This window comes from Copidosoma floridanum, unplaced genomic scaffold, assembly GCF_036245765.1.
Source record: "Copidosoma floridanum isolate Cflo_tuat_1 unplaced genomic scaffold, Cflo_Japanese_pri ptg000004l, whole genome shotgun sequence".
In the NCBI taxonomy this organism is placed as follows: domain Eukaryota; kingdom Metazoa; phylum Arthropoda; class Insecta; order Hymenoptera; family Encyrtidae; genus Copidosoma; species Copidosoma floridanum.
The window spans coordinates 32,073,961-32,362,318 of NW_028321881.1; the positions used below are offsets into that span (position 1 = coordinate 32,073,961).

The 288,358-nt window shown below is 35.0% G+C and overlaps 3 protein-coding genes across 3 annotated transcripts; 1 reads left to right on the forward strand and 2 right to left on the reverse strand.

Annotated features, from left to right (window-relative positions):
* The first annotated feature begins 21,517 nt into the window (after positions 1 to 21,517).
* On the forward strand, positions 21,518 to 178,689 carry Acat2 (Acetyl-CoA acetyltransferase 2). The gene is made up of 8 exons (XM_014357606.2): positions 21,518 to 22,167; positions 23,868 to 23,989; positions 24,057 to 24,169; positions 90,825 to 91,024; positions 127,719 to 127,948; positions 131,011 to 131,199; positions 131,304 to 131,466; positions 178,012 to 178,689. Exons 1-8 carry the CDS (start codon positions 22,119 to 22,121, stop codon positions 178,128 to 178,130), a joined length of 1,185 nt encoding a protein of 394 aa, XP_014213092.1. The 5' UTR covers positions 21,518 to 22,118; the 3' UTR covers positions 178,131 to 178,689.
* A 35,981-nt stretch (positions 178,690 to 214,670) lies between these two features.
* Positions 214,671 to 216,938, reverse strand: LOC111643416 (uncharacterized). The gene has a single exon (XM_089596739.1). The coding sequence runs from the start codon at positions 216,936 to 216,938 to the stop codon at positions 214,671 to 214,673; it is 2,268 nt and encodes a 755-aa protein (XP_089452865.1).
* Positions 216,939 to 272,746: 55,808 nt separating this feature from the next.
* Positions 272,747 to 275,095, reverse strand: Tgs1 (Trimethylguanosine synthase 1). The gene is given in 2 exon segments (XM_014357607.2): positions 272,747 to 274,501; positions 275,023 to 275,095. Coding segments are annotated over 2 exon segments (1,794 nt in total). The 5' UTR covers positions 275,062 to 275,095.
* Between the last annotated feature and the right edge of the window lie 13,263 nt (positions 275,096 to 288,358).

Consider the following 288,358-nt stretch of genomic DNA (forward strand, 5'->3'; position numbering starts at 1 on the left):
TAGGTATAGTAGTGTTTCACTTTGAGTAAGTGCCGTCTGCTCATAATATTTACATCAGTCGTGTCAAAAGTTTAACTATTATAAGAATCACAGTGAATAACTAATGTAAGCGTGATTTTGCAAAAGTTCTGGTTAAAAAAAAAATAACTTAAAAACGTGTTTCGTGCCAACGCGTGAACCTAAAAGTTACGACTTAGCAGCTAAAAATATAACCTTTCACAGGTAAATACTTATTTACACTTTCTTCAGAAGTTTTAGTATTGTACTTTATAGAAAAATAAAGTTGCATATGAAATATATGTTATTATATGTACAGTAATAATATTTGAGTGCTGGCAAAGATGAAAAAAGAAGAGAACAGTGGGCAAATAGTCTAGCTATTTGTTGTCAAATAAAAATAACAAACAACTCTTTAATTTGCAGTCATCATTTTGAACCAAAATACTTTTATGCTTGCACTTTTATACTCCATATGTATATGGGGTGTAATCCGCAATCATCACCAGCAGTTACATATGTGAGACGTGACAACGTTGTGTAACTGCTGGTGGTGATTGCGGATTACACCCATGCTCTAAGGGTTCAGTGGCTGAAGAGCCCACCTTATGTATTTATTATACCATGCCAACGGTGGGGAGGTTGCATGAACCGGACTTAGGCCGCGGTTACGTAGAAGTAGCCAACGGAACGTCACTGCGTCAAAAAAAAAGGTTCCCCACTTCCCCCACCATCGGTTTAGAAAGTGACGCTTCCGTTTCCGTCAGACAAAAAGTGCATCGGGCACATGGATGCGGAACTCGACGTAACGAAATATTAATTTAACATGATAATGACCATTCTTTTCTGATGCTTTCACGTGTGATTGTACTTATAGCAGTATTAGCTGTCAGTAAATATGACAGTCTTCTGATGATAATTTTTATTAAATACACAATATCAAACTATTCCCGCTTGAAATCTTCATGAACATTGTAGACGACTCGCTTAAGCTCTGAGTTAGAAATTTGTTGTTCAAGAGGGCGTTTAATGTTTTTCAACGTATTTTTTTAAGCTGATTTCAGGAAAAATAATTAAAAATTTTTTAAATAATTCGATCAATGTAAAAATCGCGTCTGAAGTTTATTTTACTCATATCTCTTTGACGGTAACAGATATGACAAAAACAAAAATACCAACGTGTAGGGCGAAAAATTTTATACCGATTTAATCCATTACATATCTTCAGACACGCGCGAAATTATTCTTAAAAAATTTAATAAGACGTTTAAGCACTTGCTGTAAGAGTGAGTGAGAAGGAGAGACCGGCGGTGGTGCGCCCGCCACGATGAGCTATACACTCCCTCCATGCTTTACTATACATGCGTGCATTATATACGTGTATAGATCACGATATGCGTGGCGAGAGAGAAGCAAGAGTGGAAGCAGCAGCGAAAGCAAATGCTGAATTAGACACAATATTTTTCTTTTTCAGATTGCGGGTCGCTCGGATCCTCAAAAGATATTTAACGATAAAAAAAAGGTCTCCGAGGAAACAGTTTTTTCAACGTTACTTTGTATTTCATATAGATTGGTAATAGTGTTGAATAAGGTTTTTTTTTATTTTTTTTTTTTTTTATTTCTAAAAATAATAATACGATTTTTGTCCTTATTTGGCTTTGATAAAAACGTGCATTTATGCATATTATGCATAAACGTAAAAGAAAAAATTTAATTTTTGCATTTTTACTAATATTTCATGAAAAATTATTTTGCAGCTCAAACATTACGAATATCTAATACACGTTGTAGAGAACTAAATAATGCTAATCGATTGTAATAAAATTTAACGAAAAACATTTTCCGCTAAGGTTTAAAAAAACGGCAAAAATTTTAAAACACGATTTTTGACATCGGTAACAAACATGCTTAGAAAAAAACAAACAAACAAACAAACAAAATATAGAAGTATGCGAGGCAAACAGACCAACAAAATAAGCTGTCCATCGATCGCAATTGCTCCTATAGTTATTCCACGCAAAATGTAAGAAACATCGTTGTTTGAGCCAATATTAAAAAATTAATAATTCGTACTATTGCCGGAAAAACCGTTGTAATTACCGCCAAATATTGTTTAATAATTGAGAAAACAGATTTTGCCCAACTTAGATTATACATTTGCCTGGTTAAGGCGGAAAAGAAATCATAGACAAAAAACTCCGACGGCACTTTGTCAAGAATACAATCAACTTTGAGATTGTGAAGAAAAAAATGTTTTTAATTTTTTACCGTGTTTTTTAGCAATAATTTATTTTTGCTTAATAAATAAATGCTTATAACTTTTTCATATTTGTATGTATACAAACTCAACAACTTTCTCATGAAAGTATATCATTTTTACGTATTTATAGAAAAAAAAAATTGTGATGTGATAATTTTGTCTAATTTTATAAAGAAACACGCGTTTTTTACTATTTTTCAATAATTACTAAATTTTGTAATGCGCAAAACAATTTTTATTGTTCCCCAGGTAATCTATTGTTATTATTAAACAATTATTGCCCTTCACGCGCGGTACTGCCGAGCGCAAAAAATAACAATGTGGTTCATTATTTTTTAAGCAACTTTCACACTGCAAAAAAATTCGATACTTTGGTAAGTTGTAGAGTAAGTATTAAAGACTATGATTCCGCAAAAAATTGCATCTAACGTTGCAAACAACTTTTTTAAGGCCGTTTTGCCAAATTACTTTTTTTTTCTTTAAGCTGATGTTTGTGAAATCAGTCGTCCGATCTTGCTAAAATTTAGAGTGATTATTGAAAATTACTAAAGCTACAACTCTGCCACATTTCAGCTCTTAATGTTGATGCAAAAGAGAATTATCAATTTTTTAATATTGGATCAAACATCGAGGTTTCTTACATTTTGCGGGAAATAACCACAGGACCAATTGAGATCGATGACAGCTTATTTTGTTCGTCTGTTTGCCACGCATACTTCTAAATTTTTTTTTTTCAGGGGTGTTCATTACCGATACCAAAAATCGTGTTTTTAAGTTTCTGCCGTTTTTAAACGTTGGCGAAAAACGTTTTTTGTTCAATTTTATTGAAATTGATTGGCATTATTTAGTTCTCTACAAAGTGTATGAGATGTTTGTAATGTTTGAGCTGCAAAATAGTTTTTATCCTAAAATATTAAATAAAATGCAAAAATTAAAGTTATTCTTGTACGTTTATGCACAATATGCATGAACGCACGTGTTAACCAAAGCCGAATAACGATAAAAATCAAGTTATTATTTCTAGAAAAAAAAAAAAAAAAAAAAAAAAAAAAAAAAACTTAGTCATCACTATTACCAATCGATATAGAATACAAAGAAACGTTGAAAAAACTGTTTCCTTTAAGACCTTTTATTTATCGTTGAATATCTTTTAAGGATCCGAACGGCCCGCAACGGCCGCAACCTAAAAAAGAAAAATATTCTATCTAATACAGCATTTGCTTTCGCTGCGGCTTCCACTCTTGCTTCTCTCTCGCCACGCAAATCGTGATCTATATACGTATATACAACGCACGCATGTATAGTGGAGCATAAAAGGAGTGTATAGCCAGTGCTCCCGAAAGTGGCTTCCAAAGTAGCAAGAAATTCAAATCAGCTATATGGAGCAAAACGCGAAAACCCACAAAACTCAACGGAATTTCTAACATAATGAATAAATAAACCCCAAGCTATTAGACCCAATAACCCGATGCTAACTAACCAAGTAACACGAAACGCCTACTGGCAACTTTTAAATTTAATGCTTTAAATAATAACAAAAACGCCAATCACCACACAACCCGGGGCGATTACTGGTCGCTTTGTTAATTAATATAATAAATAAAATAACAAGAGCGCAATTCACCACACAATCTAAAGCACTAACTGGCCGCTTTGTTTATTAATTAAATAAATATAATAACAAAAGCGCCAATCACCACACAACCCAAGGGGCTTACTGGTCGCTTTGTTGATAGATATAATAAATAAAATAACGCAAGCGGCAATCCTCACACAACCCAAGGCACTTACTGGTCGCTTTCTTAATTAACATGATGAATAGAATAACGCAAGCGCGAATCCCCACACAACCCGAGGCGCTTACTAGTCACTTTGTTGATTAATATAATAAAGAAAATAACGCAAGCGCCAATCCCAACACAACCCAGGGCGCTTACTAGTCGCTTTGTTAATTAATATAAGAAATAAAATAACACAAGCACCACTTACCACACAACCCAGAGCACTAACTTGCCGCTTTGTTTATTAATTGAATAATCGAAATACCACAAGCGCAAATCACCACAAAACCCGGAGTGCATACTGGTCGCTTTGCTAATTAATATAATAAATAAAATAACACAAGCGCCGATCACCACACAACACAGGAAACCTACTGGCCACTTTGTTTACTAATAAAATAATCAAAATACCACAAGCGCCAATCACCATTTAATATTTATTAAGCGAATAACTAAAAAAACAAAAGCACTAATCACTTCACAACCCGGGGCGCTTACTGGTCGCTTTGCTAATTAATATAATAAATAAAATAACACAAGCGCCGATCACCACACAACACAGGAAACCTACTGGCCACTTCGTTTACTAATAAAATAATCGAAATACCACAAGCGCCAATCACCATTTAATATTTATTAAGCGAATAACTAAAAAAACAAAAGCACTAATCACTACACAACCCAGGGCGCTTACTGGCCGCTTTGTTTTTTAATGTAATAAATAAAATAACACAAGCGCCAATCACCACACAATCCGGGGCACTTACTGGCTGCTTTGTTTATTAATTAAATAAATAAAATAACACAAGCACCAATCCCCACAAACCCGGGGCGCTTAGTGGTCGCTTTGTTAATTAATATAATAAACAAAACAACGCAAGCGTCAATCTCCACACAACACAGAGCGAATACTTGTCGCTTCGTTTATTAATAAAATAAATTAAATAACCCAAAGGCCAATTACCAGGCAACCCAGGGCCCTTACTAGTCGCTTTGTTGATTAACAACTTGAAATTCATATTATATTATTCAAAAAAGCGGCCAGTAAGCGCCCCAGGTTGTGTGGGATTTGGTGTTTGCAATATTTTATTCATTTATTTGATAAATAAATTGGCTAGTAAGTGCCCCAGGTTGTGGGGTGATTGGCGCTTTTGTTATTTTATCTATTTAATCAATAAACAAAGTGGCCAGTTAGTACACCAGTTTGCATGGGAATCAGTGGTTGCGTTATTTTATTTATTTAGTTGATAAACAGAGCGGTCGGTCAGTGCCCTGGGTTATGGTGTGATTGGTGCTTTCGTTATTTTATTTATTTAATTAAGAAACAAAGCGACCAGGAAACATCCCGGGTTGTTTGGTGGTTGGCGCTTGCGTTATTTTATATATTTTTTGTTAATATACAAAGTGGCCTGTTAGCACACCGGGTTGTGTGAGAAGTGCCGCTTGCATTATTTTATATATTTTTTGTTAATATACAGAGTGGCATGTCAGCGCTCCGGGTTGCGGGGCGTTTGGCGCTTTTGTTATTCTGTTTAATTAATTAATAAACAACGCAGCCAAATAGCACATCAGGTGTTGTGGGAATTGGTGCTTGTGTTATTTTATTTATTTAGTTAATAAACAAAGCGTCTAGTCAGCGCTCTGGGTTGTAAAGTGTTTGGCGCTTTTGTTATTTTATTTATTTAATTAATAAACAAAGGGGCCAGTAAGCGCTTCGGGTTGTGTGATGTTTGGCGCTTTTGTTAATTTGCTATTTATTTAATAAACAAAGCCGCCAGTTAGCGCTTCGAGTTGCGTGGTGGATGACGCTTGTGTTATTATATTTATTTAATTAGGAAACAATGCGACCAGTAAGCATCCTGGGGTGTTTGGTGATTAGCGCTTGCGTCATTTCATTTATTTAGTTAATAAATAAAGCGGCCAGTCAGCACCCTAGGTTGTAGTATGATTGGCGATTTTGTTATTTTATTTATTATATTAATGAACATATCGGCCAGTTAGCGCTCCAGGATGTGTGGGAAATGGTGCCCTCTGTTATTTTATTTGCTTAATTAATAAACAAAGAGGCCAGTAAGCGCCTTAGGTCGTGGGATAGATTGCGCTTTTGTTTTTTCATTTATTGAATTAATAAACAAAGCGGAAAGTAAGCGCTCCAGGTGGTGGGGTGATTAGTGGTTTTGTTATTTCATCTATTTAATTATAAAACAAAGAGACTAGTAAGCGACACGGGTTATGTGTTAATCGGGACTTTTGGTCAGTTAGTGCTCTAGGTTGTGTGGTGAATTGCACTTGTGTTATTTTATTTATTCAATGAATAAACAAAAAGTCCAGTTATCGCCCCAGTTGTGTGTAATTTTGCACTCGCGTTATTATATTCTTTTGATTAATAAACAATAGCAGAAATAGGACGCCCTGGGTTGTGGTGTAATTGGCGCTTTCTTTATTTTATTTATTTAATTAGTAAACAAAGCGACCAGTTAGTGCTCTGGGTTGTGTAGTGAATGGCGCTTGCGTTGTATTATTTATTTATTGAATAAACAAAGCGTCCAGTTAGCGCCCTGGTTATGTGAAAATTTATGCTTGCGTTATTTTATCTTTTTATTTAATAAATGAAGCGGCTAGTAAGTGCCCCGGGTTGTGGGGTAATTGGCGCTTTTGTTATCTGTTTCATCAATAAACAATGTAGCCAGTTAGCGCTCCGGTTTGTATGGTGATCGGTGATTGTGTTATTTTGTTCATTTAATTAATAAACAAAGTGGCTAGTAATCATTTTGTGTTGTGGAGTGATTGGCGCTTTTGTTTATTTATTACTTTAAATAATGAAGAAAGTGGGCAGTTAGCGCTCCGGGTTGTATGGTGATCGGTGCTTTATTTTATTTTATTAATTAAAAAACGAAGCTAGTTAGCATCCCGGTTTTGTGTGATTTGGCACTCGCGTTATTTTATTCTTTTGTTTGGTAAAATAATTGGCTAGTTAGTGCCGCGGCTTGTGTGTTGATTAGCGCTTTTTTTATTTTATCTATTTAATCGATGAACAGAGTAGCCAGTTAGCACTCTGGGGTGTGTGGTGATTGGCGCTTTTGTTATTTTAGGCATTTAATTAATTATTTAAGTGGCTAGTTCCCGCTCATGGTTGTATGACGATCAGTGCTTGTGTTATTTTATTTATTTAATAAATAAACAAAGTGGCCAGTTATCGCACTGATTTGTGTGGGAATTAGCACTCGCGTTATTTTATCTATTTATTTAATAAAGAAAGCGGCTAGTAAGCTTCTCGAGTTGTGGCGTGATCGGCGCTTTTGTTATTTTATCTGTCTCATCAATAAACGATGTGGTCAGTTGGCGCTCCAGGTTGTAAGGTGATTGTTACTTGTGTTATTTTATTTATTTTAGTAATAAACAAAGCGGCTAATAAGCATTTCGTGGTGTAGAGTGATTGGCGCTTTTGTTTTTTTATCAATTTAATTAATGAAGAAAGTGGACAGTTAGTGCTCTGGGTTGCATGGTGATCGGTGCTTGTGTTATTTTTATTTTAATAATTAATAAACAAAGTGACAAGTTAGAGCCCCGGTTGTGTGGGGATAAGCGCTAGCGTTATTTTATCTTATTATTTAATAAACAAAGCTACTAGTAGGTGCCGCGGGTTGTGTGTTGATTAGTGCTTTTGTTATTTTACTTATTTGCTTTATAAACAAAGTCGCCAGTTAGCGCTCCAAGTTGCGTAGGATTCTGCGCTTGCAGTCTTAAATTTATATAAGTAATAAACAAAGCTGCCAGTCAGCACTTTAGGTTGTGTGATAATTTGCGCTCTTGTTATTTTATTTAATTAAACAATAAACAAAGCGGCCAGTTATCGCTCTGGTCGTGTATGATTTGGCGCTCGTGATATTTTACTTTAATATTAAATAAATAAATAGGCTAGTAGGTGCCCCGGGTTCTGGGGTGATTGGCGCTTTTGTTGTTTGATCCATTTGATTAACAAACAAAGCTACCAGTTAGTACACCAGGTTGTGTGGGGATCGGCGCTTGCGCTATTTTATTTATTTAGTTATTGATAAAGTGGCCAGTCAGCGCCCTTGGTTGTTGTGTGATTAGCGCTTTTGTTTTTTGATTTATTTAAATTATTAACTAAGTGGCTATTTTGCGCTTCGGGTTGTGTTGTAAATGACGCCTAATTATTTTATTTATTTGATTAATAAGCAAAGCAACCAGTAAGGACCCCGATTTTTGTAGTGTTTAGAGATTTTGTAATTTTATTGTATTAATTAATAAATAAAGCGGCCAGTTACTGCTCTAGGTTGTGTAGCGATTGACGCTTGTGTTATTTTTTTTTTTCCTTCAATAAATACAGTGGCTCGTAAGCGCCTCGGGTTTCGCTGTGATTGGCACTTTAGTTATTTTGTTTGTTCGTTTAATAAACAAAACGGCCAGTTAGCGCATTAGGTTGTGTGGAGAATGGCGTTTGTGTTATTTTGATTATTTAATCAAAACAAATCGACCAGTAAGCACTCTAGGTTGTTTGTTGATTGGCGCTCTTGTTATTTTTATTATTTTATTATTAATAATAAAGCGGCCAGTTAGCATACCGTGTAGTGTGGGGATTGGTGCTTGCGTCATTTAATTTTTTTAATTAATAAACCAAGTGGTTAGTTAGTGCACAGAGTTGTGTAGGACGCGACGCTTGCGTTATTCTATTTAATTAATTAATCAACAAAGTGGCCAGTAATCAGCCTGGGTTATGTGGTGATTGGCGATTTGGTTATCATATTTATTTAATTACTAAACAAAGCAGCCAGTTAAAACGACGGGATTTGTGGAAATTGGTGCTTTCATTATTTTACCTATTTAGTAAATAAATGAAATGGCCATTTAGCGGTCCGGGTTGTATGGTGATCGTGCTTGTGTTATTTAATTTAGTTAATTAATAAGCAAAGTGGCCAGTTAGCGCCCTGGTAGAGTGGGGATTGGCGCTTACGATATTTTATTTTTTTAATAATAAACAAAGCTGCTAGTCAGTGCTCTAGGTTGTGGCATGATAGGCACTTTTGTTATTTCGTTAATTTAATTAACAAACAGAGCGGCCAGTTAGCCCACAGGGTTGTGTAGGACGCGACGCTTGTGTTATTTTATTTATTTAATTAATAAACAAAGCAGACAGTAATTATTTCGCGTTGTTGAGTGATTGGCGCTTTTGTTTTTTCATTTATTTAAATAATAAATAAAGTGGCCAGTTAGCGCTCTGGGTTATGTGTTTATTGGCACATTGGTTATTCTATTTATTTAATTACTAAACAAAGCAGCCAGTTAGAACGATGGGTTGTGTGGGAATTGGCGCTTTTGTTATTTTATCTGTTTAATTAATAAACAATGTGGCCAGTGGGTGCTCCAGGTTAAATGGTGATTGGTGCTTGTGTTATTTTATTTATTTAATTAATTGACAAAGCGGTCAGTTAGCATCCCAGTTGTGTGGGATTTGGCACTTGCGTTATTTTATTTTTCTATTTAATAAATAAATCGGCTAGTAAGTGCCTCGGGTTGTGGGGTGATTGGTGCTTTTAGTATTTTATCTATTTAATTAATAAACATAGCGGCCAGTTAGTTTACTAAGTGATGTAGGAATCGGTGCTTGTGTTATTTTATTTATGTAGTTAATAAACAGAGCGGCTAGTCAGTGCTCTGGGTTGTGGTGTAATTGGCGCTCTTGTTAATTTATTTATTTAATTGATAAACAAAGTTGCCAGTTAGCGCTTCGGGTCATAGAGTTAACGGATCCTTTGTTATTTTATTTGTTTGATAATTCAACAAAGCGACCCGTAAGCGCCCCGATATGTGTGGTTTTTTGTGCTTTTGTTACTTTAATTTTTTAATTAATAAACATAGTGGCCAGTTAGCACTCAGGGTTGTGTGGTGATTGGCGTTTTTGTTATTTCATGCATTTAATTAATTATTTAAGTGGCCAGTTTGCGCTCATGGTTGTATGACGATCGGTGCTTGTGTTATTTTATTTGTTTAATAAATATACAAAATGGCCAGTTAGCGCCCCGGTTGTGAGGAAATTGGCGCTCGCTTTATTTTATCTTTTTATTTTATAAATAAAGCGGCTAGTAAGCGCCTTGGTTTTTGGCGTAATTGGTGCTTTTGTTATTTTATCCATTTAATTAATAAACAAAGCCACTAGTTAGTACACCCGGTTGTGTGGGGATTGGCGCTTTCGTTATTCTATTTATTTTGGTAATGAAAAAAGTGGCCAAAAAGCTCTCTGGGTTGTATGGTGAGTTGCGATTTTGTTATTTTATTTTTTTGATTAATAAACAAAGTGGCCGGAAAGCTGCGGGGTAATTAGCGCTTTTGTTATTTTATTTATTTAATTTTTAATCAAAGGGACTAGTCAGTGCTTTGGGTTGTGTAGTGATCGGTGCTTGTTTTATTTTATTTATTTAATTATTAAACAAAGTGGCCAGTTAGTGCCCCGGTAGTGTGAGAATGGGCACTTGCGTTATTCTGTTTTTTTAATTAATAAACAAATTGGCCAGTCAGCGCACTTGGTTCTGTAGGCGCGCTTGTGTTATTTTATTTATTTTATGAATTAACACAGCGGTCAGTAAGCACTTCGAGTTGTGTGGTGATTGGCGATTGCGTTATTTTATTTATTTAATTAATAAACAAATGGATAGTAAGCATATTGGTATATAGGGCGATTGGCGTTTTGGTTATTTTGTTAATTTAATTAATAAATAAAGAGGCCAGTTAGTGCTTTGTATTGTGTGTCAGATGGCGCCTGTGTTATTTCATTTATTTGGTCGATAAACAAAGTGACCAGTAAGCGCTCTGATTTGTGTAGTGTTTGGCGCTTTTGTTATTTTACTTTATTAATTAATAACATAGCGGCCAGTTAGCGTTTCAGGTTGTGTGTTGATTGGCACTTTTGTCAATTTATCTGTTTAATCAATAGACAAAGCGGCCAGTTAGCGTACTGGGTTGTGTGGGGATTGCCGCCTTTGTTATTTTATATATTAAATTAATAATTAAAGCAGCCAGTTAGCGCACTTGGTTTTATAGGGATTGGCGCTTACGTTATTTTATTTAATTAATTAATAAACAAAGTGGCCTGTTAGCGCTTTGGGTTGTGTGGTGAATGGCGCCTGTGTTATTTCGTTTATTTGATTAATAAACAAAGCGGCCAGTTAGCGCACTGGGTTGTGTAGGACGTGGTGCTTGTGTTGTTTTAATTATTTAATTAATAAACAAAGCAACCAGTAAGCGTCTTGGGTTGTGTGGTAATTGGTGCTTTTTTCATTTTATTTATTTAATTAATAAACACAGTGGCCAGTTAGCGTACCGGGTACCGAGTTGTGAGGGGATTGGCGCTTGCGTCATTTAATTTTTTTTTCTTATAAATAAAGGAGCTCGTAAGCTCCCTGAGTTGTGGGGTAACTGCAACTTTTGTTATTTTATCTTTTTAATCAATAAACAAAGTGGCCAGTTAGCACACCAGGTTGTGTAGGAATTGGCGCTTGCGTTATTTTATTTTATTAGTTGATAAACAAAGCCGCTAGTCAGTTTTGGGTTGTGGTGTGTTTGGCTTCTTTATTATTTTATTCATTTAATTAATTAAAAAAGTGGCCAGTAAGCGCCCAGGGTTGTGTGGGGATTGGCGCGTTTGTTATTTTATGTATTAAAGTAATAAACAAAGCAGCCAGTTAGCACACTTAATTTTTTGGGGATCGGCACTTGCGTTATTTAATTTATTTTATCAGTAAACAGAGCGGCCAGTAAGTGCCCTGGGTTGTGTGGTGATTGGCTCTTTTGTTATTTTATATATTTAATTAATAAACATAGCGGCCAGTTAGCGCTTTGGGTTGTGTGGTGACTGGCGCCTGTGTTATTTTATTTATTTGATTAATAATCAATGCGGCCAGTTAGCGCACCGGGTTGTGTAGGACGTGATGCTTGTGTTATTTTATCTATTTAATTAATAATCAAAGCGGCCAGTAAGCACTTTGAGTTGTGTGGTGATTGGCGCTTGCTTTTTTTTTTATTTATTCAATTAATAAAACAAAGCGACCAATAAGCACTTCGGGTTTCAAAGTTATTAGCCCTCTTGTTATTCTATTTATTTAATTCATAAACAAAGTAGCCGGTTAGCACACTGGTATGTGTGGGAATTGGCGCGTGCGTTATTTTGTTTTTTTTAATTAATAAACAAAGTGGCCAGTTAGCGCTATGGGTTGTGTGATGAATGGCGCCTGTGTTATTTTATTTATTTGATTAATAATCAATGCGGCCAGTTAGGGCACCGGGTTGTGTAGGACCTGGTGCTTGTGTTATTTTATCTATTTAATTAATAATCAAAGCGGCCAGTAAGCACTTTGAGTTGTGTGGTGATTGGCGCTTGCTTTTTTTTTATTTATTCAATTACTAAAACAAAGCGACCAGTAAGCACTTCGGGTTTTAAAGTGATTGGCCCTCTTGTTAGTCTATTTATTTAATTAATAAACAAAGTAGCTGGTTAGCACACTGGTATGCGTGGGAATTGGCGCGTGCGTTATTTAATTTATTTAATTAATAAACAAAGTGGCCAGTTAGCGCTTTGGGTTGTATAGTGATCAGTGCTTCTGTTATTTCTTTATTTACTTAATAACCAAAGTAGCCAGTTAGCGCTTAGGGTTGTGTGGTGAATTGCGCCTTTGTTATTTTCTTTATTTGATTTATAATTAAAGTAACCAGCAAGCGCCCCAGGTTGTGTGGTGATTGGTGCTTTTGTTATTATTTAAAGCATTAACTTTTAAAGTGGTCAGTAGGCGTTCCGTTTTTCCGGATCAATTAGCATTGGGTTATTTGGTTTAATAGCTTGGGGTTTATTTCTTTACAATGTTAGAAATTCTGTTGAGTTATGTGGGTTCCTGTGTTTTGCTCCATACAGCCAATTTGTATTTCGCGCTACTTTGGATACCACTTCCGGGAGCACTGTACTATAGCTTATCGTGGCGGGCGCATTACTGCTGCTTTCTTTCTCTTACCCACTCTCACACTAAGTGTATAAAATGTCTTATTAACTTTTTTAAGAATAAACTCGCGCTTGTCTGAAGATATGTAATGGATTACATCGCTCAGTTAAAATTTATAGCTATAATTATACCTATCAAATATAGCTATAACTATAGCTATAACTACCTATAAAACAGCTATAAAAATGTATAAAATTCAGCTATAAATATAGCTACAAACTACAGCTGTAAACTTTTCACAAATTAATTTTGAATAAAAATTCGATTTAAAATCAGATTGATTCAACATATATTGATCAGTATAGACGGTATCATCTGTGAGATAACAGTAAATCTGAGGGCCTAAAGTATTTTTGAACATATTTTAAACAACTTGAAATTTTATTTATGATTTCTAAATTTTTTTTTTTACTTATTCAAAAATACTTTAGGCCCCCAGTTTTACTGTTATCATACGGATGATATCTACTGTACTGACCCTATTAAAAACTTCAATGCTGATTTAATGCTGAATCAACGTTGATTTTAGCGTTGAATTAACGCTGAACCAACGTTGAATCAACCTTGATTCAACGTTGATTCCATGAATGACGGAACACTGAAATCAGTCGTAATTTACATTGTAGATTCAACACTGATTCAACGTTGAATCAGCGTTAATTAAGCGTTGATCAAAACGTTAAAATTTAATTTTAAAAAATTACAAATTAGTATAATAACATTTGGAGCATATATATTGACAGTTATGGAGGTACTATCCGTATGGTAACACCAAAACAGGGGGGTTCAGTTATTTGATGTTAAACTGTATTGAAGACGCATTAAATTTTTCTATTATTAAATTAACGTTTATATCAACGCTGATTCAACGTTGAATCAGTGTTCATTCAACATTGAATCATTGTTGAATCAACAATGTAAATTACGAGTGATTTCAGTGTTCTGGCATTCATGGAATCAACGTTGATTCAACGTTGGTTCAGTATTGATTTATCGCTAAAATCAACGTTGATTCAGCATTGATTCAGCATTGAAGTTTTTGATTGGGGATCGATACATGTTGAAAAAATCTGATTTTAAACTAATTTTTATTCATTATTTGTGAAAAATTTACAGCTGTAGTTTATAGCTATATTTATAGCTGAATTTTATATATTATTATGGCTGTTTTATAGGTAGTTATAGCTATAATCATAGATATTATTTATAGGCATATTCATAGCTATAAATTTTTGACTGAGTGATATGAAATTTACCACTCTACACGCTGATATTCTTATTTTTGTCATTCCAGTTACCGTTGAAGAGATATGAGTGAAATAAACTTCAGACGTGATTTTCACATTGATCAAATTATACAAAAAATTTTTAATTTTGTCTTGCAATGAGCTTAAAAAATATGTTGAAAAACGTAAAACGCCCTTTTGAACAATAATTTTCTTACTCAGTGCTTAAGCCAATCGTCTTATCAGCTGCTACTCTGACTCAATAACGTACTGTTCCGCGTCCATGTGCACGATGCACTTTTTGTCTAACGGAAACTGAAGCGTTACTTGCTAAACTGACGGTGGGGAATGGGAAAACCTTTTTTTCTGATGTGGTGACGTTCTGTTGGCTACTTCCGCAGCCGTGTAACCGCGGCAGTAGTTAACTGACCCCCACCGTTGGCAATGTGCAAGCGAGACAGCAACCCACGATTGATGCTTTATCTTTTTCTACTTGTGCTTCAGCACCGTACATGAGAACGAGCAGTCTATATTTCGTATATGTATATTTTAACAACGAAAAAAAATGTGAACGAAAATTCCCACAGTGGTCCCGCAATTAGAGTCAAGCTACCCATACAGCCAGCTCTCCATCATCAAAAATAATAATAAGAAATGGCTAGCAGTATCACTACTGGTCCTTTTCTGGCCAAATAATCCATATAATATTAGAAGTAATTTCTTTTTTGTTTCGTTTCTCCACACGTTTTGAAGCTGGGAGACCTAGATGGCTCAAAAAAAGGGTGATAAAAAAAACGATCAAGAAAAATCGTGCCTTCTTGAACGACTACCTCCAAACCGTGTCATCGCGCAGACGACACACGAGGAGCACCATAACGCAGGAAATATCAAATCCAATAGTCGAACAAACAATTTATTTTAGAATTAGTTACTTGAAATTATAGGAGCGGCGTTGGCTTAGTGGTAAACATGCTTGTTACTGATACAACGCAGTTCTAGGGGTCGTGGGTTCGATTCCCGGTGAATGCAGATTTTTTTCAAAAACTGTTTTCATCAGGAAAAGTTCCTATGTAACCCCGGCTGTTTCGGGGCGGGTTTTTCCAAGGAATTTTCCTTCAGAGTTATTCCAGGGTTTTTTCCTTGCCCCACAGGTTTTCGGGCCTGGGTGAATGCGAAACAGTGTTTCGTCGTGTTAACCCACTGATGGCGCCCCCCTAATGGATCTTATAGGAACCCGAACCTGTGGACAGGTATCAGTTTAAAGTTGTCACAGGAGCGTAGGCTGTCATGAGTAATTATTTTTTAAATGTTAGTGATTTATTTAAATATGCAGGGAATGGGGTGCGAAAGTACGAAAGAAGGTGAAAATATTATGAACGCTAATCACCTGATGTATTGTGGAGTCACATTGGAAAGCTTAGAAGAGATAAATTTGATTTTTTTATGTTTAAAATCCAGTGATCTGTATGGCACACCACACGAGTTAAACGTCAATATTATGAAAAAGGACTCAGAAAATTGCATTAAATGCGTTTGTTCTTGTAAGGCTGGGCAGGGTGGACAATGCAAACACATCATTGGTTCACTTATTTATTTAACAAGGTACTGAGAGGTTAACAAACTGTCAACAAATATTGTCTAATTTTCTATTAGTACTTTAATGAAAAAATGAAACGTCAGGCATGAGAAAACCGATGTTGGAAAAGCAACGTGAAAAACAAAAAAATTAAAAAAATAAATAAAAATAAACAAAAAAAAATCAAATTTGTCTTTTCTAAGCTTTCCAATGTGACTCCACAATACATCAGGTGATTAGCGTTCATAATATTTTCACCCTCTTTCGTACTTTCGCACCCCATTCCCTGCATATTTAAATAAATCACTAACATTTAAAAAATAATTACCCATGACAGCCTACGCTCCTGTGACAACTTTAAACTGAAACCTGTCCACAGGTTCGGGTTCCTATAAGATCCATTAGGGGGGCGCCACCAGTGGGTTAACATGACAAATAGGTAGGGATTAGCGGACCCGATGCCAGGCGTCGGGCAGAGATTGCGGGCCTTACGGTGGAGGAGTGGCTCCTGAAACACGGGGATTCTCCGGACATGCTAATTAGCCTGGATCCGATGCTTCAGCAGAGAGCGCCAGCTTAACTGGCGAGGAGTGGACGTCCTGGAATAATGGAGTCTTCTCCGGAGGAAGGCTACACAGTGGTGAGTGGACCCAATGCACCATCGGTGCAGAGAGTGTCAGCTTAACTGGCAAGGTGTTCCACTGGAGATACTCATACTGTGCCCATGGATTCAGGTAGGATGCGAGGAAAACGGTTTAGAGATGGGTGTGGCAATACACCCCCACACATAGGTGGTGAGTGGGTGGCCCCCGCGACTAGGCCAAGTAGGCTGTCGTGGTAACCCGGTATGAAAAAAAAAAAAAAAAGTTACTTGAAATTATATATTCATAATCATCCGTTATACAATACAACCCGAACAAACGATGTCCCGGGCGAAAAAAATAACGTTATTTATTACGTGACGTTATCAAATTGTCTTTAATCACGTTACGTTTTAATTTAAATTACGCAAATAGTCACGTGATGTGTAAGAATCACGCTATTTATCACGGTTAATTAACGTGACACTATTGATTTTTAGACGGGGTACTAAAATCCATTGTCGAGGTGTCGAGTAAATCTCTTACTTACGGAACTCTTATTAGTATGCCATCTGTTGACAACAGGATTCGTTTTCTCGATGGACGAGGGAATACAAACTACAAGAAACAAATTTATATTAAAAAAAAATGAATTTTATTTTTTCAGCTTTACAAATTGCCAAACGCCAGTACTTACCTACGCTGATCGCTTTCAAAAACCTACTGCCCCCCTAGTGTATTCGACGGTTAGCCTCGACTTGGCTGCTTTTCCCCCACCTTGCTACTCTTCCCTACGCATTAATGTGTTTCATTAAGTTCATACCGACGGCCTGCTCACGCCGATTGCTGACGCTCGGGCCGAGCGGCTCGGCTTGGTTTACATTTACATGACTTATATCGACATCATATACATAATACGCACACAGATATAAATTTGAGGCACATAGACTCACAAGTAATTACATGTTCCGCTGATAATATAATACGTTTTAATAATGGTCAGCGACCGACTGTGACCGTTATATTCTTTGCGTGTTTCGCCCACCTACCCAAGTAGAGCATATACATATGTATATATCGACGGCTCTTACGAAAAACAACGGAACTCAGAAATTCCAATGTTATTTCAAATGGAAAAATCTGAGTTTCGTTGTTTTTCGTGAGAGCCGTCGATATATGCTCTAAGATGTGGATTTAGCGCTCTCTATTTTTATATATATATATTTTTTTTATTATTCGTCATCGCCCGTAGGCTTAGACATGGCTTTCGCCACCGCGACCTCTTTTCTTATATCTCTAAATCTCTATGCGTGTGTCTGTGAGAGGGTCCTCACAGCAACATAGCGGTCACGCCATCTATTGGTGAGCTTAGCCGCTGGGCCGCTGCAAGAGAAGGCTTTTTGACAGACTCAAAACCAGCGCTCGGAGACAGAATATTTTTTCCGAGGATGCAAGGTTTAAGTTGGTAACACCTTGCATGAGCGCTCTCAAAAGTGACTGCCAAACTTGCGGGAAATTCAAATTGGCTATATGGAGCAAGACGCAAAACCCCAGATAACTCGACAACATTTCATACACCATAACTTGATAAATTAATCCTAAGCTATTTAACCCAATAACCCAACGCGCCTAAAAGCAGTATCACAAGCTTTAATGATTAATAAAATACAATAAACAATAACGCAAGCGCCAATCTCCACACAACCCGGGGCGCTTACTGGCCGCTTTGTTTATTAATTAAATAAATAAAATAACACAAGCACCGATCACCACACAACCCGGAGCACTTACAAGTTGCTTTGTTAATTAAAATAATAAATAAAATAACACAAGAGTCAATCCCCACGCAACCCGGGGCGCTTACTGGCCGCTTTGTTTTTTAATGTAATAAATAAAATAACACAAGCGCCAATCACCACACAATCCGGGGCACTTACTGACTGCTTTGTTTATTAATTAAATAAATAAAATAACACAAGCACCGATCACCACACAACCCGGGGCGCTTACTGGCCGCTTTGTTTTTTAATGTAATAAATAAAATAACACAAGCGCCAATCACCACACAACCCAGGGCGCTTACTAGTTGCTTTGTTAATTAAAATAATAAATAAAATAACACAAGCACCGATCACCACACAACCCGGGGCGCTTACTGGCCGCTTTGTTTTTTAATGTAATAAATAAAATAACACAAGCGCCAATCACCACACAACCCAGGGCGCTTACTAGTTGCTTTGTTAATTAAAATAATAAACAAAATAACACAAGCGTCAATCCCCACGCAACCCGGGGCGCTTACTGGCCGCTTTGTTTTTTAATGTAATAAATAAAATAACACAAGCGCCAATCACCACACAATCCGGGGCACTTACTGGCTGCTTTGTTTATTAATTAAATAAATAAAATAACACAAGCACCGATTACCACACAACCCGGGGCGCTTACTGGCCGCTTTGTTTTTTAATGTAATAAATAAAATAACACAAGCGCCAATCACCACACAACCCAGGGCGCTTACTAGTTGCTTTGTTAATTAAAATAACAAACAAAATAACACAAGCGTCAATCCCCACGCTACCCGGGGCGCTTACTGGCCGCTTTGTTTTTTAATGTAATAAATAAACTAACACAAGCGCCAATCACCACACAACCCGGGGCACTTACTGGCTGCTTTGTTTATTAATTAAATAAATAAAATAACACAAGCACTGATCACCACACAATCCGGGGCACTTACTGGCTGCTTTGTTTATTAATTAAATAAATAAAATAACACAAGCGCCAATCACCACACAACCCGGGGCGCTTACTGGCCGCTTTGTGTTTTAATTAAAAAAAATAAAATAACATTTTGGAATGTTATTTCTTATTTTATTTATTTAATTAATAAACAAAGCGGCCAGTAAGCGCCCCGGGTTGTGTGGTGATTGGCGCTTGTGTTATTTTATTTATTCAATTAATAAACAAAGCGGCCAGTAAGCGCCCCGGGTTGCGTGGGGATTGACGCTTGTGTTATTTTATTTATTATTTTAATTAACAAAGCAACTAGTAAGTGCTCCGGGTTGTGTGGGGATTAGCGCTTGTGTTATTTTATTTATTGTTTTAATTAACAAAGCAACCAGTAAGCGCTCCGGGTTGTGTGGTGATCGGTACTTGTGTTATTTTATTTTTTTTAATGAAAACATAAAGCGGCCAGTAAGCACCCCGGGTTGCGTGGGGATTGACGCTTGTGTTATTTTATTTATTATTTTAATTAACAAAGCAACTAGTAAGTGCTCCGGGTTGTGTGGGGATTGGCGCTTGTGTTATTTTATTTATTATTTTAATTAACAAAGCAACCAGTAAGCGCTCCGGGTTGTGTGGTGATCGGTACTTGTGTTATTTTATTTTTTTTAATTAAAACACAAAGCGGCCAGTAATCGCCCCGGGTTGTGTGGGGATTGGCGCTTGTGTTATTTTATTTATTATTTTAATAAACAAAGCGGCCAGTAAGCGCCCCAGGTTGTGTGGTGATTGGCGCTTGTGTTATTTTATTTATTACATTAAAAAACAAAGCGGCCAGTAAGCGCCCCGGGTTGCGTGGGGATTGACGCTTGTGTTATTTTATTTATTATTTTAATTAACAAAGCAACTTGTAAGTGCTCCGGGTTGTGTGGTGATCGGTGCTTGTGTTATTTTATTTATTATTTTAATTAACAAAGCAACTAGTAAGTGCTCCGGGTTGTGTGGGGATTGGTGCTTGCGTTATTGTTTATTGTATATTATTAATCATTAAAGCTTGTGATACTGCTTTTAGGCGCGTTGGGTTATTGGGTTAAATAGCTTAGGATTAATTTATCAAGTTATGGTGTATGAAATGTTGTCGAGTTATCTGGGGTTTTGCGTCTTGCTCCATATAGCCAATTTGAATTTCCCGCAAGTTTGGCAGTCACTTTTGAGAGCGCTCATGCAAGGTGCTACCAACTTAAACCTTGCATCCTCGGAAAAAATATTTTGTCTCCGAACGCTGCTCAAAACTTAATGCGTGTTCTCAACATAGAGGTATAAGAATAGAGGGGAAAAGCGCTATACTAACCCATTAGCGGCAGCGACAGCATAACTAAGTGTAACGGGGCATCTGTCCTTGTTGCCAAAGCCACGTTATTGGCTACTTCTTCGTTCTGGATCCTACAGTTGATTCAATCTCATGTATGAACTCGACCAATAATACAACTGCCAGACAAAGACAGATGCCCCGTTACGTAGCGAATTCTGCTGTCGCATATCACGTCCCCTTTTCTCCTCTATTCTTATACCTCTATGGTTCTCAAGTATAATGAATTCATTCTTTATCAAGATTAATTAACTATTCTGACGGTATATGTAATAGGTAGGTCAATTGAAAGTGTATTTTGAATAGCCCTGTCACATTGTTGACAAAGTAACTGACTTGCCAGTTTTTATTCCTCACAAATTTTGTCATGTTTACACTAGTATACACACTCAATAGGGACGGAATGTTGCAAAATAAGAAAGCTGTCTCAGTATGCTTGCATTTTTCACTTAATCCAATCTTGCAAGAACATGTCATGGGTAAAATTTGACCACTCTCATGACTTCCTCCAACAATTTTTAGAGGCTCCTTTTTAATACCAGCTGTTTTTAAACGAAATCTCACGATATTAATATAAGCCTTTTTTGTTTACTAATAAGTATAATGTGTATTTTAAAAAATTAACTACAACGTCTTTATTGAGTGTATACTAGGGTGAGCATTACAAAATTTGTGAGGAATAAAAACTGGCAAGTCAGTTACTTTGTCAGCAATGTTACAGTGCTATTCAAGATACGCTTTTAATTAACCTATCGATTACCATCAAAATAGTTCATTAATCTTGATAAAGAATAAATTCATTACATTTGGGAGCACTGATTGAGTTTTGAGTCTGCAATCTGCATGTGACTGTGACAGACTGTCTGTCAAAAAGCCTTATCTCGTTGCTTCTGAACTCACCAATAGATGGCGCGACCGCTATGTTGCCGATCCCAATTCGAGCAGATGGCGTCATGGCGGAGATAGAGCGAAACAAGCCCTTATTTGAGATCATTAAAATTTACTATAATTTTTTTTTTCGATTTTTAAAATTAAGGCTTTGGCGATCGTTCGAAAAATGTTTTGAAGGAAGATATATCCTTTAGGACAGTTCCTTTTATTACTAGGGATGGTACGTTTTAAATTACCATATATTTATAGGGTATGTATATAACTCGAGACCAAAAAGAGAGATCACTCAAATACTTTAGATATTTACGAATCATAACGGTTTTTTATTTTTTGTTAATGTTGAGGCGAAAATTTTTTTTTCTTATACACTTGCTCTTAGTCTAGTATACATATACATGCTCTAGAGAAACCGGAATCGTGTCCTGATAACGATTTGATCAAGTGGTGGGGAGAACTTTCGTTGATGGAAATGAAATCCTCTGTGTACCGCTACCGCTTCTTTTTTCTAAAGAAGTGTGATCACAGATTAAATAGATAAGAAACCATAACAATCTACAGAATCAGATCACGAGCACAATTAAGCGAGTACTGTTAATTTCACCCTTGGTCATCTCACGTGTTGCTCATCTTACTGACAAACATTTTTTACCGTTTTTTTTTATTTAGCAAATTTTCTGTAGTCACTAATTAGATTTAAAAGAGATGTACGACGGCGAAGTTCTTATTGTCTCTTCTTGTAGAACGCCCATAGGTAAGCATTTGCACACATTTAACTCAATTTTGTGTGTCTCTTCACATTTACCACATGCATGTGTTATGTTTTCATGCTGTAATTTTTATTGTATGTATGTACGTATATATTGTTTCTTCATCATAAATGAAGTACTGCATGCCATTTATCCTGAATTCATACAAGCATTACAATTTATTGTATCACGCTTTTTATTCTCAATATTCTATATTAACCTTATGCCTAGTTCTTCTAGAGGGTGTACACATCAACTCATACTTTTTATCTAATATAAAGTTTCTGTCAAAATTTTTACTCTAAAATCCATAACTATGAACCCAAAAAGATTCATTCTATAATATCATGAGCTTAGTAACTCAATTCTTTTGCATCAATATTCCAGACAGTTATCAAAACTAAAAGTTCATTTCTTTAAAAGTATGTACATAATACAGTAATAAGATTCAACCTATACCTAACGCGGGGTCCTTTTGTATCCTGTATCCTTAATCTCTACCTTCTTTTATTCCTTTTTCCGTAATTACTACCCTCTTTTTCACCAAGCATGCAAATCTTTCATATGGGCTCCTTACACAGTTCCCCTCTGACGACTCGGTCATCCATCCTACTGGGTACTATTTACAGGGTACAGTGATTGTCTTAAGCACACCCTAGCTATTATCAAGTTTAATGGAAAGATATTTGCCAATGAACCATCTAACTCGCTGTACCGACTTTTTTATAACTAACAGTGACTTTGACCCGATGAGCTGGTCAGGTGTTGGCTGTCCTTCGGAGAGGATGCCCCTGGAAGTCCAGACATCAACAGAAAAAATCCACTATTCGCTTTTAATAATCGGATAAGTGGTGTTACGGCATCCTGGGTACTCATCCAATTAAAAAAGCCCGAGAATAAATTCTTGATAATTTTCGATGGGATTTGAACCCACGACCCCCGCCCCTCCGAGCTCCTCTGGCTAGGAGATTTACAGTACGCTAACCACTAAGCTATCAAAGCCCTTTTGGAAGTTAGTTTTGATTTGACTTCGAATTTCTAGTTGAATTACTCTTATTATGTTTATTTTTTTTCATTAATTTGATGTACGTCAGTTGTTCAGATGAATAGAGAATACTTTCTTCTTTGGTGATTAACCCTATAATTGCTGTTTGAAAAACCATTGAACATTCAGTTACTGAAATCAGTTAAAAAAATTATGTATATATCTATATATTTTTACATTAAAGTGTATTTGAACTCGTAAGAGGTATCAACACTAACTTTATTAAATCAAATTATTGATATAAAAAACTAAATGTGTATTTACATAATATATTACAATATCTACAGTCTAAGTGGGCTTACAGAGTTTCCACATTAAAATTTTCCGGAAATTTATAACCGTTGTAATCTTAGAATGCTAGCAGAAGGTTTGGCGGTTATATCAAAAATTCTAATTTTTGTATTTATACTTGCACTTGGCATTGGTTAAGGGAATTATGTATAAAATGATACGAGCTTCAATATTTCGTTTTGCGATTTTGGATTCAATATTATGAGGTGGGTACAAGCTGTCGTTTACCATATGTATATGGTAAATTTATAAATATATATACATGTAAGAGTATACCCAAAATTTTGATTAGTTCATGTCCCTAAAAATATTTTTCTCTAAGTATACAACGCGTTTTTATTTGAAAATTCTCAAACATTTATTTTTTAGGTTCATTCTGTGGCTTGTTATCATCTGTAAAAGCATCAGATTTGGGAAGCATTGTTATTAAAGAAAGCTTATCAAGAGCTAGTTTAAAATCTACTGATGTATCCGAGGTTATATTGGGACAGGTAAATGCTTTCATAGCTATTTTTTTTTTTTTTTTCCCTAATAATTTTAGTATCTCTTTGTGGTCAGGCATTGACAGCAGCTCAAGGCCAAAATCCAGCAAGGCAGGCTGCCATCAAAGCTGGTCTTCCTGTAACTGTGCCAGCTTATTTAGTAAATATGCTGTGTGGATCTGGCCTCAAGTAAGTCAGAAATGTATTTATAAGGATTTTTCATATTTACCATCATGTCTACCAAATCAAGAAGCAATAGTAAAAAGGCATAGAGTATTTGAACATTATGGGAGTAGACAATATAGAAATTGTTCACTATAAATTTTAAAAGTTAATCCCGTATACACTTTGTAAGTATTATTATATTTGAGTTGTAAGTATATTTTAAGACATTTCTTTCAAGTGCTATAAAGAGTTACTACAAAATCATTCCAAAAAGTAAGTATGATACACTAAAGTCTTTAAGGGTGACCAAGTGTACTAGACAGCCACGTATGATGGCTTTATAGGGTGATAAGGAGCAGGTTTGCCTGCTGATTTTGATGGCAAACGTTCAAATTACATACTTGCAGACAAACATTCACATTTATTAGAATAAGATTTCTTTCTGGGTGGGAATTGAGCAGTGTTGGCGAAGAGGATCTTCGTACACCCCCACCACTATCGGAACTTTCCGTTGGAAAAGTTCCGAAGCCATTCAGAGCAGAGCTACATCTGGAGTGTTGGAGAAGACTTTTTTCTCCTGGAATTCCCGTATACTAAGGCATGATCGGTCATTTAACAACAGGGCTCCTAAATCTTTTAAATTAATAACACAAGCACGTATCTACCAATGACCCAGGGCGCTTACTGGCCACTCTATTAAGGTAGGACCTCCGCCTAAATCTGGGGTACAAGACTTATGTAATTAAATAGATGAAGACCCGCTAAATCTAATTGTACCTTCAGTTATGCCCGATGACGGACAAAATCTCGAGATATTAAAGAAAGTTCGAATGTTTTATACAGACGCGTACAAAAAAACGAGAAAAAAGTGACGTAATCACATATTACGAATAAAAAACAAAAATCTGAGTAAAGTGAGTATATGGAACTTGTAGAGACAATCCTCTTCTTTCGGATCGTGTTGAGCACAATATGGGTTGACGGCCAATTTTTGATCGATCAAACGAACTTACCATGTTAGTGATGTTCGATCGTAATTATATTAAAGAGACTCGTTCGAAGACATACCAAATGCATTTTCCTTTCTTCCTTGCTATATATCACGGTTTTTAGAGTTAGTACTTAATTTTTTCACTAGAGGCCCCAGTGCCATGCACTGATGGGTCGCTTGTGGCATACGTCATTTCTTTTAGAGGTAATTAAATTTTTTTTTTTTTTTTTTTTTTTTTTTTAATTTGCCCAATTCTTTAGGTTGTGGGTAATGATCTTCCATCATACTTATGGGTGGGATTGGCATGTCTTCGAACGAGTCTCTTTAATATAATTACGATCGAACATCACTTACATGGTAAGTTCGTTTGATCGATCAATTATATTTCATTCGTCTCGTTCGAAGACATACCAAATGCAGATGTTTAGAGGCAAGGTAACTTTAAACTATGATGAGAAATATATGTCTATATTGATAATTTATTTGTTACATTTGACAAAATATATAATTCTTATCCAACTAAGAGATCAGTATTGACTGTGAAAAGTTTTGATTGCTTGTTGCAATAGGCTTATTATAGAATTTTGCAAAAGTTGTTGAGTCTTTCGTCCAGCCTGCAGTTTTCCTAATAATAGATAAATCTAATCCTTTTTGATATGCTGCTGATGTCGCTGCATGCCTCGTAGAATAACCTGAGAATATTGTGGTATCGATGCCACTTCTTTTCAAGACTTTTTTGACCCATCTTCCTAGCGTTTGGGAAACTACCGCTTTATGAGGCTTTTTTGTTGCAATAAATAAGCTTGTGTTATCCTTCCTCAGAGGACCTGATATCCTCATGTATTCTTGAATTGTTGTATAGGCACAGACATTTAAATTATTCCTGAATTCTGGAATTACCAGCATGGGCTGAAACCTATTTGGGCCCGACGTTTTTACTAGATCTGGGATTTTTATCTCTATTCTCCCTTCTCTAGAAACTATATTCTCTAATTTAATACTTGCGAATGTTTGCAACCTGTGAGCTGTGCTCAACGCTAGGAGTGTAATAGTTTTTTCCGAGAGTTCTTGAAGGGTTAATTTCTGTAAGGGATACATCGACTTAAGGTAATTAATTACCACTGAGACGTCCCATGTTGTATCGTACCTTGGTCGAGAAGGCTTTAGCCTGAATGCTCCCTTTAAAAAACGTTTGACCATCTGATCTTCGCCAATCCCATTGGTTGATATCAGTGCCACTGCACTGCGGATGTTGTTTAGAGTACCATAAGAAGCTCCTTTGTTGAGATTCTGAGACAAAAATTTTAGGAAATTGCTTCTTGATGGGGTGTAGAATTCCTCTGAGTTCCCTTTGCAGAAAATCCACCAGGTTTTGAGAGCTGAGGTATACTGTTTCTCGGTGCTCTTGGCCAGTGATGCTTGGATAACGTTCAATGCCTCGCTTGGTACCTCTTTTCTTGTGAAGGCCTCCCGCATACAAGCCCTGCCATTAAAGTCAGGTGTTGCGTCTGAGGGTGAATTTTTTGCCTACAATCAGATAATAATAACCTGTCATGAGGATCAAAACTTAAAGGTTCTGTTATCAGTAGTTCTAAAAAGAGTGGGTACCATGGTTGGCCTGTCCATTTCGGAACTACTATTATGCCTCTCGCCTGTTCTCTTTTTATCTTGTTTAAACATTTTAGGATTAGACTAAATGGCGGGAAGGCATACAATTTTATGTTTGCCCAATTAATGGTAAATGCGTCCACCTGAATAGCCCCAGGATCCTGTCTCCATGAGAGGTATCTGGCGCATTTCTTGTTTTGGTTGTTCGCAAACAAGTCTACTTCTGGTTCCCCAAAAGTGTCACAGATTTTTTGAAAGCATATAGGGTTTAATTGCCATTCTGCATCGTCGTTTTTTAAACGAGATAGATAGTCCGCTTTAACATTTTCTTTGGATGGGATGTATGACGCGACAATGAAAATTCCTCTCATTTCAGCCCAGTGCCAAATCTGCTTAGCCAAGCTATGATGTGACATGTATCTCACTCCCCCCATCCTATTGATATAAGCTATAGCGGTAGTATTATCTACTCTTAGTAGAATTTCGCAATTTCTCAGATGTGTTGTGAGTGATTCTAATGCGTATTTGACTGCAAGTAACTCCTTGTAGTTAATCTGTAATGGTTTCTGCTCGTCGTTCCAAAATCCGAATGTTTCGTTCGTCCCGTCTGTCGCGCCCCATCCGGTGTCCGAAGCGTCGGTATGTAACTCTACGGCAAAATTATTGGTTTTTATTGATTTGCGCGTGTCTGGTAAGACTCTAAGCCACCAGTCCACATCCGAGTTTATTGAACTTGGAACAATCATTTCGGCATCCCAATTACTTTTGTTTAATGCGAAGATTTTCTCTCTTTCGAGGGATCTAGTGTGAATGAGCCCGTATTCTACAGCTGGGCAAGCTGCTATTAATTTCCCAATAAGTTTCGCGAAGTATCTAATCCGGACAACGTTCTTGTTTGATAGTGCCCTTAAGCTCTTTAAAAGGCTCTGTCTTTTCTCCTTCGTTAATTCAATTGTATACTGATTCGAGTCTATAATCATGCCGAGAAATTTACAGCGTGTACTTGGAAATAGTACACTCTTCCTTTCACTAATAATAAAACCAAGGTCTTTAAGTAAGGTTACTGTTGTGTCTATATTCCCTAGACATTCCTCATAACTGTCCGCAATAATGAGTATATCATCAATAAAAATGACTGATCTGAGACCCTTTGATCTTAAAATATTCATTACAACTTTAAGGAGCTTGGTATACACGTATGGACTGACATTCAAACCAAACGGTAGACAAGTAAATTCATAGACTGTGTTACAAAATTCGAATCGAAGATATTTTCGACTCTCCGTATGGACAGGGATTAGAAAATACGCATCCTCCAGATCAATTGTGGCCATGTAAGAACCTGGGAAAACTAATTTCTCAGCTGACCTGAGGTCTTCTATCTTGAAATGTTGTGTGTTAATAAATTTATTCAATTTTTTTAAATCTAGGATAAACCTAAAGGACCTGTCCGGTTTGGATGTTAGAAAATAATTAGAAATGAATTGATTTCTTTTGGGTCTGCATGGTACTACTGCCCCTTTTTGAATTAGCAATGAAATTGCTTGTCTTGTGTTTTCTGTCTCTTGATAAGAATTGAATTTCTTTACAGGCGCGAAGTCCTGAGTGACTTGGTCGCTAAAGTGAATCTTATAGCCTGTCACACAGTTTACCGCGAAACGATTCTTTGTTCTTTGTTATTTTCTCCCACTGTTCCGCGTATTGAGCTAACCTTCCTGCGATCCTACGTACCGTTAATTCTGTTCGTATTGATTCCTCTGATTCGGCGGGTAGGTGTAAAACGGGCGTTGTGTTGATTGACCTCGTGTCTGGCCTCGTTTCCCTCCTCTTGTCCGGATCCCTCCTCTGTATGGGTTGGTCGGGAAAGTGCGGTCCAGGGTGAGGCCTGCTTGGTGCGTAGGTTGCCTGGTATTCCTGCGCGGGCCTGAAGAGTTTGAAGGCTGCCTCGCGTTCTTTGATCCGGAGGTGTTCTTTAGGGTTACGTTAAATAGGTTGCTGCAACTCTTTGATTCTTTTACTTTTTCTACCAAGTTATCTCCAAACAAATACTTTCCTGGTTTTTGAGCTTTCAAAACCTCCCTGATATGTTTTGGGATGTTGGTTAGGAGAAAACCAGCCCTCGAGCGATTTTGCGAGTGCATCAAGTCAGCAGTGAGAGTGCCTGCATCCACTAGCAGTTTGAATACTGCTTTGCGATCCAGATTCTCTTTTTGTTTTATTATCATGTCTGTGGCCAGGCCTATTGCTGAGAGGGCTGTACTAGCCAGCTGTTGTCTGTGCTTCATGTAAGCATCTCTTGTTTTGGCCTCCTTTGATACAGTTGCTAAGAACTCGGGATTAACGAGTGGTGCTTGCATGTGAGTCAGAGCGCCGTATTTTTCCAGTAACTCAGCTCGATCGGTTCGTTTCAGACCGACATCGTACCAGTGCTTTCAGCGGTTATGCACTGAGGAGTGTAGGTTAGTTTCCCGGTTTTTCGTTGAAGTAGGATCAATACCTAAAATTTCTGCCAGTTCCTTCTCTAATGGTGGTTCTGGATTAGGGTTGGCATCGTCTTGCTGAGTGCTCTGTTTGCCACCTGAAAAGAGGTGAGGCATGGTTATGTACCCAGAAAAGAGCCCCTGTTATATCTGAATGCATAAATGTGTCTGCATATATATGTCTAAATAAGGTTAATGTACCTTCATGCCTGCTATGCCGTCATGCTTGCCCAGTGCATTGGCGATGAGGCTGCAACATAGTAGGGTGCTTGTTTTGTGATTTCATTTTAAAATCACATGGTTCGTTTCACGTCGTGAAAAGGTCAGCGAGCGTGATTCGGTAGGGGTCAACTTGCCCTTCAAACCGTGGAGCGGCACGTCGTGATATACAGCGAGCATGCGCTAAGTCACATTATGCCCCCTTTTAGTCATCTGATCCGAAGCACTGTGAAGGTAAATCTGCACATGTGTTGCGGTCTCTGACCCGGAGCTATTACGGTCGTTTTCTTTTTGTTCCTATCTAGCTATACCTGTCTTTTCCGGGCTCCTGTCTTCCTCTGACGATGCTGACGGGTACTCTGGTTCAGACAGCTCGTCCTCACTGATGTCGTCATCGCTCGGACGATCCTCCTCCGACTCCGCATCCGGGGGAACCCCACCAGCAGTATCAGTGCCCGATGCATCCGCCTCTTCCTCCAGACGCCGTCTCTTAGGTTGGCGATGCATGTTGGATTTCTAAGGGGTTTGAAATTCAAGGTCTAAGACACGTGTTGACTCTGTAGCACGAAAAAAAGGAATGACGTATGCCACAAGCGACCCATCAGTGCAGGGCACTGGGGCCTCTAGTGAAAAAATTAAGTACTAACTCTAAAAACCGTGATATATAGCAAGGAAGAAAGGAAAATGCATTTGGTATGTCTTCGAACGAGACGAATGAAATATAACTCGAGATATTTAACAAAAACGAACGTTAATACTGGTTTTGTGATTACGAGAGGAAGTCGGAAAAGCCGCCATATTGGTATATGTTAGCGCGCGGTTTTTTAATAGCGAGTAGTAACGAAAATGCTTGTGGTGTCAATTTTTTTTTGTTTTTTGTGCGCGAAACATAAAATATCGGTTAATGAATAATAAATATGAATGAATATTAGTACAAAATTTATAATAAATAATGAATATCAGTAATAAATTAACACTATACTTAAAATTTATTTGATAAAATTTTTTTTGTACAATCTCATGAGCACAGCTTTTAATCACATTAATGTTTGTTAAATTATAATGAATGAGTAAATGTTACAAACTAGTAATTACATTTTTTATTGTATTATTTATAATATTAACAACATCAAGGGAAGACGTTACTCGTACTTTACGATTAATGCTCGTTGATAGTAAAATTTTGATTCCACATTGTATATCCTTATTATAGGCATCGATGAGAATTTGACGTAATGAGTGCCTGGATAGTTTGTTTGCAGAATCTTTTTGATGTTTATTCATTATTTCAAAAATACTTTACTGACACAAATAACGATCAGTAAAATTACTACTCAAAAATAACTACTCTGTCACATTAGCAGACGTACGTGTTTACGCACTGATGCGGGTACACACGTCGTCTGCATTATCGACACTGCTGCCGAAGTCAAACTCGAACTCCCGCAGTAATTTGACTAGTACGGTACTCGGAGGTCCTACCTTAAATAATTAATTATTAACTGATACTACAAGCGCCTAGCCCCTAATGAGCCGGGGCGCTTACTGGCCACTCTAATAAATAATAAACTGTTGAATAATAACAAAATCGCCTATCACCCGATGACCAGAGGCGCTTATTTGCCTCTTTAATAAATTATTAAATCTTAAATAATAACGCAAGCGACTATCACCCGATAACTTGGGGCGCTTACTGGCCACCTTAATAATTAATAAAAATTGAATAAATAAATTAAAGAAAAAACAGGTTTTTTTATTCTAAAACTACCGTATGGGAAACTTTTTTTTCTATTACATAAAGTGATAAAATGAATACTGTATAAATATATTTCTTACAATACCGTTGTCGTAATTTACTATCTGAGGTTTTTAGTAAAAAATGACGAAAAAAAAAAAAAAATACATGTCCCAATTTGTTTTTAGTTATAATAGTAACAGTTCCGGTCTAAAACCGTTGAGATTAAGAACCATTTCTTCACTTGGGATAAAATGTTTACTTCTACCTTCTCTTACGGCTTGCCTAGCTAATAACAGTCTACTAACCATTCTTACCATTGTACAATTTTTTTTCTTGGTTTGAATATAAGCTTATTGACTAGAAGGCCAGTAAGCGCCCTGGGTCATCGGGTGATAGTCGCTTGCGTTATTATTTATTAGAGTGGCCAGTGAGTGCACCGTGTCGTCGGGTGATAGTCTTCTGCATTATCATTTAAGATTTAATTATTTATTAGAGTGGCCAGTAAGTGCCTTGGCTCATCAGGTGCCAAGCGCTCGTGTTATTACTTACTAATTTATTATGTAACAAAGTGGCCAGCAAGCGCCTTGGCTCATTGGGTGGTAGGCGCTTGTGTTATTTATTAATAATTTATTATTCAATAGAGTGGCCAGTAACTGTCCTGGGTTATCGGGTGATAGGTGCTTGTAGTATCAGTTAATAATTAATTATTGAATAGAGTGTCCAGTAAGTGCCCTGGTTCATTAGGTGATAGCCGCTCGTGATATAAATTAATAATTTATTACGTAATAGAGTGGCTAATAAGCACTTCGAGTGATCAGGTGAGAGGTGCTTGTGTTATTATTATCAGTATGGCCAGTAAGCGTCTCGGCTCATTGGGTGCTAGGCGCTTGTGTCATCAGTTAATAATTAATTATATAATAGAGAGGCCTGTAAGCGCCCTGGGTCATTGGTTGATATGTGCTTGTGTTGATAATTTAAAATATTTGAGAGCCCTGTTGTTAAATGACCGAGCATGCCTCAGTATACAGGAATTCTAGGAGAAATAAGTTTTTCCCCTATACTCCTGCTGTAGCTTTGCTCTGATTGGCTTCGGAACTTTTCCAACAGAAAGTGCCGACAGTGGTAGGGGTACGCGAAGATCCTCTTCGCTTTTTCAATAGTGCAGTGTATATTCGCTGTGAGAATGAAGACCAGCAGCGCTCCAGCGGATTTTTTCCAAGACCTAAACGTGTCGTGAGCAGATTGTTATGCCGTGATACATACGTACTCGGTGACATAAATTTCCATTGCAATTAATTGAAAGCTCGTGGTACTCTGCACTTATAATATATAAAAGTTTGTATAATAAGTTATCCATAAAAAAAATTTTGACCTATCACAGTGCTGTGTATCACCAGCAAATATGAAGGGCCGTGATGCGGATGATACAAAAAGGTTACGGGCATATACATACGTATATACGTGTGTGTCTCTCTGTGTGTGGTTGTCGACTGCAGCCGCTATAACGGTGACGACTGTACACAGAGTACACTTTGCTTTTTGTAACTAAAGCAAAGACATACTAGAGTTACTGTCAGCCAATTATTAAATTTTTCATGAATAACTTATTGTACTAACTTTCATATATTAAAAGTGTAGATTGCCACAAGCTTTCAATTAGTTGCAATAAATATTTACGTCGCCAAGTCCGTATGTATCACGGCACAACAGTTGGCTCCCAATCATAGAGATAATATAATAGAGGAAGGGAGCAAGCCGTGACCGCATACAGATGCTAGACAGAGAAAGGAGATTGTGTTGGTCTTGCATCTCTCTTTGCTCTTATCCTGATTGGCTATTTTGAATGCCCTCTTCTGCCTCTAATGCAATGTATATACCCACAGTTCTACTATAATTACTACTATATACACTGTCAAGCAGAAGCCAATCAATGCAGAGAGCAGAGAGAGATGCAAGACCAAAACAGTCATCTTCCTCTGTCTACTGACCGTACGCTTCCACTTACAGAAGAATATACAGTTCGCTTCCTCTATTATAGTATCTCTATGCTCCCGATACGTTCAGGTCTTGGGAAAAATCCGACGGAGCGCTGCTGGTCTTCATCCTCACAGAGAATAGGGGCCATCAACCGTGTCCCGTGTCCCGTGCCCCGTACATTAGACATGGGTATACAATGGCTTCTGGTGGAAACCTGTGTCGTGCACGGAACGCGGGTATACAATGACTACCTACTGCCGAATACCTGAGTATTGTGTACCGTGTTCACACGGGCACGGTACTCAAAGGGTGTTTTCCACAATCATCACCAGCAAGTAATTTTGGGTTGTGCTCTACGTTACCGTTAGGTTGGTAAGTCAACTACCTTAAAATTACTGGCCCTCTGTTCCGTAATCTGGCCAGTAAAAACAGCAGACGACAATTATCAGCAAAACAACTACAGAATCTTCACGTTTTTTTCATAGAGATATATGCTAGTAAAGTATGAAGTTGAAGTATGTCTATTGGCTTTCGTAATAGATACGTATCGCCAGATACAAGGTATAAAATGATGTTTACGTTACATACAGGTTGTACATGGTATAAGACTAGTGGCCCCCATCCCCTCTTGGCTTCGCCCGAGACGCAGTGAATGAAACACCGTAGTGTGTTGACATCTAATCTAAAACGTTTTCACTTGAAAATTTTTCATCTTATTCTTGACACTTTTCAGAACAAAACATCGTCTTATTAAAAATATTTATGTTTGAAGTCCATGCAGTTGAATTGCTATTACCATTGCCAATTACCAGAGCAACAAAGTCCTGAAGCTTTACCTCTCCCTTTTTCTTTCCACAGAGTAAGAATACATGTTATCCTATCTATTTAAAAATCTTGGAAAATGTAAGTGATTACTGTCAGGGTTATAATAGAAAGCTGATCTCTCACTTAATCTCTTACTTCTATTGCAGGTAGCTTATTTTTGCAAAACTTTGAGCTTATTTATTACTTTTGTTATTAACTTTTTCAAGATAAAAACTATACCAAAACTATCAAGGAAGTGTCAAGAATCAGTATGCAAAATTTCAGCCAGATCGGTTGAGTAGTTTTCGCGGTTAGCTATTACAACGGTTTTAACGACTTTTTGCTTTATGTATTTGTAAGATTGAGGGTTTTTTTCACACCATATACGCTCAGGAATGATCAAAATTTTATGAGATATAAAAATTTCATGAGAGGTGTTATCACTCAACATCGATTATGTGCTGATGTGCGTGTTATACGTTACTAAAGCCTACAATGCACTTTTCCTTATAAAAGTAACACTATAATATCGATTGCGGGAGCGGCTCAGTCGACGTAAAGTAACATTGAAAACAATAACCACTCATCCTTTAGCGGTCAAAAGTTAAAACTCCCTTTCAGAGCTATTTTGCAGTTAGTTTTTATAAGTAACATAAAAAGTTTATATCAAATTCAGCGTTAATTTTAATAGCCTATGACATATTAAAAGTTGTAACTAAACTTCTGTCAAAATTTGGGATCGATCGGTTCAGTAGTTTGTGAGATTTTTGCAAACATACAAACAAACGCTGTCTCTTTATGTAATAGTGAGACCAGGCATATAAAAATATATTTTTACGTTTTATTTGCGCGTGATTTTCTTTTATTTTTATTTTTTTTCTAAAATTGTAAAATTACGTTCGTTATTGAGCAATTTGAATTTTGGAGTCATGGACATTTCTCCCAAACGACAAAACTCCCACCAATGAGGGACCAGCATTTCAAATTGCTCCCAGCATTTAGAAGTAGGTTCAGGTTCCCGCACAAAGTTGAAACAGAGTGAGCTTGTTGATAATGTAGATGTCATTGTTAATCCTAAGTCGGTACCGTAGATTGAATTATAAATATCCTAAGTACCCGCTGGATGTCTGACAAACTTTCTTGGACTTAAGGGGACCAACTGAATAAACTTATTTTCTACAAATTTCATTAAATGTATAAAAATCTCTGATAGTATGACTTCGTCTACATAACTTAGTAATAAATTTTAACTACATAATAACATTCTTGCTTAACCGAATACTGTTTTAGTTTCTTATTAAGTGATTTATTTTGCTTGCTATGTTCCTGCAAATATTTTGTACAGGTCAGAGGTGATTTAAACATTTTTACGCCTAAATCCAATGCACAATAACCCAAATACAATGTGAATCAAGCGTTGTAAATAAGTCGAATAACAGATGTAGCAAACATTTTTTTAGAATTATCTTCGGTTGATTACAATAATAAGGAAAATATTCGTGCAAATCATCATAATGTTTTTATGTAATGTTATAAAATTATTCAAATATCGTAAGAATTAAAAACACAACAAATCAAACAAACTCTATTATCGACTGCCATGCATCACATTTCATTGTCACTGTTATATTGCAATTCTGACATTACAGTTACACTTTATTACAACTGAAACTAATACTTAAAAATATTTCTACTATTCTGTATAGTAATTTCAATCATAAATGCTTTGTAACACAAACTTTTAACATTATTAATCAGTCTATTTTATTTAATATTTATGAAAAAAAATTGTTTTATTTTACTTGAGTATGAAAAAATTAAATATTAACATACACAGTATAATACTAAATACTAAAGTACTAAATACTTAATACTAAAATACTAAAGAAAACTAGTTTGCGACGAAAAAAACAGTACAGGAAGACTAGTTTCGGTTATTACAAAGTTAATTTTTTTTTGGCTCTCATTCTTCACTTGAATGGATGATGATTTTGTAATTAAGTTTTTTTAATACACTATTTTAATCACAAGTATTATCAAGCACTACCCATTTTTAACGTACCGCGAATATATGGTTAAAATACAACATATTTACTGATACTATGAAATAAATGTTTAAATATTTGGCCTACAATTCCATTATGGCTGTATAATTTTTTCAAACATTGTAAGCTTTGGCATTGTACATCACTAATACATATTTAAGTTATTTAGCTTTGATTACTTACGTTTACTTTTAAAAAACTATAATTTTATGAATTAATTTTTGGAACTTTAAAATTAAGACGAGGTAAAATTAGTGCCGCTAATTTTTCCTACGACCCTGCGACGCCTCCTTGCTCTGCTCAAATTCAGGCATGCTCAGTTGTCTTTGTCTAATTATTTCATGTAATTGTTGTTTTGGGGGCCCGTGCGAGCCGGACGTGACAACGAAGACGCCAAGCCGGATTGGTGGCAACGACAGTGGCTGCAGCGGAAGAAGTAGACAAAGGCGCGAAAAGTCAGCGTAGTGCATCGGAAGTCAGAGAAAGGGCCGTCCCGAAAGCTTGGGAGAGGAGGCAGTCTTGCTCGAGCCTTGCAGCGTAGCAGTCGAAGCGAGAGCGTGTCGCGAGTTCTTTTTTTTTGCATTCTTGGAGAGAGTAGAGAGCGCGTTCGATATCGTTGAGTTGAGAGACAGAGAGTACGAAAGCGTTGGAGAATCGAGGTGCGAGAGTTAGAACGTGGGGAAGAGCGTGAGTCGAGGACAAAGGCCAGGGTCAGCATCGAGAGGAGTCAGCTAGGGGAGGTCGAGCGAGCCAGCTAAGGAAGTTGAGGGAGGGAGCCGGACGGTGGACGTGGGCTGACCTGTGAGAGAGAGAGAGTAGAGATCCATCCAAAGGCCGAAGGTCGAGGAGCCACTCTAGAGGCCGTGACAACGTCGGGACGAGGTAGGGTGTTTTGGGTATTTGGGAGCAGGTGAGAAATAGGGGACTGAGTGTGCCAGGGCCGGAACCGGTCGAGAGTCGTGCAGGAGAGTGAGAGTGAGTAGAGCTGGGGGCTTGAGGAGCTGGTCAGAGTAACGTGTATGCGTGATTGAGGTGCATGCCCGGGAGTGTCGCCTTTTTTTTCGCACGTTTCGAGAGAGAGAGAGAGAGTGGTATAGAGGAAAAGAGAGAGAAAAGGTGTTAGGGAAGGGCGAGCTGTGGAGGGCAGGGACCTGGTGTATGCGTGGAGAGCCGGGACGCGAGGGCGGTGAGAGAGTGTGGCCGAGAGAGAGGAAGAGTGGGCCGGAGAGTAGAGAGAGTAGCAGTGAAGGGGCTAAAGGTATGGGGCCTTTCGATATAGGACGCGGGTATCAATCCGACGAATAAGGTGTACGTGCTCGCTCGATCGCGGTCGACGTCGGCGCCGTGGCCGCTGAATCGCCGACACCATCGATTTGTGTGCGTTATGTAAATGGTGTTATAGAATATGGTGCCTTAGTCAAACTCAAAATCCTGTGTTAATATTTTCTTATTATATTTTCCCCTTTCCTCCTGGAGCCGGGGAGCTCGGCGCGAACCTCCCTGTTGGTAAGTGACAGAGATAAAGTGAGAAGGAGAGAAAAGAAACTTAGTCGACTGTTTCCGGGCCGTGGAGCTCCTCTACGGAAAACAGTACGTTACACTTTTTATAAATACTGAAAGTCTTTTCTTACATTATTTTGCACATGAATACCCTACTACTTGCATCACAAAGCTTTTCCGTACTTTATTTTTAGATATTTAAATATATTTTCTATGTAAACTATCACTGAATTCTAAGATGAATATCTTTACATTATTTTTTTCACCATTAGCCAATTTCATACAGCAACTATAATATAAAACAAAAAAGTAATCAAATATTTGAGGTGAATTTGCATTAGGTAGTGTGATTTCCGTAAATTTGCAGCTACGAACAGAAACTGTAACTGAAGGTATTAGCTACGATAAAACTATATAACTGCCCAAAAAGTTGCTATAGAAGCGTGATATTATAGCTCTCCACTGCAGGTATTCTTTGAGAAATAAGCACATCAAACCTAAATGTATAAACAATTTTTTCTCTTTGGTAGTCTTACTACAGCAATCGGCATTAGACTACCAGAACATTACTATCAGTAATAAACAAATTTTTTTTTTTACAGTTCGCTCTCTTTTTTTAGCTTCAATCACTGTTTATTTTTATAGCAGTGTTTACATCTTTATACAGTTGTTTCACAAAGTAATACGTATAATTTTAGCTTGATACTCCCATAATCTTAGCTTACTTGTACAACTAATAATTATTGACTGAAATTGCTGTTGAACACGTTTGAAAACTTAATATCTTATGTAATATATGTAACACTATGAGTAAACATAATCATTATCTTTCTTCTGTTTTCTACACCTTTTACCAGTTGTTACGTTTGTCATGTCGACTAATTTTCTTTTCATTTTTCGACCCTTTTTCAGTTTCCTTGTCTGAGCTCTTACAATTTCCTCGCTTTTCTGCACGACTATCTCACTTATGGTGACTATCTCCTCATTTCCTTCGTTTCTACAAATGTTTAGATCGTTAGATGAACTTTTTAATATGTTTCTTTCCTGCAAATAAGAATTTATTGAAATATTATATACACATAATATGTAATTATTACAAAATTTATAGAAAATGTTTGAAAAGATAATCAATTTTGGTGGTCTCTACTAGTATCTTATTTTCTGTCAAACTGCAAGTATCACAAGCCATTGACCACCATGTAATGTGTAATTTTGAGCTTCTTACGAAAACGTTATAGAGTTATACTTTTCAATAAAATTGGAATAGCATATTCCAGGCCTAAGCAGGAACAGTACAAAAAATCTCAAATCGTCCATGTATTATGCTTAAAAAGGTGAAGCAGCGAACAATGATCGGACGATCAGAGATTCCTTGACTTTGCCGTAGTTCGCAGACGATTTTCCAGGCCATTGTCATGAAAAATATTCATGTAAGACTATACATACGTGTACCTGTACACACATGTAAAACAAAAGACAAAATATAACAAAAGGAACAGGTATACATAAACTTTTATGCCGTTAATATATTATACTAAATATAATTTTAACAAGCTCGAGGATATATAGGATCACAAAGAGTAACGTTATAGCCAAAAATGGTTTGGAACTAAGTTATAGGTTGCTTCAAGAATATTTATGAGGGTTGACAATATTGCAATTTTTTCATATTCATCTTCAAGGTTTGAAAATAGCCATGTTTGCATTTTTTTGAACATTAAAAGATAACTATCTCTACAGCTGATAACTGTTGCAGAAGACAGAAATAAAAATTGCAGAGACTTCTTTTTACGCAATTATCCAATAATCCATAACATTGAAAAAAAATTTTTGAGGTACACTACGAACGATATTTGTAACTAGTTAAAAAAAACATGTGCAACCATTTTCTTACACTTCTCTGATGTGGTATTATGCAGAACTGTTTTACAGATAACCATTTTGCATAAGAATATACAAGAAAAATAATATGAATAATTTTTCCAATCGATACAATGAAACAACCCGTATTAAAATCGATCAGCTTACGTGCTCCACAGGTTCTTCGGTAGTGGGATGTTTGGGATTATGCTCAGTAAGCGTTTCGACAAAATCATCACCACTATTAGAATCATAATTAAAATCTTTGTAGTCCATATCCTCATTTTCCATGTCAGAGTCACAGTATTCCTCTTCCTCGTCTCTCTCACTTGCCTCGAAAACGGCATCATCTGCAAAAAAATGTGTCTAGTTTTAAAACTAGTTCTTAGTTTAGAGTTATACGTACCAACTTTTAACAATAACTAAAATCTATACATTTAGGAAAATTCATAACGCTTTCATTTATGTACAAAAAAAAATAAAATTTTACACGATAAAAAATTAGAAATAGGTACTTAATATCAAAAATAACTTGCGTTTAAACATAATAAGTTGTTGAGCTAAGACTACACAAGTACATACACTCTAAAAAAATACATGTGTGAAAGTAATACGTGGGTGAAACATTTAGATAATAATAAGTATTTTTGACGTACTTCGTACAATTTGTTCGATTAGCTTGTCATCATCGAAACCTGCCAAATGATTTATGAACATCTCCACTGTCCATGGTGGATTTGATCGAAGCTGCACCCATGCCTTAGCAATAGTTTCATCACGTGATCGTTGTGTAGGTTTTTTACCCACAGTAATTTTGATTTTTGTTTTGGCACGTTGAAGATCCAAACAAGCTTTCTCCTTCATTTCTGTCACACATACTGTAAAGTATAAAAAAACATTACATTAGTACATGCATAAGACCGTAATTAACAGTTACTATACAGTCCCTACAACATGCACTCTTTGTGTACAAGTCTCTAAAAATTTAATACTAAAAGTTTGTATCGCTTTTACTGTATATATCTATCAATTACCAATGTATTTTCACTGAATTACCTTAAGATATAGGTAAAGTTTAGCAGAACTCTTACTGGCCCAAAAAAAATTTTCCCTACTTTAGGCCTTTTTTTTAAATTTGAACGTTTACTACGCCCTCAGTAGGAATAATAGCGCTCGTACCTAGTGCGCAGCCAACCACGGCGAGCACAAGAAGTCCCTCCGGTTCTGCTTCGCAGGTCCTTTGGGCCAAGTGCTCACCCTGGCAACATGTACCACCTGGTACGAAAACTACCAATGACTATTTTGACGTCAGGAAAGGCCCCAAAGAAAAAAAGCAACACTGACAAAAACAGATTTTTTGTGTCGTAAACATAAATTAATTAATCAAATAATAGTATGATATGGTAAAAATTGGCGTTCAAAAAAGTAAAAACTTTGCATTACTATAACAAAGTTAGCCCGAGGTTTTTCTCGCAGCTCACAAAAAACCATAATTTTTGTTCTTATTTTAAAAAATTCTTATCTATAGTTAAAATTAATATTAAGGGCTATTACTTTAGGGTATCGTAACTCTACTGTTTCTCAACACACAAACAAAATATTATTACGTACATACTAACGTTTCATGTCATATGTGCTATGATTTCGTTAGGTTTTGTAAAACGATGCAAAGCTTGCATGGCTGTTGAATAACGTAAGAGCCTCCACAAAAGTGTCAATACAAATGTAGATGTTTAACACACTTACAGTAAGGTATACTCACTTAAAAATTTGAAAACACTGGGATTAGTCCCTAAAATTTCATTCAACACACGATGCAGGCTCTCCAAAAAGTTGTTTGTCCGATCTATCATTTCATGCACTGAAAATACTTCAGGCTTGATTTTTACCATCCATTCATTTTCGAAAAAAAACGTAATGAATTTTATCCATTTTTTTTTGGTTCGCTCGTCCTCTGGAAAAGATTCCTCCACTAATTTGGAAATAAGTTCCAAACCACTTCTGATGTCTTTTGGAGGTAAAAGGGGTAACGTTAGAAGCTTTTTCAGAATCTCATGACCTTTTGGATTTACGACTTTGTTGTTGACTCGTAAAAAAAGTCCATAATCTTTAGACTTAGCTTTTCGAACTATACTCTGTTTTAAAAAAAATGTTTTTTTAAGTATGTGAGATTCCATTCACATAAAGATGTATGTGTTGACGCATTAATTTTAAATTATAATGATAACAATATTAACAATAATTATTAATGATGTTTTTTATAGTCATAATCATTATATCTAATTTATAGTTATAATTATTATATACTATCTAAACATTTATTATTAACATTGACAATGTTTCGTCTCAATATAGTTTTGGTCTCTAATATACGTAAAAAGTTTTACAATCCTATTAAAATATTTCCTTTAACGCCTGCCCATCACAAAATGATACGATTTTTCTTAAGCCCCTTTGCCGTAGCTGCTAGCATAAGTAAGTAGAAGCTTTTAATGATCTACTTGCAACAAGTCAGTGGTGCTTAGGTTGACAATTATCGATAGTTTTAAAAACCGGTCTAAAAAGAGGGGAGAATATATTCTCATTCTATTCCTGCCCATCCTTTATTCACTATATGCTAACTAGATAGTCTGATAGAATCAGCTTAAGTATCGATGTCCGGAAAATTCTGACTAGCTTGAAATAAAATAGAGTAATAGTTTCAATGAATTAATTAATTTTTTAATGCATGATAATTTGGATTCAATGGGGTTCATTTTATTCGTATTGAAATTGTGCATACAGCTTCACACGCAAAAAATCTGTTTTGGTCACTTTTGCCGTTTTTTTGGGGGGGCCTTAGCTGACTGTTTTAGATGTTAAATTACGTGTCAACGTTTTACCTTGCATTAAAACTACGACCTTATTTTTAGAGCTAGTCAGAATTGTTGAGATCAGAAAACTTATCCGATCATACTAGGATTATTATTTTGCTCCCAACTACATATCAGAGTACATTATACCTAATTGAGTGACACTACTGTTATTACTACTATTTATAAGGTATACTTACTTGACATATGTGAAAGTAACAACCTTTGACCTTGACACTTGGGAAAGACTCGCGCAACGATCTGATTAATGCTTTTTCGTAGTCCACCATTGCCCGCAGAGGCGCGAAATCCGGTGCAACTTCTTTTAGGGCTCTCCATAAGGATTTGTAAGCTTTACTTGTACGCCTGCTCATAATAACCCATGCGCACGGGACTACCTATTACATTATTTCATCAAATTATTATATTGAAATAGGTACTATGTGAACGGGAGATTGCTTAAGTTTTTACAATTTCCAGTTACCGCGATTTGCACTTGCAAAATATTACTAAAATGGGTTTCATTTATCGACATCTACTCAATATAAATTTCTATTACAACTGTTTTGTAGTTATCTCATTGAAAAATTAAAGTAATTAAATATTTGATGTTATTTTTAAGAGTAACAAGATTTACTTGAAATTTTTGAAATAGTAAAGCTTTAATTAATAGACATGCTGATTATTCACTGTTCAGAAAAAACATTTCGTATTGAAATTGGTAACAAGCATACGAAATACTAAATGACACTGGTTTACTGACGAAGAAGTGCTATTTAACTATAAAATAGACGCCAGTCACAATTGTAGTAGTGTGTGCATGTACTATCTAAATATTTTGTATTCTTATTAACATAAAAACATAGAACAAATGTATCAAATGTATTCCAGGAATATATGCATTACCAAATCATATTTTTTAGACATAATTGACAACAGTTGATGTACACCCTTGATATTCGGCCTACAACGGAAAGTTCCATCTATATAAATATCGTTGCCATCCTTAAATTCTGACAGCAACTTCTCGTCGAATAAAAGTAAGTGATCACACTTGGATGATGATGAGATCAATTTTGCTGATATTGACATTTGGTTCTCTTTGTTTTTATGAGTCAGAATTTCCGGATAACTCTCAAGATGTTCAGCAAATGCTTTAATTGAGCTATACTTTTTTCGAACGCCGCTTCTGTTCTTACAACTTTTTGCTCTTTACATTGTTCTTTGCATTGTAGGATATGATGCCTCAACAGCAATTTCTTTGTTTCTGTAATCACTGTAGGAAAATTTTACCAATAATTAATGTAATCACATGTATCATTTTATGTGGCATAGACTTTTTTTTATATTGAGGAAGCTAGAATATTTTTGAAAAATACCCTGACTTGCAAGTGAGGCACGACCAAAGTAGCAGATGTCAGAAGTGAAAGCGTAGTCTAAACTAAGTAATCTAATTATAAAAAAAATTTGTCAGTTCATTATCGTACCTCAAGAAGTATTACCTTAATGAAAATTAATAATAAAACAATAACATACTACTCAACGATTTTTGAGACATTTTTATGTTACTTCGTTGCAAACGTTGCTAAGACGACACTGGAGACAAAATGCTCAGCATAAAAAAGTGTATTTGTTCAAAATATATAACTTTTTTATTTGACACACTATCCGGAAATGGCATAAAAAACTGTCCATCGATAAAACAGATTTTTTGACTATTTAAAATAATTTTTATTATTAGATTTATAAAATAGAACCACAGGTAATATCGTTTTTTTACATAACAGTTGTATTGAGATTATTTGCATAACTTATTTATTAAACAGTAGAGTTTATTTCTGTAAAGAGAAAACAATGTTATAATTTCGGCTACTTATTGTACTAATTTCTATTATAGATCTTCTGATTTGTATAATAAAAAAAATGTGTAATACAAAAAAATTAGTTATTTATCAAGACTTACAACTTCGTCTTTGAATGAGAACCTGTCAATTGTATAAGAAAAAAGTTCCCATACAAAATTTAGTTATTTCATCTTTGATCTTACAGTTAGTCGAGAACTTGGATCAAATACATTCATATACACACATATCGATACATAAAACATGATACTTACTCAGACTAACTTCATATTGAGTTCAAAATTTATTTTACATCGAAAATACACAATTAATAAATAGTTACACTTTTTGCTTTGATAAAAATATACGGCTCTCCTATACATTGGTCACGCCTAAAATAAAGAAGTTTATAATAGATAACGTAGTTATGTTTGTGAATTTCTTGAAAATCCATGCAGACAAATTAATATTGGTAAAAATTGTTCTACAATACATATTTGAATTTTCCATTTAAACGTTCACTCAGACTTACTGAAGGGATATGTCATCAAATATCTTCCGAGTGGAGGTTGAAGCACAATTTTTGCTCGACTCACTTTTTAATTTTTCTCGCATTTATCGTTTACCTAATGACTCATGAGACCCTTTCAGGCATGTATGGTTTTCATAAACTTCTACAGTCAGTGGATTTAATGTTCGATCAATGCGAAGTTTACCCCCGCAGCCACGTTTGATACACGAATACCTGTAAAATGTTACAGATAACTCATTACAATCAGTAAACTCATTACAATCACTTGCGAAAGAAATATACTGTTACCACATGTGTTTTTTACGTATAAAGCTCATTAGAGGAAGAAGTATCATAAAACCAGTGGTCAGTAGGTGCTTGGGTACCCAAACAAAAAGTTATACTTCAATGACAGACAACATATAAAGGGAAATACCTTCTATGTAACGATGTTTTATGTAACCCACTGCGATGTATCTGTGATAGTGCAGTTACCGTTTCAATGAGGGTATTCGAAAATTGGAAATGGTTTTTATATAACTTTATAAAGTTCCTATACACGAAGTAAATACAGTATGTCATTTCTATTTAGAATAAAAATTTTCTTTAACAACGGAAGTAACTTTGTGTCTAAAAATACATGTATTCTTAACAGTTGAAAAATAAAAGTGAAACTAAATGAAAAACGATTTCTTTTTTCAATTTATTTGAAACGAATATTTCACACCCATGTACATATAAATAATATGTATACAAGTATAAAATATTTGTATATACGAATAAAATAAATAACATGTATACATGTATAACAGTATAAAATATATGTACACACGTATGAAATATACGTATATACGTATATTTTTTACGTATGATGTGTACCAAAAAATTTATGTATAATTATACGTGTAATTATACGTGTATTTTATACGTATAAATTATACGTGTAGAATATACCCATACACTTTCAGTTGGGGCTAGTGTGTGGGAGATTGCTGGCTCGATTCCTAAGGAAATTATCATCTTTTTAGTTTTTTTTTCTTAGTTGTGGTATAATAAATAAAAGTTGAATTAAAAAGAAACTTTAGTTTGTTTGTGTACACACTGTGACCATTAAATTTTTACATTTTGGTGTGATATAGGGTGGTGAGGTCGGCGGGGCACGAAGTGAAGCACAGCAGAGAACTAAACAAAGGGTTGAGATGCAAAATTCAATTCCGATATATATTTCCTTAAGGTCACTAATCTTTAATTATTGGTTTATTCTGTTGCGCAGAACACGCCCTTGTCAGTTTAACTTTGAAATATTGGCATTTTATTGATGTGGAAAGTTTTGAGATGTCATAGTCAGGAAAAATTGCGATTTTTCGATGTAAATTATATACTAAATAGCAGGATATGAGATACTAAAACAGCAGAACAGGACCCCTCAATATTTTTTGAAGTTAAACTTCTATAGGCGCGCTCTGCACTATAGAGTAAATAAACGATTTCAGATCGGTGACCTTAAGAAGAAGTATAGCGAAAGCTGAATCATCTTGCTTGTTATGTTGTGATTCATAACTTATTTTTAGTGTAAATTTTAATTTACTGTTTATCCATTAATGTGGCTTGATTATGAATTGGTCTCAGTTAGTGTATCTGGCATCAAGATAATACTGACTACGAGCACATCTCAGGTGGCACTGCCAATGCCAGAGCTCATTACCAATTTGGCCTGCATGGAAGTATTTTATATTATGAGAATGTTACTATTTCAATTAATTACAACTGTTTTCATGTAGTGATTTATGATATTGGTACTTTTTACACGACATTGGTACACTTTATCAAATTAAAAGTATTGTGGAGTGATTTCTACATTGTTTTTTGTAGGTAGTTGAAATTAATCACGTACTAGCCAGTCAAGGTAAGTCAGTCAGCTCATCAGATGTGCCATATATATATATATATATATATATATATATATATATATATACATAGGTATAGCCGATACGTGTTGTTTATCTAAAGAGCCATGTGATCCTTGTTTTCTTGTTATTTTGCCGATTTGTTTTCTCTTTAATAATTTTTTCCCAATAAACTATTCCAATCCCATGTAAGAAGTACAGGCTACACAAAGTACCACACAAAAATAGGATTGTAGTCAATTAAAACAGTACTGTTCCCATTAATTCCAGTAGTTTGATGCTGGAAAAATTGGTACTAAGTGCTGGCATTGGTGGCGCCACTTAAGATGTACTCGTAGTCAATAGCAGCAGTGTGCGTAGTATATAAATAAATGTGTGTGACAAAGAATATAATATACGAGATACAGCATTATTTGAATTTGTTTAAATACGGAGAATTGGCTAGTAGAGCTAAAAAACTGCTGAAACTCGTAGGGGAATCTGCAGATGGGGTTTACTCGGCTACCTGAATAGAACTGGCCACCTGTTTTGTGACGCTTCTTACAATTTTTTGCATATTTATTTTTTATATTTTTGAAATATTACTCATGACTTTTTTTGTAAAACATTTTTTAACATGAACTCTTCTTCACTTTCGAAAATTCCAAGAGTAAAAGTTTGAAATAGATATTACTATGCGCCACCACTTTTGTAACGTTTGTTACCGTGCAAGACTGTATTTCTACCTAATTGTCTGTTAATAGTTGAAAATTCTGATTTAAAATTTTTCATTTTTTTTTTTCACTAACAATGCTTTAAGTGATGGGTATGTGCTTATAAAAACAAATCTTATTCGGGGCGTATGTGACTACAACTACGGGGGCGTATTTGACACGAGCAAACTGTGATTAACTGTCACTGTTAGATATAGGTTTTATTTCTTATACTGCTCTGCTCGGGTCAAATACGCCCCAGTAGTTGTGTAGCATGGTGTGTAATTTGTATACCCAGTGTAGGCTGGAGGTGCCCTCGTATACTTATCGTGGGATATATTCGTTTACTATACCCAACCGAGAATATTAAAAAAATAAGTTGACTTTTTTGTTTCTTCCTTGTGCAATAATATTTGCTAGCACGTCACGCATAATTTAGTATTTATTTGAAATATCCAAGTTGCAAGTAATAAATATTGTATGTTATTATTACTATTACTATCCCGAGTATACCCCATGCCACTGTATCGGATACGAAGATATGCACAAAAAACAAAAAGAAAGCCATGCATCATTGCGTATATCTATATATGAGTCGTTCGCTAGCTTGTTTCATAAGTGAATGGACTACTTACCTAAACATGCATAGAAATTCAATAGTCAAGGGCCTTTTTATGCTATAAGTAGTAGTTGCGTTCCTGTCACTTATCTATGCTAATCATTCTGTGTCACCCGCACATGACCCTTACATATCGTACTTATTTCAAAAACTGTATTTCTCTGTTGTGACTTTATACGTTGTATTTTAGAATAGTTATATAAATAAAAAAAAATTAATTTTTCATTAAACTTTTATACGCTTGTGTATTTGTACACCGCCCATTAAAAGAAATTTTTTTTTAACCATTTATTTTTTAACTAACCTTCACAAACGAAGGCCCTATTTATTTCTCAACTGAATATATTGAGAAAAACATGTTTCTGGCTTAAAAAAAAATCATACTTATTCGAAGAAGTATAATTGTTTCTAAAAGTCCAACGAAACTTAAAAAAATGTTTTCGGATGAGTACATCTTTTTTTTCAATTCGAAAAGGTGAGTTTGTAACTTTTCAGTTGAAAAATAGAACAGTCTCTCGTTTGCTAAAATAAGACAAAAAATGACAATTTTGTATGATTCAGATAAAAACTGTAATAATAGTATACGCTACACAAAAAACAAATTTGAAAAAAAATATTCTAAAATTGAAAATTGTTCGTGGAAATATTGGATCAATATCTATGAGACGCCGAATGGCTTAATAAGAACAGAATGGAGAGACGCAATTGTAAAAATAAGTACTAAATATTTTGCAACAGCATTTGCATTGCAACATACTTTATGCAAATATAATTGTATTACTAGAAAAAAATACCTGAAGCTAAAATTAAGGCTTATAGTCGTACACAGTGCAATAATTGTTGAATTTTGTGTTTCATAAGTTCTTTAAAATGACGTTGAAAACCCGTGTAGAGGCTGTAGCTTATTATTCAGCCTATTCCAAAGAACTCAGAAACACTGATTACGTGGCAAGCAATAAAAAATCTATTTTTATGAAGAGCTTTCGTTAAAATTGTAATTGAAGATTGATATTACAAATATCTATGGAATGGTACCAGACACCATAAAAATAAAAATACTAGCGCTTAAGGCCAAATATGTCCTATCAATAAAGACTTTTATTTATAAATCAACACACAAAAAAGTTAGTAAAAAAAATTAATAAAGGGAAATTAATTTTAAAAGTAAGTCAGAGTGAAAAAGTATCTACTGCGAGCCATATCGACGAAGCGAAACGATACCCTCTGCCACATGCAATACTGGTTAAAGGCAGTCTGGAGAAAATTGAAGTTTCCTACCTTATCGACGGGGTCGATCTCATTTTTCATTCTTATAACATTTATTAAATACCTAGCTATATCATTGGGAAAAGAGGAGTTGACACACATTCTTGACATTTTTAACAATAATTTAAGCCTGCACTTGGCGAGATTCGTTGGAAATTGGATGAGAAAGACGTAAAATCAGATGTCGAACGAACAATGCATGATTTGATTTTTCGCCTTTCTTCCTCAGACTACAATAGATTGTACTAAAATTTATTTTCAACTGTTCTATGATTTACAAAGAATGTGCATCAACCCTTTTATTTGCGTAATGATGAGTAGAAAAAATTAGTTACAGTTAGTAAAAGTAAATAGTTACAGATTAGTAGGGTAGTAAGCTGATACATCTAATGTAAACTGATTGGAGAAATCAACAGGAAGTGATGTTATTTTTATAACCTTTTTTTGATACAATTTATTAAAAAAGAAAAGTTGGCGCACATTCTAAATGCTTTAAGGAAGATATAAAGCCTGAAATGTGAGATTAATTGTGAACTGGAAACAAAAGATGAAAAATCTGATCGTGCTTCGATTTTTTTACATCTGATTTTATGTGTTCCTCATCCAATTTTCAACGAATCTCGCCGAGTTCGGGCTTGAATTATTCTTAGAAATCTCAAGAATCTAGATATTTATTAAAAAATGTTATAAGGCTGAAAAAATAGATCAATGCCATCGATAAGGTAGGATACTTCAATTTTCTCCGGACTGCCCTTTCTGTTGGTGAGTTCGTAAGCAGCGAGAGAAGGCTTTTTGGCAGGCTCAAAACTCAACCAGTGCTCTCAAGTGTAATTAATTTATTGTTTATTATGATTAATTAATTGTTGTGACGGTGTGTGTAACAGGTAGGTTTATTAAAAGTATATCTGTGAATAGTGCTGTAACATTGTTGACAAAGTAACTGACTTGCCAATTCTTGTTTCTCTTAAATTTTGTAATGATACCATTTGTTTATGCGCACTCAATAGGGACTGTGTAGTTAATTTTTAAAAATAGATATTATAACTTTTAGTGAACAAAAATGAATCTAAGAATCTACGAAATATGCAAGATCCGCAATATTAAAAATAAGCCTCTAAAAATTGTTGGAGGAATTAATGAGAGTGGTCAAATTTTACATAACATGTACTTCTAAGGCTAGAAAATGCAAGCATATTTTGGCAGCTTTGTTATTTTGCAACAGGTAAGTAAATTATATTACATCAAAAAGCTTTCTTAATCATTTTTTTTTTTTGTAAGGTATATCACTCATAATCTGCGCTATTATCCGTATAATAGCATTGAAAAAGGGGGGTTCAAGTATTTTTTAGCAATTGAAAAAAGTTTACTGTTGAAATGATTTTAACAATAAACTATTTTTACAAGAAAATCCAAAAAAAATTTCGAAGTATTCTATGATATTGATTTACAACGGGCAGTAAAAAATAATTGTTGTAACTTTAGTTAGGTATTTATAGGTAACTAAAAGTTTTACGATTAGTTAAATACTTTCTCAAAATAAAATGTTATTCCATTGAGCTTGTTTGATTACATCTATCTGAATTAAGTGCTTCTAAAAAGGTCACAGCACTTATAAGTACTGCAAAATAATTATGTGATAGGTTACAGCACCTATAAATGCTGCAGAAAAATTACGTTAAAATTATTTGTCAATAGACTAGAATCTGCTAAAATTGTATTATACATTAATTGCAATTTTTTCAACAAAAAATTTTTTATTTAAAACTGTTTTTGATTAAAAAATGTTACGGAATATACAAATAATATTCTTTAGAAGTTGCTTTGTCATAAACAAAAGGTATATTTGGTCCATCTGCAAATTTTGTACTGTACACTTCTAGAATAATAGTGAGAAAATAAACGATTTTAGATTGGTGACCTCGAAAGAATGTGTGACGAAATTGCATTTTGCTTGTTACTCCCTTTTCGCCATTGCCTCCCCCCCCTACAGCCCCGCGCCTTTTCCCCTTCTACACTACACTATGCCGTTACAGCACAGCACAGCACGCATTTTTAATTTTATTGAATTTTATATTTTTTCTGTAACAAAAAATAAAAAATCCAAAAAAAGATACTTTCCTCGAGACTTGAAACCGCGATATTCTGTACATAAACTGAGTTCATTACTGCAAGGGGGCACTTCTATTACCTAGAATTTATAATACACGCTTTACATTTATATTTATATTCTTTTATTTATTATATTTTCTTGTAATAAAAAATCCGTCTAATAGACAATTCAATAATACACATTTTTTCTATGTATACATATATTTCATTTTATAAAAAATTCCTATTTGAAAATTCAAATTTGAACGCCGCGCGCGGGGAATGTGCGTCTAGTACGTTAAGAAAACGCTAGAGCGCGTTCACCCAAAGAAGGGAAAACCTGCTACTCAAAAGGAAATAACGTTAGCATAAAATGCACCATTGTGCAATGAAAAGAGTTTCCTCTTCCAGCGAGCCTGGGACGCGGTATATCCGTTGCTCACCCAGACCTGGAACTTTTCCGTGCACCGGTACAATACCGCGACGAGCACGAAGGGAGAGAAAGAGACGAAGTACGAAGGCCGATAGCTGAAAAGTAAGTGTGTACACCACCAACAAGGTAACACTTCCACTAACCGGTACCTTCTTGGACTTTCGGTGCTCGACCGCTTTAAGCGTGGAGACGACGCATCCCCAAGTAGTCGAGGCACTAGGGTTAGCGACCACGTTCTTAGGCGAAGTTCCTGGGTTGATGACTTGAGCAGTGCTCAAGACACCCAAGGGCCCTGAGAACGACCTAACCTTACGTGACTTGGTCGGATAGGTAGTTACCTAACACTTACTTTCCGCGGTTGTAATAAAAATTCGCATTAGTCTAACCTAACGTGTTTAAGCAGAGATATTAAGGAGGGAAAATTCGAATTGTCATTTATGTAAAATTCTCTATTAAAAGGGCGGATAAATTTTAAGTAAATTATCGAGTGTATTATATATTGTTTTTTATTATTAACGTAAATAATTGCGATCACTCAAATACAATTAATACATGTAAAAATTTAAGATAAAATTTCCTTAGAATCATATGATTGAATAAATATAAGATAATTAAAAATAAATTGATTGTACTTATTTAAGCAAACCTTCCCCTCCACATAAGATTGCGAGTTCCTTTTTATAGTTTAAGATAAAAACTAGAAAAATAGCTGTTAAGATTTGAAATCGTTTAATAAACTGAGAATATTATCTGGACCCCAAAAAGGGACAGGAATAAAATAAAAAAGATATTAGATTAGAAAAATATTGAATAAGTTGAAAAAGATATTAAATTATTAAATTAATTAAATTAAGGAAATATTCAGGAGAATTCAATAAAGTAATAATCAATAAACAATTGCTGTATATGGTGCAGGAATTAATTGATTATTCAACAGATAAATTTTGAAACTTGATAATAAATATTTTTAAGTATTGTATATAATCGGCAATTTGAGCAATTTCGCTCTTTTACACAGGGCCACGAACCCGCCCTCCTACATATAAACACAATCATTGTTTGTATGTTGGTTCCTAATCTTAGAGTTTCCTCGGTACAGATAATATTCTTAGCCGATTGTTACCACCACAAATTAACCGGGGTTATACTCGAAGAAAAGGAAGTCGTATTACCCACTTTACTATGAGCGGTTCCGATATTGGGAACTCGATTACTTCTTGTTATGGAATAGTTCATAACTTGTTTTTAATGTAAATACTTATTTCCTGTTAAATAACTAATTTAATGTAATAATAAATTTCGTTGGTAAATAAATTATTCTTGTAATAAACTTTTCTTTCTGTTCAATGTATGTTTTTTTAATTTATAAGTTAGTATATTTTAGCAGAGTAGCTTTCCCATATATTAATAAATATTCATTTCTTTATCATTTATTTGTTACTTTTATAATAAATAAATAATTATTTTTACAATTTTTTAAATTTTTTTCAAAATTTTGAAAAATTTGTTTGCATTCTATGAATACATTAATTGTTTTTTTGCATTTTATTCTTTCACAATTTTTCCATTCGTGCTATAGATAATTTTTTTGCTTAAAGACGTTCATCACAGTTAGTGGAAAAAGAGTTAGGAGAAGTAAGAAGAGCACCAGTACATGCAGCATCGCTGGAAATGATTTTCCTCATGTGGATGTACTTACACACACGCTTTTACGTACCCCTCATTTCTTGTGCTATTAAAAAAAACTTGTAGATATATTTAAAAATTAAAAAGATCCTTCTAAAATTAATCTTTTATACCCAAAAAATTGGGATACTTATACTAATAATATAATTTTTTTTAAAAGTTATATTCATATTTATTCGCCACATGATTTCATAGAAGTATTACTTCATACTTGGGTTGATAATCACCCGATGTCCACTGGTTTTTTATGGTATTGTAGGAAATTAACACTGTAATTCCAGGATCATAAATAGTTGTTTGGCTGTTCGAATGACATTAACGTGAAAAAAACGTCGTGTACATTTTTTAGCCATTATCGGTAGTTCAAAGCTAGTAATGTAGTATTAAAGGCTCTTATTTTTGATTTTTCAGATATGTTTATGAAATGAAATGTCGCCAATATTATTTCAGATAAATGAAAATGTTACAGTCCATTGCCTACATCATACTATTATTTGAATGCAATTCTTATTTGATCAGGAATTTATAATTGAAAAATTAATTTTAATTAATAATCTGCAATAATAATTCTTATTTTTATCAGTTAAAGGGTCTTGATGGATTAAAGAAGGAGAGAAGTCATCCTTTAGTGTATGTCTTCCTTGTTTTGAGAAATAAAGGTGTAGTTTCCGGTTAATAGAACCTGATGTAGCTGTGGTATGAAAATATAAGTAATAATTTGGTACCATTTTAAGCCATTTTGAGTGGCAAATGCTATGAAGTAAGAGCATTTTCGGAAATGTACTTGAAATATAACAATGCAGCAAAAATTACTATTAAAAAATGACTTGTAAAAGTCATTGAATTTCACTACACTAACGCCACAACATGTATAAGCTGTAATAAGTACAAGTTCCTTCATATTTTTTTGCTGAAAATACAATTTAGATATGAGAACTGTCAATAACTTTGCACTTAAAATTCCATGTAATAATACAAAAAATTATTTTTTAGAAATTAACAGGGCTGACAACTGAAGTATATATTATATCCAAGCCAATTATTTCCATACAAGTCTCATTTTTGTGCTCGATTGGTTGTTTCTTTCTCGATGCAACAGATTGAGCGGGAAGTATACAGAAGTTGAATCTTAATGTCTATGGACAAATAGACACCTTATATAAATTCATACAGTATTTTGGATACTCTGGAAAGGTATTTTATATTACTTGTATTGAAGTAATTTTCCGACTTAAAGGACTGTATTTTTCTGGCAAGTGTGAAGTATTATCCCTCGCTTTCCCCAACTCTGCCCAATTCCGAGTAGGAGGGAGTGCACTGTAATAGGAAAAAAATATATATACACTGGAAAAAAAGTGGGCTGGCAGTGCCACCAAAAGTACCTATAGCGGTGTACTCAGACTCATGATGCTGCTGCGCATCTGCTCTGGGCGTGCGGCGCGCCCACATCGTACAGAGTGCGGGCTGCCAAAAATGTTAAAGCGCAGTAGATGTAGATATAGATAGTTGTATGGCGGTTCGCCTTCGCATTAGTGCTACTGTTTGCATGTTATGAGAGTGCTGCGCTGCGTGAACCGTAAGGTTCGTAACCCCGTCCCCGTGAAATTAGCAGTAAAATTGTGATTGTTTACGTTTATGTAAACCATGAGGTTTGAGTCGTTTAATCGACGAGTAAAAGCTAATGCTTGTTCCACGAGCGGAAGTAAAAATTTATTGGTTACCGTTGCAACAAAACAAGTGCTTAACATGTGCCAAATTTTTAATAATATTCGATACAATGAAGCACTCACTGTCGGTCCTGTTTATAAATCGAAATTAAAAATACCAATTGTCTGCTCTGATATCCATAACTTTGTACAACAATCGATTGCTTACAGTCATGTTGATATAGATGGTATTAAATATGCGATAGGATAGACTATTTTAATAAATATGATGAATACTGAAAAAAAATTCGGTACAATAATTAAAATGTTTAAATTGTGTAACACAATTTACTTTTTCGTTGATACTTTTAAGGATATAACGTTCTGTGAACACGTTCCTGCTTTTTTGGTTCGAAATACAAAAAAAAATCTCCTAATTAAACACTCTGACATACCGTACATAGCGTCTTGTACTTTTAATACTCAATCGAATGGAGATTTATTTGTTGTAGCTCCACATTATTTGTAATTTTCTTAAATACTCATAAAACGATATATCCTAAATTAATGTTTTTAAAATTTTTTTATTGACCTTACCTATTGATAACTGCATCGAATCAATAAAGAATTATAACTGTTAACATTCATACACATATAAAATTTTGCTATAATTACGCGGTGGATTTGTATATTGCTGGACACTCTCGGCGCAGCACTCTCATAACATGCAAACAGTAGCACTAATGCGAAGGTGAACCGCCATACAACTGTCTGCATCTACTGCCCATCAACATTTTTGGCAGCCCGCACTCCGTACGATGTGGGCGCGCCGCACGCCCAGAGCAGACGCGCAGCAGCATCATGAGTCTGAGTACACCGCTATAGGTACTTTTGGGTGGCACTGCCAGCCCACTTTTTTTCCAGTGTATACATATATATTTATGGTTCATAGAGTGTTACATCCCTATTGTAGTGGTCTGGGAAAAAAATTACTGAGTATTCAGTGTCGCTCATCAATGATGTAAAAATTACAATGCACATAAAAGTGGCGTTTGAATTATTTTAATGAATAAGTATATTGAAAGGAATAGGGGTCAACTGGCTGAAAAGAGAAAAATAAAAACTACATATGGCCGTATTATCACGTAAGCTTTGAATGTGCATTCTTAAATATTCACTTTCCCAAAAAATGTATAACAAATTATTAACTAGTGTTGCATTCGTTTTTTAAAACATATTTACACTGAAGTGTAAAACGATAAAGGCCAAAAATTTTAATAGTTAGGTGAGAAGAAAAAGAAGTCAGAAAACGTTTAGACACTCACCGTGTTTTTTCTATGTACTTCACGCCGTAACTATAGCCTTCGTAGTGAAAACCCCGAAGACCAGTAAAATCATTTATTGTTGCATTAGAGGCTTGGTCATCCATTTTAACCAAAAGCACTAAAAACGAATACGTTACACCCGTACGCTTACACACTCGAAAAAATGCCTCAATACGAAACTACACTGTAACACAAGAGTCTCTTGTAAATTCTTAACAAATGTATAAATCTAAAGAAATGCAGCAAGTGCAGACACTGCAGACGCAAACAGGTCATAGATACCTCGTTATATCATTATTCCATCTCGTATTCCTTCACAGGTGTAATACAATTCTGATTAAAACACTCGCTCTAGGGTATTACTTCACATTTATCTGAAAATTAAGTTAGTAAACACGACGCCATGATGTACAAAAAGCACTGCAATACTTACTCAGTAAACAAAATGATGCGTGAGTTATGTACACCCAACGGAAAGATATTCTCGGACAGGCCTGACCACCGATTTTATGCGTTGAGCACCACTGCCAGTGTGTGGGGTCATGTAAAGTTAGGTACGAGCAGATGCTTGATACATTGGTAGTGGCACTCAACGCGCAAGCTAGCTGATCAGGCCTGTCCGAGAATATATTTCCGTTGGGTGTAATGGTGGCGTGATGTTTTGGGAAAAGAGCTCGGCCCTACATAGACATTCTAGTTTGTCTACATATATATATCGACGCGAAGCCCAGCACAGTTTAGATTTTTTAATATTATTTTAAATGGAAAAATCTGAACTGTGCTGGTCTTCCTGCGCTGCGTCAATATGTAGTACCTATGTAAGTACAGTTCTCAGAATAATTTTCCATATAATTTTCATAACTTCTCGCAATTTAAAGAAAAGCTCTATTCATTAAAGAAATTAAATTATTTACTATGTAATACACGGATAGAACTTTGATCTTTTTGAAAAATATCTATATTACAAATACTTTGATCTTCCTCATTGATTCTGTTAATTTTTAAAGCACGATATACTTATGCATTTTTTTGCTAATGAAAGATGTTGCCTATTTAAATAAAATAGTACTAAGATCTAATGAAGGTTAAGAATAGTAATATCGAAACTATTCTAAATCCACTCATATTATTTTAGCATGCGTTATAATATGAAATATTGAGAAATTACACGATGAAACATCGTGTTTAACATGGGCTCTTATAAGATGGCAGCCGAATCAGCATTAAAAACTATGATAGAAATAACACATGTCAACAAAACTTACAGAACTGATGAAAAAGGAATAATCGTGCAAAGTTTCAATCAATGTTGTACTAGAATATTTTTTACAGAATTAAAATAATTAAAACTTCTTCAAAAATCACTCTAGGTTAGTATTCTGCTACGCTTATTCATTCTATCAAGGTATCGGTAATGTAGTTACCTACCAAAAAATAAATTAACGTCCTTAAGGACGTTACCCTGTTTAGGTAGATAATCACAAAACTACTTGAAACTTGAAAGTATGGTAGATTAGAGTATTCTGCAGTTATTTCTAGATGAGAAATTTTCTGTCGTTTCAATTTGTAACTCCATGTGTTCTTCCATACGGCATTACATATAGTATCACCAATCCAAAACACCTCATGGAAAGCCACATAAAATGCCGTATGGCTTTCTCGAAGTAATTACACATGTAATTCTATTATCCAGTTTTCAGGTGGGTAGTTAACTTAAAATTTCCGATCAGAAATATGTGTTAACGTGACGTTCCCAAACGGTGCAAAAATCTCAAAGTATAAAACAAGACGGCATAAGTACGCGCGATAAGTTTTTACAAATATAACGTAATGGATAAGCATTAATAAATTTTATATTTTGTAAATAAAATAATGTTAAATTGCCAAAAAATTATATAATTTAAAAAAGTAGTTTCTGTATAAAAATCTTCTAGAAATTATAATAGCCATTCAAATAAAACAAATAATCATGCTTGATGCAGACGACTGCCTTTTCTTCTGAAGAATGTATACACTAGTGGGGCTTTGCCCCCTTGCGTGGTCTGCCACACTCTGACCCACAGTGTGAAAAAAGCACTTTTTGGTTCAAAAATATCTACAAGCCACAATTCTTTACCAATTTTACTAATTTTTTTTTTTATTTTAAGGTGAAATAACTTTTAAGACATTTGTCAGAGCTGAATTTCTATTTTCTCTTCAAAATATTTTGTACCTGACCTCAAATGTCAAAAGATATTAATTCGTGCTAGATAAAACTTTATTAATTATTAAGTCTATTTTATGTAATAAAATTAAGCAGAAATGATAACTTTATGCATGTTATGGCTACTTCTGCCGAAAACAATAGTATGAATTAATAAATTCAAGAAGGCGGATCCAATATGGCAGACAAAAATTTAAAAAATACCTAAATCTTGGCAAAATACTCTACTCTGGAGATTTTAGGATTGCTGATTACAAATTCTTACAAATTCATTATCCAAATTAGTAAATTATTAATGGCGGATCCAATATAGCCAGCCAAAATTTTCAAAATGCCAAAATCTCAATAAAAAACTCTTCTCGGGGGTTTTTGAAGTCGATGATTACGAATTCATTATCGAAATTTGCAAATTTTAATAGCGGATCCAATAATGCAGTAAATTACATGCTCCAGACTTTTAAAATTCAGCAAGTTAGATACTCCAGACCTGACAAACCCAATAAGTTGCATACGTCATAGTAATTAGCTATTATCATTACTACTTTACCAGAAGCATTTTGAAAGTATAGAATGAAAGTTCACCTGGGAATACACATTGATTTCTGTATAATATTTGCGTTAAATAAAATGAATTCGACGTGGATGTGAATATATTTGATAAGGATTTTATATATTCTGTATAGATTGTTGTAATGCATTTGTAGGTGATTAATCTTAGATTGTGAATTGTTTTTTTTTTAATTTTTAAGGTGGATGTGTTAATAGCTTTCATAGAACTGAAATTTTTTTTTGTAATAAAAAAAAATAAAATAAAAGAAAATATTTATTTAATGTTCTTCTACATTGAATTTGAGCTGCAAATCCACACAGACTTTTAAAAACATTTTTATATGTATGACGTGAATTTCCCATGTATACATTACAGATTGATTCTTATACCTAACAAGTAGAAAAATCCTAGAAGTGATTTTTGTTAATTCTTTAATCGGTACTTGTAGTTCTTATGGTTTTTTTAGGTGATGTTTTTTTAAACTTTTCGTCTATTAAGATAACGGTCATATATATACACAAGGCCATGTTCTTGATTCTTTCATTTATTTTCAATAAATAAAGGTACCAGTAAGCGCCCCGGGTCATGTGTGTATTAGTGCTTGCGTTATTTTAATTACTATAAATGATTAAAGCTATCAGTAAGCCCCCTGGGTCATGTGGATATTGACGCTTCCGTTATTATATTAATTTTTAGTAAATACAAGGTTCAGTAAGCGCCTTCAGTTGTGTGGAAATTGGTGCTTGCGTTATTTTAATTACTATGAATAATTAAAGCGACAGAGATTAGTAAAGAGATTGCTGACTGCAATGCTACGACGCGGGTTCACTTTTGGCCACTGTTTAGAGCGCCCCGTCGCGTCCCAGTGGTCGAACCAGGCGCACATATATTGTTTTTATTTGAGAAGCGTGGAGGGGATATACCGAGTGTGTGCCTACGGATTCGCGCGGAAATGGACATGTAGGCACATACTTTTGAGACGCGTGGAAGGGGTAAACTGAATATGTGCCTACGGAGAGAGGAGTGGTGCATGGAAATGCTGATCACAGCTATATAACTATATGACCGCGTATATCATAGCGAAAGCAAGCGACAAATCTTTCTCACTATACTTACTTCTTAAATAAGGTCTTAAAAATTAAGGGGAAATAGAGAAAAAAAAAATTTTACATTTAATGTTTATAAAATAAAAAACCTATTCTTTCATTTTACAATTCTCTATAACTATGAAAGTTTAAGAGAGGCTAGCCATATTATTTTTCGAAAATTAAATCACACAAAGAATTGCTTACACAATTGTAAGCTCAAACTTTCAAGGCATTTTTTAGTTCTTCATGTACTTTGGATTTTTGTATAGTACTGTGTATCAAAGAAAGTACGTTGAAAAAATATTTAGCTTGAAATATTTTTTGTGGTTGACAGTATGACTATTAGCACCTTAAATATAAATTATTATTTTTACTTATCATAATCGCTTTGAACTGTAGGCCAAGCTCCGGAGGGTATCAATAAACATATGTGACTTCGGATTTTATAAGATCCGAAGTTTAAATAGCTAAGATGGCTAGGGCTTATGCCTCTGGTGACATATTTTGGCAATTTGGGGTTCAATTCCAATTGCTGTTAGATTTTTTTTTTTTTAAATATAATTCAGTATTCCATTTTAATTTCTTGTAGTAACTTTCGTTTTTATTTATCAATATTGTCGATACTTTTTTTCGGGCACGTTAAAAAAATTTTATTTTTAATACTGACTCCATTAAATAAAATTTATTACGTTAATAGTTATAGTCAGCAAGGCTATTTCATAATTTCATAACACTAAACAAATAATTTTTAAGGTTATAAATAAAGTTTAAACGTTTTAAAACTTCCAAAAAATTGTAAACATCTAGTTTACGAGAAAAAATTGCCAAAGGCCCAAAAAATTTACTTTCGTTTTAATATCATTAACAACTATTACAAGTAAATTTCTACAATAGTATTTTTTTCAATTTAAACGAATGGGTGCCTATCTAATACTTCCATTCTGTCAGCACATAGATATTAAAATTATATATATGTAATATGTAAATTATTTCAATCAAGTGATGGGAGTATTCCGGAGTATTCAGTGTAAAACTTAATTGCGCTTCTCTGTAAAAACAATAGATTTATTTACATTATATACAAATTGTAAATATTTTTATTATTCCCATACACTTTTTCTGATCACTCTATTTACTTTTCTTATGCTTCTTTTCTCTCTCTCTCTCTCTCTCATTTTATTCTTCGAAAGATGCCAGTCATTTTCTCTGAAATACCAACTGCTGGAAACCTATGTCTGTAGAGCGGTATATTCAAATTTAAAGAATACGGCAAGCACATAAGTGTTGTGATTTTCTTTACATCTCCCCCCCCCCCTCCAGCTAGGGAGGAAATTTTTTTTTTTTTTCAGGTACTTAATACTGGCGGTAATTTTGTAATTTGAAAATAATTTGATTCCGTTTTTTTGTGTCCAGTATCTACTTCGTAAATTGAATTTAAAATCTTTTTTAATATTGTATATGGTCCAATTCTTAATTCATCTAGTTTTTTTCTATTTAGTCGATTTCTGTTTTCTACATAAATTTTATCTCCAACGTTCAATTTTAATTCTTTTTTTTTAAATCGAATCTTTGCTTATTATAATTGTGTGATTTAAGCGAGTTTTTTAAAGCATATTTTCTATCTTTTCTAAGGTCATTATCTGAACAACTAAATTTTAATTTCTGTGGCAAAATATTTACATTTTCACCTTTTAATAAGTACTTAGGAGTGAATTTGGTGATTGTATGTTCTGTTTCATTATATTTATCTACGCAGTTCTGTGCGACGGTTGTCCAAGAAATTTTTTTTTCATTTTCATTCATTTTGCATCGTTTTTTGTTTACAAGAGTTTGGTGTAACCTTTCGTTAAGACCATTTGAAAATGGTGTATCAATTGCTGTAAAAATAAGTTTCATATATATATTTTTTTTTAAATCTCTGTATTCTTTGGAATTTATTCCAGGATATTGATCTGACAAAATAAGTTTTACGTCGTAGGTATTTGTTACGTTTTTAGTTAATTTAATAAAGTCGTTAGAATTTTGATTTTTCGAAGTTAAAATGTAAGCGTACCGAGTAAAGTGATCCACTAAAAAATGTAAATATTTTTTTGCTGAACGCGATCCACCAAAACCTCCAATGGTATCAATAGATATAATTTCAAAAGGATATTTCGCTGGTCCCAAATGTGACATAAAACCATATCTAGGTTTCCTTCTTGATTTGTTTTTTATACATATCTCACAGTTTTTGCAAGTTTTTTTTATATTTTCAATCAAGTTTTTTGATGCATAGAACGGTGTTATTTTATTCGTCATTTGAGTTCTTTCTATATGACAATCTTACTAATATATAAAGCAAAGTCGCTAAAACCGTTGTAATCGCTAACCAGGAAAACTACTCAACGGATTTTGCTGAAATTTTGCACACTGATTCATGATACTTCCCAGATGGTTTTAGTATGATGGTATTATTATGTTTATGGTTTAGATAATTTTATCTTAAAAAATTTAATAACAATAGCAATAAATGAGCTCAAAGTTTTGCAAAAATACGCCAGCTTTTCACTTTAGTTTAGTAAAATCCGCTAGGTGGCGTCGACATGAAATCGAAGCTACTTGCAACAGAATTAAATAAGTGTGGTTATAATACGCTGGAGCGTCTCGATAGTTAAGCAGTCGTGCTTCGGCAGTTCAACCAGAGCTGCATAGAGAATGCTGATGATGGTCTTGCAGCTGGATATCCCGGTTACGGACGACACTCATCTGTAAGGGGGAAGGGACCTAGGTTTCCATTCACTCTGAATCTAGACGAGTGTGATCATAAAAAATTCATTCCAACCGATGACGTCTCTGGCATAATACTAGGAGACATATCTAGCCAGAGCACAATCTGCACCAACTCTTCAGAGTTATGTGGCAGTCCCACCACCCCGCCTGGTGCAGTCAGAGAATTTTTGGCTACAAATGTAAGCCAGGGAAAACAGCTCTGAGGGGCACGGGCAGCAACAACGGCTACCTTCTTAGTCGTCGCGTCCCCAACGCGCTTACCCACATGTTCCCGTCTAACGATGAGCGGTTGGTTATCTGGGGAACGACTCGAAGACGAGATATTCTTTGGTCAGCGGCGTACCTCCCTACATCACACAGTCTCCGTACATCGAGACTTCCAGGGTAAGAATCAAGCTACCCGTAGCCAGCTCTTCATCATCAGGAATAATAATAAAGAAAAGCCTGTAAGTTTCACCACTGGCACTTTTTAGGGCCATTATAAGTATTTACATTCCCTACTTAACCATCAATTTCATCGGTTCTTTTTAGGGGCCACCTAAGTGTAAACTACCTTGCCAACAAATACATTTTTACTACCATTTCCGGAAGCGATTCGTCGACTAAAAGACTATATTAACTAAAGACGGTCACTATTAAACCAAGTCAGCAGTCAGCCATTCACTAGCAGACGTCACCTGCCGAGTTGTTCTTCGCAAGGCTAGAAAACCCGGTGACTGACGATCCTATACTACCCTCTCGACTCTAAGTATCAACCAGGAATCACTGATCCTCTCCAAGGTCTGCGCTGGGCAAACCTTAAACAGCTATGAAAGAAAAAAAATTGAGCCAACGGAACAGCCTCCACTGGACAAGTATCACTAACCAATCTCCCCATCTACGATCACCAAAACAACTGAATCTGCAAATAAAAAGGTTCTTTAGACACCAACGTCTTCGACGTTATACCGGGAGACGTTGGGAAAGATCACTACAACTAGCCCCAAAGCTTCGGACTTTGTAATTTTTCTCCCAATCAGTCTGGGTTTTCAACAGCAGGCCAGAGAAGATCACCCTGAGATTTCCGTGCAGTCACAATTTCTGTAAACTTGAGTCAAAAAAGAGTTTACTTAAGAAGCTCACCGGTCTTTTTTAGGGCAATCGGACGTCGAACTACCTTTCCAACAAATATATTACAACCTTATAAAGTTGAAAAAATAGCCTTTAGGGCACAAAAAAGTCGCAAGAGGGTGAATTGGAAGGAAAACTTCAAATGAATATAATAAATACAATTTTACTTAGGCGTTAAGAAACTGACGCAGAAAATTTATCGAGATTGAAACAGCTGCGTCAAAATCGACAAATAAAGAATCCATTACGTGAGAGATCAGCTTTTCATTGTACCATCACAGCAATCTCTGAAATCTTTAAAGATCCTATTTCAGATTTTTAAATAAGTAGAAAATTTATTTGTGTTTTTGTGGCAATAAAAATGTAGGGTTTAACGTCCAGGACTTTGTTGCTCTGGTAATAAAGTTGTGAGATATGAGAAAAAAAATTTTTTTTTTAACATAAATTTTTTGGGGGTTTAAAATCTTAACAGCTTTAAAAAATACCCCTTTTCGTAAGTTACACGGGAGAAACTGTAAATCAACGGCTTCTTATGGCCACCGATTATTTTATGGCATAAAGAACGCACGGTCCTTTTCAGCATAATTATTTTCTTGAATTTTAATACCTTATTATTTGACCAAATAAACTATATGGATTCCGAAAAAATATGTTTTTGATAAGAAGATTTTTGTTCTGAGATGTGTCAGGAATATGTGTAAAATTTCTTACTGAAAACGTTTTACATTACATGTCAACACACTACGGTGTTTTATTTAGTAAGTCTCGGGCGAAGCCGAGACGGGGGGCTGCTAGTAAGTTATATGCACGTTTTTTATTAGATCTTTGCTTAACTCTTCTGATAATATAATTTTTTCTTTTTTTTCATACTTTCATAGTAGATGTCGTTTTTAAATATCAGTTTATTTTTATTATTTTGCAAATCAAAATTTTTATTATGATCATTTTTTATAACCTCTACATTTACTAAATTAATTATTTTTAAAAAATCATCTATGTTTTCATAAGGTCCTAGAACGGGGTTTCTACTCTAACAGTCTGCTTCTTGATTTGATTTTCCTGGGTTGTATTTTATTTTGAAATGGTATTGAGACAAATAATACATTAGATCCCCTAGTTCTTCATCCGTTCTGGCCTTAACATTCATATTTTTCAACGGTTTATGATCGCAATACACTATAAATTCTTTATTTATAAGCCAATGCTGCCAATATTTTATAGCTTCTTTAATGGCTAAACATTCAAGGTAGATGGCTTTTTTCTTTTATTGAGTCTATGTTAATTTTCTTGAAAAATAAGCGACTGACTTTAGAAATCCATTTTTATCTTTTTGTTTAAGTACAGCTCCTACTCCTTTTATACTTGCATCAGTATAAATTTCAATTGGAACCTCTGGATCAAAAATTTTCAAAACTGGCTCTGAACACAGTAATATCTTTATTTTTTCAAACAAATCTTGACATTCTTTTGACCAGTTGAATTTTACATCTTTTCTCAATAAGTTATGTAGTGGATCAAGAATAATGGAAATTTTTGGTATAAACTTATGATAAAAATTTATTTTACCTAAAAATTGACGTATATTTTTCCTCGTCTGTGGGATTGGAAGGTCTTTTACTGCTGTTAAATAATCTTTAAGAGGTTTTATTGAATTATTTTCTATTCTATGACCTAAATATTTTGCATAGTTATTTGCAAATGTGCATTTTGAAAACTTTAGCCTAAAACCTTCATTCAATATTGCCTCTAATAATTTTGATACATGTATTATGTGTTCTTCAAAAGTTTTTGAAAAAATTATTATATCATCTATAAAATTTACTGCACAGTCGGAAAGTTAGTATTTTCTAATGATGTTGCTGAGGATTCTTTGAAAATTTGCCGGAGCCGTTTTTAGCCCAAATGGAAGGCAAGTCCATTGAAAATGACCTTCTTGTGTTATAAATGCAGTTTTTTTTCTATCTTGAATTTTTAGTGGTATTGACCAAAATGCCGAATTCATGTCTAATGTTGTAAAATATTTACAGTTTACTGTTTTTATTAATAAGTCTCCGATTAATGGAAAGGGTTGTGATTGAGGGACAACAATTTTACTTAATTCTCTGAAATCAATGCACAATCTTGATCTTTTATCATCTTCTTTTTTGTATGCAAGAGTAACTGAAGACGCAAATGGATTGTAAGATTCTTTGATCAGATTTTTTTCTAATAAGTTCGTTATTTGATTTTCTATTTCTTTTCTATCTGTAAACGTAAATCGATAAGGACGTTTATAACAATATTTGTCTACCATAAGATCAATGTGAGCTTCATAGTCTTTTACAGTACCTACATCGTATTTGTCCTTGGCAAATACTGAACTGTATTTATTTATCAATTTATTAATCTCTGATTTTTCATGTAAGTCTAAGTAATTTATTGAAATTTCGAATTTATTTACATTTATGTATTCGTTGAAATTTATTTCATACTTGTTTATTCGTTTTTCTAATGTTTCTTTGTGTGAATTTTTTTTATTTTTTTTTTTTTTTATTGTCGCCTATGTCACCTAATACATCAGGAATATTGACATTTGTTTTTTTTTAATTTTCAGTTAACTCTTTATCGATATATTGTATAATTTTCAAATCTTTATTTTGTACTAAATTAAAATTTTTTATACAATCCAGACCAAGTAGAAAATCATAACTAAAATTTTCAGTATCAACAATAAAAATATCTATTATTTTTTCAATACCGTAAATTTTTATTTTTAAGGTTACCATACCTTTTGTTTTCTTAACACCATTAAGAGTCCTCAAGTTTACGCTTTGAATATTATCCATATTTTTCTGTTTTATTCTCAATAATTTACTATTAATTAATGACACATTTGAGCCAGAATCATAAATACCATAAACTGATAAAGAATCATTTAAAAGCAACTTGATTTTTATTAATGGTGTTACATGTAGTTTTTTAGATTATTTTCATTGAGTTCTACTTCCAATTCCGAGTTGTTAACACTTCTAATTCGTTCTCCCCTTTTAATATTTTCATTCTTGTCTCTAAACCAGCGAGTTGATTCGGAATCGTACCGTTTACCTTTTTTCTCTTTTTCACAAATCTGACATGGTTTTTTTCTTCAAATTTCTTAAACTTCTTATCAGTGTACACCGGTTCCTTTTTATTGAACTTATTAATTAAATGCTCTAACTTACCGATTTCATTATAAAGATCTTCAGTCCCCTGCAAATTTTTTCTGTCAATCCTATCGGATATATAGTTCGGTAAACCCACTGCTATTAAATCTATAAGTGTATCTGTATCTATTGATTTTCTAATTTCAAGTAATAATTTTTCTTCCCTTAGAGCATATTTAAGTAAAGAGCCTGTTTGATACTTAAAAGTATGAGCATACCTAATTGGAGACCATCCCTTGTAAGCAAAAGATTCACAAAAATTTTTTTTCCATTAAACCCAGTTTGATTCTATTGAGAATTTCAGAATCATGCAGCTATACCAGTCTGCACTTGCTTTTTCAAGGAAAAATTTAAAAATTTCAATTTTATTCCTATTTTCAGTTATCAAGAAGCGTTCACATCCTTTTTCAAATTCGTTTATCCACTGATGAGCATTGGAATTTTTTTCATTAGATTTTTTTATCATAAAATCATTTGCTACTTTTTCTAAATTTTGTACTTCAGATTTTTGATGTTTTTCCTCCAATACTGTCTCTGATAATTTTTTTATCGTTTCATCTGGTGTACCGTGTGCCGTTTCTACTACTTTTTTTGTAATTTCTTCAAGATAAAAATCTTTAAACTGTAAGTTTTCTTCATCATCCAAGTATATTTTAGATAAATTTTCTGTTAAAGTAATCCAAATATTTCTATACTGGTTTCTTTTTGTTAATGTTTTCCTTATTTTCGCAAAGTTTTGTGATGTTATTAATTCTTTATGTAAACTAGTTGGTTGATACTCATCTGAAATATCAAAAACGCGACCGTCTGTGGTACCTATTGAGGTTAGGCATAATATTGATGTTTTTCCATCTGCCGATGCTCTCATCTTAAAATCAAATCTAAATTTCTCCATAATCTCGATGGATTTAGGATTTTTGTGTAACTGTTGTTTTGTAGTATGTAAATTCTTTCAATCAAGAGATAGGAGTATTCCGGAGTATTCAGTGTAAAACTTAATTGCGTTTCTCTGTGAAACATAGATTTATTTACATTATATAGAAATTGTAGATATTTACATTATTCCATACCTGTAAAAACAATAGAAACAACATTTAAAGCTTTTACTGAGGTACTTTTTATTCCCATACACTTTTCATTTCCATACACTTTTTCTGATCACTCTGTTTACTTTTCTTATGCTTCTTTTCTCTCTCTCTCTCACTTTATTCTTCGAAAGATGCCAGTCATTTTCTCTAAAATACCAACCGCTGGAAACCTATGTCTGTAGAGTGGTATATTCAAATTTAAAGAATACGGCAAGCACATAAGTGTTGTGATTTTCTTTACATATAAAATCCTACAATTTGAATTGCACGTCTAGTTCTGGCAACCTTTTGATTAGTAATAGTGCGTGTTATGCAATACATAATACTTAAAAAAAATTAATCTAATTGTTTGTATGTGATAGAATTGATCATCAAAATGCAAGAAAGTTCAATCTCCTTTGTTTAATTGTCGTAGTATTATATATATGTATATATATCTTCCTATATTATATAGTTGTATTGATGAAAGTGGGTCTCAGCCCCCCGCTCCTTATTTAATACTTATTTATAGAATGTTTTACCATCAGAAATGTTAAAAAATATACGTAATTTAGTACCCAAGTCATACATCATTTAGTTGTATTGACAAAAGTGAGACTCAGCCTCCCCGCTCCACCCAGTTCCTCTCGGCTCCCCCTCAGCTCTCCCTCGATTTACGTAGTTATTTGCTTGTTTTAACGTCATTTTTAATCAAATTATGTTTAAGTAAGCTCCCCCCGCTCCCCCTCAGCTCCCCCTCCACCTCCTTCCCAATAAAATACTTATTTATCTAATGTTTTAACATCATATATGTTAAAAAATATACGCAATTTAGTACCTAAGTCATACCTCGTTTTTAGGGTTTTTTAAGTCACTGATCATAGGTCTCCCTCTGTCTATTCGCTCCCCTTTACTCACTATATGTCTCTACAGTACCATTATTTGTTTAACTTGATTGAACTTTTTCATTTCAAATGTCTTTCTGGTCCATGTTTACTTTACCCAAATATAAAATTCTTGATTACCTGAGGGCTTTATTAACAAAAAGACAGAATTCCGGAGGAGGTATAATTAAATAGACAAACACAATTAAACTTTTGAAATATTAATTCATTCTGTTAGTTTAATGGTGTGACATTTTATGTGTCATTTTAACCCATCTGTTCTTTTAAAACCCATTCCACATTTTTCACATATTTGTTTTTCATGGTTTTTATGAATTAACATACGTCTGTTTTAATGTGATGATCTTCAAAGTTACATAATTTTTAATTACTGAAAAAATTCTAGCTAACCAATATTCTTAATTTCTGATTTATTCTCGGATGCAATTTAAATAAAAATTCTTTTTAGATTCTTACATCTCAATACGTATAATTGTCAGTAAGAGAATAAAGGTCTTTTAACATGCAATCCTGAAAAATCAAAACTCTGTTTTTCTGATTTTTTAATAAATATAGAATATGCTAATGCAAAGGGAAACTGTTTTCTATATCAGACAAAAAGTAATAACAATCAGGTACCAGTATTCAATGTTATTCTAGGAATATAAACTTTGCTTTTTTTTCTCCCGTTATTTTTTCTGCTTCTGTATTATACTTGAATAATTTTGTTTTTTTTAATCTTGTGCCTCTACAAAAACCGTCAGATATACTTAAAGTTCTTATTAACACTACTATAGTTAGCATTCACTTTTAATTTTAATTCGTGTGGTGGAAGACCTTCTCTGATTTTATTTAAAAATTCTATTGGAAAATTATTATTTATGTTATCATATGTTTTATCAACTCCTTTGTGAGTCACGTATTCTGCTGTTGTGAACTAATTATCAGCCTGCATTCATAAATACACGAGTAATGTCGTTATTTTGTTTACTCAATCTGTTAGTGGGGGGTTGGCGCGCGGAGCGTGCAGGGGGGCGTTAAACCCCCCACTACTGGTAGGAAGCTAGGAAGCACGGGAGAGTAGTTAGACCGAGCTCTTTAGCTACTCTTGACGCTGTGGCCTCCGGGATACAAGACTCTCGCCATTTACTGTTGTTGTTAAGTGCTTTGTGACGTCCCGCGTAAAAATAATTTTGTATAAAAAAACTTTAAAAAAAGTTTAGTTTGATAAAAGTTTTTACAAAGGTTTTTGACGCATTATTTCAGAACTTTTTTGAAACTATTTTTCTACTGTAGAAAAACTTCTTTCAAACTTTAATGTAACTTTAATTTCACTTTTAAAAAGTTCATATTATTTAACCGAAGTACAAAATAAAATTCAAGTTTTATACTATTTTTGTACATGTTTACTTTACGTTTTGAAAATCTTGTTTAAAAGTTATTAAAAAGCTCATTGAAATTGTTATAATATTTTTAGAAATTCAATTTTCGTTTTTTAAAACATTTTGGAAAGTTTTTATCAAGTTCCCGTATTTTGGTTTTTTAATGACATAATTAAAGTGTAAACTTTTTAGCATTATGTAGGCTTTATTATTATTTACACTTTGGAATTAACAAAAAAATTGTATTTTTGAGGTAAAAAAAATCAATCATTACAAACAAAAATTATTAAACAATAAGACAAGTATAGTAACTTCAAGAAAACAAATAAATGACAAGATAAGTATAAAATCTCTCTCTCTCTCTCTCTCTCTATGAATTTTTTAATTTTTTGTTTTTTTTGCATTACTTTCTTCAAACATTCTCTTCTTTGTATTGATGCTTGATTTGTCTTTTTTTTTATTAGCTATTGACTCGTCTACTTTTTTAAATTCTTCTAAATATCTAAGTTCTAACTCTGTTCTACGTCTTCTCAATTCTTCCTCTTCTGATTCAATCGTACTACAATTTAAATCTTCTATATCTTTTGCCGCCGTGATCTCCTCATTATTTTGCTCTCTCATGTCTTTAACTGTTAATTTGCTTTATTTCTTTTTTCATCATGATTTATTTTGCCTTTTTTATTTTGAGACATTTTTTCATCGTTTTTATCTGCGGTTCTTAATTGTGCGCAATAAGCTGTTAAACATTCCCTATATTTAAATTTTGTAAAATCCTTTTTTTTTGTGTTCCTTACAACAAATTCTGCAAGAAATTATGAAGTTTTTATATTTTATTATTACTATTATTAATTTTATGTTCACTTAAAATTTTCTATTTACCATAAACTTCATCGTTAACCTCAGTTGGTATTGGCGTCCAATTATTTTTTCCGGTTGGAGACATTTTTTTCAGCTCGTCATCGCCTATAATTTCTTTCATTAACATTTTAACCATTTTACTTGGTTTTTTTTATAAGAATTTTTTAAATCATCTAATTTCCACTGAGGTAATTTGAAAGAAGACTCATCAGTTAAAGGAATCTGAAAAAAAACTTTTATTTAATAAAAAAAGAAAAAAATAAAATAAAAGTTAATGTAACATTTTATACATAGTTATTATTTACCAAAATTTTGTCTGGCTTTTGTTTATTTTCTGTATCATTGTAGTCATCTTTATCTTTTTGAATGTTTTTTTGCTGTAAACGTGTTTTATAAAATATTTATTAGTTTGAATATTTTTTTTTATTTTTTTAATAGTAGTTAATTAATACAATCTTACTTCAATGTTAACGGTTCTTATTATATGTACTATTAAAAGCAATTTTTTGACGTCTTCATTAGAAACTGAAAAATCATTTATGTTAAAAAATATAATGCAAATAATAACTTGAGTGTTAAGTTACGTGTTATTTACTCGTTAAAAGTTTGGTACACTTGCACGGTCTCTCTCGATTAATAACTTCATTTAAGGTGCTTGAATGAAATTGCTGTAGGTGTTCATTTGGTCGCATGCTTCGTATATAAACAAAAAACGATTTTTATTTTTATCAAATTAAAGTAATTAATAATTGTACAAATAAAAAATACCTTTGTATCATGCAATTGCCTCGTTTCTTTCATGATGACTAGTTTTTCCTTTTTTCCCGTCGCAATCATTATCACTATTCATATCATCATCATCACTTTCATTGGATTTATTGTTATCATCTTCATTTGCACTTCCATCGTTAGTATTTTCGTCATTTTCACTGTCATTTTCTGAAGATTCATAAACCGCTTTTTGTTCCATTATTTTTTTATTTTCTGCATTCTCAACTTTATTTTGAGTAAGTTTTGCTTTTTTCTGTTCTTTTCTGTCGTCCTTTTTTTGTTCTAAAAGAAGAGTCGTATTAAACGAGACTTCGTGTTGGGAAAGCACTTCACCATCAACTGTGACCGTGTAGGAGTCCAGCAATTTTTATCGGCTAAACAAGATTAATTTATAGATTAATTAAAAGTAAAAATTACAGCGATTTCCTGAAATTCATGTTCAACTCGACTTTCATGCTTAATTACTCATGAGATTTACGGACCGTTTTATTAAAAATTGTTTTAATTTTTATCAAACACAAATAATTATTACAAAATTTTCACGTCTACAAATAAGAATTAAATTCATTAACCAAAAATATTGTATGTGTATACTTACAACTTTCTTTTAATACACGACATGAATAATAAGAATCGCCCCACTTAGCCTTCCCGTCACGAATGTCTTTCGCAGGAATCGTACTAATCTCTTTCGTTTTTAACCACAGCACTAAAGCAAACATAGACATTTTTCAAAACTTGATGTTTTGAAAATTGTTTACGATCTCAAAACGAGGTTATTTGATAACAGAAAAAAAATTACAGATTCATGTAGAAGTTGAATTCAATTGTTTTACAATTAAAGCTCTGTATCCAACTTCGTGAAACAAAACTCGTTTTGGGTTAGTTTCGTAGTTGTCAATACGTTTTCTTTATCGTAATATACATATGTATAAAAATACACGTATGATTATGGGTTTTAATAATTAGTGGACGCTTATCAGATACCGATTCGATGTAGATCAACAGTTTATTATTACATAGACAGTTACTGATTTTTTTTTTTTTTTTTTTTTACTTAAGATGAACTGTATTGAGACTGTTGAATGATTTATTAAGGACTGAATCAGTTTGCTGAAGATTATAAGTATTCAAAATTACATACAATTTAAACTAATATGATTAATGGAAAATATTAAATTACATTTCTTTAATATTTAATATAATCAATAAATTCATATTTTCAAGTCTTCGAGTATGAAAAGGACTAATTCGTGTACGAGACGAAAACGTCCCTTATCTGTCATTCATGACGTCGTGAATGACATCACATTGACGTCAATATGACGTCATTTGCGACGTCGCAAAAGACGTACTCCACGATGTCTCAAAAGACGTCATTTACATAGGTTTTTGTTTAACAAAGGGCTGTTTGGAAGCATTTGATGGCCTTGTAGGTGCTACCATCAGGATGGTAACACTAAAACTGGGAGTATCAAGTATTTTTTATAATGAAAAAAAAATTTTCTCAAATAGGGAAAAAACGTTCTAAATTCAAAAACTTTTCGAATCCCTCTATTTTGGTGTTACCAAGTTAATGGTAGCACCTACAAGGCCATCAAATGCTTTTAAACACCCCTTTGTTAAACAACAACCTATGTAAATGACGTCTTTTGAGACGTCGTGGAGTACGTCTTTAGCGACATTGTAAATGACGTCATGTTGACGTCAATATGATGTCATTCACGACGTCATGAATGACGTATTTTGCGATGTCACACATGACGTCATTATTGACGTCATAACTTGAGAAAGGGTAGACAAGCCTAATCAGACAGACCGAAAGATACCAGGTTTTCACAGAGCAATTTGATATTGACAACGTCAAAGGCACGCGACATATCTATAGAGATTAGTAACGTAATTTCTTGGGTATCGGAGAATTCACGAATGTCATCAACTATTTTAGTTAAAGCAGATTGTGTGCTATGTCCTACACGGAACCTAGATTGTTAGGTACAGAGTAAGCCGCGTGAATTAAAATAGTCAATGAGTTTCCTATAGGCTATGTATTCAAAAATTTTGCTAAGAGCTGGTAGGATACTTATAGGTCGAAAATCTTTCAAGTCCTTGGCACCAGATTCTTAGGTATAGGTTTAATAAGAGCTATTTTCTAGTCCTTCGGAAATGTACCAGTCTGGAAGGAGACATCGAATACATTCATTAGTGTTGTCGTCAGAAATCAATATGACTATTGAAATAGCAGAGAGGTATCAAAACCCATAGCATTAGAGCGAGCTGACAGGACAGCCAAACGCACATCATCAAAAGTTACATGACGAAAGAAGAATCTTCGATCTGGGTCAATTCTAGGTAAAATACTACTGCGTAGATCAAACAAAAGAGTAAAGCTGCTGTTACCAATAAAGTGACGATTCGCAGCATCCAAGTCGAACGGGATGTTCACCTTTGGAGTTGCAGATTTTTTAGTAAGACACAGATTATTGATCACCTTCCACTGTTAAGAAGTGTTCTTGCACCTGCAGATGCAATCATAGTAGTATGCAAGACGAACATTTTTCATCTCAACCTGGACTCCGTTCCAGATCTGTTTATACGTCGCATGAGTACTATTTGATGGCGAGCGCCTATACTCATAGAGAGAGAGAAAGAGAAAGAGCGAGTGCGACAGCAGACGGTCAATAGCCTCTCTATCTCACTTTCTCTTACAGGGGTACTGACAAAATGACTTTTTTATTTTTTTTCTCATTATTTTGTGAGTGTCGAAACAAAATTAAAAGAGCTTATTAATAGAAAATTTTTCGCCCTATACGCTGGTACTTTTATTTTCTCTGTAATCAAACCGTTAAGAGGTATAAGCAAAACGAACTTGAAAACACAATTTTACTGTATTTTGACATTAATAGACCACTCAAAAATAATTATAACTGTTTCTTTTGAAATCAGTGGACTAAATTATATATAATATAAAAAACGCCCAATTATCGAACAATTTTCTAATTCAGAAATTTCTCGGTTGGTATCCATATGTAATAAGAACAGTAGTCAGATCGGCGTGCTACGTAGCACAATCAGTTAAGTCCCTGACAACCAATCTAAAAAATGAGGGTTCGATTCTCGGAGTCAGTTAAATTTAAAAATTTTCTACACACACATATAATACATATAATATATATGTAGACTCATGTGTATGTCATATATGTATACACAGCACTATAATATACATATATATCTCCCTGTATTTTATAGTTGTATTGACAAAAGTGAGACTCAGCCTCCCCGCTCCACCCAGTTCCTCTCAGCTCCCCGTCGATTTACGTAGTTATTTGCTTGTTTTAACGTCATTTTTAATCAAATTATGTTTAAGTAAGCTCCCCCCGCTCCCCCTCCACCTCCCCCCCAATAAAATACTTATTTATCTACTGTTTTAACATCATATATGTTAAAAAATATCCGCAATTTAGTACCTAAGTCATACCTCGTTTTTAGGGTTTTTTAAGTCACTGATCATAGGTCTCCCTCTGTCTATTCGCTCCCCTTTACTCACTATATATCTCTAAAGTACCATTATTTGTTTAACTTGATTGAACTTTTTCATTTCAAATGTCTTTCTGGTCCATGTTTACTTTACCCAAATATAAAATTCTTGATTACCTGAGGGCTTTATTAACAAAAAGACAGAATTCCGGAGGAGGTATAATTAAATAGACAAACACAATTAAACTTTTGAAATATTAATTCATTCTGTTAGTTTAATGGTGTGACATTTTATGTGTCATTTTAACCCATCTGTTCTTTTAAAACCCATTCCACATTTTTCACATATTTGTTTTTCATGGTTTTTATGAATTAACATACGTCTGTTTGAATGTGACGATCTTTAAAGTTACATATTTTTGAATTACCGAAAAATTTCTCGCTAAACAATATTTTGAATTTGATTTATTCTCGGAGTCAATTTGAATAAAAATTCTTTTTGGATTCTGACATCTTAAAAAAGCAACGTATAATTGTCCGTAAGAGAATAAAGGTTTTCTAATATACAATCCTAAGGAATCAAAACTCCGTTTTTCTGATTTTTTGATAAACATAGAACATGCTAATACAAAGGGAAACTGTTTTCTGTAGAAGACAAAAGGTAATGATGATGAGATGCCAGTATTCAATGTTATTCTAGGAATATAAACTTTGCTTTTTTTTCTCCCGTTATTTTTTCTGCTTCTGTATTATACTTGAATAATTTTGTTTTTTTTAATCTTGTGCCTCTACAAAAACCGTCAGATATACTTAAAGTTCTTATTAACACTACTATAGTTAGCATTCACTTTTAATTTTAATTCGTGTGGTGGAAGACCTTCTCTGATTTTATTTAAAAATTCTATTGGAAAATTATTATTTATGTTATCATATGTTTTATCAACTCCTTTGTGAGTCACGTATTCTGCTGTTGTGAACTAATTATCAGCCTGCATTCATAAATACACGAGTAATGTCGTTATTTTGTTTACTCAATCTGTTAGTGGGGGGTTGGCGCGCGGAGCGTGCAGGGGGGCGTTAAACCCCCCACTACTGGTAGGAAGCTAGGAAGCACGGGAGAGTAGTTAGACCGAGCTCTTTAGCTACTCTTGACGCTGTGGCCTCCGGGATACAAGACTCTCGCCATTTACTGTTGTTGTTAAGTGCTTTGTGACGTCCCGCGTAAAAATAATTTTGTATAAAAAAACTTTAAAAAAAGTTTAGTTTGATAAAAGTTTTTACAAAGGTTTTTGACGCATTATTTCAGAACTTTTTTGAAACTATTTTTCTACTGTAGAAAAACTTCTTTCAAACTTTAATGTAACTTTAATTTCACTTTTAAAAAGTTCATATTATTTAACCGAAGTACAAAATAAAATTCAAGTTTTATACTATTTTTGTACATGTTTACTTTACGTTTTGAAAATCTTGTTTAAAAGTTATTAAAAAGCTCATTGAAATTGTTATAATATTTTTAGAAATTCAATTTTCGTTTTTTAAAACATTTTGGAAAGTTTTTATCAAGTTCCCGTATTTTGGTTTTTTAATGACATAATTAAAGTGTAAACTTTTTAGCATTATGTAGGCTTTATTATTATTTACACTTTGGAATTAACAAAAAAATTGTATTTTTGAGGTAAAAAAAATCAATCATTACAAACAAAAATTATTAAACAATAAGACAAGTATAGTAACTTCAAGAAAACAAATAAATGACAAGATAAGTATAAAATCTCTCTCTCTCTCTCTCTCTCTATGAATTTTTTAATTTTTTGTTTTTTTTGCATTACTTTCTTCAAACATTCTCTTCTTTGTATTGATGCTTGATTTGTCTTTTTTTTTATTAGCTATTGACTCGTCTACTTTTTTAAATTCTTCTAAATATCTAAGTTCTAACTCTGTTCTACGTCTTCTCAATTCTTCCTCTTCTGATTCAATCGTACTACAATTTAAATCTTCTATATCTTTTGCCGCCGTGATCTCCTCATTATTTTGCTCTCTCATGTCTTTAACTGTTAATTTGCTTTATTTCTTTTTTCATCATGATTTATTTTGCCTTTTTTATTTTGAGACATTTTTTCATCGTTTTTATCTGCGGTTCTTAATTGTGCGCAATAAGCTGTTAAACATTCCCTATATTTAAATTTTGTAAAATCCTTTTTTTTTGTGTTCCTTACAACAAATTCTGCAAGAAATTATGAAGTTTTTATATTTTATTATTACTATTATTAATTTTATGTTCACTTAAAATTTTCTATTTACCATAAACTTCATCGTTAACCTCAGTTGGTATTGGCGTCCAATTATTTTTTCCGGTTGGAGACATTTTTTTCAGCTCGTCATCGCCTATAATTTCTTTCATTAACATTTTAACCATTTTACTTGGTTTTTTTTATAAGAATTTTTTAAATCATCTAATTTCCACTGAGGTAATTTGAAAGAAGACTCATCAGTTAAAGGAATCTGAAAAAAAACTTTTATTTAATAAAAAAAGAAAAAAATAAAATAAAAGTTAATGTAACATTTTATACATAGTTATTATTTACCAAAATTTTGTCTGGCTTTTGTTTATTTTCTGTATCATTGTAGTCATCTTTATCTTTTTGAATGTTTTTTTGCTGTAAACGTGTTTTATAAAATATTTATTAGTTTGAATATTTTTTTTTATTTTTTTAATAGTAGTTAATTAATACAATCTTACTTCAATGTTAACGGTTCTTATTATATGTACTATTAAAAGCAATTTTTTGACGTCTTCATTAGAAACTGAAAAATCATTTATGTTAAAAAATATAATGCAAATAATAACTTGAGTGTTAAGTTACGTGTTATTTACTCGTTAAAAGTTTGGTACACTTGCACGGTCTCTCTCGATTAATAACTTCATTTAAGGTGCTTGAATGAAATTGCTGTAGGTGTTCATTTGGTCGCATGCTTCGTATATAAACAAAAAACGATTTTTATTTTTATCAAATTAAAGTAATTAATAATTGTACAAATAAAAAATACCTTTGTATCATGCAATTGCCTCGTTTCTTTCATGATGACTAGTTTTTCCTTTTTTCCCGTCGCAATCATTATCACTATTCATATCATCATCATCACTTTCATTGGATTTATTGTTATCATCTTCATTTGCACTTCCATCGTTAGTATTTTCGTCATTTTCACTGTCATTTTCTGAAGATTCATAAACCGCTTTTTGTTCCATTATTTTTTTATTTTCTGCATTCTCAACTTTATTTTGAGTAAGTTTTGCTTTTTTCTGTTCTTTTCTGTCGTCCTTTTTTTGTTCTAAAAGAAGAGTCGTATTAAACGAGACTTCGTGTTGGGAAAGCACTTCACCATCAACTGTGACCGTGTAGGAGTCCAGCAATTTTTATCGGCTAAACAAGATTAATTTATAGATTAATTAAAAGTAAAAATTACAGCGATTTCCTGAAATTCATGTTCAACTCGACTTTCATGCTTAATTACTCATGAGATTTACGGACCGTTTTATTAAAAATTGTTTTAATTTTTATCAAACACAAATAATTATTACAAAATTTTCACGTCTACAAATAAGAATTAAATTCATTAACCAAAAATATTGTATGTGTATACTTACAACTTTCTTTTAATACACGACATGAATAATAAGAATCGCCCCACTTAGCCTTCCCGTCACGAATGTCTTTCGCAGGAATCGTACTAATCTCTTTCGTTTTTAACCACAGCACTAAAGCAAACATAGACATTTTTCAAAACTTGATGTTTTGAAAATTGTTTACGATCTCAAAACGAGGTTATTTGATAACAGAAAAAAAATTACAGATTCATGTAGAAGTTGAATTCAATTGTTTTACAATTAAAGCTCTGTATCCAACTTCGTGAAACAAAACTCGTTTTGGGTTAGTTTCGTAGTTGTCAATACGTTTTCTTTATCGTAATATACATATGTATAAAAATACACGTATGATTATGGGTTTTAATAATTAGTGGACGCTTATCAGATACCGATTCGATGTAGATCAACAGTTTATTATTACATAGACAGTTACTGATTTTTTTTTTTTTTTTTTTTTACTTAAGATGAACTGTATTGAGACTGTTGAATGATTTATTAAGGACTGAATCAGTTTGCTGAAGATTATAAGTATTCAAAATTACATACAATTTAAACTAATATGATTAATGGAAAATATTAAATTACATTTCTTTAATATTTAATATAATCAATAAATTCATATTTTCAAGTCTTCGAGTATGAAAAGGACTAATTCGTGTACGAGACGAAAACGTCCCTTATCTGTCATTCATGACGTCGTGAATGACATCACATTGACGTCAATATGACGTCATTTGCGACGTCGCAAAAGACGTACTCCACGATGTCTCAAAAGACGTCATTTACATAGGTTTTTGTTTAACAAAGGGCTGTTTGGAAGCATTTGATGGCCTTGTAGGTGCTACCATCAGGATGGTAACACTAAAACTGGGAGTATCAAGTATTTTTTATAATGAAAAAAAAATTTTCTCAAATAGGGAAAAAACGTTCTAAATTCAAAAACTTTTCGAATCCCTCTATTTTGGTGTTACCAAGTTAATGGTAGCACCTACAAGGCCATCAAATGCTTTTAAACACCCCTTTGTTAAACAACAACCTATGTAAATGACGTCTTTTGAGACGTCGTGGAGTACGTCTTTAGCGACATTGTAAATGACGTCATGTTGACGTCAATATGATGTCATTCACGACGTCATGAATGACGTATTTTGCGATGTCACACATGACGTCATTATTGACGTCATAACTTGAGAAAGGGTAGACAAGCCTAATCAGACAGACCGAAAGATACCAGGTTTTCACAGAGCAATTTGATATTGACAACGTCAAAGGCACGCGACATATCTATAGAGATTAGTAACGTAATTTCTTGGGTATCGGAGAATTCACGAATGTCATCAACTATTTTAGTTAAAGCAGATTGTGTGCTATGTCCTACACGGAACCTAGATTGTTAGGTACAGAGTAAGCCGCGTGAATTAAAATAGTCAATGAGTTTCCTATAGGCTATGTATTCAAAAATTTTGCTAAGAGCTGGTAGGATACTTATAGGTCGAAAATCTTTCAAGTCCTTGGCACCAGATTCTTAGGTATAGGTTTAATAAGAGCTATTTTCTAGTCCTTCGGAAATGTACCAGTCTGGAAGGAGACATCGAATACATTCATTAGTGTTGTCGTCAGAAATCAATATGACTATTGAAATAGCAGAGAGGTATCAAAACCCATAGCATTAGAGCGAGCTGACAGGACAGCCAAACGCACATCATCAAAAGTTACATGACGAAAGAAGAATCTTCGATCTGGGTCAATTCTAGGTAAAATACTACTGCGTAGATCAAACAAAAGAGTAAAGCTGCTGTTACCAATAAAGTGACGATTCGCAGCATCCAAGTCGAACGGGATGTTCACCTTTGGAGTTGCAGATTTTTTAGTAAGACACAGATTATTGATCACCTTCCACTGTTAAGAAGTGTTCTTGCACCTGCAGATGCAATCATAGTAGTATGCAAGACGAACATTTTTCATCTCAACCTGGACTCCGTTCCAGATCTGTTTATACGTCGCATGAGTACTATTTGATGGCGAGCGCCTATACTCATAGAGAGAGAGAAAGAGAAAGAGCGAGTGCGACAGCAGACGGTCAATAGCCTCTCTATCTCACTTTCTCTTACAGGGGTACTGACAAAATGACTTTTTTATTTTTTTTCTCATTATTTTGTGAGTGTCGAAACAAAATTAAAAGAGCTTATTAATAGAAAATTTTTCGCCCTATACGCTGGTACTTTTATTTTCTCTGTAATCAAACCGTTAAGAGGTATAAGCAAAACGAACTTGAAAACACAATTTTACTGTATTTTGACATTAATAGACCACTCAAAAATAATTATAACTGTTTCTTTTGAAATCAGTGGACTAAATTATATATAATATAAAAAACGCCCAATTATCGAACAATTTTCTAATTCAGAAATTTCTCGGTTGGTATCCATATGTAATAAGAACAGTAGTCAGATCGGCGTGCTACGTAGCACAATCAGTTAAGTCCCTGACAACCAATCTAAAAAATGAGGGTTCGATTCTCGGAGTCAGTTAAATTTAAAAATTTTCTACACACACATATAATACATATAATATATATGTAGACTCATGTGTATGTCATATATGTATACACAGCACTATAATATACATATATATCTCCCTGTATTTTATAGTTGTATTGACAAAAGTGAGACTCAGCCTCCCCGCTCCACCCAGTTCCTCTCAGCTCCCCGTCGATTTACGTAGTTATTTGCTTGTTTTAACGTCATTTTTAATCAAATTATGTTTAAGTAAGCTCCCCCCGCTCCCCCTCCACCTCCCCCCCAATAAAATACTTATTTATCTACTGTTTTAACATCATATATGTTAAAAAATATCCGCAATTTAGTACCTAAGTCATACCTCGTTTTTAGGGTTTTTTAAGTCACTGATCATAGGTCTCCCTCTGTCTATTCGCTCCCCTTTACTCACTATATATCTCTAAAGTACCATTATTTGTTTAACTTGATTGAACTTTTTCATTTCAAATGTCTTTCTGGTCCATGTTTACTTTACCCAAATATAAAATTCTTGATTACCTGAGGGCTTTATTAACAAAAAGACAGAATTCCGGAGGAGGTATAATTAAATAGACAAACACAATTAAACTTTTGAAATATTAATTCATTCTGTTAGTTTAATGGTGTGACATTTTATGTGTCATTTTAACCCATCTGTTCTTTTAAAACCCATTCCACATTTTTCACATATTTGTTTTTCATGGTTTTTATGAATTAACATACGTCTGTTTTAATGTGATGATCTTCAAAGTTACATAATTTTTAATTACTGAAAAAATTCTAGCTAACCAATATTCTTAATTTCTGATTTATTCTCGGATGCAATTTAAATAAAAATTCTTTTTAGATTCTTACATCTCAATACGTATAATTGTCAGTAAGAGAATAAAGGTCTTTTAACATGCAATCCTGAAAAATCAAAACTCTGTTTTTCTGATTTTTTAATAAATATAGAATATGCTAATGCAAAGGGAAACTGTTTTCTATATCAGACAAAAAGTAATAACAATCAGGTACCAGTATTCAATGTTATTCTAGGAGTATAAATTTTGCTTTTATATTCTCCCATAATTATTTTTGCTTCTATATTATACTTAAATTATTTTGTTATTTTTAATCTTGTGCCTCCACAGAGACCGTCTGATATACTTAAAGTTCTTATTAACACTACTATAGTATTTATTTTTGATTTTAATTCGTGTAATGGAAGACCCTCTCTAACATTATTTTAAAATACTATTGGAAAATTAATATTTATGTTGATTTTATTATGTTAAGTTAATCATATGTTTTATCAACTCCTTTGTGAGTCACGTATTCTGCTGTTGTGAACTAATTTTCAGCCTGCATTGATAAATAAACGAGTGATGTCGTTATTTTGTCTACTCAATCTGTTAGTGGGGGGTTGGCGCGTGGAGCGTGCAGGGGGGCGTTAGCCCCACTAATATATATACACTCTTCCATATAGCTATATATACGGTTGTCACACTTTGTAAACGAGAGAGACAGAGTGGGGCGGCAGTAAGCGTGTGGAGAAAAAGACATAGAGCCGAGCCGAGCCGAGTTTAGGAGGCTCCAGCGAGCACTGGTACCAACTCAAAAATAATTGTGCCACTTGGTATCACTGCTACAGGTGTATATGTATATGTGTGTGTGTGGGTGCGCGCGCGTGCGAGCACCTTTGTATATGTATATGTGTAACTGTAAAAACTATATACTAATACAAGTGGAATACAATGACTTGATGAACAGTTTACGGAATATCTCGAATTTTTTCAGCGTTACTTATATTTTGCAAGGTACCATCTGAAAGTGAAGATTTGTTCCATAAAACAGTTACTGTTTTAATATGTAACTCCTACATTATGGCTAGAAAATTAAGATGTATTTATGTGGTTCCATAATAGGTTGTGTATAGTGTGCGAACTTTGAGAGCGTACATCTCGAAATTTTTCACGGTTAGAGGGGTAAATTAAAAGACACCACTAAATTCAGTGGGTTTTTATATATCAATTAAACTGCTTACGACCTCTAAACTTCTCCCACTGGAACCCCCTTGAACCGGAGATCGTGCCATCGCACGGTCGCTTCATCGCGTCGGTCGAACCCCCAAGCGCGCCAATAGACGTTTCACATCAAAAAGCTGAAGAACTGAAAAAATAGTGGTGGGCTTTTAGCTGAAATTCCAGTTCCAGTTCGAAAACGTACATCGCATGCTGATGCTCGGATGATCAACAAGTTCTATAATAACGATTGTATAAGCAGAAGAATGCCTGGCATTCAAGATGTTATTTCCGTAAAACTTGAAAATAAGCGTATTAAAGTACAAAAACGTCTTTTAATGTTAATCCTCAAAGAATTCTTTATATTATTTAAGGAAGATCATTCAGATGTAAAAGTTAATTTTAGTACGTTTGCAAAACTTCGACCAAAGCACTGTACTTTACCTGGAGGCAGTGGAACTAATTCCGTGTGTGTTTGCGCAATGTACCAAAATTGTAAATTCATATTGAATGCAATAAAAATAGCAGACAGAACTACAAATTTTGATAATCAACTAACAGGTTATAAAGACTCTTTCAATTTAATGGTTTGTAAATCTTCCACATCTAATTGTTATCTTGGCAATTGTAAACAATGTCCAAACAAATAATATTTATCGGGCATACTGACTACGGCTTTCAGTGAGGCGGAGATTGACAAGGTGCAATATTGTACGTGGACAGCCACTGATTAGTCAACATTGCAAACGGTTAGTTGTGATGTTAGTGAATTTATTCAGGATCTTTGATATAAGTTTCTCAAGTCACATTCCTTTATTATGAAACAACAGTCACAATTTATATCCGAAAAAAAAACAATAATTTTTGTAGAACTGAAGTTATTGTAAAGTTTGATTTTGCAGAAAATCACATATATGTTGTTCAAGACGCATCTCAAGCTTTTATTTTAACAATGACTAGTACACTGTTTACAATGTAGTGTATTATTTTAAAAAAAGTAATGAGTTGATTCATAAAAATTGAGTATTCTCATCAAATAGTCTTAAAATGATACGGCTTCTGTATACACAATACAAAAACAACCAATTCCCGAGATAAAGTACAATGCCAAAGATGTACTTATATTATATATATATATATATATATATATATATATATATATATATATATATATATATATATATATATATATATATATATATATATATATATATATATATATCTAACGGCGCCAAACAACATTTTTAAAATAGATACCATATTGCAAACCTTGTAAACCTCAAACACGATTTTGGCTGGCAAGCAGAATGGCACTACAGCACTACTGCTCATGGTAAAAGTAGTTATGATGGCATATAAGCTAGTTTTTTAAGGGAAGCTTACAGAGCGAGTCTCGTAGCTTAACCATCAAAAGCTATTCTTACGGTAGAATCATTGTTCAAGTGGTCACGAGATTATTTCAAAAATATGAAAACACTTTATTTTAGTAAAGTGGATCATGAAAATCAGTAAGGTATCTGAAAAAAAAGATTCGATGCAGCTATGCCTGTGCTTGATGTTTCAAAAAATCATCCTTTCCGTATTTTAAATAATAAAAAATACTTATAAATCTGTTTTCAAAAGACAGTCATAGTATTGAGTTAGCATTGTAAACGAAAGTAATTATTTTAACGTGTTTACATATTAATTGAAAATTTCTTAATACTTATTTGATAGATACTATGTTGCAGCAATAAAACTATATCATTATAAGTATACTTGCTTTTCTAACTGCTTGATGATCATAATGCAGAATTCAAAGTCGTTATATGGAATCACGTATTTACTTACCTGACGAAAAATTGTTGAATTTGTAAAGATCCAATTCTTTTTTTATGGTGGAGCACTTTAGGGCACTTTGCGTCTCTTTTACATAGGGCTTTGTGGTTCTGGCTTACTTAAATATTGTAAATTAATATTTGGCATTTTCGTAGTAAAAATAGATTGTTTTGCATTTACAAAGCTAGCTTCAGCCTTTCTTTTCTTTACACTGAGAAACTGACGTAGCAGCGTCTGCTACAAAGTGTGGTTGGTACTGCTATACTCACATGGTAGTGGCAGTTTAGTTGCGCGTACCAGAAACTCTAGCAGCCACTACCAGAGTCTATATAGTAGCGACAGCCAGACTACGCAAAGTATACATTGCCAAAACAAAAAAATAGTTTTATAAAATTGCATCTTTTTTGTTCTCATTGATTGTCAAAAGATCAAACTAAAAGCTTTAAAATCACGATTTTTAGATATTTTTTGAGGTTAGAAAAAAATGATTTGTATCTGGTACGGTGTTTTGAACGTAAAATTAAAACTCAAGGACCCAAAATACATATTCTTACAGTTACTATACGTACAGAAAACCAATTTCATATTAGTAATTTAAGTGCAATAACAAATTTTTTGCACAACGCTACGTCACCTACCCTATATCTGTCTTAACTGTATCATTTTTTTATCAGGAGCCACTTTGCAACAAAAAGTATGATCTAATACCTACAAAATAAGCACAAAAATCTTTTTTATCAAGCAATCATCAAGCAATCATCGATGATCAGCAACCCAGCTATTTTTTAGTACTATTTTTTATTAAATTGTACCCACAGGCGAGAAAGCATCAGTGATTAGCCAACCAACTGTGTTTTAGTACAGTTGGCTAACAAAATATATATCTTCTGGAAAGCAATCATGAATGATTAGCAACCCAACTATTTTTTAGTATAGTTAGTTAGCAAAATATACCCTTGGGTAAGAAAGCATCGATGATTTGTAACCTATTTAGTTTTTAGTATAGCCAATTAATAAAATATGTTTTTGGGTGAGCAAACATCGGTAAAAAGTTACTCAACTATTTGTCGAATGTTATTTCTTAACAAAGTATACCCTTATACGTAAGAAACCATTGCTGATTAGCCACCTAACGATTTATTTTTTTAATAAAACAATACTTGAAAAGAAAGTTACTTATCATCGATGCTGCCTTCCCTAATAGTCAATTTACACATGAAACACGTAAACTTGAGATACTAATGTGATCTTATGTATTTTTTGTCACTGAACACGAATATTTTGTTCAGAAATCACGAGTGGTTCTAGTTGTTTGAAATCCAATTGTTAATACAAATAAGAAAAATTGTAAAATTTGCTCTAGGAAATTTGTTTTTGTTAACATGGTTCAAAATAAGAATAAAAGTTTACAAATGTTGTACCTAAAAAGTAAAAGCCTCAAGAGTTATTAACAATTTTAAGTCAAAAAGTCATTAATTTCACCCATTTTTCAACGTTAGTAACTTTTAAAACAATAAATATTCATGGCAAAACAGGGCCAAATGAAATCCGTTAAAATAGTTATCTACTGTCAAAAACAAATTCCGTTTCCTATTGTTTTTTTTATTTGTAGCGGTGCCTGTGCAGATGTTGGATCGATTAGTTTTTCAAATAACTCTAAAAAATTGTGCCATCTAGTTCTTTTTTCCACTAAACACGAATTTTTATTGTACAAAGCATATGGTATAATTTTTTTGAAACCGAATTGATGAAAAAAATTCTAAAAATTGAAGAATTTGTTTCGAAAATTTTTTTTTTGTATCACAGGGTTTAATATAAAAATACAAAAATATACATATTATGCACAAATAGTCATATGATAAACACTTTTTAAGTATTTAAAATTTAAAAATCAGTTACTTGACCCACTTTACAGAATTAATAACTTGTACTCTGTATATACTGTAACAGGGTCTCTGTGCTCGCTTACGGCTCCGAAAGCCACTAATTAATGCGAGGAATACTTTAACCAGGACTGTGCTTCCCGGGTACCTTCGGAGACATAATCACGTTACAACGTGGACAGCGAATCCGCTTTTTCTTGTTCTCGTCTGCTTGCTGAGGAGCCAGCTAAGCTCTGGTCTAACTCAGGATGCTCACGCGTAGGTGTCTACGCGCGAGCCCGCGGAGGGGGCAGAATAAGGCCGGTACTCGGCTTTCAACTCCTCTTTGTGCTTCACAATCTCTATTTACAGCCTGTAAATAAAGAATAGCCGGAAGGGCTTCATGCCGGGAAAGGCTCGCGCAAAGCAGAACACAAACTTTTAATAATCATAAAAACAGAGTCTATATTGATTGCACTGATACAAAAGCATATGGGTGTGTATATGTGTGTGTGTATTTCGCTCGATCGCCTTAATGGTAAGGCACGTACGGCCGGGGAAGGTTTTCCTTTCGGAGCCGACGGCACGCAATAATTCGACCGGGCACAGAGAGAGATTACGCGACTATCGCGATTTTCATGCACGCACTGCGCTTACCTGGCTTTTCGTAGCCTCGTGTTTACGCTTGTTGGCTGAGCAGATGATCTTCCCACAAGAATTATCGGCCAGGTATCTTGCTGGCAAGTCGCTTGTTTGGAGGCGTAAGGTGACAGGCGCTGACAAGGCGATGGCAAGGCTGTCCCTTGGTGACTTGGTATGCTTTTCAGTTGAGAGACGCACGTGTGTACCCTACCTATACCTTATTTCTTCTGGCCTCATGGCGTCCCGCGCTAATACACATCACAAGACGCTTGTCTCTCCTTTCTCTCTCTCTCTCTCTCTCTCTCTCTCTCTCTCACGTACACACTCAGACGACTCCCTCTCTCTCCAGCCTTTCTCCCTAGCGCAGTCTAAGTGAGCATAAACGGCGTTTAGGTATTAATCGCCCGTTACAATACATGTATTTTATGTGTATTGAAAAAAACGAATATTTATTTATTTTATAAAACGCAATATTCTCTTATAAAAAAATTGTGATAGTTTATTGTTTCATAACCTAATGAATTTTAAAATTAATAAAGATTGAGGCAAACTAGACTGCTAAAGATTATTGAGTATGAAAAAAAAAAATTTATTCACAGAAATTCAAGAAATATCAAGTTAAAAACTTATTTCACCACACACGAAGCAATGCGCTAAATCAGTTACCGCCCACAAGTGATTCGGTTCAGTTACACATCAGAAGAGAATTTTACGTAACACATGCATATTTAAATTTGCTTACATCCCATTCATGAAACTTTAGATATCCTTGATTCAGGTTTTACCTACAAAAAAATCTGTTGATACGGGCAAAAATTCAAAAGTATTTGCTTCCAACAGATGAATTTGTACTCTACCGTGTTTGTAGAGTATGTTTGACAAAAGCTTCCAACTGCTTACAACCAGTAATAGAGTGTTACGGATATTGCTCGTGTTTCAAGCATAATAGATGTAAAAATCGTTTCAATCCTAGGCACAAATAGAAAAAATGTATAATATAGAGCGAGCTGTAACTCACTTAACTAGGTTGCAGGTCAGCACGTGAGAGACCGCAGCTCAATTCCCGGCCAGTGTGACTTTTTTGAACACATACCTGTGTATAATTTCACATGTGCTTTTTCACTGCCTCCTTGTGAAGGGAATGGGTGACCTTCTTGCAACAATATTGCCTATTTTCCCTTATCCCCATCCTGGAATGGAAGGCCTCTCATCCCTTTTCTTATCCTTTTCTAAAGTGTCAAGTGTCCTGAGTAGTGAATCTTGTGGTTCACAATGTACTTTCAATACATGTGACATACATTTATATACGGAGTACAAGTTATTAACGCCATAAAGTGAGTCAACTAAGTGATTTTTCAATTTAAATAACTAAAAATTAATAATTTTTTGACTTAATGTCCAGAACACGTATACACTTTTTTTTCTTATTTCAAACCATGTTAACAAAAAAAAATTTTCCGAAACGAATTTTTCTTACCATGGGCCCAAAGTGCAACTGCCTCTTTGTGCCCTGGGATCACACTTTGCGCCTTTGAAATCACTTTGGGCCCACGGGCAGAAAAGTTTTTTGTGCTCCCTGGGCCCAAAGTACTTTTCTGTCCTAGGGCCTAAAGTGATCAACCGGGCGCAAAGTGTGCCCACGGGCACAAAATTGAACTTTGTGCCCTCGGTAAGAAAAACATTATACGCGACTCGGGCACCAACATACAACAATCGCGTTCTTCGGGGGCTCATGTTTGTACTTTGTGCCCTAGTCACGTAATGTACCATTTCAGTTATCATAACTTGTTTAAGTTATTGGATTTAAAATAAATTGTACCATGTTTCGTACTTTGTAAAATAAGTATTCGTATTCAGTGAGAAAAAAGTACGAGACCGCATTGTTATTTTAGGATTATTTGGGAAGCTAATCGATCCAGCGCTCAAACAGGCATAATTACAAATCAGAAAAACAGTCGAAAACGCAATTTGTTTTTATCAGTATACAATCATTTTTACAGATTCAATCCGGCGTTGTGATATAATTCCATAGTTAAGGGTTTACAGAAAATATTGCTTTTTGAAAACCTGAGAAATAATTTTTTTTTTTTACTGGGTTACTGTGACAGCCCACTCGCTGAAACCTACACTCGCTCCGAAACATCTGGAGTTTTATAGGAACTTTTGTGAATGAAAACAGTTTTTGAAAAAATCTGCATTCACTAGAATTCGAACCCATGATCTCCTGAACGGTGTGGTATCAATACCATTGAGCTATCACCGCTGTTCTAATAAATATCAATTATTTTAAAATTATTTCTACTGAAAAATTGGTTAAACGCGTGATGAATTTTACAATTTTTTCTGTACGTTCTCACAGTTGGATTTGAGACAAATGGTACCACTGATCGTGATTTCTGAACAAAATATTCGTGTTCAGTGGAAATAAGACGTAATTACATTTTATTATTTTATTGCAAGACTATTAATAACGATATCTGAAAATGTGTATGAATTAATCCTGGTGTTTTTATGTAGACAGCAAGTAAGGACTCAGGTAGTACGTTGGTGTTCCCTTACCCCATCCCATCTTTCTTGCTGTCCTATTCCCAAGTGTCGAGTGCCGCAAAAAAAAGATGTATAACACTTTGTATGAAAAAAACTTAGTTCTATTAGACAATACTAGTTTTAGTAACAATTTAACAAATAATCATCCCTCAATTATTCATCTTATAATTAGTAATTCTTTGTTAATTGCAGATCCATTATAAATGGTTACTTATCGATTAAATCTGGAGAGAGTGACATAGTTGTAGCTGGTGGTCAAGAAAGTATGAGTCAATCACCTCATGCTATACATCTAAGGGATGGAGTAAAAATGGGTGGTGGCACAATGATTGATACCATGATTTTTGATGGACTTACTGATGCTTTCGGCTACATTCATATGGGTGTTACAGGTACTACTTATGATGATTTAAATTCATCTTTGTTCATTCTATGAAAACATTTTTTCAGTAACTCTATTTACCCAATATAAAGTTTATTTTCAGTACTCAATACCCCGAAAGAAATAAAGATCAAAACATTAGTCCAGCATTCAGTTTACAAATCACTTATTCTGTTATCTGTATCATTCATCTAAAAATGTTCGAATCATTCTTGAATGAAATTGCTTGTATTTATCGTCCATTCACGAGTTTATATGTTTGCCAGGGCTTATTCTTTTTATCTTGTCCTTTAGTGACCAAATTGAGATGCAACACTCTTCTTTTGTCATAGAATATTATCTGGTAAGCTATAGAACCTCTAGAGTTATCTTCCTATCTCCATCTTTGTTGTGAGTGGGTGATGATGTTCATAAAATGTGGTATTCCTTTTGTTTTATCGATGAAAAAGCGGCAGTTAAATATCAGAGTAGCATATGCTCTGAACTGAAGAGTAATAACATCCACTATTTACAGTCCTAGTTGCTGGGTGACAAAAATGAGAAAAATTATTATTTATTTTTGTTCTTACGAATTCGTGAAAAAACCGGTTTAAAAAAATGATAGTATGTTGTAAGAAGGGGAGGGAGGGGCTTACTTTTTTTATCCAAAAGTTAGAGTTGTTGAGAATTGAGATAAGACGTATGAAGTAGGTAAAGGACACTAGAGAACTATGAGATCCAAAGAGCTATAAACTTAATGGTTACGGTAAAAATTGTAATGTATAGAAGACGAAATGTGTGGGAAATCATACATAATGCAGTGCTGCTTCAAATGTATTTAAAAAAAAATTCAAGTTTCGTAGATAGTATCATGAAGATTGGAGAAATAGGAAATCAAAGGAGCTATAAAAACCAATGTTTATGGGATGCAGTTCTGCGTGGTTGTTTAAGAATAAGAGTGTAGGAGTGAGTAAGGAGCCCTAAGAAAACGAAAAAAGGTGTGCAGAAGTAAAAATAAAAAGTATCAAAAGTTATAAATTTCATTACATTTATTTATGTCTTTTTGTACATAAAAATTATTTAGTCCCTAATCTCTCTCTCTCTCTCTCTCTCTCTCTGCTATCGTCCATCCTGTTTACTATCTTACACTTTTCTTTGTGGAATAGTTACAGAGATATCTTGTTAAGGCTGAAAGTCGTAAAAATGTAGGGTACTAGCGTTGCGCACTAAAATTATATGTAAGTTTTACTGTATACTTAAACTTCCAAAAACCCCTGAATTTTATTATAATAATAGTGATAGTCGCACATTAGTATTTACGTCAGAGTTGTATAAAAGTAAAACACTACTCTGGAAAAGAAGTGTGCATGGTTTTTTTTTTTTTTTTTTTAGTCAAAGCAAAATTGTTATGAGTTCTCGAAAAAATCATTAGAAGCTGTACGAAAATCAAGGGGTGCTTTACTCATTGCTTATGCACACCCTCCTAGAAATCTTCTCAAGGGTGGGGTAAAATAGGAGCAGATGGATAATTGGTGAGGAACTCAAAACTAAAAAGAAAAGTCAATCTCTATCAGGCACTCATAGTCATAACAGATTTCTTTTACCTGTCGAAAACGAATTAGCGTGATCAACATGAAATCCATGATTAAAAAGTTGTGCTCTATGGTGTTGCAGTATGTTATGTACTAATTTTGGCTTCATGACGTGATTAAGGAGATTTATCGCAGTTAGCGGAGGAAAACTAGAAAGTAGTGATGGGGGAGTTAACATGCGGAAGCACTGGAAACTGTTTTGCACAGACTATATACATGCACCTGAACCTATTTTTTTCATTTTGTTGCAAAAATAACTTGTCGATTCCTCTAAAAAGTTAATACAACATTAGTTTTATGTATTGCGTCATGCAAAAAAAAAATAGGACGAATTCTACAGACCATTTTCTTTTTTTTTTTTTTTTTTACCGGGTTACCATGACAGCCTACTGGCCTACTCGCTGGGGCCACCCACTCACCACCTATGTGTGGGGGTGTATTGCCGCACCCATTTCCAACCCTTTTTACTGATATCATATCTGAATCCATGAGCACAGTGTGAGTATCTCCGGTGGAACACCTTGTCAGTTAAGCTGACACTTTGTACCAACGGTGTATCGGGTCCACTCTCCACTGTGTAGCCTTTTCCCGAACAGGACTCCATAATATTCCAGGACGTCCGCTTCTCGCCGGTTAAGCCGGCGCTCTCTGTCAAAGCATCGGATCCAAGCTAATTAGCATCCTCCGAGAAGCCCCATGTTCCAGGGACCACTCCTCGCCGGTAAGGCCGGCGATCCCTGCCTGACGCCTGGCATCGAATCCTCTAATCCCTACCTATAACACTGTTTCGTATTCATCCAGGACTGAAGACCTGCGAGGCAAGGAAAAAAACGCTGAGATTACTCTGAAGGAAAATTCCACGAAAAAACCCGCCGCGTAACAGACGGGGTTACATAGGAACTTTACTCGATGAAAACAGTTTTTGAAAAAAATCTGCATTCACCGGGAATCGAAATCACGACCCCTAGAAGAGCGTTGTATCAGTAACAAGCACGCTTACCACTGAGCCAACGCCGCTCTTACAAATCATTTTTTTATGAATTCTCTTTTCGTGTGACTTCTCCATAAGGTTACGTCTTAAATTAAAATTTTATCAACATTTTACTTTTAGAAAACGATGTTATAAAACGTTTCTAAATTTAACATGTGGCTTTTTAACATCATTGAATTATCCTGTTAAAATTTCAGGAAGATCTTACAGAAAACGCTATGTGTTGTAGGAGTTATTTGTCAGGGTTCGTTTGTGCCAACCAGACGAGTGTGTCCTACGAAATTTGTATTACAAATAGTGACATTGCGGTGCTTGTGTTAGCTGAAAGTTTATTACACAACTCACGAAAAAGTATGTGTTAAACTATTATTTAGTAACTACACTGAGAAAGAACTCACGCGTCTGCTGTTCCACAAGTACAGTCGTTGCGCGAATTGACCAAGCAGCCCTTGACTATATCAGTGGCGCATCAGCTGCACCACTTGGGCCGACTGAGCGTCCAGTGTGGATCGTCATTACGTATTTTACATAGTGCAGCTACCAAATGTGTCTATAGTCCGTCAGCCAGTCCAACATACGGTACAGCACTTGGTATATGGTACAGCAACCCGTATATAAATACTTACTCTTTTTATAACTATTTCATGTAACGTATAATGCTTCAGTATTTATTGCGGATGTACGTTAAATGGAGGATGGACCACTTCTTTCAAAGATATACAGCATATTCCGATGACTTCATGAAGTGGTGTCATGGTAAATGACTTTTTTTTTAACTCACATAACCTTATTTTTATTAGTCAGTACATTTATATTAATATAATATAAGTGATATTCTTCTCTTGCCTTTATTTAAATGAAATAACGGAAATAAGTTTAATTTAAAAAAATTAACAACTTTCACCTATATTGACTATATTCATAAATCGTTCAGTATGAATCGCCGGATTGACAGGGGATTTAAGATATAGTAAAGTTTGTTTAAACAGTATACTGGCTACAATAATAAGGAAAACATTTTATTTTTGTTATCAGTCACCGTATGCTGGAATATTTGTTTTTTCATGATAAAAGTGGTAGTATTTGTAAAAAATATTTTAATTCAAATTTTTGATTAAAATGAACAAGTTTTTAAAAATGGAAAATGAAACAAAGTGGCTTTCTGAGTCATAATGCGTTTAAACTTATCGCATTTCGATCGACGAATAAATACAGATACGATTTTATTCTCATGCTTAACGTATGGTACACTGTATGATGCAGTACTTGCGCTTGCCTAACAGCTCAACGCTCAAGCCAGTCTAGTAGTGCAGCTGACGCGCTAGTCTGGTGTCCTGTGCGTTCCAAACAAGCGGCAGCTCAACCGCGCCACCTTAAGGATGGATCACGCGCTAGGTTTCTCTCAGTGTACAAAAAAATAAATAAGTCGTTTTCAAGACTTGAATCAAACTATTATTTACAATTGAATTTCTTTCATAATTTTTGCTTTTGCTAATTTCAGTGAATACAATAGCTGAACATTTAGAAGAAGAAAAATAAATGCCAAGCATTACGATGAAGCAATGCCAGGTTGAACAGGATTACCAAAAAAAAATTTATATCTTGGAGCAAAGAAAGGTCAGTAAATTTTTTACTAGTTTGTTAGAGCTGACCGATTGATACCTATATAATACACATGATAATAACAACAAGAATAACAACAACTACAACAAAAACAACAACAATAATAATTTACTTATACTTTTAGGTTTACTAGCACGCACAGGTGCCCTAATATAACGCATCAAATGCCAAATTGATGACGCTGTTGATGAAAATATACATGTAGGTGCAAGGAACGCACACATATACACACATTCACAGCTGCTATTACCGTCGTCTGCTAAGAAACCAGAGGCTGTCCTTTGAGTACTCTGTGGCCTGAAGTAAGGTCCTTAGCAACGTGGCTTCGCGTTGGCAGATCCTTGGAGGACGCGTAGCTAACAAAAGCAACAAGCCAAGCTAGTGTTAGCGCTAACTTATTTTGAGCTCGTGCTTCCTACTTTTCCGTATAACCAGCAGAATCTCTTGAGGACGAACGTTGATGTCTGTTTGTATAGCAATCTGGAAGGTGCTTAGCGTTTACGGTAGTATGAAAAAGTGATCAATCATTGCCCTCTTTTCTCCCGGAATTTAAGAGTTACATGAGTGCTTAGTACAATAAACGTTGAATTCATTACCGTATTGCTAAACGGGTGAGATAAATTACTGTCACCCGCGTGGTGTGCTAGATTAAATTAGTGTCAATATTAAGCTAGTATACATTCAAGTGAACGACTTTTAGTGTTGGACCTACAACACTTGCTATTATTGAATAACGTTGAAAGATGTGATCCAGTGATGTGGTTGGAAAGACCTTTCATCTATGTTGAAGGTTTATACATAGTACTGCAGTGCAGTACTCAAAATATAAAAGAGTGCACGTATCATTTGGTTTTGTGGCAATCAGTGCCTCTCAAATGTCCCTTACGTACACAATTACCAATACCCCCGTTTCTTCCTCCACCGTTACTGTAATCCCCAGCAGCGGTGTGATTAATTAATAGCAAAATAAAAAGCAAACATGTCTGGCTCCATGTATGGGAGAAAAAAAATGATCTTTTAAAACTTAAATTATTAAAGATAGAAATAACAGAAAAACTTGTATTAGTTGACTGACTATATCACAATCATGCACTTGATAGAGATGACACAAAAATTTTTGACAAATAACTGCACCACCACAAAAAACTGGTATCCAAAGTTATTCATATAAAATATAATGAACATGGTATAAATAAGAAAGACAATATAATATTCACTTCAAAATTTATATCTCCCTTTATTATGAAAGTTCAATAACTTTTAATCAGCTCTAATACCTTTTTCCTTTATCTACGTCCTTCTCCTTGCATACTATACATAACCGAAGTAACATAAACCAACGGTATCCGACTACTGTTAGTTAATATTTACCATATGATGCATGATCACATCAAACTCTCACATAGATTGTACTCATTAATGTGCACTTTTCAATGTTATTAAGTTGTATAAGTCTGTTATTACCAAAGTTGAAATTCAAAAGTAAAACCATACGATTATTTCTTATGCATGCTATTAGTTACTTGTCAAGATCTTATATTGTTGTTAATCTTATGACCTAATGAGGCTGGCACAAATAGCCAGAAAAACATCACTAATAAAACTACTATTGAGTAAAATGAAAGTTACAACTTAAATTGCAAGCACTGCATTAAACATCTTTTTGGATATAAAAAAAGTTGTAATATATAAGTATACAAATATTATAGAAACGTGTGCAGATTTGAATCCAAAAGTTTTTAACTATATTCGCATATTTTTTAGGAATCATGATAGTAGTTGTTGCAATACTTTAGCCCGTTAAAGCAAATCTCCACCATATAGATAAGCTCATTTTCCATGATAAGCAAAAACCAGGCATGCAAGGTAGGGGAATACCCCTCACTAACGGCTTTTCCTTCGACTCTATGCATGGGAAGGGGCTCTCTCACTTTTTAGTTACTTGTAATGATGACATTCTTCTCTCTCTTAGTATGGGTATACTTTTTGTGAATAATAACCATATATTTCATTTATTAAAAGAGTCCAGAGTTTTTTAATTTTATTTTTTCCATTACATTAAAATGAATTTGATAAATAAGGATGTGATGTAAATTTTAGATAAGTAACAGCAAAGATAAGTACAATTATTAATTTATTTGAGAATTTAAAGGTTCTACATGTGCGTTTGTATGAAATGACATAATGTTGTATATGAAATCGCATGCATGTTCTTTTGTTAAATATTTGCGCTTCGCAGTATCTACAGACACAACTTTTTCATACATACTCTCTAAAAAGGTTAATAATAAACTCTGTATCACTCATATCTCTTACAATTTGCTTTACAATATCAGGTTTAAAATAATCGATTTGTATTTCATACATATTACTACCTTTTTCTAAAATATAATCTAAAAATTTCTGCATTACAGCAGGCACAAAATCTGACAAATCACTTAATACATGTAAATTAAATGTAATGCAGTTGACAATAAATTCGCTCAAATGGTGAAAAGTACCTTTTTTCAGTACTAAACTATGACGGTGTTGCTTCGTAAAAGTACCACTCATGTCTTGTTTTCTTCTTTTTTCAAACTCGATAGCCTTATCGTTATAACTTACAGTAAACTTCAGGGACTAGTTGGGTATATATAACGCTCGAACCCCGTCTAATAACTTGTCTTATTATAGTACCTTCTTCACCATTGGCATAACATCGCTCTCCCCCCACCAACATGGCCTCATACTCCCGTACAACAGCGTGAGCTGCGCTCCCCCCACCGCTACCACCCTAGGGTGGGTCCAGAACCCCCCTAGTGTACCTACTGGCGTTGGCTGAATTTATTGTTCAGATTATTAATATCGTACGCATGCAAGCACAAGCCTACGCGTGCACCACGGGAGAGCGTACGCATGCACGCACAAGCGTACGAGCTCTCACAGGAGGTTAAATTAGTATATTTGTAATCTTAAATTATTATATAGACAGTAACATAGCTTGAACGAAAAAAATCTGCATATACACATGCCGTTGTTGCGGAGCTTACATCTTATTCAAGCCCTGTAGTATACAAGTCTTCAGTCGCTCAGTTGGTTAAGCATCTCATTGGTATAAAATGGTTAATCACATTAATCCGTTGAACTTTTAATTTTTTAATTTTAATTTAACTTTACTTCTTTTTATAATTTTTTAATTCTTGTAAGCAAGTAATAAGAAAATTTTGCGGATAGTTTATTCAAATAAAGATATAATGTGTTAGTTTATACCATTTATTGATCATGATCTTACTTCAACATGTACAATTAAGAATTTTATAGATTATTTCTCACCTTTTGCTACACAATCGACAAAATTTTCACCTATAATCCAGTCTGGATTTTTTTTTTTAATATATAATGGTTATGTGCACTGTAACACTTATCACCATTATACGTCGAAGTTTTTAAAGATAAAGTCTTGATAAAGGTGACATGGCGCGCTCGCTCTCTTTTCAGCACAATGTCGGCCTGGACGCACCTTGCTCACGTGAGAGCAATTTTGCCATTTACCTAGTTTTTTTTTTTTTTTTTTTTTTTTTAGCTCTTGGTCGACTTTAACCAGGTCGTAACTCAAAGACTTCGTCTTGCTCACTCAGCAACATCTTCTACGAATTCGTAAGTATTCTTCGTTCCTATTTTTTTCTTATTTCTTGCTAGAGCTTTTACACAGCTTCAGTAAGCTATTTTTGATGTTCTTCAAAGCGTTTATAATTTTGTATATAATGTGTAAATATCCATATATTCCAATTTGAAAGTAATACAATGTTCAAGAAATAAAAGAGTGTAGTTTTTACTTTTATTATTATTAATCACGCTTCCACCCCAGTAAACATAAAGTGCTCCGTCTCTGTGGTCGGGACTCAATCAGTAAATTGACCGAGATGTCACAAAATAAACATTTTGTAGCAAAGAGTGGTTCCGGGGGATCGCCACTTCTTGGAACCACCTCTTACATTTACTGCCACTATTTTTTATTTTTTGCCGATTCAGCAGCATTCCTTCATTTTCAATAAGACTCTGTTAGGCTTTGATTATTCCACGCTTAGCTTATGCCTTATGCCTTATTCAAACAACATACATTAGAAAATACTAGTAGAGGTATTTTGTGATGTTCCAAATGTAAACATATATTTATATGATACACACAGTCCTGTATATTTTTTTTTTTATTAGTTACTATACAGCGTCATTTATAATATTTGTCAAAAGGGACACCAATTGAATGTTGTACTGATACATCTTATGTTTCTTCACACTATGCCTTAGCTTCCCTAAAAATGAGAAAAAAATCTTCATATTTCTCCGTTTAAGTAAACCAGTAAAAAAGGTCATATAAAAAATAGCCTCCTAGCCCCCCTCCATTTAAAAGTGCTGCCTGCACCTCCTTTTGATCTTGTCCCTAGAATATACTAAATGGGATCTTAAAATAGTATTGCATAAAATGATCAAGATTTTTATACTGAAAATAAATTTTACTGTGCTTCTCTACAATTAATTTTATACACGTGTATGTATATACCTTTAAATATATTAAATAGTGAGTTTAAAGGATTTAAATTCTCTTATTTTAATAAGGTCAAATATATGTTTGATCCCTTAAGATAAGATAAAATTAGTTGAGTTTGATCCATAGTTATAATATCCTTTGGCCCCCCAGCCCTCTCATTTTTATAATACCCCTTGGACCCTTATTTTTGTAATACCCTTAGGACCCTTCAACCCCCTTCGATTTTTTAACACCCATTGGCTCATTCAGCCCCCTCATTTATATTATACCCCTTGTCCCTCTTCATGCCCTCATTTTTATAATACCATCTTGACCCGCATCAACCCTCCTTTCATACATATCAAATAATTCAGTCTGCTTCTTATTATTTCTTTTTTTCCGATTCCAATCTTTATAGAATGGTTCTACAATAGGTTAAATCTGTAGATTAATAAAAAGTTCTATGGGCAGTGATACTTTTTGGAAGTCGAACTAATGCTATGCCAGTTCTAGCTGATGATATATTTTTTTCCATAAAGAATGAAATAATAAATTCTTGTTTTGTATAAAAATGTTTTGCTTGATTATCTGGAACTGTCTATTAATTAAAGTTTTGTCATTTTTTTCGCGTATAATTTTGAAAATATTCTCTTAGTCCCTGTTTAAGCAACAATGTATATAAAAACACTAAACACTTGCTCATACGTCAAAATTAATGATTAATTAACACGATGGTTTATCTTGAAAAGTTATGCTCAGATACACCATAGTTTTAATTGATTACTGTTGAAGTTAAGAAATATTACATAAAAAATTTATTTACAGAATGCCCCTTCTTTAGAGTTTTTATGTTTTTATTAAGCACCTATTTTTAGCATTACTACATTTATTGAGTCACAAAACCAATCTGATTTATAATTTTATTCATACGAATTAGTGTATAATTTTTAATGTTTATATTGAAATCGTCTGTAAAACAATTTTCGTAATTTTTTAAACTCTTATTACCTTAAAATTTTCCAAAATTAAAAATAAAGCAAAAAATTCCCTTATCCAAATAAGTAGTATTATAGCTTGTTATAAGCGGCCTACTGGGGTGGGTGGCTTTGAACAGCGAAAGGGATTTGGGGTGGGCGAGAATCCTCGTCAAGGATGACGAGAGTGACTGAAATAAGAGTCGATACATAGAGCCGTTTGCGTGATTTTATACATAGGTATTTATCATGTGTACTACCTTGTATACTATCAAGTGCAAAGTTTGAAATTGGAGCTGCGCGCTACATTTAAAAACTCAAATTTATGTAAAACGATAAAATGAATGAATAGTAGTTATTTTGATAATTAATAAAATAATACCTTGGACGGTAACAGGCTCTTGCCTCTTAGAAAATATTACTAAATTAAACAACTATGTCTACTAAGCCCACCATAAAAGCAGTTTTTTTAAAGGTTTCGCATGTAACATTGTTATGCGTCCTCTGATTTCCAAATCATCTGGCTCCTCGTACAAATTTCATATATCTTTCCATAAGATATAGTGATTTTGAAAAGTAAGTTAACAAAATTATATTAGTTTTTACTTTATTTTTATTAAGTTACGGAAGCTTGGGCAGTTTTAAATAAAATACTGGCTAGTTCTGAAATTGAGAGATTATGTACATAAAGTATCCTAGATTTTTGTGTAAAAGAAAAGGTAGGTCTACACATTTATTTTCGAGAAAATCGACATTCAGTTGACTACCTACCGCAGTAGAAAGCTGTAAGCCTACACATCAAATTGATACGTGTACTTTAGATTATAAAGAATCTATTATTTCAAAAAAAAGATAGGATCGACACGTTAAATTTTGAAAAAACAGCGAGGAAAACGTTATAGTGGTGAGACACCGTTGAGCTGCCTCGAATAAGCTCGATGAGTAGGAAAAACTAAGAGAAAAAAAGTGGTATAGGGCATAGGTAGGCTAGGATAGGAGGGGAAGGAAGGGAGCGAGAGAATAGCTACGAGGGAAGACAGAATAGCTTGGGCCTGCGAGCGCTCGTGAAGCGTTTTTCTCTGCGTTTTTGTTGCTACGGTTTGTTGTTGTTGCAACTGCGTTGGTCTCTTTTGCTGTCCTCGACGTTTCCCTTGACGCGACATTCCGGTGCAGTATTTGGTGCTGGTGTTTGTCTTAGATCCTGCTAAGAGAGCAGGCAACGTTGAGTTCAAGGCCAACGAAGCGAGGAGCCTCGAACAAGGCCTACGTCTTGGTTAGCAGGGATGCCTGCTGACACCAGTAAAAAGGCTTCTCCTTAACACCACAGCCACCAGGAGAGACGACGTTCCGACGACAGCGTCCCACTGATCGGCCCTTAATTAGCCCGTGTCACGATTTTGCGCCTCGAGCTCGTCGAGCAATCGCGCTCAACGTACACACACACACACACACGCACATGCACACATACACACACCCGCGAGTAACGTTCTGTATTTTATTGTATTTTGAATATATTATTTTATTTTAAAATATTACTTGCGAGTGCTAATTTCTCTGTGTAATCTATTTTCCATCCTTGTGTATCATGTTGAAGTTGTTACGAGAAGCGACGACGACGACGCTGTAGCCAGCCATCCTTAGTCCTGACGGTGTCTCGACGGACGGGACCCGCGCACATCATTTTACAGGAAGTGTCGCCAAGGATAGCTGGGCAACACAGGCCCAGTCGAAATGCAGTGAGTCTGTTTAATAATTCCGCATCGTTCGAGCACCCCATATCAACGTTGAACTTGAAAATTGTTTTGGTCAGGTACTGTAAGAGCGCATGTGCCATAAAAGTTGCAACAGTCCATCAATAAGATGGCGTACCATTTAAATAGACAGTATACGTGAACGCGAACAATGGTACGTTCTGTATACTAGTAATTGAAAAATAAGTAATCGGTTCTTTTTAGTTAAGTAAAAATCTTTATTTAAATGATATGGATAATTTTAGTTAATGTATTCTCATTAAAACAATTAAAAATAACTTATTCTTTTAAATACAATTCATTTTTGCCACTCTAACAAGGTTTGATATTGATCATATTACTGATAAATAACTTACATCTTGGAGCTCCCGAAAGCTTCGTGAAGTATTTTTCAGTAATCCTTTAAACTATACGAATGAGTTCGTTACCAGAAAGTTGTTGCAGTTTCTGCTTTCTCTGCTATCGCCGGAATCATTTTCGGCTGGCCTCCTTCACTGTATTTCGCTCTTTAGCGTAGTCTGAGGCTACTGACATCCTCGAAATACACCCGAGTTGCCTCAACCAACATGTTATGCTTTACGTGTATAACGTACTTCTGAGTCGTGGGAGTCGAGAGTTGACTAAAACTTCAAAGGATAGGTAACATATGTAAAAGGAGCCATTTGTCCTCTTAATGGTGCGTTTTTATAGCGTCAGACCGAGTAAAAGAGCTCTTTAATTGAATTAAGTCAACCAATGAGCGATATTCTTGCAGACTGTGTTGACAGCAAAACAGTGGGCCTGCGCAATGATGTTTCATGTTATGATTTCATGTATTGTGGGACAAAAAAGTTAACAAATTTCGCAATGAATCCTTCAGAATCAATTTTTAAAATAATGAAATAACTTGTTGATAAAATTTTTTAAATTGTTATACGTTATTAGAAATGGACAATCAATGCACAAGTAAATTATTCATTAATACATATAATATAATTTATACATAAATGTATATGCATTCTTACAACGAGGCTGGTCGCATTATATGTCAGCATATTATGGAATATTTAACTTGAAGCTAATACACACAGACACACGCACATAAGTGACGTATAAGCTCCACTTGTCGTATAAGAATGTGTACATACACAATACGTCTTGCATAAATTTGACGAATGAATTGCGTTCTTACTTAAAATATGGTTCTATGTATCAACTCGGGATGTAACAGTATGGAGGTTTGGGTGATTTTGAATAAAATACTGGCTAGTTCTGAAGTTAAGAGATTATGTAAATAAATTATGCTAGAATTTTTTATGAAAAAAAAAGGTAGGTCAAACCTATTATTTTCGGAAAAATTGGTTGTGACAATTCGTCATTTTAACACGTAACCTTATGAAACCTGAAATTCAATTGACTACCATACCGCAATAAAAAGCTGTGGGCCTACACATTAAATTGGTACATGTAGTTTAGATTACAAAGAATCTATTATTTTAAAAAAAGGATAGCATCAACACGTTAAATTTTGAGACAATAGCAGGGAAAATGTCGAACTTGAGAATGGTGTTGTTTAGGTACTGTGAGTGCACGAGTGTAAGTATTCGCTATGTGCAGTAATCTGAAACAGCGCGCGCCACCTGCCCGGGAAGAAGGAGGCGAATCTGGATAACACGATTACATAGCCTGTTTTGGGCTGCTAACTTTGTTAATTCTTTTTTGTACATAGAATGCATTTTCGATACTTGAAGTATCGGTTTTCAGTGTCGACAATTTTTTTTAAACAGATTACAACTATCACTTTATATTTAAAAAAAATAAATAAAAAAATAATGTATCAAAAAATTATTTTCTACTCAATATTAATTCTTAACACTAAAAATCTAAACTTTAAATATCAAAAATACATTCAAATTACAAAAAACAATTAACAAAGTTTGCAGCCTATAACAGGCTATGTAATCATGTTATCCAGCATCGCCTCCTTCCCGTACATGTGGCACTATTTCATACTACTGCACACAGCGAATATAACAGTAGAATAGACAAGGTGTGGTGTTGTCAGTTTTATAGTGGCAGGGCCGTCAACTTTACACACAGTACCTTGAAGAAACTAATGCATTTTTTAATATCGGTTTCCGCAGTGACTTTTCCGCGTATTATTTTTATTTTGTTGACACATATGTATCATCAAAATGATTGTAAAAAAAATAATACAATGAATCATTTGTATGACAAGTACACAAGAGGCCCCCAATATATATGACACTAAATGCCCAAGACTTCTTAACAGAGTATTATTTTTAACAGATCTATTTATCTGTTACATTGATTGTAAAGTATATCATAGTCAGAATAAAAGAAGTGTACAAGATAACAATAAAGGAGACACAAACTTTGAATTAAAAAAATGAAAATAAAGGATGGAGTCTAAAACTTAATTTTATTCATGCATGGATATGTATACAATTGTTTGTGTAGGTCATTCCAACAAACCCCCACTGCCTCCTCAAAATAAGGTAAAATTCCGTCTTTTTTCTTATTTTGGCTTGCTTCACTTTGTCTGAACCTCCCTGCCACATCTTCTCGTAGCTCCCACACACCCCCTTCGCTCTCTGCAGAATTTTTCTTGACCTCCTACCTTCGACCCCCTGCAGCCGCACACCATTTTTGTGAAATCTTACTAACCTTCACGGACCACAACACTTACCCACACATATACATGTATACGTATTATTTTCTTTTAAAATTTACTTATACAGCAATCTACTATAAGACACAAGGTTTAAAAATAAACTAACATGTATATGTAGACATGTTAGTAAACATTATTTGCTGGTTACACATGTATTAACAACATGGAAAACGCATGCAGACATGGTTTTAGTTATTCTGACTTACATTATTGTTCAAAATCAATACTTCATTTTGAGTTTGAGTTATGAATTGAATGTAAAAACATGAGCGTGTGTGTAATCAACTCTTGAAAATTGTCGTTTATTGCTTAGATTGAATTACGTGCCATGGAGTCTCGCTCTCTTTGTACACCAATCACTGTCAAGAATAAACTTCTAAGACCACCAATTGTAAGCTTACAAGCGTGTGAGTGGTTAGCCAATTACGTAAGGCCAAGAGAGCTAGAAGAAGGCTAGTAGCGTCTAGACATAAGTAGGTTTTGTAATTATTTGTATATCAAGTAGAATATGATAAAATGATAATTTTCTTCTCTTTTAAAGGTTAAAAAATTAAGAACATGCATACAACGCCTGAAGCAGACAGTTTATTTGAAAACCATCTGCCAATCTCAATCGGATTTTTATCAAGGGGGAGAGAGTTCTTTATACTGACTGTATTATTAAATGTGAAAGGAAAATAAGATCGAAAGATGCTTTTTATGATATCACAGAAAGAATATCAGGATCTGGAAAAGTTATAAAAATGAGGGATGCAGGCAAACAGTTCCTTATTATTGCACGTACTTCGAGCAAAAGCCGTCTTATTTTGCACTAATACGTTTTCTATGTAAATACATTTGGGGTTACCTGAAAAAGCAGGAAATAACAAATAATTGTTAGGGGTTAGTACGCAAAGCGCGCAGCAGTTCCACTCAAATATGGATCGTTCTATGATAACTGACATATTTTAATGGCCAGAACGGACAAACACGCAACAAACACACAAAATAAGTTTTTAATTGCTAAACAATTTTGTTTGTATTGTCCATAATCGAAATGAGTTATAATGTTTCGGGCCTTGCTGTATTTGCTCAAGAAAAATTTTTTTTTTTGTTAATCGTAGCGGTACAGGCTTTTAAAAATCTTATTATAACCGAGTTGAAAACGAAGTCATAATGCGTTTTGAATCGCTACGTGATTTTAGCAAAAAAATGAGCCTTATGGGCTCTTATAAATCTCTCAAAAAATCTACATTGTTACACACTAAATAAAAATAATATTTCGCCATTGCACTTATATCATATAAATAATAGATACATTTTAACCCACCCCTTTTCCAGTCAATAACCGAAAGCTACAAAGAGATTCATATCATTCCTTTTCGTTGCGAGCTCTTAGTTTTTATTTTGGAAAGACAGAATCTTCGAATTAATAAGATTTTGATTTTGCAACTTTAACAGCATCCAAGTCTTCGATACAATTTTTTTTTTTTTTTTTTTTTTTGCTGTCTGAAACACGTGAAAATAAGGGTTTTTGTTAATTACGTCAAGATTTTACGCCGTAAAAAAATTAAAATCTTCTTATTTCGATTCCAAGTGTCGTCAAATTTATAAGTTTATGAGTAAGAGACGTATTGCAGTAAACATTCCTAGATTAATTAAAAAAGTTTTCAGATCGATATCTCCTTAACGACGTTGTAATCGACTGGGACATTAGGTATGCCATTTTCGGTTATGTGACCCATACATATCAAAATTTTAAATAATAGCGAAATTGGCTTAGTAGTTAGCGTACTTATTACTGATATAACGCTGTTCTAGGGGTCATGGGTTCAATTTTCGGTGAGTGTAAATTTTTTCAAAAACTGTTTTCACTGGTTCCTATGTTCCTGTAAAACCCCTGCTGTTTTGAGGCGGAATTTCCTATAGAATTTGACTTTAGAGTGATTCCAGGATATTGTTCTTGCTCTACAGGTCTTTGGGCCTGGGTAAATGCGAAACAGTGTTAGGGCTATTGTTAGAGATTAGCGGATCCGATACCAGACGCTAGGTGGGGATCGCCGGCCTTATTGGCGAGGAGTGGTCCCTGAAGCAGGGGGCTTCTCTGGGAATGCCAATTAGTCTGGACTTGATGCTATGTTTTGGCAAAGGGTACCGGCTTAACCGGGGAGGAGTTGATATCCTGAAATACAGAGTTTTCTCCGGGAAACGGCACCGGAAGGTGGCGAATGGACCCGATGCACCATTGATGCAGAGGGTGCCAGCTTAACCGGTAAGGTGTTTTACTTGAGGTATTCCTACTGTGCTAATGATGTAATAAGTATGATATCAATTAAGAGATTGGTAAAATGGGTGCGGCAATACACCCAAAAACAAAGGTGGTAAGTGGGTCGCCTTGGTGACTAGGCCAATAGGCTGTTGTGACAACCTGGAAAAAATGAATATTAAAATTTTTAACTATTTTCACCCATATTGGAAATGAAATCAATTTTTAGAAAAAAAAATTTTTTTTACTTATAATTAAAATAGATGTTATGCCTTATGAGATTTTTTTAAATCATAGCGTCTCGATAACTAGACGGCGCTTTATTAGCAAAATATTTTCATACAATTTTAAAACACTTTTTTCGTATTAGACGTATGCATAATATTTAGAATTGCATCAACTTTTTTTTTTATCAGCCTGAATAGCTTTTAAACAAGTAAATGCCTATGAATTGGAATAAGAATACGTTGGAGGTACATGTAGGTGAATAAAATTACGTTATCAGGAAAAATATACTAAAGAATAGCCGATGGCTAGTCTATTAGATACAAGCCTACAAAAAAGAGAACAATGTATTCGTATTTTTAAAGATTTAACAAAAGAACTCGTTAAAATGTACAAGACTTTATTTTTCTATCCTGTGTTTTCGGCATTTAACGAATTTTAATGTACAGTCACTATGTATATTTCATAATTAAGTACCTGCAAATGAGACATCAAACATCATTTACTTTTATGTACATGTTGTTTTTACTATGATTAATTTTGTTTAATAATTGTAAGTAAAACAGTAATAAAATTCTTAAAAATGTGCTTATAACAATGATTTCTGACACCATAAAAATTTAACGATGGCCGTTTTTTATTCCTAGGTATTTCGCTTTAAATTTGAGATTCACACAAACCTTAAATTTAAAAATTCATTTACGTTATCATCTAATGTGACAGTGAGATACCGTCGAGCCATCATCGGTAGGCTAGGACAGATAGGTGAAGAGAGAAAAGAGAAAAAGCGAAGAGAGGAGTTTAGTTTAGGCTTTCGAAGCACGCATTGCGAGATTTCGTTTTTACGCTGGAAGCAAATTGATTTTTTGGAATTTTCGTCTTTTGTTGTTGCAATTATAAACCCAACACTTTTTAAGTTTGTTTATTGATACAATACGATCTTAGGCGAGTAAGCTAAATCGATTAGCAACCTCTTACTTTTTTAGTCCGTTTATTGATAGTCTGTCTCGTGTTTTTAATCTATAAAATATATTTTTAGGCAAGGTAGCATTGGCGATAAAACACCTAACATTTTTTTGGTCATTTTATCAATAAAATATATTCTTAAGCAAGTAAGCATCGACTATTAGAATCCCAACACTTTGTAATCGATTTATCAATAAAATCTACTCTTAAGCAAGTAAGCATTGACGAGTAACACAGGAGTTTTCTATTATTTTCGATAAATGGCGATCGCATCGTAGTATGATGGATCAAATTTAGTATGTGACGTTCTCGTTATTATTTACGGCTAATGACCGAGGAGAAAATCACGTTGTTGACTATAAAGGAGTCGTGGGTTCACGGTACTTACCAAGACCATAACATCCTATCTAATGCATGAAATAAAACTAAGAATTATCTCCCGCCCTTCTAATGCCCCATGTAGAGATGAAAAGATAGGAACTATGGAAAATTCAGAAGTTTGTCAATACTCAATATATTACGAGTATATCAAACATCTAAAGGAAAGGTAATAGGATCCCTTACCCGCAAAACTATAAATTATCTTTTGGTGGTTAACGTTACAATTTCGTGAAAGGTGTCATAGTACATATAAATAGTTTTTCAACGCAATTAATATGCGAAATAACGTGTAAATCGAAAATATCATGTATTCAATCAAGTTCTATACACAGGAGCGCGTGGCTCGGATTACATAAACGGCATAAGACGCTCGTTCGCTTAAAAACTTATTGAAGTGTTTGAACAATCGTAAAGTTCAATACGCTATTCTTAAAACAAATAAATTAATTAAAAATCGTTAGAAAAGAATTATCAAAAGAATGATTCAATAATTAATGAATAACAAGAATATAAAAATAGCTGGCGTAATTTGTACGCGAAAGGCTCGGACACAATGCCTCACCAAGCACGTCGTTATAAGCCAGTGTTGAGAGATCAGTCTAGAAGCCCGAAAAAAAGGTACTTTGACCTGCTAGGCAGAGAATCAAGAGCTAGAATCTGATGTGGCTGTGTCTTGATCGTACAGCAAACCTCGGTTTTTCGGCGGCTCGGCAATTGCTTCGTGAGGGGGAAATTTGCGGACTCTCATCATTGGTAGAATGTTGTTGTCTCTTTCCCTCTACTCCTGCACTTCATGACGCACACTATCGCTATATTTGCATATCCTACTTATCAGCGGAAGCTTAAAACACTAAATAATAATTTTGTATTTTTAATAGTCGAAATTGATAAAAAAAATTTTACTTTTTTTTATGTAGGAGTGACCGATGGTCACAATTTATGAAATCTGCTCTTAGGCGAGTAAGCATTAATGACTAGAAACAAAACAGTTTTCTTATATTTTAAATCAATTAGTTTTACTTTTAAGCGAGTAAGCGTCAGCGATGAGAAACGCCACACTTTTTTAGTCGATTTAATAATAAAATCTGCGCTTAAGTAAGTAAGCATCAGCTATTAAAAACCCAACGGTTTTCTAGTTTTTTTTTTATAAATAAAATATACTTTAAGGCAAGTAAGCATCGGAGATTGAAGACTTAACTTATTTTTAGTCAATTTAATAATAATATATGCTTGTAGGCAAGTTTTTTTTTTTTTTTTTTTTTTTTTGGTGAAGGAAAGAAAAATGCATTGAGGCACACCGCAGGGACAGCGGTAGTGTGGGACTCGGTGGATTTTTTTTATTAGACCACCCATACCCACTAAACCCCCCCCATGCCGCGTGGCTTTTAATCCACCCTGAAACTGCGTTAGCATTACTTCAGGGTGGAGCCACCAGGGAGACTATCGCGTCACACAGCATTAACGAGCTAACTCGCCACCATTTGCTAGAGGTGCTGATGCTCTCGAGTCCTAAAAAGGACTCGGGGTCCCTGAGGACCAGCACCTTGTCTAGCGCTTCATAGTAGGCCGCCTACTTAGCCAGCGCCACTATAAGCTTAATGCTTTCCCTTGCCGATAGGTAAAAAGTATCCAGCGCAGCGTGGCTCCACACAAGCCTGTCTTTCAACTTAAGGCTTTTCTGCCTTATTTTGATCCTGCTTGGGCCTTATCCCTGGCCTTTTTTAGGGCTCTTCTAAATAGAGGGCAGCTTCCGCTGCCTGCTTCGTGCTTGTTGTCCGTTGTTGGGCAAAGGAAGCACCGTGCTGGGCCTGGACTGTCTATCTTCCTGTGGTTTGAGCTTTTACACCGGAAGCAAAGCTTGGATCTGTTTTCATTCTCACAGTTGCCGGAGACGAGACCGCGCAGACAACCCAACAAAACGGGCTGGCGTAAGGCACTAAGGTGCCGCCATATAGCCTCCTCAATGGTAGTAAGCCTAGATTAGTCGGCCCACCACGTCTTTTTTGTTTATGAGGCGTACAGCCATATCAGATGTGCTTACCCAGACTTACGCGGGCCTCATCATCCGGCTTCACCCGTCGACAGGCCTCCAACGCAAGCCCGGAAAAATACCCGCCACACGCAACCCAGGACAATCCGTAAGTGTCCCTGTGTTAGTTTAGTGAGAGTGTGTGATGCACGTATCTGAAAAAAATGTTTTAACCGCCGCTTACTTCTATACACGACGGGTGCTAGTTTTTGTTGGCCCGCATCAAGCAATGGAGTGCCACCCACGGAAGCAGCAAAAAGCGAAGAACAAGGAGCACAAGCAGAGCCGGCCCATGCATCCACACCGATGGAGGCATGGGGCACTAGTACGCCGTCCACATCGCCGCAGATACACACGCCAACGCCATACACGCCCCCCGATCCACGCCCGCGACCACCACCACAGAGAGCCACCCCAGCTGCCCATCGCCACCTCATACTTTAGGAGGATGCCCCTATCTGCCACCCGGGGAAGCGCCTGGTATGGAGAAACTAGAAAAAACCCCACCCGGGAGTAGTAGTTGTAGTAGTAGTAGTAGTATTAGTCGTAGTAGTAGTAGTAGTAGTAGTAGTAGTAGTAGTAGTAGTAGTAGTGGTAGTATTTTTTTTTTTTTTTGTGGAGGGAGGGAAAATGCATTGAGGCACACCGCAGGGACAGCGGTAGTGTGGGACTCGGTGGATTTTTTTTATTAGACCACCCATACCCACTAAACCCCCCCCCCATGCCGCGTGGCTTTTGATCCACCCTGAAACCGCGTTAACATTACTTCAGGGTGGAGCCACCAGGGATACCATCGCGTCTCACAGCATTAACAAGCTAACTCGCCACCATTTGCTAGAGGTGCTAATGCTCTCGAGTCCTGAAAAGGACTTGGGGTCCCTGAGGACCAGCACCTTGTCTAACGCTTCATAGTAGGTCGCCTACTCAGCCAGCACTACTATAAGCTTAATGATTTTCCTTGCTGATAGGTAAAAAGTACCCAGCGCAGCATGGGTCCACATAAGCCTGTCTTTCAACTTAAGGCTTTTCTGCCTTATTTTGATCCTGCTTGGGCCTTATCCCTGGCCTCTTTTAGGGCTCTTCTGAATAAAAGGCAGCTCCCGCTGGCCTGCTTCGTGCTTGTTGTCCGTTGTTGGGCAAAGGAAGCACCGTGCTGGGCCTGGACTGTCTATCTTCCTGTGGTTTGAGCTTTCACACCGGAAGCAAAGCTTGGATCTGTTTTCGTTCTCACAGTTGCCCGAGACGTGTCCATATCTCAGACATTTGTAACAACTTGTTACTTCAATTCTTCTTCGAATTCGGCAGCTTACAAATTCAACTCGTAACTTGCCTTCCTTTTCTACTTGTCTGGCAGATGCTTCGTCCACCTTTATTAAAGCCAGGCTCTGTCCTCTAGCATTTAACTTTAAGAGAGCAACTTCTGGCTCCTGGCTCTGATGTCCAAAAGTCTTAGCGAAAGCCTCTTTGACCTCATCTTCCTCTACAATGGCATCCAGGTCTCGGACCTCTAATGTCACTTTTTTGTCGCTCATTTTGACAGTACTCTGTCCGGCTACCGACTTTTCAATTTGCTGTGAGAATGCAGTAGCATTCTCTACACCTTTGGCTTTAATAAGTATGTCTCCTTTTTTTTGTAGTGACAACACTTTGGACTGCCACTTTAGCCTTATCGGGGTCAAAGTTTGCCTTCATAGTCTTCAGCACCGTTGCAAAGGTCTGTCCTTCAGCCATCTTCACTACTACTGTTGTTGTGGCGTCCACTCTTTTCTTCCAGCTTGTTTTGTCATTCAGTGGAATTTCTTCTTGTTTGCCACTGCCTGTTTTCTTTTTCTTTGAAGACATAGCCTGCTGGCGTTTCTCAGGGCTGTCCGATGGGCTTCTGTTTCTCTTACTTCGTTCTATTTTCTTTAAGGCAGTGTTCAGGGTTTGTTTCTGTACATGCCGTCGGAAATTATCTCGCCTTTTTTCCCTCCACTGCAGGGATTCAAATGACGACTTCCAAGCGTTGGTATACAAATCTTCTTCAGTAAGATATCCTTTTCTTAGCATCTCTGCCTCTTGAAGATGCTTAAGCGCCGCTTTGAGCCCATTTTTAACAGCGTTTGCTGTGTTGCCGTACTTATCGTTCATTATTTGTAGCATTTCTATTATGTCATTCGTTGCTGATTGGACTTTATCAGCAACTTGCTGTCGCTTTACTCCGAGCCTTGTGACACTTTCTTCTAAAGAGGCAAGCTCTTCCTGAGTCTGGTGGCTAAATACCAACACGTTGCTAACCTTTGTGTCGTTAGTGCCTATACTTGACAAGCTGTCTCTTCGTCCTTTGTCTGTAAGAAAAGGCCATGGAACATTTAGCAGTCCCTGTTGGCCATGAGACACGTCTTTATGCCCCCCCCCCCCCAGAATCTGTGGGGCCTGCGTCAGTCAGCCGGGCTTTCACTGGATCGGAACTGCCGGTGGATTCTCTCAGAGAGGTTACCGCCTTGGGTACAGGTTTTACATTGACGTTTTTCATTTTAGCATCTTTTTAGTGTCGTACTGACCTGCGAAGGCCAGCACTACCCTTTTTTTTCTAGAAATAAGTATTTGGAAAGGGTTAAAACCAGGGCAGCAGCCCTCTCTGTTACCAGAGAAAACCGCTACTTGCTTGGGCCGGCCGGGAGTTGCTACTCTCCCTTAGTCTTACTTGCAGAGACTGCCCTGGCGTTGAGTAACAAGTGTAAGAATGGTGTTCGTGTGTAATGTATGTATTTGTTGGTACACAACGGTCATCCCAGCAAGACGAGCGGCAGGTGTACAGTCCTACGACCTCGCAGACAACCCAACAAAACGGGCTGGCGTAAGGCACTTAGGTGCCGCCAAATAGCCTCCTCAGTGGTAGTAAGCCTAGATTAGTCGGCCCACTACGATTTTTCTGACACAAAGACGTGTCTCATGGCCATCAGGAACTGCTTAATGTTCCATGGCCCTTTCTTACGAACAAAGGACGAAGAGGAAGCCCGTCGAGTATAGGCACTAACGACACCGAGGACAGCAAAGTGTCAGTATTTAGCAACCAGACAAGGGAGGAGCTTGCCTCTTTAGAAGAAAGTTTTACTAGGCTCAGAGTAAAGCGACAGCAAGTTGCTGATAAAGTCCAATCAGCAACGAAAGACGTTACAGAGACGCTACAAATGATTAACGATAAGTACGGCAACACAGCGAACGCTGTTAAAAATGGGCTCAAAGTGGTGCTTAAGCATCTCCAAGAGGCAGAAGTGCTAAGAAAAGGCTGTCTTACTGAAGAAGATGTGTATACCAAAGCTTGGACATCGTCATTTGTATTTCTGCAGTGGAGGGAACAAAGGCGAGATAAGTTATTTTTGCCTTTCAAACTAACAGTAAAAGTCAGAAAAATGTAAGTGCCAGTATGTTTGATCACTGCAACATAAGAAATGTGAAACTCTACTTAACTTTACAACATTATCCTTATGGTGATCTGAATCTTGATATAACGCGTAATCAGTATGCATTGCTATATCATAAGTATGATAATTTTCAAAATTAATACTATGGCAAAGATTGTACACCTTCACTGGGCAAACAGCACTTTCTCAATCGAATACCTTTAATCATTCTCGATTGTTCGAAACAAAACGAGTCATTGAAATGCTCCAGTAGATATGAGGCTAGAATTTGAGTCGCATACAAATTTTTCTGCCAATACGTCAGCTTGTTGCTTAATTTTGCACGACCGTATAGTTCAATACAGTCCAATGAGTAGGGATTTCAAGAAACTTGTGTAGATATAAAGTTGATTCAGGGCTTTGTTAGCATCAGTTTATTTTTAACCACAATGGATAAAGGTCGGAGCAACAGCTGGAGTAAAGAAGAAGCAGAAAACAAACGACGACAAGAAGAGTGCGAAAAATTTATGAGAAGAAACGAGAAGAAAGACGTAAAAGTTGATGAAACAAAATCTGCGTCCTTATCCTTGTCCTAAAAATTAAGGTTACGAAAAAATAAAAAAGCAATAAAATTAAATACTATAATTGCCAAAGATGGAGTATTTTGTGGTCATGCAAGGTTTCAAGAAACCGGGTAATGATTATGTGCTCAAAGAGTTGGCTATCCTCCCGCTCAATACTAACGATGCAGAAGCCCAAGTATTTTTTTTCAAAGCACCCTTCAGCTGGCGAAAATTACCTCAAACGTATAAACATGGAAATTTATACCTTGAACTTTGCTATCATGGACTAACCTGGAACTCGGGAAAAATTAAGTATACAGAGATAGGAAATATTTTACGGGAGAATCTTGAAAATGCTACAAAGATACATGTCATTGGAGATTTAAAAAAAAAGTGACTTGAAAGATTTGGCTTTAAGGTCACTGATATGACAGACTATCCACCGTTTGAACTCCCAAGATTGGTTACTACTTGCACACATCACAACGGAGCCTACAAATCCATGTGTGCTCTTCATAATGTGAAGCAAATGAAAAAATTTTACTCTAATATGGTATGAGTTGATGTTGATGATAATGATGTTGATGATGATGATGATGATGATAATAATCATAATAATATAGAGCTATAAGAACGCATTGTATTGTATTTTAAAAACAACATGTTTAGCAAAATCGTTTTGTAAATCATGTACATTTTTCATTTAATACAAACTGATTTTAAAAATAAAACAAAAAATGTTTAACAATTATTTCCCTACCACTCCACATCCTACATTATCATGCAACGCGCTCGCTAACACAAAAAAAGTTTTGTATGCATATAACTACCACGTGCACAAGCTGCACACGGTTTCGCACATTCAAACAGCGCCCACAAATCAGCGCTGCAGACGACTTACGCACATTGCATCGTGCGCAAACTCAAACTGCGTTGCACGTCACCAGCTGGCGCACGCGGCGCTACAGGCGCTAATGCACATTGCGCATAAACTCAAACAGCGCGCGCAAACTCAAGCAGCACTGCAGCTGGCGCACGCTACCTCAAGCAGCGCACGCACAAGGAATGCGAGGAAGCCACAGCTCCTGCTTGCCCATGGGCTATAGCAGGGACTACTCCACCCGAAAAGAGAGGCTGCTCGCTGTGGAGAGGGAGTGGGCGGAAATAGCCTGGCGACTCGAGCCCATCTGGGCCGGAATCGCCATAGCTTATCTACTTCTTTGAAATTTTGTAATATTCTAAAATAAATATGTTTGTTCAATATATTTAACGAAATCTAACGTTGTGAGGAATAACTATGATTTACCGTTGTTTGTAGAAAAGAGAGTCTGAAAGTTTGCTTGAAAGTTTGTGCATGATTTAAATGTTACATCAAACTAAATCGAATGATAAACCTTAATTGAAAATTAAAATTAAATTAAATTACCCTTGAATTGCATTAAAAACCATCTAAATCACAAAAAATTTGGCCTTGTGTAACGCAAGTAAATTTTATTTTTTATTTAAAATGTTGAATTCTTAGAAATAATCTATAAAACTTATTTGATACTAAGATCCTCAAAAAATTTTGATGTTAAAAGGAATTATGACTTACCGTTGTGTTAAGTCAATAAGTCACATTAATGTTTGATCACGTTTTTATTGTAAAATAACTTCTAAATCAGGCAAATGTGCAACTCAGAACTAGAGTGTGATTTGAAATGAATCATACATTATTTTTAATGATATGGCTTTTCGTACGGGTGTATCGAATGCCAACACAACTGTGTGCTCTGCGTAATGTTCATTTCAAATCATTACCAATTACCCTTAAATTACGAACTGTGGCTCGATTAATCTTCAAAATTATGTACAGTTAGGGTATCTGTGTCATGTAACTATGTTAAGTAAAAAATTTTTTTTCCTTATGATTGAAAGATTTAATTGTGATTTAAAGCATCGGAACAGATATTTAAATCGCTTAAATTACGTGGTTAGCCCATCGCACTAATATACACATTTTTTTTATGATTGCTACTGGCAAATAGGTTCTTCGTACGCTGATGCGATAGTTAAACGTTTCATTTCTCATGCAATGTATAGAAAGAATTTTTCCACTTTTAGTACGCAACTCGTGTAAGACAATTCATTAATTTGTGAGCTATAGGTGGCACTCTTTCAGTTAGTAATTCGAGTGCGTCTATCTTTACTTCTGCAGAAAATTGTCTTTTCTGCACTTGTTGCATAAATAACTATTACTTGAAGTGAAAAAATTATAAGTCATAGGATTGCATGAGAATTATAAAGAAAAGTAAAAAGCCATAAATTATTTAACAATCAATGTTCACACTTAATTAGAAAATTTGTATGGTAACTCTAACTCGTAATTTTTCACAAAAATAATTAACAGATTGCCAGTGAGCATGGCTAAATGTTGAAAATGATACATAGGAGTACAAAATACGTAAAAATAAATGGAAAGTGTGATATTACTAACACTATTTAAAAAAAGTTAATATTATTGAACAACACGCGTAACTCCCACTTGTTTGACTAACAAGTAACTATACCCAACTGTCACTCACCGATTTTAATGAAACTTGGCAGAGAGGTGGAACAATAAAGGAAATCAGACTCGTATTTTTTATGTATGCCCTAACTGATTTTTAAGAGTAGAAACTATCCCTAATAAGCCATAAGAAATTTTACCCGCCTAAGCCTAGAAAAAGCTATTTGAAGAGCTCATTTTTCTTAAAATAATTTAGTTCTGCTTCTGACAATCACCCGCCTCATTATGTATACTCAGAGATACTTTCCATTTACGTGCACAGTGTACGTTTGGCGTTTAGCCGCGTGGTGGCGTGTCAACACTCAACTAGCTGAGTGAGTACCGAGCGCTCACTCAGCTTCCAGAGGAACAAATTTCGTTCACTCACAAATCTGAGTGAACGCACTTGACGGGCCGTACGAGTGTGTAACCGACACTGAGAATATCATACGTATACATACGTATTATGTATGTGCATGGATACACATGATGTTTATCATTTTACTTAGAAGGGTGACAGCATTGCTGTCGTTACTTGTACAAGATATCAAATTTAAGTAATAAGTGTAAGACGGAATTTTTTTTTACAAAACTTTATTTCATCAAAAATTCGTTGAATTACGTTTAATATTTCTTAATTCATCACACTAGACTTTACAATCGATGCCTAGGGACAACGTACAAACAATCGTTTTTTTTTTTTTTACAATTATACAAGGAAATCGGTCATGTAATTTTTGATAAGAGATAACTTTTTTTTCATTTATATTTTTGAAAACGCTATAAGCAAAAAAATGAGTATTGAAGCCAATTATTTTGAATGGAACCTATAAGTAATATATTTCATCTTCTACTTTGCAAATTTCTTGCACTTCTCCAAATTTAGGATTATTTTCTCCGATACAAGCTACTATTACAGTTCTTAATTTATATGTTACATCATAAATAAGTACTTTAGTTGAACAACATTTGTCTTTAAAAAGAGGAAAAAAAGAAGAAAAAATATTATTGGACACGACAATACCGTATTCGATATTCATTTTTTTGTATAATGTAAAAGAACAATTCATTAATTTTAAGAGATTCCTAGTAGCAATAGTTTTTAAAATATTTATCCTAGAACTTTGAGCTTGTACAATTGCTTTTAGCTCTTGGTGCTTGGATTCAAATCTCAATCCAGAAATTTTTATCGGAGGACCATTTTGTAATATTATACGAATATAATGAATTAGTAGATGAAATTTTGGTTTTAAATGGTCATACAAATTTAAATACAATTTATGGTGTTCACTTATACAAAACTCTAACTGAAAAAGATCGGTCTTAGTTATCGTAGGAGATGTTAAAATGTAGATGACATTTTGTAAAAATATATACAATTACCATGCATTATCAGTATGAGGCACTTTATTACCTGCAATCAAACCAAAATTTCCACCAAAAAACAGTAATTCTGCTGATGACATTTTTAATTTTTGATATTTTTTAACATAGGTCATATCAATCGGCAACGACACGTTTTTATTTGAAACACCAAAACTTAAGGTTTTTAACTCGTTATTTATGAAATCTATTGTGAAATATTTGTAGTATATTAGTCAACTTTTCCTGCTCGAGTAACGACACTTTTGTAAAGAAATACTGTCCTTCGAAATCAGCAATGTCTATCGCGTGTACGTACATATATACGTATGATATTCTCAGTGTCGGTTAGACACTCGTACGGCCGGTCGAGTGCGTTCACTCAGATTTGTGAGTGAACGAAATTTGTTCCTCTGTAAGCTGAGTGAGCGCTCGGTACTCACTCAGCTAGTTGGGTGTCAACACGCCACCACGCGGCTGAACGCCAAACGTACACTGCACGTAAATGGAAAGTATCTCTGAGTGTACCCTTAAACCAACCTTATATGTTTCAAAATGAACCCCAAACCCTTGTAAACTGACCTTACAAACCACCAGTGAATTAACCTAACTATTAGGAACTACGAATTTAATTGCAAGTTTTTCACAAAACAATTAAGTCCACACCACTGATAGGTAAACCACCTACCCATCAAGCACCCTGAACGTGGTTTGTAGGGTTGAGATGAGTTAAAGGGTATGTAGTCAGTGGTATGGAATTTAATTGTTCTGTGAAAAGCTCGCAATTAAATTCATTGTTCCTAATAGTTAGTAGATTAATCCACTGGTGGTTTGTAAGGGTAGTTTACAGCGGTTTGGGGATTTGGGGTATATATTGAAATATTTAAGGTTGGTTTAAGGATAAGTAATAAGGCAGTTGATTGTCAGAAGCAGTACTAAATTATTTTAAGAAAAATAAACGTTTCAAATAGCTTTTCCCAGGCTTAGGTGGGTTAAACTTCTTATGGCTTATTAGGGATAATTTCTATCCTTAAAAATCAGTTAGGGCAGATATAAAAAAGTACGGCTCTGATATTGTTTATTGTTCTATCACTCTGCCAAATCTTATTAAAATTGGTGAGTGACAGCTGGGTAGGGTCACTTGTAAGATAATATTATAGATGATTAAAATTTCAAGTCATGCAGTTTGTTACGTAACATAAAGATTTGGAATTTTTAGTACCAACAATTTAATGTTAACTAAATATGTACTGTACATATATTATTACTAAAGTGTCTAAATTCTACAGCATACTATAATTTATGAAATTATTATTAGACATTTCGAAAAAACTTGGTATAAATTATGGTATTACTTGTCTCTTTGAAACAAATAGTTTATATTAACAAAACTTCTTTAAAATCATTAATGGAACCAGTTGGTACAAAGTTTTTCTTTAACATTTTATTTAGATCTTCTTTTTTTAGGCGGAAGTGAAAGCCTTCTAGAGTACGCTTCATCGTACTTGTGCTCGCATATATCTCAAATGGTGAAATTTTTCTTCAATACATTAATTTTTTTAAGTCCGCAAAGTAATTGTATTTTACTGACACAGATGCCTTATTTGGAGTAAAATATATTTCCCTAACACTGTTTATTTTCACTAATTTCTAGTTAAACTTGTCTGACAAAGAATCCACGCTTAACATGGTGTCTTGTTATACTTTCAGTAGGTGATATTTTTTTCATTTTTGCTCTCAGCTATCAAGTGTGCCCACTCTTTTTGTGCTTGTTTTCTTCTGAACGTTTGAGCTGTGCTTGTTTTCACTTGAATGCGACGAGCCATGCTTGTCATCATCCAAACGCGTGAGTTGTGCTTCTTTTCATCTGCGTCCGATGATTCGTGCTTTATTTCTTCTGAACGCTTGAGCTATGCTTCTTTTCACTTGAGTGCAATGAGCCATGCTTGTTTTCATCTGGATGCGTGGGCTGCACTTTTTTTCACTCTGATGCGACGAGCTATGCTTCTTTTCATCTGAACGCGTGAGCCGTACTTTTTTTCATATGAGCCTGAGCTGTGCTTCTTTTCACCCGAGCCGTCAAAATGCTTGATGGTTTACCTAGGGAATTAAAAACTTATTGTTTAAGTGTGAGATTTATTTATAAAATACAATTTTTTAGTTTTATCGCTGATTATAGTAAAGTAGCTCGAATGTATTGTACTAAATCGAAAAATCAAGTATATGTTTGTTTTGTAGACTATGAAAATTTAATTGAAAGCAAGACAGGAAAAAATTAAAAGACTCAGATGTGATAATGGAAAGGTATATATAAATTAGGGTGTAAGTAATTTTTCAAGCGAAAAAGGTATTTCTATTGAACCGTGTCAACCTTATGTACATAAATTAAACAAAACGGCAGGAAAATATAACAGGGATATTATGGACATGTCTAGATGTTTATTAAAAGAAGCTAGGGTTCATAATATATATTGGCCAGAAATAGTTACAACAGCAGCTTAATTAAAAAAATAGAATTATCACTAATAAGTACTATTGAAAAGAATAAAACACCTTTCGAAATTATGTTTACAGAAAAAGCCTAGTTTAAAAAATTAAAAAATTAATGGAAGTTAAGTTTTTGTGAGAATACCAAAGGAAAAAAGAAATTCAAAATGGGAAAAGAAAGCAGATTTAGGAATTTTGATAGGTTATGAAAATGTTGGTTATAGAGTTCTGATAAATAATAAAGTAGTAGTTGCAAAACCCGTTGATATTATTGAAGATGACACAAATTGTATTGGTTTAAAATCAGAAACTGACATAGTAGAAATCGTTTCACATCAAAACAATGTTAAAACAGCAATAGCGATTTAAATACAGCGGCAATGATGAAAATAGAAAATTTTAATTTAAGGCGGTCAACTAGGGACAGAAGACAGCCTGATAAATACAGAGATAAAAATTGTGTACATAGTAATATTATTTATGTTAATCATACAAATGCTGAGACACCTGTTTTTCATAACGATGCGATAAATAATAATGAGTCTGAAAATTTTCGTTGGAGGATACCAGCATAATTATTTAATTGATGATATTTATTGACTAGTTGCAAGAATGCAATTTTTAAAAATGTTACTTTTTTTTTTGACAAAATAATTAAATTATTAAACAGATGGATGTCGAAACAACGTTTTCGAATGGAAAGGTGAAATCTGAAGTATATATAAAACAGCCACAAGGCTACGATCATGGCTCTAATAAAGTAGTAAAATTAGATGAAGTGTTGCATGAATTAAAATAAAACCCAAGAGCTTTATATAAGTTTTGATACTTGTTTAAAAAGTTAAAGTTTTAAAAGAAGCGAAAATAATTGTTGCTTATACATCCTAAATGAAAAAAATAATTATGTATATTTAATTCTTTTTGTGGTTGACTTATTAATTTGCTGTAAAAAAAATTGAGAAAAATAGAATTTTGGTATAAGATTATTGTGAAAAAGGTTTCAAATGAAAGATTTAGGTAGAGTAAGTACTTATTCAGGAATAAGCATCAATTATGACGATAAAAATGGAAAAATGACACTTGATCAGAAAAACTATATTGAAACATTAGTAAAGAAGTATGATATTGAAAATTCAAAATTGTAAGAGGTCCCCATCAAACAAAATTTGAAATTATAAGCAGCACAAATAGGGTGTGATGATATTCAGTTTAGAAACTCAATTGGAGCTCTTTTGTATGTAAGCGCGGGAAGTAGACCCGACATTTGCTTTAGTGTAAATTGTTTAAGTAGATTTCAAAATAGTTACGATAAAACACATGTTAAACATACTTTGAGAATTTCAAAGTACTTATTTTGAACAAAGGTTTTACAATTAATTCATGAAAAGAGTAGTAATAATAACATTATCGATTCCTTTTTCGATGCTGATTGGGATGGTGATACCATTGATAGAAAATAAAGGACAGACTTTGTAATAAGAAAGTATGGAAATGTTATTTATTGGAAATCCAGAAAATAGAATAGTGTTACAAAATTATCAACAGAAGCTGAGTTTGTAGCGTTGACTACGTGTGTGAGGGAATTAGAAGTTGTAAAGATTTATTGCTTGATTTGAATATTGAATTTTGCAATCCAATTAAAATGTATGAAGATAATTCTGGTATACGATGAGTATAGCTAGGTTTGGAAATTTTACTAAAAAGTCGAAAGTAATTGAAACCTATTATCACTTTGTAAACGAAAGTTATGTGAAACACGTAATTGATATGGTGAAAGTTGATTCAGAAGATAATATAGCAGATATTTTTACCAAAGCTTGTGAGGGACTAGCTATACGTACAAGTGTCTATCGCCAATTTAAATTCATTCTGATACCCCTTAACACCGTCTATCCGATTTACTAGAATATGAATACATGAAATAAATGTAATAGCGCCTGTAACATGACGATATGGAATACTGACGTGTATACCGAAACAAACAATAGTTGCAAATTGCGGCGAAATATGCAAGTCATTCGAGCCGCCTAATCAAAGCCGCCGACGCCGCTGCTTCTCTGAGGGTATAAAAGGCCCATGCAAGACCATGTTAATCTCTTTTGCCATCAGCAACGAGTCCGGTGCTTTGACTAGGGAGCTTTGCTCTTCAAAGCACTGTTGTAATTTTATAAATCGCAATAAATAGCGAATTGACACATATATATTTGTCTGCTTCTTCTTATATTATGTTATTTACTTTGAGTATTTCTCTGGCTACACGGGCGACGAAGAGGCTATTACAGTCTCCGAGTTTTCCCCGTACACCAGTGAATTCTCCCTTGTGTTCCTCGGGTAAGGAGCGGATCTCCGGGGGAGTACGAACCGGAGCTATCCTCTAGGTAAAGAAGTTAATGTACCTGTGGATTTTCAGGGCAATACGAACTGTTAAAGGTGAACTCTTAATGAACTCTTAAAGGTGAATCCATAAATACTAACACACATGAATATATGACGTCACGTGCAAGAACTGGAAAGTAATATTGATTCAATTAAAAGTAAAAATATCTATATATAATCACGACCCTCACAAGCTTTAGACAGAAATAAGTTTGAGAGATTTAAAAATATATTTATGTGAAGTAGTTTAAGATACTAAAATTGAGATTGTAATATAAATTTAAGGAGACGTGTTAGAATTTAAGTAAATTTATATTAGGTTTGTGAGTAATGACATCTGTTATGCAGCATGGGCATTCTGTGTGCAAGATGATGTATGTATGTGTGCTTCGTAGTTTGTACAGTGATGCAGAAGAGAAGGAAGACAGAATATGGCCGTTTCCGCGCACGCACGCTCTCGTAGAGTCTCTCGGTATCGTGAGAGGAGATCTTTTAATCTTAATTGATCTTTATTTTTATTGTCTATATTCTCTTCTGCATCATTGTAAGACAACAAAGTACACACACACATCATCTCGCACTCACAGTACCAATGCAACATAACAGACGTCACTACTTACACATCTAATATAAATTCACTTGTATTCCAACACAATGCTTACTCCAAGAATCTTGTAATAATAAACTTTTTCCTCAATTATTCAGGTAAAACACATCTCTCAACCATTTGTGAAAGTGCTTCAAAAAAACAAATCGTACAAAGTAATAGAAAGTTGTGTTGATCATTACGATCCAATACAGTAAACTCTTATTTACAGCTATGATACAGATAGAATAACGATTTTTTTGTGAAATTATATTTTTATTGCAAGTTTCATACTAATAAAAGACTTTTATAAACTCCAAAGATATTGTAAACACATCTAATTTTTAATAAAATGTACAAGAAACTTGATATTGAAATATGAAAATGGGCTCTAAAAGTTAAAAACAATTTATTACATGTATCATGTTATAAGCTTCTATAGCTTGCTCAAGGTCTTTGCGCACCTTAACCGTTTACATCTTTGTCTATTAACTTGGTTCAATGGCCTTCCTTACACATGAATTTTCTAGTAATTAATTTGGCCTTCGTAATTCGTATTTAATAGGTAAGATTTCCAGTATTATAAATCTACGTTATTTCATTATATCATAGAGATTAAGCGCTGAAGCGTTATGCAAACTTCTTCCTACACGGAACATGAGCGGTATATATGTATGTTTTGAGTGTTTTATGACACTCCAGGAGATGATCGGGAAGAAATCAGGATAACACAGAAATGTTCTTGGTATCAGCAAATACTAGTGCTTTCACACGAAGTATTTCGGAAAGGTTTTTAGATACCCATGTGACATTCCATGTCATATATTTAATATTTGTTACTTCGAAACACAGGGTGTCGTTTTTTAATTATAAAAGCAAAAGCTCAGCGATCTCCAATCATCGAGTGGCACACCTACTTCTGCAATCGTAAGACAAATAACTTACTCCTTATGAAACAAGCTACCATCGCAAAGTTCGAACTACGCGTGCAACCTCCTACAATCTTATAAAGCGCTCATCTTACAACATCAATTTGCAGAGGTACATCCAAGAATATAGATAATCAACAATTTCAACATTATTTACTGCGCATATCCACAAGAAATATCATAAAAAATTTCGACAGCAAGTTGGATTTAATGTAAAATCCGAAAGATCAGCAGTTTTAACCATCAATTACTGTGTAATTACTACACCACGACTGTGCTCATGTCAATCGAGAGTAATTATGAGCTCTGATTGGTCGTTTGGATCGCCAACTTGACGCATCCTCCTTAAGTGCAAGAGTATAAAAACTCCTCGCACATAGCAATATTCGCTTTTTCTCTTTCATCAAGTGCTCCAAAGTAACTATAAAGGTTTGAGAGTGAGTTCTGTTGCGTCTTCTAAGCGGATGTGAAACTTAGTTGGGGGATTAAGCTACGTTCTAGTAGCTTGCATTTCAAGCAAATGTAAGACTTAGTTCGGTTACTAAGCTGTGTGAGAAAATGATTAGAATCGTCGTTGCGGTCAACCTTGTAAAATCTTGCGACTGCGTGCGCGCAAGCAGTGGCTAACCAACGTTCATAGAAGTAATTTAAATTAAGAAAAACTATAAATTGTATAAACATTGTAAATGCGAATCTGCAACTTTATTATTTATACTATCTGTTAAATTAACTATTTCCGGCATTTCCAAATTTATTAAATCATCAGATAAGTCATAACTTGGCTGTTGATTAAATTTACTTTCTCAATTAAAAAATATTCGAATTACTAAATTAAATAAAAGATTTCCAGATTCAATATTCTAATCGATTGACACATAATTCTTACCTTGATGAATAAATTGAATGTCAAGGAATATTTAAATAGACAACGTATGTCAACGACTTTTACAAGGACGTGAGATAAAAAAAAAATAAGATACGCTAGTACTGTATGACATAAGACATAAACTCAAACAGTAGGTAACGCCAGCTCGGCGTACACCACTCCATACATATCGCTCGGTGAAACCTAACCCCAGAACGCCGTGCCAACGATTTAAAAGAATAGTATACTGTAACTAAAAGCAGATGAGGCCTTTGGGCCGACGGCTGGTTCCTGAGGAACAAAAATTAAATATATTTGTTTGTAGAATTAATCTACAAGTTCCACCCTTCACTTACAGAAGTTCGGACGTAACACCTAAAACGAAAAAAGGTATTAAATATAATTATGGAAAGACGAAATTTAGGGTACGAGCCCAAAATTCATCATTACTTCATTCATAAATATACAGGTACCAAAAGCAAACAAGAGATATAAATTCTTTAAAATTAGAGTTCAATTAGTAATTCACTTAATTTTATCAATTTTAAAATAATACAAATGTAGCTTTTTTCTTATGATAATGAACAAAACTGGTATTGTTTGTCATGAGTCTATTCGCTCGATTTTAGTAGAGTTACAGAAGAAGAACTGTTAGCTATAGGGTGCGAGCCTATGACTGTCTATCGACTCCTTGCTGGAACTGCCGCTCCACGTTAAGTCTCACTCGCTCATTGCCTCGATTTTCTTCCACTTAGTACAGTTCCTCTCCTTCTTCTAGAGAGTGGGAAAAATTCTGTTTTACTACTATGTGAACGAAATTCACTGTTACGATGTATTAAAATACGATCTTGATTGAAGGCATCAGAAAACTGGCTGCTAAAATTTAAAAAGCATACAGATTTGTCAGTAGAAAAATTAATCAAATTTTTACTTTCTTCGCAATATTAAATTCATTACTTAACGTGAACATTTGTTAAGTTTTTTGCTAAGGGTGTTTGTTTGCATGCGTGTGCTGAAACACGTTAAGTGAACATCCAAAAAAATTGTCTTTTTTAAAATGTTTTTTTTTTTTTTTTCATTATGATAAAAAAAAAAAAAAGTTCAATACACCCCTAAAAAATAAGGGATTAAATTCTTTCTGCTACAATCACTGTGGATTATTAGTCTTTTTCCACAGAAAATAATTTTTATTTTGTTTTATAAAAAAATGTTTATTGAAAGCTGAGGTATTTAAAAAAAAGTTCTTATCGATTAATTTTAAGGGCAGCTTGCATAACCACAATATTATAAAATGCCTGCAGAGAACCTCGTTCGATTTAGAACAAATTTGTGTTTTGAAAAGTTTGATTGTAGTACATTACGTCGCTAGGGCTTAAAATAAGAACTTGAGTGACCCAAGCGCACGGTTATTATACGTTTGTGGTGAAGTCGCGTACATTGTTTTTTTTACCGAGCTATTTGATTCCTTTATAACAAATTGATTGATCTTTTTGAAGAACTATGAACAAAAAATAAATTAAAAAAAATTTAACTATCTACGATTTTCTTATTATTCAAGAAATCAAACTAAACGAACGAGACCATGCACTTATCCTGTTGAAAATATTACACTATTATTTAACTACATTGTTTGTTTATTTACAATAATTTAAAACAGTCTTAATCGTATCCATAATTTTGTTAAAGCTGAAAATATTGCCAAAAAATTCGGCATAACTCGAGAAGAACAAGACGAATTTGCTGCCAAGTCACAACAAAAAGCAGAAATAGCAATAACAAAAGGTTATTTTGATAAGGAAATCGTATCAGTGCCAGTTACGGTAGGAAAAGAAATGACATTTATAGTAAAGGATGAATATCCAAAAGCTGGCACAACATCTCAAGGCCTTAGTAAATTAAAACCAGTTTTTGTCAAGGTACCAGTTTTTTTAGTTTTTTTATGGTTTTGTGTTAAGATAACAGTATGTCATTGCCATGCCTATTTTATCACTTATTTCAATTGCTTTCTTGAAATTATTAAAGAGCAATATATTATAAAAAATTTTGATTGCATAATCACTAAAATGTATGATTTGCTGGTACTAGTTGTTTGATACTTTATTTTTTCTTTATTACGTTTCGGCTAAAATGTCGTTTAGCCCTTTTCAATTACAGGTCTAAAAAGTTATACAATCATATTAGTTCAAAGCTATCATATTAATACAAGAGTTAGAGGCATTCCTGAAATTAAATTTATTGATATAAACCCAAAGATTATAAAAAAATTTTAACAACACATCATTTTATTAACCTAATTTTTGACACGCTTAGGAGACCGTAAAAAATGTTGTCTATTTCTCACAGTTTAACTGTGAACGTTGAAATTAAAACAGAGCATAAATTGATATATATCTAATGTACTAATTACCTGTATGTTATTGAACTTTAGGTTCTTTTACTTTAATATTTCTGAAATGTATTGTGAAAATTTAAAACGTTGTGTGCAACATCAGTAACATTATACTGATGTAAATAGAAAATTTAGTTTATGAGATTTGAAATCTCGCGCTTTAGGATATTCTCTTACCTATAAGGGCCAATCATAAGCGCGCACGCGTCTATTAATACACCAATAGACTCTGTTTATACTTACCTTTGTCCAGCATCTTGCTGCTGTTGCGGTTATCGTCAGTCAGCCTCAAACGCCCTTTTTGGTAAGTCGCGTTGCGCTCGTGTTTATAATTTTCACGTGTATCGTTTTTATGTAAGATTTCTGTAACGAAAAACGATTCACATTTTCGATTGACACGTAATTTTTTCGTCTGACTCATAAATTAGTTCTTCCTTTGTTTTATCTTGCAAGTAAGCAAGCATTATGACATGTTAAAGTAAAATTGAACAGAGAGATTGTTTTTTTATAATAAACGGCTATAGTGTTTAAAAGTGTGTTGTGCATTTATTATTGTATCCTTTTTTTTACATCCTTTTCACACCCCAAATCCGGCGTGCGATATAAATTATACAGTCCAGTATCTTACTGAGTTCAATTTCGAACACATTGGGTTAATAATAATAGCGCAAAAATTTATAAAAATTTGTGAGATACATTTCATGTACGTGTATGTTTTTTAAAAACATATTTTTTAATTTGTGTATCGCTAGTTCTGTTAACAGTATCATATTTTGAATGAATATCATTTCACCAATTAATCGATTCCAAAAATTAGATTCCTGATCAACTATTTTAATTGACTTTTCATCAAACTTACGTATGTGATTACCACTCGAAACATAGGTGTATAATGAGCAATAAAATTTGAAGAAAAGATTAGGGACTCAAAAATTAAATTAGCAAAAGACGGCATAAGAGAAAAAGATATAGATAAAGAAAGAGAAAACATAGGAAGAGTAGCAAAAAAGAGAATGGAAATATTAAAGGAAGAAGAAGTAACAGAAACAAGATACATGAGAGGGACAAAATTCAAAGAGCAAGTAAGATTTAAGATAATAGAGAGTATAAGAAGAAAGGAAAAAGAAAAAAGATTAGAAAAGATAAAAAACTCAAGATATAATAAGATATACAAGAACATAATAACAGAGGATCAACCAGAATATCTGAAGATGGAAATACCAATAAAAGATAGAAAATTAATGGCAAGATTTAGATGTGGTAATGTAATGAATGTAAAAGCAGAGAACATTGGAAGGAAGAAGAAGAAAGGAAATATAGATTATGCAAGGAAGAGGAGGAAAATCATACACACATACTGAAGAGATGCGAAAAAACAAGGAGCGAAAAAGTAATAGAAGATATACTTGATAAGAGCGCAAAGGAAATAGAAATATTGAGAAGAGTAGTTAGGAAAAGAAAAGAAGGGGAGAGTTCCTGAGAGTGCCAAGAGAAATAGGATGAAGAAATCAAGAAGGAAGAAAGGAAGGATATGAGAAGAGAGAAGAAAGAAGAGAAAGGATCAAGAAAAACAGTGTAAAGTGTAAAGTGAAGTGTAAATATACTTTCAAAAAGACTGTAGTATTTAAGATTTAATTTATCTAATTGCAGTGGTTATATGGACAGTGTATTTTTTTTGTTTTTTTTTTTAAAGTTTCTAATATTATATAAAAGAAAAAGTGACTAATTGTTTCAGTATTATTAATAGATTTCATTTTATTTCATTTCTATTTAAATTCAAACATAAATATTAATGTGAATTTTAAATTAGTAGCAAATTATCTTTGAAAAGTTTTTTAAAAATTTTTTATATATTTTTGTTTACTTACTAATAAGAATAGGTTATGTAACTTGCAAATCATGAATGAAAATGTAAAACATATGTAAAAGTAATGTGCAAAGATAACGATAAGAAATGTAACGGAAGCCCTCCAAACCCGAAAGGGACGGAGCATGAAATAAATAAAAAATAAACATAGGTGTATAATGCTGAGGTGTTTTTACATCTAAGTATAGCATTACAATGTTCATTTATTCCTATTTTTAATATCCTACCTGATTGTTCTACATAACATTTACCGCACTTGAGTGTTATTTTATAAACTACATTAAATTTTTTGAAATTTATTTCTTCCACCATCATCAAAAAAGTTTAACTTATTTTGTGTTTCAAAAATGATTTTTCATAGTATTTTTTGTGACGTATTTTAAATGGCATTGTAAATATGTTGATATTTAATAATGATTGTGTTAAAAATTATGTCAAAAAATGACGTATTGTTAAGATTTTCTTATTATCTTTGGGTTCATATTAATAAATTTGATTTCAGGAATGCCTCTAAATCTTGTATTAATATGATAGTTTAATGTGATTGTGTAACTTTTTGTACCTTTGCTTGAAAAGAGATTAACGACATTTCAGCCGAAACGTCGCTGTAAAAGAGAAAAAATAAAGTATCGAACAGCTGGTACCAGCAAATCATGCATTTTAGTGATAATAAAAAGGTTGCTGTTCGTTAAATCACAGTTAAGCCATTATTTCAATTATAGGTTGAAGGTACGGTAACGGCAGGTAACGCTTCCGGAATAAATGATGGTGCAGCAGCTGTGGTTCTAATGTCTCGAGAGGCTGCTGAAAAAAAAGAAATTACACCTATCGCTCGAATCGTCGCAATAGCGGAGTCTGGAGTTGAACCTAATTTAATGGGTACAGGACCTATTCCTGCTGTTGAATTGGTGGTCTGTATGGGTTTTTTAATTTCACTGTAAACAAGAGTATACAAATGGTTTAAAGCGGTTTTATGAATTAATTAACAAGCTTTATAATCTTATTTTATTTTAAGCTGAAGAAAGCACAGTGGAAAAAAGAAGAAGTTGACTTGTATGAGCTTAATGAAGCTTTTGCCGTTCAATCTCTCGCCTGTTTACGTGCTTTAGGACTAGATCCTGATAAAGTCAACATTAATGGTGGGGCGATTGCTCTTGGACATCCCATTGGTGCTTCAGGTATTTTGGCTATATAAAAATATAAATTTTTAAGGTGTCCATCGTATCTGTGAAAGTCAGGGATTTTTAAAACACCCATAGGCTCAAATAAATAAAACACCAGTGAAAAGAAAATCAGCAGCTAACTTCTAAAGAATCATTTCATTTTTTTGTGTTTAAATACTATGTGTGAAATCGGGTTGTGTTACTTTCAAATTCTTATATGCAGAAAAACTATGTGGGAATGAAAATAGAAAATTATATTTATGTAATGGTATGTGAGAAATTACTATGTTCGTAACAGTGTGTTGAGAATAAGTATTTCTTTCTCTGTATTGAGTGTAGAAAATTAAATTTTGTTTACTAACAATCGTGTGAGAAACATTTTTCCACACAAAAACTGTGCTCGAAACATATTTCCACACTAATAACTGTACAAGAAATAATTATTCTATTTGGGACGTTATTATTCATCTTTAGATGCTTACTGCACCCTCTACAGTGAAAATAAGATTTTTACTATATCTCTTGTTGAAAGACTACATTTCTCCTTGGATTTCAGGAATGAAAGCGCATCGTTTCTTCCTGAAAACTCGTATTATCTGCTCCTGAAAAGTACTTTGCCACTGTCTGCGTGTTTGCCAATCTTGATTATGGCTCACGAGGTAATTTCCACGCAGATTACGCCAAAATACTTTTTCAGTAGTCAAATAAGGCGAGTTCCACTTAAAAATTTATCTTGCGCTCTTCACTCTAAAATCGTGGAAAGAAGCTCATATTTTGGCAGAGAAGATGAAAAATCGCATACGCTATACAGGACCATAGTACGACATTAATTCTCGGGTGTTTGCCTCTCTCGCTTTCCGATAGGGAACTAAGTACACCCCCGCAAAATAATTCTGTACTTTTTTTAATAATATAATAACAGTCTATGCAAACGTTTGTACAGTTTGTATATATCTAACCAGGGCAAGCACAAGGGTTTCTTGCGTCTTGCTTTTTCTTGTGATATATACACCACCAGGTCCAAAATCTAGTAGTCTCACAATGTTTTGTGTATCAAAAATCGAATTCGTATAAGAAATTGTCCTTTTTAATGTTCAAATCTTATCTAATATTTCAACCATTCTCACAAGAACCTCCAATATCTTTCCTTTGTTATGGAATAAAAATCTTTTTCAGCAACAGAGATACAATGGATATTGTACTATAGTTAATTTTTAACAAAAAAAATTTTTTCCTATGAGTTTAAAAAAAAAATTTACTAAACAAACCTCACGTTAATTAGCGTCAAGTTAAAGAGAATAGAAAAGAAAGACCAGAGCTACCATTTTCTGCACTGCTTATATTATAGGAGTGTATCTATCGATTTTCCAAAACGCTCCCGAAGCTTACACAGTTGTACATTTCTAATACGTAATTGAATATGCTAATATTTAAAAAATTGCATAGACAATTTGCAAAGAGTTTACGGATCCACAACTATCTATTCTAACTCTCACGATAGATACCAGGTTGAATTTAACTGAACTGAAATAAATTTTCAAGATGCAAAGTCCTCGGTGTTTGAAATTAAACAATACAACAGCAGTTGTTATATAACAACTTGACATGGAGGAGATTTAACCTGTAGTTAAGATACTTGATTATGTGTGATTACTAAAAAAAGTTTTCTACAAAAATGACAGATTTCATAACATTTATGGTATAAAACAGTAATCATAGGATCATAGCATTAGACAGGACTTTTTATTTAATTTTAAGGAAGCCTCCTTGTGTAGGGGTATCTACTCACATGTTGAAATAAAAAAACTGAGGAATTGGAAAGGAATACCAATATATATGTACGCAAATTAATGTGTTCACAACGTAACTGCGTGAATTTATTGTCCCATTTTTCGGCAGTTATTTCAAATTCTAGTTCGCTTACCCATACTTTTCACGATGGCATTTAAAAATAAAGTTTTAATCATCGACACTTATGTACTTAAAATACTTAGAACACTTTTGATGAGGGTTGCAAATTGTTAATCTTGGTATGTCTGTCACAACGACTCTAGTTAACACAAAAATATTTAAGCATAAATTTCTCAAGATCTAAACTATTTAACAACATATGTCTCATTTCTAAGCACTAATGCAAGGAAGCATCCTTAACCCAAAGAATATTTGTATATCTTCCTATATTATATAGTTAACTCAGTGGGGCATTCCACACAAACCTCCCACCGTCCCCCCACCAACCCCCAACAAAATAAGGTAAAAATCCGTTATTTTCTTGCTTTTTTGACAGATCGTAGTTTTACTTAAAACCCCCCACCGACCCCCACAGCCTCCCCACTGACCCCCCACACATTTTTTCATGGCCCCTTACCGACCCCCCACAAAATATTATATGAATAGTATAGAAGTATGGTATAAGTCTTTATTCAAGCCAGGGGGTTCAACCATGTATGGCTTCATGGGATAATAACAATGTATGTTTTTATATTTAATTAAATAGTTACAGATTACTGCACAATACTACTATCAGCTAAACTTAAATACAATCGATTGTATTTCGATTTACTGGATCCCTTGGTTTCTTTGTAAGCATAAAGTTTTTGGTGAACTGACTTTTTTTGTTAGCATTTTGTAACGTTGCATTTTGCCAGCTCTGTCAATGTGTTAAAGTCTATTACCACATTCCTACCAAATCTCATGGAAATATTGTATAGTATTTTTTCTCAAAACATCCCACATTCCCTCACCTACCCCCTATGGCCCACCCACAGACCCCCACGAATTTTTTCATGGTCCCCACCGCCTCCCCACACCACTTTTTTGGAACCTGACCGTGATTATACCGTCTTAACCTATCTTTGGACAAAACTGTCTTATTGCCATGATTTATTTTATCGTCAAGAAGAAATTTAAAGTCATAAATTGATTCATAGAGGGTTGTTGCGCAAAACATCATTATTTATCCAACTGAGTACGTTTAAAAACCAATTTAAATGGAGTTAACAATATTTTGAAACCAAATAATATATACACATATATTGGTGCGCATAATTACTATATCATTATTACTTATATAGTACTTTATCACACAATTCTTCTTTTTAAGAACATAAACTTGAGTTGAATCAAGAGTATCATTAATATAAACAATGAAAGTTTCGCATCACTTAATGAGTCATCTTATAAAGCCTAATAAAACCACGAAGACTTACGTCCATATCTATTTTGTTTTAAATTAATGCTGAAATTGGTACAATAGATGAACACGATAAACATTCATAATATGTAATATTAATTAAAAAATTTTACCTATACATGAAAAATTAATAATTAAATCATGTTATGAATATAAGATACATTATTATATTCAAAAATTTCTTTCCAAACTATATTTTAAATCTCTAAACTGTTTTCTCTACCGACTTCAATAAAAATTCCATTTTTATTTTTGCATCTTGATAAAGCCACGTATAATTGACCATGAGAAAATAAAGGTTTTTTTAAGTATAATCCCACATTATCAAAACTTTGACCTTGAGACTTATTTATAGTCATAGCAAATGCTACAACTAATGGGAATTGTTTTTTATATAAAATAAAAAGTAATGATGAATTATTTCCCGTATTTAATGTAATTCTTGGAATAAAAACTTAATTACCAATTTTTTCTCCCGTTACTATTTCGCCTTCTACGTTAAACTTCAGTAATTTAGTAATTCGCAATCGTGTACCGTTACATAATCCGTCTGATATACTCAAATTTCGAATTAACATTACTATTGTATCTATTTTTAATCTAAGTTTATGAGGTGGCAAGCCTTCACGAATGTTGTTTAACATTTCTACGGGAAAATTTATATAAATATTATTATCTGATTTATCAACACCTTTATATGTTGCAGTGTCGATGCTGTAATAAGTTTTAGTTTCCCCATGTAATTTACTTAAAATCTTGTTGTTTAAAAAAAAAGTATATTCATTATGTGAAGTTAGTATCACGTTATTGTCAAAACAGTTGCTGTAATTACCAAATATTTTAGTACAGACATCATCTGTTATCCAGGATTAAGGAGTGTTAAATATTTTTATGCCCCCTTCTCCAATTCTTAACACGAATTTTGGAAATTCACTATTACTAGAACGGATATTATTTTGTAATCTTACAATTTTGAAGAAGATCCATAAAAATGATGATTTAATAGTTTCGTCTATTATTATAGTTCTATTACCGTTTTTTATAACAGAAAGAATTTGTCGAAAATCTCCTCCTAATACTATTAATTCATCACCAAAGCAAAGTTTTGTATTACACCAGTCTCTCAACGTTCTATCAACGATTTCTAGAGCTTTTTTCGAAATCATAGAAGCCTCGTCCCATATTATTAAGTCAACTTCCCTTAATTTTTTTTTCAGTTTCGAATTCTAAAAATACACTTTCAATATTATCTAAGTCTAGAGGTAAACGAAAAGTTCTATGACTGGTCATACCTTTTGGTAGTAATACAGATGCAATTCCTGTCCAAGCCATTGACAAAATATTTTTACCTCTAGAAATAAAATAATAAATGAGTGTCTTATATAAGTAGGTTTTTCCGGATCCACCAGGACCATCTATGAAATATATTTTTTTATCTTGTTCACAAATAGTTTTAAAAATTTTTTTTTGATCTTCATTTAAATTTGTGTACATTATATCGAACATTTTTTTACTGAAAGATATTTTCTCAATATTGCAATTATTTATATAGTTCTTAATGGTTGGTGTCGGTAAACTAAAAGACTCACATGATTTACCCTCCGATACCAAAATTTGATTAATATGTACAATTATTATTTTTATTATCGAAGTCTTCCGTAAAATATTTTTTATATTTATTCCATATTTAATTTCCTTGAATGTTTTCTGAAATCAAAAACCAAGCAAAAAATTGTCTTAACTGGTATGGAAACATAATTGTTATGGCTTCTTTAAAAATATTGTCGATTTCAGAATCATATTCTATTAAACCCATTGCAATTGCAGTATCCCTGAAATTTTTACATGTTATTCTATTATGTTTTTTAACGTCTTCAATCGATGTAGCCCCATGTAATTTATTTAAAATAAGTTTTAAAATAAGCGTTCATGATCTTTTGGAGATACTATGTTTAATCTACCTATAACAATATTTTTCAGTGTAACTTTCCTTTTTTTCCAAATTTTCAGTTTATTGTCAAAAATGTAATGTTCTGGAATGTTAACATATTTTAGTGATTTTGAAAAATCATCTACTTTATTTAATTCAAACCAAGCTGTAAGGGGTGTTTGATGATTTTTTATTACATTTTTGATATTATTTTCTTTAAATATGAGTTTTTGTTTATTTTCAAGATGAACAGCTAGATTAACAACTGTATGACTTTAACCACAAATTGGATATTCTTGAAGTCACCAAGCTGCTTTCATTAGACTTACATATCTAGCATCCACGTAACTACTTATTTCATCTACTATTTCTTCATTTAGTTCGTTTGATTTTCCTATTTTAATGTATGTTTAATATCATTAATTAACATGAATAGAATATTGGATTGTATTAAAAAGTTTACGTGTTTTTTTATTTTAGATAATAAATTGAATGTTTCAAGATAACTTAATGTATCAGGAATCACAAATTCCCACTAAAAATTTGACGTGGTGACGTCAAATCGATCATATTCTAATATTTATCATTTTCCAACAATTACTTTACTGTGTAACTGAAAAAGTTAAGAATAAATAAGAATAAATACACAAAAATCGTAAAAATGTATTTCTTATAAAATATTCGAAAGTTGGGTGGTTGGCGCGCAGTGCGCGCAGGGGGGCGTAAGCCCCACTAGTATATATATACATATATGGGGCATTCTTAGTGGACGTGAGACCCCCATCTCGCCAAAAATTGGTGAGTTGTCTGGAAACGTATGATGGGTCAAAATTTAGCTTGTGACCTCTAGTTTCAAATGCAGAGTGGCGATCCCGAAAAATCCAAAATGGCTGACCAATATGGCAACCAGAAGCAGGAGAAAGGACCTAAAAAATCAAATTTTTTTAATTATTTAGCCCCGAAAAGCTATTAAAAGGTGGGTTTAGAAGTTTTATTTATAGAGACAGTATTAGTTCACATAGTCATGGCATGTGCTATGATTAAAAACACATTTAACCATCCCTAACCTAAAAAAAAAGATCAATAAGTGAAAAAAACGTGTTTTTGGCAACTGGAATCACTTCTGAGTTACGGTAATGAGTTAATTTCGTGCTAATATCATATATTCACTTTATAACTATTTAATGTACGACTACAAATGCCATTGAGCAACCCTAACCTCGAATACGTGACAAACAAAGCTGCTCTACGCTGCAAAACGGTTCCTAGCACGTTTTGGAGATCGGGAAGAGAGTTTTTATTGTGCGTTTGTTATTTCTGATCACTACGTATTCAGCGGCTTGGGTTGAAAACTAAAGGCATCGTCCTTAACTTCAAAACACTGACTACCAAAGTTGTTTTCCGCTGTTAAATATCTTCTTGTACGTGTTGGAGGCAATGAAACATACTAATCTCGCTTATTTGGTGTGGATGAACGTAAACATATTTAAACACGGTTTTGAACATGATAAACAAACCCTAACGTCAACAAAGTGTTTAAATTTAATAGTAAAAGAGCATAGTAGTTTATGCTAAATTTTGAAGAAAAAGGTAAAAATAAGAAACAAACCAACATCAAGCACGCCTTTATATTTACAAAACACTACATATAATACGTTTATTATTATTATTATCATTATTATTATTATTATCATTATAATTTTTATTATTATTACAGTTCAAACATTCTAGAAATGATGTAACAATGTCAAATTTATTTACCTCTATAACTATCATCCCAAAAATCTATGCAGATGACTGATGATTTTTCTTTTCCCATTAAATTAGTAAGCAAAAAATGAGATACACGCTTTAGAGCTTACGGAACTACCAGTTTTTGTGTACTGACTTCAAACATTATAAAACAACGGTATAAAGTGAAAAATTAAATTTTTAAAAAAATGAGTTTCTTGTACACTACTAAAGTTGAATCATTAAAAACGTTATTGATAGAAATAAAATTTCTTTATTTGGTATGGTTATTTAAATAAAACAAAATTTTTAAACGGAAATCTCTTTGGGAAATCCTAAGATATGATTCATTATACAGCGTGTTGAAAAATGAGCCCATTGTACGCATACCCCATATAGAGCGCGAAATTCTATGAATAAAATCATCAATACAATTTTCCGCTTTATTGCTGAGACATCAAAATTATGAGCATTAAAGACTGATATTAATAACTAAGCATTCCAGACTATTTATTAATAACTAAGTTAGAAATCACTTTTGTAAAAAATTGTTAATATACCGTGTATATGTTTCTGTAACTGTAAAACTGCACAAGGAGTCAACAATAACATTGATAAAAAAGGTAAGATGTACAGTTAAAACTAACAGAAAAACTTTCACCTGTCCAGATTATTATAGTTTATTGCGATTGAAATGAACATTGTTCGAAAAAATAAAAGAGCAACTAAACTATTACAAGATTTGCTCGTAAAACATCAAATTATAGCAAGAATTTTCGAAAATGATATTTATTACGCTATATAATAATAACATTAACAGACAATTAGATACTTATAAGTTAAATGACGTGTATATAAGGTTTTTGCGGGATATATGGAGAAAAATATTTTCAAAATCGTAGATTTTATTAAATAGAATCTATATATACTTTTAGACATTTTATACACAGGTTCGGTAAAATATCTGTGGAGCTATTTGTATTTACATCCCTGTCGCTGTACTCCTAAATACTGCAACCTGTATAGAGTGTATATTTTATGGTGGTGATGCATAAGGTTTGTTCTTTACTTTCTTTTTATATACTGCAAGAATCTCATACTCCTTTTGTTCGTACTCAGTCATTTCAATTTTTATAATTTAACGAATATGTATCTATTTACATTACTACTGTCTATTGAAATGTAAACATTGGGTTGCGCTCTAATGTTAATTGCAGCGTACTATTTTAGTAACTGCATAGGTAATATTATATGTTTAGTATTTCTTTGTATTTTATCTTTGTAATATAACAATTAAATTTTATAGTGTCCTGATGAGATCATCAGTGAGATGACGAAATATTGACCGTAATATAATTAAATAAGGTCATGCTCTATAAATCAAGTATTGTACTGTGGTTATTATTGTTATTAACTATGACATAGGAGAAAATGCAAAGGATATCCAAATCTTCAATTTATATTATTGTACTTCTATTATATCGACTATGTGCGCATGTGCCAGGGCTCGGACGGGGGCCGATCAGCTCATCGAGCAGATGCTTATGGATTGCACTTCTCGAAGCAGATTGGCCCCCGTTTGAGGCCTGGCACATGCGCATATAATCCACATGATTCAACAGAATGATTTTTTCGACTTACGAAACGTTTCACTACCTTTCACTGTCTTTTACTATTTTCCTAATTGTATACAACATTTTTACTCTTCTTTTCTGTGATATCGTATACTTTTGTGAATAGTGATTCTAATCTCTTAAAGATGTGATTAACTACACCGATAGTAATTATTATATAGTATTATTAATATATGATTCTTCTTTAGTACATTATTAGAAAAGAAGCTGCGTTAAATACGTTATACACTTAATAGAAAGTGTACATGTAAACACCGTTTTTTTTTATAATTGTTATAGTTACTCGACAAGAAAAAATTATTATATACTAAGGTAAGTCATCAGTGTTTTTTCAATTCCCTCATGTCAATTCTTTACGTTCGATATACATTCTGATTTAACCTCTATAGATATTCCAACTCGTGGCATAAATTTTCAATATGTCTAGTAAAATATCTATCCGTACTGATCGATGTTGCAACCCCTACGATAGTAAAGGCCACGTAGGAAAAGATTTAAGAGGTATATCAAAAAATTCAAAAAGGAAATTTCCTTTTCTACCTTCCAATGCAAAAATATGCAGAACGTGTAGAGACACAAAAGACGATAAAAGTATTGATAAATCGCAGCCCTGTGACAGCCTTGTAGATAATGAGCAACTTGAGACTGAAGTACATACATCAGAAATTCATCAGAATGATACTGAGCTTATTCATCAGGATAGTACTGAGCTTCTATCGAGGGTGGTAGACGTACGGTCTGAGAGGGTAATTGATTTGGAAGAAATGTTGGATAGCTTGAAAGAAAAATTTAAGAGTCTTCCGTTGAAAGATCCAAAAAGACTAAGTATTTTGACTATAGCTCCAATGTCTTGGTCTGCAAATAAAATAGCCATCGAATTTAGTTGTAGTTGGACTCTTGTCCAGAAGGCCAAAGACCTTAGAAACTCAGAGGGTATATTAGGTGTAACAGCGATTTCGTCAGGTAAAAAATTGTCCCAGGAAACAATTGACTCTGTGACTAATTTCTATACCAGCGATGCAAACAGCAGGATTATGTCTGGAAAAAAAGATGTGATATCTGTTTGCACGTCTGAAAATCGTTCTGTTCTTCAAAAAAGACTCCTGTTGATGGATTTAAGGGGACTGTTTCTAACTTATAAAGAAACCTCTCCAGCGTTTCCCGTCGGTTTCAGTACTTTTGCTCGATTGCGTCCAAAACATTGCATTCTGGCAGGCTCTAGTGGTACGCATTCAACGTGTGTGTGTGTACAATACATCAAAATTGTAAGCTGTTAATGAAGAGTATAGACCTTAAAAAATTAACATCAAATTCTGAAACAGTAACCACTAATTACATGGATTGTTTACAAACAATAACTTGCAAGCATCTCACTGAAGCATGCAGTTTGAATGAATGTGAAAAGTGTCCCTCCATAAATATATTATTGAAATTATTATGCAACTTGTTAGAAGATAACCATATTACAGAAATCAAGTACAGCAATTGGACAGGAACAGACAGATCTACATTGCTGACCCAAATCATAAATGTGCAAGATTATCTCGAAGAATAAGGACATAAACTGCTTCTTTTGAAACCACACAGCTATATTGCCAAAGCACAATCAAAATTTTTTGAAGAAAAAAAAAAAATCTTGCGGAACATGAAGTACTTGTTGTTTTAGACTTTTCTGAGAATTATGAATACTTTGTTCAGGATGCTTCCCAGGCATTCCATTTCAATAATTCTCAATGTACCGTATTCCCAGTCGTATACTATTATAAAAAAAATTCAGAATTATTGCACAAGAGCTTCATATTTTTATCGGATAGTACACGACATGACACATCTGCTGTATATACAGTTCAAACACAACTCATTCCACATATTAAAAAAAATGTCCGAGTAAAGAATATTATATATTTCAGCGATGGCGCTAAACAGCATTTTAAAAATAAATACCAGATGAACAATCTCATGTTCCACAAAACAGACTTTGGTGTAATAGCCGAGTGGCATTGCCATGCCACAGCCCACGGCAAAGGAGCATCTGATGGCATCGGTGCCCTATTCAAGAGAGAAGCAGCCCGTACCAGCTTATTATGCCATCCATCTGATGCCATTCTAACGCTAGTAAAACTTTTTAATTGGGGTAAGAATCATTTTAAATCGATCGAAACATTTTTCTACACCAAGGTTGAACACGAAAAAATGACAAGAAAATTAAAATAAAGGTTTGAAAAAGCGCCTAGCGTCCCCGACATACAAATAAGTCATTGTTTCATAGTCCAGAAGACTAATAATTGTCTGCAAATTAAACGATATTCTAACGCAATAATAGCAACAACGCTTCAATATGACATGAAATACACGCTGTATAATGAATCATATCTTAGGGTTTCCCAAAGAGATTTCCGTTTAAAAATTTTGTTTTATTTTAATAACCATACCAAATAAAAAAATTTTATTTCTATCAATAACGTTTTTAATGATTCAACTTTAGTAGTGTACAAGAAACTCATTTTTTTAAAAATTTAATTTTTCGCTTTATACCGTTGTTTTATAATGTTTGAAGGCAGTACTCAAAAAATGGTAGTTCCGTAAGCTCTAAAGCGTGTATCTCATTTTTTGCTTACTAATTTAATGGGGAAAAGAAAAATCATCAATCATCTGCATAGATTTTTGGGATGATAGTTATAGAGGTAAATAAATTTGACATTGTTACATTATTTCTAGAATGTTTGAGCTGTAATAATAATAAATATTATAATAATAATAATATTAATAATAATAATAATAATAAACGTATTATATGTAGTGTTTTTAAATATAAAGGCGTGCTTGATGTTGGTTTGTTTCTTATTTTTACCTTTTTCTTCAAAATTTAGCATAAACTACTATGCTCTTTTACTATTAAATTTAAACACTTTGTTGACGTTAGGGTTTGTTTGTCATGTTCGAAACCGTGTTTAAATATGTTTACGTTCATCCACACCAAATAAGCGAGATTAGTATGTTTCATTGCCTCCAACACGTACAAGAAGATACTTAACAGCGGAAAACAACTTTGGTAGTCAGTGTTTTGAAGTTAAGGACGATGCCTTTAGTTTTCAACCCAAGCCGCTGTATACGTAGTGATCAGAAATAACAAACGCACAATAAAAACTCTCTTCCCGATCTCCAAAACGTGCTAGGAACCGTTTTGCAGCGTAGAGCAGCTTTGTTTGTCACGTATTCGAGGTTAGGGTTGCTCAATGGCATTTGTAGTCGTACATTAAATAGTTATAAAGTTAATATATGATATTAGCACGAAATTAACTCATTACCGTAACTCAGAAGTGATTCCAGTTGCCAAAAACACGTTTTTTTCACTTATTGATCTTTTTTTTTTAGGTTAGGGATGGTTAAATGTGTTTTTAATCATAGCACATGCCATGACTATGTGAACTAATACTGTCTCTATAAATAAAACTTCTAAACCCGCCTTTTAATAGCTTTTCGGGGCTAAATAATTAAAAAAATTTGATTTTTTGGGTCCTTTCTCCTGCTTCTGGTTGCCATATTGGTCAGCCATTTTGGATTTTTCGGGATCGCCACTCTGCATTTGAAACTAGAGGTCACAAGCTAAATTTTGACCCGTCATACGTTTCCAGACAACTCACCAATTTTTGGCGAGATGGGGGTCTCACGTCCACTAAGAATGCCTCATATATATATATATATATATATATATATATATATACATCCAGAGGGTACTTATGCAGACTACCACATGCATATGTTTAGAAAAGGTACCTTATGCAGACTTTACGTGCTTTAAAGACATCTGTTAATAACACGGCAGAATTATGTGGACGCCCGCATACTTCCTTATTCGATTGTCTGCACAAGTCACCTTCTTTAAGCGCGCGCTCACACACACACGTACACACACATATATATATAACAATATTTTGTTATATGATAAATACAACTTGTATTTGGAGTTACCGTATTCAGAGATGAAAATTTATTAGAAAAGCTTATTTGTAACAGAAAAATTTACATATCTGTATCATGGTATGGATTGAAATATTTATTAATCAATATTTATTATTATTAAAACATAGCAGCGAAATGGTACTTGGCATAAAAATAAAAGTATGAAATTTTTATAATTATTAAAAAACTTTGACAAACAAATAACAAAATTATTAACGATAAAAAATTTCTTGCCATACAATGTTTTTAATGTTTGCTTGGTTCTCCAAATCATTTTACATAAATATATTCTCAGGACTTTAACATCTTGATACCATTACGTATAGTTGACCATGAAAAAACAAAGGTCTTTTGTAATAAAATCCTTATTTGTCAAAACTTGGACCTTGCGATTTCTTGATTGTTATGGAAAAAGCTAGAACTATTAGAAATTGTTTTTTGTGTATAAAAAACAGTAAAGATAAATTGTAACTGGTTTTTACCGTAATTCTTGGAATGAAAACGTTATCACCAGATTCTTCACCAGTTATTATTTCTGCTTCTGAATTATATTCAAATAACTTTGTTATACGTTATCTAGTGCTATTGCACAATCCATCAAATATACTTAAGTTCCTTGTTAACATAAGAATAGCATCTACTTTAAAATTTGAAACATGTGGCTGTAATACTTTATGTATATTATTTACAGTTTCTATAAAAAAATTAATGTTCATTTTTTTATCAGTGCGATCACTACCTTTATATTTTGCATAATCTATGCTGTAAGAAGTATCTTCTTTTCCTTAAATAAAACTGAAAATTTTATTATTTGAAATGTACGAAAATTCGTTATGTGTTGTTAGAATTACTTTGTATAGGCAGTTATTTATACCATCTCTATAAATTTTTTTAGAAACATCAATTTTCCATCCTTGTGGAATTTCATAAGACTTTATTGTTCCATTTGTAATGTCCATTAACAGTAATAAAAATGTTAAATCCGTACATTACAATCTTACAGTGTTTCCATAGAAATGAATACCTTATAGTTTTACCAATTGAGGAGCTGGAAACGAAAAGGGCGCATAAGTTGAGAAACACGTAAAAGTATTGTCCAAGGAGTAAATTTTTCAAACTCACCATATCGATTTTTAAAAAATACTAGCTTGTATAGAATGAAAATTCACACCTTTTTTACATTTACAACTTTTTGAATCAAGTCGTACTTTTTGAGATAAGAAATAAAAACCGCATTTCTTGAAAACTCAAATTCAATCACTTTTAAAAACATAAATTGCTGTTTCTCAGTCAATTATGATCGAAATCGTTTGAAATTTAGTACGGGTACGTGGAATGCCTCAGCGCTGCCGATGAATCAATCAGATTTAGTTGAATTTTTTATAATTAATTAATATTTAATTAGAAGTAGGTAGTGCACGGATTACGAAGGTTGTCAACTTCAATGAAATAAATTGTGCGGGAAAGTTTCAGCTTGACAAAACTTTCAGCGACAAAGTTGTTCCTCAATATTCGAAGAAGTTTTCCTTAAAGTTTCAAATCGATTTATCAAAAAACAGCCGAGATAGAGAACTTTGTATAAATAGAACGTGCACAGCTGACAATAACTGAGCCACGGCGGTCGCCCAGCTCAACAAAACCATCAGGTTAGGCCGTCTGCTGCATGCCGGTGACAGCTTATTGCCTACCATCCGTGCACGTTGTTACAAAAAGTTCTCTATCTCGGCTGTTTTTTGATGAATCGATTTGAAACTTTTAGGAAAACTTCTTCGAATATTGAGGAACAACTTTGTCGCTGAAAGTTTTGTCAAGCTGAAACTTTCCCGCACAATTTATTTCATTGAAGTTGACAACCTTCGTAATCCGTGCACTACCTACTTCTAATTAAATATTAATTAATTATAAAAAATTCAACTAAATCTGATTAATTCATCGGCAGCGCTGAGGCATTCCACGTACCCGTACTAAATTTCAAACGATTTCGATCATAATTGACTGAGAAACAGCAATTTATGTTTTTAAAAGTGATTGAATTTGAGTTTTCAAGAAATGCGGTTTTTATTTCTTATCTCAAAAAGTACGACTTGATTCAAAAAGTTGTAAATGTAAAAAAGGTGTGGATTTTCATTCTATACAAGCTAGTATTTTTTAAAAATCGATATGGTGAGTTTGAAAAATTTACTCCTTGGACAATACTTTTACGTGTTTCTCAACTTATGCGCCCTTTTCGTTTCCAGCTCCTCAATTATAAGACTTTCACACTCATGCTTTATTACCGAAGTATTTGTCTAAGATCACCTCCTAAGATAAATAATTTGGCACCAAATGAAATATTATTATCACGGAAGCCTTTCAAAGTTTTATCAAGTATTTCCAAAGCTTTTTGGGGCTTATGGAAGTTTCGTCTCAAATAATGACATTTACTTCTCGTAATTTTTTAAAATTAGCTTTGTTTTTTAAGAAAAAAGTTTTACTGTTATTGACATCTAATGGTAATAAAAGTGTTCGATGACTTATCATTTCTTTAGGTAATAAAATTAAAGCAATTCCTGTCCCAGCCATACATATAACCTTTTTCTCTTAAAAAAAAAAAAAAAAAAAAAAAAATCATTGCTTTCTATTCAAGTGTTTTTCCAGAACCTGCCGTTATATATTTCCATTAAAAATTTTTTTTGATCACTATTTAGGTTAGCAAATAAATCCGTAAAATTTGTTTCTAAGTCAATAACAAATTTACTGTCCTCAATATTTTCAGGTTTTACTATTTTATTTGGTTCTGGCAGTCCATAATTTTTATATGAATTTTCTACAAATTTAAAGATTTTATTTAAATGTAATAAAGCATTATTTTATTTATCGTCTTCTAAGTCTTTAATAAAAAAATTTTGGAGTGACCCCCAAACGGACTTACAACAAACGTCTTCAGATATTAAAAACCACGCGAAAAGATTCCTCAGTTGATATCAGCATAAAGTAACAAGCTTCTTTAAATATTTTATATATTTTAGAGTCGTTTTTAACTTAACATGAAGCAATAGCAATAAATCTAAACGTACTGTTATGTATGTTATCAACTGTTCTCAAACTTTTAAAAGATTTAGCTCCACTAGCCCAGTTGAAAAATTATTTTAAAAAAAAGCTCAAAGTCCTTAGGTGGAACTATATTTAGTTATCCTATTGTAAAATTACGTCTAACTCGTTCTTTTCTAACCCAAGTTTTTACTGTCGAATTGAAACAGTAATATTCTGGAATATTGACGTATCTAATTTTTTTGCAAAACTATCTATTTTATTCAATTTAAACCAAGCCGTTAATGCCATTTTAAAGTTTTCTATTGCTTTAAACATATTACTTTCTTAAAAAACTAATACTTGTTTATTTTCAATATGTACTGATAAATTAAATACAGAATGACTACGTCCACACAGACGAAACTCTTGCAATCACCATGCTGCTTCCATGGGGCTGAAATAGTAGACTGATAGAATTAGACTTTTCAAAAAATTAATTCCTATAAGCAAATAAAAATTGGATTAGCGAGATGAAAGTGGTAGAAATTGCTGCAACCAAAAACGAACCTCTGAATTTGTCAGCAAAGTGCCAAAAAAAATGGTAAAAGTGCCAAAATCACCTAAATTGCGAATAAATCGAAAACAGTAATAGATGAAATAAAAAATTGAATCCAAAAAAGATGCGCCTTTCCTAGCCGCACAAAAAAAGCCTTCTTGAAATTAATTTCATTAAATAGTTTTTTTGCAAATTGCAAAAAACCGCAAATTTGGCCGTTTTTTGAAAAATTCATAACTCAGTCTCATTTGGATATGAAGAGCTGAAAATTTAATATAGTGTTCCTTTCGTTGTCCTTAACATATGCTTCAAATTTTAAGATGATACAATTAACAGTTTTTGCAAACCGTCGGGTTGAAGAAAAAATGGTCCCTTCGAAAAATGGCTCTAAAAAAGTTTTGAGACCACTTACGGCCATTTTTCAAACGCGCTGCTCTTCGTCAAGAGTTAGTGTTCAACATGCTAAAATTTCATAATCCCATCTTGTTTCGAAGTACTCTTAAAATTGCATCAAAAAACAGTGATTTTCGCAGGAGGCCGTCGGCGGCGCGTGGTGGGGCGAGCCGCCGAATTAGGCCACGCCCGCTTCCACGCTGAGAGCTCGGCGCACTTTCGAGCGTGTAGGTTTTAAATGACTACGCGTTGTAAAATCAATGACATTTCCGGAACTAAGCATCATAAATTGATGTTTTTTTTCTAAATCTGGGATAGCTTTCAATAATATTGAGATTGCGCGTATCGACATATTAATAAAAATAATAATAGTCATGGAAAAACGGTACTTTTGAAAATTTTTCTACTAGTTGTTGCAAATTTTAGTACTTTTGTAATAGATAGTACATATTTTCATTTCCTGACTGTATGTATGTTATAATTACTGTCGGCATTGCAATAAATAACAATATATATTATTATTATTATTATTATTATTATTATTATCGTTATTATCATTATTATAATACTTATAAAAATATTAATTTGTACATACCGGAAATAAGTTTCATAATGCGTTTTGAGACACGTACGTTAATAGCTTCCCACTTATGATGACTAATGTTTCGTTAAATGTTGACGAAAAGACATGTGATAAAATTGATGTATTTCGCCGAAGGGTTTATGAAATAATTACATAACATCCTACACAAATACTTTTTATCTCAAATCACATTTTACTGAAAAAATATACATCATAAATATTAATTTACATACTAGTTCACGAAACATTTTTATATTTGTCGTTTACGTAATTTTGCGTTTTTTACATTCTACTGAACACGACAGTTTTTAAAAGATCTCAAAAATGTGAATACTTAATGAACAAATTTTTTGTACTAACATTATTTAAGAACGATACCAAATATTTTACTAGTTCAATAAGCATTGCACCAGGTTAAAATTTAGAACAAAAATACTGATGATATACAATAGTAAAGTAGTACTCACATAAAAACCAAAACAGCACTGCGGCAAAACTCGATAATTGTTACAATAACACGTAATAAGCAACAAGAACACACAGTCTGGTGAAACGATGCTGCAGCCACAATCACCGATCTGCTACTCCACCGGCAGTCGAAATGAGTCTGTTGAGAAGCACGCACACTCCCCTGAGCCCGGAGCCTACGAAAGCGGATTATACTTTCCACATTTTATTACTATGTATTTGTGTGGCCTTTTTCTCTTTTCCCCAACAGTCATCTCTGCACTACTATCTACAAAAATTGTCGGAGCGCAGAAGAATTTTGTCGTAACACTGGTATGTGACGACGAAAATTGAAAAACTTTTGTTTGTTCATTTGGCAAATAAATCGTATTTCAACATTTAACGAAAGATTAGTCATCATAAGTGGGAAGCTATTAACGTACATGTCTAAAAACGCATTATGAATTTTATTTCCTGTATGTATAAATTGATATTTTTATAAGTATTATAAAAATGATAATAACAATAATTATTATTATTATGACTTATTGCAATGCCGACAGTAATTATGACATACATACAGTCAGGAAATGAAAATATGTAATATCTATTACAAAAGTACTAAAATTTGCAACAACTAGTAGAATAATTTTCAGAAGTACCGTTTTTCCATGACTATTATTGTTTTTATTAATATGTCGATACGCGCAATCTCAATATTATTAAAAGCTACCCCAGATTTAAAAAAAAACATCAATTTCTGATGCTTAGTTCCGGAGACGTCGTTGGTTTTACAACGCGTAGTCATTTTAAACCTACACGCTCGAAAGTGCGCCGAGCGCTCAGCGTGGAAGTGGGCGTGGCCTAATTCGGCGGCTCGCCGCACCACGCGCCACCGACGGCCTCCTGCGAAAATCACTGTTTTTCGATGCAATTTTAACAGTACTTCTAAACAAGATGAGATTATGAAATTTTAGCATGTTGAACACTAACTCTTGACGAAGAGCAGCGCATTTGAAAAATGGCCGTAAGTGGTCTCAAAACTTTTTTTGAGCCATTTTTCGAAGGGATCATTGTTTCTTCAACACGACGGTTTGCAAAAACTATTAATTGTATCATCTTGAAATTTGAAGCATATGTTAAGGACTACGAAAGAAACATTGTATCAAATTTTCAGCTTTTCATATCCAAATGGGACTGAGTTATGAATTTTTCAAAAAACGGCCAAACTTGCGGTTTTATGCAATTTGCAAAAAAACTATTTAATGAAATTAATTTTAAGAAGGCTACTTTTGTGCGGCTTGGAACGGCGCATCTTTTTTGTATTCAACTTTTTTTCCATCTATTACTGTTTTCGATTTATTCGCAATTTAGGTGATTTTGGCACTTTTACCATTTTTTTTTTGGCACTTTGCTGACAAATTCAGAGGTTCGTTTTGGGTTGCAGCAATTTTTACCACTTTTATCTCACTCATTTAATTTTTAATTAGCTTATAGGAATTAATTATTTTTTCAATGGCGTGAAATCTAATTTTATCAGTCTATAGTGGCCATCTACATACTCTGATATTTCATCAAAAATTTCAACATCTTTTTTTTTCTCACTCGCATATATTTTCGTTTTTTCACGTAATGCTTCATCTCCTCCTTCATGAACATAATCAAAAATATACTTTGTACTTTAAATGAATGCATAATACTCAACATTAATTTAGTAATTATATTTCGTTAATAAAAATGGATTGTATGGTACTACTATTGAATTATCAACTAAAATCTTTTAGTTACTGTTTTTGATTCTATAAATGTGATTATCACATCTATTGTCACTTCTTTTGTAATTTGGGTATCCATTTTTTGTAAAAAAAAGTATGATTAGTGAACTTTTTCGGGAATTTTTTTGTACAAATTTCTTGATGACTGGTAACACATGGACTATCTTTACCATGAGGTCCATGAAGCATGTGTTTAATAACTTATCTTTGTATTTTTGAATCAGTGGAATTTCCGCTGAAATATATTTATCTATCTCTGTAGTAGTAAATAATTTATTGTTTAGATGAAATGTAACAATAATATGAAAATGAGGTAATTTTTTTTTTTGAAATTCAACAGTAAACGTAAGCAATGACTTTTCTAAAAATATAGTGTTAAGTTATCCTCTAAAATTAATTTCAATTTTGTATGAAATAATCTAACAGTTATATTCGGTGAATCATTAAGAGTGGTACCTTTAGAAAAGTTTTTAAAAATTTGCTTTATTTATTTTCATTTAGGGTTAAATGTTACGGTGATAAAAAAATCAGGTCGTCCCAACTTTCGCATTATTGCCATTGTATCATCGTAATGTTTCTTGGTATCTTTGACTGGAAATAATAAAGGAAATACCATTAGATAGACATTCTGTATTCGAAATTCAGCATCCATAATGCAACCTATAAAAGTCTTAATAAATCAGATGATAATATTCATATAAATATTCCTGTAGAAATGTTGAACAATATTCGTTAATGCTTAATAACTCATGAACTTAAATTAAAAATAGGTACAATAGTAGCGTTAATTAGAAGTTTTTGTATATCAGACGGCTTATGTAACAGTACACGATTGCGAATTACTAAATTGTTGAGGTATAAGGTAGGAGGCAAAATAGTTATGAAAGAAAAAATTGGTAATAAAATTTTAATTCCAAAGTTACATTAAATACCAAAAATACTTTATCATTACCTTTTATTTTATACAGAAAACAATTCCTATTAGTTGTAGCATTTGCTATGACTATAAGCAAGTCTCAAGATCAAAGTTTTAAAAATGTTGGATTATTCTTGAAAAAACGTTTATATTCACATTGTCAATTGGACGTGGCTTTATCTAGATGCAAGAATAAAAATAAAATTTTTGTTTAAATCGATAAAGAAAACATTTAAGATATTAAAAATATAGTTTGAAAAAAAATTTTTGATTAAAAGTTATAATGTGTTTAATAATAACAACATGATTTGAATACTCTTATTTGTTTGGACAAAATTAATTACCTTATAATACATCCCATGAATTTATATTGTGTTCATATATTGTACCAATTTCAACATTAATTTAGAACAGAATAGGAGTAGACTTTAGTCTCCATGATTTAATAGGGCTTAATAAGATGACTCATAAAATAAGTCATCTTAATGCGAAACTTCCACGGTTCGTTTTAATGATAAAATGAATGTAATTTGAATTTATGTATGTATTGGTTTTATTAACACATATAAAAAATAATATTATACATACACATCAAAATTAACATGTCACACATAGTTTAACATAAATGTTAACAAAAAAAAAAAAAAATCTTAGCGTACCAAGAACTTTATACTTACTAATACATTGAAATACAATTGATAATAATTGGTTTCTTATTGAACTCTTAGTCAAGAAGTAATTGAACACGTTTACGAATCACGAAATTATTTCAGTATAATATAGAGGAAAAATAATAACTGGAGAAAAAATTGGAAATAGAGTCTTCATTCCAAGAATAACCTGAGACACAGGAAACACCTTGACATGACCTTTTATTTTGTATCGTAAACAATTTCTAATCGTTGTGGCATTTGCTATGACAATAAACAAAACTCAAGGTCAAAGTTTCGATAATGTAGGTTTGTAATTAAAAAACCTTCTTTCTCATGGTCAATTATATGTGGCTTTATCAAGATGCAAAAATGAAAATCATTCATTTATTTAAGTAGAAAGAGTAAAAATACAGAAATAGAAAATATTGTTTGGAAAGAAATTTTACATAATTAATTGACTTCACTTAAAAATTCTCGTAGATGAATAACAATTTTAAATGAATCAACAAAATTCATGGCAATTAATAAAAAGTTATTATATTTATGTATATTTCATTGTTTAACATTAATACATGACACAATGTATTCTTTTTTTATGATATTACTTTTTTGTTGAGAAAATTTAATCTTTAATTTCTTAGAATAAAAAATCTGTATTTTTTATAACAAAATTTATTGCGTTATAGTAGCTTCGTATACATGTTATGAAAAAATTATTATTTATTACAATTATTATCAATATAATAAATGTTTAAATTGATAATAATTGTAAATACTGTCGGATATTTCACTAATTTAAAATTAGATAGTAGGAGTTCTGTCTCTTCATGGTTATGATATAGCTAAATTTAATAGGTTATTCACTTAACTTCTTTAAATTTGGCGATACTTTCACAGTTATTGTTATTTAATAGTTATGTAACATTTTGATTTGTATATGTATTTGTATCATGTCATACATGCACATGTAAGAAATAATAAATGTTACATTGTTCTAAAATAATAGTAACACAAAAAAAGTTGAATGCACCAACAACTTTATACTTAACGGTGAACACGGTCGAATTTTAGCTTATATTATGTGGAGGGGCTGTAGGAGGATATGTCGTATGCCTCACACAAATACCTATTAATATATATATATATATATACTAGTGAACATTCGCCTTCCTGTGCGCTTCGTGCGCCTACCCTCCAACTTTTGAATCGGTTAAATACTTCATTTTCGAATAAATTATATCGTGGAGCTTAGGAGCAGTGGAAAGTGGCAGAGGGAGGCTAGTGAAAATAATTAACTTGGTAGAAATAACGTGAAAATAATGACAATTTCACCTTATAAAAAATCTAGAGCGTTGCTGAGATGATAGTTTAGAAATTGTGATAAGCCACAACTAATTAATATTGTATGCTTTTTGTTGTTGATTTCCCAGAGGTGCAAGCTAAGAGAGTAAAGATTGGGTCTCGAACTCGAAAGTCTGCACTACCGAGGCCCCGAGATCTAAGAACCAAACCCTATATCACTGTGCTACTGTGGCTAAGAATAAAATATATAATTGATTATCTTTGTGTATGAGTTTCGAAAAAATCTGGCTTACATAGTGAATCCAGATTATCAATGCCCGCTAAATTCAGCCGTATATATATGTAGCTGAAGCGTAGATCAGCAGAATACAAATACAAAATGAAAAAATTATTATAGAAGTATCAATAATTCTGAAGAGTATTATCGCGTATTATCTAAAATAGGAACTTATGGTATTTCTGTTGAAACATAAAGTTTTGTTAGTATAATAAATTTAAACATACAAATTTATTTTCTTAGTTCTAGTGTTCTGTTATGTTGTGGTAACAATTTGGGTAACTTAAAATTAAATGTAACATTTTTAGTAAACTGTGATTCAGGTAAATACGTTTTATCAAATTTTCAAAATACTGGTATTAAAAAAATCGTTAGAAATCTGTCTTTCAATCAATTAAAAAGCATTAGAAAAAAAAAAGTATAATGATAAAAGTTTAATAGGTAACTTCGATAACTGTTTAATGAAACATGATAGTGGTTTAATAAAAACTTTATGTTAAGGTGAAATAAGTTATAAATGTAAACATTGTTCTGCAGTTTTTTGGATAGGAAAAAGGAAAAAATCAACATGTTGTTATAACGGAAAAATTTGTCAACGTCCTTAAAGTAAATATAATGAAGAGTTAAAAAATCTTTTGCCTAATGATACAAATTTTAGGGTATTAATTCGATATTACAATAGTATTTTTAATTATGTATCACTAGTAAGTAAAGAAATAGAACAAAAAGGTAAAGGTGTGAACAATATTAAAATTCAAGGACAAATTTTCCATCTTACACTAAATACTTTAAAATTCGATATCGATAAAGCTCCGAAAAATAGTCAACTTTATATATTTATGAAAATTAAATTGCTATTGAAAAAAAGATTGAATTCAATAAATAATACTAATTTACTCAAAGAACACATTGAAACTTCGACTTACACTATGAAAAAAAAACCCCATAGTTAAAAAATACAAACATTTACATAAAATTACAAACATAGAAAATTTACTAAACTATAAAATGATTTTTTTTACGAAAAATAATCAACAAAAACAAACGTATAATAAACCACTACCTGCAGAATAAAGTGTAATTATAATATCAAACTCAGGATTACCAGAAAATTTTGATCTTTGTGTTTACCCTACAGAAATACCAGATAATTATCCTACAGAAACGATTTTGAATAAACTTTCCCATTTCATAGATTCTATGGTTTTTCCCTTATTTTTCCTACAGGTTACTTGAAAAATTATTCTAAATAATAACAAAAAACTTTTTATGTTGCAATACTACGCAAATAGACTGTCCTACGGACCAGAGGATGACAATTCTAGTCCCTTGTTATACGGAGGAAAATGAACTTAACAATTTTTTATACATTCTACATTATAATTAAATATAATCGCTTAAATTATTTGAGATACAATCAAAAAAATTTAAGAATAGAGTCTTACAAAGGATTATTAGATGCGATAGCTAACAGTGCATCAAATTTATCTAACAATTTCGAAACTGAGGAAAAAATAGAAAATTTTTGTATACGATGTGTGTTCAAAAAGTAACGAGAATTTTTTAATTTCGCGAGCTTGGAGAGTCCGCCTGTATAAAGTTTTTTTTTTAATTATGTTAATACACATGCCCCTGAAGTACTATAAAATTTTCAGCAATATTCATTGTTTACTTTTTAAATGGCAGTTGCTAACGTTAGACGTGTTTTTCGAGTACGGTGATTTTCGTTTGTGATAAAAAAATGGATCAAAGAATTTGTAGTCAATTTTGCATAAAAATGAAATAAAATGCAGTGAAGTTTGTAAAATGTTAGCAAAGGCATATAGTAAGTCTGCTATGAGTGAAGCAAGGATTTATGAGTGGTATAAGCGTTTCCAAGATGGCCGCGAAAACGTTGAAGATGACCAACGATCCGACGCCCAAGCACATCAACAACCGATTGAAAAAACGTAAAAAAAGTGGCATAGTGCACCATGAATTCTTGCCACAAGGTCAAATAATCAATAAAGAGCACTACCTACAAGTTCAACGCCGTTTGCGTGAAGCAATCCGAAAAAAACGCCCGGATTTGTGGCAAAACAATTCATGGCTTTTGCACCACGATAATGCACCTGCTCACACTTCATCGCTTGTTCGTAAATTTTTGGCCAAAAACAAAATTGTAACGATGCATCAGCCTCTATATTCGCCAGATATGGCTCCATGTGACTTTTTCTATTTCCAAAAATAAAGAGAACATTAAAAGGCCGTCGTTTTACAAGCATAGATGACATTAAAAGCGAATCGCTGAAAGAGTTAAAAGCTATCACAAAGATCGAGTTTCAAAAGTGTTTCGAGGATTGGAAAAAGCGTTGACACAAGTGTATTAAATCCGAGGGAGATTATTTTGAAGGGGACAAAATAGGTATTGATAAGTAAATAAATATTTTTTTCATAAAACGAAAGTTCTCGTTATTTTTTGAACATACCTCGTACTACCTTCTACGTATACAGGAAGTCCGAGATACACGCAAAAACATTATCAAGATGCAATGGCTATTATGAGAAAATGCGGTAGATCAGACTTATTTATTACAATGACATGTAATCCTAAATGGAAAGAATTAAAGCTTGTATTATCTAAATTTTCAAAAAAAAACAACATCCAATGATATCAAAAATATTACAGTTAGGTTATTTTACACAAAATGACAATCAATTGTAAATGACATTATTAAAAAAAAACTTTTTGGTAAAGTATTAGAATATGCTTACACTTTTGAATTTAAAAAACGTGGTTTACCACATGCACACTTATTAATAACATTACATCCTGATGAGGAAATCATAACACCTGAACAAATTAATAAATTTATTTTGGCTGAAATTCCTTCTAATAATATAACACTCACAAATTTAGTGATTGAACACATGCTTTATGGCTCTCACACAGATCGGAGTCCATGTATTAATAATTCTCACAAAAAATGTACGAAAAATTTTCCAAACACTGTTAATAACAAAACCACATGTAAAAATAACAGTTATCCACAATATATGAGAAATCATATGCCTGAAAAACATATTTACAAAAGTCTGAACAAAGATAAAACTTATGTTCATAGTTTGATGGTTGTCCCATTCTCAATTCTTTGTTTTTGACAGCTAACTCTTTAAAATATTCATCCAAAGTTTGGCCCTTAGGTGGCAGTTTGATACTAGATGGTGTTCTAGCTCTTTGTCTGAAAACTAGTTCACGCGGTGAGTATCCCGTACTGTGATGGTCCGTGGTATTATATGAGTGCATGCACATAGGTAAATGTTCGTCCCAGTGATCATTTTTTTCTACGTAGGCCTTGATGTACTCCTGGAAAGTATGATGCATACGTTCGATGGCGCCGTTCGTTTGTGGGTGGAATGCTGTGCTGCCCATTTTGTCTATTTTAAACAGCCTTGCAAGTTCATCCATACTTTTGTTTATAAAATGAGTGCCTCGGTCCAATAATACATCTTCCGGTGGCCCGAAATACGCTATAAACTTATCTGTTATCGCTCTTACCGTTTCTTCGGCTGTTGCTCTCTTCACAGATGCTAAAACTACAAATTTTGTTCGCCAGTCTTGTACAGATAAAATATGTGTATACTGATTTGCTGAGGGGTTTACTAATGGGCCCGTAGAAGTCTATAGAAATTTTTTCGAACGGTCTACTCGGTGTGTCGGTGATGAGCATGGCTTGTTTCGTTTTAATTCGGACGAGTTTTTTTGTTTGGCATGATGTACATCCTAGGATGACTTGTCTCACATCTGGGCGCATGGCTTTGGTGATCCTGTTAAATATCTTATTCATTCCCCTATGTCCACCTATTGCTGCTTCGTGGTATTCTCTAATGATTTTAAATCTTTGATGTGCTGGTGGGATTACTAGAGTGTTCGTGTAGAGCACTGCTGCTAGTCTAATATCTTTGAATATTTCCTCAAAGGTATCGTGTTTTTCGTAATTTTTCTTTTGTTATAATATTGCTGGCGTGCTTGTAGCCGTTATACTCTTTCGAAAGCCTGGTTCTTAAAGATATAGCCTAATTTCCCGTCTGCTGGCCCCTGTGAAATAAGCCCTTCTTTATCTGCAGCATCTCATGTTTCTAATTCGTTTAGCCCCTTCAGTGCTTGCTGCGGTGGCGAATTTTTTTCGTAAGGCTCCTCTGATTCAGGGTCCGCATCGTCGTTTTCTTGACCTTCTGTACTCATATCTAAACCTTTTTCAATATTCTCACCGCAATATCGTTTCTTTTTCTGTATTATGACGTTCGAGTTTTCTGAATCAGTACAATGGACTTTTATTTTCTTCGGCTTACCTTGAGTTCTCTTTCTAAGAGTTGCCCGTATTTTTAATATGTGCGCCGGGGGTCCGTCGCTATCAGCCAGTTCTTCATTCTCTTGTTCGTCCGCCAGCTGATATAGCTCTTGGCGAGGCCGTTGGGGATTCACTTTCCCCTCTTGTAGTTCTGGGTTTTGTGATGATGCGTCAGGTGGTCTGTTGTTTACGCCCAGGCGGTATATAACTTTGAACTCATACCCTCTCAGTTCCGCTTTAAGTCTGTTAAAGTGAATGTCAGATTTTTTAGACGAATGAAAGTGCTTAAGCGACTCGTGATCTCTAACCACCGTAAACTTGCGTCTGTATGAATATGGTCTAAATTGCTCTTTTGTAAATACAATCGCCAACAATTCCTTGTCATAGGTCAGGTAGCGGAGATCGCTCCCTTTAAGGCAGCGAGTCGCGTACTTGCACGGTCTATCTTTTCCGATCTCTCCCTGACTAAGAATCGCTCCGATCGCGTAATCTGATGCGTCCGTCGTGACGATAAAGGGTTTTTCCAAATCTGGGGCGATGAGTACAGGTTCACTGCACAGTGTATCTACGAAAGTTTTAAATGCCTTCTCCTCTTGGTTGTGCTCCTCGTTTCGCTGTCTCTCCTCTTCCTCCCTGTCTTGCTTACGTGAGCGGCATTGTGTCTCTCGCATAGTGTTCCGGTCTCTGACAATAATTGCAGTTTTCCTTTGGTTTCCTCCCGTTATCTCTTGCCGATTTTCTGTCGTTTATCACTGCTAGCAGTTTTCGGCATTCCTCGACTGAATGCCCGATTCGGCCGTCGCAGTATGTACAGCGTTTTACGTTTGCTGCTGCTGCTCCTTGTGCCCCATTAGTAATTTCTGTTGTTCTTTCTTCTATATTTGCCAGGTTTACTATTGGCCCCCACTTGGTTGTTGCTTTATTGTGTGCGGGCAGTGCACGTACTGGTATTGCATGCCGTAAGCTATGGTCGCCCTCTATTTTCAGCGCTTTTATAATTGCTTTGCAGAGGATCCTCGGGTTTAAGCATGTAATTTTACATCTGTATATTGGGTGCAAGCCATATGTAAATTGCTTTACTGCCTCTGCTTCTGCGCTTCCTTTGAGAACCTGCTTCTGAATAGGGAGTAGACTTGGATTCGAATCATGTAGCATCGTCAGCCTGTTATACAATCCTTGTACTCTTCTGCCGTAGTCCTCTATCGATATCCGGTTTTGCTATCTAATAATCTTCAGCTGTGCCATCAGCGTGTCCGAATTATTTATATTTCCATATCTCCTCGCAAGTTCCCGAAGAAATTCCTGAACTGTCGTGAATTGAGCTAGTCTGGGCGCGAAATGTTCAGCCGCTTTTCCCTTTAGTCTACTCGCAAGTGTGCCGAGAAAAAATAGTTCATTTTCTGGGCCTACCCATTCCGCAGTCATCCTTACCATCCTTTCGAATGGTGGCAGGTTGATTGGCTCACTATCAAAGAACGGAATGTTGCTTGCCATATGACTGAGCGTGGGCAGAATGTTTAATTGCGCGTTCTGCAGTCTGCGTGGGTGGTTATGATTGTGTGTAGCATGTGTATCTTCTGTAAATTGGGGTGTGGTAGGTGCTATATCACTCCGTAGTCTATCCCTATTCGTATCCGAGTCGGCCCAATTTGTGTGGTTATCAGTTAGTGGTGGTACCGATACCCTAAACGCAGCTTCTTTTATTTTTTCAAGTCCTCTCTCATATCTTTTATTCTGTATTATAGCTGTAGATTATTTGAGTCTCCTATCCCGGGGTTTCTTGACCCTTTATATTCGTAACAGGATGCAATGGAAGTTGGCCACTCCGGTTTCCCTGGCATGCCTGATTGCGTCAGTACCATGTTTTTTTTGTCTTTTCGAGCTCCGCATATCTCTTCAGCTCTCCTTGCGTTTCGCTCGCTGACTCGTCCGCTAGAAAGAAAACCCGCTTCTTTGTTCATGCGTCCTATTTTTACGTCTGTGCCACCAGATATATCCCTGTGATCCCTACCTATTGGTGGCGAATTTCGAATGGTCTCTGTGACCACCTTATGAGGGACATTCACCTCCTCTGCTTTTTTAGCTTCGCTCTAATTTTTGAAAATAAGCCTATCACTATTGCTTTAGTCTTTTCGGCATCTAGAAGTATTAAATTGATTCAAAAGTTGGAGGGTTGGCGTGCGGAGCAAGTAGGAGGCAGAGCCCTACTAGTATATACATTTAGTTGTTTTCATTAGTCTCTAAGATTTGTTTACCCACGCTTCCCCATTGTTCCCTACCCTTCTCCATGCTACCCCACGATTTACGTTATTTTTTAAATATTTTTTTCCTTAATCTGACTGTTAGAAATTTTCCCACATTGTCCCACCCTCCCCCACGCTGCCTTACCCCCTTACCACGCTGCACCACCTTTTTTTCCCCAATCCCTTCTCCACCTCTTTTTAACCTTTTATACATTACACGTATTAATAACAAAAAATTTTTAACACGCTATATAAAATTTTTTGTATTTTAAAATGACTTTGAAATCAGGACAATGTTATCTGAAGATAAAACAGTATATAAATAAATAAGATTTTTAATAATACATGTATGTTGATATTTCAAAACAGTTTAATGCATTCATTAACTTGAGTACTTATTTAATTTTGTGTAATTTCAAACGTTTTTGTAGAGCATATTTTTTTTTAAATCCTCTTCCACATTGTCGACAAATATTTTTGTTGATGATCGCTTCGTGCATAAAACGGTGCCTTTTTAAGTGGTAAACTCTTTTTTAACTGTTGTTACAGGTTTCACATAAAAGATTTTTCTGAATTTAAGCTCGTTCAAGTGTTTCGTAAAGTTTTTTCTATCATTGATTATTTTTCCGCAATGGTGACAAGTATAACTTTCTTTCGTATGAATTTTCATGTGTTCGGTTACTAAAGAGTAATCTTTAAATCTTAAAATGCAACGATCACATGGAAAATCTTGATTTCTAAAAATAAAATAGTTTTAAACATTTTAAAGCCATAAGGTGTTTTATGATACATATTTTTATGTCAATAATACTTTTTTTAATCAAATTCTTTTTTCAATTCATCTTCAGAATTATTTTGAATAAAAATATTTTTTGGATTTGTGCATCAGGATAAAGCTACGTATAATTAGCCGTGGGAAAATAAAAGTTTTTTTTAAAATATAATCTTACAAAATCGGAACTTTGGCCCTGTGATTTATTTATTGTTAAAAAAAAATCCAGAGTCAATAGAAATTATTTTCTATGTAAAATAAACGGTAAACAACAGTAATCCCCGGTATTAAAAGTGATTCTAGGTATAAATACTATTTTTTCTTTGTTTTCACCTGCATTGATTTCAGCTTCAATATTACACTTAAATAGTTTTGTTATGCGTTAACGAGTTCTATTACATATACCGTCTATTATACTTAAATTTTTAAGCTACATTACTACTGAATTTATTTTAAATTTTAGCTTATGAGGTGGTAAGCCCTCATAAATTGCATTTAAAACGTCCACTTAAAAATTTAACTTAACGTTTTCGTCAGATTCATCTGTTCCTTCTGCTGTTGCATAATCAATACTGTAATATGACGTGTCAGTTCCTTCCATACTGTTTAGTATTTTATTGTTTAATAATTGAGTGTATTCATTATGTGATTTTAAAATAACTCGGTTTATGGAAAAAATATTTTGTTTATCAAAAATTTTACTGCAAATGACTTTGTTTTTCCAGTCATATGGTATTGTAAACGAATCAATTTTACCTTCTCCTATACCTAATAAAAACGAAGAAAGTTTTTTATCCAGTGATCTTTGATTTTTCTTTAATTTAAAAGTATTAAAATGTTTCCATGGATAAGAGTATTTACTTGTTTTTTCTATAATAGCTCATTTGAAGTTATTTTTTAAAACCAGTAAAATTTGTCTAAAATTTCCTCCTAATAATATAATTTTTCCTCCAATAGGTAAATCATCATTACACAAATTTTTTAATGTTTTATGTACTATTTCTAAAGCTTTCTTGGAAATCATTGACCCTTCATCCTATATTATAATATCTACTTTTCTTAATTTTTTTTTGTCGGATTCACGTTCTAAAAATGCTGTTTCAATGTTATTTAAATCTCAAGGTAGTCTAAAAGTTCTGTGACTTGTCATACCTTTTGGTAACAAAATAGAAGCAATTCTAGTCCAAGCCATAGAAATTATGCTTTTTTTCCGACAAGTACAAAAGTAAATTATGGTTTTGTACAAAAACGTTGTACCAGAACCTCCCCAGAACCTCCCTGACCATCTATGAAGATTACTTTTTTGGAATTTAAATAAATTGTTTCAAAAATATATTTTTGGTCGTTACTTAGTTGACTACATAGAATATTAATCATTTTTCTACTAAATTCAATCCATTTTCCGTCATATTGATTGTTTTTGGGAGCAATAACCGTTTCGGTTATTTCAGGTTCTGGTAATCTAAAATCTTTGCAAGATTTGTCTTTGGAAAAATAAATCATATTTAATTCCAAAAGAGCTAAGTTAACATTGTTTTCAGAAAAGTCTTCAGTAAAAGGTTTTTTTAATTCATCCCATGTATCGTTACCTTGGATATTTTGTGATAAAAAAAACTACGCAAAAAATTTTCTTATTTGGAAAAGTAACATAATTTTGCAGGCTTCATCGAAAATTTGGAGAATTCGAAAGTTGTGTTCAGTTAATCCTATGTTAATTGCTGTATCTTTATGGTTATTACTCAGAATTTCTTTCAAATTTTGCAAATCTTCGAATGACATTGCACATTTAACACGATTTAAAATTAGTTAAAAAAAAACGTTCTTGATCTTTTGGAGATACAATATTCAGTTTTCCTATAGCAACATATGTTTTATTATTTTTACGTTTTTTTCATGATTTAGTTAAATTATCAAAAATGTAATATTGTGCAATGTTAACCTACTTAATAGTTTTTTTCAAATTTGTCTATCTCATTCAAATCAAACCAAGCAGTAAGTGTTATTTTCCATTTTAAAACTGCTTGGTCAATATCGTTTTTTTCAAAAACTATTTTTTGTTGATTTACAGTGTGAACGGCTAATCGTATTACAATATGACTCTTGTCCATAAGTAGAAACTCTTGTATTCGCCATGCTGCTTCCATTGTACTTGAATATTTACTATCAACGAATTGTGTAATTTCATCAAAAATTTCATTATATTTATCAATATCATTTGCATCAATTTTTTTCATTCTTACGTATGCTTTATCGCTGCCTTTATGTATATAATCATAAACATATTTTATGCTGTTAATTGAAGCACAGTATTCAACATTTATGTGACATTGATATTTTTTTAACAAATATCTGTCGTATGAAACTACCATAGAATTGTTAACTGGAATTTTCGTATTGCAATTTTATTTCGTCTTTTGTAACGTGGATAATATCAACCGCAAATGTAGTTGTTACGTGGGTAAACCGAAAGGTAAGGAGGTGCTTCGCGAGAACGATCAAAACCTTGGAACCTTAAAGACTTTTATTCAAGATACTTATTTATAAGGCAAAGACGCGTGTGTGTTCCCGATTAATTGCCCGATCTCTCCGAGTGTTCTCTTCGTTCTCTCGGTCTGTGCGAGTCTTCTCTTCGTTCTCCCTGTCTGCGCGAGTATTCCCTTCGTTCTCTCGATTTTGAAGCTTGCCGGGCCTTATATTACCTCGTTCCCCTCCCGTCGGTACCCTCTTGATAAGGTAGCTTCGTGGTCACCAGGGGGAGTTAGTATGATATGCCTAGCATATCGTACGTAACACGTCCGAGGCCGCGACGTCGTCGCCCTCGACGACGCTGGCTTTCCGATGTTGACGGTACTGAGCCTGTGGATTTGTTGCGAGTGTGCGTGTGTGTGCTGTATTGTATTCTGTTGTTTGTGTTGTTAATGTAGTTTAGTATCCTACACTCATTCTTCCATTCTTTTAGAGAACCACTGTTCCCTTTACATTAATATTTTTTCTCTCACAATCATTCAGTCTCCTCTCATCGTGTGCTAAGTGTATAACAATATTGTTTTTGTATGCGCTTTGCCTTACATTACAATTATATATGAAATTGCCGCGAAGCGGGCTTCTGTTTACGACTACTTTACATTAAGTGTGGTTTTACAATGTGGTTTTTTTTTTTTTTTTTTTTTTTCATACGTTCACTTGCGCTTATTTATCAAAAAAGAGAGAAAAAAAATTTCGTACAACCTTATCATCATAAGAAAAAAAAATTTTATTGTCCTACGGACTGTGCCCTTCGGTATAGCCGAGCGACTCCCGGCGCTCATTTTCATTTTTTCATTGTTAAAATGGTATTTGTTGTGATTATACTTATAACACAACTATTATTATTATTGTTATTATTATTATTATTATTATCATTATTATCGCTACAACTACCAGTTTTTTTTTTTTTTTTTTTTGGCTTACAGTGATTTTTTTGACACTACATACTTAAAAAAAATTCTTTCCTAGTTTAATAGTTTCATCCTTCGGACTGCGCCCTCCGATATAGTCGAGCGACTCCCGGCGCTCATCCCCGAGGCTCACGAATTCTAATTTTGGTCACCGACAATTCTAGTATCCGTCTAGAGGATCGCAGTCACCTTTCTGCTCTGAGTTCTACTGTCGGTGTGGTTTGAATTACTGCCAATTCTCGTGCTTCTTCTTGAACCTTTTGTTTTCCTGTGAACATTCTATAACATATCAGTAGTAGGGCCCCTCCGTCCCGATGGAGAAGGCACTTATACATAAGAAAAAAAAGCCCCATGCCGAATTCATTAATCCTGTAATATATAAAGCTGTTAGCTATTAGTTACCAACCCTAATTTCTGTGGTAAATACTTGTCATAAAACTACTTATACTTCATCGATAGGTATTTATTTAAATGTATTACCGTATGTAACTTACCCTTTCTCTTATGTTTCCCCTTTATTTGGTTAGCGTTGAGCTGCGAGTGTGGCTCTCTCCTCACATATAAAGTATAAAATAATAAACGTACATCTTCTAATTCTCTTTCTTTACTTTTTTTGTACAATTATTGTAATTTATTTTAGTGTCTTTGTCAATGTGGGTATTTTTCTCCTAGTTAAAAAAATTCTCCATCGTAAATATGTTTCATTACGTTATCTTTTATTTCGCATCGGCTCTACGTGCGCATATAAGTCGCTTATTGAGTTTGTGAATAGTCGGATATAATATAATGCGCTCCATTTTGCCTGAGGGGTCATGTAACATGTTCAAGAACACTGTAGAGTCAAATAGTTTGACGATTGGTTGCTTTACATTTCACTAGTATATTTTTTTAGTCGAGACAAGCTTGGAGGTATGAATTGAAAAAAAATCATTTTCTGGCAGTGAAGTTTTGACCCGTATCGTACATATTTCTAATACTTTTCACCCATACATTTTTTTTATATAATGTTTCTCTCATACTCCTCTAATCTCTTTTCTTATGTGGTCAGATTTAGGAAAGGATTTATAAGGGTATTTTTTTTGTCAACAACCACTCTTGACGCCGTAGACGTATTTGCTGAGTTAGTTCGCTGCTTTTTCGATATTCTTTTTTTTTTTTTTTTTTTTTTTTTTTTTTTTTTTTTTTTTTTTTACAACAACAAAGCTTTCATTTATTACTCTCTAATGTCTAGAGAAAGTGTACTTTTTAAGATGTTTGCGTGGCGACTGAGTTCTCAAAGCTGAGCTTCAACTCTACTTGCATCACAGCGTGATTTTTTTTCTTTTTGCGCCAGTAGAATCTCCGTGTGTGGTCCTTATGGATGCAATTTTATTTTTTTCTTTCTTGCAAAAGCAGGAGCAGCTCGCGTACACTGCTGCGCAATGTCGTTATGTAAGTGACAGCTTATGTGATTGCAAGCGTCTTTTATTTTTTTTCAGTTAAGCATGCGGGTTGTAGATTCGTATGCCTTCTCTCCAATATCGACGACCCTGTTTGAATGAGGATGGCCTAGTAACGTCGTCCTTCGATGGCCAAGTTCTCAGAAACACTGCCGCACACTGGGTGTGGTCGATTACTCCTCTCGATCGTCGAGCGGTGATCTGGGTGCATTATTTTTAGTCTCCCTTACATGAACGATTAAGTACTGGTCCATGTAGTTTTTTGCAAAATTATGCTAACTTTGAGGTGGACAGTTTGACGAACGGGCTATTCGTTAATTTAGACATGGTAGTCAATTCTATATCCCGTTACGATTATGTGTGGCGTTTCAGGTGTTGTGGTTATCAGTATATCATGATGGTAGGAGTGGGATTGTTTCTAATGGAGAACGATAGCAGGAAGTAAGAAGAGGAGGTTTAGTCTCTCATACTCGACGTGGGCTCGTGGGCCTTTTTAAAAAATAGTTTTATTTTTTCTGGAATTAGTTTATTTATTTTTTTTATCATTCCTCCATGCTCCTCTCTACCTAACAATAATTGCTAAAAATTTTTTTTTTTTATATATTTTTTTTTCACAGTAATGAAGTCAATCGGGTAATCAAGAATAAAATTATTTTAATTTACAAGTATATGTCAGCTTATATGTCTGTTTTTTCCTTTTTATTTGTCTTTACCATGCGTAATTTGTACATTTGGCCTGTGAGTTAATTCTACTCCTATTGAGTACGTCTACTTACTAGAGAGTGCCACACGCGCTCCTCATTCACTTTGCTTTTTTTTCATTCACATTACATCAAATTACAATTGATTTATATTATTAATGCTTTGTTCATGCGTACCTATCCATTATAGTTGTGGTTTTTTTTTTGCAAATCTAAGTGTAACGTATGTGAATATTTAGTTTGCGGCGCATCCGGGGCCGCGAAAAAAATTTTATCGTAAACCTAATTAATCCCACTCTTTTTGTCATATTTTCGCGCTGCGTACGGGGGCCGCAAAAATTTTAGAAATCTGAATTTTTGTACGTATTTTTACAATAGTCTATCTCCACAAGGGGGTGGGTTAATTGTCAGAATATCTGTTGGTTGCGCAGTAATCACTTATTTCATATTTTCTTTTCGTATGATTTGTTACTCACTCGCGGCTCGTCTATATATCTCGCTATATATATGTATTATACACGTATGTTTCTGTTTATCCTGTCTTCCTATACAATATACTATGTCGGTATACTAGCTTTATTTTTCTTATATCCAGTATTTCTTCTGTCATTATTATTATTAATGTTACTATCATTATTATTAATACTGTTATAACTATCGTCGTTGTATTCTCTTTAGTCAATGGCCTACCGTTGCTTTAAGGATCCGGCGGGGGTGGTGGTTCAGGTGGGGGCCTTATGCGCTTTTCGTTAGGCTCCCACAGGTCAATCCTCATTCCCGGCCTTCCCTCTACATCTTGCATTTTCATGCCAATCATTACTAGAGCCCGTAATTCATCGGACCTTCCCTCTAATAAATCATGTATGTTGGGCTCTCCTTGTTTATTGGACTCAATTAGATTCCTTATATGTTCTTTTTCTTCTTTGTTGCAACCAACTGTGGCTACGAGTTGCATTATTTTGTCGACCCGTTTTTTTTTCTCTAGCTCCCCTTCGTTTTTTGTAAAAATTTCAATTTTTTTCTTGTCATCTCTTTTTTCTTTATCAAACAATCTTATCATTGCTTCCTCCAAGCTTTCGACGTCGTCCCCTTCGACGTCCTCTGCGCGCTTCCGGTAAAGTTCCTCATATTCTAGCAGCTCTACTTCCGGAACAGGCACGTATTTTATTTCGTTACTTGTATTAATGCACTCTGCGACTATTTTACCATTAACATTTCTGGCTGTAAAGTTCCCGAACAATATTCCTTCCTCCATTTCTTGGAGGGGTATCCAGCCATTTTCTGAATTATTTTTGCTTTTTCTTATTCGCGCATAAATTATTTGCCTCGATCTCGCAGGTATTTTAAAACACTCCGGCCTTAACAGTGGTATCTCTACGCTATCCAATTTAATCGTATTCTCGGTGGTGCTTATCTAGCCCCGGTATCGCTTAAAAATATCCCACCCTATGATTCCTTCCGCGTCAATTGGGAAGTCATGGGGGACTACATGTAATGTGCACTCTAATCCGTGCAACTGAGCCTGTACTGTGCCCAACGTTTTGCGTGCTCCGTGAGTCACGTCAATAATAGCTACTCGATACCTACTGTCTATTATCATGTCTGTGCTTAGAAAATTAACCTTTACAATCGAAATCTCTGCGCCTGTATCCGCAGAAAAAGTCGCCTTTCCATTCTTTAACTGTGGTCCCTGTAACTGGACCGATGAAAGCATATGCCCTGTTCTCGCGAGTTTTACAGTTATCTTCGGAAGCTGCTCTCTTTCTTCGTCACGCTCTGAAAGCTTGGGTTCATCATTATCTACATGTGTGTCCGGCGCCTTTGTCCGATTACTTTTCTTGCGGGCTCTCCTGCCTTTTCTTGTGTGTTTTCCGCTCCGTTTTATCGGAGTGGTATCCTGCTGTGCCATATCACTTTCTATTTTTTCTTGCACTGTGTAAGTACTTAAACTGTCGTTGTGCGTCTTCTTCTCTACTATCTCTTTCTCCATCTTTTGCGGCCTCTCTCTCACACATTCTTCCTCACTGGACACACTTTTCTCTATCTCTTTCTCTAGTTGATGCCCGACGTTTGGGGAGCACGCCGAACATCTTGCGAGTTTAAAGCTGCCGGTACGTCCCTCCTATTGTCATGGCCGTATGCGTTGTTTTCTCGATGCTGTGGGCCCCTATCCCGTGGCGGCTCTTGCCTAATTGGGTCCCTATTATAGCCGTCCCTACTGTCTTGATTTTTATAGTTGTTCCCATAACGGTTGAATGATTCCCTGTTGTTGTTATTATACTGGTCACTGTAGCCGCGGTTGGTGTAATAATTGCTCCCTGTAGGATTGTAGTTATTATACCTGTTATTGTAATAATTCCTGTCATAGTAGTTGTTATTTCCATTATTGTAATCGTTATTTCTATTATTGTAGTTATTATTCCTATAATTGTAATTATTATTCCTTTTATATTGTTCCGCTGGGCCATTATTATAGCCCCTGTTGTAATTATTGTAATTATTGTTATTAAAGTTATCATTTTTACCCCTATAATCATAGGCATTTCTGTTGGTATGGGTATTATTCACGGGTTGGTTATTTCCCTCGTTTCTTCGTCTTTCCTCTTCATCTATGTCTTGCATACGTAAACGACAGTCTCTCGCGTAGTGTCCTGGTCTCTGACAATAACTGCAATTTCCTTTTAACTCTCTTCCGTTGTCTCGCGAAGTTTTTCTGTCATTGATTACTGCTAGTAATTTCCGGCATTCCTCGACTGAATGCCCGGTTCGGCCGTCGCAATATACACAGCGTTTTACGTTTGCTGCGGTCCCTTATGCCCCGTTAGTGATTTCTGTTGTGTTATCCTCTTTACTTGCTAGGTTTACTAGTGGCCCTCGCTCGGTTGTTGCCTTATTGTATGCAGGCAGTGCACTTACTGGTAATGCGTGCCGTAGACTGAGGTCACTCTCTATTTTTAATGCTTCTATGATTGCTTCACAGAGAGTCCTCGGATTTAAGCTTGTGATTTTGCACCTGTATGTCGGGTGCAACCCATATGTGAATTGTTTGACTGCTTCTGCCTCCACGCCTTCCTTTAGGACCTGCTTTTGAATCGGCAGTAAGCTTGGATTCGAATCGTGCAGCATCGTGAGCCTGTTATATAATCGTTGTACCCTTCCGCCGTAATCTTCTATCGATTCCCGATTTTGCTGTCTCATTATCTTCAATTGTGCCATTAAAGTGTCCGAATTATTTATACTCCCATATCTGTTCGAAAGTTCCCGAAGAAGTTCCTGGACCGTGCCGAATAAAGCCAATCTAGGCGCGAAATGCTCAGCTGCTTTTCCCTTTAGTCTGCTTGCAATGGTTCCAAGAAAAAATAATTCATATTCTGGACCGATCATTTGAGCAGTCATTCTTACCATTCTTTTGAATAGCGGCAGATTGATTGGGTCGCCGTCGAAGAACGGGATGCTATTTGCCATGTGGCTGAGCGTGGGCAGAATGTTTAGTTGTAAATTCTGCGGTCTGCGTGGATGGTTATGATTACCCGTAGCTTACATATTTTCTGTATATAGGCCCATGGTTGGTACTATATTGTCCCTATCTCTATGTTCATTAAAATCGGTCCAGTATGTGTAATTATTAGTCAACGGTAGTTCTGCTGCCATAGACACGAATCCTTTTATTTTTCCAGGTTCTTTGTTCATACCTCTTAATCCGTCCCACAGCTGTTGAGCATGTAAGTCTCTCATCCCGGAGTTTCTTGTGCCTTGATATTCGTAACGGGGTGTAACGTGAATCGGCCGCGCTTGTTTCTCTGGCATGCTCCATTGTGTTGATAACATATTTGTTTTATTTTTTCGAGTTCCACGTATTTCTTCAGTTTCTCTTAAGCTTCGCCCGAAGACTCGTTCGCCAGAAAGAGGGTCCATTTCTTTATTTATACGTCCTGTGTTTGCGTTTGTGTCACACAATATGTCCCTTTGATCCCTTATCGTCGGTGAGATTTCGGCTGGTCTCAGTGTTTGACACATGTGGCACGTTCACTTCCTCTGCTCTTTTTAGTTTTGCTTTTATCTTTGAAAATAAACTCATGACTATCGCTTTTGTTTCTTCGTCCAAGGCGTCTAGTTTCTCGCACCCCTCGGGTTCCAGCTCCAATTCCAACATTCGTTCCGTCATATTTTCCTTTTTTTGTTTACTATTGGGCTCTGGCCTGTACAAGTCTGCTGTCATATTATTACTTGGGCCTTCGCTATCACTCTCTGACTCATGGATAGTGTCGCGTAGATGAATCATTTTTTTTTCCTTTTATTTTATTTTTCTTTTTTTTTCCTCTTTTATATATGTATTTCTATGTGTCGTATCCTCTTTTTTGGTTCTGATAAGGTGTATTTATTCTCCTAGCAACGGGGCTGCATTTAATTACTTGTGTCACAGCTTAACAATAATCGGGTGGAAAGAGTAGTGACAGGCGAGATAAGAAAATAAAAGAGCAGCGTTCGTCTTTTACTAGCTCTCTTTAATTTTGGTCCTTTCTTTGTTTAGTGATAACTAGGAAGAAATATTATTTTGGGAATATCTGCAGTCTGTTTTGTTAATAAGAATTATAATAATGAAATTAGTGGTGTATATGGATGCCGGTTATTATTATTATATTATTATTTTCGGATATTTCCTATATCTGTGGAAGCCTACTTATAAATTCCCTCTGTTTTATGTTTGATATGCCCAAATTTTCCTAATCTGCTGTTTGTTTAAGTCTGTTGTCTCGCTCGATTTCTCTTCGGGTTCTAAGAGTGAGAAAAAAAAACGCCAAACACGGGGAGCGGACGTGATAATAAGTATAAATCCAAAAACAAAAATTTTCTACGACCTTATTTTCGCCTAATAAGTGCCTTCCCTCTTTTTCCCGGGGAGTAAGGTATAAAATTAATTTTATTATAAATGGACTTACGTTCTCGTTAATATGCACTCCAGTAGAAATAAGATTTTGAAAATCATCTCTTTTCAGCGCTCGCCGCTTGTCTCCTTGATCCTTGATCCTGTGATTATCGGCAATTGGTGTCCTAGTCCTGTTTTCCTGCGGGTTGATGTCACCGTCGCTTGCAGAATATGACTGCTCCTGTCCTTTTTGATCGGCTTCTCGGCTCCTCGATTTTTAATCGTTGTATTCTCGCGGCACTGCACTATTTGTGCTTCTCGGCGTGCAAAAAAAAATTTTTACTTTTACCAAGCCCCACACTTAGCACCAAAACTGTTACGTGGGTAAACCGAAAGGTAAGGAGGTGCTTCGCGAGAACGATCAAAACCTTGGAACCTTAAAGACTTTTATTCAAGATACTTATTTATAAGGCAAAGACGCGTGTGTGTTCCCGATTAATTGCCCGATCTCTCCGAGTGTTCTCTTCGTTCTCTCGGTCTGTGTGAGTCTTCTCTTCGTTCTCCCTGTCTGCCCGAGTATTCCCTCCGTTCTCTCGATTTTGAAGCTTGCCGGGCCTTATATTACCTCGTTCCCCTCCCGTCGGTACCCTCTTGATAAGGTAGCTTCGTGGTCACCAGGGGGAGTTAGTATGATATGCCTATCATATCGTACATAACATAGTATTATTATTCAAAGGTTTTGAAAAACCTTTTTAAACATCTGAATTTTTTTTAAAACAAGGACTATTTGCAGTTTGAGGACCATGTAGCATATGTTTAATCACAAGTTTTTTCAAAATTTCTTCATACGTTTGTATTTCAGCAAAAATGTATTGATCTACATTTTCAGGAGTATAAAATTTGTTGTTTGCATGAAGCGCTACTAGAATGTGAGCATGTGACAAACCTCTATTTTAAACCTCTATTGTATAAATATATGCAATGGTGTTATGTAATGGTGCAATGGTGTATGTCATGTAAAATTAATTGTAATTTTGAATTAAATAATCTTTCAGTGATGTTTGGTATATCGTTTGGAGTTGTACCTTATGGAAAATATTGTAAAACAATCTTTATCTCTTTTCATTTTGGATGACAAGCAAACTGTTATAAATAAATTTGGATTGCCACATTTGTGCAGTATAGCCATTGGATCTTTATAGTGTTGTTGCATATATCGAGGACCGCCTACGTAAGTTGCTGGTAAAATAAAAAGACTTTCTATTTTCCGTTTATCTTCAAAATTTTTTAAAATATTTGATGATTTGTTTTAAATATAATCTAAAATTCCTTGGTTCTATTCGTATATTTTTTTGATTATTTCTAAAAAAATATATGCGATTATTTTCATAATGTATGAGTGTAAATAATTTTGATACGATAATTGCTTCATATTCAGAAGTAACGGGTTCATTGTAACGATTTTGTAATTAATTGCTCATTTGTATAAAGCATAATTTATAATTTGGAAGTTTATTTATGTTACAAAGTTGATATAAGTGTTTGTAATTTTTGGCATAAGCATTTTCGCTAAAAGTTTCAGTAATAGTTTTTAGATTTTTTTCAATCAAATACGGATTTTTGTCTAATCTCTTTTTTATAGCACTATCATTATAGGAAATATAAATTTGCTTATCCATTGCTTTATTATTAAATTTTTCCATATTTGGTGATATGTAAAAAACTTGTTTTTGTATTTCCAAATTATATGTACATATATATATGTTTTTTTATAAAAATAAATACCTACTCACGTAGTGTATTTATTTTTAGACTTTGTTGTAAACGAGTACATATAGCCTTGGTACAGTAAGGTGCATTGTTACGTTATATTGGTACATATACAGTGTTTGATTACATGTTACAAATATCGGTTACATTTTCATATTGTTGGATATTACAGTTGTGGTTTCGTTTGTACGGTGATGATGTCACTTACAATCAGACTACCTCGAGGGCGAATGATCTAAGTGGTAGGCCATTATTGCTGCGAGTTAAGTTCAAAGTCTAGTGAATAAGTCAGAAAATACTGTAAAAAGTGGAGAAGTTAGAACCGAGCAAGCAACGAATCCGTGATCAAAAATCGTATGAGGGTATTTGCACCACATGAAAACCACCCCTAGGAATGACAACAATGAGAAAACTTTCAACATTCTAAATTTTACCTAAAATCATCTTTCAAGGATACTAGGGTTTTTGATTACGGATCCTTCATCTGCTAAAAAAAATGTTTACTTTCAATATACTATTCACGAGAATTTTGGTTTCTACGTAGTTAAATTGTTAAAAAAATAAATTGCACCTATACAAAAATAATTTTTCAATAATTATTCAATTATTTTTTTAATGCATTATTGATGGGTCCTTCTTCATCTTCACGTATATAACATTCTATTATTTTAGCCGGAGAGACTACTTCATCTTCTGTTCTATCAGTGCTTGCACAGGTGACTCGTATTTAGTGCATTTGGATTCATAATACAATTCACACGTTCGTGAGTAGTAGGTACACGCTATTTTTTCTGCATTCAGAAGCTGCACCACAACCTGTTTGGCATCCATAATACTTTTTGGCACTGGTAAATCTGTGATTCTTACGCCACTGATGAAAGAGGCATACTGTAATTTCGCGGGAAAGTATAAAAGTAGTTACAAGTATGCATATAGCTTCCCTGTCACCAGCCAGAATGTTGCAGAGAGGATGATAAACAGATGAAAAAGGAATTTTGAAACATACAAACAAATCAGCTATGGAAAAATTTATGGTAAAATACTATTGCCCAGTAATTAGATTAAATATTCTTATCCAGTGACCCGAAAAACTTCCGGTAGACGATACCTAAAGTAAAATTTTAAATTTTTAAAATTGACTCTTTTTTGTCGTAGGGGTGGTTTTAGTGGGGTAAAACCACCCTTACACGATTTTTGACCGCGAATTCGCCAAGAGCAACCCCAATTATCCTCGAGAGGCGGTTTTTGAGGTTAAATTTTGAGTTTTTTAAATTTTTCATCACTTTTACTTTAAGGATGATTTGGGAGTGGGAAAACTATCCTAATTTTTTAGTAGTGATAAATGTTTCTGAGGGTCTAAAGAATACATACAAACAAAAGTTTTCAAATTTGTGCTTGTTACCAACTTTTCAACAGTCTTCGGCTTATTTACTGGGCTATTTGTCCCATTGAGTACCATCGAGTCTGAAAGTAAACACTATAAACTATTTGGAATTTTCTGTAAACCGATTCTCGTTAACGCTATTTTTAAACTAATACTACTAAACACCTTGAATTTTGATTAAAATACAATAACTTTATTTCTTACTTAAAAAGCATATCCAATAAAAATAGTATTATCCAATTCAGTTATTGATATTTTAGATACTATTTTTTTAACAATTAGTTTCAATTAACAGAAGTTGTTATCTGTCACTTCAGTTTTATTTTTATTCACTTTTATTTAATATTCACTTATAACAAGTGATAAATAATTTAAGCTATAAATTTTATTAGTTATAATTGATACTTATTATTATTATAACTTTTGATTTTAATTTTTTTTTTCTTTTTACTTTCTGAGAATCTATTCAGGATGAAATAAAACACACTAATGATAATAACTAAATAATAATAGTTACAAAATTTTGTTTTTAATTGAAAATTTAAAACTGTAAAAATTATTTGTGAAAATTTAACAATCTTTCAGAGATCACATATAATTTGGTAGCCAATATTAACATAATTGGATAATTATCCAGGTTGAATGAAAATCAAATCTTAGCACTACTTCCTTGTAAGCGAAAATTTTCTGTTCTAAGGCCTGAGTAAAAGTATCAATAACAAGATTATCTTTTTTCTTCTCATTTTTATGGCTTGCGAAATGTTTTCCAAAACGTTTTAATTTTTCTACGTATACAGTGCCCTCATTACTGTTTAGGTGCCTTGGGCACTTACCCAAATGCTCTAAGATAAATCCAGCCTTGTGCCCAATCATGTATCAGGCTTTGAAGTTTTATAAGCATAGTGTAGTATCTAAAGATATATTCTCAAGATATAAACAGTCCAGATAATGGTGGCTTTGGGTAACTCTCCTTTTATCCTTTCTAATATTTCAGGCTAGCTAGTGTGAAATTTATTTGATTTTAAAATACTTTTGTACACCCCTAAAAGAATTTTTTTTTATTTTGTTAAAAATTGTGTATAATAGGAGGTATTGGGATGTGGATAATTTCGAGAGACATTTTTATTTCTCTGTAATTTTAAGTACATCTAAAATAAATAAAACTAAAAATAATATCAAGATGGTTCACGCATGACTTCTAAGTCGAAGGTGCGACTACAAAATAAAATTGTATTGAAGTTTTCAAATTTATAAAAATTTTTATTGAATTTTGTAAATTGGATAAAGTAAAGTAAACTGTAATTCAATCATATATCATAATATTCCTTAAAGAATTTTAAGATATAATTTAACCCCACAATATCTGCAGACAATGCTCTCCATTTTTTTTACCCAGGCTAAATATAGATAATAGCTAAATCTGATAGTATTTTTGGCAATACCTTTTGATTTAAATTACTCTTCAAACGTTTTCAAGTATCTACCTACTTGAAATTGCCGAAATTTTTTTGAGTTAGATTGACAGATTGTTAATTTCTGACGACTACAATTTTTAATTTTTGTTGACAACGTCGAAAAAAGTGGTGTCCAATGAAGTCAATGTTAAAGAAACATTTTGCAACAAGCTCTTTCTTGCCTTTTACGTAGTCAAATTTACTGGAACTTTAATAGAGAGTATATCGTCGGCCGAAAGTGACAAAACTAAAATTAAAAGCATGTGGGCAAGAAGGCTACTTGTCAAATAATTTAGCAAAAAGGTTACTGTTTAAATTATTCGTAATGAAGGTTACTTTTTAAATTATTTGAGAAAAATGTAACTTCTCAAATTAAAATGCAAAAATGTTACTTTAAAAATAAATATAATAAAACAATTATACGTTTACTTTTACAAATAACAAGTTACGAATAAATATAATAAAACAATTTTGTTACTCGTAAAAACTAAAATGTTTGTAGAAACTTGCTTTACTCAAGTCTCCATATTGATTTTAATAAGTAATGTTTATTGTATTAAATAAATGAATAAATGAGTAACAACTTTAACTTTACTTTGTAACTGCATCAAAATTACTTGGTAATTTCAGTATAATAATTAGCAAATCGATTCAGAATCGGCTCTTTGTTTACTAAATATTGTATATCTTCATTTTTCTTCTCGTCTAACTGTAATTTTTTATTGTAGTAATGCTCAATTGATATTGATGTTTAGTTTTGTTTTTAATATGAAAATCATATACCTCTTTAGATTCAACTGTGTGATCTTCAGGTAAGTACTCAAAAGTAGTACACATGTCGCATGCAATAAGTTTGTAGTTACACGTGACGAACAAAGATTTATGCAGTGAAGTTCAAATGGAACTAAGTCAGGTGGCAAGACTATCAATAAAAATCTATTGCTGATAATGCTTAAGACGTATAGTTGTCCTACAGTCTGCTCTCCGTGTTCTCTTATACATAAAAATAATGCAAGAAAAAAAAATGAAAAGCTTTGGAACTAATGATGTAAAAATTCTTTAATATTTAAAGTATTCACGAGTTTAAAATTATAAAAATTCTAGAAACTTCAAAACGTGCACTTTTACATCTCTTACATAACAAACAGAAGGCACTTCCTTAAAGCGTACCGACATTTACCAAAATTCTATATAGAAAAATGAACACGGAAATAAATTAAACTTTAAAAATTTCAATTTATAGTAATTAATTAATATTTTAACAAGTATACCGTTTAGTATTAAAAAGTATAATCACTGTAATAAACTCAAAATATGAAGTCCAAACATTATTTTTGAAAAGTAATCTTCTTGCTGTTTCATTTGACAGATAACTTTTCTACCAAACAATTTGATGAGTCATCTCTTGCCGAATAGTTTAAAAAGTAACCGTCTTGCTTAATCATATAAAAAGTAGCCTTCTCGCCTATGTGCTTTAAAAAGTAATTTTATTGCTTTCAGCCAACGATATTGTAACCCAATAAACAACCTCTTGAAGTTTTATTGAATTATCTCAATTATTAATATTAGTATTAATCTCTCCTTTTTTAGGGTGACCTAAGTAATAACTTGCTTTTCCCCAATTTATAATTGAATTTTCGTCTGACATTGTAAAAATTAATTATTTTACTAAATAAAGAAACTTTGAGTGGGCGAGTTAAAATTTACCCTGGCGAATCAGATTTTTATATCACAGATTAAGTGGACACTCTGATTTTAAATTTAAATTATAATACCATTTTTTTCAATTTGCCTCAGGAGCTAGAATTGTTGTGACATTATTACATTTACTTCAACGAATCAAAGGAAAAAAGGGCATTGCTTCCCTGTGCATTGGAGGGGGAATGGGTATTGCTGTTGCTTTAGAAATAATTTAAAGATGCTGATGAATTATTTATGCAAGCAATACACCAATGATTACGCATTCCTTTGCTTGAAAATTTATTGAAGACATGAACAATGAACTGAACTAAAGTTTCTTATATCTCAGAACGTCACAACAAACTGTAAATGTGATTTATTGTTAAATGCTGTAAGAAAAATCTTGCAATAAAATAATACATGCAAATATAATTTATCAATTGCGAGCGATGTTGCAGTATACATGGTAATAACGGTGCAAGGACCTTACAGTCTATGAGTGTTTTAATACAATTATTCATTTTTCTTGGTTCTCTACTATATTAAGAAAAAAGTTTTAAATAATCCTGTTATTTTAACATAAATCTATTCCTATACAAATATTATGTACATACACAGAAAATAATGTTCACATACGTTAAGGAAAATAATAATGCTTGGTTGAAAATTGACAAAGTAGTGTTTTGTATTAACGAAATTTTTTTAATCTATACTCGAAACTGGGCGGTTGTACATGTATGGTACATTAAAATACTAAAAAATGACACGTACTAATAATAAAAATGTACTACGTCTTGTATAAACGAGTGTTGTTAGAAATAGTCTTACTTTCAAGTAAAATATTGTACTAAGACATTCACATTGCTTGAAAGAAATAAAACATGTCTCTCAAACGGCTAATTACATAGAAGTGCTGACAGTCAGTGACAAAAAGTAGTTTTCTGACACAAAATGACAGCAATTCTTATTTTGGTCAGGTCATGCTGACTGGCGGTCGGTAGACCGTCACAGTTCGCAACTATTTGGATACAAAAGATATTTTTACTTTAGAGTCATATTATTTTAAGGGAATTACTTATAACTTAAAAGATACATATTTGGTTTTAAGCTTTTGTTGCGTGCGCAGTAAAAAAATTAGAACCTTACACTTTGAAAATGAAAATTGTGATATGTAATGGTCATTTAGATGCGTTTGAACAACTTATTCTTGTTCAACGATGTGTATAAGAATAAGTTGTTTAAACTTAGTTCAATGACCAATGCAAATAATAGTTTTCATTTTCATTTATCTTCAAGTTTTTGATGTTTTTATTGCTGTATGTGTTTAAAAAGTTGAAAACAAATATCTAATTTTTTAATTATTATAAAATCTATTATCAAATATAATTACTCGTTATTGTCAGATATTCCTTACTTAGTAATAAAAATACCTTTTGCATCCACATATATAAAACATACATAACTTATCATCGATACATGTATTACCAGTGTAAATGCCTCTTTGAGGTCAGTACACTATAACATAAAAAATATATTTATGTTTGTATTAAGTTGTGTAGGATGTGCATTTGAGTTCTGATACGCCAAGAAGACAAATAGGTAGTCAGATATTATATTTAAAGTGAATTCGATTTTGAATAGTGACTTTTAAATGTAGTTTTCTAATTAATCTGGGTAACGTAAAAATGTTACTTTTATCTAGTAAAGGTTTTCTAAATGTTACAAATATCTATGGACTCCTTTTACTTGCTTCTTTGTTATCATAAATAATGAATGAGGACTCTAAAAACTTGGTGTTTTGGAGCACGACTGTTTAAATAGTGAAGAGTCATAAACAGTCATGCTCCAAAATACCAAGTTTTTAGTCTCATTCATCATTTTTCTGAATGTTGTAAGAAAAGAATTGAATTCCAGACTAATGTCATGAGAATCACGACTGAAGTAGTAAAATATCTTTTCTTTAAACATTTAGAAGACTTTTAGTGGCTAAAAATAACATTCTTAAGTTACTTAGATCAATTAAAAGACCACATTTCAAACTTTGTATTCAAAATCGATTTTGCTTTAAATATAATCATTTATTAGTAAATATACTATCTCACATTGAATTTTTAATCGTAGCTGTGAATCTTTGTTTTATCATTCTTTGTATTAAAGTTATCTAACGTCGGCAACGGTAACAGCCGGTTGGTTAGACAAATTTCGTCTTGTCCGTGGACGGTCAGCAAGATGATCTGAACACCACCTTCTGATGGTCAGCCTGACGGCCTCGCAATACTAGATCCAGGCCAAGAGGTATTTAGAGGCAAATCTATGTTCATGATCCAGACTGTTAATATAGATACGAATCTCGATGGTTCTGGGGTCACTTAAAATGCTTACTTATCTTGATAATCAAAAAAATCCATCATAAGATTACATCATTAAGTATTTTCATTCATAAGAAAAAAAGTTATTTACACATTTATATACTTAACGTAAAAGTGAACAAAATTAGAACAAGCCGCAAAATGTCTGATATGTTGTCGTTAAAAATAAATTATTTAAAGAGTAAATGACGTAAAAGTAAAAATAAAATGTACCAAGGTAAGAACTAGTTAACATAAATTTACATAACGGTTTATCTTTTTTTTATACAATACGTACTTAACCTAATAATTTATAATTCTTGATGTATGAAAGAAGTAATAATTAACTGTATTTATGTTTGAAACTTCTTTTAAATTAAAAGGCCAATTTTTAAGTTATGTTTATTTTTAACCACATACAAAGAATTTTCAAAGAAAAAACATAAATTATTTAGTAAGTATAAAGGGAATAGGTAATGAAATACAATAAATTTAAAATCCTAAATGATTGGATAGAAGATGTAAATGAAGTTATGACCCTTATTTTTCATCATAAACTCTTTTGCAATATAATACAATTCATGACCAGAGATCTTTACATCTATATAGATGCGATCTTTACAAAATATTATTTAATGAACTGAATATACATTCAGAACGATTGATTTATGCTACTCTGTGTGTCAAACTTAATATTGTGTGTGCACGCTGCGTAGAACACTGGCTCGAATCAAGCTACTCTGCTGGCTACCCACATGTAACTTGTTTGTGAAACTAAGGAATTGGCAAACTCAGCTCAGAGAGCTCAAGAGAAGAGAGCTTCCAGTTAATGATAGTTTACCATAGATAGTATATCTGTATACACGTTAAATAGTAGATAAAAGCAATTGATAGCATATATTCTTTATGCTTACAGATATACTTACTATGATAAATTTTATTGGTTGGAGGCTTTTCTCTCTTGCACTTTCTAAGATGAGCTTGCCAACTTTTCAGCACCCCATGGTCAAAAACCAGAAGTAGTGTTAGATGCACTCGATGCCCAGGTGCGTATCGACTAAAAGTAACCTTGCCGCACGGAGCATTTACTCTAAGATCCATGCAACTCCTGCTTTACTAAATCCACGTGATCTAACTGCTCTGAATATAACTGGGCAACCTATCGAGGGTATCCCAAAGTTTTTAACAAATCTAAGTCATTCCAGTCCCCTCATCTCATCAGTCTGCTAAAACAACTACCCTAACTAATTGATTTTTTCCACAACTTAAATTCATTTGAATCATCAAGCACTGGACTATACGCTCAAGTCACTAAATCACAACTACAATCTTAAACTACGACTCAGCCTGCTCTTATTCGCGCTCTGATACATAGTTGTGTCCGATTGGCTATTTAATCAGGTATCGCACAATTCGTTGCCAATCTCATGATGTCTATTCTTTACTTGAAATGAATCATGAAAATCTATCAGTTGTAAGGTGAAATGTGAAAAATCCATAACAAAATACTGGAACTAGAATAACTCCTCAACGACTGAGCAATAAACATTGCCCGCATAACTGAGACAATCATAAAACCTAAAAACTCGTTCAATTTACTGAATTACACTATACAGAGACTGGATATACCAAACGATAAGTCCTGTGATAGTATAGCACGATTTGTAGGCAAAGGCATTAGTAATATAACCCGCAAGGCAGACTTTGCTCAAATTGAGGCTGTAGGAGAAAAAATTAACATTAAATCGACACTGATAAAAAATTTTCGCTCTGTACTCACCTTCCCTAGACACGAATCTCGCAGACCAAAATAGTTCTGAACGAACTATTATCAAAACACTGTACGGTGTTCTGCAAGGTATCATACTCCCCTAAAACCTCCTTGAAGGTGTCTACAAAACTATACTGGCTTCTCTTAAGGTAAAACCTCGAAAAATTCTTCAAATGTAGAAAAATTAGTAACTTGGTTACGATTTATTATATACACGCACCGTTTTTTGAGAGGTTGAGAGGAGAAATAAAAATAAGTGTAAATCAAGCATTTTCAAGAATTATTAAATTGCAGAAATATTTTTGTTTAGGAAACTTTATGAATGCAACGTATGTAGGAGACCCTAAAATTAATAAAAACGACGTATAGAAATATAAAAAATAATGACGAGAGCAGAAATAACAAAATAAATGCATACACTCTAAACCAAAAGTAGGAAAATAAACGCTCAAAAGTAGGAATTACATAAAACAAAAGTATAAAACCCTAAAATCCTTACTTTCCAAAAGTAGAAACGTTTCTTTTTTTCTTTGAAAAGAACAAATCAAGTCATTTTATTTTTTAAAAAGTAGGATTTGTATATTTTATATCTTTCAAAAGTATAAATCCAAATTTAGTTCTTTTGAAATAAAAATATTTTCAAATTATACTTTTTGAAAGTATGATTTTACAATGTATACTTTCCAAAAGTATAAAATTTAGAATTTCGACTTTTCAAAGAATGATATGTAGTATACATTAGGAATGCTACAATTACGTCTACATAACCTGTTTATCTTCGTTCCAGTCGAAATAGATCTATATCTTTTTCACTTGACAGTTTTATTACTTTTTACAAAATCAGTTTGTTCATGTTCATGTATTAAATTAAAAATAAACAAAAATCTCAACAATTATTCCTCCACCACTCTGCATCCTACATTATCATGCAACGCACTCGCTTACACAAAAATGTCTATATTCATTGCGTGCACAAGCTGCACAAGATTTCGCATATTCAAGCTAATCTCGAGAGGGCCCTACATATAATATTTGCAGCTTGAGTATACTCTCCGCACGTCGGGGTGCTCTACGGGAAGAGAGCAAGATTTCGCAAACCCAAGCAGCGTATGCAGCGGTTCATCAAGTAACAGCAGCAGTTCGGGGGTACTCGGGTAGCGGTCGAACCGCTCTCGAGCATACTTGCTGCAGCTCGGCCATGGCTGCCGCATGTCAGGTGCAAAGAGGGGAAGTGAGCCACAACCGACACTGTTTACCTACTTTTGCAGTATAGGCTACGAAAAGCGTTGAAAAATGTTTGCCTTGGTCAGAAGAGAAAAGTAGGTTCACTATATGTTTTTGGGGTTGCTATATTCAGATTTGAGGTGTAAATAGCTCTATATGGTCTGTATTTATCCAGGACCTCAATAAACCTACTGGTATAGGCTTCTATGTGTAAGCGTCAAAAAAATTTTGCTTTGGTCTGAGAAAAAAATACGTGCACTGTATGTTTTTAGTTTTGCTGAATTCCATGCCCCCATAATCCCTTAATCATGTAACTCCTTAATTCTACAACCCCAAATCCCCATAACCTTTAAACCCTAATTATTGGGAAGACTTTGTACGAGAAAATGAAAAAATTTCTTGTTTATTTCAATAGGCCAATATAACTTACTTTTCTCCACAGCTTTACACCGATAAAAAAGAAAAACTTTATGACGATCTGCTCTTTCGACCTCTTTTATCCTTAAATGATCTGTGAAGTGGATTACGTTTACGTTTCTCAGAGTTGTCAGTACTTTCTCTTTTTAACGTCCGACCGTAGTCAGCCATCATATTTACATTCCAAACACCCTGATACCGTTTTTCTACTTTATTAATATCTTGATAAAAACGTTCTCCTTGCTCTTCGCTGTAATCCCCTAGATTTTGTAAAAACTCGTCAAGATGTGACTCAAGAAAGTGTACTTTGTAACCAATCAAGCAGCCTAGTGTTTTGTAGTTCTTCAGAAGATAAGCCACTAATTCTTTACAGTTTTCACTTTTGTGGTTTCCCAAAAAGTTTTCAACCACTTTTTCAAAGCATAGCCATGCAGCTCCTTCTTTCTTATTCATAGAATCAACGAATGAATTATCTCTTAACAACTCCAGAATTTGAGGCCCATCAAAGGTACCTTTTTTTTTTTGCACTAGATAAAGCTGGAAATTGTTTGACTAAATTAGCAAAAAATTGTCCTTCCTTGTCCAATGATTCTACAAATTGTTCCATCAACCGGAGTTTAATGTGCAAAGGAGGAAGTGAAATATTTGATGGCTTAACTAATGGCTTACAAATGACGTTGTGAGATCCGGTTTTCATTGAATCCCGAGCTGGCCAATCTTTTAAGGTGTAATGATAAGCACGATTCCGACTGTCCCATAAGCATAGGAAGCATAGAAACTTCGTAAAATCAAATTTCTGGCCCAGAATTATTGTGAGGATCTTGAGATTACCACAAATCTGTCAATTGTGTTCAGAATATTTAATCTTCTTCAAAACTATTTTGATATTTTCATTTTTTTTTTTTTTTAATATTACTGAATGGGCTGTAGGTACCGAAGCATATGTATTTGTATTATGTAACAATACTGCTTTGAGGCTTCGTTTCAAAGAATCCATGAACAATCTCCAATTGTTGGCTTTGTATGTATTTTTTTTCATTTCATTCATTAGGCCATAAACATCATTACAGTATACTAAGTCTTCTTCCCTGCTGAAGTACTTCCGGAACATATTCCTCTCTTTCAGTTTCGAAGTTAGTAATTCCGCTCCATCTTTCGGTAATCCAAGCTTTCTGATTAAATCATTTAGATTTTGTTTATTATAGAGTTTTCGCGTAGTATCCGTTTTCCTTGGTGAATATTCTTCTTCATCATGATCTTCTGTTTCACTAGTTTTGCTTCACTTCCCTCTTCACCTATCACATCAACTTCATCTATATTAGCTACTCCATCTACTTCTTTTACTATATCTACATTGATCACAACTTGTTGTTTCGTACCTTCAACAGTGGGAGGCGCGAGGGACAAGGGTAGCAAAGTAAGAGGAGACGCCGGTTAGGTTGTAAGAAATTTTATTCGCCTTATACCTATGCAAGTTCACTTGGCAGGAGGGTGATGCAGACTAACTCTCAGTCTATATGTACGGTGCGCGCAAGCAGAGCGCCGCACCACACATACATACATACGTATGCGTGTATGCCTGATTGGCACCAACACGCCCCCCTCAATCGAGCATACACGTATAACTTGATTCATATAATAATAATAAAAAAAAAACGAACAAAGTATTTGAAATTGGTTTGGCAAGTAAACTAGAAGTAAGTAAAGAAAATAAATGCATGTAATTTTTAATTAGTTGATTGATAGAAAATGACTGAGGAGAAATTAACGTTTTAATCCTAACACACTTAATGTCTTTAAAAGTATTTCTTGGGTACTAGCTTTAGTTAGTAGGTCAGCAGGCATGTCCTCACTGGGTGTGAATTCGACACTTAGTTCTTGATTGTAGATGTGCTGTTAGATAAAATGGTGGCGGATGTTTATGTGCTTCGTTCTGGCAGAGAACCTGGCATTCTGGCTCAGTTCTATCGCCCCTTTATTATCGCAATGTACAGTGACGGGGAATGAGTCTTGAATGCCCAGTTCGATGGCCAGGTGCCTTAACCAGAGCGCCTCCGTTGTCGCGCTGCTCAGTGCCAAGTACTCGGCCTCCGCGCTGGACAGTGCGACAGTTTTTTGCTTGCGACTGTTCCAGCTGACCGCTCCTCCATAAATGATAAACACATATCCAGTCCTGGATCTGGGGTCTTCTTGATCTGTCCCCCAACTTGCATCACAATATCCAGTCAGAGGATGATCCTTGTTGCCTTGATAAGTCAGTCCAAGGTTTTGAGTGCCCTTTACGTACCGAAAGATCCTTTTTACCGCTGTCCAATGTCGGTCGCTGTAATTATCATTGTATTGACTCACAGCACTCACAGCTTGAGCTAAATCCGGCCTGGTAGCCTGAGCGAGGTACAGAAGAGCCCCCACGGCCTTTTGGTACGGGATTCTCTTTAGTTTGTTGATCTCTGAAATCGATGCGGGTGAGAGGGCTGATTGTAGTGTAGTCCCCACTGCTAGTGGTGTCGCTGCCGGCTTGCAGTCCTCCATGCGAAAATCCTTGAGCAGTTGATTAATAAATTGTCCTTGGTCCAGCCGGATGGTCTTGTTCTCGCGGTCTCTGGTGATGGTTATGCCCAAGCATTTTTGGATGGGGCCGAGGTCCTTGAGTGGTATTGACCTTGCTAGTTGCTTTCTGAGTGTTTGTGCGTATTCTTGCTTGTTGGTCATGACGATCAAGTCGTCCACGAACACTGCGATGATAATAGTGTCACTTTCTCTCCTGTTGTAATATACAGACGTATTGTATTGGGACTGTTTTAGTCCTTTACCCGTGAGTAATACATGTAGCTTTGAATTCCAGGCACGACTTTCCTGCTTAAGTCCATATAGTGCCTTTTTTAAACTATACACTTTGTTCGGCTGGTCCTTGATGACGAATCCTTCGGGTTGTTGTATGTATATTTTATCTTTAAGGTCACCATGGAGGAAGGCAGTCTCGACATCATAGTATCGTATTTCCAGATCTTTTTGGGCCGCATGCGCGAAAAGCAGTTTCAAGGTAGAGTACCTGACAACGGGTGAGTAAGTGTTGTCAAAATCGACTCCCTTGACCTGGCTGTAGCCTTTTGCCACCAGGCGCGCTTTGTATTTGATTTTTCCGTCAGCCTCCACTTTTCTTTTATATACCCATTTGCACCCAACGATATTCTTCTGGGGTGGGGGGTCGCACAGTTCCCAGGTGTTGTTTTGGTGGATGGAATTTATCTGTCTCTGCATACTTGCTATCCATTCCTGTTTATCTGGCCCTGACAATGCTTCAATGAACGTCTTGGGTTCATTGGCGAAGACCACGGTTGAGTATACTTGATAATCGTCTAAATGTTTGGGTTGGCGTTTAGGTCTGCTGGAGCGCCTTGGTTCGACGTCGATCTCTTCGTCGGATGCATTTCCAGACGGCGCTACAACTTCGTCACTGTCCTGTGTATCTGAGGAAGCCTCTTGGGTTTCGCATGGGGTGTCCGGTGAATCGGTGACTGGCAGATGCACCACTTCACCTTTAGTTTGTGGAAATTCGTCTTAAAAAAAGGTGACATCACGGGACGTGAAGAACACTCTACGCTGGGAGTCCCATAGTTTAAACCCTTTTTGCTTTTGGGTATATCCAACAAAGATGCATTCAGCGGTTTTTGAGTCCATCTTATTTCGCAGATGCCTCGGGATGAGTGCGAGTGCCCTGCATCCGAACCTTCGTAGATAAGCCAGGTCGGGTTTGTCACAATACCAAACTTCCTCGGGTGTGCGCTTGCCTAGACTTTTCTTTGGTGACCTGTTTACTAGATGGGTCGCTGTAGCAATTGCTTCCGCCCAAAAACTTTGTGCAAGGTCTGATTTAAGTAGCATACATCGGGCCTTGTCCATTAGGATACGGTTTACGCGTTCCGCTCTCCCGTTCTGCTGTGGATTGTATGCGATGGACGTTTCTCTCTTGATCCCTTCGTCCGATAGAAACTCGTCCATCAGAGAATTTATGTATTCTCGTCCATTATCAGATCTTAATCTCTTGATGGTTCTGCCGTATTGTGTCTTAAAGAAGTTGTTGAGGTGTTTGAGTGCGTTTAGCACTTCACATTTCTGTTTTAGATAATAAACGAACACCTTACGACTGTGATCATCAAGAAAGGTTAGGAAGTACTTAGAGCCTCCCAGCGACGGCGTGTCCATCTGGCATATATCGAAATGGACGAGATCGAGAGTCTGGGCAGCACGTTTTTCACTGTGCGCGAAGGGTGCCTTCGTCTTCTTCCCTTTTACACACACATCGCACTTTGGAATATTGTCGGCGCTAGAAAATTTTAATCCAGTTGCTGTCCCATCTCTTAGTTGTTTCATATAGACCGGGTTGAGGTGGCCTAGGCGATTGTGCCAGAGCTCGACACTTTCTTTCGGAACTGCACTCGCAGTCGACGCGCGTTCGCGTCTTTCTTCTTTGGCGTAGTGTTTTAAATTTAATTTGTAAATATCCCCTTTTATTTTGTTTCCACACACTACAAGGTTTTGGTGCTGGTCACGTACTTCACATTGCTGGGCATTAAAGAATACTTTGAAGCCTCTGCGTGTGACCGCACTCACTGACATTAGGTTTACAGAAATATCCGGAAAGTAGAGTACGTCAGACAACTATACTTTCGAATACCCTCCTGTGCAGGTGTCTGTTAAGTGTACTTCACCCTGTCCTTCTACGGTTGCTTGTCCCTTGTTGGCGACGATCACGCGTGCAGTCGGTGACTCACGCATGTTGTCGATAATACGGGGATCGCGGCACATGTCTTTACTTGCGCCAGAGTCTAAGATCCAATCGTTGGTTTAAGCGCTATTCATTACCGTAAAACTGAATAAGGTTCCCACGTCCTCCGGCTCCGAGCGTGACTGGCTGCTAGAACTTGCGTGGTCAACATCTATGTTGTGTGCGTGTTCGCGTCTGCGAGGTGACGCGGAGCAATCCCGCGCAAAATGTCCGTTTCGTTGGCATCGGAAGCAGCGAGGCTCCTTGCGCCGGTTTTCTTCTGTTTTAAAATGGCGTGCCTTGTTTTTGGCTGAGCGACGCTTACGGGCAGAATGAGTGTAGAGTCCTCCTGTGGCTTCGCCCCCTGTACCCTGTGTCCTCTCTTCCTGGAGCAGTTTTGTCTGTACTAGGTCAGTGGTGATGTCCTGGCCTGACGCCTCGAGTGCCATGATCATTGGTCGATAATCTGAGGGAAGGCCAGCGAGCAGGAGAGCGCCAACCCAGTCTTCTGGCAAATTCATGCCTGTGGTGCGCAGCCGTTGAGCCGCTGTTTGTATTTTGCAAATGTATACTTCCATTGACGCGCACATCTCTAATCTTGTGGTGGAGATTTCTTGCAGCAAACCGACTTTGCGCTGCAATCCTTTATCGTCATATGCCTTTTTTAGCTTCTGCCATATCTCTAATGGGGTGGGTAGCTCCGCCACATGCACATAGATTCCCGGATCTATGGAAAGAATAAGCCTTGCCTTTGCCTTCGTATGTAACGAAGCATCCTGGCTGACTTGTGCCCCGGGCACAGTCGCCTCTATCGTGCACCACAGGTCCTCAAGTTGAAGGTAGGCTCTCATGGCTACCGCCCATGAGTTGTAATTCTCGCGACCCGTGAGCTTATCAATGGGTTGCAGTGCTCGCAGCACGTTTCGAGCAGCCATTTTACTTTCCTTACTCAGCAATTACCACGCGTTGTCACTCACTCTAAAAGGCACTTGACTTGTCGACTATTCTGGGCCCATAACCTGTTGTTTCGTACCTTCAACAGTGGGAGGCGCGAGGGACAAGAGTAGCAAAGTAAGAGGAGACGCTGGTTAGGTTGTAAGAAATTGTATTCGCCTTATACCTGTGCAAGTTCACTTGGCAGGAGGGTGATGCAGACTAACTCTCAGTCTATATGTACGGTGCGCGCAAGCAGAGCGCCGCACCACACATACATACAAATGTATGTGTGTATGCCTGATTGGCACCAACACAACTGACTTTATTAATGTTTTTTAAACTACTTCGATATTTTCATACTACATTTTTAGTTGTCCTAGAGAATTATGATAAAGGCTAAATATTTTATCTACATTTACTTTATTCACGAACTATTTTATCTAAATTGACTGCAACCAACGTCATTAACTTTTTTTTTTTTTTTGTGTAATCAATTTTGGGTTGGACTAAAGATTTAATGGCTATAAAAGCTCATAAAAAGTTTTAGACAATGTTCAATTCTTGTTTCAGGCTGTACAATGGCTTTTGAATACCATTATGAATCATGTGACTAATATGTTGTTACATATGTTTAAAAATCCTACTACTTACCTTAGAGATGTCTGGAAATAGTGACACTACTTCATAAGAAGATGTGTGGAATGATCCAATTTCCAGCTCTGTAAGATAACAAAGCCAACGATTAGAGATTGTTCATGGATTCCTAGAAACAAAGCCTCAAAGCAGTAATATTTCATAATACAAATATATAGGCTCCAGTACCACCTATAGGCCATTCAGTAACACTAAAAAAAACTATGAAAATATCAAAATAGTTTTTGAGAAGATTAATTATGCTGAACACAATTGGCAGATTTGTGGTGATCTCAAGATCCTCACAATGATTCTGGATTCAGGGCCAGCAATATGGTTTTACGAAGTGTCCATGCTTCCTATTAGTCCGGGAGCCGACCGTAAAAATGCTTGGTTCATAAAAATACCGATGAAACTTGGTCATAAGACAGTATTCATTTGGGCAATAATAATGGGCCGTGGCAACCTTATGAGACCGGTTGCAAAAACGAACAAGAAGGAATTTTGCAATGCAAATTTGAGTCATTCACTTGGCTCATCGCGATATTGATAATTTGTGCAAGTAAGTGTAGATTTTGATGACCTTTTCACGGGAAAAATGGGTTTCCAAGCGAAACCGGTTGCGAAAGTTCCAGCAATCCTCTTCAAAGGGTGCGAAAAATCATATTTTGTCGAGCAGTTAATTGCAGGCAATATAAGTTTAAACGCGTCTTTGTTAAACATTTATTATTAAAAACAATATTTTATTCCTACTTATATTAGTTTTTGGGAAACAAAGAGAAAATAACTTTTTGATAAATAATTTTCTGTCAATTATTTTTAACAAATTAATAAAAAAATGTTAAAAAATGTGAATTTTTTCTTGCTTACTAATATTGTATTATCACACGCTAATGATGAAAAATAAGTTTATATTTTGTCAATTCACAAGAACATAATAGTAATAAAATATAAAAATTTGAAGGTAATTTAAAATTTTTCACTGGCCTTGAGTCTTAAGAATTTAAGACGTCGATATATATAGGCACCCTTAGAAGATGTGCGGAGGTAGAGTTCAAACGCGCTGTAGAACGTCGTGAGTCACCAAACACTACGAACCAAGTGTGCCTCGTCTGATATTTATTATACAGAAATGCCTGCACATGAAGATCAAAATATAAAGAATTACTGTCAAGGAAAAAAAGAAAGTTAGGAAGATTTTTGTAAATTCAGGCAAGTGATACCTTTGCTATGTCGTATTATTGTCGCGCAGGTAAATAATAATGTAAACATTTTTAAATCTTCATACATTATACTTTCTTATACATCTATTTCTTAATTCTCGAATGTTATTGTAATGCTGTGCTACACGATCTTGTTTTTGCAAAATCGAAAATAATTCAGTTGATTTTAATAAGGAAACGTTTGAAAAATGTAGCCAGATGCATGCATTTCGAGTATTGAAAGGTTTTAAGTATTCGGATTTGACGTTCCCAGCGTGCATAAATTAAAGCGAATTCCACAGCCAGTGCTAAAAAAAGTTTACAGTGCTTAATTACGAACACAAACAAGAATTTGAAGCATTGCTGCAAAATCAGAATGTAAGTAAATTCTAGTTGTAGATAAATAATTATGTTTGACGTAAGAGTATATTTTATTAGTAACGTTTTTTAACCAAAAGCCAAAAGTACCAAATGCAATTGATGTCGCGGCTTCTAATGGCTGCTCCAACATTTCTGTCAACCAGTCTCGTGAGGACGTTGAGGCTGTGCCAACCGCATGATTTACCGTTTCTGCAGTTCAAGGAGAAAGTGCCGAGCTTGATTATTGTTTGATTTTACATGATTCGCAGGCTAAAGAATGTTGTGAGGCACATTACTACAAGTACAGTAGCAACATCTGAATAAGAATTGATGACAGATATTGTAAGTTCTTTTTTAACAGCTCTGCCGGCTACTGTTGAATTAAGCGAAACTGAAAAAGGTGGTGTGTTCAAGGCTTGCTTGTTTTGTAATTTAGAAAGGAAACAAATTAAGTACAAACAATTTAGTCTGTTTATGTGTTCGTCGAAAGAAATGTTCGATAAAACTGTAGAAAAAGAAGAAAAAAAAGCGATCATGTGGTATCGCATGGTAAGCTCGCTGATGTCTCGAAATTTTTTCATCATGACTCGTGTAAAAAACATAATGAAAACAAGTATGACTATTCTATTTTAAGTGTTACACCCGAGGGGAGATGGCATAAGCCGAGACATCTCCATTGCAAACCCTTAATTTTGTTTTGATTACTTTTAAAAAGGAAATTTTCAAAAACGGTACAGTTTATTGTTTCAATGATTTATTTGCGAGTTGTAGATATTTGCTTTTGGAGCTTGTGAACGAGTACAAATAAAAGATTTCACATTTTACAAAGCAAAAAATCTGCAAGCAAAGTTAAAAAATATGTTTAGTAATACAATTGCAATAAAGATATCTCCTCAATATAATTTTTAAAAAAATTGTATATAAAAATTATGTACACCAACAAAAGCTTATTATTAATTGCGCTGTCTGACAAATTAAAAAAAAAACTTATTTTTAAAATATAGCTTACGAAATAAGAAATAAAATCAAAAAATTGAAAAAAAAAAAAAAAGCATCAACGTATCCATCAACTGGTGATGCAGAGATCCCCGATGTTCTGTTTGATTTTGTATGTGATACTGTGCAAGGGCCAGACACGTGTAGAAAAAATTCGACTGATGATTTCATTAGAATAAAGACAATTTGCAGTGATATCATTTTTTCTGTGACAAAAGGTCATATTCGACCCGCAAAACAGCTTTCGTTGGCTGTAACCATGACATCACTAACCAATAGCAAAAAAGTTTTAAATATTTTAAACAAATTGGGGCACTTGGTTAGTTACTCTGTTGTTGAGGAAGTGGAAACAGAAATAACATATTCTGCTACAAATACAAATAATATTATCCCTCGTGGTGTCATGATTGCAAACGACGAGAGTACTCACGTGGCGTATGATAATTACGACCAATTCGTTGATACGCTGTCTGTTAAAGACACGTTGCACGACAAAGTTGGCATAATATACCATGGACATATAAGATATAGACTGCTCATTCTTGCGCTGAAGCACAGGTAGAAAGAGACACAACATCGAACGTGTACATCTGTCTCTCTCGCACGTTGCCAACGGTGTAGGTCAGTAAACTAAGGCCAGCTGACGCAACCTCCCCACCATTGGCAATGTGAGAGAGAGACAAATGTACACGTTCGATATTGTGTCTCTTTCTACTTGTGCTTCAGCGCCGTTCATAAGAACGAGCAGTCCATTTTTTAAATGATTATGTAATATACTAATTCATCAATACTAATAACGTGGACAATTACGAGGGAAATATAGATAACGCTTCGATCTCACGTCCTCAGAAAAGACGAAAGTTTGATGAAATACCGCGAGGTATCGTGCCATATTTACATAAACAGCTGTGATTCCTTTTACCGATATAACAGCGTTTATACGCGAATACAAACCGGTCAGACAACTATCATTTTTTGAAAATCTACTATGGTCCTTCTCGATTTCAGACATCCCTTTAACACCATTGTGGACAGGATTTAATTCTAAAATAACGATTGACAATTCAAACATACACATTGTCGAATATTTACCGCAAATAAACACGTCACCAACATGTTATACGGTCATGCATGAAACCATGATGAATGCTCTTAATATTGCGGAAGAACTAGGACAGCAAAAAAATTTGCATGACTTATGACTTAGGAATAGCTATATAAGCCGGAAAAATATACTAATTATAACTGTATTTAGAAACGGAGTGTTTAGAATTAAGCGCACAACCACCAATTTTTCTCGGTCTCCTGTTGATTTAGTCTTGGAACAGAGTATAAATGCAAATGCTGCAAATAAGCTTACCGGTCTATCGCATTTGAGTAACACTCCATAGTGGCCAGGCAAAAATGGGCGGTAAGCCACAGTTTAAGAACAAAAATAGTTTCAACTTTTATTGAGGATCTTAAAATAGCTGCATTTGAAAATACTACCCGTGATTTGAAACCGCATCGAATACAAAAAGATCAAACAGCCTTTACAAAAATAATTAGTGTAATTAAAAAAAATGTAAATCCATTTAGTTCAAATCTTGAAAAAGATTTTTTTTTTTCACTTGGTAACTGGTAGAGCTATTTCATACGAAACCGTTACTCTTCTTCTAAATACGTTCGAAGCAGGTGCAGAACAAAAAGAAAATTTATTGAGTACAGCGAAACGAAGGCAGATTCGAGAAACTGATTAACAAAAATAAGATTCTAAATTTTGCGTCCAAGGCTGTGAAAAAAAAATGTTAAGTTAACGAGCATAAAATAATATTAAAAATGGAAAGAAATATTTTCGGCCGATTATTAGGAATTTCATTGAATCTAAAAATTGATTAAGGGCATTAATTATCTTTCCTGTTAGCTCTGATTCCGCTGGCATTATGCCATATCATGGGTGACATGTTTGAAACGGATGAATCAAAGTTAAGTGAGCTGCTACGCTTACACAAAGAACCGGCAACGCCAACGAAAATAGATACCGAAATCATCGACGGTTTTTATATGCTTTATCACTTAGGTCTAAAGACACCTCAAAAGTTTAGAAAATAACTGAATACATAGTGCAAAATGTATGCTATTCAAGCGCAAACAAGGTTCACATCGTATTCGATAGATATTTCATTTTATCACTTAAGGACTATGAACGAAACAATAGGTCTGAATTCGATATTTCTTACACGATTTCAGGACCGTTCTAAGAGATCGCACGATTTTCTTAAATTTTTAAAAAATTGTAAATTTAGAAAGGCGCTTGTACATTTTATTCTGTATTTTTCACAGATAATTTGATTACTAATATTATTGGAGATGAAAAAATTTACGTAATTGTTGAGAATAAATGTTTCTCGTACTATTAAAATAAAAACGTTGTTATAAAAATGGTAGTAGTGGTGGTGGTGGTAGTGGTAGTGGTGGTAATAACGATGACGTCAAATTTTCTATGAGCCAAGCATTTTCACAGTCGTCTCCCAGACTGTATGCTTGTGGGGCAGTCAAGATCGTGCTAATTATTACACCGACAAAGATAAGTCAGCTCGGGCTCAATGATTTTACTTCCTCCTTTGCACATTAAACTCGAGTTGATTTTTTTAAACCGATAATAGTATCGAAAAGCTGAGAAAAAAACGCATTGGTAGAGTATTTTTCAAAATTATTATAAGTTAATTTTAGTTTTTTTACTGTGAACTAAAATGTAGATGCTTCGGGACTTAGACGCTACACTAGAAGATATAACATGATATGCCTCAGATGCAATTAGCTAAATCCACGCAAGCCAGTAAGTCTAGCAGCGTTACTTTAACCATGCTTTCGCTTTCAGAAGAAACGCCGGGCTGCTCTTTGATCTTAGTAATGCTCGTTAAGATAAGAGAGGTGAAAAGATAGGTCTGCTCGAGGCGTGCAAGCCTGACGATGACAGCTACAAGATGATGAATTCCAGCGTTGGGTTAGGCGGATTCAATATCGGAACTTTTTCCCTAGATCGTATATATAGCTATACGATCTAAGGAGAATTTTCCGTCGAGCAGACAGCACAGCAGTGAAGGGGCATTGCCAAAAACACGCGGAAAATAAAAGTTGTAATATTAATAACACAAGCGCCTATCACCCGATATCCCAGGGCGCTTACTGGTCGCTTTATTGAACGATATATATTATTAATTATTAACAAAAGCGCCTATCACCCGATGACCCAGGGTGCTAACTGCCCTCTCTATTAAATAATAAAGTATTAATTATTAACACAAACGCCTATCACCCAATGACCTGGAGCGCTAACTGGCCTCTCTATTAAATGATAAAGTATTAATTATTAACACAAGCACCTATCACCCGATGTCCCGGGGCGCTTACTGGTCGCTTTATTAAATAATAAAGTATTAATTAATAGCACAAGCGCCTATCACCCAATGACCCGGGGCGCTTACTGGCCACTTTATTAAATAATACAATATTAATTATTAACACAAGCGCCCACACCCGATATCCCAGGGCGCTTACTGGTCGCTTTATTGAACGATATATATTATTAATTATTAACACAGCACCTATCACCCAATGACCCGGGGCGCTTACTAGTCGTCTATTTAATAATGAAGTATTATTTATTAACGCAAGTGCCTATCACCTGATATCCCAGGGCGCTTATTGGTCGCTTTATTAAGCAATATATATTATTAATTAATAGCACAATGGTCATCAGGTGATAGGTGCTTGTTCTGTTACTTAATATTTTATTATTTGTAATACTATGAATCTGACGACAGCAGGATATTGCAATATTAAAGTATGACTCTAACGGCAATGCTGTCCAATGGTCTTTATTTATTTATTAAAGCAACGTTTCGGCCACTTTAGAATGAGGCCCTTTTCAAGCACTATAAATTTCATACAAATCATGACAAAATTAATAAAAAGGTAAACAATTATACAATCGCTCGTAGTTTAAAACACTAAAACTTACAATTATATCACAGTATACAGGCTTTACGTGATCGCTTACATTTGTCGAGATCTAAGGTTAATTGACTGTAGCCTGTAAGTGACTCGAACATACGAACGAAAATTAATTTCTATACCGAGGACAGGTATCTATGAGGCAGGACCAATACCAATACATACATGTGCAAGAGTTGAAATGGTTAATGTATGTATTAGAGAAGGCGTGACCTATATGAAATGATATTTTTGAATAAAATTTATTTAGTTATTATGCTGTTGTCTGCGACTAGTGTAAATTACTTTTGATAAATTCTTTAAAAATTGGTAATAAATTTTTTGTATCAAATTGTCTATTCAAGTTATGGATATTTCTACTTATGTGTATCATTTCTGATACCTCACGCCTACTCCTTACATTTTCAACATCTAAAATCTGTACATTACTATATTCAAAATCTATATTGTGTCCTGAATCTTTCACATGGTAATACAATGCAGATCTGTCATCTTTTTTCTTAACATCTCTCATGTGTTCACCAACTCGTGTTTGCAGAGTTCTACTTGATTGACCTATATAATACCGATGACAATCTAGACAATTAATTTTATACACTATGTTTGGTTTGTAACGCGGTTCTATTTTGTCTTTACCTAATTGATTATTTATGTTAATCTTATTAATGTTTTTAAAAATGACGTTAATATTGTACTTTTTTGAAATCTTCTTTATCTCATATTCATAGTCTTTTGAAAACGGTAAGACAATATAGTCATTATATGGGGTTATACTATGATTTTTATAACTATCTTTTTTATTTAATATGTTTAGTCTTTTTTTAATGTATGTATCAATAAATTTTAATGGATAGTTATTGGCTTTTAATAATTTTTTAATTATCTCAAAATTTTCTTTATGGAACTTATTATAAGACAGTTTTATATTTTTATCTACTAAATTATAAACTATTCCAATTTTTTGTTGTAAGGGGTTGTGTGTGTTATGTATGCTAATTGTACGTGAGTAGGAAGGTGAGGTAAGAAAGGTAGTTAGACTTGCCGTACTGTGGGTGTCAACTATTTATTCAAGTATACGTGGGATACATATAGCACACGGGGGAGAAGCAACGAGACCGCTCGTATTGCCCACTGGATTTGTACTGTCGTGATACATATACGCATGAGGCCCACGGACGTCCCTTATACATACTTGTCGCCTCGCACACCCGTACATGTGATTATCAAAAACATACATTCCTCATACACACTCTCACAACACTTCCCCTCATAGAAAAATAATCGCACTCATTAATCAATTGAGAGGGAATAATCTTTTAAATACGAGGGTAACACTCTTTCTCTCTGTGGTCTTACTTAAGAGGTTTGAGCTACCGCTCCTGGTCGCGTTTCGACTGTTTTCCCCTGACACCAGCCTAAAGATCTTCTGCCACGGCCTCGACCACCATTTCTACGCGGTGGAGAGTTATCTCTCGTAGGAGGAAACACCTGTATCATTTCTTCCGTGGGCACAAAATAATCGTCAAGTTCCGTTTTCTTTTCTTTTCTTTGAGGCGCCGCGCGCAACTGATCGACATGCCTGTTCCACTCTTTTCCACTCTTAAGCCGTACCACATAGTGTAAGTGTCCGACGCGTTTAACAATTGTACCATGTTGCCATTTGCTTTTATATTGATAATCACGCGCGATTACTGTCTCTCCCACTGTGAAATTTTTACATTTATTATTGTTACAAGTAATATTAATCTTATGTTTATCTTGCGGTTTTAATAAATCTAACTTACATCTAGGTTTCCTACCAAACATTAATTCTGCAGGAGACATACCTGTTTGAGGGTGCGGCATAGCCCTATAATGCGCTAGGATGCTTTGTAATTCTGAACTTCAACTCACGCCGGCCTCAATTTTCGCCAGTGCCTTTCTAATTGTTTGCACGTAGCGCTCTGCTTGACCATTACTTGCCGGATGGTACGGTGCTGTCAATCTATGCACTATTCCATTCTCCTTAATAAAACGTTCAAAAACCTCGGACACGAAAGTTCGGCCATTATCCGATACTAGGACTTGCGGAATTCCGAAGCAAGAAAAAATCTCTCAACAAATTTGGACAGTTGGTTCAGTTAACATATTTTTGACAATACGCACCTCCAGCCATTTAGTAAAGGCATCCACGAGGATGAAAAAATAAGTATTCAAATACGGCCCTGCGAAGTCAACATGCACTCTTTGGAACGGAAAATCTGGTGGCTGCCACATATGCGTGTCTACTTTTTTGTCGTTGTTGCTGTGCAATTGGCATTTTAGACACGTTTTTGTCATGTTTTCAATTTCTTTATCAAGACCTGGCCACCATACATAACCGCGCGCAAGTCCTTTTATCTTCATGACACCAAAATGCCCAACATGCAACTCGTTTAAAACGTGTTCGCGTAATTCTACGGGGATAACAATCCTGTGTCCGCGCACCAGCATACTATACTCTACACCAAATTCTCTTGGATCAATATTCCAAGTTATATCGCGTGATAGTTTGTGTCCTTCTTGTAACGCTTTTATAACTCTTGTTATATCATTATTTCCTTTATACGCACTCATGACCTCATCCGCACAAAAAAAAAGATCCGCCACCTGTTCACTGTAAAAAAAATCGATTACATCCAATCCTTGCTCCCCAAACTCATAACTATTTACAGGTAAACGTGACAGACAGTCCGCGTTACCGTTCTGCTCCGAGCGCCTATATTCAATAGTGAATTCAAAACCGCGAAGAAATATTGCGTAATGCTGCATACGCATCGCACTATATACGGGTAAGCTCTTTGTTTTTGAAAAAATTTGAGTTAATGGCCTATGATCCGTAATTAGTACGAACTTCCTACCGTATAGGAATTGATGTAAACGCTTGATGGAAAATACTATCACGTATGCCTCCTTATCAATTTGGCTATATTTTGCTTGAGTTTTGTTCAATTTTTGAGACACATATTGAATAGCGCGCTCGGAACCATCCGGGTAACGATGAGCTAATACTGCTTCCACTCCGTATGGGCTTGCGTCTGTTGATAAAATTAGAGGCAAAGAAGGATCATAAAATGCCAAGCATCTATCGCTTTGAAATTCCTCCTTCGCACGCAAAAACGCCTTCTCCTATCGTTGTGTCCATTCAAATTCAGCATCGCTATGTAGCAGTTCATATAAGGGCTGCAGGATCGTGCCAACATCCGGTATAAACCGGTTATAAAAATTAATCATGCCTACGAAAGCACGAACTTGCTCTACATTTGAGGGTCTTGGCATTTTTTCGATTGCATTGATTTTTTCACGATTCTTGCTAATTCCTTCCTGACCTACTACATAACTGCAATAATGTATTTGTTTAGCAAAAAATTCGCATTTTTTTTTATTAACTTTTACATTATATTTATTTAGTACACTGAACACAAGGTCAAGTTTTTGCATCAGTTCTTCTCGCGTTTTAGCCGCTATGTATATATCATCCAGAAAAACTTTTACTCCGGGTATGCTCCGCAAAATATTTTCCATTAATTTTTGCCAAATAGCAGGTGCCGATGCTACACCGTACATCAACCTTTTGCACTTTAATAACCCCACGTGTGTATTCAGGGTAAGGATTTTAGCCGTTTCGTCGTCAACCTCCAGTTGCAGATAGGCGAGTCTCAAATTGATCTTTGAAAAAAAAAATACAATTAAACTTACACTTTTAATTGTATTAAGTATTTGTATTAAAAGTGTTAATAAAAGGATGAAATACAAACCTAATAATTTTAAAAATATAAATATTCAGAATAATATAACAGAGACAAACAAATTTTTCTAAAGTACACCTAATATTGTCGTGTCGTATGCTGATAAAGGGGGAGGTATAATTGTCAGTGAGGAGATTGATTATACCAATAAAGTAGAAAATTGTCTAAATGATACGAAAATGTATGAAAAAAAAGATAAAGAGCTAGATAAAATTTTGAAAAAATTAGAAAATGCTACTAATAAAGTAATTAAAAAATTAAATAATATTGACAATATTTTTAAAGAAGATAATTATTACAACAAAAAATTCGATACTGTATTAAATAAATGCGTTTTAGCATCCTGTTATGGGCTCACAAAACTGCATAAAATTGACTACCCAATTAGAATTATTATTTCTGCAATAGGCACTCCTACTTATACTTTGTCAAAAGTTTTAGCCAACTTTTTATATAAATATAGCCCCAAATCACAATAGTTTTCAATTAATAGAAAAACTTAAAAACTAAAAAATCCCATCAAATTACAAATTTTTTAGTTTGGATGTTACAGCCCTTTTTAATAATATACATATCCCCCTAATAGTTTCAGCCCTAACTAAGAGATGGCAACATTATGGCACACATATAAATTTATCATGTACAGAATTTATATATATTATAAAATTTATTTAACAAAACAATTATTTCGTTTTCAATAGATCATGTTTTAAACAAAAGTTTGGCTGTGCAATGGGTAATCCTCTTAGCCCCACATTTTCTGAATTGGTAATGAATGACTTAGAACAGTATTGTTTAAATAAATTACCCTTCAAACTATAATTTTACGTAAAATATGTAGACGACTGACTTTTATGTTCTCTAGAGGATAATGTAGATACAATACTACAAACGTTCAACAGTTTTGATCCATATATACAATTTACTTTGGAAAATCCAACACTTAGAATAATAAACTTTTTAGACATTACTATTTACTTTAATTCTGACAAAATCATAACTAACTGGTATAGAAAACCAAGTCATTCAGGACAATATCTTAATTTTGAATCACACTGTTGTGAGAGTGTGTATGAGGAATGTATGTATTTGATAATCATATCTACAGGTGTGCGAGGCGACAAGTATGTATAAGGGACGTCCGTGGGCCTCATGCGTATATGTATCACGACAGTACAAATCAAGCGGGCAATACGAGCGGTCTCGTTGCTTCTCCCCCGTGTGCTATGTGTATCCCACGTATACTTGAATAAATAGTTGATACCCACAGTACGGCACGTCTAACTACCTTTCTTACCTCACCTTCCTACTAACGTACAATTAGCATACATAACAAATTGGCGACGAGGATGGGTTTTTTGAAAGGGTGGACACATCCGATTTTGCAACACCTATCGTTCCTGTTTTAAAGAGGGATAATCGCGTGCGTATATGCGGTGATTACAGTATTACAGTCAATCCCCAGCTAATGCTAAGCGAGTATCCTTTACCAACCATAGATAAACTTTTAGCCGAGATGGCTGGTTGTATTTTTTTTTTCAAAGATCGATTTGAGACTCGCCTATCTGCAACTGGAGGTTGACGACGAAACGGCTAAAATCCTTACCCTGAATACACACGTGGGGTTATTAAAGTGCAAAAGGTTGATGTACGGTGTAGCATCGGCACCTGCTATTTGGCAAAAATTAATGGAAAATATTTTGCGGAGCATACCCGGAGTAAAAGTTTTTCTGGATGATATATACATAGCGGCTAAAACGCGAGAAGAACTGATGCAAAAACTTGACCTTGTGTTCAGTGTACTAAATAAATATAATGTAAAAGTTAATAAAAAAAAATGCGAATTTTTTGCTAAACAAATACATTATTGCAGTTATGTAGTAGGTCAGGAAGGAATTAGCAAGAATCGTGAAAAAATCAATGCAATCGAAAAAATGCCAAGACCCTCAAATGTAGAGCAAGTTCGTGCTTTCGTAGGCATGATTAATTTTTATAACCGGTTTATACCGGATGTTGGCACGATCCTGCAGCCCTTATATGAACTGCTACATAGCGATGCTGAATTTGAATGGACACAACGATAGGAGAAGGCGTTTTTGCGTGCGAAGGAGGAATTTCAAAGCGATAGATGCTTGGCATTTTATGATCCTTCTTTGCCTCTAATTTTATCAACAGACGCAAGCCCATACGGAGTGGAAGCAGTATTAGCTCATCGTTACCCGGATGGTTCCGAGCGCGCTATTCAATATGTGTCTCAAAAATTGAACAAAACTCAAGCAAAATATAGCCAAATTGATAAGGAGGCATACGTGATAGTATTTTCCATCAAGCGTTTACATCAATTCCTATACGGTAGGAAGTTCGTACTAATTACGGATCATAGGCCATTAACTCAAATTTTTTCAAAAACAAAGAGCTTACCCGTATATAGTGCGATGCGTATGCAGCATTACGCAATATTTCTTCGCGGTTTTGAATTCACTATTGAATATAGGCGCTCGGAGCAGAACGGTAACGCGGACTGTCTGTCACGTTTACCTGTAAATAGTTATGAGTTTGGGGAGCAAGGATTGGATGTAATCGATTTTTTTTACAGTGAACAGGTGGCGGATCTTTTTTTTTGTGCGGATGAGGTCATGAGTGCGTATAAAGGAAATAATGATATAACAAGAGTTATAAAAGCGTTACAAGAAGGACACAAACTATCACGCGATATAACTTGGAATATTGATCCAAGAGAATTTGGTGTAGAGTATAGTATGCTGGTGCGCGGACACAGGATTGTTATCCCCGTAGAATTACGCGAACACGTTTTAAACGAGTTGCATGTTGGGCATTTTGGTGTCATGAAGATAAAAGGACTTGCGCGCGGTTATGTATGGTGGCCAGGTCTTGATAAAGAAATTGAAAACATGACAAAAACGTGTCTAAAATGCCAATTGCACAGCAACAACGACAAAAAAGTAGACACGCATATGTGGCAGCCACCAGATTTTCCGTTCCAAAGAGTGCATGTTGACTTCGCAGGGCCGTATTTGAATACTTATTTTTTCATCCTCGTGGATGCCTTTACTAAATGGCTGGAGGTGCGTATTGTCAAAAATATGTTAACTGAACCAACTGTCCAAATTTGTTGAGAGATTTTTTCTTGCTTCGGAATTCCGCAAGTCCTAGTATCGGATAATGGCCGAACTTTCGTGTCCGAGGTTTTTGAACGTTTTATTAAGGAGAATGGAATAGTGCATAGATTGACAGCACCGTACCATCCGGCAAGTAATGGTCAAGCAGAGCGCTACGTGCAAACAATTAGAAAGGCACTGGCGAAAATTGAGGCCGGCGTGAGTTGAAGTTCAGAATTACAAAGCATCCTAGCGCATTATAGGGCTATGCCGCACGCTCAAACAGGTATGTCTCCTGCAGAATTAATGTTTGGTAGGAAACCTAGATGTAAGTTAGATTTATTAAAACCGCAAGATAAACATAAGATTAATATTACTTGTAACAATAATAAATGTAAAAATTTCACAGTTGGAGAGACAGTAATCGCGCGTGATTATCAATATAAAAGCGAATGGCAACATGGTACAATTGTTAAACGCGTCGGACACTTACACTATGTGTTACGGCTTAAGAGTGGAAAAGAGTGGAACAGGCATGTCGATCAGTTGCGCGCGGCGCCTCAAAGAAAAGAAAAGAAAACGGAACTTGACGATTATTTTGTGCCCACGGAAGAAATGATACAGGTGTTTCCTCCTACGAGAGATAACTCTCCACCGCGTAGAAATGGTGGTCGAGGCCGTGGCAGAAGATCTTTAGGCTGGTGTCAGGGGAAAACAGTCGAAACGCGACCAGGAGCGGTAGCTCAAACCTCTCAAGTAAGACCACAGAGAGAAAGAGTGTTACCCTCGTATTTAAAAGATTATTCCCTCTCAATTGATTAATGAGTGCGATTATTTTTCTATGAGGGGAAGTGTTGTGAGAGTGTGTATGAGGAATGTATGTTTTTGATAATCACATGTACGGGTGTGCGAGGCGACAAGTATGTATAAGGGACGTCCGTGGGCCTCATGCGTATATGTATCACGACAGTACAAATCCAGTGGGCAATACGAGCGGTCTCGTTGCTTCTCCCCCGTGTGCTATATGTATCCCACGTATACTTGAATAAATAGTTGACACCCACAGTACGGCAAGTCTAACTACCTTTCTTACCTCACCTTCCTACTCACGTACAATTAGCATACATAACACACACAACCCCTTACAACAAAAAATTGGAATAGTTTATAATTTAGTAGATAAAAATATAAAACTGTCTTATAATAAGTTCCATAAAGAAAATTTTGAGATAATTAAAAAATTATTAAAAGCCAATAACTATCCATTAAAATTTATTGATACATACATTAAAAAAAGACTAAACATATTAAATAAAAAAGATAGTTATAAAAATCATAGTATAACCCCATATAATGACTATATTGTCTTACCGTTTTCAAAAGACTATGAATATGAGATAAAGAAGATTTCAAAAAAGTACAATATTAACGTCATTTTTAAAAACATTAATAAGATTAACATAAATAATCAATTAGGTAAAGACAAAATAGAACCGCGTTACAAACCAAACATAGTGTATAAAATTAATTGTCTAGATTGTCATCGGTATTATATAGGTCAATCAAGTAGAACTCTGCAAACACGAGTTGGTGAACACATGAGAGATGTTAAGAAAAAAGATGACAGATCTGCATTGTATTACCATGTGAAAGATTCAGGACACAATATAGATTTTGAATATAGTAATGTACAGATTTTAGATGTTGAAAATGTAAGGAGTAGGCGTGAGGTATCAGAAATGATACACATAAGTAGAAATATCCATAACTTGAATAGACAATTTGATACAAAAAATTTATTACCAATTTTTAAAGAATTTATCAAAAGTAATTTACACTAGTCGCAGACAACAGCATAATAACTAAATAAATTTTATTCAAAAATATCATTTCATATAGGTCACGCCTTCTCTAATACATACATTAACCATTTCAACTCTTGCACATGTATGTATTGGTATTGGTCCTGCCTCATAGATACCTGTCCTCGGTATAGAAATTAATTTTCGTTCGTATGTTCGAGTCACTTACAGGCTACAGTCAATTAACCTTAGATCTCGACAAATGTAAGCGATCACGTAAAGCCTGTATACTGTGATATAATTGTAAGTTTTAGTGTTTTAAACTACGAGCGATTGTATAATTGTTTACCTTTTTATTAATTTTGTCATGATTTGTATGAAATTTATAGTGCTTGAAAAGGGCCTTATTCTAAAGTGGCCGAAACGTTGCTTTAATAAATAAATAAAGACCATTGGACAGCATTGCCGTTAGAGTCATACTTTAATATTGCAATATCCTGCTGTCGTCAGATTCATAGTATTACAAATAATAAAATATTAAGTAACAGAACAAGCACCTATCACCTAATGACCATTGTGCTATTAATTAATAATATATATTGCTTAATAAAGCGACCAATAAGCGCCCTGGGATATCAGGTGATAGGCACTTGCGTTAATAAATAATACTTCATTATTAAATAGACGACTAGTAAGCGCCCCGGGTCATTGGGTGATAGGTGCTGTGTTAATAATGAATACTTTATGATTTAATAGAGAGGCCAGTTAGCACCCCGGATCATCGGGTGATAGGCGCTTGTGTTAATAATTAATACTATACTATTTAATAGAGAGGCCTGTAAGCGCCCCGAGTCACTCGGTAATAGGCGTTTGTGTTAATGATTAATATTTTATTATTTAATAGAGAGGCCAGTAAGCGCCCCGGGTCATCGGGTAGTAGGCACTTGTGCTATTAATGATTAATATATATCGTTTAATAAAGCGACCAGTAAGCGCCCCGGGATATCGGGTGTGGGCGCTTGTGTTAATAATTAATATTGTATTATTTAATAAAGTGGCCAGTAAGCGCCCCGGGTCATTGGGTGATAGGCGCTTGTGCTATTAATTAATACTTTATTATTTAATAAAGCGACCAGTTAGCGCCCTGGGACATCGGGTGATAGGTGCTTGTGTTAATAATCAATACTTTAGCATTTAATAGAGAGGCCAGTTAGCGCTCCAGGTCATTGGGTGATAGGCGTTTGTGTTAATAATTAATACTTTATTATTTAATAGAGAGGGCAGTTAGCACCCTGGGTCATCGGGTGATAGGCGCTTTTGTTAATAATTAATAATATATATCGTTCAATAAAGCGACCAGTAAGCGCCCTGGGATATCGGGTGATAGGCGCTTGTGCTATTAATTAATACTTTATTATTTAATAGAGAGGCCAGTAAGCGTCCCGGGTCATATATATCGTTTATTAAAGCGACTAGTAAGCGCCCCGGGACATTGGGTGTGGGCGCTTGTGTTAATAATTAAAATTTTATTATTTAATAAAATGTCCAGTAAGCGCCCCGGGTCATTGGGTGATAGGCGCTTGTGCTATTATTTAATACTTTATTATTTAATAAAGGGACCAGTAAGCGCCCCGGGACATCAGGTGATAGGTGCTTGTGTTAATAATTATTATTTTTATCATTTAATGGAGAGGCCAGTTAGCGCCTTGGGTAATTGGGTGATAGGCGTTTGTGTTAATAATTAATACTTTATTATGTAATAGAGAGGCCAGTTAGCACCCCAAGTCATTGGGTGATAGGCACTTGTGTTAATAATTAATATTTTATTATTTAATAGAGAGGTTAGTTTGCACCTTGGGTCCTCGGGTGAAAGGCGCTTGTGTTAATAATTTATACTTTATTATTAATTAGAGAGGCCAGTTAGCGCCCCGGGTCATTGGATGATAGGCACTTGTGCTATTTATTAATAATATATATCGTTTAATAAAGCGAACAGTAAGCGCCCTGGGATATCGGGTGATAGGCGCTTGTGTTAATGATTAATATTTTATTATTCAATAGACGACTAGTAAGCGCCCCGGGTCATTGGGTGATAGGCGTTTGTGTTAATAATTACTACTTTATTATTTAATAGAGAGGCCAGTTAGCACCCCGGGTCATCGGGTGATAGGTGCTAGTTTTAATAATTAATACTTTATTATTTAATAGAGAGGCCAGTTAACGCCCCGGGTCATTGGGTGATAGGCACTTGTGTTAATAATTAATACTTTATTATTCAATAGAGAGGCCAGTTAACGTCCCGGGTCATTGGGTAATAGGCACTTGTGCTATTTATTAATAATATATATCGTTCAATAAAGCGACCAGTAAGCGCCTTAGGATATCGGGTGATAGGCGCTTGTGTTAATGATTAATATTTTATTATTTAATAGACGACCAATAAGTGCCTCGGGTCATTGGGTGATAGGTGCTGTGTTAATAATTAATACTTTCTGATTTAATAGAGAGGCCAGTTAGCACCCCGGGTCATCGGGTGATAGGCGCTTGTGTTAATAATTAATACTTTATTATGTAATAGAGAGGCCAGTTAATGCCCCGGGTCATTGGGTGATAGGCACTTGTGTTATTAATATTACAATTTTTAATTTCCGCGTGTCTTTGGCAATGCTTCTCCACAGCTGTGCTGTCTGCTCGACGGAACATTCTCACTAGATCGTATAGCTATATATACGATCTAGGGAAAAAGTTCCGATATTGAATCCGCCTAACCCAACGCTGGAATTCATCATCTTGTAGCTGTCAATCGTCAGGCTTGCACGCCCCCTGCAGAACTATCTTTTTCCCTCTCTCATCTTAACGAGCATTACCAAGATCAATGAGCTGCCAGGCGTCACTGTATGACTCAGGGGAAAGAGAGGACCAAGAGTGAGAAAGTCAGTGTAACTGAAAAATACCAAAACGTTGGAAAATGCTTGTCTTGAGGCAAAGTTCCGAAACGTTTAACGCGTGATAATTGACATTTCGAAATTGTGTGTGCGTGGGAGATAGAGAGAGAGAGAGTTGAGTGTTTATTGATGACAAGGGACTTAAGGTCCTACAACGTTGTGGCAAGATTTAGCTACCGTGACATGACTAAGCTCATGCGCGAGCTTTAGTCTTACAAATAAAATCACAGTATGCAAATTTTAATCCGCTTGAACTCACTAAAATAAAGTTAAAAAAAAATAAAAATAAAAAACGAAGTTAACTAAAAACGTGACCAGCATGTCTCACTTCCGTCCATGCTTATCCATGCGTGAAAACTAACCCTCAAAAGTACTTATGGATCCGGCCTCGAAAACTGGGTAAATCGTAGCTCGAGCGTAACTTAGGTGGCAGCTCATTTCAAATACGCAAAATGGCAACGTGAAACGCACTCTGATAGCATGAAGCGGATGCGCCCGCTATTCTCAGGTCAAACTCTGAGCGACAATGCGCACTACATTCGTCCTGAGGTCTAAACACTAGACGATTTGACTGGTACAAAGGTTGGCCACACCTAAGCACTGGAACAAGCAGGCAAACAGCCATATAAATTCTGCGTTCACGAAAAGGGAGGATCGCTAGAGACCTATACGCAGGTGTAATGTGATTTAAGTGGGCAACACCGGTAACAAATCGCAGGCACGCAATTTTACAGCGAGCTAGTTTCGAGCACAATACACCGGACATATGTAACGCAATTCTAGAACAGTACTCGAAATACGGGAAAATCAGTGAGCTGACCAGTGTTAGCGAATCGCGGCAGGGAATCCTGGCACCTTCGAAGACGTGAGAGGCCCGCGTAGCTCCTTCTTGAAGTCTCAATCACAAAGGGTCTCCAAAACAGAGTGCTGTCAAGAGTTGCCCAAGTAGCTTTGAGGATTCAGTAAGCTCTATCTGCACTCCATTGAGAGTGGATGCCTGGTCAGGGAAACTGCGGACAGTGACCATATTACCACGCGAGCCGAACCGTGCCGCAAGAATCTTCCTACCATTTGCCGTAAAATAATTATCAAGAGCTCAATGCAAAACACAGTCCAAATCAGAGTTAACTACCCTCACTATCTCTCTGATCCGGCGCACAGGACCCAAGCACTTCAAGACAAAATCGTCAGCATATAAGTGGCAGCTACATGACTTAAAAACCGATGGCAAGTCATTGATGAACAGAGAGAATAAAAGTACGCACAAACTCCCCTACGGCACACCAAAAGTGCGATCAAGCCAGCCCGATGTAGACTTGCCCGATAACCTAACAGCCTGCGACTGCCCAGTCAAAAATGACACCACCCGGGAGCAAACTGAGTTAGAAAAACCAAATGCACGCAGCTTACGTATTAAAAGCTCAATGTTAACCTCGTCAAAAGCTTGCTTGAAATCAACAGCCACTAGCAGCGTAACTTTGTCCTAATCTATTACCATTCTTATGTCGTCGACAACATTTATTAAAGCGGTGTGCGTACTGTGGTGTCTACGAAAGCCCAATTGGTTGGAGCAGAGTACCGCAGTAGACTCAATAAAAGCTAGCATCTGCTTTAGTGCCACAAATTCAAGCAGCTTAGATATGGCGCACAGGATGCTAATGGGGCAAGAGTGACTAGGATCAGTAGGGAGCCGCTGTTTTGGCAGCGGTATGACCAGGAGAGATAGAGAGAGAGAGAATTTGAATTTGAATTTTTATTTAAAGAGGCTAAGGACTCATCGAGACATACTCTAGTTCCTGTATAGCCTAAGCAAAGTACAAAAGGTTACAATGTGAGTGTTTACATAAGTAATATTTGGGGCTAAGGCGGTGCCCAAATTATGGTAGCGCATCGAATAATGAGAAAAAAAAAAAAAGAAAAAAAAAATTTTTTTTTAAATAAATAAATAACAACGGTGACAATACTAACAATAATATAATTAACAATAGTAAAAATGTAACTAAGGAAAGGTACTGTATTAACCAACACTGGCATTAACTAAGACTAAGTAACACAAGTGTTTGCTAGACCTTACTCAAATAATGATTATAAAGTGCTTCTTTGAAGCACGGCCGACAATATAATTTACGCACACTTGCAGGAACATTATTCCAAACGCTCACACTTCCCACAAAAAATGAGTTCCGCAAATAATCCAATCTAGCACGTGGAACAATCAGATCAACGTCTGTGGCGCGCTTAGTACCAGGTCTATCACAAGATCTAAATTCGAATCGATTCGCAAGGTATTCGGGCTGCCCAGTTTGCAAGATAGTTGCCAGAAAAGTAAGAGTGAGATACTCAACTCTAAGAGGATAAGGTAACATCCTAAGCCTCTTGTAGTCAGGGGTGATGTGGTCCCGCTTCCGAGCACCCGTCACAAATCGAACTGCGGCATTCATACTTCTACGGAGTTTCGTTTCTAGTTCATTAGACAAAGTGAAAAACAGACTCGAGCAATAATTGAAATATGGAATGACCAAAGATTTGACCAGCATCAGCTTGCAGTCGAAGGGCAAAGATGTACCACATTTCCGGAAACGGTAAAGAGCAGCGTTGCATTTATTAGATGTTAAGCCACACTGCGCTCTGAAACTTAACGTGGAGTCAAGCGTAATACCTAAGATCTTCAATGTGTTGGAAACGTGGATCTGAGCGCCGCCGAGCAGTATGTTTGGTACAATCACGCGAGAAAGTCTATCAACAAAGTTGCGCGACCCAAGCCACATAGCGCCAGTTTTTTCTTTATTGACCAAAAGTCCATTTGACATTGCCCAGGATAAGACACTGTCCAGATCTTGATTGACACGCTGAACAATATCAGGTATGTCATCAAAGGCACCGCTGATGTATATACAGAAGTCATCTGCATACAAATGATGCGAACAATATCGTAGCACCGAACCAATATCGTTGATAAACAGCGAGAATAGTAAGGGCCCGAGCACGGAACCCTGGGGTACACCCGAATGTCTATTTCTCGGTTGAGATCGTTCATTCGATGGAGAAACGACAACTTGTGACCGACCAGAAAGATATGATCGGAACCACTTACAAGCTGAATCAGAGAAGCCGTACCTGTAGAGGAGTTTTTCGCACAACAAATCAATATTTACAACGTCGAATGCACGCGAAAAGTCAATAGCCACTAATAGTGTCACTTGTTTTCTATCAATAGCTACCCTGATGTCATCGACTATCTTGACAACTGCCGACTGGGTGCTGTGGGACTTCCGGAAGCCGGATTGCAGTGGAGAGAGCAATTTGTACCGCGATAAATACTCGGATACTTGATTATGTACAAGCGTTTCAAGTATTTTTGAAGTCGCGCTTAGAATACTGATCGGTCTAAAATCTTTGGCAACTTTGGGAGCTTTAATCTTGGGAAGCGGTCGCACTAGCGCTTGTTTCCAAATGGATGGAAAGGTACTGGTATCAAGCGAAGCATTAAAGATGTTCATTAAGATTGGAATGATATATAAGAAGCAATCTTTTAATAGCCGAAGTGGTATACCATCAGGCCCCACTGCGTTTGAGCGACCTTTTTTAATAGCAGCCTGAACATCAGCGGCTTCAACATGTTTAAAATAAAACTTATTATTATTGTTGTCAGTCTCGACAGCAGGCACAGTGCTACACAAAGGTAGACTAACTGGATCACCAATGAACAACCGATTGAAGGTGTCGAGATCAGCGGGCAAAGTAGCGGTACAATCAATTTTATTCGATAGGCCAGCGTCGGTAACGCAGTTCCAAAAGTCGCGGGAAGATTTACATCTTAAGAATTTATCACGATGATGTGTTGCAATAGCGTTACGTATAGCAAGTTTAGCACGGTTACGAAGCCTATTACGGATCTCCCGATCGCTATCCTTCCGAGTCCGATTGTAGACACGACACGCAATATTTCGCTCTCTCATTATCTTACGCAGATCGGGCGTAAGCCAGGGTGTCGGGCGCCCACCACAAACAGTAAAAGTGCGCAAAGGTGCATGTGCATCATACAAACGAAGGAGGTTGCTTGTGTAGAGCGAAACCTTATCATTAACGTCAGGTGAAAAGTAAGTGGACTGCCAGTCTGTGTTCATGAAATCCTGATGAAAATGTGCTAGGTCGAAGTTTTTGAAGGAACGCCGTGTGATTACTTTGGGTGCTGTCGCGTCACGACCATACGTGAAGCAAGCCAATAATATGTCGTGACGAGAAATACTAGGCCAAAAATGCTGCGAATAAAAGGCTAGATGTGAGTCGTCTACAAGGCAAAAATAATCGATGGTGGAGAAAGGGTTTCCTTCGTGATGTGTCTCCTCAAAAGGCAGTCTTTTAAGGTTGCAAGTTTGCAGAGAATCGGCAAGTGTGCCACGCGGCGAGAGATTAGAATACCAGTTAATGTTCAAGTCGCCAAGAAGAAAAATATTGTCATATGCGCCATTACAATTAAGTAAAGCTTCTTCGACCGTTTCACACCAAAAACCCGCCTTTGGAGGATTGTATACCACTGCACAAAGAATCCTATAGACTCCCACCTGTAATTCAACGAATAGATACTCTGCTTTCACAACGTTGGCAGGCCAAGCAGGCGAAAACGCAACAATTTTAGATTTAATAGAATCGTGTATGTACATGGCAACACCTCCACCACCTCTATTAACGCGATCATTGCGCAGCAAAACGTAGTGCGGAATATCGCACCACGCAGAATCGTGATGGACTTTCAAGAATGACTCGCTAATCCCCATGACATGCACGCCGTACGACAAGACAAAATCCCGCACATCGACAAAATTACAATCAAGAGACTGCGCGTTGCAGTGAGACACACAGAGATACTTTGACAAGTTATTGCTAGTCGCCATAGTTTATAAACAATATTGCGCGGTCAAGCTGTCTCCGCATAGACGGACACTTAGCCCTATCGTACGCGGAATGATTAACATTATTTGTTATGTTCGACGAAGTACAATTTTTACAGCGCAAATTAGTTTTACTTTGACATATGTTCGTCGCATGGGGGCCAGCACAAAAACCGCAACTCGATTCATTCTTACACTCATTTGCTATGTGACCGAACTTTAGGCATTTGAAACATTGCAGTATGGAGACGTGGTCACCTATACGGCATGATCTCCAATCAACATAAACACGAGCTTTAGCAAGTAGAGCCTTACGCTGGTCCGGGTTAACCTCCAAAACGCACGACCGAAACTTTTTATTATCGCGCCGCGGATACATGTACACGACTTTAATCATATCGCAATCGCTTTTTGATGAGTTCTCTGGCAGATTTTGACTAATAATGCGTTCAACAATATCGTTAGCGTTAAGCTCGACTGGCACGTCGTGTACAATGAGTCGCGGGTTTTTAGCAGCGTTTGTTTTAATTTCAAGCTCCGGACATGCCCCTGCAAGCTGAGCTTTAATTGCATCAACATTTAATGAGTTACCTTCAAGAATTATTGAACTGCCGGCCGTGTATATAACTCTGCTAACACTAATCTTTAATTGCGACGGATTAATTGTTTTTTTCACGGCCTCATAAGTAATTTTAGAAGTAAGAAAGTTCGCCCTGAAATCGTCACGCGGGCCAATCGTAATTCGACTAGTATTTTTAATGCTAAGCGGCTTTACACGGCTAAGTACCACCTTACTACTATCAATACCTGGCTGACTGACAGGTAATCTGGAAGAACCAGCAACATTGGAATATGAGCGCGCAACGGCAGCAGCACCATTCAACAAAACCTCACTCGCTTTGTCACTTGTTTTTTCAATTTTCTCGCACGCAGTATTAAATGCATTTATACAGGAGCCGTGAACACGCTCAACTTCAAGTTTACACAAGTAAGCAGTGGCAATCTTTGTTAGAATTTGCTATTTGTTAGAGAGAGAGAGAGAGAGAGAGAGAGAGAGAGAGAGAGAGAAAGAAAGAGAGAGAGAGATTGATTGATTGTAAACGAATTTATTAATGCCAAGGGTGAAACACCTGAATGGCAACACACCAAATAATACATAATTAAATAAAGTAATATAATAACAGCAATAAGTATAACAAGTATAAGGTAATAACTTAAGAGTAACATATTAGCAATTGAACTAACATAAGTACAATGAATTGCATCTATTAGATATGGTGCTAGTTTACAATAAATTTATAGGCATCTAAGTAACATATAGTTAAACAATAATAACTAAGCACTTTGCCAAATTTCATAATTACAAATAGTAACGAATAATTTTCATTTTATTTTTCAATTTTTCATACCATGCCATCGGCCTTGGCTAATAATTGCCTGTACAAAAAACTCTTAAATTTATTTTAAGTTTCGGAGAAACGGATACGCACCGGTATAAGATCCCAAAACCGCATAGCCATCTGCGAAAACGACTACTCATAGGTGGCGAGCGTTGCACGAGGTCTCTCAAACAATGAAGGAACGCGCCTCTCGGAACGTCTCAGCCCCTCGCGGTGGTAAGGATCCCATAAGTGCTAACACCAAGAAAGTAATTTCGTCGAGCGCCAGGGCGCAACCACTTAAGTCTGGCATAGAACGGCCTCAGGGCAGTGTCACGTCTAAGATTGAAAACGAAACGGACAACAGTATTACACAAGCGGTCGAGTTTTGTGGCCAAGTAACCAGAAAGACCTGCGAAAACCAGGAAGGCATAATCAAAATGCGGCCATATGAGTGCCGTAGCCAACTTTTCTTTAAATTTACTGGACAGCGATCCGCCCTTGTGTCGCAAAAGATAGAGAATACCGTGCACCCGTGAGCAGATAGCAGCCACATGCCTATTCCAAGTGAGATCGTCGGTGAGATAAACACCTAAGTCCTTTACACAGTCACTTAAAGGAATGACATGCGTGCCAGCCAGGATAGGCGGTAAAGCCGCCTTGTCAACACACAACAATTGCTGACGAGTACCCATTATTATTGCCTGGAGCTTATTCCAGCTGAAATCCAACCCATGCTCGTCCGACCATGCCACTACACCGCTAATGTCCTGGTTCAACAAATGAATCGTGCGACTTGCATCAGATGGTGCGCATTGGATATAGCACTGCAGGTCATCCGCGAAAAGCATAATCACGCTATGGCGCAGCACCGACAGTACCGAATTTATAAAGATGAGAAAAATAATAGGTCCCGTAGAAGAGCCCTGCGGTATTCCCGAAGTACTGTGCAAGAAAGCCGTACAATCACCGCTTAAATCAAATACCGCCTGAGATTGACCCGATAAGTAACTGTGGAACCACGCAACAGCGTCGGCAGAAAAACCCATGTCAGCCATAATACGTAGGAGCACGGCATGGCCAATCGAATCAAAAGCCCTTCTAAAGTCAAATATTACAAGGATTGTAATCATATCGCGCTCCATCCCTAAACAGATGTCTTCGGTAATCTTTAAGAGTGCCGATTGCGTACTATGGTGGCGCCTAAAGCCCGACTGCATCGGCGAGAGTAAATTCTGGTTCTCCAGGAACAACGACACCTGCTGCGCGACAATCACATCAAATACCTTAGCAAAGTGGCCCAAATTCGCAATTGGCCTCACATCGTTCGGACCGGCTGGTCGAGAAATCTTAGCCAAGGGGACAATAACCGATTTTTTCCAATCAGTCGGGTAAGTACATGTAACGAATGAATGATTAAAAATAAAAGTTAAAAACGGGACGACAACAGACAAACAATCACGAAAATAACGCAAGGACAAACCATAGAAACTACGGCCTTTGGTTTTAGCCATGCATGTTGCCATGGCCTGACGAATCTCTAAGGGGGACACATGTTGAAAGGAAAATCTGACCCCATCAGTCTGGGCAACAACCGAAATTTGTCGCAATTCCTCGACGCTACACGGGGGATGCACACAGGCGGCATCAGAAAAATGACGCGACAAAACATCGGGAGTAATACGCGTCAGCGGAGAATCAGAAGTGCCACCCAACAAGCCAAACCTGCGCAAGAGCCTCCAACAGACCGCCGAGCTACGCGAACCCTCTAGAGACCGCCGCAGATACTCATCTCGCGCCGCCAATATTTCTTTCTTCAATATCGCTCTCACACGACGGTACTCAGCCAGTCCCTCGGCGCTCCGGGTCCTCCTCGCTTCCTTATAGAGTCTATCGCGAATCTTACACCGCTCCCTTAGTTGACGATTGAACCAAGGTGCGGGCCCGTGACGTGCGGTACGCTGCACCAAAGGGGCATGAACATCGAGAAGGGGGAGCACGGTCGCACCGAAACCATGCACTAGATCATCGACACTCGGGGGCGCATCGGAAACGCTCAAGCTCGGCAGCCGTGAGCGGACATCCGCACAAAAAGCCTCTGCTTTAAACTTGCGAGAATCACGTACGGGGTTCCCAACCAATACACGGGGTGCTACAATATTATATTCAGCATACAAAAAATCGTGTCCACTTATACATGGGGCGTCGGAAGACCAAAAAGAACGCACTTTATGCTCGGAATCCACCAGTATGACATCAAGCCAAGTATCGGCAGTGGCACAATGATGCGTTGCACCAAACAGAACCGCGTATAACGAATTCTCAGAAAGCAGGCCACGCAAATGAGTCCAATAATAGTCATTGCTAAGAAGATCCGAGTTCAGGTCTCCCGCTACGATGATGTTTGAGAAGCCAGTGGCCACACGTTGAAGGGTACCGAAAAACTCGGATAGAACGTCCCCCTTCGGGCGCCGATATATCGAAGCCATCAGAATACGCACACCAGCCCGAATCCTAATATTTAAAATCAGATATTCCGTCTCATTCAACCTTGTTATCTGAGGAGCCGAGACAATGCCATAGCGAAAATCAGAGGGGAAAGAGAGAGAGAGAGAGGGAAAGAAAGAACTGTGAGGACGAGGCTGAGGGAGAGAGAATTCGTGTGACTCGTGGAGGATGTGTCCAAAAAGAGAGCGAGAAAGAGAATTGTATGCATGTGTAAGGGTTTCCGGGATAGAGAAAGTGAGAGGGCCACGTAGTTCGCGAGGATTTTCCAGGAAGAGGGAGTCACCTGGGTCAGAGAATTTCGTGAGCGTGTTGGGCAGTGTGTAGGTACCCTGAAAACAAAGCGTGGCGTAATGTCGGATGGCGACCAGTAATCTTTAGTGTATTTGATAATGTTGTATTAAGTGAAAATAAACGAGAACTTTTAATAGAGGTTTTTGGCGTTTAAAGATTATTGTTGTGAGTTGCTTCCTTTTCCACAGAGTGGCTGGTATCAGACCAGCGGCCTGTGATGGAACTCTCTTTTGCATTTAAATTTCAGGTACAAGTACATAAGGGCAAAGTAGTACCTGGTTATAGCGAGCGTGTCAGAAAAAAAAGCGTTGAGTAAGGTCTGCAACTTTGTTTTTAATAAAAAATAAATTTTTTTGGCATTTTTCTGTTTTCATTAATTACCTCAAGAAGAGTTGCATTTGAATTTATTGCCAATTTATCTGATTAACTAGCTTCAGTTTCACTTATGCATATGCAATGTGAATGGGAGTTACGCTGGAGTTAATCCTAGTCTTTATTCGTAGACACTTTGTCAAAACTCGAACAGTATGCCGATTTTCCTCTCCCTAATATTAAGCTTCGTCCATTTCCTTCCCAAAGTGTCAAATACAATAGAAAACTCATAAGATTATTTGCTTCGTGCAATAAATTTCAATCACCGCCACAAAATAAGAAAAAATTATCATATTTACTCACAGTATATTATTTCGTATGGTAAAGATACGCTGTTGGTGAAAAAAACAAGACAAAAACCTGTATGACCATAAAAAGCTCTGTTATACTTGTAACTAAATATCGCCGTTTTATTCTATGTGGATAAAGATATTTTAAACTGCTTTACAGATCGAATAATATGTATTAAAAAAAACTATAATAGCAGACACAAGCATATAAGTAAACGCTAGCATATAACCAGCCATGCTAGCACTGAACGACGCATGCGCATGCAATACTGCTTAAGAGTTGTCTTCATAGATATATTTTGTGGTGGTCGCGGTGGCGCAACGGTAGAGTTGATCTCCAAGGTTAAGCAGCATTTAGCGCGGTTAGTACTTGGATGGGTGGCCGTTTAAGTCTCGCTGTTTCGCCTGTGCTGTTGATTTTTGAGGGTCGATTAATTGTTTCTCTTCCGCTTCGTCAACGTGATCATAGGTGTGGTTGAGATGGTCCTAGTGTTTATACGTGTACACATCTGGTCATAACTCAGGTTTACACCAATGGCTAATAAACACTATTGCTCTGTAAAAGAAAGCTATGTCTGAGCCTAAAAGGCGATTATGAATAATAAGAAGAAGAAAAAAGATACATTTTGTGCAAATGATACATTTGTACCTTCGTAGCGCCAAAACAGATTGGTATTTCTGGATAGAAATTATCAAAAATATGCAACAAAAAACGAATGGCAGCACAACATTTTTCAGGTATTCATATCTCAACTATTTCAAATAAATATCTATCAGCATTAGAGCACTATAAAGTATTTTTAAAAATCAGACAAAGCCTTAGTAACCACGATAGTATTTACTTCAAATTCGCGTACTTGAATTCTCAACAGCGAAAAATAAGTAATTTAGTCGTTCCTGTCGTTTCGGATTAATTTAACTTCTTTCATTCTGCAGCTTTACAAACAAATATAACACACTTTGTAGATAAAAGTTTTGATTTACACTGCAGACACAGAAACTTTTTACAACAGCGCTGTAAACACTGTTTTGTTAAGCGATAACAGCTAATTACAGTTACAATAAGTGTGGTTATTTGCTGTTAACACCATCTCACACAACATGCATAAATAATCTTCCAGTACTATAATCTTAGCTACAGATATGTATGTATCTTCCTATATTATATAGTTGTTAAGGCCGTGATTTCAACACTACTCCACCGTACGCCCTTGCTGCTGTCTCCCACTACCCCCCAACGTCTCCTCGCAAAATAAGGAAAAATTCTATAGTCATCGCTGTTATTCTAACCCAATCAAATAATATCCAGAAACCATCAAACCCCCCTCGGACCGCCGCACAATTCTAAGTCCCCCCGCAAAATAAGGGAAAATTCGTTAAATTTTCTCCATTATTTCAACCTAATGAAACTCTCTGTTATTTTTATTGTAACGCTCCCCCCCTGCCAGCGCTACCTGCACATTTTCAAGTCCCCCTGCAGCTCCTCTGCCATCCCCACATTATGTTTGGAACACATGCCACCGTTCCAAAAACCCAGTAATTTTTTATAAAATTTAATAGATGTGTATGTTATTTCAACCCAATAAAATTGGTATGTATGTCTCCTTACCCTACCCGCCATAATACATATAAAACCACTGATGTCCGTAGCTGTGTCCAGTTACCTTTTCTTTTCATTATATTTATCACTTCATACGAACTTTGATAAGTATTCAGTTGGACGTGTGTTAGCTTTTTTTATCACTATAATTTCTTTCATACGTTAAATTTTAATACTTTCGTGCAATACTATGACATATGATCATACATATTTATTGAAAATAAAGTAGTGAGAAAAAAAAATGTGTTTGCTATCGGTAGTAGCCCTATAAAATCATAAAAAGATAGAACACCTCGATACCTGACTAAAAAAAACCAAGTACAAGTAGCACTCCGGGAGTGCAGGCAGAAGTGAAAACTTGAACTTATGGCGCGTTGGGCACTTTTTTGGGTGAGCATTTTTAGGTGCACTCGTGACATGAGAAATTGTACATAAAAAAATAAAGATAAAAAACTCTCAATCTCGTCTGTCGCGAGGGCACGAACGAATGCCCATGCAAAAACTGCGTATCAGCGTTGGTCTGAGCATTATTCCACGCTCACAGTTCATGCTTTATCGCACATAGCGCCGCTGACTGGATCCCACCGAGAACTACTTCGCGCGAGAATTTGAATTCAAAATCGTATGATTTTTTCAACAGACAGTAGGCGCGGAAATTCAAATTCGAAAGAATTCTTGGTATACTATTTATGTATGTAATCATGTGGCGTCTCACATCTCTCGCGCTTCAGGCTCTACTCGCCAGATGGCCAAGCCCCTGATATTCGCTCCCGTCAAGCGGCGGAATTCTCGCACGATTCATATATAAGCGCGATCGAGTCACTCTAAGCCCACACCTCTTCTGTGTCCATGGCAGGGAGCACGTCATCAGCCTTACTGATGAGTCCTGGCGTGCTCTCGGAACGAAACACCTTTTTTTTCTCTTATAGACGACCTCTTGATCTCTATAATCACACAACATTATCCAATATTTTTAGGCATTAATTAGCCAATGCATACAAAGATTTCTTTCGAATTTGAATTTCTGCGCCTACTGTCTGCTGAAAAAATCATACGATTTTGAATTTGAATTCTCGCGCCAAGTAGTTCGTGGTGAGATCCAGGCAGCGGCGCTATGTGCGATCAAGCATGAACTGTGAGTGTGGAATAATGCTCAGACCAAGAGACCAACGCTGCTGCGTACAGCATGCAGCGCTCTCGCATACCTATAGGTATACATATATACTAGTAGCTATAAGCTCTGAGTATACATATAGGTATGTAATCTCGTCTGTCGCGAGAACGGCTGAAAATGCTCACCCACAAAAGTGCCCAACGCGCCATAAGAAGTTTTCACTTCAAAAAAAATAAAAATTGATTGTAGCGTAATTTGTTCATTTACTACAATTTTGGTACACTGAGACAAATCTGTGCATCTACTGTATTCGTGAGTGTATGTACTGCACAGAATATTAGTGAACTCAGTGCTCACAAGAACCTGTGCAGATTTTATACAAGGTGGTGTACATGTTAGTGTATATAGTAGTTATATCCCCTTGACTGTGTAATAGATGCGCCAACTATACTGCGCAACTACTAATAGCTCTACCGGTACATTGGCTGCTTTTGTGTAGCTGTGCATAACAAGTCTCGCTCTCGCATTACGTGCATGCACTGATGCATTTTTTATGCAGTTAACTTAGCATGCTAAACTTTCATTAATCTAAATGATAGTGATAACAGGTACGGCTATATATCAGTTTGTTCAAAAATATGGATTTTCCCAAAATGTCAAACGGAAATTTAAAAGTTAGTTAGGTTACATGTTATATATGTTTGTTTACGTACCACACAACACATGTATATGATGAATATTTACATCTATGCAGATCCCTACATTACACATTTGTCAAAAAGCGTATGAGATTCTGAAAATTTCAATGTAATTACTTGTTAAAAGCTAAGAAAATATTAAATAAATACTTCAGCTTACACATATAGTTTGGTTACTGGGGGTCATGGGATGTGATTCAATAGCTAATACATGTATATATTCAATGCAGTTGTCAGTCATTCAGCATTACATGGACACAAGATATAGTTTTCGAGGCCATCGGTTGGCAATTTCTTGTTGTAATATCCAACAAGTGCTTCCTTTCATTCACTATAAAATAAATTGTATTTCACTACATGACAGAAAACAAATGCCTTCCGGTGTCTCAAAAATTGATGCTACTTTATTTTTTCATTTTATTTTACCCACATGCATATGGGACGTTTCACGCGAAACGTCCCAGGCACGCCGCGCGAGCACTAAAAGTCACTGTTTTCAGATAATTTTCTCGGCCTTATTCCTATCCTAAAAAAATGTTGCAAATAGTATTTTCGATGTACTTTTCAGTCAGCTTTCCGATGGTGTGGTTAGTTTTTCAAAAAAATTTCATTTTCACTCAAAAAAAACATAAAATATGCTATATCTCGAAAAAGGAATTTTTAATATTTTTTTTGATAAGCTAGATGGAAAGCTGAGATTTATTTACGTTGAAAAAGTCTTTTTGTATAGTGTGCTATCACTGAAAAATTCCAGTAAAACAATACAAAAGAGTAGACGTTCGGCCGTCTGAACGTGCGCCGAGCTCAAGTTAACTATGAATATCATTAAGTTAGAAATACTTTCGAAACAAATATTTTCTATTATTTTTTAGTTTTAGATGAAGTTCGAGATGTAGGCTTTTTGGTTTTTTTATTTTGTTTTGGAAAAAGTTGATACTCAGAGCTCATAGATGTTTTTTTTTTTATTTCAATGTTTTATCATCGATTGGAATGATAGCATCGAATTGCAAAGTACCTGGTACTTACTAATTTTGCTTTATAAAATCAAGATTTAAGTTGAATTTTACATGTTTCATACGACTCTTCACTTAAATAAAAAACTTTTGTTTCTTTGCAACAACCCTTTGCCCAGTCGTACAAGTTTTCTGCTGTTAAAATTTGGTTATTAGAAGAAACTCAAAGACTTGCACGTCTTGCACCTCTCTTCAAGTTGGCTCTAGTACCGTCACACGCTCCTTTTCCATGAGCAGTAGCAAAAAAAAGCCATTCACAATCAGTTTTAAAATCTTTTTGTGGAAAAGTATGTTTCTAAAATTTCTCTTATTTTTGGAATGTTGACTGGCCCCATCAGTTATGTAAAAAATTTTCTTTACTTCAAACTTGGATTTCAAATAATTTATTATAACTTTTTGAAACTCATATACAGCAATTTTTTCATGACTTAGGTTATTAGAAATAACAGCAATACTTATGTGTTTAAGCTCATCTTTTTCTTTATAGTAAATTACAACTATAAAAATGGAAGCTTGGTTATTGCTCCAATGAAAAGATTGGGTTGAATTCTGTATAATAAACGCATGAAATTCCGAAAAATAACAAGTTACAATAAATCTTCCACTTTTAAGATCTTTTTTCAGTTGATAAAAAGTGATTGTTTCGTAGCAAAATATACATGAGATGAGTTTTGAGTTTTAATAATTTTTCTCTTAGTAAGTCAACGAAATCATGAGAATTTAAAGTTTGTGTAGCAATGGTACATCTGTCTGTTTAAAACCACGATTCATATTTGATTTCAAAAATATTGTGTTTTTCAAAACATTTAAGATGTGGACCTAACCTTGACATATTGGGACAATCTAGACATTCTGCACCTAAGAAACATTTTTCAATAGAGTTACTGCACACTACTGCTTTAATACAGTCGTGGTAGTTTTTAAGAGGCAGTTTAGTATTCTGCGTTAAATATTCCAAATCTATAGCTACAATAATTAGTTTGCAATTTTCAAAGTTGAATAAATTAAAATATGCCAGGCAATTATATTGAATTTAGAACTAAAATATGCTTTATTTTCAGATGGTTGTTTTAATTCTACCTGAAAATTAAATAAATAATATAATCAAAGATTCTATTTTAATTATACAATACTATATTAAGTAATAACGTATAAACATATTTCATTGTTAAATAAATAGTTAAATGTTACAAAACTCATAATATTAGTTGACTTAAGCGGAGTGCGGCATGGCCCCGGACTTTAGAGCGCGTTCAGACGGCCGAACGTCTACTCTTTGGTATTGTTTCACTCAAATTTTTCAGTGAGAGCACACTATACAAAAAGACATGTTCAATGTAAAAAAACCTCAGCTTTCCATCTAGCCTATCAAAAAAAAAATTAAAAATTCCTTTTTCGAGATATAGTATATTTTATGTTTTTTTTTTCAGTGAAAATAAAATTTTTTGAGAAAACTAACCACACTATCGAAAAGCTGACTGAAAAATACATCGAAAATGCTATTTGCAACTTTTTTTAGGATAGGAATAAGGCCAAGAAAATGAGCTGAAAACATTGACTTTTAGCCCTCGCGCGGCGGGCCTGGGACGTTTCGCGTGAAACGCCTCGTATATAGATGTGTACTATTAAATTTTATTACATGTAATGAAGTATCAAACTAAATTGAAAACCTAGCTGTATGATAATTTCTAATTGTTATGTATATTCTGAAGGCTATGAAAGATCAAATCTTAAAATGCAATGTACAGTTTTAGTCTCATAAAAAAGACATTTACATAAATTTAAAGAGTTTCTTTCGATTATACAAAAATAAATATCGTAAGGTAGTTGACCCAGTAGTCGCTAATTATTAAAAAGCACGATAATACAGGATTGTCAAACATTTGAAACCAGGAAAAAATTTATTAATTAAGAACAATTATTGAACAACAACTATTTTAAGGTGAGACGCTTATGCCTATGAAGTTTCACGTATAAAAAAAAAATAATTTAGTACAGGTGTCTCATTGTACGTGTCCAGTCTGGTCTTTCAAAGCATCACCGCTAAAAAGTCAGCTATCATTGTAACACAAGCAAAACCATTTTTCTCTACGTTTTGAAGCTTAAATAGTACTGATTACTTGGATTTTGTTAAAGTGGGCACGATCTTATCACGTTTCATCACGTGTAATTAGTATTAATTGACTATCGGCTACTACGTATGATTTTCGACTCATGGAGCAGTAGTGAATAGTACTTACAAACGACTGGAATCACTTCTATTTATTGTATAATTTTATAATTTGAAAGTATAATGAATATTTTTTTGTCGAAATTGTATTTATAATTGATAAATCTTATAAAAAAAGCTAGAATAATGAAAATCGCAACAAAACAATAACCTTACCTAACCTAACTTTTTAATCACAAATCAAGAAGAACCGTAAAATAAACGATGCAAATATTTCAGAATTACGTTATAAAGACTTGTGAGATAATTTAATTACGGACAGAAACAAGCACTTGAGTAACTATTATTACTTAACACTATTTGATAAACTCTATTCAATAACTAGCGACTACTGGGTTCCATCCATTAGCTACAACTGCTCCCGGCCAAGACGTCATTAGCGGCTACTGGGTCCTTCAATTGTTTAGTTTGTCGATTTTTTACAAAATACTAGACCGATCAACAGTTTTTATTTTAGTTTTTTCACATACGCACTTATGCAAATTGTAAGTTAAAAAAACAAAAATCAACTTTTCAAGAATTTAGAATTTTTTACAACGTATTTTCTCTTACGCTAGTGGCTACTAGTTCCACTACCTTATTTCACTCTACACTAGAGATAAGGGGTTTCAAATGCCTCAAAAAGTGATTTTACTTAACTTTTCACTTTGTTTGATCCTTACACACATTATTGAGCACTTTTCTATTTTTTAATGTGTTCATTACAATTCTAGGGTTTAGTTGTTTTTAGATTATGACAAAGATTAGGAAATTACTAATAGATGACCTCAAAAACTGTCTTTGACATTTATTGCTTTATTTTTTTACCAGAATGCATTAAAATTATATGTGCCACATACAGTTAGGTTCTTAATTTTGTCTCTGTATTTTGAAAAATGATTTTTTAATTTCCCCAAAATTGTTTGAACTTCTTTTCATAACAACTGTAAAATATATTTGTTTATCCATGCAGTTAGTAATATCAAGCTAATACAATGTTGTTGGCAAATAAAATCATGTCTACAGAAGTAATAGTCTTACTAGTTAAAACCTTTTTAATTTTGTTTTATCATATTTCTATTATCATCTATTCTTTAGACTTAACTGAGGAATATTTTTAAACTCGATGACGAGTTACTGTTAAAAATCTTTACAGATGATTTGATAATTTTGGCAAGATTCATGACTGCATTAAGAGAGAATAAATTGTTATATCCTAAATCAGTTACCAACATGAAGCAGCTTGTTGGTTCGAATGCTCGTAGTAACTTTTAAAGCAAAGTGATTCAGAATTGTCGCCATCTATGTATGCTATTGATGTTGAAGAAGTCGAATTTATTGATTATGATGCAATTGATATTAATTTAATAGAGCTCACATATAACACGTCACACAACAATGCTTTTTTGAACAGTAATGAGCTTAAAATATCGCCGAAAAATAAAAGAAAAATACTAAATTAAGAATCAGAAAATCTGTTATGTGATAAGGAATGTATGAATGTTGTAACTGAAAAAGAGATGCATCATAATAATTCGTCAGATTACATGATATGTGGCTTTTATGATTTTGTTTTAACTACGTAAACATTAAAAATTTTTTAATTCATACGGCAACTTTCGTTATTCAACAATTTCCAGAAACGCTCGAGTGGAAAAAAATCCTTTATACTGCGCGTTAGAAAATGATTTTGATGGTCAAATAATCCTTTGAATTCATAAGAAACAAAAAAACTAGAGGAACGAGAGTTAAAACATTTCGTTGTAAAAAGCTTCTGTCAGAAAACACTGTTGATTACTCGTAAGTTTATGATTATTTTTAAATTTATTCTGACTAATTTTAATCGTTAAGTAATAGTGGGAAAAAATTGAATGATTTAAATAATATACATTTACGAAAGACTGTAAAGGTTCTCGGATTTTAAGATCTTGATACTATGATTCTTGTATGCATTATGTCATGAAGCACTTGGTAAGAGAAATAGATAGTTCATTACATACAAATTTCATATAGGATTCAAATTAGTCGATGTCAAATTGGTCATGCAAAATTAAACACAACTAGTTACCTTGTAATAATAATAATAATAATAATAATAATAATAATAATAATAATAATAATAATAACAATAATATTAATAATAATGATAGTAACAACAACAACATCATCAACAACAACAACAACAACAATAATAACAATACTAATATAATAATAATAACAATAATTATAATAATTATAAAAATATTTAATTATTATAACAACAATAAAAATAATAATGATAATAATATTAAAAAAGTTACATGAATGTAGTTTTGGGACTTGTGATTAATTCGTTTATTGTCAAAGGATTTCACTTGTTCACTGCTAACTGTGTCGCAAGATATTTTTCTATCAACATTAATGGAATCTTTTGATCTGTATACTTTACTTTTGTAGACTAAAAGCAGAACCATGTGTTGAAATTGCAAACCAATTGTCAGGAGTTTTTCCGAGAGTAAATGTCAAACATTGGTATACTCCTCACCACAGGGACGCGCTCAAAATTGAAGTCACAGCATTGGGATCTCTGGATGAATTCTACAAGAGACAAGAAATTTAATTAAGACGAGCGGGTTTACTGACGATAATCAAAGATATGGACAAAGTAAACGAAAATGATCACGTCAATGCAGGTACTTTTTTCAAAAATTGTGTTATTGATAGCAAGATTTTAAAATTAGTTTCAGTTCGATCAATACAAAGTAGTGTACTTTTACCGTTGAACACCTTAAATGACGTAAATTATGTAAACAGTAGAAAATATTGAAATCAGTGTTACGTTCATCATAAATTACGATTGTTTTGTACTACGTAATTATAAAAAAAAAAAACAATCTTATGATGTTTTAGCGGAAGATCAAAATACTTTGTCGTCGTTGATAAATTTTAATAAAAAAACTCATGATATAGCTGCGATCTACAGTACTTGGAGATATTCTTTTAGCCAACATATGAAAATATTAATATTCCAAACAAATGGCAAAACGATCATTAACTACCAAAGTCACCTTACCACCTTTAGCTGATTACAACGACCACAAACAGTGCCATTGGTAATGCTGTATTTTACGTGTACATTTTTCAATTATTTGAGCAATATCTTACAAAAATTGTTATTATACGATACAAATTTCTTACAGCTACAGATAGACTTTACATTTATTATTAATTCTGTGAAAGCAATTTATAAAATATCTGATAAAGTTGCCAAGGTAGCTGAGTCTGCATTTTAAACAGAATAGTCAACAGCAGCAGCAAAAATTGTGTCTTTAGCTGAAGTTTTTCGAATAAAAGATGTGAAAGAGTGTCAGCTGCAAAACCATCAAACAGAAAAGACTGGAGATAATATTGCAGTTGTATTAGTATGTTTGTAAACAATTCTCATTACCGTCATCATTATCTCAAATATAGAGAGTTATGTGAAATGGCTGAATGTTATATCTAATTAACGCGTTTTTTTATGTTTCTGAATTCATTATGTACCTTATTCCATAAACAACAAACATGAGTGCCCTGTTTCTCATCCCTTTATTGATATCTGTAACAAAAGTTATTAAAGTAAAAAATGTAGGAAATGTTACCATCTCTAAGCAAGAAATCACGCAAAATCGTATAAAACTTAACAAGGTAAAGTATAAATAATTTTTTTTTTAAATGTTCAACTGATATAATGATAATTGTATGAAAAAATTTTTAACTTATCCGAGGAATCATATGTTACTATATTGGAAATATCTATCCTAAAAGAATGAGTATCACGTGACTGTCGACAAAATACGTCGTGATCTGATTGGTCATGAGTGACGAAAGGCGGTACATTTAAATGTACATATGAGATTGAAAGGACAGGCGCTGGCTACATCTAGCGCCCTCAAAGACTAATCGAAGTCGTTTTATCGCTTAGATTTATTTTAAAAATGTAATAACTCTATTTAGATTAAATAATTATTAGAAATATGTTTGATAAAAAAAGTTCATATGAATTAATACTGTCTAAAATAGTCATTTTATACGATCTTCATACATCTTATTTAAGTATTATTAAAACGAAGCTATTTATACATTTTTTTCATACAGAGCGAAAATGAGCTAGATTTAACTAAAGTACAATTTTAAAATCTACTAAAAGAACTTGGACTGCCTGTGCATCCATAATTAGTTTTCTGTGATACGATAGGGAATATTATTAAAGCATACATAGAAGTAAAAAACGAACATTACGAGTACAGTGACCCTATAGAAGCAGTAGAAGCGTACTTTAAAGTGTATACGGTTTTGCACACATAGTCATTTGTTCGTGATTTTGCTTGGTTATTAATACGAACGCACATATATAAAATACTAGCTGACGTCTGGAAAGCATTCATCGTCAAAGAGTATAAGAAAATCGATAACTTTGTAGAAAAATTGGAGGATTCTTGAATATAACACTGACCTAAGAAGTTTATTATAAGTATATTGACTGAAATTGCTTATAAGTGTTATTTGATTTTAGATTTTATTTAGCGATTTCTAATTGCGATAATAATGTAATAAAAATAAAAAACCTCAACTAAGTTTAACACGCGAATTTATTGATTTTTAAATTAACATAAAAATGGAATTAAATGAAATAATAAAACACATTATTAGTTTTATATTAATGCTATATGAAGAGCTCTCATTTCCCTGAAATATTACGTACAGATTAGGAGCTTTTATTGTTATTAAAATGAAAGATAATGTTCAATTTGGAAAAAAAGTTGGCATTAAAAAAGATTCACAGCCAAGTAATGAACTAAATCCCTCAACTAAAAAAATAAAAAATAGTATAAAAAAAATTTTTTTTAGTAGAAAGTTATGATGAGGTATTTTTTTATGACCACACTTATTCATATGTTATTGAACGTAATTTAAAAAATGATACTTCCATTGCTGCAACAGATCTTCCGTTCATTCCTCCGGTAACATATATTGAAAAAAAAAAATTCTTATAGAATTGTGTCTTGGTGCTATTTATAAATAACATTGCTTATGTTGGCGATCCGTCTCTAAAAAAAATTTATTTCGTAAAAAATTTTGATACACAATATTTTATCAACGTTGCAGATCTGAATCCATTAATTTCTAAATTTCCGTAGTACGTATATTAAATTTTTAATAAAATACTTGTAATTGAATGCTTCTTGTTATTAATAATTCCTTTATATGTAATTTTTATATTATAGTGTTTTTTTATACACAATACATGAAACTAACTCTTGTTGACTAACTAATCAGGTGCTTTTGTGATCTGTACAACTGTTCTTCGGTGATCACGGTGCAAAATGCGGTGCAAAAAGATGCACAGGTCAGGTACTCTGATCACACAGGTCCTGCGCTCCGTCTGCTCTGTTATATCAGTACAGCAGACACGCCGGATGTGGCGCTGCGATTATACGGATTTGTTCTCAGTGTAAGTTACACTAGTTTGTTCAAATTGCTATGCATTTGCCAATAGTAGTTGTTGCAACACTTTGACCCGTCAAAACAAACCCCCACCACTTGGGCAGGGGTCTGCTTTGACGAAGCCAAAGTGTTACATGTAAGTATTTGTGAGGTGGGAATATGAAAAACTGTCGAGCGGAGGGAAGAACATGCGAAATTTAAACGTTGCGGAAAGAGAGAGAGAGAGAGACATACGAAATCTTGGAGACGCGAAGTGCGACGTGGTGTAATATTATAGATATCCTATTACATACGAAGAATGATAATACAAGATAATTGTACAGTGTGTATAAGGAAAGTGTGACCGAAGACGCTATTTTCGGGGACTGCATGATTGATGGAAGTGGTAGAGAGGAAAACACAGATTTACACATCACTGCTTGGATTGTAATTTTCCCAATTAGTCCCCAAAAATGGTGGAGTCAATCAGTGACTTTCGGACACTTCACCCACACTTTCCTTATGATCACTTCATTAATTAACGGAACCAGAGCGCTACCTCTCGACCGACACAGATAGCAGAGTCATGACTGGGACACAGTTTTTCGCTGCAGTGGCTAATCAATTTATAACGTGTATTTTATATTCCCTAAGGTGACTTACCGTTGGAGAGAAAATATCGAAATTATTCTCTCTCGTACGTCTCTACTCGATGATTCGCGCTCTCGACTCTCCCTTCACTGTATCTATCTGAATAGGGGATTCGCGTCTGGGTCAAATGAACGACATAGAGTGACTTTGACTTTACTTCACGTATTTATTATAATAACCACAACACCTATCTTTGGTCCCAATTTCACTTCCGTAATCCCTCGATCGCAACCACGACGCCAGTGGTGCGCTCAAAGAGACACGATGTTCGCTTACGCACACCCACACACACGCACTCTTACACTCTCTTTCTTTACCACACGACTCTCGGTTGGGGCCAGGCCTCCTCAACGCGGCTGGCTGTACGTGCACACACACACCTTCACTTGGCCCGATCTCTAGCCCATGGAGTAGGGCACCGTCGCGGCCCGTAAAAGCCACGGTGACGTCCCCCTAGAGGTGCCTCCGACGTTTGCTTCCCATCTATGCCCCGGCCTGTACCCTCTCTCTTCTCTCTCTCTCTCACTCGGTTCCTGTCCCTCCCTCCCACACTTGTCCGACGCGTCCGTCCTCACGTCTCGACGGAGGCCCGACCGTGGCGCGCAAAAATCACTGCCCCATGCCCCGATCCCTCCGCTCCTGCTCTCGCGTCTATCGCTATAGCCGACGATCTTACCCGCGTCCCCGCGTAACCTACACACTGTACCTTGGCGAATCCCGTGCTTCCTTACGGTAAGACCAGTCCACCATGAGCGTTGAGGGTCCCAGTCCAGGAAGTCGACGCTGTGTGATACCTGGGCCTCTCTCGCCTGCTGTCCGGTACACCTCGGGTCGGCGACAACTTGCCCAAAACTAGACTGGTAATTTTTTGCCACGAGGTTGCCACTCACTATTTTCTAAAGATTGGGACAGCCAAAATACATAGAGGGACACTCTACCTCTAAAACATAATCACATGAGAATCTTGCGTGTGCCAGTAGCTGGCGCTACGTGTAAGACATTGAAAATAGCTACAATATTGGCTGTATATCCTATTTTCAGTCAATAAAAACCATTCAAATAAATAGCTACAACAAAGTTTGCATACGCAGTAAAGCATAACAAAATTTTATATTTTATCAAAATTAAGGATGTGTCTCGCTTATTCATGTACGATCGTACACTGCGAACGCAAGCTCTATCAGCGGTGTATGTACGATCGTACACTGCAAACACAAGCTCCATCATCGTACAAACATGTAGTTGTGAGAATGCGTATGCAATGCAAGCTTCGAAAAATATATATATACCTATACAATGTGCCACTATGTGTGTAGTTATAGTTGAATAAGCGAGACACATCCTTAATCTTGATAAAATATAAGATTTTGTTATGCGTCACTGCGTATGCAAACTTTGTTGTAGCTATTTATTTGATTGGTTTTTATTGACAGAAAATAGGATGTACAGCCAATATTGTAGCTATTTTCAATGTCTTACACGTAGCGCTAGCTATTGGCACACGCAAGATTCTCATGCGATTATGTTTTAGAGGTAGAGTGTCCCTCTATGTATTTTGGCTGTTCCAATCTTTAGAAACTAGTGAGTGGCAACCTCATGGCAAAAAATTACCAGTCTGGTTTTGAGCAAGTTGTCGCCGACCCTACACCTATCTCCTCGGGCTCGGCTCGGGTCGTCACGGGAGGACGCTTCGTCTCAAGATGGCCGCCGTTCAGGGTCGGATGTGTCGGGATCAGGCTTATTTTTCCGGGTCTTTCTTCCCGCTTACTCTCTCACTCTCTCTCTCTCTCTCTCTCTCACACACTTAATACTCACTATACTCTCGGCTCTCTCGCTCCACGTACTCTCTCTTACACTTCGCGCTCGGTGGTCTCACACCCACTGAACTCATCAGTCGCGTCCGTCCCCAACTCGTCGCTTGGTAGGTCAACTAACTATCTTTTGACCTACCTACCCGGTCCCTACCTTATCTACCGATCTCTCTCATTCGTGTCGCCGCCACGGCACTTACAAAAATCTCCATGCGCACTCTTCATACTACCTTGACCCATTGGCCCTTCGCGCCTTGTCCTTTCTTCTCCTTATGAAAAATTCGCTACAACAGATCACACGGAAAAGGCTATATACATCAGCATGATTATCTAGCTTCAGAGCAGGGGCGTCAACTGTAACGTGGCAAACAAAAATTGTGAAGCAAATTTTTGCCACGTCATAAATTTTATTTTTCGAACTAATAATCTTAGCACTGACTCTCCAAAACCACTCACGAATTTTTGATTATTGCACGGAGCACTGGAGTATACTGATGAGTCGTATGACTTGCCACTACACCGTTGTGCTAGCTCTTTTTCAAAACGCTCAAAGTCACGTGAGTTGCGCGTGGATCGCCGAAACAAACCGATCAAGCGTACGAGCCGCTTTTCTGTATACTACTAAGCTTGCCCAAAAGGATCGTGATGTCACGAGCGGTGTGCGGAGACTCGACTACGGACATTCAGTTGAATAATAAGAGTACCTCAAGTCAGCACACTCTTAAAAATGTTACAATCGACTTGTAAGTAGCTGCGACGATGAAAACGCTGGGTATAAAAATAATCATACATAGCAATATAGTACAATATAGATATGAGATCAGAGGTAGATTGCGTAAGTAATGAGATCGTTTTTTTAGCTAGCCACGCGTCGACATAGCACATCGACACTCTATGAACAAAAGTCAGCACATTCCTGAAAGTAAAACATCGAATACCCACTATGTAATATAAGGTAACGATTGTTTTAAAACTGTTTTTTTCAAATTCTTAAAAAATCAAGGTGATTGATTACTATGTGATATAGGATAACGTTTGTTTTATAATTTTAAAAACGAAATGTTTGGTTTATTATAACCAAGAGTCATCACAGTTCTTAAAAAAAGCAACGATTCTTTTGATGATTAATAAAATAAGACGTCTTCCGACTTACGGGAAAAAAAGTCGACCAATCACAATTTCTTGCAAAAATATTATATTAATAGCACAAGAAAGACAATCAGCCCTCAGTATCGTTTCAACATTAACAATGGAACCTATTACGAAAGCTCATTTGATAAGCGTGCTTAAATGTTTGCTACGCGTTGCACTCGTTCGTGAACCACACATTCGTACTACGTATGGTAGCGCCTGGAGTAGTAATTTTCAATCATTGTCGATCAATATATTACTCAAAAAATTATATTTTTTTGTTTTACGTTGTCGAATAAAAACCGTGAGTGACATGTTTAAACGCGGTCTTTTTAATAATACAGTCGTTCACGAAACTGTTGTAAAAGCTGTTCAAAAATTTGTCGATTTTAATCACCCATTGGCAAAAAATATCGTGCACTGTTAACGTAAGTATACCCTAAAATTATTACTTTTGTTTACTTTCAGTCATTAAAAATTTAGTTATACCTAGTGATAAGGCAAATGCATGATTATACACTTAGGGACAAATTACTTTTCAATGTTGATACAATCACGTAATGTACCCGACCACTATGAGTGGTAAGCAGACTGTATTACTATATTAATTAATCAGGTATAATTTTTACATTTTTACTTGCAGCGGAAATTCCACGACCATCGATTAGTGGGAGGGAGGAGGGAGGGGAAATGCATTGAGGCACACCGCAGGGACAGTGGTAGTGTGGGACTCGGTAGATTTTTTTTATTAGACCACCCATACCCACTAAACCCCCCCATGCCGCGTGGCTTTTAATCCACCCTGAAACCGCGTTAGCATTACTTCAGGGTGGAGCCACCAGGGAGACCATCGCGTCTCACAGCATTAACGAGCTAACTCGCCACCATTTGCTAGAGGTGCTGATGCTCTCGAGTCCTAAAAAGGACTCGGGGTCCCTGAGGACCAGCACCTTGTCTAGCGCTTCATAGTAGGCCGCCTACTTAGCCAGCACAACTATAAGCTTAATGCTTTCCCTTGCTGATGGGTAAAAAGTACCCAGCGCAGCGTGGGTCCACATTAGCCTATCTTTCGACTCAAGGCCTTTTTGCCTTATTTTGATCCTACTTGGGCCTTATACCTGGCCTCTTTTAGGGGTCTTCTAAATAGAGGGCAGCTTCCGCTGCCTACTTCGTGCTTGTTTTCCGTTGTTGGGTAAAGGAAGCACCGTGCTAGGCCTGGACACTCTTTCTTCCGGTGGTTTGAGCTTCCACACCGGAAGCAAAGCTTGGATCTGTTTTCGTTCTTACAGTTGCCTGAGACGTGTCCATATCCCAGGAATTTGTAACATCTTGTTACTTCAATTATTCTTCGAATTTGGCGCTTACAAAGCCAACTCGTAACCTCCCTTCCTTTTCAACTTGTCTGGCAGATGCTTCGTCCACCTTTATCAAAGCCAGCCCCTGTCCTCTGGCATTTAACTTTAAGAGAGCTACTTTTGGCTCCTGGCTCTGATGTCCAAAAGTCCTAGCGAAAGCCTCTTTGACCTCATCTTCCTCTACAATGGCATCCAGGTCTCGGACCTCTAATGTCACTTTTCTGTTGCTCATTTTGACAGTACCCTATCCGGCTACCGACTTTTCAATTTGCTGTGAGAATGCAGTAGCATTCTCTACACCTTTGGCCTTAATAAGTATGTCTCCTTTTTTTCTAGTGACAACACTTTGGATTGCCACGTTAGTCTTATCGGGGTCAAAGTTCGCCTTCATCGTCTTCAGCACCGTTGCAAAGGTCTGTCCTTCAGCCATCTTCACTACTACTGTTGTTGTGGCGTCCACTCTTTTCTTCCAGCTTGTTTTGTCATTCAGTGGAATTTCTTCTTGTTTGCCACTGCCTGTTTTCTTTTTCTTTGAAGACATAGCCTGCTGGCGTTTCTCAGGGCTGTCCGATGGGCTTCTGTTTCTCTTACTTCGTTCTATTTCCTTTAAGGCAGTGTTCAGGGTTTGTTTCTGTACATGCCGTCGGAAATTATCTCGCCTTTTTTCCCTCCACTGCAGGGATTCAAATGACGACTTCCAAGCGTTGGTATACAAATCTTCTTCAGTAAGATATTCTTTTCTTAGCATCTCTGCCTCTTGAAGATGCTTAAGCGCCGCTTTGAGCCCATTTTTAACAGCGTTTGCTGTGTTGCCGTACTTATCGTTCATTATTTGTAGCATTTCTATTATGTCATTCGTTGCTGATTGGACTTTATCAGCAACTTGCTGTCGCTTTACTCCGAGCCTTGTGACACTTTCTTCTAAAGAGGCAAGCTCTTCCTGAGTCTGGTGGCTAAATACCAACACGTTGCTAACCTTTGTGTCGTTAGTGCCTATACTTGACAAGCTGTCTCTTCGTCCTTTGTCTGTAAGAAAAGGCCATGGAACATTTAGCAGTCCCTGTTGGCCATGAGACACGTCTTTATGCCCCCCCCCCCCCCACCCAGAATCCGTGGGGCCTGCGACAGTCACCCGGGCTTTCACCGGATAGGAACTGCCGGCGGATTCCCTAAGAGAGGTTACCGCGTGGGGTGCAAGTTTTGCATCGACGTTTTTCATGTTGGCATCTTTTTAATTGTTGTACTGACCTGCGAAGGCCAGCACTACCCTTTTTTCTAGAAATAAGTATTTGGAAAGGGTTAAAACCAGGGCAGCGGCCCTCTCTGTTACCAGAGAGAACCAGCAGCAGCAGTAGTAGCAGTAATAGCAGTAGTAGCAGTAGTGGCAGCGACAGTAGCGAGGATAATGGTAAATATTATGAGATACATCTTTTTCTCTAATCATTTTCAAATATTAAAAATGTTTTTTAAGAATAACGTTTGCAGAATGGCGAAGGGGAACGTCCACGTTTAATCATCGAAAATATAACAACTAGACGGTATCGTCATCTTTATTATGAAGGATGAGAAATTTAAGGTAAATTGGCGAGACCATCCCTAAATGTTCAGAGCTCGAGTGACTTTGAAATCGATGATAGTTTGTCAATTAATTGTGCCATTATAAGTGATATCTATGGAAGAGGTCGTGTAGCCTTGACTGAGAACAACGTACGAAAAAAATCAATATTAACCATCAGTAACTATGATAATCTTTGTTTACCACGAGCTCTAGCAGCAGCTTACGCTTAAGTCGTCCGGGGACAAATATGCACAGGTAGGCTACACAATTATTGGAACTTTATAAGGTGAGATTAAGGGCCCACTCAAAAGAGAGCTGCCGAAGAGCTTTTGCGATTGACAAAAATTTGTATGCTCGATACAGGGCTTGGCCTCACAGAAGTTCACGAGTTTCAAAATTTTTTTTCTAATCACAAGACAGCAATTGTTGTTTATTCGTTTCCAAATTTTGGGCGTGGTCATAGTCCCCTGTACGATGGTACTCGTTTAGTTTTAGAGACTCAAGGACAAATCGTTCATACGTTACGATTAATGTACTATGATAACGCTGAGCATTACGAGCCTATACTGAATTTGATCGGTGCAAGCGGTAGTTGCAGATACTGTACACTGTACAATAAAAGTTATTGGTGTATCGAGGATCACAGATGCTCCAACAAAGTCTACAAGTGTATGCAATCTCCTCTTTGCAATGTGACGGGTTCATCAAAAAAGTACAGATTATTTTTTAACTTCACGTGTTTTGACAATCATTTAAAGAAAGGTTCATGTAATAAATCTTTTACCTTTTGCGAAAAAGGAAAAATTTGCCTGTTATGTTTCTCAAAACTGTGCGAATATCCAACAAGAATCATAAACAGCAATGCGTTATTTCTTTTTGTTACAATTGTATAGATTATTTACCCGTAAATCATCAATGTTACATTCAACCGTTAAAATTGAACAGCAAAAAACCTAATTTTTTAATATTATTCTACGATTTTGAAACACAACAGACGACACCCATCGTGGATGATAAGGAAAAAAATAATTCACGAAGTAAATCTGTGTATCGTTTAACAAGTTTGTAATGTTTGTAGCAACGTACAAGATATTTTGATAAGCTGCGATCATTGCGGCATTCGAGAATATATTTTTCAAATTAGTCCAATCAAACAGTTAGTAGATCTTGCTTCGGATTATCAAAAATATTTTGACAAGATCATTTGCATAGCTCACAATGATTAAGGATTCCATGCTCAATTATTTTTAAGTATACAGTGGAAAAACACGGTGAACGCGTAGTACCATCCGTTATCATGAACGGATCAAAAATAATATTGATGGAATTTATGAATATATAATTTATCGATAGTCTTAATTACTTTCATATGCCTTTAAGCGGCTTACCCAAGTCGTACGGTCTGTCGGAAGTTTAAAAAGGTATTTTTCCACAGTTTTTCAACAAGCTCGAATATCAATTGTACATAAGTCCTCTACCGCCGCTCGACGTATATATACCCGATAGCATGCATACGAAAGATTGAGATCATTTTTTAAAATGGTACAATGAACAAGTAGAAAATAATTATGTATTTGACTTTAAAAATGAAATTATTAAATACTGTTGGCAAGACGTGAAAATTTCAAGATTAGCTTGCTCAGCTTTTCGAAAAACCTTTGAAAAATTTGAGATGGACCCTTTTGGGGAATGCACAACGATCGCTTCGACCAGCATACGTGTGTATAGAAAAAAATTTCTGAAAAAAAATCAAATTAGTATAATACTACAAAAAGGATACAGAATGGCTAACAATCAATCTGAATTAGAGTAAATAAAAAGTTGATCGGGCACTGCTCTTGACATGCTTGCCGGCTGTTTACCGTGAATTAACATTAGGTAATCATCCTTTATTCCTGCACAATCTTTTTACGGACGAGTTTAGACTTTGTACGTGCATATTTCCTGATGATGAGTATTAGTATGTATATTTACCAAAATACGTACACAGTAGCTGTACTTAAATCGCTTAAGGTAAAAAATAAAATTTTGTTTAAAATACTGGTCAGTGAACTTGTATCTTCAGTTTTGTTTGAACGATGGAAGCATCTACATCACAACGGATGACAGGTCAACACTTTGGTCGCCGAAATAGTCATAGGTCCTCAAACTCTTCGTTTTCTTTAAAGATACCGTTTGAAAAAAAATATATGGAAATATTGGAAGCTCTCAAGCATTGAAATAAAGATCAGCGTGTTGCATTATTAAAAAAAGCCGATAAAAAATTAACTCATTATATTTGCTAGTGTGTTCTAAATGTACTAACAGGCGTTGTTCCTTGAAAAAAATTACAAAAGTCAAAACTTAAAAAATTTTAAATTGTGTTGAGGAAAGTAGTGTCTGAGAAGAAGAAGATAAAGAAAAAGGAAGGAAGCTGCGACAGTGAAGATTCTTGGAAAAAAAAAGGAAAATTATTGTACAATAAGGTAATGGTTTCTTACCTTTTATACTTCAAGCGGTGTTAAGTGCAACATTAACAAGAGCTTTATAAAATAAAAAGATTTAAAGTGGATGAAGTAATAAAAAAAATGGTTTTAATTTCGAAAGAACAGCTAGAAAGAATACACAGTAAAAATGTAAAATCCCTCCATGAAGCTGTAATACCTGTTTCTACTGCTGCTAACGATTTTTTATCGCAACGAGTTTTATAATCTACACAAACTGTTGGAAACAACTTCAGTCGTTTAGATAATGTAATGAAACAAATCCTTGACTCCAATGGGTTCAACGACGAACGTGAAAAATCGAAAGAATATTTAAGAGTCTTACAAGGCTACTTTCATTTCATAGACGAACAAAGAGATCCATACGTATCAACGGAAAAAGAGGAGAAAAAATGTGATACAGATGCAAATAATCGAATGAGTGACGATATGATTCTAAAAACTATACCTAAAGCATTTAATAAAAGTATGAATTACTTTTAAATTATTTAAAAAAGAATAACCGTAAAATTATTTGGTTATATGTTGCACGAGATCGTTACTCCTCGAGGGTTTGTAGGAAATGATGACCTGTGGAAGATTCGTAATGTCAATCAAGTCGAGACTTTATCAAAGACTCGTAAAAAATTATTCAACTGATGAGAGAAGATAGACGACTATGACGATATTACCGATGAATTGTCGAATAAAGACGGCAGTGAAGCGTATCACTTACTTGGGAAAACTACTATCAAAGAGAATATAATTATTAAAAGTGACATTAAAAGTCCATCCAAGACATCTACAACTTTGCAAAAGGGAGGAGAAGTAGAAGGAGGATAGTAGCTGAGATTTTGAAAAAATGGACGCGTTGGAAAAACAATACCTTACACCCAGTCATGAGGCTGGTTTTACCGGGGCTAGAAACTTAATAAGATGAAATAAAAATGTTTTATCAGATAAAATAAAGGAATGGTTGAAGGGACAAGACGTTTACACGTTACTCAAAACTATTCGACGTAAGTTTCCACGCCTTTTTTACGATGTCAATGCTTTGGACGATTTGTGGGAGGCTGATCTCATTCAATTGACGTCTATCAAAAACTACAACAGTGGTATGTCGTACATTCTTGTTGTAATAGACGTTTTGAGTAAATTTGTATGGGCTCAACCATTACGTGATAAAACTTGCCGTGTAGTTACCACAGCTTATCAAAAAATTCTCGATAGTAAAAACCATCGATTTCCAAAAACAGTACAAACAGATCGGGGAAAAGAATTTTTAGGAAGCGAGTTCCAACAGTTGTTAAAGCAAAATGGAATTAAATTTCGGATTGTGAGTAACCCTGACGTTAAAGCAGCTGTAGTAGAGCGTTTCATACGAACACTTAAGGAACGTATGTACGAATATTTTTCATATAAAAACACATACCAATACATCGATGTACTACAAGATTTATTTGATGGATACAATAAATCACCCCACTCCACAATCAAGCTAGCACCCAGTGCAGTAACTATATATAACGCCCACGTTGCGAGAAAAAATTTAGTAAACTCACGAACACAAAAGCCAAAACATCGTCAGAATCGTCAAGCTAAATCAAAGTACAAAGTTGGAGATTACGTGCGTATCAGTCGCGAGAAAAACGCATTTGAAAAAGGTGCCGTGAAATCCTGGAGTGAAGAAATATTTAAAATTGTCGGTGTTACCAAAAGTCAGAATTTATACACATATTACTTGCATGATTTGGATGGTGAAAGTATTGAGGGATTTTTTTACCCTGAGGAGCTTAGCCTAGTCGTTAAAGTGCGAGTATTAGAGCAGGAGCATAAAATTTAAAAAATAATTCGAATTAATGGAAAGGGAAGAAACAAACAATATTTTGCTAGTTGGGTGGGTAATCCAGAAAAGTTTAACTCTTGGATTTTTGGAAGAGACTTGAGAGATGGTTCATAACGATTTTATGATAACTTTGCCAAGCAACAGCAGTATGTAATATTTTCCTAATAATACTACAACGAATTTTTCTACTCAATTACCAAAAGAAATCGAGCTGAGTAAAAAATGGGAGGTTGGAATTTCCGAGATTCACGTACCGTGCACTATTTTACATGTCACTCGAGAGGATGCTTTACTCACTGCACCTGAGGATAAAACAGAATGTTATTTTTAACATGGCACATACGACTCGATAAATAGCTTATGTGAAGCAATAAATAATAAATGGATGGAATATATCTCTGAAGATGAAGAATATCAACGTAAGTTAATTTATAACGAGGACGGTGAATTTGTATTTATTGGTGTACCCACCTTAGAAAACAAAGGAACAGTGTTTTCATTTATAATAAAGAAGATAAGGGTGGAAAATTACCCTGATTATCAAACGCAGTACAACGCATTTTAGGATTCGAAGAAGGAATAATTCATGCTGAAAAAGAACGTTCAGAAATAAAGGATGATTACGGAATGTTAATTCACGGTAAACAACCAGCAAGCATGTCAAGAGCAGTGCCCGATCAACTATTTATTTACTCTAATATATGTGAACCATGTATTGTTGGGGACACGTTTGCACCTTTATTACAAATAGTTAATTTGGATGCTAAAGGAGTTTATTTTAGTAGTACAATCGTCAAGAGGTATACGCCTGTTGCATACGTACTCCTCTTTAATAATAGATTTCATACAATCGATATAGATATAAGAGACCAATTCGGTTAACCGATAGCATTCGAGTTTGGGACACTGACGGTTGTGTTACATTTTAGGAAAGTGTTTTTTTAGAATTGTAATACAAAATGAGTTTTTACGATGTGTATCATTCTCAATACGGTGGTGGAGGTGGAGGTGTCAAGCATGTGTTTACTGGCTCGCATGGGCAGAGGGTTCATGGCTTAGGTTCTTTTTTTACGGGGCTTTTTTGTACAGATATGCCATATATGACAAAAGGTGCACGTGCTATTGGAAAAGAAGCTTTCTGAGCTAGTGTAAATATAATTGATGACATTGGTCAACGGGATTTGCCATTTAAAGATGCATTGACAAATTGTGCGACCGAATCAGGTATAAACTTGAAACGTAAGGCAACGGAAAAGCTTGTTAGATTAAAGGAAGGATCCGGATATAATGCTTACCGTACAAACGTTGAGCGCAGTCTCGTAGTAGAAGCGCTACCCATCCCATCTCTACGACTCGTGCTAAAAAGAAAACATCTCGAGTGACAAAACGTGGACGCAACAAAAGTGTTGTTAAAAAGAATAAGACCAGAGGAAGGAAAAAGAAGAATAGTACAAAAATTAATCGTGTTAACTGTAAAAAGAGTAAAAAAGGGCAGAAAAAAAAGAAATCTTAAGTGACCGATTTTTACATATATGTCTTTTTTGCATAGACACACTGATCCGTGTCTCAAGAGTGAGTTGGATTCATTTTCTCTTCCTCTTACTCAGACAGCATTAGAGGCAAGTCGGTGGGTTTATTATAAACCTGTTTCATCATTAACCGACGAAAGTCCGATAGAGTTTCTTATAAACTCTCAAAATGAGGATTATTTGGACCTTGCTCACACAATGCTGAGAGTTAATGTAAAATTAATACCTTACGACAAGGATACAGATGTGGCTGTGGCTCCAGTAAACAATTTCTTACACTCTATATTTATTCAAGTTGATGTATATTTCAATCAAAAACTAGTGACCCCTCCTAACAATGCTTACCTTTACAGAGCATACATCGAAATACTATTAAATTACGGACCTGCAGAAAAAACTTCTTATTTGTCCACGACTCTTTGGGAAACCGATGTAGCTCTCGCAAAACGCCAAGAGTATATAAAAGATGGTATGACAGTGGACTTAATGAGTCATTTGCATTGCGATGTTTTTAATCAAGACAAACTTTTATTAAATGGAGTCGAAGTTCGTCTACGGCTGGTTCGTTCGAAGGATGCATTTTGTTTGATGGATGCATCTACAAGGAATTATTCAGTCAGTATTACCGAAGCAACACTTCTTTTTTGACGAGTAAAAGTAAGCCCCACAGTTTTGATTGCACATGCAAAGACTTTAGCAAGCACTACTAGAAAATATCCAATCACTAGTGTGGAAGTTAAATCTTTTACTATGCACAGTGGTATTAAAGGCAACTGTTTAGAAAACGTTATTCTTGGTCAGTTACCAAAAAGAATAATACTAGGTTTCGTCGACAACAAAGCTTTCAACGGGGACAGAAAAGTTAACCCCTTTGATTTCTAAAATTACTCTATTAATTTTTTGTCATTATACGTTGATGGAGTACAAATTCCAAGCAAACCATTACAACCTACTTTTACAGGAAGTGGATCTATGTACGTTGAAGCTTATCATACATTATTTTCTGGCTCCAGAATACATTACATCAACGAGGGAAACAACATACACAGAAAATATTATACATAAGGGTATTGTCTTTTTGCATTTAATCTTACACTCGATTTTCCGCGCACTTTGCAGGTTATTGGAATTTAGTAAAAAATGGTTCTGTCAGAATAGAAGCACGTTTTGAGACGTCTTTGACAAAAACCATAAATTGCGTTCTTTTCTCAGAATTTGACAACGTGTTATTCTACAACTATCTTAGAAATAGACTCAAACTGTCAGATAGTTATGGATTTCAACGCCTAGAAAGACATTTTTTTCTCTCATTTTATTACTTCCCTTGTACTACCACTACCACCACTACCCCCCATCACTCCTCTTCTCATATTCACTACCACTTCTTAAGCGCTGCTACAAACGTTTTTTCTTCATCTCGTAGTCTCCACTCTTTCGTCGAACGATCAGTATGCCACGTACCATTTAAGACAGTGGACGTAGCTGCTCACAAAAAACCATGGAAAAAGTTAATTTCATCGTAGATATTCAAGCATTTTACGATAAAAATGGTGATTTTTTACCAAAAGAAATCGCAGTGATGAGTGTCGACTGTAATTTTAGTTTACATTGGATTATAAAACCGCCCTATAACACTACGTAATTGACGTCAGAACTTTTAGCTACAAACAGTTATTTAACGTGTTATTTTTATGGACTCGAGTAGTTTGATGGTGAAGCTGATATCGAGGACGTATATAGTGCTCTACGTGACATAGCAAGAAGTGCTCTTCACATTTACGTTCGAGGTAATCAAAAGCAACAATTAATGGAAAAAGTTTTGGGTCGTCAAATAATAAATCTCGAAAAGTACTCTTGCCCATCTTGTGAAAATCTTTCTCGTGATAATGATTACTTTTGCTGTCATCATGGTCGAAAAAAGCAAGCTTTCAGCTGTGTTCTAGCTCGTGTTTATAAGTTACAAACCTGGATCAACAAGTCAGTGCATTGTACAGAAGTTATTTCCTCTTACGCCACACCAGATGATGCCTTAGATGTAAAAAAAAACAAAAAAAAAAAAAAAACTCAAGAGCTGATAATAAAACCTGCACGTTTAAACCAGTCGGCATCCTCCTCTGCTGCTGCTGCTACACAAGAGGTCGGGAACCTCATGAATAGCATTAACCTTTATAAATCTAGAAAAAGTAGGGGCTGTACTGCATCTGTGTACGCCGAAATAAGGGAAGATAAACTCACGACAAATACAAAAAGCGCTGCGGCATATTCCGACACCGACAGTCGAGGTATTTCCAGTTGACAAGCTGCCGTTTGTTTAGACGAGACCGTGTGCCCTTGTAGCTCATACAGACGAGAGGAAAAAACCTGGCACGCATTGGGTTGCCTTCTATATCGATACCAGCGGACACGGAGTTTTCTTTGACAGTTATGGGTTGCCACCCGCTGTCTCACACCATGTTGATCGACTTAGACGAAACTGTATTAGTTACGAGTGGAACGTACAACAACTACAGAGTATTGACTCTTGAGTTTGTGGTCATTTCATCGTCGATTTTTTGTTTTTTATGTCTCATAATTATACTTTAGGTATGTTTTGTTCAATATTTTCAAGAATGACATCAACTAATGATGAAATAAGAGTAACTTTGTACAATAAAATTACTAGACGTAAGAAACTAGAAAATAAGCGCGTTACATGTAATAAAAATTGTAAGTCTAGAAATATTTTACTTAAATTAATTTTAAAATATACAACCCTGCGTTGAAATACATAACAAAAAACTAGACGTCTTGCGTTCTATTTGTCACTTACATTGTATAAAACTATAACCTCTGAGATTAACAATACTATTTATCAGTGACAACTTTACGTATATGTATTAATATTATATCACCATACATTTTATACTATAAACAATTATCTTAAATTTTTACATTGTATTGTGGGAACATTTTTATAAATATCGTACTGCGTTACTAGGGGAGGAGTGTGTGGGGACTCTGTCCCGTCGGACAAGAACAGCGGCGTTCCCCTCTCCCCGCGCGCCTCTCTCCTATCGTCTTTGTCGAGCTGCACCGTTGCGCAGTTCAGTTCTCGCACAGTCGCCGCTCAAGCGTACTCGCTCCGGGCTATACTCATAGCTCGTGCCACTAGGCACATGTAACTTTGCATATTGAATAAATAAGTTGTTGTCGTTTCATAACTAAAAGAGTACATCATTATCCTGGCCCGATTCACCTCCTGGTGAATCTCTTAAATACGGCAGAATTTGGGGGCTGCCTTCCTTCTGGCTTGGTGACCTACAGCACTGCAGTACCGACCACCTAGCAAATACCCCAAATTGGTGACCCCGACAATTAAACAACGTGACCCTACACCAGGATCACGCTGAGCGAGCAAACAAGCGACAAACAAGCCACGCTGCGATCTTCAGGCTCAAGGCGATCATCCTCAGAGCTGATAAGCAGGCAAGCCTACTCTCATTCGTCATCGCCTTCTCAACCTTCTGCACAGCAGGCAGCGTTCGCATCATCGCCACGAGCTCAACCTTAGGAGCATAACAACTCGTCACAGGTACACGTACACATTGTTTGAGTATCAGTGCACAAGACATTTTAGAGTCGTTTTTCTTTTTTAAACAACACACGGCGTTAACCAAAAAGTGCGCGCGTTTTACGCTTTTCTATTTTGCAGTTTGTACACACATGCTCTCGCGTCTTCTTTTGTTCGCATGCGTCAACCGTTGTTAGTTCTTGGAAGTGTGTACGACTCTCGCGCTGCTGACAACTGTCGCTATTCCAACAAGGGATTATTTATACGTGCTTTTTACTTACTTTTCATTGCGAATTCGATATTCCTGTTGTATTCTTACATTATTTTCGGATGTGTACAATTCAATTTTAAACACTCTTGCGTTTCCACTGGTTACAACAAACAAATGTCATTTTTTAATAGTAAGCGAGCAAATTGTATAATTGTGATTCACTGATCCGACAATTTTTATTTTAACTGCGTTTTACTGTTATTGCTCATTTCGACATTTTATTTTTTTAACGATTAATCTTCATTTTAATCTTTTTATTCTTTTTTTGCGTGCTCTATTTGTTCTGTAACAATTATGGAAGTGACCAAAGAGCAATTCGATCAGCTGATAGCACAACTAGCTACAGCAAACAATAAAATTGCCGAACTTGAACGTAGACCACAGCCTACCGAAAATTCTGGTAACCCCCCGGCAAACGTAGCAGCGTACCACGCGCCCAAAATCTCGGTATTCAATGGAACCAACCCGCATGCTTGGTTCACTCTCGCGGAAATTTCTCTTCGACATGCAAAAATAACAAATTCGGTTACGCAAGCGGATTTTGTGGTGGAAAAGCTTGGAGATCACGTTCTCTGTGCGCTCGATTTGTTAAATCTAACCCCGCGTCTAGCAGATCTCTACGAGCAATTAAAAAAGCGCGTGCTGGATACATACGGCGGCTCAGCGGAAGAACGCCTCCGTCAATTATTGCAAAATCAGGTCTCGCTTGAGGGAAAACCTTCGCTCATTCTAGCTCGCATGCGTGCCTTGGAGACTGGTTGCGGGGACGACATCCTCCGAGTAGTTTTTCTGGAGCAACTTTCCCCCACCTGTTGCGCTGCTTTGTCCATTCACAACATAACCTCGTTGACACTGTTAGCCGAAGCGGCTGACCGCTTTTATGCTGCTCTTTCACCTGATGGATCCAATGTCTCGTTTGTCAACTCACATAATACCCACAGTGATGCAGCTACCTCAATCTCCTCTCAAATTTCTGCTCTACGAGCTAAAGTATCGGCTGGTCGTTTTCAGATTTCTTCAATGGACAACAAGTCTTTCGACTCTCTAGAGCAGCTGTCCTTTAACGTCGACGATCCCAAAAAGCAGTTAGACATTATTATGGGTAATGCTCCCGATCCTCATAATACTCCGCGACGAAACCGCTCCCAGTTGCGAAATTACGGAAAATTTAACAGGAACAGAAGCAAAAGCAACCAAAAGAAACCCACCGGTGATCAGCTTTGTTATTATCATGAAAAATTCGGCGACAAAGCTCGCTTCTGTAAAGGTGGCAATTGCCCAAGAAAATCACCGGAAAACTAGACTCTCCCTCTCGTGTCGAAGCGTCGAGTGAGACCTCAACTTCAAAACGCTTCCACATTCGGGATATCGACTCTGGCAAAGTCTTCTTGGTTGACACAGGAGCGGAAATCTCCCTTCTCCCTAAGACATATCCCAATGCCAAACCTTCGAATTTTAAGCTCTTTGCGGCCAACAATTCAACCATCAACACCTACGGTGAAGTTGATATGGCTCTTCATTTACGTCTTAAACGTCGCTTTCCTTGGAAATTCCGTTACGCCGACGTTCCGAGCCCAATCCTTGGCGCTGACTTCTTGAATTTTTTTGGGCTAATTGTTGATGTTCGTAGGCGCAGAATCATTGATCCATTTACTAACAATTTTTCTATTGGTTCCATCAAAACGACTGACTGCTTTTCCTCGTTTAGCATCGTGGACCCAAACTCCTCTTACTCCAAGCTTCTTTTGGATTTTCCAGAGGTGACTGGCGAAAAGCCAGCCTCGCCCGTGACAGCTAAAGATGTATTTCATCACATCGAGACCAATGGTCCTCCTGTCACGGAGCGCACTTGGCGCCTTGACCCCAAAAAATACAAGGCAGCTCAGGAAGAATTTGAAAGCTGGTCAACCAAGGCACTTGCAGATACTCCAAGAGCCCCTGGGCCAGTCCTATTCATATGGTTTGGAAAAAAGATGGTTCTTGGCGAATCTGTGGCGACTACCGTCGCACAGTGGGCTAGAATGCCAAATTTGTCTTAAAATAAGATAACTCTTGACAGAAAACTCCGATTTGGACGTTTCTTTTTTTTATTTTTCAGCGTTTGGATAGTAGAATAGAGGAAAATTAGTCTCCAGTCGTACCGTGAGTTTAGGGGGGGCAGTAAAAACCCCCCAAAGTCCCCCAAAACCAAAAATAGAGCCTTTTTTTTAAAAAAAACATATCGTTTACTAAAAACAGATAAAAAATTTTCTATAGTAATCCGATGTCACATAACCTATAGTTCACTATGATTTTGAGCAATTCAAGATGGTGGCAGCAATATGGCGACCAAAATCAACGAAATTTTTCAAAATTATCATTTTTTTTTTATAAATTAAGTATAAACTTAAATGTAATAGTTAAAATTTATTTTTAATGAAATAAAGTCGAAATACCCGATGCCATTTTGTTTTAAAAATGGTGGCTGGCGCAAAATGGCGGCTGATATATATCTCCAAATTCCCCGCAATATGGGTGTCAAATAAAAGAGCTCTTAAAGTGGTATAAAATAAAGTAGATCTTACCTTCATAAGTTTCAAATGGTGGCCAAGACAAGATGGCGGTTTGCGCAAAATGGCGGTTTTTGTATATCTCCAAAGCTCCCGCAACATGGGTATCAAATGAAAGAGCTCTCCGAGTAGAATAAAATAAAAAGATTGAACCTTTATTAATTCAATGTGACGGACAATTTATAATCGCAGCTGATGTTTATCTTTAAAGCCTCCGCAATATAGGTTTTAAATTAAAGGGTTCTTTAAATAAAATGATTAAAGTAGGTTGCACTTTCATCAGTTAAAAGTAGAGGACAATATATAATGGTGGCCGTCAAAAAATGGTGAATTGATCTTTTTTTCTAATCCCTTTGATATGGGTTCTAAATAAAAATGTTTGACAAGCAGAATACGGCAAGTTGTGTGAAATTAATGGAGTCACATATGATGGACGATGAAACATTGCAGATTATCCACTTGTCACCTACTTCTTATTATTTTTCAATTGGCTATTGTACATGAAAAATTGTTTGACAAAAGGACAAACAAAATTCGTTGTTTAAAAATCTACTATTGAGAACTAATAAATTAAAGGTAAAGTAATAATAATTAAACCTAAATTTTTTTTTAGGGGTGATCAGTACCTAAAGACGAAGTATCAAAAGCTAAGGATTATTAAAATTGATTTCGTTAAAATTTAAGACCTAATATAAATAGAATATGTAAAAAAATAAAACATTACCGTCTGTAAAATTTCACCTTGTTAGCCTGAAAACAGAGCGTGTGATTTAAAAAACGATAATAATTTACCATAAGTAAACTATGCTTACCTTATTAGTAATTGCGCGATTTTAGTCTTTACTTTTCCGTATTCTAAACATTATAAGAGAAATAATTAAGTACAGTATACATTGGAGTGTAACTTATTCACATTATAAGCTATAAAATAGATGATTATATGTCTATCTCTTTTTATTGGCTTATGTTGAAGGCTATACGTAGATAATTTAGCATGCTTGTGTGTTTCTTCGAGACAGTTTTAAATTTTTTTAAAAAAACGATGTATTATTGATTGAAACTTTTTGGTTTAAAAAACTGTATTATGCATAATAAATATTTCTGAGATAAATGCAAGAAGCTAAAAAGAGTACAGATAAACTGTATGAATAAGTTATTTATTAAAGACTTTGTTGTATAGCTAAATGAAAAATTAGTTCAGCTGTTTCCTTTAGGCTACGTAGTTTACTAAAATTTTAATAAGAAATTCGATAAATAACTAATAATTGGTAATGAAAATATTAAAACTATCGAAAGAAGCGATATATTCTTTGCTTATAAATATATACTAGGATACAATAATCCTTTTTAATAATAAATTCTTAGACAAAGTTACAAATTAATAAATAATCTTGCAGAGAGGCTGCTGATGATAGCGGAAATAATCTGCTAATAGCAACTGCACACGAGGAATATGAAGTTTCAAAAGATGACAGTGGCAGAGATAGAGAGGATTGTAGTGCTGATGAAAGTATAGACAAGAATGACAATCTTGACGATAGTAGTATTATAAGTGTGTTGAATGAAAGTAGTGAAAATGATTCTGAGGATGGAAACTAATGAATATGTTTATACAATAATTCTTTAAAGTAGTTGTAAATATTTAACCTCCATTGTTGTGTACTTTGAGAAATATATGTTAATAAAGTAAAAACTATTTTTTATGCTATCATTGTCTAAGTTTTTATCCGCTCTAGAGGCACATGATATAAGCTTGTATCATACTATAATTATGTTGTGATTTAATCAGTGAGTGTAAGACAAGGTAACCAATCCACTAACAGTGTAAAACTATTTTTTTTAATGTGCGTAACAAATTATCGTTTCGTCAATTTGAAAATTAAGTATGTTGTTTATTAATGTATCTCGAAACGTAAATTTTTAAATGTAAACAGATTAACTGAACAAAATTTTATAGATCAATGTCCTATACAAGCATTGATTAGGATCTTGTAATGTTTCATCATCCATCATATGTGACTCCATTAATTTCACACAACTTGCCGTATTCTGCTTGTCAAACATTTTTATTTAAAACCCATATCAAAGGGATTAGAAAAAAAGATCAATTCACCATTTTTTGACGGCCACCATTATATATTGTCCTCTACTTTTAACTGATGAAAGTGCAACCTACTTTAATCATTTTATTTAAAGAACCCTTTAATTTAAAACCTATATTGCGGAGGCTTTAAAGATAAACATCAGCTGCGATTATAAATTGTCCGTCACATTGAATTAATAAAGGTTCAATCTTTTTATTTTATTCTACTCGGAGAGCTCTTTCATTTGATACCCATGTTGCGGGAGCTTTGGAGATATACAAAAACCGCCATTTTGCGCAAACCGCCATCTTGTCTTGGCCACCATTTAAAACGTATGAAGGTAGAATCTATTTTATTTTATTCCACTTGAAGAGCTCTTTTATTTGACACCCATATTGCGGGGACTTTGAGGATATACATCAGCCGCCATTTTGCGCAAGCCGCCATCTTGTCTTGGCCACCATTTGAAACTTATGAAGGTAAGATCTACTTTATTTTATACCACTTTAAGAGCTCTTTTATTTGACACCCATATTGCGGGGAATTTGGAGATATATATCAGCCGCCATTTTGCGCCAGCCACCATTTTTAAAACAAAATGGCATCGGGTATTTCGACTTTATTTCATTAAAAATAAATTTTAACTATTACATTTAAGTTTATACTTAATTTATAAAAAAAAAATGATAATTTTGAAAAATTTCGTTGATTTTGGTCGCCATATTGCTGCCACCATCTTGAATTGCTCAAAATCATAGTGAACTATAGGTTATGTGACATCGGATTACTATAGAAATTTTTTTATCTGTTTTCAGTGAACGATATGTTTTTTTTAAAAAAAAGGCTCTATTTTTGGTTTTGGGGGACTTTGGGGGGTATTTACTGCCCCCCCAAACTCATGGTACGACTGGAGACTAATTTTCTTCTATTCTACTATCCAAACGCTGAAAAATAAAAAAAATAAACGTCCAAATCGGAGTTTTCTGTCAAGAGTTATCTTATTTTGAGACAAATTTTGGCATTCTAGCCCACTGTGCGTCGCCTCAACCCTCAACGCCATGACAGTTCCAGATAAATTTCCTATTCCTTAATTGCATGAATATTTAGTCAATCTACTCGGCAAGAAGGTCTTCTCGAAGCTTGATCTTTACAAAGCGTATTATCAAATTCCTGTAGCCCCTACCGATGTGGTAAAAACTGCAGTTACCATGCCATATGGATTGTCCGAGTACATCTTCATGCCATTTGGTCTCAGAAACGCCGTACAATCTTTTCAAAGGTACATCAATAGGGCTCTAAGTGATCTCAACTTCGTTTTCGTCTATCTGGACGACATCCTCATTTTTTCTTCCTCCACACAGGAACATCAAGGACACCTTCGAATCGTTTTTGAACGCCTCAAACTTGTTGGCCTCAAAATTAACGTTCCCAAATGTGAGTTTGGTAAATCGGAGATAGTCTTTCTTGGTCATCTTATTGACCAAGACGGCTCCAAACCCTCCCCGGACAAAGTACAGGCGATTGCTGACTATCCCAAGCCCAAAACCGTCGTCGAACTTCGCAGGTTCCTGGGTCTCATCAACTTTTATCGCCGCAGCCTCCCTCACGCTGCCACTGTACAAGCCCCTCTGTATGCATACACTCACAACAGCAAAAAAAACGACCAAACTGTCATTGACTGGTCACCCGAAGCTGTTAAAGCCTTCGAAAAAGTCAAGGCTGACCTTATCGACACCTGTCACTTAAGGCATCCCTCTCGAGATGCTCCTACGCGTCTCGTTACCGATGCTTCAGATTTCGCCATGGGCGCAACCCTTGAACAACAGCTTGATGGAGATTGGAAGCCATTAGCGTTTTTTTCACAAAAATTCTCCGCGTCTCAGCGCAACTATGCCGTATACGACAGAGAACTTACGGCCATTTTCGAATCTATCAAGCACTTCAAGTACTTTCTGGAAGGAAGGAAGTTCGAAATCCTTACTGACCATAAACTCTAGTTTATGCCTTCTCCCAGAAAGCCGACAAAGCTTCACCCCGACAGCGTCGGCAACTTTGCTTCATCTCGCAATATTCGACCGACATTAAGCATCTTCCCGGTGCAGAAAATGTAGCAGCAGACGCACTCTCTCGGATCGACTCGATCCGATGCTCTGCTGAAACCCAACACTCGTTCGGTCTTGTAGATACTGCGGCCGTCGCCTCCCCTAAAGTTGACCTGATCCGTCTTTCCACTGACATTGAAATGTCTGAACTTATTCAACACCAGTAACATGACATCGAACTCAAATCTCTGCTGGAGTCGTCGAAATGCTCCTTGAACCTCAAGAGCATCGAACTTGGTCACGACCATCTACGACTCTTTTGTGATTTGACCGGCAAAATTTTGCGCCCTTATATTCCAACGACACTGCGCAAACGCATCTTTGACCTTTTTCACTCGTCTTCTCATCCCGGCCCTAAGGTCACTGACCAGTTGATTAGACAACGCTACGTCTGGCCCAACATGCACCGTGACATCAAAACTTGGTGTCAAGGATGCCTCGACTGCCAGCAGTCAAAGATTTTGCATCATGTTTAAAATGAGCCTAGTCAATTTGTCGCCCCTGACGACAGATTTCGACACATCCACATGGATATTGTTGGCCCCTTAAAGACTTGTGATGGCTATTCTTACGTTCTCACGATCATTGATCGTTTTTCTCGCTGGGTAGAAGCTATTCCACTCAAGGACATCAAAGCTTCCACAGTACTCCGGGCCTTCCAAGAAACTTGGGTCTCTCGTTTCGGTGCCCCAAGATTCATTTCTACTGATCAAGGTTCACAGTTCGAATCTGCCATTTTCAAAGCCTACCTTTCTTTTATAGGCTGCCAAAGGAAACGGACTGCAGCTTACCACCCGGCGGCCAATGGCCTCATTGAGCACTGGCACCGTAGCTTCAAAGCTGCCCTCATGTGCCACAATAGTCCCAACTGGGTAAAACTTTTACCAACAGTCCTTCTAGGCCTTCGCACTGCCGTTCGAAGCGACACCAGAGCTTCGCCAGCTGAATTTTTATATGGTACTACTCTTCGCATTCGAGGCGAATTTTTCGTCCCGGATAATTTTTTTGCCGATCCACAAATCTTCATTAAAGATTATCGTCAACACATAAGGGAACTCAAACCTGTGCCGGTAGAACACCGCCACAAACCTCGGCCCTTCTTCTTCAAAGATCTCCGCACTTGCTCTCACGTTTTCCGTCGCTCTCACGCAATGAAGTCTCTCGAGCGACCGTACTCAGGACCTTACAAGGTCATAGAGCGAATCTCTGATCTTGATTATAAGATTGACATAAAGGGAACTCCAAAGGTTGTCTCTACTGAGCAACTCAAGCCAGCTCACTTTGTTCCCAAGGATCTCACCACTTCAATGATAGATCTTACTGTACCCGCAATTCAGCCTCCAAGGCCCATACCTATCTTGAAAACTTACCCTTGTTCAAGTAAGTGAAAGGAGAAAATTACCTTTAAACTCGAGTAATTGTTAAGACTCAATTTTTCTCACCGAGACCTGATTTTTTCATTAGTCAGCTAAGTTAGTCTCTAGTTACTTAGAAATTACTACTGTGATTTTAGTATGTACGATTAAGACAAACTATTATATCATATTTTTTTCTAATCGCAAACCAAAGTTCTACACTAAACTCGTAATCAATGAGACTGTCTTACCACTGTAAACTTAGCTTATAACTTTTGTGATCATATATTATATATTTAAGTAGTTTTAAGTTAACAATGCCACGTGCTATGACTGTCTTTTTGTAAACTTAGCTTGTAATTTCGTGATCAAAGATCGCACATATAAGTAATTGTAAGCTCAAAGTGTTGCGTCCTAGCATTTAATTTTTCGTTGTAAACAAATTATGCATTCTTTTTATCAAGCCCTTGCGCTTTGGCTAAACACACATGCGTTTGAAACCGCCTCAATAATCTTAACTTGTATGATAACATTTTTATAAATATCGTACTGCGTTACTAGGGGGGGAGTGTGTGGGAACTCTGTCCCGTCGGACAAGAACAGCGGCGTTCCCCTCTCCCCGCGCGCCTCTCTCCTATCGTCTTTGTCGAGCTGCGCCGCTGCGCAGTTCAGTTCTCGCACAGTCGCCGCTCAAGCGTACTCGCTCCGGGCTATACTCATAGCTCGTGCCACTAGGCACATGTAACTTTGCATATTAAATAAATAAGTTGTTGTCGTTTAATAACTAAAAGAGTACATCATTATCCTGGCCCGATTTACCTCCTGGTGAATCTCTTGAACACGACAGAATTTGGGGGCTGCTTTCCTTCTGGCTTGGTGACCTACAGCACTGCAGTACCGACCACCTAGCAAATACCCCAAAGTATGTGTATGTGTATCACTTAATATATCGCTATAAATAAATTTTGTCAACCCCATTCTAAACGATTTCATTATTTTCACCTATACATCCCCACCTCCAAGATTTTAAAAACCGCGTTACTCTTCGAAGCCCCAAAAATTCCCCAGCTAGGCACCCCACTTCTCCCCCTTCTTTAACAGCACGACCAAACAGTCACCCCGGGCCCGACCGCCGGTGCCAGACGGTGACGTTAGAGGTGTCTGAAAATTACAAACCCTTACTACTTGTGTTTAAAAGTTCGTTTTGCTTATTTCTTCTAACGGTTCGATGTACAACAAAAAAAAAAAAAAAAAAAAAAAAATCAGCGTGTAGAACGACAAATTTTCTATCAATTAACACTTTTAATTTTGTTTCGACGAGCGCAAAATGTTGAGAAAAAAATGAAAAAGTCATTTTGGCCGTACCTGTAAAAGTAAGTGAGATAGAGAGAGCCATTGATCGTCTGCTGTCACGTTCGCTCGCTCTCTCTATTGTACTTATACAGGACTATAGGTAGGCCTTTTTCATTGCTTTTTTAAATATTTTGTGCTTTCAGAATATGACTAGTTATTATTAGAATTAGTATCATTTTTTAATCATTTAAAAAAAATTTCTTCTCGGTAAACATAATTGTTTAAAAATATCAATATTTGACCATAATGCAAAAGTTTTCCGGGTTCTTTCAATTGTGTTCTTTCAAACTCCATCTCAACCTGTCTTTAGTAAAGAGCCAACCCAACGAAATTCGCGCACGTCCGCAACTACGCACAGTAAACAGGTAAGTATCCGAATCCGAAAAGTGACAGAGAGACAGAGAAAGTCGTACACACGAACGTTTGTTAAACTACTGTATGTACCTTTGTGCAAGTATACCTCTAGGAAGTATAGATACTCTTCGCCGTGTATTATTATTTTTTCTCGTTCTCGTTGCTTTATATGTTAACGAACAAATTTAATATAAACATAATTTGCTTTTTCCCAGTCTATAATATTCACTGATAAAAAATACATATTCATAAATAGACCATCTTTTTAACATAAAAATATAAAATAAAGATTATTTAGAGTCAAAAAAATTTATACTTTTCCTACCTCACCCATTTCGAGAGGCTGGTTTGCGCTGGGTAGAAAAAATAGGATTCGTCACTTACGCGACGTTGCTCCATGGTTGCCTTACGCCCCTTGGGCTCTGTTTCGCAGGTCCCTCGGGCCGCAAAATAGCCCTGGAGACAATGGCATTTATCTGACGAAAACTACTATTTTCATCATAGACAATTAAATACTACTAAGTTTAATAACATTCTTAAATGTTTCACGTCTGTCGTGGGTCCCGAGACCCACATCTTTTTTTTTTTTTAAATTCCTACAAGTTTAATATATTTCATGTTATTAAGAATAATCGGTATTATCGCGATTCCTGCATTCAATTATCACTCCCGAAACACCTTAAGGGGATGGTAAAGCAGATTTTAAGTTAATGTTTGGAGCCGCAAGCTTTTGTCGGTAAATATATACGTATTTTTACTGTTTATTTATAAACAAATGCAAAATTTACAAAATGTAAATCTGCACGAACTAGGTGACTGCATTATTATTTACCATGTAAAGTGAGAATATAATGTGGAAATAATAATTTAAAAATTATTGCACCAAAAAAAAACAATATTCGAGTAAGATTTTTCAATAATTTAAAAATTATTGCACCAAAAAAAAACAATATTCGAGTAAGATTTTTCAAGATTTCTTTCACATATTAACTTTCGATTTTGTACACTAGAAATAATTAATGCTGTTATTTAGTGCATGCCAGCTTGGGTTTGTCTAATTTGGTATTCCTTTTTCCATACACAAAAACAATAAATGGAGTTACTCACAAATGCTAATGGGCAAAATTGAAGTTTGTAATTTGCTTTTTCATTCAGTAGTTATTGTAATTGATAATTAGATTTTTTTAAACGTAACAACATGCCATGAAGAACTTATATAATTTAAACGCACGTAAATTTATGAAAAAAAGTCTGTACGTTTACTTTAAATAAATTTACACTACATGTACTTGTACGATACATGTATAGTAGGGGTGACAGAGATTCCAACCACCATGGTCGTTTCCATTATTACAAAATTGGCTGTAAAACTAGAAGAAAAACCAGCCGAGACGGGTCTCCGGACCCTTGGTCCGAACGAAGCTCCATTTGCTTTTTAGTAGACGTTTTATATATACCGCCATAATGTACACGATTAAATATCTAGTTATTAGAGTTAAACTGAAAAATTTATGATGATATATATTTATCATGTACAAAATAAGTAATGATAACTTAAACGCTGAATGATCTAAAAATGATTAAGTTAATAAAAAATAAATATTTAGAAACTGTATTAATTTTTATTTTATTCATAATACTTATTTAATTTAAAAAAAAGTAAACAGTAATTATTTACTGTCAAAATCTAACTAAAAGTAAACAACAAACGAGTCTTCCTCTCTTTAAAACTATTGATCACTCGCAGCAACAAGTTGGAATGTTGTACAAATGGCATTATTAGATTTATAATAATTATCTACAGTAATAAATTACTTTATTTCATCATCACTATCATCAACTTGTACTGAATCATTTACACACTCTATTGTATAGGAAAAAGTTAAAGATGTACAAATTTTGAAGCAACAGAACAGATGATCCGCATGGTAAATACGAATACACGTACATGTCGTACATACAGTATGAAGTATAAAAAAGACCCGCATAATATATAGAAATCAAGTCCCGGCACAGGACATGTCCTGTACAGGCATCGGATTTGCCTGTGCAGTTTCTGTACAGGAAGTCAGGCAAACCCAGGCAAATTTCTATACATATATACTGCAGCGGCTAATGTAAATGTAGTGCTGATGGCACGCAGTGTGGGGAGGAGCAACTAGCTTAGTATAACCGAAGAAAGCCGTCGAGTTCTTCGGTGCGCGTGCGGGAAGAGAGAGCTGCGTGCAATGTATGTAGCTTTATACACAGCTGTATAACTATAGCAGGGTCGGAAAAAAGTCTTGTTACACTTTATTCGGTCTTGCCCCCATTCACCCAAAACTCATAACGCAAGAAAAAGAACTTCATTCAAAAAATTTAAGCAATGACGTGAAATACTTTTGACAATAAACTCGATCAGCAACATAGTTTTCTTACGAAATAATTGTTTTCCGGCTTTTTTCTCGGTTACTGTAGATTAACTCAAAAACTGTTGACTTTAAAAATAATAGTTTGATGTAAAAGTTGTTCGTACGATAACTCTGCACAGGGATTAAGTTTTTTAAAACATCAAATAAAAAATGTTTTATTGCTTAAACAAAAGAAAAAGACGAAAAAGCCCAAAAAGTTAAGGTGTTTGAAAATAAATATGTCCAGTGCTCGAAATTGAACAAAAAACGAGTATGTTGTAGTTTTTGGTATGTGTAACAATATGCCGCAAGTCCGATCGAAAAATTTGCTTCAATAGGCATAGAAAATATCTCTAATATTTCCAAATTTAATATTTCAAAATTATTTAACAACAAAACATCATTTTCCCGGTCAAGCTTATTGTCAAGACTTTTTTACGCCATTGTTCATATTTTTTTACTAATTTGAAGGCCAGTTTCGTACTGATAGAAAAGACCACGACTTTTTATTATTTTGAAGGCTTATATATACGTACAGTATATACTTTTTTTTTATATTTGTTATTAGTTACGTAACATTGAATGTTTTACTTGTATACTTTATACAATGAAAAGTTTGAATTTTTATTTATATTTTTTTTCTGAGAATATGCGAGCAACACTATGAAAAAAAAAGATTCTACTTATAAAGCTCTATTTTTTTAATTTTTTTCAATTTTGTTTAAAAAAAAAGGAAAAACAATATCGTAAAAACAACGTTATAGTAATCAAAATTTCTGTAAATTTTTTTTTGTATTATTGTTCGCTAGGGTAGATTGGAAGAAGGGAGTCGTGCCATTGCCACATATGATTTTACAATAACCTAAAGCATGACAATTAAATGTAGAAAGGATACAATTGGACACTTCGCACAAGATTTGATGATCATTATTTTTTCCGAAAGTGTTATCTCAACACTCTGTTAAAGGTGTTCAAGTAAGTCTGAATAAAGTAGCTGGGATACCATCTCGACCAGCGCTACCAAAAGAGAAAATGATTGCAATAGAAGGTTCAAATATACTGTATTATTAAAATTTATGTACCCAATATGGTATAATTACAAAAAATTTTTTTGATGGATTAAGACTACAGTGTTAAAATTAACTGTGTGGTTGTGCCACATGTAAAAAACACGTGTTGAGCCACGTAGTCGTACATGGTTAATCACGCGGTTTCATTTTTCAGTGGCACGTGGTATTTGAAATTAAGTTACAGTAGTACATGAAATATTTATTACAGAAGCTGCTTACGCGCGGTTTGGCGGGAAGGTGATGAACAAAATCTTGTTGCACAAAGCAGTACGTAAAATTGTTAGCCGGTGTTACCAAAAATACAAGAATGAATGGATTGAGTGTAAACAAGAAAAACATTAGAAAAGTAGCAAAGTCAATTTTTATAATAATTTCTTGTGTGTTAAACTTATATGATCACATTTACGTAATGTATCGTTTTACAGAAAAAATAAATATTTTTTGTAATAATTTTAGATAAAATATAATTTAATTAGAGTACGGTCATTAACACAAGTACATTTGTCCCACGAAATAACTGAAAAGTAAGTACTGGTTTAATTTGTGTTCACAAAATTGAATATACAAATAATAAATATGATGTTTAAAGTACCATTTTGAATAAAAAATTTATAACCTCAGCACGTACTTTTGCTTGCTATTTTTTTCGTTTCTGTTTTATGAGAGAAACTGTAGGGCTTCCTTAAAGCTCTAAAATGTTAATCTCTTTAAAATAACATAAGTTTCAATATCATTTTCAGTAATATTGGAATATTTCTTCTGCTAACAGGAAATACCACAGATTATGGTAAAAATTAAGGTTATGTTGTTATTTTCATACTATAGGTAGTCTACGATGCAATAACTTGGCTTTTGTTTACTCCATCATCAATTATAATTGAAATTTTCTGTGAAACATTCAGCAAATATAGATCTTGTCTAGAAATTACATTTTTTTTTACTTATTAGGAATCCGCTATTTCTGTGTTCAAATTCAAAATGTATGACTAATAATTTGATGCAGTCATCTTTTAAAAATTATTTGCAAGAAACAAATACGTTATAATCTGTGCAACTTTAACTCTAAATAATTATGTTTCAATATAACACATCGTTTACACCATGTTTGATTTCAAAATATACCAATAAAGCAGTTGGTAAAACTCATAAGACATAGCGATACAGATTCTAATGTAATTCTACAAAGTTTTGACATTGTTATGAGTCATACATATACAAAGTTCTGATTTTTTTATACGTCATACATAACACGCCGTTTGGATAATAAAAAATAATAGTTAATTACAGATCAATCCGCTAATCACGCCCTTGTAGTGGCTCTGATGACAGTCCAAATAATGCTTTAAGAAACAAAGAAAAATGCAATGTAAAATTAAAAAAGAACAATACACACAAGATGAATAGTATCTTTAACTTAAGCCTTCTAAGTAAATGCACAAAATACTACTATATGGAAACAAAAAATTAGCATAAGGAGTATGTGTATACAGATTCAATTTAAAATAATTTTTTTCATGATAATCGATAGCGTAAACATCTGATAATCACACGGAATTTTGTAACCATACTGCAAAGTTTATTGCAACAAAAGTTGCAACAAATGATGCAACGCAAAATTACTGCATTAACCATTGCAATAAGTGTTGCAAAACAAATTGCAATATCAATTGCAACGTAAATTGCAAGATCATTTGCAACAAACGTTGCAATTTATGTTGTAATATTTTTTGCATCATATTTTGCAATCAACCTTTGGTACGGGATAAGTCGAACATCATAGATTTCAGATGAGTCCTGAATAAGAACATAGACAAAGATGGAAAACTGAAGTTTAAAGCGAGGTTGGTAATTCGTGGATTTAAAGGTAGGAATAAGTCTAAACCCCAAAGGACACCAATGGTGCCAAATCAAATTTTAAATTTACAAAGAAAAGATACAGAAGAGTCTGAAGATGCTGGAGAGTTGGATACAACAAAAGCAAGAGAAAATGTGCCATGCAGAGAGGCAGTTCGTAGCTTACTGTATTTGGCCAATACAATTGGACCAGACATCTCATACTCTGCACACGTGGTAAATAGACATCGAATCTGCCCAACTGAAGATAACTGGAAAATGGTCAAGCGGGTATTTCAATATCTGCAATACACCAGGACTCTAGGATTAATTTACAGAGGCTACAAAGATGGATTGGAAGCCTATTTAGATGCGAGTTTGGCAGACTGTAAAGGCTCAATTATATCGGGTGGATATCTCCTAAGGTACTGTGGAGATACAGTAGTTTGGAAGACAAGAAAACATAATTACGTAGCTATCTCAACCTGTGAAGCTAAGTATGTGGCGATGTGTGATGCAAGCCAAGAGTTGATTTGACTGGAGCAATGTATAAGTTCTCTCTATATGGTCACTCTATAAGTTATTATTAATGTCTCACACTTTGTTGCCCACGGATCTGTGGTGTGATAATAAGGCCGCCGGAGTAAGTGCTAAGATAGATGGTGGTAGAAGATTGAGACACATGACTGAAATCATAGCTCATTATGTTAAAGAATGTGTAACAAGAGGAAAAATAACTGTTAAATGGATTCCATCCAAGGAGCAACTGGCAGATATTTACAGAAAACCTCTGCCGTTTGAATTGCATGAAAAACTAACGAAAGAAATTTTAAATATGTATAAGTAATGAATTATACGATAGTAAAATTTAAACCTAAAATAGTAAAGTTAATAAATTGAGAATAGATAGATAATGACAATAGCTATGTAAATTAATGTTTCTTTCTGTATGTTTTAGATCGTTGCAACCAATCGAATAAGTGATCGAGAAGCCGATAATCTCCATCTTCAGCTAATTATTAACTCAAATTAATTTAAATAAACCAACATCTCCTTTCTCTTCATTTTATATTATTTTGTTACATTCAGATAAGATCGGGAGGAAGTGTGAGATATACATATTTGGCACTCGTAACTGAATTTCAGCGCATGTGTGGTAGCAAAGAGTCGAGACGCTGCAACGCTGCACTGCAGCATCGAAAACGTATGAGAGCTATTCTGCTACGATGAAGCTGCGCTCGCCATCACATGGGGTACATTAACATGGCTTTTCATATCCCAGAAATTTTTTTGTGTGCGTGCATGCGAAAATCCTACATATACTGCTGGTATACGAAAAGCAGTGTATTTATCTCATATGATGGCGAGTACCTCTGGTGGCATAATAGCCCTCATAGCTTGATTCTTTCCTGCGCGGTTGGTCAGTCAGTTGATACGCACTCCCTGCTTTCGTATTTCCTTATTTGATTAGATCTTGCTTTATTTCAGTTCAGCTTATGATTGTATTTTTGATTGTAAAGACTACAGATAGCGTATACTTAAGATAAGGTAAGAGAATAAGCGTGTTCGTATTTAACAATAAGAGTAATAGTGTCGAACTTTTTATTTCCCGATCACATACCCATACATCCACACTGCTAACATGAAGAATGATATTGAATTTAACCTGCAGAAGGAAAAGGTACATTGACACATGTACTTTACAAAGCATAGCACTTTTTTTTCCCTCCCCAATATACAAACAAACAAATAGTTGGACAGTCTGCTGGTCCCGCGGCCCTTCAGGGAGCGTGAGACTAAAGTCCACAAACATCCAGTTTTTACCGGAAGGTAAAGTTAAATAATTACAATTAATTATTTAACATATACTACAACATAAATATTACTGACATTACTCGATGAAAGCTAATGGGAAAGTGGCGGATCCTTTTACCAGGAAAGGATAAGGAAAAGAAAAAAGAAGCGGTTAGGTGGAGGACACCATTATAACATGTAATAAAAATTTCAACAACACAATTGCAAATAAATGAATATGTCAACGAATATTATAATTTGAGTGTATAATAGATATAAATATATTTTAGTTGAAAAAAACCAAGATTCAAGCAAGTTTAAAAAAAATGTTGATCTGCATTTGTAGGACACAGTAGATATATCGCAAACATACGTACGATCATTCACTAATTTACTTTTAGTAATAGTTAAAGTACAAAAAAAAGCAGAGTCTGACTGTCATACTGTCAAATGCATTTAGAAAATCATTTAGAAAATTAATTTTCGTAACAAATAAAATTATCTTTGTAACTTTGGTAATTTCGCATGCGGTTCACTTCTCGATGACGTCATTTTTTTTTTACTACCATCTCGATAATGTCTTGACATCCATTGCAAAAATTAAAAAAATGAGCATTTTTACAAACAGTTTAAATAATCACGGTGTTCTTTATAAGTTTCTGCGCTTTAAATTAAGTTAAATTAAGTACTGATATGTTCTTGAAAGCAAAATATTAAATTCAAGCAACATTTTTTTTTTTTTTTGCAATAATTATGAAATCCCGTATTAAAAAAATTATAAGCTACTTGCACGAGTGATAAAATTCGTTAGAAGGTGCCAGATTCCAGATTGCCTAATTCTCTGTCTATAACACAAAATACTATTAAAGATATTAATAAATCGTTACCGCCTGCAAATTTAAAGTTTTCCTTTGAGAACATGTCCAATGCTAAGCTTACTTCCATTTCATTTACATTATCAATATTATTTTCTCCCTCTCCTAGCCGAAAGTACGTACCTCCTGGTCGGTCTGCTTGGCAAGAAAGAGTCTCTTTTGTTTACAGTCGAGCCCAATTAACCTAAGTTTAGTGTCGCAGCAGTATTTAATAGAGTTGTGTGTTTACGAATTACGAAATGGTTGAGGATATCGTACAGTGACAAAATCAAAAAAAGTAACAAAAAAATACAACGGCGATCCTACGTAATTAATAAATAATAAATCATTATTTATGTTAAATAACAAAAAAATAAAAACTTGTTTTCGTAGTTTAATAAAATTTCGATGGTTATACTTTATTTTAATCATACTGCGCCGAAAGTAGGAACCTTCTCTCGGTGCAGGATTGATGAAAAATCGTATACAACCCACGGGAGAAAACCCAGAATCCCCCAGATCGCATGCTTATCGTCAATTGCCTACGATCTGAGACATTCTTTATTTTTCCTCCCTAGGTGAGTAATATACTATTTCTTTGTGATTTTGTGTCTATTCCTATGACTTCATTTTTCATTTTGTTAACTTGTGCATGTGCTTTTTGACGCCCGCCCCCGACCTGCAAGGCCTCGCCTACGGCTCGGCCGTCGCAGGGTCGGCGGGCGTCAACACACACATGTTCGGCAGCACAGCAGCAAGCATAATCGAGCAACGAGCTGTGAGCTCGTAAGCTCTCGCTGATTGCGCATATATCCTTAATACCTATGCATATCAGCGTATGCTGTATGTACAGGTATCATTAATTAAAAACGTACTTCCGGCTAGGGGAGGGAGAAAAGTACTATACGATACTCGGCCGGACAGTTTGAGTCGATGGCATGCGACTTATGACGACCGAGGCAAAGCCGAGGCCGTCATAACCTCGCAGCCATAAACTCCAACTTTTCGGCCTAGTGTCGTAATCTACTAGTGTAGTACTGTTATCACTGACAGTTCAAGTTTCATTATTGAAATATTCATTAACTAAGAAATTCTCAAAATGATGTTCTGTTTCACCCTGTCCTTCATCTTTTTAACTTCTTTAAAACTTCAGAATAATTATTTAACAAATTTTTCGAATAATCTGGTTCACAATTCATACCGACTCGATTGGAGGGAAAAGTAACGTAGTAACAACCGTATATTTAAAGTTTTTTCTAAATTGCATTGCTGTCGGATATGTATCAAATCCACACAAAGCTCGAATTATAGCAAAAAAGTTTTCGAGCGCATCTCCGTTAAGTTTACCAGTAAGTAAATAACATCGATGTTGATCTTTTAACTGATTCCATAACGGGAGGTCACTTTTTATCGTTACAATTAAATTTGAAAAACAGTCTACCACTTTGAATTTTTTACCGTCATGAATTTAAACAATCAAAAATATTATTTATGGTAAGTAAAAAATTTGCTGTCGCAACGCAAGAAGAATCAAACAGTTCTTTTGTACTCCATCCAGCCAGCAATGCTTTACGAACGGAAACGCTTAAAACCTGTACAGCTAATCTAACGCTCATTTTTTCAAACTTATTAGGATCAAGATGCCTATTTTGGAGCTGCTCTTCACACCGCGTTTCACTCAAGATCTCTTAATGCACGAATTGTTATCCAAGATATATTCTGTGAATTTATCATATAGTTATTGTTAATAAAATTGCTTTTCTAGCACTGAATCAAATGAGATGGATCGTATACAAAGTGCGTCCGTGACGCATATCTTCTTATCTTCAGTGATACTGAGCTGAAGCACCACTTTTTGATCATATAGCTACCCTGATCACACATCATTGCCCGAATTTGTAAGCTCATCGTCTCAATCGCTTCAATTAAATCCGAAATAATCAATTGTAATATATTACCATCCATGGGACCATTTGAAAATGAAAAGTAAATTGCTTGTTTCCAATTATAAGGTAATCCCGACAACATCGCGACCAAAACAGTATTCACCAATTTTTCAGCACATCCGTACTTGCCAAAATCAGTAAACCCTTCGATGTAATCGCCTTTTTTCTGTACTCTATATTCGATTTAATTATAATTTCGTCCTACATTAAAACGTACTCCCTCTCTTTATCAAACATTGACTCGGCTTAAAATTTTAATAACGTTATAACGTTTAACGTTAAACGGAAGATAACCTCAAAACTGAATGTACCAGTATATAAATGTACTGTATTAGCATTGTGTCTTATAGTAAGGGACATATGTCCCAATTATTGAGACACATGTCTTATAAATAGGGACATGCGTAATTCTATTAATTATTTTTATTTAAAATTCATTCGTAAGTTAAATTACATTTGTAGATTTGTATTTTCATTTAGAATAGTCGTACATTCATACTTATATAAAACAGTTTAGAAATTCATTTAAAATTATATTTAATGTCAAATACCGAAAATATCATTTTTCGGGTGTCTTAAAACTGGGCCCGTTACCTTACCTGTCACTGGACTGGGATCTCCTGTCACGAGATCAATAGTAAATGACAGTAGTAGGTAGATACATGCGTGCGCTCACACATACACACACGCGCGCTCGCGAGTAACTATTTTAGCGCGCTTTTTTTACATCTACAATAAATATATTTTGTTTTTCGCGCGAAACAATAACTTAAAATTTTTTTACTTTTTTCAAACATTTTGTTTTTTTTTAGGAGTTTAGTGAGTAAAAGCAAAAATTTTAAAGTTATACTAATTATGGAAAATAATCATTTGTACCTTCAATGTTCTGCGTCTCCTACTTCGACTTTACAAATTAACATATTTTATTGATCTATGCTATTCAACAAAAAATAATCAGTGAAACACATTTCTATATTTAGTCATAGCAATACCATCAATAATTTTTATCTCAAGGTTGCTCTGAACTTCATAACTCTATAAGAACTTGTATAACAGTATATATGTTTATTTGTTTCATCAGGAGACCTAAAACCCAGTTACAAAAATGGTACAATTAGATGATAATTGATTAAAGTTAAATTAAATTTTTTTCGATGTATTAAAAAAAAAAAAAATCTCAAAAAATATTTTCTTTTAAAAAATGATATGCAACGAATTCGAAACGGAGATTTTGCCGCTCCTACTTAAGAGCAGTACAGAGGGTCAAGGAAGAGTGTAGTAGATGGGCTGCCATGTTCAGGACTCTGTTTAGAAACTGTATATCTATGTATAGGGTAAAGTACCTAGTTACTGCGGGCAATAATGTGAACCTGGCCTAAAGCGTAAATTAAAATTTTTTAATCTTTAAAAAATAAATTATTATCCCTTTCAATTGATAGTAGGTACTTTCAGGTACTTAAAAAAATTTTTTTTAATGTTTTAAATACAACAGTAATTTTATAAAACGAATTCAGAATATGAAAGTCAGATGCATCAGTTACCGTGGGGTTTGATCTAGTTACCGCGACTTTGTGACCCAATTACGATGGCTAAAATACTTAGATTATAGAAAAGAATAGTAAGACTGTAAAATGGGAATGTTAGTAATGTTAAAGTATTTCCAACTGAACAAACAAATGAAACGTTGGAAAATTGATAGGTAGGTAATCAAATAATTATTATGCTTGTATTAAATTTTTTTTCCTCTATTATCTTGCTCTTGCTTAAGTTTGTTGATTTTTTTTAGCAAATTTTCCCTTTTTCACTTTACTTTCCTCCTTACTTTTTTGTCTTTATTTTTTACTTTCACCATTCTTTTATACTTTTCAGTTACTTTTGCAGAACTTTGGCGTGACATGTATTTATGACTGTTTTTGTGGTTAGGTTGTCTGGAGTCACAAGCCCGCGGTAATTAAAAAATGGATCGATAGATGGGTCTAGTTACCGCTTTTCAATTTAAATAACGAACTGGTAATATTTTATTATCAAAATTTTTTGTTTTTTCTTAAAAAATAATCATTTATTTTTATAGAAAAAACGATACAATCATAATTTTTGTTTTTAATTATAAAATATAAGTCTCTCGCCGATTTAGTTCTCAATCCGGAAATCTACAATATTAATGCAGAATTTGTGATTTTTTCAACGGTCAGACACAACTATTTAATTACATAAATACTGTTAATTTTATGAAACCACTTTTTTTCTCAAGTTATCATTAAGCATAGCAGTAAATAAAAAAATTTTTTTTCAACTCACTTTAAGACATACAATAATTTTATTTGGATATATTACTGACGCCACGCGGTGACAGGGCAGACCGTGGTAACTAGATACTTTACCCTATTGCTCACACATATTGATATATGTCACTCAAACTTATGAAGCTCACAGACATGAGATTCCGAGCCAGTGATACGCAGATTAGGATTGTGTACGTGTTGATCCTGAATATGACAGAGCCAATCAGGAAAAGCTTCCGCACAGCGATCTCAAAACTGCTAGAGTGCCCGTCAAGTTACAATGCTTAAATATTTTGGTTATGGCAATCTGATAGTAATTCCATCACTTTTGTGGACTCCTGCTTCCGCATCTGCTACACTGTCCCTTGACTCTCTGTAAAAGCGTGTGGGGACTTTTCATGCACACATGTACAGTACTGCTCCGTCCTTCACTAACCGTCCGCTAGGTGACTAACCGCTTACATTAACTTTCCCGAAAGTGTCCGGATTTCATATCGGTTAAAGTATAAGGGCATTTAAGATGAGCTTAGGTACTTATCCACTATAGGTGTCTTAGGCAGGGAGCACGTCATCAGCCTTACTGATTAGTCCTGGCGTGCTCCCAGAACGAAACATCAATTTTTTTTTTTTCTCTCTTCATGGCAACAACTTGATTGTTTAAGTTTAAGTTAGTTTATTGGCTTTGTATTTTTTTACATATGCCAGTAACTTGATTGTCATAAGCTGTCGACCCTAACGCTATCTTCCTCATGGGTACAGTACTACACTAACGTTGAAATTGAAAACAAAGTCTAGGCCTAGCTCAGTAGCCCGACCTTCTATACGTAAAGGGACGCGTTTCTATATTCTCTAATTTTACTTACGTTTAACGTTAGCATTATTTACAACCCTACCTTCAAACATCAGCTGAGATCTCAGCTAAGATCTCACCTGAGAATTTTTGAAAAAAGGTCTCACAGAGACTAGTTATTTTTTCCTTTCTAATGATTTCCAGTCGTTTGGTACACCAAAGTAGGGAACAAATTTTTTTATGTTTTTCACTCATTTTACATCAGGACTTGAAAAATTTTTTTAAAAAATTTTATAAAGAAAAAATTTTTTCTTTATAAAATAAGAAAGAAGTAAATAAGAAAGTTAGCAGATACCGCAGGCGCTAGCTACAACCACAGTCTTACAAAACTAATTTTCTATAATTAATATTGAAAGATGGTCAATACTTTTATTTTAAAATAAACAAAAAATAATTTTGTTAATTAAGTATTACATTTAAGTATAATTTGAAGCCCTACAACACTTCCAATCGATTAATATTCCTTGACAATACCTGAAATATTTTTAGCTCACTAATAATTAACATTAATCGAACTTCACTCGATTATTTTAGCAGAGTTATTCATTATTTTCGTGTGTAAATTATATTACACCCACGTATGCTTACTAATAATTGTTGTGTAAATAATTATTTTACATTTAAACAGGTACATTTGATTTACTCCTGATCAAATTCTTATAACACTACTTATCTTGTGAATCTCACTTACCTTCGTATTATACCTCGTAAAACCCTTTTATGATGCACATTCTTATCCACACAGAAGCGCGTGTATTGTGGTCGTAGCCATTTTTAATAAAAAATGTGGCGCAGCTTAATGTATTGTAGTGTCGTACATAGCTTATTATACTTAATTCCTCAAGCACTTCTTTGTGACTTTCATATTGGTAATTGTCAAATAAAACTTAACCATTCTGTAATGGTTTCCATGTAAGATCCACAAAAATGTCACTTGTAGCTTCGTATCTGATGAACAGGTTTTGCTGAAACCTATGTTAATGTTAAGGTAACGGAAAAGGTGTCATTATTCGTGACAAAAAAAAATTTTCTTTAAAAAATTATTTTTAAAAAATTTTTCAAGTCCTGATGTAAAATGAGTGAAAAATATGAAAAAATTTGTTCCCTACTTTAGTGTACCAAACGACTGGAAATCATTAGAAAGGAAAAAATAACTAGTCTCTGTGAGACCTTTTTTCAAAAATTCTCAGGTGAGATCTTAGCTGAGGGTTCAGCTGATGTTTGAAGGTAGGGAATTCACTGTAATATGCCTCTAAATTTTGCTCACTGAATTATTAAACAGTAATTAATTTGTAGGTAGATTTTTTTAAATATCTTTGCGTTTTTCAAAAATTTTTGTCATCGTAAATGTCAAAATTGAGGTTACGTTCCTAAGAGCTACTAAGAGCTCATGTTTATCACATTATTTTTGTTTGTACAATTCTTTAAAAAATGAATTATAACTACTGACAAAATTTTGATGTAAGTTTTTTGTATTTTAGACTATTTAGAAAATTCAACATCGTTGTGATTTCTGCATTTTATTATTACTCCCGGACGTCCTGAACACTATGATCTGAACTTATCTTAATAATGACTACGTGGCGATAAGTGCACTTAACATGACGAATTGCGATTACTGTAAATACTGATGAAAAAATGAGGATTATGAAATAAGCATTGCAAATAAGTAGACATAAATCAATAATGTTCATGTCAAATAGTAAATTATTTAAAATTGTTAAACCTGGAAAAACATGACCCTTTTCATGTTTATTTTTCATACTTCTTTTTTTGACTCGTTGGTAAGAATAGTATGTTTCAACAACTGTAATTATTACTAACTGAGCAATATATTTATGAATATAAGTCTTCGTTGTTGTTAGTTTTACAAATTTTATTTGCATTTGATGTTTGAAATTTTTAAATTGTTTTAAAAAGTTATAGATTTAAAAGTTTCATTAATAAAATTAAAACTTTTTTTTTGTTATACCTTCTTACAAACCTCTCACTTCACTACAACGATAGAGAAAACAATTTTTTTTTGAAATTTAGTGAAAAATATTATAGCTACGTACTCACCTCACAAGATACAGGCATCTGCGTTTTGCTAGGCCAGTAACTAGTGCATTATGTATGCATTATTTTTTCCAAACATTTATTATTAATTCTTGAATATGAGTATCTAATGGATGTTTTGTAATTATGAAGATATTATTCAATCAAAAAAACGCTAACTATAGTATTTAAAGATGCAATTTAGGGTTCACACGGTACACCGTTGTATTTTGACTAAGAGCACGTCTCAGGTAGTACCGCCAATGCTGGAATTCAGTACCAAATTTTTCAGCATGAAAGCATTGGATCTTATGGAAAAGGTTCTATTTTAATTAACTACTATTCTATTTTCATGTGGCAGTTTATGGAAGTGGTACTTAGTACAAGATATTGGAATAGTTAATCGAAAAAAATCATTTAAAAGAAAACAAATCAGCAGAAGAACGAGAAATCAAGGGTCATGGGGCTCTTCAGATTAACAACACGTATCGCATCCGTATGTTACATCCGATGAGCTGACTAACCTTGCCTGGCTAGAGTAGATTTAATTTCGACTATGTAACTAAGAGAGTGTAGTAATCACTCAAAAATAATTTGAATTCAATAAAGTAATACCAATATCGTGTAAGAAGTACTAATTCCATAAATAACGACATGAAAATACAATTGTAGTTGGTAAAAATAGAATGATTCCCATAAGATCCAACACTTTCATTCTGGAAAATTTGGTACTTAGTATGGTAGAATTAGCGAAAAATCATAATGATATCCCCGAAATTCTGACCAGCTCGAAAAAAAATAAGGTAGTAGTTTCAATGTATTATAACAAATTGGAATGGAATTTAACAAGTAGAAATGTCAGCAAGAGCTCAAAAAAAATGGCAAAAATGACCAAAACATGTTTTTCGAGTCTAGAAGAAAACCGAAGTATCGTACATAAAAAAGAGTTTCTTGAAAAATATGTGCATTTTTAAGGCGAACAAAGTAAGCCTCGTTGGGTTCAGATCAGTTTAGCTATTTTCTCGCAAATCGCAAAAACTGCCATTTTGAGCCATTTTTTCGAAATTCAATACCTCGCATTCTATACAATATTAAGAGCTGAAATTTTACTACAAGACAGATATCATATTTATCATACACACAAAATTTCAGCTTAATCGGTATCAAACTTTTCGCGAACTGCAGCCAAAACAAAAAAAAGATCCTCTTGAAAAATGTCCATAAAAAAGTTGTTAGTCAACATAGGTACATATTCCGGCATTGGTGGCACTATCTGAGATGTGCTCGTAGTCAATACTAAGCTGCCAATAACTAGTACTTACGTCTGCCTCAAATTGCTCAATTTATTCATTGTGATAATGCTTACATGCAGAAAACGTGCCTTAAAAACAAAAAATATTTTTATGTATGCGCCATTAAAACTCATAATACAGTTAGAGGTAAACAAATTTTTAAGTATTGGGATCCGAACAATGGCCGGGGTGGGAGTAATGCAATACATTGGCTAGCCTCGTCGTATCGAGGCTTCAAAAAACAGCCACCTTATATTAAGTTATAGGTATGTGCTATTGGTGCTGTCGGCGTTGTTCGGATCCTAAGAAAGACTTCCAAAAAAACAGATGCGAAATTTATTATTTGTAGTTTCCATTTGTGAATATGTAGAGAAATTTATACAATCACAACATTTTATCAATTATGTCTGATAACCACAGAAATACAAATACAAGTTGATTACTACTTTTAGTCTTTTCACAAATCACCAAAGTAAGCTGTCACTGCAACTAACTGTGTACCCAAAAAGTTTTGCTCAAGTTCTACTTGGGATCCTTCACCAGCTGCCATAGCCAATTGCAAGGTATCGATATTTTTGGGCAGATAGTAAGCAACATTATCTGATATTTTCTTTGCTGTTTGTAATAATTTAATTCCACCTTTTGGTTGCATTATATTTTCAATGTCATAGCTTTTGTCTTGAATGTAGGATGGCCCACCCCAGGGGGGGCTCAGGAACACGACATCAGCCAGTAACCTATCAGCAAGACAAAAAAAATCGCCAATAATGAATTCTATTCTGTCTGCAACACCATATATTTGAGCATTGTGACGAGCTATTGCTATCTTTTGAGGATGAATATCTATTGCATACACTCTTTCACAAGTAAATGCAAACTGAATTGAATTACCTCCAGCCCCACAGAAAGCATCTACTATTAAATCTGATCTACATCTTTCTGCTATATACTTGGCTATTTTTTCCGGAGTGACCGAAAACCAGCTTTCGTTATCTAGAACTATTCCATCATCAAATTTACTAAATAATCTATACCTTTTTGCATAGTATTTTTTAAGACTTGGATTTTTCTGTACATAATCAGGTAAGTTACACCATTTTTCGTTTTTACTTTTGTTGCGCTTTTTAATTGTTTGTTTGGCCCCATTGTATGATTCTATAGCTGTAATTGATTGGTCAGTTTGTTTTTCTTGCAATTCAGGAACATGACTTTTGTTATTTTTGTTCTCCATGTCAGACACAACATCAGAATGATTGGTTTTTATAACTTTTGCTTTAGAATATTCATTTAGAACACAACAGTTACTAACTAAAGATGTCACGCTTCCATTCAACTCTGATAATTTTTCTTGCTGGTTGTTGGTGAAATGAACCATTTTAAATGGCCTGTTAACTCGTAATATTTTGTTGAGAAATTTAATATTTTTCTTTTTGTAAGTGACTTCTCCTTGTAGCTGACAATCGTTGTTACTTTTATATGCAAAACCAATTGATCTTAAAGCTTTCTGTACTTGATCTATATTTGTGATGAAGATTTCGTTGACCACATCATTATGGAAAGTGTGATTTCCTGAAGATTCATTAGGTAACGTTTTTTTCAACGACTTTTTTAGAATTATTTTTGATTCAAACGTTTTTCTAATATTTTTTAACAGAGAATCCACGGAATTGATCATTTCATTCTTGTTTGTTTTACTCTGAAAGTTATTTATGCTTAATAAATTGTAACTTGCTAATAAAAATACTTTTTGCAGTAAATTTATTTGATTTATACAGTATTCTTTAAAAAGAATATTGCAAATAGTATACTGTTCTTGATAGTGACTTAGCCACAAACACTGCCACACATTTTCATCATCCAAAAAATTTGAGATCAAATAATTATCTGATTCTGGTGAAACATTTTTTTCTGCATCTTTAAGATTTATATAATCATTGTCACTACTTTCATGTGTAACAAATAGATTATTAGACTCAACTGATTTGTTGCATATATATTTTGAATTTTGTTTTTTTAAACTTTGCAGTTGTTTTTCTAAAGCACTTTTAATCATTTTTGATGATTCCTGACTATACTGAATATGATCTATTAAATTGTAGAGTTGATTTAGATAATCGGTATTAATGTAGCTTTTGTACTTTAAAATCCAAGATAACCATACAATATAGTCTGCATTATAAAGCCAAAAATTTTCCCAATTAAACTGAAATACACATTCATGAAGTAAATAATTACTGACTTTGTAACCACTAAAAATTTGATAGTTATTTATTACTTCGTAATTGAAAATAGATTTTAAGTATTTATGCGATAGCAAATTGTATTGTATAATTGTGTGATTTTCTGATAAATCATCGAAAAATGCATGAATAAAAAGTTTATCCTGTAAAACGTGGTGTTCTATCACTTTGCACAACAATTTAAGAGAAATCAACAGTGAAGGTGCTCTTAAATAATTATCACGTCTGTTGTCAAAGAGTATATTTTTTTCGTCAATTTTTATATACCATGATACACCTTTGGTTTTGTCGTGCACTGCATAGAGTAATACAATTAAGTTAAGTTCGTAAATGTAAACATTTTTCTTCAAAATTCGAGGAGAACATTTGACCAAGCACTTGTTAAGCTCAAAATTTTTCATTTTCTTTACCAAACGATAATTGATTAACTGATTAAATGCACAGTCAATACTATTGAATTGACTTTGCGATTTAATATCAATACCTTGGAATACCTCATTTGTATCAACTGCCGTCTCGGCATTTCTAACTAAAACTCGGCTGCACAGACAATGAGTGCGCTTACTCAAATAACGAAATTCCTTCTTCTTCCCTATGTAAAACTCTATAAGTACCTCCCCATAATTATCGTACATTTCACTTTATGCAAATACTACCAATAAAAATCAATGACTTAACGACTGTTCTTAATTGCTTAGGCCGATATTACATGGCTGCGAAAGTAGCCAATATGGAACGTCATTGTGTAAGGGTGCGATTACATGGAGGCGGATGGACGTCCCGCAAATTCGGAAAAACGATGCGCGGTTATTTTGATTTGAAATACGAAAAGCCCGCCTTCCATGTTATTATTATTTTTTTTAAATTATTTTAAACAGCAGAATGTATTTTTTTTTTAGCTCCTCTAAAACCTTTTTAATTATTTCCTTCCAGACTTCAATATTTTTTTCATAGTATTTGAAATACATTTTTAGCCGCCACTCTCACCAGAATTGAGGAACCTTATGATTCGTGGGGAACCGAAATATTTCGGTCATTTTTCATAGTGGTGAAGAGTTATGTAGTAATTATAGTGGTGCCGTATGGTCTTTTTTATTGACTAGCCGCAACTTACATCAATGAATAGAAAATACAAAGTTGTCTACTAATATTGCCCTTTGCGGCAAGATTAAAATGCATTTTGTACCCGAAACTCGACCTCCAAAAATATAGAAATTGTATTCTTATCTACAATGTTATCTACAATGCCTCATCTATTATCTTACATAAGTATTCTAGATAAGATCCGGTAGGGAGTCTATATTTTTGAAGGTCGATTTTCGGGTACAAGATATGCTAGAGTTTTATTTTTCTCTATATAAGCCGCGAGGGAAGATGTGGGCTCCTTATTAATAAAAACACTCAGCACTATTTAATTATATCAACACCTTTTATTTACTAGCTTTCTCTAGCTTATACAAACCGTTTAATTCTAGCTTTCTATCTAACTTATTATTAGTAAATACAATACAATAAAGACTTTTATGAAAACAAAGTAAACTAAAACGCAAAGTTGATAAACTATTGCACGTGAAGAAAGAAAGAAAACTTTTGGAGACAACCGAGTAGCTTGAGGATCAGTACAAGAGAGAGAGATCGGCCGAAGCACAGCAGCCGGTAGGTGATTGCAAAAGCACTTCTCGCTGTCAGCTGTGATCATGGCTTACTAGGTGTCGCGGCACCACGCGACCTCTGATTTGATCGGGTTGATGCACCGTGCCAACTCTGACAAGATACATTCTAATCTTGCCGCAAATCGCAATCCCACTGTACAACTTTTTATTTTCTATCTATTGGTGTAGGTTGCGGCTAGTTAATGACAAGACCATACGGCACCACTATAATTACCACATAACTCTTCACCACTATGGGTGTAATCATAGAGGTATAAGAATAGAGGAGAAAAGGGGGCGTGAAATGCGACAGCAGAATTCGCTACGTAACGGGGCATCTGTCTTTATCTGGCAGTTATGTTATTGGTCGAGTCATACATGAGATTGAATCAACTGTAGGATTCAGGACGAAGAAGTAGCCAATAACGTGGCTTTGGCAACAAGGACAGATGCCCCGTTACACTTAGTTATGCTGTCGCTGCCGCTAATGGGCTAGTATAGCGCTTTTCCCCTCTATTCTTATACCTCTATGGGTGTAATCCGCAATCGCCGCCAGCAGTTACATATGTACGACGTAACAACGTTGCGTGGTTGGGGGCGCTACTGTCAATTTACTGGTGATGTGATCCGCAATCTCACCAGCAGCGTTGGGTTAGGCGGATTCAATATCGGAACTTTTTCCCTAGATCGTGTATATAGCTGTACGACCTAGGGAGAATGTTCCGTCGAGCAGACAGCACAGCAGTGAAAGGGCATTGCCAAAGACACGCGGAAATTCAAAATTGTAATATTAATAACACAAGTGCCTATCACCCAATGACCCGGGGCGCTTACTGGCCACTCTGTTAAATAAATAATTATTAATAACACAAACGCTTATCACCCAATGACCCGGGGCGCTTACTGGCCACTCTGTTGAATTAATAATTTTTAATAACACCAGCGCCTATCACCCAATGACCCGGGGCGCTTACTGGCTGCTCTTTTAAATAAACAATTATTAAAATAACACAAGAGCCTATCACCTCATGACCCGGGGCGCTTACTGGCTACTATTAAATAATAAATTATCAAGGAATTACAAGAGCACCAGTTAAAAAGATCTTTGTCGTACTAGATAGGCAATCAATTTTGTGATATGTTTACTTATGTTATCGATCAACTACTTATTATTTAATAGTGTTGCAAATAAGTGTCCTGGATCATCAGGAAAAAGGTGCTTGACATTTTTATTAATAATTATTTATTTAACAGAGTGGCCATTAAGCGCTCCAAGTCACTGAGTGATAGGCGCTTGTGTTATTTATTGATAATTATTCATTTAACTGAGTTGCCAGTTAGCGCCCCGGGTCATTGGGTGATAGGCGCTTGTGTTATTAAAAGTTATTTATTTAACAGAGTGGCCAGTAAGCGCCCCGGGTCATTGGGTGATAGGCACTTGTGTTATTAATATTACAATTTTGAATTTCCGCGTGTCTTTGGCAATGCCCCTTCACTGCTGTGCTGTCTGCTCGACGGAACATTCTCCCTAGATCGTACAGCTATATATACGATCTAGGGAAAAAGTTCCGATATTGAATCCGCCTAACCCAACGCTGCTCACCAGCAGTAAAGCAGACGACGTCGGTCTACTTGCTCTTTTTCGTGACATTTTCCGACATTCTGTCGTCTGCTTTGCTTTGTTTACAATCAGAAAATGTCACGAAAAAGAGCTAGTAGACCGACGTCGTCTGCTTTACTGCTGGTGAGATTGCGGATCACATCACCAGTAAATCGACAGTAGCGCCCCCAACCACGCAACGTTGTCACGTCGTACATATGTAACTACTGGCGGCGATTGCGGATTACACCCTATGAAATATGACCGAAATATTTCGGATCTCCACGAATCATCAGGTTCCTCAATTCTGGTAAGTGGTGGCTGGTTAAAATTTTGACCACCCTTCGGCCTCAGCTCAGCTCTTGGTCTAAACAAGCCGCTCGCGCAGGAAGCAACAGCTAGCCCCGAGAATTATATTCTGCGTCGGCCCAAGCTAGCTCTTTCTCACTCGCGCCCACAGCTGCAGCGCCTATTGGGATGTAATATGGGCCACTGGAGGGGATAAGAAATTCAAGATGGCGCGGAAGAGTCAACACATATGCATGCGCAGCATAGGACTCAGAAGTTATTTTTCCTCCGTATTTAAATTTTTGATGACAATGAGGCCCGTGCGTTTTTCTAAACTATATTTACATCAGGAAGCAGCTCCCGGTGCACTTTTTTTATACTTTAGAGCTATGTAACTCACGAAAATTCGAATTAAAATACGCAGCTGCTGATAGCTTTCCCTTGTGTACATATATCTACAGCAGTGCTCGTACACATATAGGTACAGCACTCTATCAGCAGCTGCGTATTTTAATTCGAATTTTCGTGAGTTACATAGCTCTAAAGTATAAAAAAAGTGCACCGGGAGCTGCTTCCTGATGTAAATATAGTTTAGAAAAACGCACGGGCCTCATTGTCATCAAAAATTTAAATACGGAGGAAAAATAACTTCCGAGTCCTATGCTGCGCATGCATATGCGTTGACTCTTCCGCGCCATGTTGAATTTCTTATCCCCTCCAGTGGCCCATATTACATTCCAATACTACTACTACACGGAGAGGGAATTTACGGGTTTATCGCATGGAGGGTATCTGGCTGTTAGCGCATGCAGCCTCCCCATGCGTCTAAAACGCGAAGCTGATGCGCTGGATGCCAGCCAGTGCTTGTGTTAAGGCCCGTAGAGTGTTACATGCTATCAACACATGTGAGTACACGGCTGCGAACCAAGAAAAGCCGTAGCCGAAATCATCGACTATGTCCGAGCTGAAAACGCAAGGAGCATGATGGGTTTAACGCATGGTGGCTCTTGCGTTTTGGGTATCAGCTGATGGTTGGCGCAAGAGTCTGCTATATACGTATATGTATACACGTTATGCATATATGATTCTCATAGCCTTTCGATTCTTTCCAATGTACTAAGTGCAGCAATTTTGAGATGTGCATTGTGTACGAGTGACAAACGGTGTAACAGCTTATGCATCTCATCGCAAATCATTTAATTTGGTACGTAAGTATATAAACATGATGCATTCGCACAAAATTTTCAATGTTGTGGTATTTCTAACCAAAACATCAGAAATAAGTTTACACACATATGTGTATATATATAAACATACATCTATGTACGTTAGAATAGGCAGTAATAACAATATAATAATAATAATCCAATAACAATATATATTTAAATGTTTCACTTTTTGATACGATGTATTTTCATGAACACTTTCAAGCATACTGCGTTGGGCCTAACATGAGTGAAACTGATGTACTGATTCCAATAGAAAAATTTTTAAGGACATCTCCTTGTTTTCTTGTTAGAATAAGAGACAAACAGTTTATCTCGACTCGTTATGATTTGTGAGTCGTATAAGATTCAATAAGATTCATTCATATATCAATGTATGCGCATTTCTAGTATTTATTTGGATAACGACAAATAAATTTTTAATGCTATGCACAAAATAATAGTCGATTCATTTATTTTTCCTTCATTACATGCAGCAGAAACAAGCGAGAAAAAAAGAAAGTAAAAACTTCCTATATTATACAATTTTTCATTTTGTTACATCAATTAAAATTTTTTTTTCCTTTCTAAAACTTGCATAGCGTTTAAAGTTCATACTTGTAACACATTTTCATATGTAATACTTAAAAGAACAGAAACAGCGTTAAATGTATACATATTTACATGTATATATACATGTATAGCATATATATATAGGCGCTCGCGCCTCGTGCCAACGCCGCCAACTATCAGCTGATACCCAAAACGCAAAAGCCACCATGCGTTAAACCCATCATGCTCCTTGCGTTTTCAGCTCGGACATAGTCGATGAGTTTCGGCTACGGCTTTTCTTGGTTCGCAGCCGTGTACTCACATGTGTTGATAGCATGTAACACCTACGGGCCTTAACACAAGCACTGGCTGGCATCCAGCGCATCAGCTTCGCGTTTTAGACGCATGGGGAGGCTGCATGCGCTAACAGCCAGATACCCTCCATGCGATAAACCCGTGAATTCCCTCTCCGTGTACTTTTGCAGTGTTACATATTACATCGGCTATACAAGCCTTCTTCTTGTCAGAGATTAGTAGGGAGATTGCTGACTGCCATGCTACGGAGTGTGCCCACTTTTTTCCAGTGGTTCGAGCGCCCCGCCGCGGCCAAGCGGCCAAACCAGGCGCACATTTTTTTTTTTATTTGAGAAGCACGGTAGGGGTATGAGAAGAGTGGATTCGCGTGGAAATGTCCATATAGGCGCACATTTTGGAGACGCGTGGAAAGGGTATACCGAATGTGCGCCTACGAGGAGAGGAGTGGAAATATCGGCTATACAGCTGTATATATCTGAACGCATAGCCAAAGCAAGCGACGACACGAGTTTTGCTTTTTTGAGAGTCTTTGGACTCTGCAACTGAGTACATGCTATGTATAATATGTATATATTTAACTGACTTGCTCTCGCTCTGGCTTCAATGTTATCCATAAATCTTATTTAATTAAATCGTGGAACTAAATGCTCATTAATTATATACACATAATTTTGATTTCAATACATTATGTTTTAACTCTCCCGTACTCTTAAAATTCCCAAATCCATTTATGTTTTCAAAAAATTAACCACTAATTTATTAATTTCACACATCCTAACTTCTGTAAACTGTAGGACAAGCTCCGGAGGATATCCATGAACATATGTGACTTCGAAAGAGTTACATCCCGTCCTTCGGATAGCTACGATGGATAAGGTTTACGCCCCTCCATAGATTTTTTTGCACTTAAGGGTTCAAATCCACTTTATGGTAGATATTTTTTTTTATTTTTTTTTATTCAATGTATCATTTTGTCTTCATTTCTTTTATTTATGTTTCGTTAAAATATATACATGTAGTCAACATTTTTTTTCGGATACATCAAAACAAATTAAATTAATATTGATACTTTGATACAAGGCAATTCTATAATTTCATAATACAAAAATAACTTTTAAGGATTTCAATATAATTTGTGTATTTTAAAACTCTACATAGCTCTACACATTAATTATTGATAATCATAGCTGAATTAATTTATGATAAAGAAGTATGCACTTAACTACAATAAACAATAATAGTTTGAATACTTCACGATTTTAAGAATAAAATGGAAAACTAGAATAAATAATTGGTCGATTTTTTTAGTAAACTGCAGATTTTTGAAAGATTTTGCACTACAAACATTTACATATATGGTGATACTATTTTGAGGGGGTTGTCGTGGTACAGTCAATTTCAAAATTGAATTTTCGTGTTAGAAATGTTTTTGTTGTGATTATTCTTAACAAAACAGGTAAATAATTTAAAAATTAGGTGCATGGAACAGAAAAATGCCCAGGAAAGTAAACACAAACGTTAAAACAACAAATTAACCTAACTTTCGCCTCGGACTGTATCACTATATAGGTATTCTAGTAACGTTGTAACTGAACTTTAAACTGTTATATTTTAAAAACAGTGAAGCTAGGCTTCCTCAATTTTAGTATACTTATTTGAAGTATAATAAACCCTAACATATTAATTTTTTAAAAGATTCTTAAGAAAATTTCAAAAGTTATGAGTAAAAACGTGCATTTTCCGACAAGTCCATCTAAAAGCATGTGTTAAAGTGGCCAACTTCGCGATTTTATTCCTCTAAAACGGTGAAACTAGGCTCTTTGAAATTATAACATGTTATTTATAATACTGAAACATACCTATACAAATTTTTTCAGAAATTTCTTAAAACAATGAAATATCACAACATCCTAGTAACTTAATCGAAGTTTTTGCTAGCAGAAATAGACCCAGACTCAGTTTTTACTAATATAGAAATTCGTAGTTAAAAAATTTTGTTAGTTCTCACAATTCCTGATTCTAAATAATTTATCACGTTAGCATAATAAAGAGTCTTCTCAGAGTAATAGGCGTAAAAGAGCCTTTTCAAACTGAATATAAGAAAGAGCCTTTAATTTTTATTTCTCCGATTTTAAGTTGGTACTACATTTATGTGTGTATGTATATAATTGATCTATAAAAATGTATACATTACTACCTTAAAATAGAAGTAAACAAATTAGTTAAAAAGGCATTGATATCTTTTTGTTAAACTCCTCGTTTTGCTCTCAAGTGTAGAATAAATGTGTGGATTCGTACAGGGGTACGAGACCAACCGAGAGCTGGGTGAGGAGCAAATAAGAACTCAAAAATGTCGAAGAATAATCTTGAGCGATGATTCGTTGGGCTCAATCATACCAATCGACGCCAACACCTCAGTGCGAGTGTACCTCTGTATAAAAAGGCTTTTTCTTTTAGTTTAAGAGGACTTTATTCTGCCCGAAAATTTAAAAAAGCTCTTTCTTGACTTTTACTCTAAAAAGACTTTTTCTTGCACTCACCCGATTGTATCATTGTTAAAAATATTACGATGCTTTTCCTGCATTCAATATAAATGATTAAAGTTCCTTTATAATCTACAGCCTAAAAATATGTTTATTACAATCATCACCCTTAAAGGTAATTCACTTTTTTTTTTGTTTTTAACAAAATACTGCGGTATTATAAAAAATGTTTAGTCTCAGAATCTTGCCGAATAAATTTCATTACTTATTCATCGAACTGTTTCATTCATTATTCTTCTTCTGGCTGTCTAAAAATAAATAAAAGTAGCACACCTTATTAAAGATTTGCAAACAATTTTAAAATATTTACAAAACTATTTTATATTGTGTTCATCAAAATCATTTACTGATTAAAATTTCAACATTAAATAAATAGCAGTAAACGGGCGGCTTTTTTTTGTCGCAAATAGGATGTTCACAATTTCTTAGGAGTTTTAAAATAAACAAATTATATTGAAATCCTTAAAAGTTATTTTTGTATTATAAAATTATAGAATTGCCTTGTATCAAAGTATCAATATTAATTTAATTTGTTTTGATGTATCCGAAAAAAAATGTTGACTACATGTATATATTTTAACGAAACATAAATAAAAGAAATGAAGACAAAATGATACATTGAATAAAAAAAAATTAAAAAAAATATCTACCATAAAGTGGATTTGAACCCTTAAGTGCAAAAAAATCTATGGAGGGGCGTAAACCTTATATATCGTAGCTATCCGGAGGACGGGATGTATCTCTTTCGAAGTCACATATGTTCATGGATATCCTCCGGAGCTTGTCCTACAGTTTACAGAAGTTAGGATGTGTGAAATTAATAAATTAGTGGTTAATTTTTTGAAAACATAAATGGATTTGGGAATTTTAAGAGTACGGGAGAGTTAAAACATAATGTATTGAAATCAAAATTATGTGTATATAATTAATGAGCATTTAGTTCCACGATTTAATTAAATAAGATTTATGGATAACATTGAAGCCAGAGCGAGAGCAAGTCAGTTAAATATATACATATTATACATAGCATGTACTCAGTTGCAGAGTCCAAAGACTCTCAAAAAAGCAAAACTCGTGTCGTCGCTTGCTTTGGCTGTGCGTTCAGATATATACAGCTATATAGCCGATATTTCCACTCCTCTCCTCGTAGGCGCACATTCGGTATACCCTTTCCACGCGTCTCCAAAATGTGCGCCTATATGGACATTTCCACGCGAATCCACTCTTCTCATACCCCTACCGTGCTTCTCAAATAAAAAAAAAAATGTGCGCCTGGTTTGGCCGCTTGGCCGCGGCGGGGCGCTCGAACCACTGGAAAAAAGTGGGCACACTCCGTAGCATGGCAGTCAGCAATCTCCCTACTAATCTCTGCTTCTTGTACTCTTATACAGTTTGTTCCTTTTGTATAGTCTTGAGCTGCGACACGTGCCTACTCTTTTAAAAAAAACCATATCGAAAAATCACATGGTAAAACCATGTGAAAAAAACCACATAAAAACATGTGGTTTTACCACTCCGTTTTTATGTGGTTTCTTGTCTCAAATCACCATGTGGTTTTTAAGTAAAGCGACATGGTTTTTACAAGCTTTTCTTTATTATTTATTAATAGAAGGAATTACTTCTACTTAAATTTAACTATTTAAAAATCTTAATAACGCATCAACAATAAATATAAAAATAAGTTGAAAGAAAAAAAAGCCTCTAAGGTGAATTGAAATTTGGCTAACAGATTCTTAGCCAAGTATTTTATCCATTGGGCTAGAGTAGATTTGATTCTAGATTCCAATTTTGTGTCCTTATAAGGTACAGAAGACACAGTATTCTTTTATTTGTATTTGTACATAACTAGTTCTTTACATATAAACTACAGTGAAATCGTGTGAATTTGTGTATGCAATAAATTAAATAGTGTTATTATTATACATTGTGAGATATTTGTTATTTCCGAGTTAAAATAGCTACGGCAATTAAACCTTTAGTTTAATTTGTTGATTATACATACTAAAATGATACACTTTTCAGTCATATATACAATCAAATAATTATAATAATATTTAATAAATAACTAATCAAAATTATAACTGATATTGCATTTATTAATATTAATCTATGTTCTTAAAAACTGCATCGAGAATTAATTTTTATTTGAGTTTCATCCATTGACGGCTCTAAACGAAAGATCGTGGTTAATAAACAAGAGCTTATAACATAAATAACCTAGTACGATATTGTTTTTTAACATTTGTAACAGATGAAAATGTCAATTTATACACAAGCACCTTTAACAGAATTTTTCAGTACACTTGAGTCTTTCCCATTCTAATATACTTAGATGATAGCTAACAAGCGCTTGTATTATAAATGACAGAGTAGATTCTAGTCTTCTCATTTGAAATAAATTAAATTTTAATTAACTATCAAGCTTATTGAAAGAATGATCATGCGCGCTTAAGTATTTCTTTGTTAATTGTAAATAATGATGCTAATTCGAAATCCGAAACAGCCGAATCGGAGAGGTGAAGGTCAAAATCCGTTCGATTTTTTAAAGAATTACCCAGGTACGACCAGCAAATACGAAAATAATTCTATCCACTCGGCTACAGCGTGTTGTATATGAAGGGGTACAGATGTAAATCGACGGCTCCTACGAAGAATCGTACTCCACAAAATATCCAACGAAGAATCGTACGCGCAGATATATTCCAGCGAAGAATCGTACAGGCCACTTCTTTCCGACGAAGAATCGTACAGGCCACTTCTTTCCGACGAAGAATCGTACAGGCCACTTCTTTCCGACGAAGAATCGTACGCGCAGATATATTCCGACGAAGAATCGTACGCGCAAATATATTCCAGCGAAGAATCGTACGCGCAAATATATTCCGACGAAGAATCGTACGCGCAAATATTTTCCGACGAAGAATCGTACGCGCAGATATTTTCCGACGAAGAATCGTACGCGCAGATATATTCCGACGAAGAATCGTACGCGCAGATATATTCCGACGAAGAATCGTACGCGCAGATATTTTCCGACGAAGAATCGTACGCGCAGATATTTTATGACGAAGAATCGTACGCGCTGATATATTCCGACGAAGAATCGTACAGGCCACTTCATTCCGACGATGAATCGTACGTGCACCAATATACTGACGAATAATCGTACAGGCCGCTACAATAACATTTACATAAAAAATACAATAAGAATAACTATGGTACCATTATCGTTATTTAGTCACATATTACCCAATTATATCACCCAATAACACAAGCGCCAATCCCCACACAACTAAGTGCGCTTCCTGGTCCCTTTATTTATTTAACATAAATTAAATAACACAAGCGCCAATCCCCACACAATCCGGACCGTTTACTGGTCCATTCAATTATTTAAAACAAATTAAATAACACAATCACCAATCCCCACACAATCCAGATCGCTTATTGGTCCCTTTATTTATTTAACATAAATTAAATAACACAAGCGCCAATCCCCACACAACCCGGGGCATTTACTGGTCCATTCATTTATTTAAAATAAATTAAATAACACAAGCGCCAATCCCCACACAACCCGGGGCATTTACTGGTCCCTTTATTTATTTAAAATAAATTACATAACACAAGTGCCAATCCCCACACAATCCTGACCGTTTACTGGTCCATTCAATTATTTAAAACAAATTAAATAACACAATCACCAATCCCCACACAATCCAGATCGCTTATTGGTCCCTTTATTTATTTAACATAAATTAAATAACACAAGCGCCAATCCCCACACAACCCGGGGCATTTACTGGTCCATTCATTTATTTAAAATAAATTAAATAACACAAGCGCCAATCCCCACACAACTAAGTGCGCTTACTGGTCCCTTAATTTACTTAACATGAATTAAATAACACAAGCGCCAATCCCCACACAACCCGGGGCATTTACTGGTCCCTTTATTTATTTAAAATAAATTACATAACACAAGTGCCAATCCCCACACAATCCGGACCGTTTACTTGTCCATTTATTTATTTAAAACAAATTAAATAACACAAGCGCCAATCCCCACACAACCCAGAGCGCTTATTGGTCCCTTTATTTATTTAACATAAATTAAATAACACAAGCGCCAATCCCCACACAATCCTGGACCGTTAACTGGCCACTTTGTTCATTAATTAAATAAATTAAATAACACAAGCGCCAATCCCCACAAAACCCGGGGCATTTACTGGTTCATTCATTTATTTAAAACAAATTAAATAACACAAGCGCCAATCCCATCACAACTGAGTGCGCTTAATAGTCCCTTTATTTATTTAATATAAATCAAATAACACAAGCGCCAATCCCCACACAACCCGGGGCCCTTACTGGCCGCTTTTTTTATTGAAAATAAATATAATGATAAGACTAGCGCCAATCTCCACACAACCCAGAGCATTCACTGGTCCATTCATTTATTTAAAACCAATTAAATAACACAATCGCCAATCCCCACACAACCCGGAGCATTCACTGGTCCATTAATTTATTTAAAATAAATTAAATTACACAAGCGCCAATCACCACACAACCCAGAGCGCTTACGTGTCGCATACTTATTTTACAATCAATAAAGTAATAAGGCAAGCGATAATCACTATATAAGCCAGGGCGCTTACTAGTAGCATTAATTATTATTAAAAAGCATTGAATAATAATTCTGGATAGTCAGGTGATAAGCACTCGCGTTGTTCTTTAATAAATTTTATCGATTATTACAGTGACCAGTAAGCGCACTGAGTTGTGTGGGGATTGGCGCTTGTGTTATTTAATTCATGTTAAATAAATAAAGGGACCAGTAAGCGCACTTAGTTGTGTGGGGATTGGCGCTAGTGTTGTTTAATTTATTTTAAATAAATGAATGGACCAGTAAATGCCCCGGGTTGTGTGGGGATTGGCGCTTGTGTTATTTAATTTATGTTAAATAAATAAAGGGACTGTTAAGCGAACTGAGTTGTGTGGTGATTAGCGCTTGTGTTATTTTATTTATCATTTTAACTATCAAAGCGGCCAGTGAGTGCTCCGGGTTGTGTGGGGATTGGCGCTTGTGTTATTTTATTTATTCAATTAATAAACAAAGCGGCCAGTAAGCGCCCCGGGTTGTGTGGTGATTGGCGCTTGTGTTATTTTATTTATTCAATTGATAAACAAAGCGGCCAGTAAGCGCCCCGGGTTTTGTGGGGATTGGCGCTTGTGTTATTTTATTTATTTAATTTATAAACTAAGCGGCCAGTAAGCGCCCCGGGTTGTGTGGTGATTGGCGCTTGTGTTATTTTATTTATTCAATTGATAAACAAAGCGGCCAGTAAGCGCCCCGGGTTTTGTGGGGATTGGCGCTTGTGTTATTTTATTTATTCAATTAATAAACAAAGCGGCCAGTAAGCGCCCTGGGTTGTGTGGGGATTGGCGCTTGTGTTATTTTATTTATTCAATTAATAAACAAAGCGGCCAGTAAGCGCCCTGGGTTGTGTGGGGATTGGCGCTTGTGTTATTTTATTTATTTAATTAATAAACAAAGCGGCCAGTAAGCGCCCCGGGTTGTGTGGTGATTGGCGCTTGTGTTATTTTATTTATTCAATTAATAAACAAAGCGGCCAGTAAGCGCCCTGGGTTGTGTGGG

Bases quoted from the DNA above. Each gene is read 5' to 3' on its own strand.
- LOC111643416 (XM_089596739.1), bottom strand. From the start codon at position 216,938: ATGGCTTCGATATATCGGCGCCCGAAGGGGGACGTTCTATCCGAGTTT.
- Acat2 (XM_014357606.2), top strand. From the start codon at position 22,119: ATGTACGACGGCGAAGTTCTTATTGTCTCTTCTTGTAGAACGCCCATA. The intron at 131,200-131,303 runs GTCTGTATGGGT...TTTTATTTTAAG, and splicing joins TTCCTGCTGTTGAATTGGTG to CTGAAGAAAGCACAGTGGAA. The intron at 131,467-178,011 runs GTATTTTGGCTA...AATTTGCCTCAG, and splicing joins ACATCCCATTGGTGCTTCAG to GAGCTAGAATTGTTGTGACA.